The 221178-nt window shown below is 44.8% G+C and overlaps 1 protein-coding gene across 1 annotated transcript; it reads right to left on the bottom strand.

Annotated features, from left to right (window-relative positions):
• Nucleotides 1-59280: 59280 nt before the first annotated feature.
• CAP2 (cyclase associated actin cytoskeleton regulatory protein 2) lies at nucleotides 59281-173981 on the bottom strand. Its single transcript, XM_044293417.1, has 13 exons — nucleotides 173738-173981; nucleotides 153667-153799; nucleotides 152256-152356; nucleotides 132468-132545; nucleotides 113398-113541; nucleotides 110057-110142; nucleotides 84765-84867; nucleotides 77039-77219; nucleotides 67950-68122; nucleotides 65985-66108; nucleotides 65769-65851; nucleotides 64027-64167; nucleotides 59281-62049 (listed from the first exon to the last, which is right to left on the bottom strand). Exons 2-13 carry the CDS (start codon nucleotides 153788-153790, stop codon nucleotides 61966-61968), a joined length of 1422 nt encoding a protein of 473 aa, XP_044149352.1. The 5' UTR covers nucleotides 153791-153799; nucleotides 173738-173981; the 3' UTR covers nucleotides 59281-61965.
• Nucleotides 173982-221178: the final 47197 nt, after the last annotated feature.

Below are 221178 nucleotides of genomic sequence, written 5' to 3'. Positions count from 1 at the left end.
TGAACAAAAAAAATAAAAAAAATAAAAAAAAATATTATTTTTTTCTTCATGGTAATGCAAACGGATCCGTTTTGACTTTACATTGAAAGTCAATGGGGGACGGATCCGTTTGAAAATTGAGCCATATAGTGTCAAATTCAAACGGATCCGTCCCTATTGACTTCCATTGTAAGTCTGGACGGATCCGTTTGCCTCCGCACAGCCAGGCGGACACCCGAACGCTGCAAGCTGCGTTCAGGTGTCCGCCTGCTGAGCGGAGCGGAGGACAGACGGAGCCATACTGATGCATTCTGAGCGGATCCGCATCCACTCAAAATGCATTAGGGCTGGACGGATCCGTTCGGGGCCGCTTGTGAGAGCCTTTAAACAGAACTCACAAGCGGAGCCCCGAACGCTAGTGTGAAAGTAGCCTAAATCCTGGTGGCAAGTGATTACCTCCAAAGGCAGGCATTTTCTTTTTAATGATACAATTGAACGCTACAGCCCACAATACATAGTGCAATAAGTTTCTGTTTTGTGCACCATGTGTTTGTTGAGCAAAAAACGGCCTCCGAACGAAGCTACCTGGAAGAAGTATTTAAATGCAAGCACAGAAAAATGCCATAAAGCTTCCATCACGCATAATTTTGTTGAAAAATGCCTGTAAAATACACCATACCTATAGCATGTTGTTTTTACAGAAAAAAAAAAAAAACTGGAAATAACCCCTTCTTCACCCAGGCAGCCCCTCTGAGTTGAACATCGGAGCATTTCACGGTCCAATACTCTCCCTTGCCCTGCCCGAATTGCGCAGAGCAAGGGCTTTTTTAGCAGATCTGGCGACCTACTGGTCTCACTATGGGAATGCTAGGCAGAGGCTTCCGCCTAGCAGTGAGACCAGTGACGTCACCGACATTAATGAGCGAGCTTTAGCGCTGCTCTAGCCTGTAAAACAGGTGTCACTGGTTACTGTGCCATGCTCCACTCAGAGGGGCTGCCTGGTTAAATAGGGGATATGCCCAGTTCAGCTCTGAACCCGGACAACCCCTTTAATTTTTAACTGATGCCCACAGCCTGCCTCTGCTATAGAAAGAATCATACTCTCCTACTCCTGGTCCTGCGCTCTGGCGTGTCAATCTTCCAATCCACAGCTTGTTTACGTCCACCCCAAAGGCATAGCTATGATCACGATTACCTGCTGTGCCACAGCCAACCAATGGCTTCAGCGGTGATGTCTCTTATGGACATATCACCAGTCACTGGCTGCAGCGGAGCAGGCGACCATGCCCATACCTGGGAGGAAGTAAATCAGCCAGGAACTGGAAGATGGACACGTAGGAGCCAGTGGGGAACAGGTAAGCGTGATTTTTATCATGGCAGAGACATGCTGTGGGCATCAGTTAAAGGTTGGTATTCTTGGACAATCCCATTAAAGTAATATCTGGGCACATAAAGATAAAAACCTCTGCTAAAGACACCATGAGAAATATCGCCACAATAAAACTACAGTATGTGCAAAACCAGCTTAAATGGGACACTGTTTTCCTAAGTGCATATATGCAAAACCCATGAGGATTATGGCTTTGGCATTTTTCTGCAACGTCACTGTTGGGATTAAAAACTACTGTTGCTCCTGTCACCCAGGATTCTAGCCGTGTAGATTATATAGCTTTTCAAATAAATCCAGAAAAGAAAAAAAATGGAATCTACATGTCTAGGATGCACAATCTGCATTTAGTATAATGATCTGTGTTTTAAATTTCAGATTTTTTTCATATTATTGCTGCTTATATTCTATTTATTATTTGCATAAGATTGTGGTTTATTTGGGTTTTACTTGCATTATTTTTTTGGGCATTTATTACATAATGCCAACTGTGTAAAGTTATTCATCCAGCACAATCCGAATAAAATCCTGAACTTAAAAGGGGTTGGCCTTTAACACATTTATACATTGGTGGCATAGCGCTAGACTATACCACCAATGGCAGGTGCAGCTATGGAACCTGCGATCTCTTTAGATGGGGGGGCCCCTTAAGTAAACGTGGGTGCCCCGCACAAGTCTGGCCACCCTCCATTCACTTCTATGGGAGTGCCGAAAATAGCCGAGCACCAGTTCAGCTATTTCCAGAACTCCTATGGAGGTGATAAGAGTATTTGACTATAACTTGTGGACACCTTGAACACTACCACTCCAGTAACCCACCTCAAGCTGCAATGTCTGCACCATCACCTTAGCCGCTCAGTCTTTACCTGCTCCAGTCTGCATCTGCCGCTTCTCCTACACTAAGAGTACTAAGAGTATGGTGTCTACTAATGGTTGAATCCTTCATCTCAATCTCAATGAACATGCCTCAAGACGAACCATGGTAATGTTGGGTTGAGGAATGGGGTGAAGAGGAGAAAAGTTTCTAGTAGCAGGAATAATGGGTAGTAGATAACGCGTATAAGGGGCTGACCTCCAGATTATACTTGTAATTAATGTATTCATACAGTATGTAGCTAAAATATGTCTGGTAAATTAACCATTTCATTGTGATTTGCAGAGTTCTGTAGCAAAATGATATGTATAATGACGAATGGTTACTATTAGACTGAGAAGTTTGCAGAGCTCAGATCCAACCATGTATGTGTTGTATCTAACTTCCCTCTCCATAGGGTGATCACTGTATACAGTATTTCTGGGAATTCAGAACTCTAGACGAATTACTCTCGATTATAGGACAAGTTTCTTGTGCCAATTTTAATTCATACCTGGAGACCCCCCCCCCCCCCCTTTATATATATTTTTTGTTAGTTTATTGTTAGTTTGACCCCACCATTCTGCAGGTTTGGCCAACAATACACTAATGTGTATAGGGAATTCCTGACTCTTCCCCGGCAAATGATTTTGGGGGAGAGAAGAATTGGACTGAATTAATATTTCTGCTTGATCCTTTTGTTCTCCCGGGAGACAAACCACTGCCCAAAGACTCTGGCAGTGGCTTTCTCTCCCCCCATTAATAACCCTTTAAGGGTCCATTCACACATCCGTATGAATGGGTCCGGATCCGTTCCGCAATTTTGCAGAACGGTGCAGACCCATTCATTTTCAATGGGGCTGCGGAACGGAAGTGTGGATGACACAGTGTGCTTTCTGTATCCGCACTTCCGTTCCACAGCTCTGCAAAAAAATAGAACATGTCCTATTCTTGTCCGCACACACGAACAAGAAAAGGCAGTTCTATTGGGGTGCCAGCCATGTGCGGTCCGGTGTTTTGCAGATCCGCAATTTGCAGACGTCTGAATGGACCTTAAGTCCTGGGTGATTTTCAGTTTTTCGCATCTTTGTTTTTCACTCCCTGCCTTCCTGGAGCCATACCTTTTTTTTGTTTTTCCATTTTGAGAGTTTGTGTTTTGGAGGACAAGTTGTACTTTCTAATGATACCTTTTACTATAACATACAGTGTAGTGGAAAGTGGGCAAAAAATTCTGAATGCGGTAGAATTGGAAAGAAGTGACATGTCGGCTTCATTCTGCAGGTCAGTATATTTACAGCGAGACCATATTTATGCAGGTTTTTCTTGTATTTTTGTACTAAAAAAAAAAAACTTTGGGAAAAAATTTTTTTCTTTGCATTGTGTGACTGTGAGAGGTTTGGTCTGGGAAAACAGGTATTTTCCTCCCAGCATGTGCTGCTGGGCTGATTTTATAGCCAGGTGAGGTCAAATACCGGATCGGATTTTATGTACCAGTCCGGGTTTTGGCAGCACCTGGCTGTCCTTAAATAGGCAGCTGGGCTCAGAAGCCATGTTTGTGTGCTGGGATCTGAGGCCTATGCTGGGCTGGAGAGCTGAGATCCGTGTGTCAGGGGAACAGGCCGCCTAAAGCATGTATTTGGACTTTCTGAGGCAGAACTGCCACCAAGGTCTTTGTTATATTAACTTGCCATTGGGTGTGGAGTAACACCAATACTACAAAAGCGACATTTTGTTTTTGGCACCATGTGTGAATAAACACTGAAGTTTAAATTGCAAACTTGTATTTTGCCTCTGTACTGTGCCCGCTTATTCTAACTACCAGAGCAAATCCCCACAATTGGTGGAGGATGCTGGCACGCGCAAAGAGGCAGGTGTAAGCGCTAAAATATTGTTGTTTAGTTTTTTTTCCTGCCGGGCATGGTTGTATGTATTGCATTAAACCCACTAAATTTCAACCCATGACCCTTGACAAAATGGAGGTGGTAATGAAGGCCCTCGTGGAGGCTAACAAACAGCAGCAAGAAACAAATCTGCAACAGCGGGAGGCTAACAGGCAGCAGCAAGAAACAAACCAGCTGCTGCTACAACTCGTGATGACTTTGCAGACGGAAGGAGCAACCCTGAGCGTCCACGATGCCCGGCAAGTGGTCCGTGCTGCAATCCTCAAGATGACACCCGCAGATGGCAGCGAAAGCTGGAACAGATGTACCATGTTAATTTGCTTAAGCTGTGGAAAGATAGGGAGACCTCTACAGAAGACAGCCCACGTCTGGGTTTTCTAGGGAAGAGGTTACGGCCCCTTTGTTTGATGCATGGAAAGTGGTTGCCGTCGTAAAAGTTGCTGACAGCCTCTCCTCTAAACAGGCTCAGGAGCCCAGGGAGTTTGTTAGTCAGAACACTGATGTGTTCTGACCTCCCCGGACGCACTTCCACAATCCAGCATGACATTGTCACAGAACCTCAGGCCAAAGTCTGTTTAAAACCATACCGGGTACCCGAGGCTCGACGACAAGCTATCTCGGAGGAAGTGCAGTTAATGCTGCAACTAGATGTCATTGAGGAGTCTAAAAGTGAGTGGGTCAGTCCTATAGTCTTCATACCCAAGCCAGACGGGACGTTACGGTTCTGTAACGATTTTTGTAAACTGAACAAGATTTCCAAATTCGATGCGTATCCCATGTCCTGGGTGGATGAGCTTATCGAGAGGTGAGGAGAAGCCCGGTATTTTTCTGTTTTGGACCTCCTGAAAGGGTATTGGCAGATGCCCTTAACAGAATTTGCCAAAGAGAAAACTGCCTTCATCACACCTGAGGGGCTGTTTCAGTACAAGGTGCTACCCTTTGGTCTGCATTGTGTCCCTGACAATTTTCAACAGCTTATGGACATTGTGCTGCGACCACATCGTCGGTACGCTTCGGCTTACCTGGACGATATTGTCATCCACTGTACCGACTGGGAAAGTCACCTACCCAAAGTGCAGGCTGTAGTGAACTCCCTTCGGAAGGCGGGACTAACCACTAACCCCAAAAAATGTGCGATAGGGTTAGAAGAGTACCTGGGGTATGTCATTGGGCACAGAGTCATCAAACCCCAAGTGAACAAAATAGAGGCAATATGAAATGGACCCTGACCTGTCACCACTAGGCAAGTAATTTCTGGGAATGGTGGGCAATTACATGAAGTTTGTTCCCCACTTTTGCTACGGAGGTCGGCCCTGTGCGGGTCCCCAGTTTTGGTGACGCCCGACTTCAAAAGGGAGTTTATAGCACAGACCGATGCCTCCGAAGTAGGGCTCGGTGCTGTACTGTCTCAGGAAGTCAACGGGGAGGAGCATCCCGTTGTCTTCTTAAGCCGTAAGCTCACTCCAGCTGAGACCCAGTATAGTATAGTGGAGAGAGATTGCTTGGCTATCAAGTGGGCACTAGAATCTCTCCGCTATTATTTATTGGGGAGAAAATTCCGCCTGGTGACTGACCACTCCCCTCTCAAGTGGATGAGCAAGGCCAAGGACAGAAATGCCCAGGTTACCCGTTGTTTTCTCTCCCTACAAAACGTTACGTTTTCAGTGGAACAGTGGCGTGTGTTCACCTCCTCAGGGTTGAACAAAGGGGGGGGGGTGTATGTGACACATTGAGAGGTTTGGTCTGGGAAAACAGGTATTTTCCTCCCAGCATGTGCTGCTGGGCTGATTTACAGCCAGGTGAGGTCAAATACAGGACCGGATTTAAAGTGCCGGTCTGGGTTTTGGAAGCACCTTGCTGTCCTTAAATGGGCAGCTTTATTTGGACTTTCTGATGCAGAACTGCCACTAAGGTAACTTTTTGTTATATTAACTTGCCATTGGGTGTGAAGTAACACGAACACTGCAAAAGTGACGTTTTGTTTTTGGCACCATGTGTGACTAAACACTGAAGTTTGAATTATGAACTTGTATTTTGCCTCTGTACTGCGCCCGCTTATCCTAAGTTAACTACCAGAGCAAATCCCCACAATTAGTGGAGGATGCGGGCACGCGCAAAGAGGCAGGTGTAAGCGCTGAAATATTGTTGTTGTTTTTTTCTGACATCCCTAACACTTTTTTTATTGTTGCATCTACGGAGCTATGATTTCTATTTTATTTTTTATTTATTTCTTTTCTTTTCACATGAATAAATAGAAGAAAAAAGTGGCACTCACCGAATTTTCACAAATCGTAGCTTTATTGCAGGTTAAAACACAGCGGGTGCGGGTCACAAATGCAGCAAAATCAGGCAACAGCCGTTTTGCGCTAAGATCGTGCTTTGTCAAGCCTACTGTGACGTGGTAGAGGAGCGCCGTAGGTACCCGTCTCCTCCCCACACGTCACAGCCAAACAGGTGAATCAATCATACCTACTGATCACCTCTGTAAGTAAATAAAACATTAAAATCAAACAAAGACAGCAAGGTCATTTTTGTCATTATAGCCTAATCCACCCATGGCATCGGTTCTAACTATCCATTCGGCCTCTCTCTGCAATAGAATAAGTTTCCTGTCTCCTCCTCGCACAAGTAGATTAACCCTCTTGATGCCTGCACATTTTAACACCTCTTTATTACTTTGATGCACATCATTAACATGTTCTATGAGAGCAATATAAAATCTCTCCTAGGGACAAAGAAACGCATTAACTATATAGCTTGATTTACAGTTGATAAATTGTCGAACTGCATGCGTTATTTTTCCCATCTGAAGATGTGTCCCTATGCGCATGGAATTACACATTGCACAGTGGGAGGAGACGGGTACTTACGGCGCTCCTCTACCACCCGCTGTGTTTTAACCTGCAATAAAGCTACAATTTGTGAAGATTCGGTGAGTGCCGCTTTTTTCTTCTATTTATTCATGCGATCATTGGACTGTTTGCTCTGGCAGAGCACCACCTATTTCACTGCATGTTCCCTGGAAGAGAAGTGTTGCTGACATTGTACCGCGCTTAGCAGTGCCGGCTGTGATTTCTTTTTATTGTTTATTTTCTTTTGCTTTGCTTTTTTCTGTGTGATCTTTACCTTTTTATTGATACCAATTTCTTTGACTTTGATCACTTTTTATCACCATTTATTAATTCTTTTGGGAGGTGAAGCGACAAACTGTAAATCTGCCAGGTAGCTTTTTTTTTTTTTTCCTGTTATGGCATTGACCATACAGGATAAATATACTTCTATTTTAATAGTATGGGGATTTTGGAATATGGATGCAACATGGACAGTATCCATATTTTGGGGATTTGCAATTTGCGGAGCACGAAATAGGTGGTCCTGTCCATGGGGCCTAATATAGACATACTCCAAAAGACTTCCATCTGTAATTGCAGATGTATCCTCATAATAGGTGATCATTATCTGATCAGTGGGGGTTGGACACCCTGGGCCCCCGCCGATCAGCTGTTTGTAAGGCAGAGTGCTTGGCAGTGGTCACAGGAGTGCCGATGCCTTCTCATCGTACAGCGGCTGTGCTTAGCATCTCGCTCAGCTCCATTCACTGCCATGGGGCTGAGCTGCTTCCAGGTCAAGAGAAAGCGACCCCGAAACACGTGTTGGGATCCAGGACTGTCTTGGTCTGTATTTATCTCGACTGTATTGATCTCCTATAGGTTATCTGTAATTTTGTGGCACTATGCACTTTATATACTAACTGTGGGCTGTGATTTATTATCCTTTTCTCACAGCCTGGGAGTTTTATTGCAAGTTATATGTATTATAACGTGACAGACCTGTGGATATCTATCCTGTGTGATTTAATGCTGCTAATATATATGGATTTCTATGTTTTTTTACAAGTGTATGTCCAGTAAAAAAAATTGTGATTCTATATCACATGCTGTTCTGAGTCTACTTTTGGGTATTTACTTGTAGCTAGTTAGGACAGCAATATACCGGGCGTTTTTTTGCTCTGCGATTTGGGTCTGTTTCCTTTCCTGTTAAAAATTGGCAGCTCGCGTTTCCTAATTTGTAATTTTATAATGCAATTGTATATATTGCTTGGATTTATAGAACACCAATTTAATCTTTTAAAAAAAAAGTGAGAATATACACTCACCTAAAGAATTATTAGGAACACCTGTTCTATTTCTCATTAATGCGATTATCTAGTCAACCAATCACATGGCAGTTGCTTCAATGCATGTAGGGTTGTGGTCCTGGTCAAGACAATCTCCTGAACTCCAAACTGAATGTCAGAATGGGAAAGAAATGTGATTTAAGCAATTTTGAGCGTGGAATGGTTGTTGGTGCCAGACGGGCCGGTCTGAGTATTTCACAATCTGCTCAGTTACTGGGATTTTCATGCACAACCATTTCTAGGGTTTACAGAGAATGGTGTGAAAATGGCCGACTGATTCAAGCTGATAGAAGAGCAACGTTGACTGAAATAACCACTCATTACAACCGAGGTATGCAGCAAAGAATTTGTGAAGCCACAACACGCACAACCTTGAGGCGGATGGGCTACAACAGCAGAAGACCCCACCGGGTACCACTCATCACCACTACAAATAGGAAAAAGAGGCTACAATTTGCACGAGCTCACCAAAATTGGACTGTTGAAGACTGGAAAAATGTTGCCTGGTCTGATGAGTCTCGATTTCTGTTTAGACATTCAAATGGTAGAGTCCGAATTTGGCGTAAACAGAATGAGAACATTTATCCATCATGCCTTGTTACCACTGTGCAGGCTGGTGGTGGTGTAATGGTGTGGGGGATGTTTTCTGGGCACACTTTAGGCCCCTTAGTGCCAATTGGCCATCGTTTAAATGCCACGGGGCTACCTGAGCATTGTTTCTGACCATGTCCATCCCTTCATGACCACCATGTACCCATCCTCTGATGGCTACTTCCAGCAGGATAATGCACCATGTCACAAAGCTCGAATCCTTTCAAAGTGGTTTCTTGAACATGACAATGAGTTCACTGTACTAAAATGGCCCCCACAGTCACCAGATCTCAACCATATAGAGCATCTTTGGGATGTGGTGGAACGGGAGCTTCGTGCCCTGGATGTGCATTCCTCAAATCTACATCTGCAAGATGCTATCCTATAAATATGGGCCAACATTTCTAAAGAATGCTATCAGCACCTTGTTGAATTAAGGCAGTTCTGAAGGCAAAAGGGGGTCCAACACCGTAGTGTAGTTGCCTATTCTGGATTGTCTGGGTGTCTTGGTGTATTCCGCGAGACTCAGACACCTGACAGAGAATGCAAAGAAAATTCATTGTAAAATTGTGGCTATTGAAAGTGAAAAAAAAAGTCATGTTGTACAGTTTTAGAATATTACAGTATTAGTTTTCTCTAAATATTAGGAAATGTCTTTGCTCATATTTATTGATTAGTAAGATATGCTGCATTTCAGCAAAGCTACAGATAACAACACATCCAAATACTTCGTCCAGTGGCCCCATATTTATGGAGACATTGGGGGTGGTGGTGTCATCTGTGGGTCTGTGTAAATGTTTCTGGCTGTTTGTGTATTTTCTTTGATCATTGGTCTGTATGCCTATTATAAAGTGTTATCTATATAGTTATTTTGTGAACTTTGTCTTTATTGATACGTAATGTGTATCAACGTGTGTCATTAGCTCTTTAAACAAGTGTAAATAACAGTTCAGAGGTTGTCTTACTTAAAGAGGACCTTTCATATACAAACTAAAAACTAACTCTATCTGTGGGCAGAGCGGCGCCCAGGGGTCCCCCTGCACTTACTAGTATGCCTGGGCGCCGCTCCGTTCGCCCGGTATAGGCTCCGGTGCCTCAGCTCCGTCTGTTGTACTGGACTGATTTTTTAGTAGGAGGCGTGTCCCTTGCTGCAGTGCTGGCCAATCGCAGCACACAGCTCATAGACTGGCCAGTGGTAAATTCCCCTTGAAGGACCAATACAATTTGTGAAACATCCATACAAAATATCACTTTTTATTTCAGCAGTTAACTCCAAAGACTTGACATTTCCCAGGTCATTACCACTAGCATGTATAATGATCAGATCAGAATCCGGCAACAAACCTTCAACTAACCCTAACTGCTGCTGGACCTACCACTATCTTAAGCGCCGAACCCCAAACAAAAAATAAATAAACTGGAATCCATGCCCAAATTTAAAGAGTAATTCTGGCCCAAAGCTCTCATCCTAGCCCTGTGGATATAGGAATGGCTTATGATCCACGCACAGAATTCTTTAGAACCCAAAAGGAAACAGAGCTAAATTAATACTAGCTGACACCTAACATGTAAACTATACCTGTTAGACTTCCATCTGCCGAACTGTTTGACCCCACACTGAGGCTCAACCGATACCAAGAAGGTATCTGCAAATGGTTTGTAATGCTATGTACACCCAACCTGACTTGGTATGATTGGCAGAGACAGGGTGTGGGGGGGTTAGCTCTTCTCCGGGGGTCATTCTCACAGATACGCCTTTAGGACACCAAGTTTCAGGTCCAAACAGTGTATTTATTGTTCAACACCAGCAACAATAAAATGACAAAATAATAAACACTCGCCCGTCCAGGCTCTAACTAAACAAAGTTTCCTGACTCACCTAGGTCCCAGTTCACACCCTGTGAACTCGTGCGGCTTTGTCAGCCAATGTCCCACAGCCTCCTGGCTGTACAGAGCACAGTATGCCCACTGTCTCCAGTTCAGTATTTCTTGTGGGGGATTGGGGCTCAGTAGTCTGCCTGACTATAGCCCTGCGACCCTCCTAGGCGTCGCTGCGTCCCCCAACTCCAGGCTATCGCCCAGCTTTGTGGTCCCTCAGCCTTGCCCAGCTGAGACCACACAGACAGAGCCTCCAGGCCTCTGTCCACAGGTACCACACTCCCCCCTTTCTGACACTCTGGGAGGTGCTTTGTGCTAGGCTGATTACCTCCAGCTTCTCTCACCTGTGGTGGAACAGGGGTGTGGACCGAACTATCCACCCCTTCCTTGCCTCTAACCTGAGTGAGACCTGTCACTGTCTCACATATCCCCCCCCTTTGTTCAAGCCTGTGAGGGTGAACACCTGCATAACCACGGGAGGCTGGTGAGAGGGTATCGACCTGGCCTGGACGTGGGGAACAGCCACCCACCCTGCTCTTTGGCTGCTCCCAATAAGAACCGGCCCAGATTGGCTTTACAGCCACACTAAGTAACCCAGTGTCAGCGAGCACTAGCTGCCGCTGACACAGAAAATTACCGGTTCTTATTTCACAGAGGCCAGGAACCTCGGTGACACGTACCTTCCCTTTGTTCTGCCAGACCCACGCCATCAGAGCTTGGTTTATCACCAAAACCAACATCTTGCCTAACCGAAACTGCCTAAAGGCCTCATGTGCCCATCTCATGGCCAGATACTCTTTCCCGAGTGATGATGCGCTGTCGTATATTTTGATCTCCCTCTCTTTTTAGATCCTCTGGCTCCTGTACATGCGCCTCACGTCCTTTCTTGGACTGCTGCAGCTCTTGCCTGAACTGTTCCCAGTCATGGTCATATCCCGAGACTTTCTCCTTTGCTTTGCAGGGCTCCTTCAGCAGAGCATGCTTGCCCCTACTCGCTTCTTTTAAGTGCATCTGGGTCACTTCTTCCTTCTTTCCAACAGTAGTTACCCCAGCTACTATGGCAGTTTTAGAGACCTCTGCTACTTTAGCGGCTTTTTCCACTTTGGCCGCGGCTCCCTTTGGCTTAACTTTGGCCTCTGTAGAACCTGGGGACTTCATGTCAACCAACATATCGGCCTTAACTTTTTCAGCCTTTGTCTTCTTGAAGTCTCCAGTCTCTTTGACCGCCTTCTCATCCTTCTCGACATGGCACCATACACTTGCCCTGTTAACCCCTCCCCCTCTTTCTCATTGAGGCAGGAGGCACCAGGGTCTTCAGCAGACTCCTCGTCTTCTTTTATTTTCTCCAGAGGCTCACCCAGGACCCTGTTCTCATTTTGTGGAGGAGTCAGGAGATACAGGCCATTGTAATAGCCCGGATCCGAAAACTGATAGTTCAACTCCTTGTACTTCTTCCCCAGCAGCCTGCTGGCTATTTGAAAGGCCTTGTATGCAGAGGGGACATCTTCCAGGCCTAGGCTACACGCTACCACGGGTCTGTGGTCTTCGGCATCCACATCAGCCCCATCAACTGGTTTAGCAGAAGCATCTTCCATCTTCTCTGCCACAGCCAGCACCACAGTGCCACCCTCTCCAGTCCCATTTTTAACAGGCTCTGGCTTCTTGACGTCTTCCAGAGAACTCTCCTCTTCAGGTTTCTCACCTTCTACCTGCTGCTCGAGAGCACACTTAGATTTCTCCAACTCATCTTTTAAGCTCATGAGATTTTCAGTCTCTGCTCTGAGTTGCTTGTTCAGCCTCTCCAATTCAGCATGCTCCTCAAGCGCTTTTTCCAGGGCTTTAGCCAAGGAGAGGGCCTTGGTCTCCTTTTCCCAAGCATCAGTCTCTGTTTGGTCACTTTTTTCACCATATCGAGCAGAGATGCATTTCTCTTCAGCTAGGAGCCAGTCACACTTCTCCTGTTTCTTCGCTGGATTAGACATAACTTGCTTCTGGTGGTCCAGGTCCACCATCAGATCATCCAATCCTCGCTGAAGTTTGTTCTTTGTTTTCTCCACCTTTTTGTAAGTCACACCCTGTTTCTCCAGGCGCTGAACCACCAACTCCATGTTTTTCAGCAGTTTCTTTTCAGCTTTTTGCACAAGCTTGTGGGAAATGCCCCGCTTTTTGGCCTCCGGTTCCAGCTGCTCCTTGCTCGGCTCTGCTGCAGCAGATGTAGGAGTATCACCATTCTCTTTCTTTGCCCTTTCTGAAATTTTCTTCAGTTGCTCTGTGAAGACAGCTAGTCCCGTCTCTAACGTTTCTAGGGAGCGTGAGGAGAGAGAGAGAGATCATCCTCCTGTTTGCAGCTGTACTGTCGTGTCAGGTCACCTACAACTGTCTGGATATGGGCTTCAGAACCTAGGCTGATGTCACCCGACTTAATTCCCATCTCGTCAGATATAACTGTCTGGTCGCTACTAGTAACCACCTTTGTTTCGCAGGACCTTGACATGGTAGCTTCACTCTCTGAGTCGGTCACAGCACATACGTCGCCTATACCGCTCGTGTAATTATTAATTCTGACCTCTAGGGGCACCGATGAGCTAATCCCCACTTGGGACACTTCCTTAGTAACCGACCAACATTGTGGAGACTGCATTTACACCTCTGGTACGTGCGGTACACCCTCTAACCCGATCATATTTTCCTGCACCTTCAAACACTGACCTGGAGCTGGGCTTTGCTCCACACTACTTATATGCATGTCTTCAAACCTTTTGATTAAGTCATATAGCGCTTCATGAAACATAGCAGATGCAGAAAATAAAGTTTCATAATCATTTACATTTTTACCACCAGGGGGCGCTTCTCCCCTGACCACAACCTGCAACGGAAAAGTTATATCACTGTCACCACATATTTCAAATGACATCATATTTTCCTTATGCATTTCCGCACTTTTGTCACCATCACCTTGCACTTGACCAGCACCATTGTTTCCAATGGTCAATATTCTTTCCCCATGCAGGTCAAAGTGCAGCTCCCTTAGATCCTCACATAAAGGGACAGGTACAGGTTCTGCAGGAGTTTCGTCACTATCTGCAGAAGTGTCTACCTTACCCCACAGCAACAAACTGATATCACGGCCCAACACTCCCTCATGCATGAGCGTATCTGTAACATCAAGTTCATCAGTCTCTGTTCTCATTGGAGTCTGACGCTCAGTGAAAATCAGCGGACAGTCCTTATCCGCACGACTGTCCAGCACCTTTAATATTTTATCAGTCTCTGGTTTCAATATTGTGCTACCTCTCACCCTGGCTAGCATGGGATCCCGGATCCTTGTCATCCCAAAACTAGTTTTGGTCATGGGCAACTGAGGAAACCCAGAAACCTTCTCCCCTGCGGGTTTCTGCGAGGGAGCAATCACAGCCGGCTTATCCGCCTGTCCAGACACAGTTTTTTCTCTGTGTGACTTATCACCTACCGGCCCAGCAGATATCCCCTGCCGCCGGCTCACTGTCACTGGCTCTGCCACATAGTTAATAACAGGAACAGTCTTACCCTTTGTAATCAACCATTCTGGTAAAGCAGTGACATCCTCTCCCGCGGACTCATCAAGGTTGTGGTTGCTCCTAGCAACAGCTTTACCGCACCTCCGCACTTCCTCTCTAGGACTCCGGACACAGTCGCAGGGAAGATATGCACTCCTGAGAACCGCACCGCTCTTCACCTCTTTGTCTTCCCGACGGTTGCCCTTGGCAACGGCATATCTTTGCCTTTTATCAGGAACTCCGCTCCACAACTGCCCAAACAATGGAAAGTCCTTGCCCAGTACAAATTCCACTTCCAGTGTCTCACATTTTAACAGCTCCCATTGCACAGAGCCATAGTCCGTCACAAAGGTCAGTGACACCGTAGTTTTTGTCTCTGGCCCCCTTGTTACAAAGTCCAGAATTTCAGGCAGGACCCGAGACACTTGCTGGCGGGAGTCTAGAATGACCCCCAGCGGGATTCCGCCGATCACTAACTCGCAGGATTTCTCCCACGGGCTATACAATTTTTCAGCCATTTCCACTGCTCAGTCTCTTGTACTGGGCTTCTGGCCCTTTAAATCTTGCACTGTTTGCACCACAGAAAAAAAAAATGTCAAGTTTAACACCAGCAGTCTCTGCTCTGCAAACTAGCAGGCTTCCAGCACTTTTACTTCTCAGCAGGGACACCTGCCCGCATCCGACACCAATTGTGGGGGGTTAGCTCTTCTCCGGGGGTCATTCTCACAGATACGCCTTTAGGACACCAAGTTTCAGGTCCAAACAGTGTATTTATTGTTCAACACCAGCAACAATAAAATGACAAAATAATAAACACTCGCCCGTCCAGGCTCTAACTAAACATAAAGTTTCCTGACTCACCTAGGTCCCAGTTCACACCCTGTGAACTCGTGCGGCTTTGTCAGCCAATGTCCCACAGCCTCCTGGCTGTACAGAGCACAGTACGCCCACTGTCTCCAGTTCAGTATTTCTTGTGGGGGATTGGGGCTCAGTAGTCTGCCTGACTATGGCCCTGCGACCCTCCCAGGCGTTGCTGCGTCCCCCAACTCCAGGCTATCGCCCAGCTTTGTGGTCCCTCAGCCTTGCCCAGCTGAGACCACACAGACAGAGCCTCCAGGCCTCTGTCCACAGGTACCACACTCCCCCCTTTCTGACACTCTGGGAGGTGCTTTGTGCTAGGCTGATTACCTCCAGCTTCTCTCACCTGTGGTGGAACAGGGGTGTGGACCAAACTATCCACCCCTTCCTTGCCTCTAACCTGAGTGAGACCTGTCACTGTCTCACAAGGTTTAATAACCCTTTTCTACCCCTCTCAAGAGGGGCAGGAGTGGGATGGTCCTACTACCTGATAGAGCAGGTATCTGCAACCTCTGGCACTCCAGCTGTTCTGAAACTACAACTCCCAGAATCCTCCTTTCACTTCTATGGGAGTTACAAGAGCAGCCAAGTAAATATGCATGCTGGGAGTTGTATTCTCAGCAGCTGGAGTTCCAGAAGTTGCTGACTACTGTGATGGAGAGTTTTAGTCTAGTGAGTGAGCAGGGAGGAAGCAAGTGTATGTGTTCCTTCTCCTTGGGACTCAGGATCCAGAGATTACCAATCTCTGTGAAATGTACTGCTTCTGCTGCAGCAAAGAGAGAAAAAAAGAACTTAGAATCTGCACGGCCAAGCAAAGGAGTCAACAAGGTAACCTGCGACTACATCTAAACAGACTTTGCTGTTTGTGAGGGATTACAGTTAGGATACCCGTCACACTTAACGTCCTGTCCATATGTGCCTCTATCCCGCTGTGGACACTACAGCCATGAATGCCATATTACAGTTGCTAGCCAAGAATTCTAGAGGGATAGACTTTAGCGAGATAGCCTACCAAGAGTGTCATTATTTACCTCTTTTTCCAACCTCCATACCTCGCCATCTGGGGAAAGGATTGGCAAAGTGTATAGATTATTGTTGGCTGTACTACAAACCCTATTTTGCACTCAAGTAAAAAGGGACATTTATTCTTCTACCTCTGGCCTGGTTTCCTGACTCCTACCACACCATTCGCTGGCCACTGCACTACTACACCTCCTGCCAGGCACCTGTCACGACTGTGACTGATCCAGACAGGTCTGGGAGGAGAAGGTCGCAGCGACTTGCTACTCGCGATAGCTTGTGAGTTTGCTCTGTGGTTCAGGGTATGTCATCCGGGTTTTGCCTTGTGAACCTTTTTGTCCTGACTGGGAGTTTGTAGGCATCCTTCTCAGGTGAGTCCTGTCTGCCACTCCCAGCTACTATATTAGTTTCAGTTTCACTTGCAGTCATTGCCAGATATAGTCCTTACTTCCAGTGTTATTCTGACCTTTGAAGGAGATCATTTGACGGTATTGCTGTGGAGCTCTTGTCTGGCGTGGACTGTCGTTATTGGGATCACCTTCTCTGCTCGTGACTGGATAAGTCTATCTCTGTTAGATTGTTTGTTTGTTGCTGTCTTCCCCTGTTGTTCTCCTAGACATGAGTGATGGTGACTAGTGCTCCCATCTGCCTTTCCCCAGTCTAGTCTTGCTAGGGTGACTGAGGGTTTAGGCATCCTGCTCGCCGCACGGGTTCACACCCCGTCTAGGGTATCAGGGCAGACAGGTGCCAGCTTAAGGTTAGTCAGGGGTGGCCGTTCTATCTCCCGTCCATAGATAAGGGTTCCCCTCCGTCTGGTACGACACGACTGCTGCTGGGACAGCGGTCGTGACAGCACCCATACAACTACCTACATCAAGGACACCCCAAACTATGGAAATATCACAATAAGTGTAGGGAGTGAAAAGAAAATGGTAGGGGCCTAGAGGAGGAAATATAAGTCTACCATAAATTAAGCAATACTCAAGATTATTCCTCAGTCTTTCTCTAATCAACCCTTCCATAAAAACTCAGCCTTATTAATTCATATTAACATCCATTGTACCTAATCAAGTGAAAGTGCATTAAAAGATGTAGGCATCTACATCCAATCAGTCTGTACTAAAGGTGGTTCACTAATATTATCCTCACTAAATAGAAAATTCACTGAATATTAGCCTCATTATCTAAACATCCAACATTCTATGTCACACAACCAGGTTCCGGATACCCAGTTGATTATATTCACTTGGGGCGCAGTGCTAATAAAATAATGATTGCGTGCTACTGGCCAATCTTGCTGTTGTCTGTAGTCCCCTGATGAATCTGCTTAGACAGCGAAACATATCGGGCAGACAGTATTGCTCATCAATTGTTATTTTGATAGCCCTGCTGTCATGGCCTTGGTGTTGTGCGCGTGACACATTTGTCGTGCATGCCGGTTGCCAGGGGAAACGCGTTTTTGTCGGCTTGTATGTGCTTTGCTCCCCTTCTCCTGGTTCCTCCCCTGTCTGGTGCTTGAGGGGTTAACTTCCTGGCTGGGTGTGGCCACTAGGGTTTTATCTCCTGTGACTCCCTGGCTGAAGTCAGTTGTACTTCAGCTGTCGTTTGTGCTGGAGCTCTGCTGCAGTCCAGGGTGTTCCATCTGCCCAGTCCTTTAGGGCCACCTAGTGGGACATCAATGTCTCCAGCGATGTCTTCCTTCGGTATCTTCCATGTTCCCTACCTTACCTGTGTTGTTTGGTGTGGGTTTATGTTCAGGGTTTCGTGTCTCGTCTTGTTGTTGTTACATGTCTGGTCAGTTGGTGTTTTATGTCCGGCATGTATGCAAGGCGTTACGATGGGTGTTGTTCCTCCGAAAGGGGGTCTCATGGTTCCCCGGAGGGGGAACCTCTAGTCAAGTCAGTGAGCAGTTGCTGGAGTGCTGGTTTCTATGTGTGTCAGTTCGTACTGAGTCCGGTATGGTGTTCGGATGTGAGTACATTTGCATGGGTTCCAGTTCACCTTGGTGTGGTCTGCTGTTGTGCTGTCCAGCAGCTGCGGCAGGTAAGTTACCATGCATTTCGGGGTTCTTGGTTCAGTGGTTATCCCCGCCACTGGATACTTACCTGCCGTTCCACTTCGCTTTTCTTTCTTTCCTATATTTGCTGCTAGGTCGGTGGAGACTCCTGTGCTTCAGTGTCGTGGAAGAACAGGTTGTCTCTCCCCTGCTCCTGAGGGATTATTAGGGCGACTCAGGGTCCTAGGTTTCCAGGCTATGAGCCGTCCTACCATCCAGGTCCGCTCATACGTTGAGGAGTTAGGGCATGGATTAGGGACGCTTTAGGAGGTGATCTGCTCCCTTATCCCAGTCTCTGGCCTAGTCGCTATCTTATTTACCCAACATTGTACGGTGGGGGTTCCCCCACTCCCCACCGTGACACCTGCGTCCTAAGTGAATATAATTAACTGGATATCTGGAACGCTGTTGTGATACATAAAATGGTGGATTTTTAGATAATGAGGCTAATACTCAGTGAATTTTATATTTAGTGACTTAATATTAGTGAACCTCCTTTAGTACAGACTGATAGGATGCAGATGCCTACTAATTTTAATGCACTTTCACTTGATTAGGTGCACCTCAGGAGCACCAACTACAGGGAGTACCAGAGGAAAGAAAGGGTGCACCCTTCTCTCACTGCAACAGCCTGAGGGAAACTATTGTGATGCATCATATAGTGGTGCCACTACCATGCCCATCCTCCACTCCAGCTCCTCTAAGTCTCACTGCACAATCCTAAAGAACTGGGAAAAAATACTTAAGTTGGGGGTCACAAAACATTTCTTAAGAAGACTATTGAACTGGAACTTTGTCACAAGAGACTTATCATCATGTGCAATGAGCCCCCAGGATGCTGGTGCAGAAGATTGGAGTGGTAGTGGCCCTGTTGAGATGTTGTCATGGTGTACTCCCTCAGGTCGTTGCTCCCTGGGGATCAGACCCGTGCAGTGGCAAGGTGGTTTGTGGAATCAGGCCAGAAGTATAAAAGTCTTTACTTAGTGCAAAATATATCTTGTAGTTGTCATGCGCCACTCTGACGATGTACGGAGGTCGGCCAGGATAGCAGCACGAGTTTAGGGTTTGTTTTCGAGCCGTGCTGGATCCGCCTCTCATCAGGTGCACTGGGTGGGGTCATTAGTTTAAATAGCACACCAGCCCAATGCTATGAGCGGATTATACTAATCATTGTGGTTTTGGAAGCTAGGAAGGAAGGTTGTCTGTCTGTTCCAGCTCAGTAAGATAAGTGTGATTAAAGTTTGGTTGTTTTGTGTCATCTCTCCCATCCAGGTTCTGTGCGAGCAGGCTGCTCCTATTTCCCCTCTTCACCATCTCAGGGAATTTAGGGTTTTGTCAGCCCAGGCATGAGGACACATCATACCTACCATTAAGGTCTGCATGTGGGCTGAGCAGTGCAGGGAAAGAGGTCAGGGATTAGCTAGGAGGTACCCTTTCCCCTGTCTCTCGCCCAGAGCCTGGTTGGTGGGTTATCTGTGAGTCTGAGTGCACGCCCGCTGTGACAGTAGTGCATTAAGCAGTAGTAGGTATAAAGCGCGATTTCTGCCAGATGAGGTATGATGGCAATTTAATTGGCACTTTATATATGCTATCAGCAGTATGCTGGCACTTGTGGATATTGACTGTGTAATGCGGGCTTGGAGTTAGTCTGGCCTGGATATTATCTAGATGATGGGTGTCTGAACTGTATTACCTACCTTCAGTAGTCTGTAAAGCTGAGATTGATGGTTACTCTGCTGCCTAAGCATGTTGAAGCTTCTAAGTTAGAAGTAATCTTGGTTCTGTTAATCTCTCACAGAAGATCGGGATCAGGACCCTTGTAGTAGGAGTTCTAGAATGTGCTTCCTTCCTCCACACTATCTCGACTAAAACTCCTCCTCTTTGCAGGAAGCAGGACCAGCCCAATCCTACCAAGAGGCGAGGAATAGGGTGGTTAAACCTGTCCCTGCCAACCGTACCTCTCAGGCTGGTGGACATAACATAAATAACATGGCAAAACATTGAAAGGGCTCTGTCACCAGGATCAACCCTATTAAACCAGACATACTGGTGGGTAGGGCTCATCATGCTGATTAAAAAACATTTATTTTGTCTGTATGATAAACAGCCGCAGAGATACAGTACAGACCAAAAGTTTGGACACACCTTCTCATTCAAAGAGTTTTCTTTATTTTCATGACTAGGAAAATTGTAGATTCACACTGAAGGCATCAAAACTATGAATTAACACATGTGGAATTATATACATAACAAAAAAGTGTGAAACAACTGAAAATATATCATATTCTAGGTTCTTCAAAGTAGCCACCTTTTGCTTTGATTACTGCTTTGCACACTCTCGGCATTCTCTTGATGAGCTTCAAGAGGTAGTCACCTGAAATGGTTTTCACTTCATAGGTGTGCCCTGTCAGGTTAAATAAGTGGGATTTCTTGCCTTATAAATGGGGTTGGGACCATCAGTTGCGTTGTGGAGAAGTCAGGTGGATACACAGCTGATAGTCCTACTGAATAGACTGTTAGAATTTGTATTATGGCAAGAAAAAAGCAGCTAAGTAAAGAAATGAAGGTCAGTCAGTCCGAAAAATTGGGAAAACTTTGAAAGTGTCCCCAAGTGCAGTCACAAAAACCATTAAGCGCTACAAAGAAACTGGCTCATATGCGGACCGCCCCAGGAAAGGAAGACCAAGAGTCACCTTTGCTGCGGAGGATAAGTTCATCCGTGTCACCAGCCTCAGAAATCGCAGGTTAACAGCAGCTCAGATTAGAGACCAGGTCAATGCCACACAGAGTTCTAGCAGCAGACACAGCTCTAGAACAACTGTTAAGAGGAGACTGTGCCTTCATGGTAGAATATCTGCTAGGAAACCACTGCTAAAGACAGGCAACAAGCAGAAGAGACTTGTTTGGGCTAAAGAACACAAGGAATGGACATTAGACCAGTGGAAATTTGTGCTTTGGTCTGATGAGTCCAAATTTGAGATCTTTGGTTCCAACCACCGTGTCTTTGTGCGACGCAGAAAAGGTGAACCGATGGACTCTACATGCCTGGTTCCCACCATGAAGCATGGAGGAGGAGGTGTGATGGTGTGGGGGTGCTTTGCTGGTGACACTGTTGGGGATTTATACAAAATTGAAGGCATACTGAACCAGCATGGCTACCACAGCATCTTGCAGCGGCATGCTATTCCATCCGGTTTGCGTTTAGTTGGACCATCATTTATTTTTCAACAGGACAATGACCCCAAACACACCTCCAGGCTGTGTAAGGGCTATTTGACCATGAAGGAGAGTGATGGGGTGCTGCGCCAAATGACCTGACCTCCACAGTCACCGGACCTTAACCCAATCGAGATAGTTTGGGGTGAGCTGGACCGCAGAGTGAAGGCAAAAGGGCCAACAAGTGCTAAGCATCTCTGGGAACTCCTTCAAGACTGTTGGAAGACCATTTCAGGTGACTACCTCTTGAAGCTCATCAAGAGAATGCCAAGAGTGTGCAAAGCAGTAATCAAAGCAAAAGGTGGCTACTTTGAAGATAGCAAATATAATGAAAGGGACGCTTAAAACGGAGCAAAATAATAAATATTTAATGTGCTCATATAGGAAAGGGAGTGAGACCTTTATAAATCAAATCGGACCAAAACCATCTATCCCAGTATACAAGCCTCATATAGGGAAGGTGTCAATAACCAATAGGAGGACTTGTTATCAATATCATGGGGGGATAGACAGACTAATAATCTAAAATCCACCGCACTAAATATACGGACAAGGTGCTCCGAAGGCAAATTGTAGCCTATTAAATTAAAGTGCAGGCGGAGATAGATGCGGTGTGTAATAACCCTGTGAGGATTGTCAATGTGTGTATTAATTCAACACAGTAATCACAGTGGGTCACAGGGAACTACACATCACAAAAACACTGAACTGACCAGTAACCACGAGTCACTGAGCAGCGGCGGTGAGTAGTAGGAGTGGCTGTGCACTGTGCCGACTCATAAACTCAAACCACCGTAGGTGAGTGAACCACCTAGACGCTTGCTGATGCTGGCATACATTCCAACAACCAGCTGGTCTAAACACTGAGCTACGGCTCTACGCGTTTCTGTGCAGTTAATATATGCACGTCATCAGGAGCCAAGTAGCACATACACCTAGACTGCCTAACGCCGATGACACAGGTTTGAGATCGGCTAGCTACACAGTGTGATTAACAAAAAGCACCGAGACCTAGTGTGGGAGACGGTGTATTGTTTGTTATAAACATAGTCTCGGCTCTGTAATGGCCGCGAGCGGCCAGGTAGACGCCGTGATTTAAAGAGACACACCACACCCCCAACGAAACACGCCTCCAGCCGGCAGCCAATCCACCAGATGATACAACCATACTGGGCTGGTCAACTGATGGCTGTGGAAGAACATGGATGTGTTCAGGGGGTTAGCGCACCAGCACTAAATAATAACAAAGTATCAGGGAAATATCAGCGGTTTATTAAATAACAGGCAGCAGTATTGTAAGAGCAAAATCGAACAACCCCGAAGATAGGCACTTTTTAACCACCCAAAACAATTGCATATTAAAATGCATATAGACAAGTGAAAGACAGAGTGAAGAAAAGGAGGTGCTATGATGCCTTTAAATGAATGGAACATAGGAGATGGCATCATTAAGACCATTAGGTTTGATGGTACCCAACCTAAACATCCATCGCGCCTCCTTCTGTAGGAGGATGCGATCCAGATCACCTCCACGTGGTGACCTCTTCACAACGTCAATACCCTGAAATTTTATGACGGACGCATTGCCACTGTGGCATTCAACCACATGGCGGGCGATAGGTGTATCCTGACATTTGTTGATGTCAGATACATGTTCACCGATACGCCGTCTTAATTCACGTATCGTTTTACCGACATATTTCAGGCTGCATATACACGTCATTAAATAGACCACACCGGTAGTTTTGCAATTGACAAATGGTCTAATAAAGAATGTTCTGTCAGATGAATAGCCAGAAAATGATTTATTCTTGTTGATGTAGCCACAGAACTTACAAGATTCACAGGGAAAAGTTCCCGAAACTGGATTATGTAACCAGGTGTATTGTCTTGGACTCTGGTACATACTGTGGACCAAAATATCACGCAGGTTCTGGCTACGTCGGAAGGTAATCGCTGGTTTATCTGGGATGAGATGACCAATGTCCGAGTCAGATCTCAAAATGTCCCAGTGTTCTGATAGAACGTCACGCACTTGATTGTGAGCATTGTCGAAGGTACCAATAATCCTCATACTTTCCATCCCTTGCTGGTTTAATTTGGGAGAAAGTAACGAATCCCTGGTTCGACTCAAAGAATGTTGGTACGCTTCCCTGAGTAACTGGGATGGATACCCTCGGGATAAAAATCTCCCTTGAAGGTCTGAAGAACCTAGAATATTACATATTTTCAGTTGTTTCACACTTTTTTGTTATGTATATAATTCCACATGTGTTAATTCATAGTTTTGATGCCTTCAGTGTGAATCTACAATTTTCATAGTTATGAAAATAAAGAAAACCCTTTGAATGAGAAGGTGTGTCCAAACTTTTGGTCTGTACTGTATGTGGTTTAATTCATTTGTAAATGAGAACTTTGAGCACCAGGAGGCGGGGCTGAAACACCCCCTGTGCTCTGCACATTTCTCCCTCCCCTTGATTGACGGGGCTAGACATGCTGAGGGCAGAGCTTCTCATTTGCGTATAAATAAAAACACAGATATTTCTGCAGCTGTTTATCATACAGACAAAAGAAAGGTATTGTTTTAATCAGCATGATGAGTCCTATCAGCCAGTATGACTGGTTTTATAGGGTTGATCCTGGTACAGAGCCGCTTTAACATACAAAACAATTGCAGATAGATACCCCCAGATCTGGGATATTGCACATGGACAAACAGAGGACCGTGAATTGTAGGTCTGACAACGAGAAAACAAGATAAGGCGCATACTGGACATAGGCTGTTAGAAATTCTGCCCAGATACAGGCAATGAACTGAAATGAATAGAGCATGCTGGGAGTCATAGTTTTACCACAGCTGGAGTGCCGGAGGTTATCCATCACTGACCTAAAGTAATGGTAAGTTCTAGAATTAACCAGCCAGGGAATTTCTTGCCAGGCACTGAGGCATATATACAGTAAACTTGTAACCAATTGTTAAATGTCTTTGAAAACTCCCTTCATCTATTGTCCTCCCTCCTATTTTTATTTTTTTAATTGATACGTTCTCTGACATTCCTTTTGCCTCGTTCACAGCCACTTCCAGTCTCTGCTGGACCAGAAGTTTCTTGGTTCCATGATCAGTGCAACCAATTACTGGCCTCAGCGGTCACATGTGTTTGAAGGGAGCATCACTGCTAAGGACGTGCCATTCTAGTGCAAGCACACGAGAGAAATGGTGTTATTTGTCCTGTACACACACAACTTCGTTTTCTGAAAAAACTTTGACTGCAAAGAAGCAGTGTGGATGCTGCATGCAATGTGAGCACATTTGCTAAATGCCAATCCTGTGGAACACTCCCTGTCATTATAATTTTTTTTATCAGAAATAAGGGTCTTTCTATGACATTAATTCTCTTAGGATGCGTGGGTATATGCCATCTGGTCCCGGCGATTTGTCTATTTTCATATTTTTAAGATGCCACTACACTTCTTCCTGGGTCAGACAGGGCACTTATAATAGGGAGTTTACTTTTACACTTTGAATTTCATCTGAAAGTTTATTTTCCTCAGTAAATACAGTGGAGAAAAAAAATATGTAATAGCTTTGCTTTGAGGAATGTTCTGCCACACTGATGCACTTGCTCAGACAAATCGTCAATATCCTCTGCTCGCAGCTCCCTTTGCAATTGCCAACCAATGGCATGTCAGATGTGCTTGATGGCAGACAACTTCGAACATGCTGCTGCATGCCATGGTGGCATGTTTAGGCCACGCAGGCTGCTAACAGTAGCACGAGCAACATGTGGCCTGGTGTTGCCCTGCTGAAAAACAGTTCCTGGGACACTTTGGAGAAATGGCCATAACGGGACCAAATAACACGAGCTGTTAGTGTACCTAAAAAGAAGACTAGAGGGGTCTGTACTGTACATTAGGCCACCCCACACCATAATCCTGGGAGTACGATCAGTGTGACATTCTCTTGTGAAGGCCTCTCCATGGAGTTGGCACAGTATAACTGTAACTGAGACAAAAGCATGACTGATCATTAAAAAGGATAGACCTCCATTCCAGCCTCCATTGCAGTCTTCATGTATGCCAAGATAGCCTTTAAGAGCAGTGGCGTGAGGTCAGTGGAAGACCTGTAGCTGGGCATAAGGCTCGTAGCCCAATGTTATGCAAATGCTTTCTGATGGTTTGTGCAGACACTAGGCCGCCCTAGACTTGGGATGTGACTTCCAAGTTCACTTGCTGTACAGAATGGATCACTACACGCCATTCTTCTAATCAGCTGTTCGGTTTGTGCAGAAGTTTGCCTCTTTGCACCTCTTGCAGTTTATCGTTGTTCTTCCAACAACCGGGATATTTAACATTGAACAGTGCTGACATTTCGGCCTAGGCATGTAGTGATCTGCTGGAGTGAGAAACCAAGGTCTCTCAGTTCAAGAATTCTGTCCTTCAATTTTTGACAAGTAACAATGATGTTTTATGTGGTTAAAAAACGTATTTTTCAATCTGGCTCTTATGCCCCTCCCACATGCCACAGCTTGGCGCTTGAAATATGATGCGCTTGAAAGTTGATCATCTGCAAATCTTAGCAACACCTGCCACTTCCTTGATATGCATAATCTTACAGATTTTCCTTCTTGGGGTTGCAGTTTCAGCCTTATAATAGATATATGTCCTGGAGACTCTCGGAAGAGTTGGCAGATCTCCTGTGTGACATGGAAGTCACCTGGCACCTCCAATAAATCAGCTCTGTATGTGACACCCAGAGGCACACCGTTCATAAGGCCACAAAAAGAGACTGTGGCTGAATGTACATTGACCCGTGGTTTGCAGTCCACAAAATGGATACAGTCATGTGCATAATCCCTGACAGAGTGTCTGTGGCCATTGATTAATATATTCAGCAGTTTACAGGCAGAGAGTGGGTGCTATTACTACACCTGACATACATTATAACAGATTGACTCTGACCTGGGTTTTAGTATGACCACTTGTGTGCCGTATATTATATATATTTTTCCTATATTTTAAATTATTGCATAAAGATTGTAATCTATTTGATTTTTTTTCTGTAAATTTCAGAAATTAGCTGTAATGAATTGTGTAGCAATGGTAAAAAAAAATGTCAGGTGAAATGTTATGGGAATAATATTTTTGACTCTGATTTAACAATGATGTCCCATATAAATCTAGGGTGAGGAATATACATATCTGGTACATTCCGATTGCATTTATAGACCAGTTTGATACCACTGAGAGGTCTCCACTTTGTCTGCAGAGAGCAGCATAGGCGTTGCTACAGGGGGGCAGTTTTGCCAAACTAAAAATACTGCCCATGCTGCCCACCGGCTTCACTACGGGCTCCTCGGCAGTCGGCAGCCAAGTGAGATCTTCCCCCGCCCACCTCAGCTGCTATTGGCTGGGAGGGAAAGGGCAGCACTGCCATTGGCTGCCTGTGTACTTCAGCCTAGCAGGGCCTGCAGAGGCAGAAAAGAATGCGGATTGGGGGTTTAACATCAGGAAACGTTGCGCGCCCCTCCCCCTGCCACCACGCCTAGAGGAAGAAGGCACGTGGACAGAGCACATCAGAACTGTAAGTACCTTTTCTATCTGTGATGCACCCCTGACCAGCAGCCCCTGCGTTACATGCACTCCTGACCAGCGCCCCCTGCATTACATGCACCCCTGACCAGCGCATCTTGCTTTACAAGCACCCCTGACCAACCCACCCTGAGTTACATACACCCCTTACCGCCGCACTCTGCGTTACACGCACCCCTGACCGCCGCACTCTGCGTTACACGCACGCCTGACTGCCCACAGGGTTATTTCACAAAAGGGTGAAGAGTTTGGAGAAGTCAGGAGAAGTGAACAATATAGGACAACATGGCTGGTTTGAAAAAAATTCTCCACGTCAGCTCAATTTCCTATTCAATTATGTTGTCCTACATTGTTCCCTTCTCCAAACTTCAACCTTTTGTGAATAAGCCTGTGAGCGTCTGTTCATTGGTCTTCTTTAGTGACATGATTAATGGGAACCTGTCACCTGGATTTTGGGTATAGAGCTGAGGACATGGGTTGCTAGATGGCCGCTATCACATCTGCAATACCCAGTCCACATAGCTCTGTGTGCTTTTATTGTGTAACAAAAACCATTTGATACATATGCAAATTAACCTGAGATGTGTCCTATATGTGAGATGAGTCCGGGACACAATAAAAGCACACAGAGCTATGGGGACTGGGTATTGCAGATGTGCTAGTGGCCATCTAGCAGCCCATGTCCTCAGCTCTATACCCCAAATCCCGGTGACAGGTTCCCTTTAATATATGGGATTATTTACACAGCCCTGGTGTTTGCTGAAACTGCTTTAAACTATAAAGAAAAGTTTTGGAGAGTGTTTCTCTCTTTCTCAGGTCTGAAGCAACACCGAGGAAGAAAGGGAAACTCATGAAAGCTTGTCTTTTAAGTATTAGGTTAGTACAATAAAAATGTATCCCTGCATACCGCAATGCTCTCGTATTTTGTAATCTTATTTATATATACTTTTTTCATTTTTTTTCAGTACTATGATTAAGTGGTGAAAATTATTAATGCCCCCCATTTTTGACTGTGGTATCTTATGTGCCCCCTATATATTGTTCCTAGAGTCACCACTGCAGCAGTGCTAGCTCCAGCCCTCACTTGATTCTACACTAGATGTCCACCAGCTTGTGCTTAACCCATTACTCATTTCTGCCACTAGATGTCCTGGTTAACCCGACTACCAGGATTTTGCTCGTGTCACTCGGTTTCACTGCTGATTCGGAACCCAATCCCGGTTTCCCCAGGAACCACAAATTACTAATTTCTTCACAGTAAAGGACTTTAATATTTTGTAACAATGATTAAATGATTTATTAAATGTTTTTATATGAATAGTTTATTTTCTAGCCATTATATTTTCAATACATGTTTATATATAATTTATTATCAGTTTATTATGCTTGTTACCTGTGAACCCCAACCTAGGTTGTGTATATAAATATGGATCTGGATATTTCCCGTCTTATACTGGAACTCAGGAAGAGAACAATCCGCTCTTGAAATGCATTTTTGAGTCTTTGCGACTTCCATTTCCACCTGGAATCTCTGCAATTCCTTGGCAGCCTGATATTAACCCACCTTAACGCTGGGTTCAGACCTGAGCGTACTTGAACGTACGCTCTGTATGCGCGATTGTACGGGCGCTTGCAATCGCGCATACAGAGACAGGCGAACGCCCATTGTTGTGCGTTCCCGCTGAAGTCTATGTATGGGAACGCGCGACAAGACGCCCCAAAGAAGCTCCTGTACTTCTTGGGGTGTTGGGCGTTTTACAGCGCGATCGTACGCGCTGTAAAACGCTCAGGTGAGAACCATTCCCATAGGGAATCATTGGTTCTTGCCTGTTGAGCGTTTTACAGCGTGTAGGAATGCGCTGTAAAATGCTCAGGTCTGAACCCAGCCTTACTGATTACATTTTCCTTCATGCTGGACAGCCACTACATAGTTAAAGGGGTTTTCCGAGACTTTTTAATTGATGAGGATAGGTCATCAGTATCTGATCGGTGGGGGTCCAACAACCGGACACCCGTCGATCAGCTGTTTGAGAAGGCAGCGGCACTCGCAATAGTGCCACAGCCCTCTCACAGCTTTTCCTGAGCCATGTGATGTCACGTTCATCGGTCACATGGCCTAGGCACAGCTCAGTCCCATAGAGGTGAATAGGGCTGAGCACGATACCAAGCACAGCCGCTATACAATGTACGGCGCTGCGCTTGGTAAGCAAGGAGAAGGCCGCAGCACCTTATCAAACAGCTGATTGGCAGGGGTCCTGGGTCTCGGACCCCCATTGATCAGATACTGATGACCTATCCTGAGCATAAATCATCAGTTATAAAATCCTGGAAAACCCTTTTAAATATGGTTAGTCGGATATACATTCATACATGGCAGAGAAGCCATCCTGTGTAGAGGGAAGGGGAGAACATGTGTACACAGGGGCTGATTAAGTGCATGATAGGCCTCAAATGTCCCTATAGTGTCCACAGCATCTATAATGTCCCCTAGAGAGCCCCCAGTAATAAAAAACACTCTATATTGTGCTCCAGGCAATAATCCCTGTATAGTGTCCCCAAAAATAATAGAATTACTCCTACAGTGCTTCCCCAATAGCAACGCCCCCATATAGTAATCCCCCCACAGTAATTTGCCCTCACACAGTAATTTCCCCCAAATAGTAATTTCCCACACACTTCCCCCATATAGCAATTTCTCCCACATAGCAATTTTCTCCACACTGCCCCCCACACAGTAGTTTGCCCCCCCACAGTAATTTCCCCCACACTGCCCCCCCACAGTAATTTCCCTCACACTGCCCCCACATAGTAATTTGCCCCCACACTGCCCCAACACATTCGTTTCCCCCACACTGCCCCACATAGTAATTTGCCCCCACATAGTAATCCCTCCATAATAATTTTCCCCCATATAGTAATTTGCCCCCATACAGAAGCCCCAATATAGTAATTTCCCCCGATGTACTCAATGTCTCTTAATATGTCCTTCTGTGTGTCCCCAACCCACATGTCTCCCAAAGTAGGCATATGAAATAAAAAATGAAAAAAAAAATTAAAAGCGAAATACTCACCTATGTCCAGGGCCAGGCGCTTGCTCGCAGAGGAAGGCAGGATGAGGCAGGTGCGAACACTTCACAGTGCTGCATTCTGGCACAGGCGCGCAATGACGTCATCACGCCCGCCTGCGCTAGGATTTCACTACCGCATAGGCCTCAGGCCTACTAGGCCTGAAGCCTATGACGGTGATCGTCGGAAGGGCAGGGAACTATGTGCTCATATGTTCGGGTCGGCGTTGGGACCCCAGCGGTGCTGGGCCCGGGGCTGCCGACCCAGACGTCCCTATTGTAATCCGCCACTGTGTGTACACACAGGGTACTACCACACGGTGCGGTTGTGATGCGGTTAGGGAACACATGTGGTTACCGCATGCATAGTCATGTGTTTAGGGTGTGTTTTTTGCCCACGACTGTTGTGAATTTTCCTGGTTCTTTAGCATTCTGATTAACTGCAAATAGTAGCGTCTGTGGTAAAACATATTCTGCAGGCAGCTACTCAACTGTATCTCTCATGCAGTCAGCAGCCGCAAGGAGCAGGACATGTCTTATGTGCAGGGACGGTGCAAGGATTTTTGCCGCCCTAGGCAAGATAAAAATTGCTGCCCCCCCCCCCTTATCAGATGATCTGCCCATATCATGACATCACATATGTTCCACCCCTTTCTCAGTATTTAAATGAAAAGAACTGCTATGTTTCCCTTAGGGTTAGGCCTCATGCACACGACCGTTGTGTGCATCCGTGGCCGTTGTGCCGTTTTCCGTTTTTTTTCGCGGACCCATTGACTTTCAATGGGTCCGTGGAAAAATCGGAAAATGCACCGTTTTGCAGCCGAGGCCGTGATCCGTGTATCCTGTCCGTCAAAAAAATATGACCTGTCCTATTTTTTTGACGGACAACGGTTCACGGACCCATTCAAGTCAATGGGTCCGTGAAAGAACACGGATGCACACAAGATTGGCATCCGTGTCCGTGATCCGTGGCCGTAGGTTGCTTTCATACAGACGGATCCGAAGATCCGTCTGCATAAAAGCTTTTTCTGATCTGTTTTCACTTCGTGAAAACTCATTTCCGACAGTATATTCTAACACAGAAGCGTTCCCATGGTGATGGGGACGCTTCAGGTTAGAATACACTGCAAACTTTGTACAAGACTGCCCCCTGCTGCCTGGCAGCACCCGATCTCTTACAGGGGGATATGATAGCACAATTAACCCCTTCAGGTGCGGCACCTAAAGGGGTTAATTGTACTATCATATTCCCCTGTAAGAGATCAGGGCTGCCAGGCAGCAGGGGGCAGACCCCCCCCTCCCCAGTTTGAATATCGTTGGTGGCACAGTGTGCGCCCACCATCGCCCCCCCTCCCTCCCTCTATTGTAATAAATCGTTGGTGGCACAGTGTGCCCCCACCATCGCCCCCCCCCTCCCTCCCTCTATTGTATTAAATCGTTGGTGGCACAGTGTGCCCCCTCCATCGCCCCCCCTCCCTCCCTCTATTGTATTAAATCGTTGGTGGCACAGTGTGCCAACCACCATCGGCCCCCTCCCTCTATTGTATTAAATCGTTGGTGGCACAGTGTGCCAACCACCATCGCCTCCCCTCCCTCTATAGCAGTAACATTGGTGGCAGTGTGCAGTCTCAACAGTAGAAGATTCATACTTACCTGCTTGCTGCTGCGATGTCTGTGAACGGCCGGGAGCTCCTCCTACTGGTAAGTGACAGTTCTTTAGCAATGCGCCGCACAGACCTTTCACTTACCAGTAGGAGGAGCTCCCGGCCGGACACAGACATCGCAGCAGCAAGCAGGTAAGTATGAATCTTCTACTGTTGTACTATTGCTAAGTAACCATGGCAACCAGGGCTGCAGTAGCGTCCTGGTTGCCATGGTTACCGATCGGAGCCCCAGCGATTAAACTGGGACTCCGATCGGAACTCCGCTGCCAACAATGATGGGGGGGGGGGGGGAATGGGAGACCGCACACTGCCACCAATGTTACTGCTATAGAGGGAGGGGGGGGGGGGGCGATGGTGGTTGGAACACTGTGCCACCAACGATTTAATACAATAGAGGGAGGGAGGGGGACCGATGGTGGTTGGCACACTGTGCCACCAACGATTTAATACAATAGAGGGAGGGAGGGGGGCCGATGGTGGTTGGCACACTGTGCCACCAACGATTTAATACAATAGAGGGAGGGAGGGGGGGCGATGGTGGTTGGCACACTGTGCCACCAACGATTTAATACAATAGAGGGAGGGAGGGGGGGGGCCCGATGGTGGTTGGCACACTGTGCCACCAACGATTTAATACAATAGAGGGAGGGAGGGGGGGCGATGGTGGGGGCACACTGTGCCACCAACGATATTCAAACTGGGGAGGGGGGGGCTGCCCCCTGCTGCCTGGCAGCCCTGATCTCTTACAGGGGAATATGATAGTACAATTAACCCCTTTAGGTTCCGCAACTAAAGGGGTTAATTGTGCTATCATATCCCCCAGTAAGAGATCGGATGCTGCCAGGCAGCAGGGGGCAGTCTTGTACAAAGTTTGTAGTGTATTCTAACCTGAAGCGTCCCCATCACCATGGGAACGCCTCTGTGTTAGAATATACTGTCGGATCTGAGGTTCACGAAGTAGCTCATATATGACAGTATATTCTAACATAGAGGTGATGGGGACGCTTCAAGTTAAAATATACCATCGGATTGGAGAAAACTCCAATCCGATGGTATAAAAGAACTCCAGACTTTACATTGAAAGTCAATGGGGACGGATCCGTTTGAAATGGCACCATATTGTGTCAACATCAAACGGATCCGTCCCCATTGACTTGCATTGTAATTCAGGACGGATCCGTTTGGCTCCGCACGGCCAGGCGGACACCAAAACGACTTTTTTTTCATGTCCGTGGATCCTCCAAAAATCAAGGAAGACCCACGGACGAAAAAACGGTCACGGATCACTGACCCACGGACCCCGTTTTTGCGGACCGTGAAAAAAAACTGTCGTGTGCATGAGGCCTTAATCAAGCTTCTAGTAGCTGTCTCCCTGACAGCCGCTAGAGGTGCTACCGCGATTCTCACAGTGAAAATTACAGTGGAAAGACGCGGAACATAGTTTTGAATGCGTGCGCATTCGCAGCTGAGAGGAGGATCAGGGAGAAGAGTTCCCAGTGCCGGCGCTGGAGAAAGGTAAGTGGCTGAAGGGGTTTTAACCCCTTCAGCCTAGTGGGAGGGGGACACGAGGGTGCCCCACTCCTAACAACTATATAGTGCCAGGAAAATGAGTTTGTTTTCCTGGCACTGTAGTGCTCCTTTAACACCAGTACTGCACAGTGTCTTTTCGCTGCAGGAACAGGCTATAGACACCAGTACCACTACATTAAACTGTACTGGTTCTGGGACTATAGTGTCCTTTTAGGCTCCATTCACACGTCCGCAATTTCGTTCTGCATTTTGTGGAATGGAATTGCGGACCCATTCATTCCTATGGGGCAGCACGATTGCGGATCCAAACTTTCGGGTCCGCACTTCCGTTCCGCATTCCGCAAAAAAATAGAACCTGTCCTATTCTTGTCCGCAATTGCGGACAAGAACAGGCATATTCTATTAGTGCCGGCAATGTGCGGTCCGCAAAATTGCCGCTTTCCGTGTTTTGCGGCTCCATGTATCCACAAAACACGTTGCGGACGTGTGAATGGAGCCTAAATGTGAGGTAAATTAGTTTCCAATGTAGTATTAATAACTAAACAATTAAATAATAAACATATTGCATTGTCTACTTACCACCAGGACAATAAGATGATCTGGTCTCTGGCTCTTGGTCTGGCTCTGTCACTCTCTTCTCCCCCCTTCCTCCCTTGTCACTCTCTTCCCCCCTCCCTTGTCACTCTCTTCCCCCCTCCCTTGTCACTCTCTTCCCCCCTCCCTTGTCACTCTCTTCCCCCCTCCCTTGTCACTCTCTTCCCCCCCTCCCTTGTCACTCTCTTCCCCCCCTCCCTTGTCACTCTCTCCCCCCCCTCCCTTGTCACTCTCTTCCCCCCCCTCCCTTGTCACTCTCTTCCCCCCCCTCCCTTGTCACTCTCTTCCCCCCCCTCCCTTGTCACTCTCTTCCCCCCCCCTCCCTTGTCACTCTCTTCCCCCCCCTCCCTTGTCACTCTCTTCCCCCCCCTCCCTTGTCACTCTCTTCCCCCCCCTCCCTTGTCACTCTCTTCCCCCCCCTCCCTTGTCACTCTCTTCCCCCCCCTCCCTTGTCACTCTCTTCCCCCCCCTCCCTTGTCACTCTCTTCCCCCCCTCCCTTGTCACTCTCTTCCCCCCCCTCCCTTGTCACTCATTCTTCCCTCCCACTCCGTTGTCACTCTCATCATTTCCTCCCCCCCTTGTCACTCTCATTCCCCCCCCTTGTCACTCTCATTCCCCCCCATGGGGAGGGGGGGCAAGGGGGGGGGGCAAGTGCCCCCTCCTGGAAATCGGGGCACAGGGAGATGAACTCTTCCATTGTGGAAGCGCTCATCTCCAGTCATCTGTATCGCCGTCCTCAGGACAGCGATACAGATGACTGTGCTGAGGCAGGGGAGGGAGAGGCGTGTCCCTTTCCCTTCCTCTGATAGGCTGCCGGCTTAGTGCCTGCAGCCTATCAGAGGCCGGCGCAGGCGGCGCGATGACGTCATCGCGCCACCTGAGCCATACAGCGCGGGACACAGGCCGGAAGAGGCCTGCATCGCATCGCTGCCAAGGAGGTAAGTAGAAGTGTTTATTTTTTTTTGTGTACAATACCGGTGGCTACTGGCACATAATGGGGGTCTCTGGCTACTGGCATATAATGGGGGTCTCTGGCTACTGGCACATAATGGTGGTCTCTGGCTACTGGCACATAATGGGGGGCTGTCATTACTGGCACATAATGGGGGGGGCTGTCATTACTTGCACATAATGGGGGGCTGTCATTACTGGCACATAATGGGGGCTGTCATTACTGGCACAAGGGGGGCTGTCATTACTGGCACAAGGGGGGGCTGTCATTACTGGCACATGATAGGGGGGCTGTTATTACTGGCACATGATAGGGGGGCTGTTATTACTGGCACATGATGGGGGGCTGTTATTACTGGCACATTATTGGGGGCACTATAGGGGCATTTACTGAGGCCACAAAGAAGGGGTGTTTTATATGGGGCGCTCTGTACAGTAGAATTTTATACTGGGACACATTATGGTGGGTACTATGAGGAAGGGGGAGAGGAGTTCTATGGGGTCATCTACGGGGGCACTAAGAAGGGGTATTTTATACTTGCAAATTATGGGGGACACTGAGGGCATCTACTGGGGCATTTTATACTGGTACATTATGGGGGGCACTATGAGGAAGGGGGGAGAGGAGCATTATGGAGGCATTTACTGGGGGCACTATATAGGGGTATTTTATACTTGTAAATTATGGGGGACACTGAGGGAATCTACTGGGGCATTTTATACTGGTACATTATGGGGGGCACTATGAGGAAGGGGGAGAGGAGCATTATGGAGGCATTTACTGGGGGCATTACAAGGTTTTTTTTTTTGCACTGTCACATTATAAGGATAATTATTTCTACTGGGGGGGGGGGGGGGCATTATGGTGGGCTTTATTACTCCCCCATGGTATGACCCCCTAGTTGCAGCACCAGCCTCTCCCTACTCTGCTATCCCTCTGCCCTTTCTCCAAATCCTTATTATGAAATCTTTCTCATTAGGATAAAGCACAACATAAGCTCCGCAGAGCCCCCGGCCAAAGTGTTGAAGTGGCGTCTGAGATCTCCAAGGGCCAAGCCAAGTAACTGTATGGCACACATATAGCATACACTATGCTACACAATATACAGTATACCGCTACACTGTTCTATAAGCACTATTGCTTTGTGGCGGCGGACAGAAAATAATCTAGAAGTGCCCCTCCCGAGACCAGGCTCTGGATCCGCCACTGTACAGCTCATGCGTTATTATGCTTTGTGATAATGAATATGCCCCTCCCCTTCATTACATTCTCAGAAACAAGCAGAGCATGGATATCAATAAAATTATGCCCCCCCCTGGAAAAATTTCTGCGGATGCCCATGTCCCCCCCCCTTGTCACTCTCATTCTTCCCCCCACTCCCTTGTCACTCTCATCATTTCCTCCCCCCCTTGTCACTCTCATTCCCCCCCTTGTCACTCTCATTCAACCCTCTTTTGTCACTCTCATCCCCCCTCCCTTGTCACTTTTATTCTCCCCCTTGTCGCTTTTATTCCCCCCCCTTGTCGCTCTCATTCCCCCCCCTTGTCACTCTCATTCCCCCCCCTTGTCACTCTCATTCTCCCCCCTCCTTGTCACTCTCATTCTTCCCCCTCCTTGTCACTCTCATTCTTCCCCTCTTGTCACTCTCATCCCCCCTCTTGTCACTCTCATCCCCCCCTCTTGTCACTCTCATCCCCCCTCTTGTCACTCTCATCCCCCCCTCTTGTCACTCTCATCCCCCCTCTTGTCACTCTCATCCCCCCCTCTTGTCACTCTCATCCCCCCCTCTTGTCACTCTCATCCCCCCCTCTTGTCACTCTCATTCCCCCCCTTTGTCACTCTCATTCCCCCCCTTTGTCACTCTCATTCCCCCCCTTTGTCACTCTCATTCCCCCCCTTTGTCACTCTCATTCCCCCCCTTGTCACTCTCATTCCCCCCTTGTCACTCTCATTCCCCCCTTGTCACTCTCATTCCCCCTTGTCACTCTCATTCCCCCCTTGTCACTCTCTTTCCCCCCCTTGTCACTCTCTTTCCCCCCCTTGTCACTCTCATTCATTCCCTCCCTTGTCACTCTCATTCATTACCCCCCTTGTCACTCTCATTCATTACCCCCCTTGTCACTCTCATTCTTTCCCCCCTTGTCACTCTCATTCTTCCCCCCCCTTGTCACTCTCATTCTTCCCCCCCTTGTCACTCTCATTCTTCCCCCCCCTTGTCACTCTCATTCCTTCCCCCCCCTTGTCACTCTCATTCTCCCCCCCCTTGTCACTCTCATTCTTCCCCCCCCTTGTCACTCTCATTCTCCCCCCCCTTGTCACTCTCATTCTCCCCCCCCTTGTCACTCTCATTCTTTCCCCCCCCTTGTCACTCTCATTCTGCCCCCCCCCCCTTGTCACTCTCATTCTTTCCCCCCCCTTGTCACTCTCATTCTTTCCCCCCACTCCCTTGTCACTCTCATCATTCCCCCCCACTCCCTTGTCACTCTCATCATCCCCCCCCCTTGTCACTCTCATTCCCCCCCCTCCCCCTCTCTTCCATGTCACTCTCATTCCCCCCCTCCCTTGTCACTCTCACCCTCCCCCCACCTCTAGTGTAGCGTGGCCGAGCTCTGTTCGGTCCGCGGTAGTTACAGGCGGCGCCGGTCCTGCTTATATGCAGTGATCACAACTTTGAAGGTACCAGGTCTATCTCAGAACCATATTTTCCCATTGACTTCTACTGGGAAATGAGATGCTGCAGTTTCTAAGCACATCATGTCCACATAACAAAACAATAGCAAAAGACAGGTGCACTCTGCAGTCTCACTAAACCCTCAAACTGATTTTAAAATTGAGAGATTAGTCAACATGTCCTACGGTGTAGAACATGTCTAAGCCCGGGCACCACGCCAAGGTTTCTCAGGTAGTCCGGGACCTAACGCTCTCCTACCTGAGCCGTATGGGCAATACCAGGAGGCAGTGGGCAAATTACAGGAGCATGAGGCCGACTCACAAACAGCTCACCAATTACCTCCAGCATGTAACCATGCTAGCAATGGGAGGAGGGAGGAGTCTGCGAGTCCCACTCAAGACTGGCGGATATGGCCCAGGCCTCACAGGTGCACCTAAATGTGGCCTGTAGATGGAAAACAGGCACATTTAAATTGGAGTTTATACACCTCCAGGAATCTATATATACAAACTAAAAAGACAGGGTGGCATTAGCAGGAGGTGCTCAAACCCACATGCAGTCGTGCATATATACAGGGGAGCAAATCCTGCACTTTGGCCCGTTGCTAATGGCGATCCCCAGCAAAATGCATACAGTGGAGGATGCCCGCGGCGAACCACAAGTACCACAATAGACATCTCACACATGGTAACAAGTGCGGATGTCATAATCAATATAACAATATAACAAAACAATAACAAATACAGGTGCACTCTGCAGTCTCACTAAACCCTTAAACTGATTTTAAAATTGAGAGATTAGTCAACATGTCCTACGGTGTAGAACATGTCTAAGCCCAGGCACCACGTCAAGGTTTCTCAAGTAGTCCGGGACCTAACGCTCTCCTACCTGAGCCGTATGGGCAATACCAGGAGCCAGTGGGCAAATTACAGGAGCATGAGGCCAACACAACCGCGCCGTGTGGCTGCACCCATAGTCAAGGGTGGGCATCATCCATATCATGGAAATAGACTTCAATGCAAAATATGCTATACAAGTGATACCAACAGAAATGGGATTTTTTTTTGCAACATGACTCTTTGCCTGTGTGTCATTCCCGTCCCCTGTGTCAAAGTGAATGGGAAGAGCAGTTGTAATTACTCTGCAAGCAAAACAAATGAGGTGATTATTTAGAGCTAGAGCTGCTACGGCTTCAAACAGCTGATCTTTGAGGGTTCTGGGAGTTAAACCCCTGCCAATCTGGTATCGATGACATGTCCTGAGGATGGGTCATCAATATTTACCCTCTACACAACCCCTTTATTTGGTCTGTTTGCATTAATTAACAAAATGTAAACTGAATAAACAAGAGTAATATCAATATTTAGCGTGACCGCCCTTTTCCTTCAAAACAGCATCAGTTCTTCCAAGTACACTTGCACACAGTTTTTAAAGGAATGCAGCAGGAAGGGTGCTCCAAAGATCTTAAAGAACTAAGGCTATTTTCACATATGCGATTCTTTCTGGTTTAGAGATCCATTAGAGGATCTCAAAACTGAGGTCTCATGCACGTTTTTTTTGCGGTCCGTATATGGAACCATTCATTTTAATGGGTCTGCAAAAAAACCTGAAGTTACTCCGTGTGCATTCCGTTTCCAGATGTCTGCATTTCTGTTCCACAAAAAAATAGGACATGTCCTATTATTGTCCGCATTATGGACAAGGATAGTACTGTTCAATTAGGGGCCAGCTGTTCCGTTCCGCAAAATACTGAATGCACACGGACGTCATCAGTATTTTTTGCGGATCCGTTTTTTTGCGGACAGCAAAATACATACGGTCGTGTGCATCAGGCCTGAAGGAAAATGCTTCAGTTTGATTTAATACAACTGGCTGCATCCTTTCTGTTCGGATGCAGTTGTATTAAATTGAAAATGAACAATCTGTATCCAGCACTAACACTATTGTAAGTCAATGGACGCCAGATAATTTTTTTTTTTAAACTGTCCAAAAAAAAAAAAAGATCCCGGCACCATTGACTTACATTGTTTTTAGAGCTGAATCAGTTTCGCAAAATGGTCACAGAACGCAAAAAAACAGAACGGAGTACATTCTGGTCAGGGGCGGACTGGGAACTTAAAGTGGCCCTGTGAAAGAATCCTAAAAGCTATTATTATTAAGATATGGAGCAGGGGCCTCCTGTTGTGGCCACAGCAGTTAAATTCAGGAGGGCATGTGTGGTCGCTGGCCAGGTACCTGATTGTACCTGATTCTTACACTGTTAATTACCATTGAGAGCTTATCATGTAACTTGCCAGTGGCAGAAGGCAGGGCTTTGTGGTTCCCTGGGCATCGGCCCTTCGGGAAATTTCCCTGGAAGGTCTATGGCCAATTCGCCCCCTATTCTGGTGCACTTCATTCTGGTTTATTCAGTTTTGTCCCCATTGACAATGAATGGGGACAAAACTGAAGCCTTTTCCTCCGTTTTTGAGATCTTCTGCTGGATCTCAAAACTGGAAAGAAAATCGCATATGTAAAAGTAGCCTAACCAAAGTTCTTCTGTGGATGTAGGCTTTCTCAAATCCTTCTGTCTCTTCATGTAATCCCAGACAGACTCCATGATGTTGCGATCAGGGCAACGTAGGGGCCATATCATTACTTCCAGGACTCCTTGTTCTTCTTTATCTTGAAGATAGTTCTTAATGACATTGACCTATGTTTTGGGTTGTTTTCCTGCTGCAGACAAGGGATTAGGTCCTCAATATCGGGCACCTGGAAAACCCCTTTAAAATGCCCCTGTGTTCATCCTGCATTGTGATGGAATGACGTATTAGGCTTCTCTACATGTTCTGTCTCCCTGATAGTATCTCTGTCCATTCAAGTTTATCTCATAGCATTCACAAATGTATGTGAAAAAGCTACATTATAAATAGTAGCCTTAGGGTAAAAAGGTTAATATTGCAGCCTTTCTTCATTAAAAGGTGGTCAGGCTGTTTTATACATGTTGCATCTGAACTGCCATAGATCTCACAGTTGGTGGCGCTGTTGCACCTGTGTCCAAGAGCAGGACTTAAATGCATCATAATCATTTTGAATCCTGTACTGCGATGGGTAATGGGAGCTATAGATGTATAGTTAATGAAAATGCTGGTTAGGAAAGAAACATCTTCAACAGGTGTCCATAATGTGGCAAATACTGTCTTTTTGCATTGTTACTCCATACATTTTCTAATAAGAAATGAAGTAAAATGCACCTACTGCAATATTTAAAGGGGTTATCTGCATTTTTTTAATTTATTTTTTAATGCCCCCCACCCGACCCTTAGGCCCCTTTCACACGGGCGTTGCGGGAAAATGTGCGGGTGCGTTACGGGAACACCCGCGATTTTTCTGCACGACTGCAAAACATTGTAATGCGTTTTGCACTCGCGTGAAAAAAATCGCGCATGTTTGGTACCCAAACCCGAACTTCTTCACAGAAGTTCGGCCTTGGGATCGTGTTCTGTAGATTGTATTATTTTCCCTTATAACATGGTTATAAGGGAAAATAATATCATTCTGAATACAGAATGCTAAGTAAAATAGCGCTGAAGGGGTTAAAAATAAAATAAAAAATGATTTAACTCACCTTAGTCCACTTGTTCGCATAGCCCGGCATCTCCTTCTGTCTCCTTTGCTGAACAGGACCTGTGATGACGTCACTCCGGTCATCACATGTTCTATCACATGATCTTTTACCATGGTGATGGATCATGTGATGGAACATGTGATGACCGGAGTGACGTCATCACAGGTCCTGTTCATGTAATTAATGCTTACCCCAGGTCCTGTTCAGCAAAGGAGACAGAAGAAGATGCCGGGCTACGCGAACAAGTGGACTAAGGCGAGTTAAATTATTTTATTTCTTTTTTTAACCCCTCCAGCGCTATTGTACTATGCATTCTGTATTCAGAATGCTATTATTTTCCCTTATAACCATGTTATAAGGGAAAATAATACAGATCGGGTCTCCATCCCGATCGTCTCCTAGCAACCGTGCGTGAAAATCGCACCGCATCCGCACTTGCTTGCGGATGCTTGCGATTTTCACGCAACCCCTTTCACTTCTATGGGGCCTGAGTTGCGTGTAAAACGCTGAATATAAAGCATGCTGCGATTTTCACGCAACGCACAAGTGATGCGTGAAAATCACCGCTCATGTGAACAGCCCCATAGAAATGAATGGGTCGGTATTCAGTGCGGGTGCAATGCGTTCACCTCTCGCATCCGCGCGGAATACTCGCCCGTGTGAAAGGGGCCTTAATGTGATAATGCACTTTAAGGCCTCTTTCACACGAGCGTGACGGATTAGGTCCGGATGCGTTCAGGGTGCATTCAGTGAAAAACGCATCGCATGCGCACTTGCTTCTGGATGCAATGCATTTTTCACTGAAGCACATTCCCTTTTATGGGGCCAGGGCTGCGTTAAAAACATGCTGCATTTTTCATGCAACGCAGAACTGATGCGTGAAAAAAAGCGCTCATGTACACAGACCATTGAAATGAAAGGGGCAGGATTCAGTGCGGGTGCGATGCGTTCACGTCACATGTTGCACCCGTGCGGAAAACTCACTCATGTGAAAGGGGCCCAACAGTGATAATGTTGAAAATATTCCTACCGGGTCAGCGCTTCGCACGCTGGTGTAATTATGTTGCGGGCAGTTCCTGGATCACTTGCTGTACATTCGGCGCGTGATCCTAGCCAGGTTATTTATGCAGGTTATGCCTGCGCAGTCAGGCAGCCCCGGGAACTGACTGTTCACAGCGCCCAAGATTCACTGCGCAGGTGCAACCCACGTACATTGTGGGTTGTAAACGGGTTTGGATCACATTTCAAATATATGGCACGTGATGCAGGAAGTGCCCGCAAAGTAATTAGAGCAGGCTGCACTGCACTGGCCGGGTAGGAATATTTATAACATTATCACTGTTAAAGTGCTTAATCACATGCAAAATATATATATATTTTTTTTATGAGATTACCAAAAAATGAAAAAGAAGACCTGGATAACTTGAGCTTAATTTATAAAGTATAAACTGCTAGTGGTGCTTGGTCTATGATCGCACCACCAAGGTGGTGCCCCTTTATTTTGGGTTCTGCTGCAGGAGTATATGTTGAGGCAGGGTCACATTAAAGGGGTTCTGCAGTCCTTTTAAACTGATGATCTATCTTTTGGATAGATCATCAGCATCTGATCGGCAGGGGTCTGACACCTGGGACTCCCGCGGATCAGCTGTTTGAGAAGGCAGCGGCGCTCCAGAGGCCTTCTCGCTGTTTACTGAAGGCCCAGTCACATCACAACTAGTATCATTGGCCTGGGCAAGGCTTAACTCCGTTCACTTGAATGAAGCTTAGCCGCGCCCAGGCCAGTGACACTAGTCGTGAGGTCACTGGGCTTGCGGTAAACACCATTTGACTTCAATGGATCCATGAACTTCATTTTGTAGGCAAGTATAGGACAGCATGTCCGGGCGGGCCCCTGTGGAGGTCACTGTCAAGGGGGTGGGGTGCTGTGGACCTCACTCTTAAAGAGGCAGGTTGCTGTGAAGGTCAAAGTATAGGGGGTGGGCTGCTGTGGAGGTCCAATTTAAGGAGACAGGGCACTGTGGGGGGGGGGGGGGTCAGTGTTAAGGGGTGGGGGGCTGTGGAGGTCACTGCTAGTAAATAAATATAGCTCTATCTGTGTGTCCTTTTTTCTTATTTCTCTGTCCACCTTACTGAAGTGATCACACATGCTCAGTTCCATCCTTCAAATGCCTCCAACGGTGTCTACAGTTATAGGCTGACAGCGGAAAGGGCAAATCATCTGAGAAAGGACACAGATTGAAGTAAATCTAGCAGAGCAGTTAAAGCAATGAATGGGGAGATTTCTGGATTCTTTTGCGGTACGGTGATGGTTCTAGCTCTGTTAGGAAAAGATCCTCATGTACTATATTACCAGTATGTCTTTTTTTACATTAATCATGGGATAACGGGATAACGCTTTAATTTGAGCCCGGTATGGCTCATACGGCCACTCCACAAGGTGGCAACTGTGGCACAACCGCATCATGTAGATAGACAATTGATGCAATTTAGTGACCAAATATATACCAAATGGGTGTGATACCTATCATTTAGTAGTCAATGTAACTATCAGTACAGCATGTACATAAACACCCAAGGACTACAAAAACTTTTGCATACTTGTAAAGGTTATATTGGCTCAGGGGCAGATTGGGAACTTAAAGTGGCCTTAGAAAAAAAACTAAAAGTGGCCACATTTTGTAGGTGGGTTCAAACTGATAGAAGTCAGACCAAAACAAGTAGGTAGGAACAACCAAATGAGGCGGGGCCTGCAATACTGTAGTGCAGCGCAGAATGCCGCTCCAGCAGAACCAAATACCACAGGACAGCACAAAATACTGCTGTCCTCATCACAGTATACAACTGTATCACCATTATGAGGACAGTAAAACAGTTGAGTTCAGGAGGGCACCTGTGGCCGTTGATCATCAGATGTCTCGCCCTGCCCTGTGAATGTGCGGATTTCTGTCAGACTGGCTGCACATGTCTGACTTCTCGGTTTGGTTTGGGTTTGAGCTGGATCCACCTTCCCTCAGGTGTACTAGGTTTAATTGTTAGTGAGTAGAGTTGAGCGAACACCTGGATGTTCGGGTTCGAGAAGTTCGGCCGAACTTCCCGAAAATGTTCGGGTTCGGGATCCGAACCCGATCCGAACTTCGTCCCGAACCCGAACCCCATTGAAGTCAATGGGGACCCGAACTTTTCGGCACTAAAACGGCTGTAAAACAGCCCAGGAAAGGGCTAGAGGGCTGCAAAAGGCAGCAACATGTAGGTAAATCCCCTGCAAACAAATGTGGATAGGGAAATGAATAAAAATAAAAATTAAATAAATAAAAATTAACCAAAATCAATTGGAGAGAGGTCCCATAGCAGAGAATCTGGCTTCCCGTCACCCACCACTGGAACAGTCCATTCTCAGATATTTAGGTCCCGGCACCCAGGCAGAAGAGAGAGGTCCCGTAACAGACAATCTGGCTTCATGTCAGCAGAGAATCAGTCTTCATGTCATAGCAGAGAATCAGGCTTCACGTCACCCACCACTGCAACAGTCCATTTTCATATATTTAGGCCCAGCACCCAGGCAGAGGAGAGAGGTCCCGTAACAGAGGATCTGGCTTCATGTCAGCAGAGAATCAGTCTGCATGTCATAGCAGAGAATGAGGCTTCACGTCACCCACCACTGTAAGAGTCCATTTTCATAAATTTAGGCCCAGCACCCAGGCAGAGGAGAGAGGTCCCGTAACAGACAATCTGGCTTCATGTCAGCAGAGAATTAGTCTGCATGTCATAGCAGAGAATCAGGCTTCACGTCAGCCACCAATGCAACAGTCCATTGTCAGATATTTAGGCCCAGCACCCAGGCAGAGGAGAGAGGTCCCGTAACAGAGGATCTGGCTTCATGTCAGCAGAGAATCAGTCTTCATATCATAGCAGAGAATCAGGCTTCACGTCACCCACCACTGCAACAGTCCATTTTCATAAATTTAGGCCCAGCACCCAGGCAGAGGAGAGAGGTCCCGTAACAGAGGATCTGGCTTCATGTCAGCAGAGAATCAGTCTGCATGTCATAGCAGAGAATCAGGCTTCACGTCACCCAACATTGGAACAGTCCATTGGCATATATTTAGGCCCTGGCACCCAGACAGAGGAGAGGTTCATTCAACTTTGGGTAGCCTCGCAATATAATGGTAAAATGAAAATAAAAATAGGATTGAATGAGGAAGTGCCCTGGAGTCCAATAATATATGGTTAAGGGGAGGTAGTTAATGTCTAATCTGGACAAGGGACGGACAGGTCCTGTGGGATCCATGCCTGGTTCATTTTTATGAACGTCAGCTTGTCCACATTGGCTGTAGACAGGCGGCTGCGTTTGTCTGTAATGACGCCCCCTGCCGTGCTGAATACACGTTCAGACAAAACGCTGGCCGCCGGGCAGGCCAGCACCTCCAAGGCATAAAAGGCTAGCTCTGGCCACGTGGACAATTTAGAGACCCAGAAGTTGAATGGGGCCGAACCATCAGTCAGTACGTGGAGGGGTGTGCACATGTACTGTTCCACCATGTTAGTGAAATGTTGCCTCCTGCTAACACGTTGCGTATCAGGTGGTGGTGCAGTTAGCTGTGGCGTGTTGACAAAAGTTTTCCACATCTCTGCCATGCTAACCCTGCCCTCAGAGGAGCTGGCCGTGACACAGCTGCCTTGGCGACCTCTTGCTCCTCCTCTGCCTTGGCCTTGGGCTTCCACTTGTTCCCCTGTGACATTTGGGAATGCTCTCAGTAGCGCGTCTACCAACGTGCGCTTGTACTCGCGCATCTTCCTATCACGCTCCAGTGCAGGAAGTAAGGTGGGCACATTGTCTTTGTAGCGTGGATCCAGCAGGGTGGCAACCCAGTAGTCCGCACAGGTTAAAATGTGGGCAACTCTGCTGTCGTTGCGCAGGCACTGCAGCATGTAGTCGCTCATGTGTGCCAGGCTGCCCAGGGGTAAGGACAAGCTGTCCTCTGTGGGAGGCGTATCGTCATCGTCCTGCCTTTCCCCCCAGCCACGCACCAGTGATGGACCCGAGCTGCGTTGGGTGCCACCCCGCTGTGACCATGCTTCATCCTCATCCTCCTCCACCTCCTCCTCATCCTCGTCCTCCTCGTCCTCCAGTAGTGGGCCCTGGCTGGCCACATTTGTACCTGGCCTCTGCTGTTGCCAAAAACCTCCCTCTGAGTCACTTCGAAGAGACTGGCCTGAAAGTGCTAAAAATGACCCCTCTTCCTCCTCCTCCTCCTCCTCCTGGGCCACCTCCTCTTCCATCATCGCCCTAAGTGTTTTCTCAAGGAGACATAGAAGTGGTATTGTAACGCTGATAACGGCGTCATCGCCACTGGCCATGTTGGTGGAGTACTCGAAACAGCGCAACAGGGCACACAGGTCTCGCATGGAGGCCCAGTCATTGGTGGTGAAGTGGTGCTGTTCTGTAGTGCGACTGACCCGTGCGTGCTGCAGCTGAAACTCCACTATGGCCTGCTGCTGCTCGCACAGTCTGTCCAGCATGTGCAAGGTGGAGTTCCACCTGGTGGGCACGTCGCATATGAGGCGGTGAGCGGGAAGGCCGAAGTTACGCTGTAGCGCAGACAGGCGAGCAGCAGCAGGATGTGAACGCCGGAAGCGCGAACAGACGGCCCGCACTTTATGCAGCAGCTCTGACATGTCGGGGTAGTTGTGAATGAACTTCTGCACCACCAAATTCAGCACATGCGCCAAGCAAGGGATGTGCGTCAAATTGGCTAGTCCCAGAGCTGCAACGAGATTTCGCCCATTATCACACACCACCAGGCCGGGCTTGAGGCTCACCGGCAGCAACCACTCGTCGGTCTGTTGTTCTATACCCCGCCACAACTCCTGTGCGGTGTGGGGCCTGTCCCCCAAACATATGAGTTTCAGAATGGCCTGCTGACGTTTACCCCGGGCTGTGCTGAAGTTGGTGGTGAAGGTGTGTGGCTGACTGGATGAGCAGGTGGAAGAAGAGGAGGAGGAAGCCGAGAAGGAGGAGGTGGCAACAGGAGGCAAAGAATGTTGCCCTGCGATCCTTGGCGGCGGAAGGACGTGCGCCAAACAGCTCTCCGCCTGGGGCCCAGCTGCCACTACATTTACCCAGTGTGCAGTTAGGGAGATATAGCGTCCCTGGCCGTGCTTACTGGTCCACGTATCTGTGGTTAGGTGGACCTTGCTACAGATGGCGTTGCGCAGTGCACACTTGATTTTATCGGATACTTGGTTGTGCAGGGAAGGCACGGCTCTCTTGGAGAAGTAGTGGCGGCTGGGAACAACATACTGTGGGACAGCAAGCGACATGAGCTGTTTGAAGCTGTCTGTGTCCACCAGCCTAAATGACAGCATTTCATAGGCCAGTAGTTTAGAAATGCTGGCATTCAGGGCCAGGGATCGAGGGTGGCTAGGTGGGAATTTACGCTTTCTCTCAAATGTTTGTGAGATGGAGAGCTGAACGCTGCCGTGTGACATGGTTGAGACGCTTGGTGACGGAGGTGGTGGTGGTGTTGGTGGTACATCCCCTGTTTGCTGGGCGGCAGGTGCCAACGTTCCTCCAGAGGCGGAGGAAGAGGCCGAGGCGGCAGCAGCAGAAGAGGCCGAGGCGGCAGCAGCAGAAGAGGTAGCAGGGGGAGCCTGAGTGACTTCCTTGGTTTTAAGGTGTTTACTCCACTGCAGTTCATGCTTTGCATGCAGGTGCCTGGTCATGCAGGTTGTGCTCAGGTTCAGAACGTTAATGCCTCGCTTCAGGCTCTGATGGCACAGCGTGCAAACCACTCGGGTCTTGTCGTCAGCACATTGTTTGAAGAAGTGCCATGCCAGGGAACTCCTTGAAGCTGCCTTTGGGGTGCTCGGTCCCAGATGGCGGCGGTCAGTAGCAGGCGGAGTCTCTTGGCGGCGGGTGTTCTGCTTTTGCCCACTGCTCCCTCTTTTGCTACGCTGTTGGCTCGGTCTCACCACTGCCTCTTCCTCCGAACTGTGAAAGTCAGTGGCACGACCTTCATTCCATGTGGGGTCTAGGACCTCATCGTCCCCTGCATCGTCTTCCACCCAGTCTTGATCCCTGACCTCCTGTTCAGTCTGCACACTGCAGAAAGACGCAGCAGTTGGCACCTGTGTTTCGTCATCATCAGAGACATGCTGAGGTGGTATTCCCATGTCCTCATCATCAGGAAACATAAGTGGTTGTGCGTCAGTGCATTCTATGTCTTTCACCGCTGGGGAAGGGCTAGGTGGATGCCCTTGGGAAACCCTGCCAGCAGGAGTCTTCAAACAGCATAAGAGACTGCTGCATAACTTGAGGCTGAGACAGTTTCCCTGGTATGCATGGGGGTGATGTGACAGACTGATGGGGTTGGTTTTCAGGCGCCATCTGTGCGCTTTCTGCAGAAGACTGGGTGGGAGATAATGTGAACGTGCTGGATCCACTGTCGGCCACCCAATTGACTAATGCCTGTACCTGCTCAGGCCTTACCATCCTTAGAACGGCATTGGGCCCCACCATATATCGCTGTAAATTCTGGCGGCTACTGGGACCTGAGGTAGTTGGTACACTAGGACGTGTGGATGTGGCAGAACGGCCACGTCCTCTCCCAGCACCAGAGGGTCCACTAACACCACCACGACCATGTCCACGTCCGCGTCCCTTACTAGATGTTTTCCTCATTGTTATGGTTCACCACAACAACAAAAATATTATTTGGCCCAATGTATTGTATTCAAATTCAGCGGGATATAAATTTGAGGCCTAGTATTTAGGCGCTGGGTGACCGGTATGGATTTAGTGACAGAATTAGACTTGGAAATGCACAGTAGCGTGTGTGTGAAGTTATTCTGAATGACCCTATGTGCACCTTGAATATTATATACCCTTTTAGGGATAGATTTCAAATAGCTCTGATATAGCAGAAACCACTAAATTATGAAATTGCTAAATTGGGAATTGTATTTCAACCCAGAACAAAAAATGTGCTTTGACGGACACTAAATAACTTGCCCATCCACAACAGTACAGCGGTAACGACAGATTTAGCGGGATATAAATTTGAGGCCTAGTATTTAGGCGCTGGGTGACCGGTATGGATTTAGTGACAGAATTAGACTGGGATATGGCCAAAAAATAACCACACTATTGATGGTTAAATGCACTTGGTGTGACAGCTTGACCAACCACACCATTGAGGGTTAAATGCACTTGGTGACAGGCGCAGCTTGCCCCTGATGTAGTATATGGCCAAAAAATAACCACACTATTGCTGGTTAAATGCACTTGGTGTGACAGCTTGACCAACCACACTACTGAGGGTTAAATGCACTTGGTGACGGGCGCAGCTTGCCCCTGATGTAGTATATGGCCAAAAAATGAACAGACTATTGCTGGTTAAATGCACTTGGTGTGACAGCTTCACCCTGATGTAGGCTTTAGCCAAAAAACAACCACACCATTGAGGGTTAAATGCACTTGGTGACAGGCGCAGCTTGCCCCTGATGTAGTATATGGCCAAAAAAGGAACAGACTATTGCTGGTTAAATGCACTTGGTGTGACAGCTTGACCAACCACACTGAGGGTTAAATGCACTTGGTGACGGGCGCAGCTTGCCCCTGATGTAGTATATGGCCAAAAAATAAACAGACTATTGCTGGTTAAATGCACTTGGTGTGACAGCTTGACCAACCACACTACTGAGGGTTAAATGCACTTGGTGACGGGCGCAGCTTGCCCCTGATGTAGTATATGGCCAAAAAATAAACAGACTATTGCTGGTTAAATGCACTTGGTGTGATAGCTTGACCAACCACACTACTGAGGGTTAAATGCACTTGGTGACGGGCGCAGCTTGCCCCTGATTTAGTATATGGCCAAAAAATTAACAGACTTTTGCTGGTTAAATGCACTTGGTGTGACAGCTTCACCCTGATGTAGGCTTTAGCCAAAAAACAACCACACCATTGAGGGTTAAATGCACTTGGTGACAGGCGCAGCTTGCTCCTGATGTAGTATATGGCCAAAAAATAAACAGACTATTGCTGGTTAAATGCACTTGGTGTGACGGCTTCACCCTGATGTAGGCTTTAGCCAAAAAACAACCACACCATTGAGGGTTAAATGCACTTGGTCGCCGCTTGGATGCACTTGGTCGCAGCACCGCACAAGACACAAAATGGCCGCCGATCACCCCAGAAAAAAGTGACTGACAAACGGTCTGGGCAGCCTAAAAACAGTGAGCAATTGAATTTCAGCAGCTCAATGATGCACAGCTGCAGATCGATCGATTAATCAAGTCCTTTGGAGGAGTTAATCTGCCTAATCTCGCCCTACTGTCGCAGCCGCAACCTCTCCCTACGCTAATCAGAGCAGAGTGACGGGCGGCGCTATGTGACTCCAGCTTAAATAGAGGCTGGGTCACATGGTGCTCTGGCCAATCACAGCCATGCCAATAGTAGGCATGGCTGTGACGGCCTCTTGGGGCAAGTAGTATGACGCTTGTTGATTGGCTGCTTTGCAGCCTTTCAAAAAGCGCCAAGAAAGCGTCACAAAAGCGCCAAGAAAGCGACGAACCCCGAACCCGGACTTTTACGAAAATGTTCGGGTCCGTGTCACGGACACCCCAAAATTCGGTACGAACCCGAACTATACAGTTCGAGTTCGCTCATCCCTATTAGTGAGGCTATTTATCCCTCCTTCCCCCCAGTGGCCTGTGTGGGTTATAGTTCTTTCCTGGGAGCTCTTGGTTTGTGGTGGATCATCTGCTCCAGCTCTGCTCAAGATAAGTCCTCTCCGTTATTTCCCTTTGTGTGTTTTATCTAGGCCTCTAGGGAGACGTTTGCTTCCTCCTGGTTTGAATAAGCAGGCTGCCTCTTCCCTTTTCCCTGCTGCTTAGGGTTTTCCCAGGGTGTTTAGGTTTAGGCACAAGGGCATGTGCATATCCACCATAAGGGTATGCACATGGGCACAGCAGTTTAGGGAAAGCTTTTAGGGATCGCTAGGAGTGACCCTTTTCTCCCTCGCTTTTGGGCCTAGTCGGTTGTTCTGTTTGTTTTCCTGTGTTTGGTTATTTCCCCGCTTACCTACCTATCGTGACATCAGATTATTATATACCTGGCCTGCAGCCATCAAGAGGGCTTGAGTGAGCCACTGGACATCGGCCCACCAGGAAATTTCCCTGTAGGGTCTATGGCCAATCCACCCCTGTATGGGCTATACTTTGCACCATGGGTATGCCTTTCAAAGACTGATAAGGATTGTAATAATGTAAAACAAGCACCAAAAGCCCTTTTCCAGCCAGTAAAAGTCTGGGTGATGCGATGCTGCTTTAATAGAGTGAGTTTGCCTATTCCATCAGTACAAAATATTGCAAACAAAAGTCTTTTTAATGGCTGAAATGATGTTGGCGTGTCTGCTTTGTGTGTTTAGGCTTAGCATGAGGGTACAGTATTAGGCCCTTTTCACACGAGCGAGTATTCCGTGCGGGTGAAATTCGTGATGCAAACGCATTGCGCCCGCACTGAATCGGGAGGCATTCATTTCAATTGGTCTGTGTACATGAGCGTTGGTTTTCACGTATCACTTGTGCGTTGCATGAGGTGAAAATCTCAGCATGTTCTATATTCTGCGGGGTTTTTTTCAGCCCCAAAGAAGTGAATGGGGCTGCGTGAAAATTGCATCGCATCCGCAAGCAAGTGCGGATGTGATGCGTTTTTCACGGATGTTTGCTAACAGATGTTGTTTGTAAACCTTCAGTTTTTTTTATCATGCGGGTGCAAAACGCATTAAATCGCATTGCACCCACACGATAGAAACTGAACGCAATCGCAGGCAAAACTGAATGGACTTGCTTGCAAAATCGCAAATTTTTTACTGAACGCGTCCGGACCCAATCCGCTCAAACTCGTCTGCAAGGGGCCTTAGGGTGTATCCACCGGGATACAACTGCTCCAATAACATAACACACACCGCAATAAACACCAGACACACATTTGGATTTTAGCAATGTTAATGGAAATAGAAATACAAATAATAGAAATACAAATCATTATTTTTTAAAAATTACGTAACTAGAGTTGGGAAGGAACAGCGTTTTATAAGATATCAATCACTGCACTATAGGTAAGTCACAATAGCTAAAGGCCACATTATATGGTGGTAACGTATACTTAATACCCTGTACAAAACCTTGTCAGATTGTCAGAGAATTACAGATACACAAAAATCTAAAGAACAACCATTTCAATCTATACACTTAATACAGCGAACAGCTCATAGGCATTAAAGAGGACCTGTCAGATCTCCTGTCTGTGCTAGTAGATACTTGTGTTCTGTATGAAAAAACTATTCTGTACGATGCCTCTATCATTCCACCTAGAAACGTATAAATAGATTAACAATTGGGTGTTACCATTCTCCCTGTCAATCAGATATGTCTCCATGTACTCTAAGGCCCCTTGCAGACGAGCATGAGCGGCTTAGGTCTGGATGCGCTTGCGGATGCGTTCAGTGAAAATGCGCGATTTCGCAGGCAAGTTCAAGTCAGTTTTGTATGAGAGTCGCATTCAGTTGTTCAGTTTTTATTGCGCGGGTGCAAGGTGATTTAATGCGTTTTGCACGCGCGTGATAAAAAAACGGAAGGTTTACAAACAACATCTCTTAGCAACCATCCATGAAAAACACATTGCATCCGCACTTGCTTGCTTATGCGATGCGATTTTCACGCAGCCCCATTCACTTCTATGGGGCCAGCGTTGCGTGAAAAATGTAGACTATAGAACATGCTGCTATTTTCACGCAACGCATTGAAATGAATGGGTCCGGATTCAGTGCGGGCACAATGCGTTCGCATTATGCATTGCACCCGCGCAGAATACTTGCTCGTCTGCAAGGGGCCTAATACTGTTCACCTTATACTAACACATCACATTCGACTAAGGCCTCATGCACACGGCCGTGGCCATATTGCGCCCCTGCAAACGGTGGGTCGGCAATCCACAGCCGCCGGCTCTGTGCACCACGCATCACGGAGCGAACCCATTCACTTGAATAAGTCCGCAATTACGGAGATGCGGAATGGAGTCACAGAACAGAACACCGGAAGCACTACGGAGTGCTTCCGTGGTGTTTCTTTCCATTATTCCGCACCGCAAATAAATATGACATGTCATACTTTTTTGTGGTGCGGACAGACCACGGACCCTTTCAAGTTGAATGGGTCTGGCCCGCTGCATGGATTTGCGGTCCCCAATGCACGTAACGGCCGACAATGGCCGTGTGCATGAGGCCTAAAAAGGGAACGGTAACGCACATTAATTCATACATTTACAAGCATTATAAGAAAAGACTCTCCAGAAACGTTCTACAAGCATTTACCAAAACAGAAATGATAGCAGATCGGATGGGTCCTCTTTGAATCATTCATAGTACACATAGATAAAGGCTTTGTATTCTGCATAGAGAAGTGTATCTATGTGACCGGCCAGCAGCCTGCTGAGCCTTCATGAATATTCCCTCAAGACTCGTTTTGTACTGACTAGGAGGGCCCTAGAGAAGAAGCTGGAAAGGCCAAGAGCTGCATCTATCGAGCCTATCCATCATGTATAATTATGGTGCATCCATTTTATATTCGCAGTGGGCTCCAACATTATAATTCTGTAATTAAAGCAAAAAACTCAGCCGCTGACAAACTCTCCTTAAGCTCATAGCAGTTAGGGTTCATTCACACGTCCGTTGTTTGTTTCCTGATCTGTTCCGTTTTTTGCTGAACAGATCTGGACCAGTTCTGTACCCATTCATTTTCAATGGGTCCTGAAAAAAAACGGACAGCACAATGTCAGATTTTTTTTTCAGGTTTTCAGGACCCATTGAAAATGAAAGGGTCCAGATCTGTTCATCAAAAAATGGAACAGATCAGGAAAGAAACAACGGACGTGTGAATGGATCCTTAAACTGATGCTTTATATAACCAGTGTAATAAACATTGAAGGGGTTTTCTAAGATTTTTTAACTGATGACCTATCCTCTGCATAAGTCATCAGTATCTGACACCAAGAACCCTGGCCTGACACCCGGGACCCCCGCCGATCAGCTGTTTGAGAAGGCATCGGTGCTCGCAGTAGTGGACCCCCACCAATCAGATACTGATGACTATCCAGAGGATAGGTCATCGGTTAAAAAATCTTGGAAGACCCCTTTAAAGAAAAGCTATTGTTGGATGCTGCAGGTCTCTGCAAATTTGTGCTTTATTAAATAAACCACTAAGAAGCTGATATATAACAATAGGCTTGAGGCTAATGCTTAAACGAGTTCTCTATTTTTTAACACTTTTTGGCTTCCGCCGTTTCTGCCAGATCTGTGGAGGGAAGCATACTTACCTGCTCCCTTCTATTTAGTTCTGGATCCTTTGGTCCACTGCTGCATTCACCACGATCTGATATGGATGGGGGGGGTTACATGTGGAGCTGCAGCCAAGGACCGGCTGCAGCAGTGACTTACGGTATTCCCCAAGCAGCACGTGACTTTTCTGGAGTTTACAAGCCGAGACCAGAGCATATTGAATCAAGCAGTGGACTCAGCAGTTTGGAACAGGTAAGTATTCTTCCCTCCACACGTCCAGCAGGGATCGGAGGAGCCAAAAAGTGTTAAAAAGCTGGAGAACCCCTTTAATATTATCTACCAGTAACACACATACAAGAAAGAAAACTGCACAACTCCGCAGATTTCTATCGTGGGAATACATGCCAAGAACGGAATGCACTTACAAGTTGTAATCATCAAGTTGGTTTTGCATTTGACATTCTTTGTAACTGAGCTTATATACATGAAGAAAAAGATAGCATAACATAGAAAAAGACATAAGGGAGAAAAATCTAAATTTTGCAGATTTTTATAAAATTGGACATATGCCTAAGTATACTTAAAATGACCCCCATGTGGGCAGATGCATGATGGTAATCGTCCATACATGATCCGCGCCTCTGCGCTCCGGCTCCATCGCTGCACTGCTGGCTTTGTAGGTCCTAGGTCTCTCATGTCAACATCTGGTTTGACGCGGGGTCATGTAACTGCTGCAACCAATGACTGGCCGCAGCAGTCACGTGTCACCCATGCGTCATGTCCCTGGGTCATGTGACCTGACTAGGGATGAGCAAATCGACTTCGAATGAAACATCTGAAGTCGATTCGCATAAAACTTTGTTCTAATACTGTACGAAGCAGGAGCTCCATACAGTATTAGAATGTATTGGCTCTGATGAGCCAAAGTTATTGCTTCACGAAGACTCGCAAGACTTCGCGCAATAACTTCATAAATTGATTTATACTAAAAACCACTTGGAACCACTTGGAACCGAACCACAGTTCGGGAAATGTTTTTTTACGGTATTAATCAATTTTTGAAGTTATTATGCAAAGTCTTGCGAGACTCCGTAAAGTTATTACTTTGGCTCATCAGAGCCAATACATTCTAATACTGTACGTGAATGGGGGCCTCGGACTATGATTTGCGGACAATAATAGGACATGCACTACTTTTTTGCGGGAATGGCCATGCGGACAAACGGAAACGGAATGCACACAGAGTAACTTCTGTATTTTCTACAGCCCAATTGAAGTGAATGGTTCCGCATACGGTCCGCAAAAAAAAGGAACGGAGGCGGAAAGAAAATAAGTTTGTCTGTATGAGCCCTAAGAGGTTGATAAATCTCCTCCTGTGGGTAATGTGAAAGAATGGTATTTGTCAGAATGTGAACAATTTTCCTCAAAGAAAAGTAAAATTATTTGCATTATGGCAACTACTTTAGGCCATATGTCTGTTCTCCCTATGTCCGTCCTTATTGGAGGGGATCTTTAGATCTGTCCAGCTGTAGTATACACAAATGTAACATTTCACTATGTATTTATATGGGTTGTCCCTTTAGAACCACCTGTTCATATGCCCTATTAGAAAATGTGGAATCTGGACCATCTCAATTGACTATAGAGGAGATTGAGCACGAGGACATCTCCTGACCCACATATATCAGGAGAGGAAACAGCGTGTGAAACATGGCCGAGTGTTTGCTTCGAGGCTTGGACAGCTTTGCATTCAGCCGATAGTAAAAGACCCCCTATAAGATTAAACCATAGAAAAAATATTTGATAGTGGGAGACTAATTTAGAATGGTTTATAATATACATTAATATTTTGAGGGCATCTGTCAGCAGATTTGTACCTATGAAACTGATTGACCTGTTGCATCTGCACTTGGCAGCTGAAGGCATCTATCCTATGTTCATATGTGTCTGCATTGCCGAGAAAAATGATGTTTTGATGTATGCAAATGAGGCTCTAGGAGCAACGGGGGTGTTGCCGTTACACCTAGAGGTTCTGCCATCTCTGCAGTTGCCGTACCCACTCCACACTGATTGACATGGCCAGGTGGGCTGATGCTTGCACTGTCTGGCCCTGTCAATGAATGTGCAGAGGGTGTAGCAGTTGTAGAGACAGCGGAACCTCTAAGTGTAACGGCAACGCCCCCATTGCTCCTAGAGGCTCATTTGCATATATTAAAACCTAATTTTTCTCAGCAATGCTGGCACATATGAACATGGGACCAACACAGATGTCTTCAGCTGCCAAACGCACATGCAACAGGTCAGGCAGTGTCATAGGTACTAATTTGCTGACAGATGCCCTGTAATTCTGTAACAGTATGAGCCCATGATACCATGTTAGATCTGAAAATGACTATAAAGACATTGCTTATGCTTGGATATTGATCTTGTGTATTGTAATGAGATAATCTTTTCAAATCTCCCATACTACAAAGTCCATGGATCATTTTATGTCAGCAAGTAAGAAAAGCATGTTAATACATAGACCCCAGAGTGCAATAAAAAGAGCAAGAACGACAGCTTTGTCTTATGGGCATTTAAACTCAGCGTCAAACATCTCCTCCTGTAAACAATTTAAAATAAATACATACTGAATTAATGCACGCAGTGATATTATTTTTTTTCCCCTAGCGCTTTATACTGATCCTCAGGACAGGTCATCAGTATGTGACTTGTAGGTGTCTTACTTCAGGCTCCCTTGCTGATCAGCTGTTTGAAGAGGCTCAGGCAAGTGCAGTGGCCTCCTCGCAGCTCGCCAAGCACAGTGCTGTCCATTGGAGAAGGCTGTTCTTGGTATTGCATCTTAGCCCAATTCACTTGAATGGGACTGAGCTGTGCCTAGGCCATGTAACTGATGAACGTGAGGTCACTGGCCCAGGAAGAGGCTATGGTGCTCACCAGAACACCATGACCTCTACAAACATCTAATCGACCACTACCGATCACATACTGAAGAACTATCCTGAGGACTGATCATCAGTACAAAACTCAGACAACCCCTTTAATTTAGACATTACTAAGCATGGTCTTATCTGTAATAAAAAAATAAAAATAAACGGAGAATAAAATGGAATTTGTCAAAATCAGTAGACACTGGTGTTACCATCATATTCCACTATGATGAAAAACTTTTATTACATTTAAAAATAGTCTACGTGTAACTATAGTTTATTACATGGTTTTACACAGTATAAATAATTATTGTTTCTTAAAGCGGTTATGTCACCATTAAATGTTTATACACTGAACAAAAATATAAACGCAAGACTTTTGGTTTTGCTCCCCTTTTGCATGAGCTGAACTCAAAGATCTGAAACCTTTTCTACATACACAAAAGACCCATTACTCTCAAATATTGTTCACAAATCTGTCTAAATCTGTGTTAGTGAGCACTTCTCCTTTGCCGAGATAATCCATCCCACCTCACAGGTGTGGCATATCAAGGTGCTGATTAGACAGCATGAATATTGCACAGGTGGGCCTTAGACTGCCCAAAATGAAAGGCCACTCTGAAATGTGCAGTTTGATCACACAGCACAATGCCACAGATGTTGCAAAATTTGAGGGAGTGTGCAATTTGCATGCTGACTGCAGGAATGTCTACCAGAGCTGTTGCCCATGCAATGAATGTTCATTTCTCTACCATAATCTCCAAAGGCATTTCAGAGAATTTGGCAGTACATCCAACCGGCCTCACAACCACAAACCACGTGTAACCACACCAGCCCAGAAGCTCCACATCCAGCATGTTCACCTCCATGATCATCTTAGACCAGCCACCCGGACAGCTGCAGCAACAATCGGTTTGCATAACCAAAGAATTTCTGCACAAACTGTCAGAAACCGTCTCAGGGAAGCTCATCTGCTTGCTTGTCATCCTCATCGGGGTCTGGACCTGACTGCAGTTCATCGTCGTAACCGACTTGAGTGGGCAAATGCTCACATTCAATGGCGTCTGGCACGTTGGAGAGGCGTTCTGTTCACGGATGAGTCCCGGTTTTTACTGTTCAGGGCAGATGGCAGACAGCGTGTGTGGCGTCGTGTGGGTGAGCGGTTTTCTGACATCAACGTTGTAGATCAAGTGGCCCATGGTGGCAGTAGGGTTATGGTATGGGCAGGCGTATGTTATGGACAATGAACACAGGTGCATTTTATTGATGGCATTTGAATGCACAGAGATACTGTGACGAGATCCTCAGGCCCATTGTTGTGCCATTCATCCACGACCATCACCTCATGTTGCAGCATGATAATGCATGGCCCCATATTGCAAGGATCTGTACACAATTCCTGGAAGCTGAAAACATCTCAGTTCTTGCATAGCCAGCATACTCACCGGACATGTCACCCATTGAGCATGTTTGGGATGTTTTGGATCAGCGTATACAACAGCGTGTTCCAGTTCCTGCCCATATTCTGCAACTTTGCACAGCTTTTGAAGAGGAGTGGACCAACATTCCCCAGGCCACAATCAACAACCTGATCAACTCTATGCGACGGAGATGTGTTGCACTGCGTGAGGCAAATGGTGGCCACACCAGATACTGACTGGTTTTATGACCCCCCCCCCCCCCCCAAGAAAGACTGTGCACATTACAGAGTGGCCTTTTAGTGTGGGCAGTCTAATGCACACCTGTGCACCTTGATATGCCACACCTGTGAGGTGGGATGGATTATCTCGACAAAGGAGAAGTGCTCACTAACACAGATTTGTGAACAATATTTAAGAGTAATGGGTCTTTTATGTATGTAGAAAATGTTTCAGATCTTTGAGTTCAGCTCATGCAAAATGGGAGCAAAACCGAAAGTGTTGTGTTTATATTTTCTTTCAGTGTATAATTCAGTGTGAAAAACCTGTTACTTTTGTGATTTACTTTCTGTTACAAAAATGCTACAGTTATGAGATATTCTCTTTACTTTAATATACTGTAATGTCGCTCCCAGGTGTTTAATCTGTATAGTAATGTGCTGGTTGGCCTACTGAATTGGTCGCACATGCTCAGTTCCATCCTTCAACGGCCACCAGCTATATCTACTGTGACAGTTACAGAGAGGGCTGCATCAGAAAGAAAACACCCCCTGAGCTGCCAGCCTGAAGACAATCTATCAGAGCAATTGGCCCAATGAATGGGGACATTTCTGGATCCATGTGAGGTACAGGGCTTTGTTAGAAAGAGATTGCCCTGATTGAGATCATCATATTAATTGTTGCATAACCCCTATAAGTCTGGAGACAATGACAAACCCCTATAACAGTGCTCCCAAACCAACACCCCAATGGACCAGCATACATACCAAATGTGGTAGTGGGCATATGTGGCAGCCAGGACGGCCTGATACTGAGTGGTGCCCTGTCCTGTACTTTCTGTTGGTGCGATAGTGTACTGTCATACAGTGTACAAATAACCATAGCATACAATACCTAATTAACAGCATCATATTGTATGATGCCTAAATAATAGTGCCCTACTTTGGCCAAATAGCACTTCTATCCAGTTGCCTAAAGAGCAATGCTATACAGTGCCTCTAGCACCACATACTGCAAGAATAGGATACAATACAGTGCTTAAGTAACAGTGCTACACAACCCCTAAGTAAATACCAACATACAGTGATCAACTACTAACATACAGTGACCACATAACAGCTCTATACATACCTTAATCTAATAGTGTATTACAATGTCTAAGTAATATTGCTATACAATTAATACTGAGATTCTGTACAGCCGCAAGCCTTGAACAACAAGACATCGGTTACACCTCCTTAAGCTGTGATGGGTGATGTACCCAGGTGACTGCGGAGCTTACTCCCTTTTCTTGTGACAGCACATAGACATCTCATCTGGACTTGTAGTTCTCACAGAGCTGAAGAGTGACGAGGGTTTGATATTACTAAGTAATATAGTGCTCTAAACATTTTCCTTTGCCTGTGTAATAGTATTACAAGTTAGAATATTAAAGGGAATGTATCCCCCATATTTATTTTACTAATTTAAACCAGATAGTGATAGATGTTCCTTTTTTTCTAACCTGTTTTATTATGTTTCTGATTGTAGACAGAATTAAAAATAGCAGCGCCAAAAATCACTTCTTTAATGATATGCAAGCTTTTATTTTTTCTGTCTTCTATATAGAAATTATATAGATATTTTAAAGGCTATGTATACCTTTTGGAGGCATTTTTTTTATTGTTGCATTGTACTCTTTTTGAGCAAAATTTTATTTTTTTAATTGGTCTTTATTAAAAAATTTCAGCCCCTTTCTCTGTACAGCCTTCAGATTCTCTAGTAGCTGCTCTGTACTTTTACTGCTCCTCATCTCGGCTCTCTGACCTTCTAAACACTCATTATAGCTCAATTCGTATCTTATTGATAGGAATGTGGCTTAAGATGGATTTATATGCCCCATTGTAAGGCAGATTATCGTTCCCTTGAACACTTTGCCGATCACCTGATGAATGAGTGAAATGTTCGTTCATCGGGTCATCCTGCCGTTCCTGCAGGCACATCAGTTATTGCTTCTGGGCAGCAGAACGTGCTGTCTAAACAGCGATCTGCTGTCCAGAAACTATGATTCTGTATGGGGATGAGGGATCACTGTCTTTATATTGTGAAGGAGATAGCTCCATGTAGATGCAGAGGTCTCCTTCACTGAACGAGAAGCCAATTGTCGGGAAGGAATGCTTCCTTCACAACAATCGGCTTCTTCTCAACTAGTGTAAACCCACCTTTAAATAAGTGTTTGAGACCTTTTAGTAATTTAGAGTTAAGATTTATTAGATGGCCGACACAAAATGAAAGTACGATTCAAACACATAGACAGTTAACCCTTTGTGACAGAACGGCTGAATATTTTTAATTAAGACCGATTTGAAAAAAGAATTTTTAGCCCAAAATGAGTAAAAAAAAATTGCTCCCAAAGGTGTACATAGCCTTTAAGTGATGTGTTTGCAGGCAACTGCTAAATGCTTAATATGTGCTGAGGAGCAATTCAGTATTCAAGATGGAGCTGTCAGTTTATTTGAGGCCCCACTCTGGATCTGTGGTGGGGAGAATGTAAAGGATGGTCTGTCTATCTGCTAAAATGCTGCCCCCTACAGTCAGGGAAGGATTCTGCTTGAAGCAATGGATTATGTTACTCCCAGCACCAGATCTGCTTTGATCAGTTTTCATTGCTAGGGGCCAAAATATATGTGTGCTGCCAACGAGATTCTAGAAATCCAAATAGGTAGTATCAATGCTCTACCTGATGATTGATCTGTGATATATTGTAAAACTTTGTACATCTCAGATTTATTAAAAGTTGTTTCTTGGAGGATTTGATGCCACATTAAATGCCCACAAGAACAGTAAGGTGATATTTGTTCTGCATACTCTATGGGTACATGCAATATGCCATGAGCGCAGTCGGTGTTCTCCATCTGGCGAGGCTGAAGCATGTACACAATTACTATATCCGATTAGCCCATCATTTCTGCAGGTTCAGTGACTAGCTTGGAGCCATCCCATGAAGTCTTGAACTGTTCAGGAACAGGAAATTCTTTCTGCAGAGACAAAACCAACACAGGAGATTACGGTATATAAACCCAGGGATACAATACAGAAAAGGGTAGAATGTATGAATGATTAGGTCTTTACAAGTCAGACAAGCCTGGATTATGATCCTTTTCTCATTCCATCTCCCAGGAAGTTGTTCTAGTGCAGAGCTCTAAACCTCACTGGGTTCACACACAGTACAACCACTGCAGGCACATACGAAGAGATGCCATGCTCAGTCCTGGCACTAGAAAAATGATTAGAAAACAAAAAACGACCCCAGGTGTCCCAAAGGGGAGAAGGACACCTGGGGTAGCGCCATCCTGGGTTGTTTCACACACGGTCCGCTTTAGGTGAGTTCTGGTTTTAGGGCATACCTCCACGGCTTTTGGACCCTGGTGTTTTACTCCACCTGGTCTTTAATTATTTGATTTTGGCTGTTCGATTACTTTCCATCCATTACTCTGCAGTTGGTCCCTAACTGACCTTCACTCACCGCTTTACTTTTATTTATTTTTTGTATGTACTTCACTCATAGATCGGTCATGGTACCGAGTACTTCTCTATGACTGTCATATATTTATGTACTTGTGACCTGCGTGCCCTCCCAGGGTGGCGCATTTTTCCTTTCCATTGCTCTCATGTATCCTGTTTACGGCATCATATTTATGTGTATTTTTATTCTTTGGTACTCTGAGCTCCATTTTTCTGTTCTTCCACTAGAAAAATGAGTTCAGTGCTTCCGCAATACAGTAATGTAAGGAATTGTGCACATGACTGTACCTGATTCATGCCTTATACCGTGGAGGTCCGTGATTGGCTGCAGCAGTCATGTGCGGTATATGAGCACATCATCACTGCAGCCAAAAAAACAACATCGGGCTCCGGTGGCAGGGAGGATCGAAGCAGTGGTGCTGGAGTGGAGAGGTTCAGAGCGGTGAGTATTTTAGTTTTTTATTTTAGATATTTGAATAGCTTCCCTGCCTTAAAAAAAAGTTTTAACTCGGACAGATATTCTCCAGAAATGAAAGTTACTGGCTGAGATGGGAAAGGACACAGCTTTAGCAGTGACGAGCTGCATCCCTTCTAAGATGAATCCACAAAAAGTTTTAGTTTTTTTGGCTTTGACCACACATTGGCATTTAGGCTGTATAGCATTAGTGTTAAGCGAATCGAAGTCCACAAAGTTCAAGAAAAATTAGATTCGCCGCAAAGCCAAATTTCCTCGTGCTTCGTGGTAGCGAATCGATTTTTGCCTGAAATGGTGTAAAAAATAAATAACAAAAATACATACTTACCTCATCCATTTGCTCGCGATAGGCCGGCCGCCGCCATCTTGATTGAAGATCTCACACAAAATCCTGTGCGCTGTGACATATGACGTCACCACGCCAGACGACGATCTGACGTCATCACGGGCTGCACAATATTTTGTGCCAGCTCTTAAAATCAAGATGGCAGTGGCTGGTCCGTCGAAAGCAAATAGATGAGGTAAGTATGATGCAATTTTTTTTTTTTTTACATTTTACAAAGGGTTATTACTATCAGATGCCACGATCAGCTATGAACGCGGCAAGGGGTACAATGATGAGGAGCAATCGCTGTTCCCTGTCATGCTACTTACAAAGAAATGCGCTTTGTGATGAAGCGAAGCAGCGGAATTGAATTTTTTAATACTTCGCTCATCACTATATAGAATATAAGCAGCAATTTTTTGTAAAATCCAAGATGTCAGGAGTGTAAAGTAAAGTGAAAGTAATTTTTTGGAAGGATAAAAGATATGAATATAATTGCTGGTAATCTAATATTTCAATCACTTGTAATTGAAGTGGGGACTAGATACAGGTCTAGGACATCTATAAACCACTGTATAAACCAATAGACTCTAGAGAATTAGGCCTTCTCGATATTGGCTCTAGATCATTACACAAGACAAACAAAGTGCAGTAGTACATAGAGAAACGACTCGAAGCTTTGTGACTTACATAATCACCATTGTTTGGGACGAGGATATTCATCTCTGATGATTTGGCACTTACGATCTCACAGTCTATTGAACTTTCACTCAGGTAAACATGGCAGCCATCTGTCTTGTTAATGGAAATGGTTGGCACTTTGCCTATGACCTTTGTAGCAGCAGAAATATAGAACAGTTTATTGGCAGTTCTGAAGGACAAGGTCACTTAACGAATGAATATAGTTAAAAAATAAAGTCAACTTTCTACTAAGTCATGCCCCCTCCCTGTGGAGCATGGCGGGAAAAGAGTCTAAAACCCTTAAAGGGTTGGCCACTTTCCGGTTATGTTGACCAATGTGTTTGTGAGATGATTATACGGCACTTACTAATATAGCCTTTGTTGAAATTCTGCACCATTTTCTATATTTCATAAGGTTTGCCCCCCTTGTTTACCAAGTCTTTTGTGCTGTCCACATGTAGGTCCTACCCATAAGATGGCTGCTAATGGAGGGTCATGTGACCAGGCAAATCACCTCAATATGCTGCCTCCTCCATTCAAATATGCCTCACCTGCCTCTGCACTTTACTGCTGTGAGTCTGGTAAAGGTACAGTGTGTTAGAATGGAGGAAGCGGAATGATTTGCCTGGTCACATGACCCTCCATCAGCGGCCATCTAATGGACAGGCCCTCTTTGTGGGCAGCACAAAAGACTTTGTAAACAAGGGCATACCCGTATGCCTTATGGAATATAGAAAATGGTGCAGAATTTCAACAAAGGCTATATTAGTAAGTGCTGTATAATCCTCTTACAAATACATTGGTCAGCAGTAGCCAGAAAGTGGAGTAAGGCATCTAAGGCGTTTTCAATAGTAAATCTACCTTCCCCGAGTTGACAACAAGGTCCATCTAAAGATGCATTACTTCATCATAAAAATTTTTCCAACTTGCTTTCAAAAGGGTGAGGCTTCACAGACAGGGGCAGCCTGAGGAGCCTAACATACAACCTTTTGCACCAAAATTGTAAAATTCTGTCTCAGTGTAATCCAACCAATAGTTGGTACAGAGTGAGAGAAAGGTCTATCCCTGGACCACATTTATCATCCAGCCTGAACCTCTGAGATAAATCTGGTGCAGGTCTAGACAGCCTTAGTAAATTGGCACATCCATGTCTTGTGTAATAGTCCCAGGAACATGACATAAAAAAAACCATTTCTCTGATTGTTGCTCAGCTACTATTAAAAGAAATGAATGAAGAGAATCTAACATATAGACATCCACCTTTCCATTCTTTTTGGCGGTCAGCGGCCACTTCACAAGGCTAGGTGCATGTTGGGGCACCCCGTTCTGGAGACAGGTGCCAGATGCAGAAATGGGACCCACATCAGTCAGACATTTATGGCATATCTTGTGGATACAGCCGGCCAGTATTATTTACACTATTTAAGTGAGATTCTGAATATAGATCTTCATATGCCTATATATGATAAAATCATCCAAAAATGCCTTAGAAAATGGAATAATGAAGTATTTGATCAGAAGCATACACAGGACTTAAAATGGGCTCCAATAAGAGCTATACCAAAAGTAGTAAGCCATTTTTAAAGTTAATGTCAGCCTTTATGTTTAGGTCCAAAATTCAGTGCTGATTAATTCCATACTGTATCTGTATAGACAAGCTGTATCTGGGCTCCCCCTAGTGGCGGATCCAGAGAGCTGCTATAACAGGGGAAGCAGTCCAATGCTGAGGCTTTTAACATCCCGATCCTTACCTGTATCTGAACATCTTTAGAATTAATAACTTCGACAATGCCAACAACATCGTCAAACACTAGGCCAAGTTTAGTGCAGTTGTCTGAAACACAATAAGAGAAAAATCACAGAAAATGGCTATAGGACATGTTTTCCAAGTGACTACTCATACAAATCATAAAATACAGTCAGCATTTATTACAAACATAACCATTTCTCACCATAGGCTCCCTTACCTATTATTATGGAATTTATTTTCCCTTTAATTTGCAGGGTTGTTTTCTTGCACTTGAAAACGTAAGCTACTTGCTTCAGCTCAGTTTCAGAAATCACTAAATCATTTACACCCTCCTGGTACTCCTACATTTCAGAGACAGATAAAGCAGAGCTGAACATTGGCATTGACCAATAATTCCTGTAACGTGAGATAAAATGTGAGCACTTATATAATAAGACATATTTATAAGAAGAGCTGGATGACTTGGCTTTCCATATATAGAGTCATCCCCGGGGGTATCCCCAAACACTGTTGGCATTCAGACAGTGTTTGGGGGACACCCCTATATATTAGTATATATAGTCTCAAACCCAGGATCTTCTGTATGGGAAACTGACATGCCAACCAGTGTGCTACAGGGCACAGGAGGGAGGGTGAGAGGATGAGGATTGTCTCCTACTAGTATTCTTCCTGTGTACAATGTACTGACATGCAGATACATCTCTATATACCAGTATATTGTATGGTATTACAGTAAAAAGTATAATTTATTTAGTAATTACAAAAAAAGGTAATGGAGTAAAATAAATTACAATAGACACATTTCTGCCACGGTCAGATGCCGTGACCCCTTAGATGCCATGGTCAATTCCGATCACAGCATCAGAGGTGTCTTTTTCCGCGAGTGGCACCTGAACGGTTCTTCTAAGCTGAAATCGAGGAAGCCGTTCAGTTGCTATGGCAGCCTTGGGCTTTCGGAAGGGTCCAAGGCCTGCTACAGCGATGTTCTCATGCCTGTGGCAGGGCTCCATAGGAAAAAAGTGAATCACCCATAGGCTGCAAGGGTAAATCATTTGCAGTCTATGGTAGAAGTGATCAGACAATCACATGCTAAAGACCCCCAGGAGGACTCCGGCACCAGAACTAGCAGTTCGGAACGGAAAGCACAGCTCTGTTCATAGTGTAATGGCCATTCTGGGTTACTACAGCTCAGCTCCCTTTTACACCAACGGGAGATGAGCTGTAGTAACCTACTGTAATGTGCCCACTACACTTTGAATGGAGCTGTTCTTCCTATTCCATTCAAAGAGCCAATTCTGGAGCCGGAGGCTGCAGGGAACAGCTGATAGGTCATTAATATCTGATCCATCAAAGTCTAACACCCTGCACCATCACCTATCTGAATGATCAGTTATCAATATTAGGAGCCTGGAAAACATGTCAAACAGTATAATGGTGGCCCTGAACTCATCATGGGACCACTTATTTATTTTAATTCATACTTGCCAACTCCCCCGGAATGTCTGGGAGGCAGTGTGGAGTTCTGGAGTGCCTTAGGCCCACTAGAGGAAATTATTCTTGAGGTCTATCAATAAAGTCTAAAAGGTTTTAAATCAAAGAAATAGACCCAAGAGGAAAGTGACTGACTCTAAAAGCAGCCAAACTTATTATTATTTTTTTTTCCTAGACCTTTGGGGCCCACTATGGTTAGAGCCTGGGTCCACAGTAGGATCCTCTGGTACTCTGGTGGGCCAGTCCAGCCTTGCTTGGGAGGCTCCCAGAAAAAGGGGAGACCTCCCAAACTCCAAGTAGAGCTGGTAAATCTTCTGGGTGTCTCAATGAACTGCATCTGAATGTGGTGTCGGGATGCTGCATCATAGGAGTCAGCCCGGAGACCCAACCATGCATTGTGGGGCAGGGCATGTCACAAAAAGGGGTGTGATGTATCATGAAATGGGTATGACCTACAAAGGAAGCTTGGTTGGAGAAAAGGGATATGACTGTGATGCCGACAGTGAAAAGTTAGCAAGTATGTTTTAATTACAATAGTCTAAACCAGTGTTCCTTAACCTGTGGCTATGCAGATGTTCCCACATGCCATGATAACTTGTAGTTTTCAGGGCATGCTAGGAGTAATGATCTTGCAACAGCTAGAGAACTACAGGTCAAAGAACTTTGGTCTAAACAAAACCAGGCAACCTACCACTCTCCATTTCTTTCCTTCCAGCTCAAGAAGAGGGGGATAGGACTGCCGTGTAGCAGATTTACTAGAGGTGGAGCCTGAAACATGACTTTTGGTAGGTGATCGAACTGGTGCTTGGCCGCGAAGCCTAGGGTTCTTATGAGTCTTCTGATCATCAGAAACATGTTTTAGCCCTGTAGAATACAAGGGAAAAAAAATATAGATGTTTGCACATTTATTTTATACTTATGGATAAATCAAAACTCAGTTTATGCTCCGTTTAAAGAGTATTTCACCCTTGTTCTCCTATGTGATCTGAACACATAGTGTGGTGCAAAGCTTCCACATGCTGGTGGGTACAGTGCCCATGGCGACCACATCACGTCTGGAGAGCATTTTGTGCAGGCCCAATTCTAATAAGGCTTTATAAGCCTTTTTTTGTGGAGTTATTTTCTACTAGTTTTTAACATGCAACTTGATGAATTTTTGCGGCAATTTGGCGCATCTAGTTGTAGAAATATCCACTGCTAGAAGTTAGCCACTGTTATCTAGCTCATGCTAGCTCAAGACTTTAAACTATTATTTTATGCCAAAAAAGTGGTGCACGTCATTAACGTCTATCGTATTTACAGCTTTACAAAGCCACATGCCTTTCATAGACCCTTTTGAAAAGTGTCTAGAAAGGCACCAAAAAGTTCCTTAACACATTAACAGCACTGTAATAGTATGGTACTATGATGGCGCATACATAAGAGCTGTGCCATCACTTGCGGTTGCTATCTGTAGTATACAGCCGGCACCCTGTTCTTACTGCTGGGATCCTAGATAACCTGATCCTGTCCGTTTAATCCCTCTGATTAGACAGAGGGGGCTCCTTATGTCCTTTGGCATCCCTGTAACGTAATTGGAGGGTGGTGAGCAGTTGTCATGGCAGCTGAGGGCCTTCTGAATGTGCCCATGGCCACCTTGGTACTGCACCTATTACACCCTGCCTCTGAAAGGATGTAGGAGAATTCCAGTAAAAAATCCCTATGCAATGGAATATAGCAGTGATGTCGAACCTTTTAGAGACCGAGTGCCCAAATTGCAACCCAAAACCCACTTGTTTATCGTAAAGTGCCAACACGGCAATTTAACCTGAATACTATAGTTCAATATAGTATATATTCCATGAACTTTATCATTTAGCTATTAAAACCTGCCTACATTCAGTGCCCTGCTTGTGCTGTTCATAGTGCGCCCTGCGCTGATGAATAGCAGGAAAAGTCTAAGGCATATTGGTACACCATAGACTTTTTTCACAGTGCTGGTGCCCACAGAGAGGGCTCTGAGTGCCGCCTCTGGCACCCGTGCCATAGGTTCGCCATCACTGGAATATAGGTTCTAGCCCACAATATGAAAGATTATAAAAATATTTCCCCCATTTATTATATATACATAAACAAATAATACAAAGGCTATGTTGAGCCCTGGAAACACACTGCATGTGATATCTGCATTTACCGGACAGAGCTGTACTTCTCTAGCCTCCTGCACACGAACGTGTTCGCCCCGTGGCTGTGCTGCGGCCCACAAATTGCAGGCTGCAATGCACGAACACCGACTGTAGGGCAGCCATAGCGGATCGCGGACCCATTCACTTTAATGGGGCCGCAATCCGCCCATTCTGCAAAAAGATAGGACATGTTCTATGTTTTTGTGGAACGGAAGTACTGGACGAAACCCCACGGAAGCACTCCATAGTGCTTTCGTGGGTTTCCGTTCAATGCTTCCGCTCTGCATCTCTGGATTTGCGGACCCATTGAAGTGAATGTGTCCGCATTCGTGATGCGGAATGCCCGTGGAACGGCGCCTGTGTATTGTGGATCCGCAAATGCGGTCCGCAATACGGCAAAGGGCAGCACACGTTCGTGTGCAGGAGGCCTTATGATGTGAGTACCTGCCTGATCACACGTCTTCTGTATTAAACTCACAGCATTCTCTGAGTAGTGTACACTAGACCAGCGGGCAGACAGGAATTTACAGCATCACAAATCATTGTGATCCTGTGAGTTCGGGTCAGAAATAGCGGTCCAGGTATAGCGGCTCTCACACGTAGTGTGATTGCAGGACCAAACATTGTCCATGTTAAACTGGCCTAATGTTCTTTCTTTTCACTACACTAAGGCCTCTTTCACACGGGTGTTACGGATTGGGGCCGGATAGGATACAGGTGCGTGGCGGGGAAATCTTGCGGGTGAGCACACAATTTCAGTCAGTTTTGACTGCGATTGTATTGCGTGGTTCAGTTTTTTCCGCACAAGTGCAATGCGTGAGAAAAAACTGAATGTGGTACCCAGACCCAAACTTCTTCAATAAAGTTCGGGTTAGTTGTAGTGTAGATTTTATTATTTATTATAACATGGTTATAAGGGGAAATAATAGCATTCTGACCACAGAATGCATAGTAGAAGGTCCATTGAGGGTAAAAAAATAACAAAAAAATTAACTCGCCTCCTCCATAGCTGCTGGTCTATGCTCTTTCTTCAGGACCTGTGGTGACATCACTGAGCTCATCACATGGTGCATCACCATGGTGATGGGCCATTTGATTGGACCAGGTGATGTGACGTCACCACAGGTCCTTTTAGCCGGCAGCTCATGATTAAAGAAGAAGACAGAGATCGGCAACTACGCCATCAAGGGGAAGAGGTGAGTTAATTTTATTTTATTTTTAATCCCTCAATCCACATTTTAGTAAACATTCTGTATTGAGAATGCTATTATTTTCCCTTTTGTCACCTGTTTCCCGATTGTCACCTAGCAACCATGCGTGAAAATTGCACTGTATCCGCACTTGCTTGCGGACGCTTGCGATTTTCACGCATTCCCATTCACGTTGCGTGAAAAATGCACAAAATAGAGAATGCTGCGATTTTTACGCAACGCACAAGTGATGCGTGAAAATCACCGCTTATGTGCACAGCCCCATTGAAATGAATGGGTCCGGATTCAGTGCGGGTGCACTGCGTTCACCTCACGCATTGCACCCGTGCGGAAATCTCGCCCGTTTGAAAGAGGCCTTAATGGTACCTTTAGGGCGAGATTTCCGCGTGGGTGCAATGCGTGAGGTGAACGCATTGCACCCGCACTGAATCCGGACCCATTCTTTTCTATGGGGCTGTGCACATGAGTGGTCACTTGAGCATTGCGTGAAAATCGCAGCATGCTCTACTTTGTGCGTTTTTCACGCAACGCAGGCCCCATAGAAGTGAATGAGGCTGTGTGAAAATCGCAAGCACCCGCAAGCAAGTGCGGATGCGGTGCCATTTTCACGCACGGTTGCTAGGAGACGATCGGGATGGGGACCCGATCATTATTATTTTCTCATTTAACATGGTTATAAGGGAAAATAATAGCATTCTTAATACAAAATGCTTTGTAAAATAGGGATGGAGGGGTTAAATTTTTTTCTCTAAAATAATTGAACTCACCTTAATCCACTTGTTTATGCAGCCGGCTTCTCTTCTGTCTTCATCTTTGCTGTGCAGTAGGAAAAGGACCTGTGGTGATGTCACTGCGCTCATCACATGGTCCGTCACATGATCCATCACTATGGTGATAGATCATGTGATGAGCGCAGTGATGTCATCAAAGGTCCTTTACCAGGTCCTGAAGAAAGAAGAGAAGCCAGGCTGCACGAACAAGTGGATTAAGGTGAGTTAAATTTTTTCTTATTTTTTTTTAACCCCTCCAGCTCTAATTTACTAAACATTCTGTATTAAGAATGCTATTTTTTTCCCTTATAACCATGTTATGAGGAAAAATAATACAATCTACACAACACCGATCCCAAACCCGAACTTCTGTGAAGAAGTTCGGGTTTGGGTACCAGGCATGCCGATTTTTCTCACGCGCGTGCAAAACGCATTAAAATGTTTTGCACTTGTGCTGAAAAATCGCGCATTTTCCTGCGACGCACCCGCATCTTATCCGGTCCAAGACCATGATGCCCGTGTGAAAGAGGCCTTGGCAGGAGTTTAAAGGATCTTTAGGAAAACTGAAAGTGCTATATTTCTATTCCTGGATATTATATTGACTTTTCCTCTACTGAGACCTCCAGGGAGAGGGTGGGGCAGGGTAGAGGTAGATCATATTATGAATATGAAGTAGATCATTGTAACATGAAACAAAGCTTTTTATGGGCTCATGCTCACAACTGTTGTTATTCTGCAGTCTGCATTTTGCAGAGCGGAATGGCCAGCCACTAATAGAACAGTCCTATCCTTGCCCATTATGTAGACAATAATAGGACGTTTTATTTTTTTGCAGAAAGGACATACGGACACTGAATGCACACAGTCATTTCTTTTTTTTTTTTTTTTTGGTCCCATTGAAGCGAATGGACTGCAAAAAAATTAGGAACAGACACAGACAAAAAATACATTTGTGTGCATGAGCCCTAAAGCTGTAAAATATTCACCTATAAAACCTCTTGTCATAAGTTGATGTGCTTTTATCTGAAGTGAACCAATAAATAGTTTTGAATAACAAATATATATATACGGTATATATTTTTCAAGAGTGGAGAACAACATAAAAAAAATCCTTAGAAATCCCTTTTTTTTTTTGGCCATGGTCCCTCCCAAACAAAAGAGAGTAAGGCCTCTTTCTCACGGGAGTCGCTTGTGAGGGCCGGATAAGATGCGGGTGCGTCGCGGGAAAATGTGCGATTTTTCTGCACGAGTGCAAAGCGTTTAATGCGTTTTACACGCACATGAGAAAAATCTGCATGTTTGGTACCCGAACCCGGACTTCTTCACAGAAGTTCGGGTTTGAGTTAGGAGTTGTATAGATTTTATTATTTTCCCTTATAACATGGTTATAAGGGAAAATAATAGCATTCTGAATACAGAATGCTTAGTAAAATAGGGATGGAGGGGTTAAAAAATAAATAACATTTTTTAACTCGCCTCATCCACTTGTTCGCGCAGCCCGGCTTCTCTTCTGTCTTCTTCTTTAATGAGCTGGTAGAAAAGGACCTATGGTGACATCACTGCGCTCATCACATGGTCCATCACCTTGGTAAATGGATCATGTGACGGACCATGTGATGAGCGCAGTGAAGTCACCACAGGTCCTTTTCATCCTGGTCATCAAAGAAGAAGACAGAAGCGAAGCCGGGCGACACGAACAAGTGGATGAGGTGAGTTAAATTTTTATTTTTATTTTTATTTTTAACCCCTCCATCCCTATTTTACTAAGCATTCTGTATTCAGAATGCTATTAATTTCCTTTATAACCATGTTATAAGGGAAAATAATAATGATCGGGTCCCCATCCTGATCATCTTCTAGCAACCATGCGTGAAAATCACAGCTCATGTGCACAGCCCCATAGAAATGAATGGGTTCAGATTCAGTGTGGGTGCAATGCATTCACCTCCACGCTATTACTTTGCAGCGCAGCACAGATTGGCGCTTCTCCTGACAGCGGCACTAGTTTGATAAAGGCCTTTGGTGGCCGAAATGTCACGTTGTTGTTACGACGCATTCCAAATAAACAAGCTTTGACGCACAGTGCTGGAGTTTTCTGTTTATGAATATTTTCACCTCACGCATTGCACCCGTGCGGAAATCTCGCCCGTGTGAAAGAGGCCTAAAATTGATCGAAAGGTTGCATTCAGCCCAAAAATGGTATCCATAAAAACCACTGCTCCCATGGGGGAAAAAAACAACCCACAGCATCATCGGCAGCAAAAGCAAAAAAATGTTTCAACATAAAACATGCATTTTTTTTTTTTTAAAGCTCTTACTTTTTTTTTATATTAAAACACAAAACTATCTAAATTTGGTATCTCTATAATCACAAAATAAATATAGCTTCTTATTTTTACTATACAGTAATCATTGTAAAAATGAAACTCTAGAAAGAATGGCATAATTGTGTTGTGTTTTTTACATGGTCAGCATCCCAAAAATTTTTAACGTTGTACAAAACATTAAAACTTTAAAATGTCATCTAAAATTGGGTGATTTAAATGATACAAAAAAAGTCCTTATATGGCTGTGTTGACAGAAAAAAAAAAAAAGTTACAGCTTTAGAAATGAGGCTACTTTCACACTTGCGTTCGGGGCTCTGCTTGTGAGTTCCGTTTGAAGGCTCTCACAAGCGGCCACGAACGGATCCGTCCTGCCCTAATGCATTCTGAGTGGATGTGGATCCGCTCAGAATGCATCAGTTCGGGTGTCGGCCTGGCCGTGCGGAGGCAAACGGATCCGTCCAGAGTTACAATGGAAGTCAATGGGGGCGGATCCGTTCGAAGGTGACACAATATGGTGCATTTTTTAAACGGATCCGCCCCCCATTGACTTTGAATGTAAAGTCTGGACGGATCCGTCTGAATACAAATTGTGCTTAGACTTTTTTAGTAAAATATAATGCAGACGGTTCTGTCTGAACGGATACCATCGTTTGCATTATAGGAGCGGATCCGTCTGTACAAATACCAGACGGATCCGCTCCAAACTCAAGTGTGAAAGTAGCTTGAGATGACAAAAATGAAAAAAATCTTTGTATCCTGAAGTCCAAAATAGTAAACAGGTTCGAAAATAGTAAACAGAGAGTAAACAGGTTCGAAAATTCTAGTGCACTGGCCTTATTAAATCTTCTCCAATGTGATTGTTTCCCGAAGGCTCGGGAGTTTTAACGCAAATTTGCGACTGTAAAAAGTTTCAAGATCTTCATGAATAATCCTCTCTGAATTTAGCACTTGAGCCTAAGGCCCCTTTCACACTGGCGAGTTTTCCATGCGGGTGCGATCCGTGCGGCGAACGGATGGCACCCGCACTAAATCCTGACCCATTCATTTCTATGGGGCTGTGCACATGAGCGATGTTTTTAACGCATCACTTGTGCGTTCAGTTGAAATCGCAGCATGCTCTATATTGTCCGATTTTGCCGTGACGCAGGCCCCATAGAAGTGAATGGGGTGTGTGAAAATAGGATGGCATCCGCAAGCAAGTACGGATGCCGTGCGATTTGCACGCACGGTTGCTAGGAGACCATCGGGATGGAGACCCGATAATTATTATTTTCCCTTATAACATGGTTATAAGGGAAAATAATAGCATTCTGAATACAGAATGCATAGTAAAACAGCACTGGAGGGGTTAAAAAAAAAATTATAATAATTTAACTCACCTTAGTCCACTTGCTCGCGAAGCCGGCATCTCCTTGTGTCTCCTCTGCTGATGAACAGGACCTGGGGTGAGCTGCTCCATTAAATAGAGCTTAAGGACCTTCGATGACGTCACTCCGGTCATCACATGGTCTTTTACCATGGTGAATCACCATGGTAAAAGATCATGTGACGTACCATGTGATGACCGGAGTGACGTCATCGAAGGTCCTTAACCTGTATTTAATGGAGCAGCTCACCCCAGGTCCTGTTCATCAGCAGCGGAGACACAAGGAGATGCCGGTCTTCGCGAGCAAGTGGCCTAAGGTGAGTTAAATTATTATTATTATTTTTTAACCCCTCTAGCGCTGTTTTACTATGCATTCTGTATTCAGAATGCTATTATTTTCCCTTATAACCATGTTATAAGGGAAAATAATACAATCTTCAGAACATCAATCCCAAGCCCGAACTTCTATGAAGAAGTTCGGGTTTGGGTACCAAATATGCGCGATTTTTCTCACGCGAGTGCAACGCATGAAAATGTTTTGCACTCGCGCGGGAAAATTGCACATTTTCCCGCAACGCACCCGGCTCTTATCCGGGCAAAAAAACTGACGCCCGTGTGAAAGAGGCCTAAGGCTTCTTTCCCACGGGCGTGTGCGCCCCGTTGCCGTATTGCGGACCGCATTTGTGGATCCGCAATACACGGGTGCCGTTCCGTGGGCATTCCGCATCACGGATGCGGACCCATTCACTTCAATGGATCCTTAAATCCGGAGATGTGGAACGGTGCGGAACGGAAGCACGGAACGGACCCCTACGGAAGCACTACGGAGTGCTTCTGTGCGGTTTCGTCCCGTACTTCTGTTCCTCAAAAAGATAGAACATGTCCTATCTTTTTGCGATCCGCTGCGGCTGCCCCACGGATCGTGCTCGTGCATTGCGGGCTGCATTTTGCGTCCCGCAGCACAACCACGGTGTGCACACGCCCGTGGGAAATAGGCCTAATTCAGACATTAGTGTCCGTGTGGCATCCAGACTGCAACCGCATTGCACATGCACCCATTAAAGTAAATAGTGAAATTCACATTTACGCTGGGTTCACACCTGAGCGTTCGTGATGGAGCGCTCTGTATGCGCGATTGTACTGGCGTTTACAATCGCGCATACAGAGACAAGCAAACGCCCATTGTCGCGCGTTCCCTAAAGTCTATGTACGGGAACGCGCGACAAAACGCCCCAAAGAAGCTCAAGAACTTTTTTGAGCGTTGGGCGTTTTACAGCGCGATCGTACACGCTGTAAAACGCCCAGGTGAGAACCATTCCCATTGGGAAGCATTGGTTTCTCCTTGTTGAGCGTTTTACAGCGCGTAGGAACGCGCTGTAAAACGCTCAGGTGTGAACCCAGGGTTAGGGCTCAAGCATGCGGCTGTTGCCGATTTTGTGGTTTGTAAATCGCAGACCTGCAAAACACGGATACCTTCTGTGTGTGTTCCGCATTTTGCAGAACAGAATCTCCTGCCTTTATAGAACTGTCCTTTCCTTGTTTGTAAAATGGATAAGAATAGGACATGTTCCAATTTTTTTGCGGAGCTGTGGAACGGACATGCGAATGCATCTTTTGAATTGAAGTGAATGGGTCTGCATCCGACCTACAAAAAATTTGATGTGGATGCGAATTCGATGTGGATCAAAAATACATTCGTGTACATGAGGCCTTAACCAGCAGTTCATGCAGGGACATTCACAACATAAAACACATCTGACACTCATTCATTCATATGAATAGGTCCACAAAAGGACAAACCCAGATGTCCTACAACCATCCAGATACATCTGTGTTTTGTGGGTGGAACTAAGAGTCCGTGTAACAGAAATAGCATTTACATTTAAAGGAGACGATAAATCATGGCTAAATTATATACATATGCATCTCTTATTAGCTAACCTCTTGTAATTTCTTCTCCTTGGTTCAGCTGGTCAAACAATGCAGATCGGTCTTGAGAAATGTCATCTTTGGGTTTACTATTAAAAATATCATAACTGGGAGGAGGTCCTGGGGGTGGAGGAGGTGGCGGAGGATGACTCGGTGCTGATGTTGCATCCTTAGGTTTAGCTTCTGATAGCATCTAAATAAAAATAATACATATCTAAATATAAAAATGTAAATACAAATAAGTAAAAATTTGTATTTGCTAAAGATTACATCACAATGAAACAGAGACAAATACTTGTACAGACATGTAGCGCATCTCAATAAATTAGAATATCATTGTAATTGAATTCAAAAAGTGAAACTCATATTATATAGATTCATTACACACAGAATTGCTTAAATACATTTTTGATGTTATTCTAATTTATTGAGACGCTCTAGTACAAATATTAGATGGAGATTCAAAAGAAAGTCACCATGGGTGATGGATGATCCTCAAACCATGATCTCCCACCCCTCATATTTATTTATGTTTGATTTTCTTTACTATCATCTATGATATGCATGGCATTGAGCATACCTCTGTGAGGGAAAGTAGGTGCATACAATGATGAGGCCAGATTTTGTGAAACAAGGTAATGGTGGAAAAGCGCAGTCCTTAGCAAATTCACAGTTTGCCTCCAAAGTGTGTCCAGGCTCCAGAGGCCTTACATCTCCCAGACTAATTTGCTGTGGAAGCCATAAGTTTTACACAAGTTCTCTCCACAGACTCTTTTGCACGCACCTCCTCTCAAAAGGCAGGCTTTCACTCAAAATATATCTTCAATTGCTACCTTAAAGGCTGGTTACATTTGTCGCGCGACATTTTGTTGCACTAATGTCGCGCAACAATTTTTATAATGGCAGTCTATGGTGTCGCACTGCAACATGCTGCGACTGCGAAGCAACAGTCACAGAAAATCCATTCAAGATGGATTTTTCTGCGACTGTTGCATTGCAGTCGCAGCATGTCGCATGTTGCAGCGCGACACCATAGACTGCCATTATAAAAATTGTCGCGTGACATTGGTGCAACAAAATGTTGTGCTACAAATGTTGCAGTGTAGTTGTGCCCTATCTGTCGCGCAACTTATTGTCGTCGTGTAGACAGAGCCTAAGGTTCTGTCTGACAAGCTGGCGAGTTGTCCTACCCAGGATTGCTCTTTCTGCCTCCTCACTCTTCACAGGGTCACACTATTCTGCTCTTACTCTTCAGACTATAGGGAGGGTGCAACGCTCCTACCTAGCAACTGCAACTAAGTGGACTGTTTAACCCCTTATACAGCCTGTAAAATAGAAAATAAATCTTTAACCCTTTATGCAGCGGGCAACCATCACACTGTATTGTGCACAGTGAAGTCACAGTATGGCCTCATACACACGACCATTCCGTTTTTCGCGGTCTGCAAACTGCGGATCCGCAAAAAACGGAAGCCGCCCGTGTGCCTTCCGCAATTTGCGGAACGGGACGGGCAGCCCATTGTAGAAATGCCTATTCTTGTCCGCAAAACGGGCAAGAAGAGGACATGCTATATATTTTTTGCGGGGCCTCAGAACGGAGCAACGGATGCGGACAGCACACAGAGTGCTGTCCGGATCTTTTGCGGCCCCATTGAAGTGCATGGGTCCGCACCCAAGCCGCAAAAACTGTGGCTTAGATGCGGACCCGAAAAACGGTCGTGTGCATGAGGCCTATAGGAATAGTGCACACAATGATGTCGCACATAATCACAGTACAGAGATAATAAAGACAATGAAGTCCCATGACTGGAATATTCTACTGCACTGGAACTATGCAAACAGTGATGTCACATATAAGAATAATGCACACATTACGTCTCCCAGGAATCACAGCACAAAAAAAATGCTAAAAGTTATGTTGTGCAGAAGAGATATTATTTTACTGTGAATTTTTCCAGTGTAGACAAAATTTCAGTTTTTTTAATATATAACCTAATATTTTCCTAATACTTTGCTGCAATGATTGATAGCTTTTTATGCATGTAGTGTTCCTACTATACTATACGGTTTCTTTCATAGTATTCTTATATACAATATATTTTATGTATATAAAGCAGAAGGTAAAGCCACCACAGATCATATGTCATCTGAGGAGAACAGGTGGATAGTCGACCAGACACTGATCCTTTGTTGAGGTGCTTCTGCTGTAAATGTAGATGCTTGTCTTATTGAGGTCAGTCTTACAGCCGCCACCTGTCGGCCGGCAGCCATGTGCATTCATGTATAGAAATTACAAGACGAAGAAGCTGATGTCTACACACTTCTGTTATTGCCATTGTGCAGACAACATTGCTTGTTTCTTGTGAGCGGGCTCTGCGCACTTATGTTATTTTTTTATACCAACCTTAGCATGGCAGGGAAACCCCTATAATTATTTCTCTACTGTGGAACCCCTAATACTATTCCTGCCTCTAAGGGTATGGCTACACAGCGACATGACACTGTCCTGCGACAAAGCGTGCAGCTATATGTGTCACTCGACTTCTTGCTGTGGAAAAGTCAAGCAACATTTTTTGTAAAGATAGTCAATGGTGTTGCACTGCGACATGCTGCGACTGTGATGCAACAGCCACACAAAAATCCAACTTGGATACATTTTTTGCGACTGTCGCGTCAAAGTCGCAGCATGTTGCATGTCCCATTGTAAGACCATTCTTGTCCAGTAGTTCTTTTCAGATATGTTTACTGCTGTGCAAAGTATCTTTGAGCAGGCTAAAAGCAGTTTGCTTTCCCTAGTGTAAAAGTGTGGAACCCCTGATCAGGCCTAGATGCATCAGTGTCTGTGAAAAATAACATTTTGAGTTGGGTTATCCTTAAAGGGGTTATCCACCGTTGGAAGCTTTTCAGCCATAACCCCCTATGTCGCCAAACATGCTCAAGGAAGCATACTTACCTGCTCCCCGTCACAGGGTTCTTTGGTTCCCAGCTGCCACGCTTTGGCCCCACTTGTCAGCATCCATTTGATGAGTGTCATGTGTGCTTCTGCAGCCATGACTGGCCTCAGCAGTGACATGTCTATGCGTGACAAAATGGGATTGAAAGAGCAGTAACCCTCCACAGGTCCGGCAACGTGGGGGGTTCTGGCCGAAAGGCCATCAAAGATGAACATACACCACCTTTCCTTGGACAGAGCACATAACTTTTTTATGAGACATAACTAGTGCCTTTACTAGCACATGTGACTCCTGAAAAAACAATATAATGGTTAGCACTAATATTATTAGGGATGGCAAAGTTTTCTGTCCCAGAGCTGCCTTTTTATGTCTTAATAGAACAGCAACATTCCTGTAGGATGTAAAAAGGGGTCCTCGTGTTGCCCCAGGGATAGCGCTGCTAGGGTTCCCCCTCTCTCTTAGATCACTACTTGCTGTAAGTATAGACGCGACAATGGGAATGAGTGGGGTGGAATTACTGTTATTTCTTTAGATGGTATGGACAATAGCAACTGCAGCATCTAAGCAATTTAAGAGAGGAAAGCGTCTTCCTCCGTCAGCTCATGTAACTACAATGGTCCTTAAACATTACAACACACCCCGCAAAAAACAAGTCCCCATAAGAACACATTGAGAGAAAAATTTAAGGTAATGGGTTTCAGAAGCTGGCACTCCAAAAAGTATTCATTCTCCATAAAATATGCTGCAAAAGTACTAAAACATAAAATATAGGTATGACCATATCTTTAAAATTTAAAAGGGACTTTTATACTGATGAACTATTCTCTAGATAGGTCATCAGTATCTGATCAGTGGGGGTCCAACATCCGGGAACCACATTGATTAGCTGTTTGAGAAGGCACCGGTAGTTTGAGAAGGCACTTGCAGTAGCGCCGCTGTCTTCTCACAGCTTCACCTAGGAAGGGCCGGTGCAAGGATTTTTGCCGCCCTAGGCAAAGATCCATTTTGCCGCCCCCTCATGTCACTCACTCACTGACAGACACACACACACACACTGACAGACAGACACGCACTCAGACACTCACTGAATGACGTACACAGAAACTCACTGACAGACACACATACACTCATTAACTGGCAGACACTCACTGACAGACATACACCTACCCACTAAAACACACACACACGGAAACTCACTGACAGACACACATACTCACTGACAGACACACCCCTACCTACTGAAACACACACACAATGAAACTCACTGACAGACACTCACTCACTGGCAGACAAACACACACATATACTCACTGACAAACATACACATACTCACTGACAAACACACAGACACTTACTGACCGACAGACATCCACACTCACTGACATACACACACAGACACTCAATGACAGACACACATTCATTTACTGACAGAAAGACAGACATACATACACTCACTCACTGACACAAATACAAAGGCAGACACTTACTCAGTCAAACACTTAAACACTCACCTCCCTGGGGTCCAGTGTGGTGCAGCTCCTCAGTCCTCCAGCGCGCCATTAGTATGCCGGGGCCGGAATGACGTCATATTCCAGCATCACAGAGGGCGCAAGAGGGAGGAGTGGGGAGCTACGAGAACAGCCTCCCTTGCCGCCCGCCTCCTCTCTTCCGGTAATTTACTGGCAGAGCAGGCACCTGCTATTAGGGTAAGCAGATGCCTGCTCTGCCATATTTAAGAAGGACCTCCACCCCCTGGCCCCCCTGTAACGGCGCTGGGGGCAGCTCAAGAGCCGCTTGCCCTGTCGCCCAGGGCTGCAGTCCCAGTCAAGGGGAGCCCACCAGGGCGCCCCCAGCAGGCCGGCGCCCTAGGCGAACGCCTAGTTCGCTTATATGGTTGCACTGGCCCTGTATCTAGGCCATGTGACATCACGTTCATCAGTCACATGGCCTAGGAGCTGCTCAGCCATTGAAGTAAATGTACTGTGCTGTGCTTGGTGAGCTGAGAGAAGGCCGCAGTGCTACTGCAGTAGGTCATCAGTATAAAAGTCCCGGAAAAACCCTTTAACATTTCATTTATACTACATAGTCTATGGTGTAAAAATAACACAAAAACAAGCACTTATGAAGCTTTGTTGATTGAAAACATAAAGTTGTAGCTCTTGGAATGTGTTAATGAAAAATTTGAAAAAAACACTTGGTCCTGAAGGCCCAAATTAGACTGGTCCTTAATGGGTTATTGTACTTGGCATCAAATAAAGACCAATACATGACTCATTTGACTTGACTTTAGACTTTTTTCAATATCTGGCACAGGAAACAACAATAGACGGCAACAAATATAGCACTATGCTTCATAGCAACCTACAGTACTTCTAGGGCCCTCCATCTTCATCCCCATAACCCACTATGACTTAACCGTGATCTTAATGATTTTTTTTTACCTATAGACAAGCTTTTTTAATTGTTTTTGTAACAGAAACTCCTCCCTCGACTCCATAATTTGCTACCAGCTGTCTTCATATTTCATGGAGCGTGTAGGATATCACAAGGCACACGTGCCTATACTAGTTAAGCCCTTGTTTTTGTATAGCTTTTTTGTTCCATTAATACATTCACAAAACCCTTCTATTCTGCTGCCACCGAGGCATGCTACTGACTATCATTTCCTTAACACATGCCTTTTGGCCGACACGTGTTTAATGCTATTAAGAGCCACCAGTTGTTCAGTTGTCTTCTGAAAGTGTGACGATAGCCAAAATGACCAGCGCTGAAGTCTTTCTAAGCCCTTCTTGTTAGGCTGTGGCACAGCTGTTGGGTTTCTTCCTCTCCTCACTTAGCAGTGAAGCAAACCACAATTCAGTAACATCACTAAAGGAAGTCTTACTTTTTTGGCAAGTGCTAATAAAATAAAAGGAACAGTTGCACTCTACAGCTGTTAGTTTCTTAGGGAGGTCAGCTATGGTCAGTTATCCAGGGTAGGTTTCCATCTCCTTATTTCACAGGTAGAAACAATTCATGCCGGGACAAAAGGTCTGTTATTCATGACTCTGTCATGACATACAAACATTGTGATATTTAATATTGTGATACCTGCGGAAAATGAATGATAGGGTGAAGGAAAATAAGTTAAGCAATATTTGTCTCTACAATGAAAAATTCCACTACAAATATAAAGGCCCTTTAGGGTATGTGTGCAGCAGATTTTCCGTGTGAAATCTGGCACATATTCTGCACCAAAATAAGTGGGAAAACAGTCACTGGGTCATGTATTGCGTGAGTGACACATCACTGCTCATGTGCCCCGTGTCAAAATTGATACTGATGTGGGGGGGCCTGGGATATGCAGATCCTGTGGGGCATCGATGGAGCCGACACACCAAGGCAGGGATCAGGCAAGTATGATCACCACTACTGGTCCAGCCACGCTGTGGGGTCTGTTAAAAACCCCATCCTTTTAAATGTCTCTTATTGTTTGTCAGTGGAAATCTTCACTATGGTTCATAAGGATCATGGTTCAAAAAAAGAACTGACATGCATAATTGCTGCAGTCAGCCCTCGTTGATAGCCCCATTGAATAGGGTTAAATTAGTTGAAGGATCTGCAGTATGTACAGCTAAAAGTCCATGGCAGAATTCCAACCGTCAGCCTTAGAGTTCTTCTGCAGATTCCACAACGGAAAAATCCACCATGTGAACATATCCTAACGGTATATGCACATGATGCTTATTTGTAGGCAGAAAATCTGAATGAAAACAGCATGAAAACCACGATAAAAACTGCAACTCAATTCTATGTGTTTTAACAACCTTGTTAAATTTTGTAGAGAAACCACAACACATCAGCCGCAGAGCCGTCCAAATAATTGCCATGCTGTGGATTTTAAAAGCCCCAACGCAGGTCAATTTCCGCTCGTACATAATATGCACACTGTATAAATTAAATTTGGCAAATCTCATCACTTTGCTGGTACTGTATTACACTAATACAGTGCACATATGGTATATCCACCCAGTGCATATTACACTAACATGGGCCGATGGAGGGGGGGGGGGTCAAACACTGCTCCACCAGCTCAGCAGGTCCCCGGCCTTCCTGCATCAATATCCATTTTGACACGGCATGTGAGTGCTGCAGCCAATTACTGACCACAGCGGACATGTGGCACGTCACTAGGTTACGCACCGCATGAGTGACACGTCATGGCTCATGTGCCCCGCATCAAAACGGATGTTGATGTGGGGAGGCCTGGGACATGCAGAGCCGGTTGGGCATCAATGGAGCTGGAACACAGTGGCGGGGATCAGGAAAGTATGATTACCAGTATGGGTCTGGCCACACTGTGGGGTCTGTTAAAAAATGCTAGAAAGTTGAATCATCCTTTTACATGTTTTCCAGGAGATTTAACTGTGTTTGAGGCAAAAAGTAAAGTGAAATCTGCTGCAAAGTTGGCATGTAACGGGTAAGTTATTATCCCTCTCCACTTTAGGTGACCTACCCAAACACAGACAAGATAACAGTCTGATGGAACCTGATCTCAGCAGGGAATCTACCTCCCAATGCAAAAAAAAACAAAAACATTTACACATTATAGAAAAAAATCTGCATAGTTTTAGTGCATAGTGCACATTTGTTTCTTAGATCTGTAACATTTAAAGATTTTTTTTTTTTCAGCAGGCCAGTTACCTAAACTAGTCTAAAAAGGCCCATGGTAATGCAAAGCTGCGAGTCAAGACTCAAGAAACAGACATAACATAGATAACAAGAAATGCTTGGTAAATACTTACACTACTCCAAGAAGTTCCTGTGGTATGATGCTCCTTGATGTATGCCTGAAGATCATTCCAAATACTCAGGTATGACTTCACCCAGTCAACATGGCGCACATCACTATGGTCACATGAAAGCCAAATAATTATATCCATCGACGTTCTAAATTCACATCGTACATCAGCATCAAGAAATGACTACAGCAAATCCATCCAACTGACATGAACCTTATGCTTCATTTTTCTGTTAAATTGAAATTATTTGTAAAAAAATATGACATACTTGCTATGACGCCCCTTGGTGTTACTTTGAGTCCCTCTCAGAACTTCCACCTAGTAGGTAGAATTTATCAATGCGCCAGTTTTGTGGCGTAGATTAGATGTACATTTTTGAGCAAGCCCACTTTTGCACAAAAAGTTGTGAATTTTTGGTCATTTACACCGAACTCACCACTTTTCTAAAAAATGGGCAGGGTGTGGGTGGCAGGGTCAGGACATATGTGCCGGAATGCCAGGAATGTGACATAAATAACACCTGAAATCTACACCAGCATCAAGTTGGCATAGTTTTCAGCTTCTGATGACCAGTCCTCTTGCATCCTATGCCAGAAGATTTTATACTAAGACCATGTTATAAAAAGCCGGTCTTCGTAAAATTCCCCTAATGTGTCCAGTGATGGTGAGAAGAAGCTGCTTCTAGTGCACTGATTCTTATTGGCTGCCTGCAAAATACCAAGAATCACTCTGCCACCCATTTACAAGAGGATCCAGGCAGTGGGACTGAGCTACCAGGCATGCCTGATCATCACTGGTACTGGGCGCAATAGTTGGACGTTCTGAAAGCACAGCAGGGGGCACCATAACAAGCATGTAGCTGTAATGTCTAGACACAGGAGGCTTTTTTATGATTTCAATTGAAACATGACATATTTGGTGATAACTGTCTACGTGAGGGAGAATCCATTTAAAGGGGTTGTAGAATATTCAAAAAACATAGATGTTTCTTCTAGAAAGAGTGCCACACCTGTTCATTGGTTGTCTCTGGTATTACAGCTCAGCCAGACACAACCTTTGGGTGGTTTTGGTGCTGTTTCTGCAAGAGACCAGACATTTTTTTCAATCCTGTGCAACCCCCTAGAGCAGTGGTCCTCACTCCAGTCCTCAGGGCCCACCTACCGGTCAGGTTTTCAGGATTTCCTTAGTATTGAGCAGGTGATGTAATTAGTGTCCATGCATCAGGACTTACCCCAGGTATTCATTATGTAGGATATTCTCAAATCATGACTGGTAGGTGGGCCCTGAGGACTGGAGTTGGGGAATACTGCCCTAAGGGCTTGTCTGGTTTCAGGAAGAAACCAAACAGAGAAGATCCGCTTGCAATAAAGAAGAGATTTTTACTTACCTGGCAGATCTTACTCCACCGCTTCAGTTCTCCTGCCTGAGATCTGTTTGCTGGGCTGCAGAGGTGACATCATGTCAGCAGTCCACAGAAGAGGCCAGGGATTGGCTGCAGTTGTCGTTTGTTGTCGATGTGATGTTACCGCTACAGCCAGGTAACAGATCCTGGCCCGGGAGAACTGGAGTGGTGGAGTGGGATCTGCTCGGTAAGTAATGATCATTCCTTTATTACAGGCGGGTCCTCTGTGTCATCCAGTTTCCTCCTGAAACCAGACAAGCCTGTTAAAGAGGACCTGGTTTTAATAGCTTCATGCATTCCCCATGTAATATAAATTCTGGAGCATCTATTCTTATGGCTCTATGTTGTGCCGTTCCTTTATTATTGCAACTACGGTAGAAGTTATGAATGAATTGCTAGCAGTCTGCAGTAAGGGTACAGAGGGGTGGTAACCAGTTGGGGGTATAGACTCAATCTATCCAATCAGTGCTGCCATTTTTAGTGTTGATCGCGAATATTCAAATTTTTATTGCTAATTTTCAGATTGCCGATTTTCGCAATCAAGAAAATGACTGGAGTTCGCGAATTTGCGAATATATGATGAATATTCGCACAAATATTTGCGAAATATCACTAATTCGAATATAGCCTCTGCTGCTCATCACTGGCCATTTTCAGATTGGCCCATCTCATTGACCATTTTCTACTCCTGTTTTAGGTGTAGGAAATGGTCTAAATGTAAGACAGCTAGGAAGCTGTCTTACATTTAGAAGTGGCAGAGGATCTACCGGAGTTATGTAGAGGTCTGCGCCTCTTCATAACTCCAGGTGATCCATCACCAGGTATGGGGATATTAAGATCGGCATCTAAAACGCCAGTCTTAATAAATGTGTCCCATAGAAATCACTAGTCAGACCACACATGGAGCACTGTGTACAGTTCTGGGCTCCTGTGAACAAGGCAGATATAACAGAGCTGGAGAGGGTCCAGAAGAGGGCAACTAAAGTAATAACTGGAATGGGGGGGACTACAGTGCCCTGAAAGATTATCAAAATTATGGTTATTCACTTTAGAAAAAAGACGACTGAGGAGAGATCTAATTACTATGTATAAATATATCAGGGGTCAGTACAGAGATCTCTCCCATAATCTATTTATCCCCAGGACTGTGACTGTGACGAGGTGACATCCTCTGCGTCTGGAGGAAAGAAGGTTTGTACACAAACATAGAAGAGGATTCTTTACGGTAAGAGCAGTGAGACTATAGAACTCTCTGCCTGAGGAGGTGGTGATGGTGAGTACAATAAAGGAATCCAAGATGGGCCTGGATGTATTTCTGGAGTGTAATAATATTACAGGCTATAGCTACTAGAGAGGGGTAGTTGATCCAGGGAGTTATTCTGATTGCCTGATTAGAGGCGGGAAGGAATTTTTTTCTCCTTAAGTGGGGAAAATTGGCTTCTACCTCACATGTTTTTTTTTGCCTTCCTCTGGATCAACTTGCAGGATAACAGGCCGAACTGGATGGACATGTTACTACGTTCATCAAATGAAAAGTGGAATCTGATTGGTTGCTGTGGACAACAAAGCTAGTTTTCCTTTACATCACTCTCCCCCATAGTGTGTGTGGTCTACGGAAACTTTTAGATGGTCCTGAAGTGTTTGTTTCTTGAGACTAAAGTATAATTGTTTTCTGTCATTACCGGGCGGGTGATGTACAATGTTTCTATATTGACGTCGCCTAGATACAACTAACATGGCTGCTATGATTTCTGTCTCAAACTGCTTTCGCTGGGATAGTGACACTGTTGGCTAGATGTCAAGCTTCAATGACATACAAAGAGTAAATCTTAATCGCGGTTAACTTGCATCAGCCGGAATAACCATTTTACAAAAGTAAGTCTTGTTTATTGTAAAAAAAAAAAAAAAATCATCCTAAAAATCAAATAAAGTCGTATACCTTTGTCCTAATATTATCTGTGTACGAGACTGGTGGGTGCCAAGTAGTATGGCTGCTATTGCAGCTACAGTATCAGGCCTTGTGTACGTTGTAATGATGATATATAGAATTTCGAACAACTTCACATAAGAGGGAAATTCATTTACTTACAAAATTACAGGTAATTTATTTTTTTTCATTTTTAGTTTTTTTTTCCAGCCTTATAAACTATGTTACTATGTTAGATGGATGTGGTTTTAAAGGGCATGTTTTATCAGGATCAACCCTTTTAAACCACCCATATGCCTAATATGGCTGACCCTGCTGATTAAATGCATACTGCTCCTCCCCAATCCGTTGCTGCATTTAGTGTGTTTTTTAATATACAATTTAGGGCTTAAGTGCACAGATGGTAGGTCCTAGCCACTCAGTGCACCTTAGCTCCTGCGCTCTCCACTTGGATGCTTGGCCCTCACAATCAAGTGGAAGAGGGATTGTCCAGGGGAGGTAAAGTGCACTAAGTGGTTTAGGACCTGTCTTGGGTGCAATTAAGCCCTACTTTTTAGAGATATGGTCTGTGGATATTTTGTAACATACAGTATTACCAGCTCTATAAATAATTTCATACATCTGCTATATGACTTATGGTGCGGTAGTGATCTGCTCGGGTCACGGCCAGCTGCGGTCAAGAACCGTATGATATTTAACTACTGAAGACCGCACTGTGTAGGCAGTCTGAATTCTTAATGGCCGTGCGACACCATTAGAGCAGCCATTAAGAATTCAGACAGCGTATACAGTACGGTCTTCAGTAGTTAAATATCAGGCAGCTGCGGCCTAATTGGCTGTGTGGTTCTTGACTGCAGCTGGACGTGACCCAACCAGATCATGACCGAGCTTTGTGGTCGCACCCTTAGGGTTCAGCTACATGATAACATGTGTCACGCAACTCAAGAGTATGTTTGCAACTGTGAAAGCACAGGCAGGTCGCCGGAGAGTGTCATGTGAAAACGAAAAAGTCGTGCTTGACCTGTGACCTGCAACACTAAACCCATCACTTCGCAGCATGTCACGTGTCGCATTGCAACACTATTGAGAAACTTTACATGAAAGGTCACCCTACTTTCTTGTTGTGTGACACATAGCCGTGTTTTAGTAACTGCTTATGTAGATTGAGGCTGTAGAATTATTTATTGAGTGAACAAAATTCAGGCTTACAAACACAGGAACCCAAAATGTTTACAGGGGTTGTCTGAAATGTTTAAAGTGTACCTAACTTTTGTATATATTTAAAGGGGTTGTCTCACTTCAGTAAATGGCATTTATCATGTAGAGAAAGTTAATACAAGGCACTTACTAATGTATTGTGATTGTCCATATTGCTTCCTTTGCTGGAGTGATTCATTTTTCCATCACATTATACACTGCTCGTGTCCAGGGGTTATGGCCATCCTGCAATCCATAAGCAGTGGCCATGCTTACACACTATAGAAAAAAGCTCCTGTGTGCTGGCCAGGACCGCAGCCACCAGAGGGGCCGCACTTTTTCCTATAGTGTGTAAGCACGGCCACTGCTGCTGGTTTGCAGTGCGGTGGCTGCAGTGAGTGATGTACAGGCAGAAGCACACTTCACTACTTCTGTATGTACCCGCTCTGCTAAAATGTGGTCCTAGAAGGTCTCCTGCACTGATGTGGTATGCAAGGCTTTTTAGCAGAGTGGAGCGGGCACAGGCAGGAGCAGCGATGTATGCTCCTGTCTGTACATCATTCACTGTGGCCCAACATCGGAATCAGTACACCAGTACACCACTGTCTTGTGTATGGATTCTAAAGAGCTATAGGTACCTAAACTTCAGGTGTATATTTCGTAAGCAAAAAATAAAGTATATTACAAAAATACATTTTATGAAATTTAGAATAGTTTTTAATAAGCTATTGTGACACAGTGAGAGGTTTTGTCTGGGAAAACAGGTATTTTCCTCCCAGCATGTGCTACTGGGCTGGTTTCCAGCCAGGTGAGGTCAAATACCAGATCGGATTTGAAGTGCTGGTCCGGGTTTTGGCAGCACCTGGCTGTCCTTAAATAGGCAGCTGGGCTCAGAAGCCAGGTCTCTGTGTTGGGATCTAAGAGGCTTGTGTCTGGATGAAGGCTTGCTACCTGTTTGGTGTGAAAACAGGTTGGTGCTGCTATGGTCAAGGACTCTTTGAGGCAGAATTGCTGCATGGTGGGAACTACCATCAACACCGCAAGGTGACTTTTTGTTTCATTATGACTGCTTGTTTTGTCACTTGCCTAACTGCAGCAACGCAAGGCTAATAAGCAGCAGCAGGAGACTAACCAGTTGCTGCTACAACACGTGATGGCTTTGCAGACAGCAGGAGCAACCCAGAGCGCCCATGATGCCCAGAAAGCAGTCCATGCCGCAATTCCTAAGATGACCCCCTCGAAACCTGCCTGGCTATGTAAGAGAAAGTGGCCATCAGGGAAAAGCTACCCCATAACCAGTGGGCTGAGGTCGTCGCTCCATTCCTGGCATCCGATTCCCAGCGGGTATATTTCGACTTGCCGGACGATCAAGCGGCCGACTACCAGAAAGTCAAGGGTGAGATTCTGGCAAGACTGGGGGTGAATGTGTTTGTCCGGGCCCAGCGGGTGCATCAGTGGGGGTTCAACCCAGCTAAGCCTGCAAGACCCCAGTATTATAACTTACTTCACCTCTTGCAAAAATGGCTACAGCCTGATGTGCTGAGTCTCACTGCTATGCTGGATCGTCTGTTAGCCGATATGTTCTGGAGGGCTTTTCCATACCCTCTCCAGCACTGGATTGGTTAGGTGTCTCCTGGCAATGCCCTTGAGATGGTGGACCTGGTGGAACGCTATGAAGTTGCCAGGAATCTAAACGAGGGTTCTGTAGGGAGGGGGTCAGCAAACCCTGGAAATCTCCACCCCAGGCCCGGAGATTTGAGCCGATAAAACCTGCTCGGGATGTACCCACGTCAGACCTGGTTCCGATAGTCTGCTGGCGGTGTCAGGATCCGGGCCATGTAAGGGCTGACTGTCCCCTATCGGGTTAAGTCCATGGACACTAACTATGGCTACCGTCAGTCGCTATATGCCAGGAGGCTGTGTCAACAGGTACCCCAGAGTCTCTATATCATTTGTGCCAGATGAAAGTGGGATACTCAGGGAGTCTGGTGACCCTAGTAAGGGCTACCCTGGTGCAGTCCCCCTGAGTATACTTGCCGGGAAGTCTGGGTGATGTGCATCCACGGAGACTTAACAGACTACCCCACCGCGCCGGTGTCTCTAACTACGGTGGCTGGTAGATAGACCCACGAGATGGCTGTTGCCACTAAATCTACATTTTAAACTCATTATAGGGAGAGACTTCCTGGGCTTCGCGGCACTGTGGCCTGCTATGAGAGTGACTGATACCCATGAGACAGGGGTAACCCTAGCAGAGTGGCCCGGCTCAGGAGGTAGAACAGAACCTTGGGAACCTGAGACCGAATGGCCAGCGGTAGGGGTGACCGCCACTTCGGTGGAAGAGACGGAGACAACTCCATTAAGTGTCATGGTGGGAGACGTGGAGGACTTGCTGCCAGGTCCTGAATTGGCAGACCTCAATGTCTCCAGTGATAAGTTTGGTACCGCCCAACGTGGGTACCCAACCCTATCCCGCGCCTGGGAAAATATGTTAATATTAGATGGTGAACCACAACAACCTGGGGCAAAGTCAGTGTTTCCCCATTTTGTGGTTCATCAGGATATGTTGTATCGGGTAAACCAACTACGGGGTGAGCCTATTGAACAGTTAGTGGTCCCCAAGGCTTATTGCAAGCTTGTGTTAGATCTAGCCCACAATACACGTTCTCGGTGGTCACCTGGGGCTGCAGAAAACTCAGGATCGTATTCTACAGCGGTTTTACTGGCCCAGCATATTCAAAGAAGTGGAAGAGTTTTGTAAGTCTTGTCCAACCTGCCAGATAACTAGCCCCCAGCCACATTTCCATAGTCCCCTAGTACCTCTCCCGATTATCGAAGTACTGTTTGACCGAATAGCTATGGACCTCATAGGCTTGGTACCGAAGTCCACCAGAGGACATCAACACATCATAGTCATTCTAGACTACGCCACTAGGTACCTGGAGGCAGTGCCACTGTGACATACCTCGACCAAACTCATAGCTAAGGAGTTAATGGAGATGTTTTCCTGAGTAGGACTACCTAAAGAGGTTCTGAACGACCAAGGGACCCCTTTTATGTCCAAGGTGATGAGGGAACTCTGTAAATTGCTGCACATAAAACAGCTACAGATGTCCATTTACCATCCGCAAATGGACAGTCTGGTAGAAAGGTTTAACCAAACATTAAAAAATATGTTGAAAAGGGTGGTGGCTAAAGATGGGAAGGACTGGGACCTCCTTCTACCCTATCTTATGTTGGCAGTGCGAGAGGTACCCCAGGCCTCTACTGGGTTCTCGTTCTTTGAACTTCTATATGGCAGACACCCTCGCGGTCTCTTGGACATGGCCAAAGAGGCGTGGGAACAATAACCTCACTCCACATAAAAGTGTAATTGAGTATGTTACCCAGATGCAAGATCGGATAGAGACAGTGTTGCCTCTTGTTAGAGAGCATATGGAGGCAGCTCAGTCGAGCCCAGAGTCGGGTATATAATCGGCAGGCTCGGGTTCGGATCTTTAACCCGGGTGATCGAGTTTTGTTTCTGGTGCCGTCCATGGACAGTAAGTTCCTGGCTAGGTGGCAGGGTCCCGTACGAGGTACCTCGAGAAAATTGTAGGGTGTTCATGGGTATTATCAGTCGAGGTAAGGATATGCAAACCTCCACCTTTCGGATCTTTGCATAGGCTGAGCAGCCAGGGATAGTCTCAGGTCTTGTGCAGGGGTCTCCCTTTTGGTTCCTTAGCTTTGGATCTACTCAGTCATATATGCATGTTGCTTTGTCTTGTTTCCTGTACACCGTCCGTGACACTCTCCTCTAAACACTCAGGAGGCCAGGGAGTTCGTTAGTTGGAACACGGATGTGTCCTCTGACCTCCCTGGATGCACTTCCATAATCCAGCATGGCATTGTCACTGAGCCTCAGGCAAAAGTCTGATTAAAACCATACCGGGTACCCGAGGCTCGGTAACAAGCCATATCGGAGGAGGTGCAGCTAATGTTGCAGCTAGACGTCATTGAGGAGTCAAAAAGTGAGTGGGTCAGTCCTATAGTATTGATACCTAAGCCAGACGGGACGTTGCAGTTTTGTAACGACTTTCGAAACCAGTACCGACTGGGAAAGTCACCTACCCAAAGTGCAGGCTGTAGTGGACTCCCTTCGGAAAGCTGGCCTAACCGCTAACCCAAAATTTTTTGCAATAGGGTTAGAAGAGACTAAGTACCTGGGTTATGTCATTGGGTGCGGAGTCATTAAACCCCAAGTAAACAAAATAGAGTCGATACGGAATTGGCACCGACCTGTCTCCACTAGGCAAATAAAGTCATTCCTGGGAATGGTGGGCTATTACATGAGGTTTGTTCCCCACTTTTCTACTCTAGCCGTGCCCTTGACAGGACTCTTGAAGGGACACAAGTCAAGGATGGTTCGCTGGGATGATCGGGTTTTGGTGACGCCCGACTTCAAAAGGGAGTTTATAGTACAGACCGATGCCTCCGAAATAGGCCTCAGTGCTGTACTGTCTCAGGAAGTCAACGGGGAGGAGCATCCCTTTGTCTTCCTCAGCCGTAAGCTCACCCCAGCCGAGACCCGGTATAGAATAGTGGAGAGAGAGTAACTGGCTATCAAGTGGGAACTAGAATCTCTCCGCTATTATTTATTAGGGAGAAAGTTCCGCCTGGTGACTAACCACTCCCCTCTCAAGTGGATGAGCCAGACCAAGGACAGAAATGCACGTGTCAACTGATGGTTTCTCTCCCTAGAAAACTTAAACTTTTTGGTGGAACACAGGGCAGGCCGGCTACAGGGAAACGAGGATACCCTGTCCCGGGCACACTGTCTGGCATGTGTTCACTCCCTCAGGGTTGAACAAGGGGGGGGGGGGGGGGTGGTGTATGTGACACAGTGAGAGGTTTTGTCTGCGAAAACAGGTATTTTCCTCCCAGCCTGTGCTGCTGGGCTGGTTTCCAGCCAGGCTTGCTACCTGTTTGTTTGGCGTGAAAACAGGTTAGTGCTGCTATGGTCAAGGATAGGGATGAGCGAACTCGAACTGTATAGTTCGGGTTCGTACCGAATTTTGGGGTGTCCGTGACACGGACCCGAACCCGGACATTTTCGTAAAAGTCCGGGTTCGGGTTCGGTGTTCGTCGCTTTCTTGGCGCTTTTGTGACGCTTTCTTGGCGCTTTTTGAAAGGCTGCAAAGCAGCCAATCAACAAGCGTCATACTACTTGCCCCAAGAGGCCGTCACAGCCATGCCTACTATTGGCATGGCTGTGATTGGCCAGAGCACCATGTGACCCAGCCTCTATTTAAGCTGGAGTCACATAGCGCCGCCCGTCACTCTGCTCTGATTAGCGTAGGGAGAGGTTGCGGATGCGACAGTAGGGCGAGATTAGGCAGATTAACTCCTCCAAAGGACTTCACTTGATTAATCGATCGATCTGCAGCTGTGCATCATTGAGCTGCTGAAATTCAAATGCTCACTCACTGTTTTTAGGCTGCACAGACCGTTTGTCAGTCACTTTTTTCTGGGGTGATCGGCGGCCATTTTGTGTCTTGTGCGGTGCTGCGACCAAGTGCATCCAAGCTGCGACCAAGTGCATTTAACCCTCAATGGTGTGGTTGTTTTTTGGCTAAAGCCTACATCAGGGTGAAGCTGTCACATCAAGTGCATTTAACCAGCAATAGTCTGTTCATTTTTTGGCCATATACTAAATCAGGGGCAAGCTGCGCCTGTCACCAAGTGCATTTAACCCTCAATGGTGTGGTTGTTTTTTGGCTAAAGCCTACATCAGGGTGAAGCTGTCACACCAAGTGCATTTAACCAGCAATAGTCTGTTCATTTTTTGGCCATATACTAAATCAGGGGCAAGCTGCGCCTGTCACCAAGTGCATTTAACCCTCAATGGTGTGGTTGTTTTTTGGCTAAAGCCTACATCAGGGTGAAGCTGTCACACCAAGTGCATTTAACCAGCAATAGTCTGTTCATTTTTTGGCCATATACTAAATCAGGGGCAAGCTGCGCCTGTCACCAAGTGCATTTAACCCTCAATGGTGTGGTTGTTTTTTGGCTAAAGCCTACATCAGGGTGAAGCTGTGACACCAAGTGCATTTAACCAGCAATAGTCTGTTCATTTTTTGGCCATATACTACATCAGGGGCAAGCTGCGCCCGTCACCAAGTGCATTTAACCCTCAGTAGTGTGGTTGGTCAAGCTGTGACACCAAGTGCATTTAACCAGCAATAGTCTGTTCATTTTTTGGCCATATACTACATCAGGGGCAAGCTGCGCCCGTCACCAAGTGCATTTAACCAGCAATAGTGTGGTTATTTTTTGGCCATATCCCAGTCTAATTCTGTCACTAAATCCATACCGGTCACCCAGCGCCTAAATACTAGGCCTCAAATTTATATCCCGCTAAATCTCTCGTTACCGCTGTCCTGTTGTGGCTGGGAAAGTTATTTAGTGTCCGTCAAAGCACATTTTTTGTTCTGGGTTGAAGTACAATTCCCAATTTAGCAATTTCATAATTTAGTGGTTCCTGCTATATCAGAGCTATTTGAAATCTATCCCTAAAAGGGTATATAATATTCAAGGTGCACATAGGGTCATTCAGAATAACTTCACACACACCCGCTACTGTGCATTTCCAAGTCTAATTCTGTCACTAAATCCATACCGGTCACCCAGCACCTAAATACTAGGCCTCAAATTTATATCCTGCTAAATCTCTCGTTACCGCTGTCCTGTTGTGGCTGGGAAAGTTATTTAGTGTCCGTCAAAGCACATTTTTTGTTCTGGGTTGAAATACAATTCCCAATTTAGCAATTTCATAATTTAGTGGTTTCTGCTATATCAGAGCTATTTGAAATCTATCCCTAAAAGGGTATATAATATTCAAGGTGCACATTGGGTCATTCAGAATAACTTCACACACACCCGCTACTGTGTATTTCCAAGTCTAATTCTGTCACTAAACCCATACCTGTCACCGAGCGCCTAAATACTAGGCCTCAAATTTATATCCTGCTAAATCTCTCGTTACCGCTGCCCTGTTGTGGCTGGGAAAGTTATTTAGTGTCCGTCAAAGCACATTTTTTGTTCTGGGTTGAAATACAATTCCCAATTTAGCAATTTCATAATTTAGTGGTTTCTGCTATATCAGAGCTATTTGAAATCTATCCCTAAAAGGGTATATAATATTCAAGGTGCACATAGGGTCATTCAGAATAACTTCACACACACCCGCTACTGTGCATTTCCAAGTCTAATTCTGTCACTAAACCCATACCTGTCACCCAGCGCCTAAATACTAGGCCTCAAATTTATATCCCGCTAAATCTCTCGTTACCGCTGTCCTGTTGTGGCTGGGAAAGTTATTTAGTGTCCGTCAAAGCACATTTTTTGTTCTGGGTTGAAATACAATTCCCAATTTAGCAATTTCATAATTTAGTGGTTTCTGCTGTATCAGAGCTATTTGAAATCTATCCCTAAAAGGGTATATAATATTCAAGGTGCACATAGGGTCATTCAGAATAACTTCACACACACGCTACTGTGCATTTCCAAGTCTAATTCTGTTAGTAAATCCATACCGGTCACCCAGCGCCTAAATACTAGGCCTCAAATTTATATCCCGCTGAATTTGAATACAATACATTGGGCCAAATAATATTTTTGTTGTTGTGGTGAACCATAACAATGAGAAAAACATCTAGTAAGGGACGCGGACGTGGACATGGTCGTGGTGGTGTTAGTGGACTCTCTGGTGCTGGGAGAGGACGTGGCCGTTCTGCCACATCCACACGTCCTAGTGTACCAACTACCTCAGGTCCCAGTAGCCGCCAGAATTTACAGCGATATATGGTGGGGCCCAATGCCGTTCTAAGGATGGTAAGGCCTGAGCAGGTACAGGCATTAGTCAATTGGGTGGCCGACAGTGGATCCAGCACGTTCACATTATCTCCCACCCAGTCTTCTGCAGAAAGCGCACAGATGGCGCCTGAAAACCAACCCCATCAGTCTGTCACATCACCCCCATACATACCAGGGAAACTGTCTCAGCCTCAAGTTATGCAGCAGTCTCTTATGCTGTTTGAAGACTCCGCTGGCAGGGTTTCCCAAGGGCATCCACCTAGCCCTTCCCCAGCGGTGAAAGATATAGAATGCACTGACGCACAACCACTTATGTTTCCTGATGATGAGGACATGGGAATACCACCTCAGCATGTCTCTGATGATGACGAAACACAGGTGCCAACTGCTGCGTCTTTCTGCAGTGTGCAGACTGAACAGGAGGTCAGGGATCAAGACTGGGTGGAAGACGATGCAGGGGATGATGAGGTCCTAGACCCCACATGGAATGAAGGTCGTGCCACTGACTTTCACAGTTCGGAGGAAGAGGCAGTGGTGAGACCGAGCCAACAGCGTAGCAAAAGAGGGAGCAGTGGGCAAAAGCAGAACACCCGCCGCCAAGAGACTCCGCCTGCTACTGCCCGCCGCCATCTGGGACCGAGCACCCCAAAGGCAGCTTCAAGGAGTTCCCTGGCATGGCACTTCTTCAAACAATGTGCTGACGACAAGACCCGAGTGGTTTGCACGCTGTGCCATCAGAGCCTTAAGCGAGGCATTAACGTTCTGAACCTGAGCACAACCTGCATGACCAGGCACCTGCATGCAAAGCATGAACTGCAGTGGAGTAAACACCTTAAAACCAAGGAAGTCACTCAGGCTCCCCCTGCTACCTCTTCTGCTGCTGCCGCCTCGGCCTCTTCTGCTGCTGCCGCCTCGGCCTCTTCCTCCGCCTCTGGAGGAACGTTGGCACCTGCCGCCCAGCAAACAGGGGATGTACCACCAACACCACCACCACCACCTCCGTCACCAAGCGTCTCAACCATGTCACACGGCAGCGTTCAGCTCTCCATCTCACAAACATTTGAGAGAAAGCGTAAATTCCCACCTAGCCACCCTCGATCCCTGGCCCTGAATGCCAGCATTTCTAAACTACTGGCCTATGAAATGCTGTCATTTAGGCTGGTGGACACAGACAGCTTCAAACAGCTCATGTCGCTTGCTGTCCCACAGTATGTTGTTCCCAGCCGCCACTACTTCTCCAAGAGAGCCGTGCCTTCCCTGCACAACCAAGTATCCGATAAAATCAAGTGTGCACTGCGCAACGCCATCTGTGGCAAGGTCCACCTAACCACAGATACGTGGACCAGTAAGCACGGCCAGGGACGCTATATCTCCCTAACTGCACACTGGGTAAATGTAGTGGCAGCTGGGCCCCAGGCGGAGAGCTGTTTGGCGCACGTCCTTCCGCCGCCAAGGATCGCAGGGCAACATTCTTTGCCTCCTGTTGCCACCTCCTCCTTCTCGGCTTCCTCCTCCTCTTCTTCCACCTGCTCATCCAGTCAGCCACACACCTTCACCACCAACTTCAGCACAGCCCGGGGTAAACGTCAGCAGGCCATTCTGAAACTCATATATTTGGGGGACAGGCCCCACACCGCACAGGAGTTGTGGCGGGGTATAGAACAACAGACCGACGAGTGGTTGCTGCCGGTGAGCCTCAAGCCCGGCCTGGTGGTGTGCGATAATGGGCGAAATCTCGTTGCAGCTCTGGGACTAGCCAATTTGACGCACATCCCTTGCTTGGCGCATGTGCTGAATTTGGTGGTGCAGAAGTTCATTCACAACTACCCCGACATGTCAGAGCTGCTGCATAAAGTGCGGGCCGTCTGTTCGCGCTTCCGGCGTTCACATCCTGCTGCTGCTCGCCTGTCTGCGCTACAGCGTAACTTCGGCCTTCCCGCTCACCGCCTCATATGCGACGTGCCCACCAGGTGGAACTCCACCTTGCACATGCTGGACAGACTGTGCGAGCAGCAGCAGGCCATAGTGGAGTTTCAGCTGCAGCACGCACGGGTCAGTCGCACTACAGAACAGCACCACTTCACCACCAATGACTGGGCCTCCATGCGAGACCTGTGTGCCCTGTTGCGCTGTTTCGAGTACTCCACCAACATGGCCAGTGGCGATGACGCCGTTATCAGCGTTACAATACCACTTCTATGTCTCCTTGAGAAAACACTTAGGGCGATGATGCAAGAGGAGGTGGCCCAGGAGGAGGAGGAGGAGGAGGAAGAGGGGTCATTTTTAGCACTTTCAGGCCAGTCTCTTCGAAGTGACTCAGAGGGAGGTTTTTGGCAACAGCAGAGGCCAGGTACAAATGTGGCCAGACAGGGCCCACTACTGGAGGACGAGGAGGACGAGGATGAGGAGGAGGTGAAGGAGGATGAGGATGAAGCATGGTCACAGCGGGGTGGCACCCAACGCAGCTCGGGTCCATCACTGGTGCGTGGCTGGGGGGAAAGGCAGGACGATGACGATACGCCTCCCACAGAGGACAGCTTGTCCTTACCCCTGGGCAGCCTGGCACACATGAGCGACTACATGCTGCAGTGCCTGCGCAACGACAGCAGAGTTGCCCACATTTTAACCTGTGCGGACTACTGGGTTGCCACCCTGCTGGATCCACGCTACAAAGACAATGTGCCCACCTTACTTCCTGCACTGGAGCGTGATAGGAAGATGCGCGAGTACAAGCGCACGTTGGTAGACGCGCTACTGAGAGCATTCCCAAATGTCACAGGGGACCAAGTGGAAGCCCAAGGCCAAGGCAGAGGAGGAGCAAGAGGTCGCCAAGGCAGCTGTGTCAATGCCAGCTCCTTTGAGGGCAGGGTTAGCATGGCAGAGATGTGGAAAACTTTTGTCAACACGCCACAGCTAACTGCACCACCACCTGATACGCAACGTGTTAGCAGGAGGCAACATTTCACTAACATGGTGGAACAGTACGTGTGCACACCCCTCCACGTACTGACTGATGGTTCGGCCCCATTCAACTTCTGGGTCTCTAAATTGTCCACGTGGCCAGAGCTAGCCTTTTATGCCTTGGAGGTGCTGGCCTGCCCGGCAGCCAGCGTTTTGTCTGAACGTGTATTCAGCACGGCAGGGGGCGTCATTACAGACAAACGCAGCCGCCTGTCTACAGCCAATGTGGACAAGCTGACGTTCATAAAAATGAACCAGGCATGGATCCCACAGGATCTGTCCGTCCCTTGCCCAGATTAGACATTAACTACCTCCCCTTAACCATATATTATTGGACTCCAGGGCACTTCCTCATTCAATCCTATTTTTATTTTCATTTTACCATTATATTGCGAGGCTACCCAAAGTTGAATGAACCTCTCCTGTGTCTGGGTGCCGGGGCCTAAATATATGCCAATGGACTGTTCCAATGTTGGGTGACGTGAAGCCTGATTCTCTGCTATGACATGCTGAATGATTCTCTGCTGACATGAAGACAGATTCTCTGTTACGGGACCTCTCTCCTCTGCCTGTGTGTGTGCTGGGCCTAAATATATGCCAATGGACTGTTGCAGTGGTGGCTGACGTGAAGCCTCATTCTCTGCTATGACATGCAGACTGATTCTCTGCTGACATGAAGCCAGATTCTCTGTTACGAGACCTCCCTCCTCTGCCTGGGTGCTGGGCCTAAATATATGCCAATGGACTGTTGCAGTGGTGGCTGACGTGAAGCCTCATTCTCTGCTATGACATGCAGACTGATTCTCTGCTGACATGAAGCCAGATTCTCTGTTACGGGACCTCTCTCCTCTGCCTGTGTGTGTGCTGGGCCTAAATATATGCCAATGGACTGTTGCAGTGGTGGCTGACGTGAAGCCTCATTCTCTGCTATGACATGCAGACTGATTCTCTGCTGACATGAAGACAGATTCTCTGTTACGGGACCTCCCTCCTCTGCCTGGGTGCTGGGCCTAAATATATGCCAATGGACTGTTGCAGTGGTGGCTGACGTGAAGCCTCATTCTCTGCTATGACATGCAGACTGATTCTCTGCTGACATGAAGCCAGATTGTCTGTTACGGGACCTCTCTCCTCTGCCTGTGTGTGTGCTGGGCCTAAATATATGCCAATGGACTGTTGCAGTGGTGGCTGACGTGAAGCCTCATTCTCTGCTATGACATGCAGACTGATTCTCTGCTGACATGAAGCCAGATTGTCTGTTACGGGACCTCTCTCCTCTGCCTGTGTGTGTGCTGGGCCTAAATATATGCCAATGGACTGTTGCAGTGGTGGCTGACGTGAAGCCTCATTCTCTGCTATGACATGCAGACTAATTCTCTGCTGACATGAAGACAGATTGTCTGTTACGGGACCTCTCTCCTCTGCCTGTGTGTGTGCTGGGCCTAAATATATGCCAATGGACTGTTGCAGTGGTGGCTGACGTGAAGCCTCATTCTCTGCTATGACATGCAGACTGATTCTCTGCTGACATGAAGCCAGATTCTCTGTTACGAGACCTCCCTCCTCTGCCTGGGTGCTGGGCCTAAATATATGCCAATGGACTGTTGCAGTGGTGGCTGACGTGAAGCCTCATTCTCTGCTATGACATGCAGACTGATTCTCTGCTGACATGAAGCCAGATTCTCTGTTACGGGACCTCTCTCCTCTGCCTGTGTGTGTGCTGGGCCTAAATATATGCCAATGGACTGTTGCAGTGGTGGCTGACGTGAAGCCTCATTCTCTGCTATGACATGCAGACTGATTCTCTGCTGACATGAAGACAGATTCTCTGTTACGGGACCTCCCTCCTCTGCCTGGGTGCTGGGCCTAAATATATGCCAATGGACTGTTGCAGTGGTGGCTGACGTGAAGCCTCATTCTCTGCTATGACATGCAGACTGATTCTCTGCTGACATGAAGCCAGATTGTCTGTTACGGGACCTCTCTCCTCTGCCTGTGTGTGTGCTGGGCCTAAATATATGCCAATGGACTGTTGCAGTGGTGGCTGACGTGAAGCCTCATTCTCTGCTATGACATGCAGACTGATTCTCTGCTGACATGAAGCCAGATTCTCTGTTACGAGACCTCCCTCCTCTGCCTGGGTGCTGGGCCTAAATATATGCCAATGGACTGTTGCAGTGGTGGCTGACGTGAAGCCTCATTCTCTGCTATGACATGCAGACTGATTCTCTGCTGACATGAAGCCAGATTCTCTGTTACGGGACCTCTCTCCTCTGCCTGTGTGTGTGCTGGGCCTAAATATATGCCAATGGACTGTTGCAGTGGTGGCTGACGTGAAGCCTCATTCTCTGCTATGACATGCAGACTGATTCTCTGCTGACATGAAGACAGATTCTCTGTTACGGGACCTCCCTCCTCTGCCTGGGTGCTGGGCCTAAATATATGCCAATGGACTGTTGCAGTGGTGGCTGACGTGAAGCCTCATTCTCTGCTATGACATGCAGACTGATTCTCTGCTGACATGAAGCCAGATTGTCTGTTACGGGACCTCTCTCCTCTGCCTGTGTGTGTGCTGGGCCTAAATATATGCCAATGGACTGTTGCAGTGGTGGCTGACGTGAAGCCTCATTCTCTGCTATGACATGCAGACTGATTCTCTGCTGACATGAAGCCAGATTGTCTGTTACGGGACCTCTCTCCTCTGCCTGTGTGTGTGCTGGGCCTAAATATATGCCAATGGACTGTTGCAGTGGTGGCTGACGTGAAGCCTCATTCTCTGCTATGACATGCAGACTAATTCTCTGCTGACATGAAGACAGATTGTCTGTTACGGGACCTCTCTCCTCTGCCTGTGTGTGTGCTGGGCCTAAATATATGCCAATGGACTGTTGCAGTGGTGGCTGACGTGAAGCCTCATTCTCTGCTATGACATGCAGACTGATTCTCTGCTGACATGAAGCCAGATTGTCTGTTACGGGACCTCTCTCCTCTGCCTGTGTGTGTGCTGGGCCTAAATATATGCCAATGGACTGTTGCAGTGGTGGCTGACGTGAAGCCTCATTCTCTGCTATGACATGCAGACTGATTCTCTGCTGACATGAAGACAGATTCTCTGTTACGGGACCTCTCTCCTCTGCCTGTGTGTGTGCTGGGCCTAAATATATGCCAATGGACTGTTGCAGTGGTGGCTGACGTGAAGCCTCATTCTCTGCTATGACATGCAGACTGATTCTTTGCTGACATGAAGACAGATTCTCTGTTACGGGACCTCCCTCCTCTGCCTGGGTGCTGGGCCTAAATATATGCCAATGGACTGTTGCAGTGGTGGCTGACGTGAAGCCTCATTCTCTGCTATGACATGCAGACTGATTCTCTGCTGACATGAAGACAGATTGTCTGTTACGGGACCTCTCTCCTCTGCCTGTGTGTGTGCTGGGCCTAAATATATGCCAATGGACTGTTGCAGTGGTGGCTGACGTGAAGCCTCATTCTCTGCTATGACATGCAGACTGATTCTCTGCTGACATGAAGACAGATTCTCTGTTACGGGACCTCCCTCCTCTGCCTGGGTGCTGGGCCTAAATATATGCCAATGGACTGTTGCAGTGGTGGCTGACGTGAAGCCTCATTCTCTGCTATGACATGCAGACTGATTCTCTGCTGACATGAAGCCAGATTGTCTGTTACGGGACCTCTCTCCTCTGCCTGTGTGTGTGCTGGGCCTAAATATATGCCAATGGACTGTTGCAGTGGTGGCTGACGTGAAGCCTCATTCTCTGCTATGACATGCAGACTGATTCTCTGCTGACATGAAGCCAGATTCTCTGTTACGGGACCTCCCTCCTCTGCCTGGGTGCTGGGCCTAAATATATGCCAATGGACTGTTGCAGTGGTGGCTGACGTGAAGCCAGATTCTCTGCTATGGGACCTCTCTCCAATTGATTTTGGTTAATTTTTATTTATTTAATTTTTATTTTAATTAATTTCCCTATCCACATTTGTTTGCAGGGGATTTACCTACATGTTGCTGCCTTTTGCAGCCCTCTAGCTCTTTCCTGGGCTGTTTTACAGCCTTTTTAGTGCCGAAAAGTTCGGGTCCCCATTGACTTCAATGGGGTTCGGGTTCGGGACGAAGTTCGGATCGGGTTCGGATCCCGAACCCGAACATTTCCGGGATGTTCGGCCGAACTTCTCGAACCCGAACATCCAGGTGTTCGCTCAACTCTAGTCAAGGACTCTTTGAGGCAGAATTGCTGCATGGTGGGAATTACCACCAACACCGCAAGGCAGGGGCGGACTGGGCCGGGGGGCAGGGAGGCAATTGCCCCCCAGGCCTCCCTAAATAAACGGCCGCTGGGCCGCCCGTCTAAAAAAAAAAATTTTTTTTTTTTATTCTTCAGGGCCGCACCGCCGATCACCACAGGCGGCGCGGCCCTGGATGTAATTGCGGCCGCTGTGTGCTGTGGGGCAGGGGAGGGAGAGGCGTGTCCCTCCCCTGTTCTTCTGATAGGCCGCAGGCACTAATGCCTGCAGCCTATCAGAGGCCGGCTCAGGAAGCGCGATGATGTCATTATCATCGCGACGCCTGAGCCGGCAGCACACGCTGCTGATGGAGGTAAGTATTTTTTTATTATTTTTTCTTCTTTGCAGAGATCTGTCACTATGGGGGGGCGGAGATCTGTCACTATGGGGGGGAGATCTGGCAGTATGGGGTGCACTATAAGGGGAGCTGGCACTATGGGGCGCACTATAGGGGGAGCTGGCACTATGGGGGGCACTATAGGGGGAGCTGGCACTATGGGGCGCACTATAGGGGGAGCTGGCACTATGGGGGGCACTGTAGGGGGAGCTGGCACTATGGGGGGGCCTATAGGGGGAGCTGGCACTATGGGGGGCCTATAGGAGGAGCTGGCACTATGGGGGGGGTACTATAGGGGGAGCTGGCACTATGGGGGGGTACTATAGGGGGAGCTGGCACTATGGGGGGGACTATAGGGGGAGCTGGCACTATGGGGGGCACTGTAGGGGGAGCTGGCACTATGGGGGGCACTGTAGGGGGAGCTGGCACTATGGGGGGCCTATAGGGGGAGCTGGCACTATGGGGGGCACTGTAGGGGGAGCTGGCACTATGGGGGGGCCTATAGGGGGAGCTGGCACTATGGGGGGAGGGCTTATAGGGGGAGCTGGCACTATGGGGCGCACTATAGGGGGAGCTGGCACTATGGGGGGCACTGTAGGGGGAGCTGGCACTATGGGGGGGCCTATAGGGGGAGCTGGCACTATGGGGGGCCTATAGGAGGAGCTGGCACTATGGGGGGGGGGGTACTATAGGGGGAGCTGGCACTATGGGGGGGTACTATAGGGGGAGCTGGCACTATGGGGGGGACTATAGGGGGAGCTGGCACTATGGGGGGCACTGTAGGGGGAGCTGGCACTATGGGGGGCACTGTAGGGGGAGCTGGCACTATGGGGGGGCCTATAGGGGGAGCTGGCACTATGGGGGGAGGGCTTATAGGGGGAGCTGGCACTATGGGGGGGCCTATAGGAGGAGCTGGCACTATGGGGGGGTACTATAGGGGGAGCTGGCACTATGGGGGGGTACTATAGGGGGAGCTGGCACTATGGGGGGACTATAGGGGGAGCTGGCACTATGGGGCACACTATAGGGGAAGCTGGCACTATGGGGGGCACTGTAGAGGGAGCTGGCACTATGGGGGGCACTGTAGGGGGAGCTGGCACTATGGGGGGCCTATAGGGGGAGCTAGCACTATGGGGGGAGGGCTGGCACTATTGGGGGAGCTGGCACTATGGGGGCATTTCTTACTGGCACATTATGGGGGGGGCACCATGGGGGAGAGGAGCACTATGGGGGTAACTGGGGGCTCTAAAGGGGCTTTTTTTTAATTATTGGCACATTCTGGGGGGCACTATAGGGGAGAGCAGCACTATGGGGCATCTGGTGCTACTATAGGGGCATTATTTGGGGGCACTATGGGGAAGTGGGGGCTCTAAAGGGGCCTTTTGTATTGGAACATTATGGGGGGCACTATGGCATTTGGTGGCACTAAGGGGGCATTTTTTACTGGCACATTATGGAAGGCACTATAGGGGAGAGCGGCACTATGGGGGAGTGGAGCACTATTGGGGCATATGGTGGCACTAAGAAGGGGCATTTTTTTACTGGTACATTGTGGGGGAGAGGAGCACTATAGGGGCATCTGCTGGGGGCACTAAGGGGCATTTTTTTACTGGCATATTATGGGGACACTATGGGGAAGGGGGAGAGGAGCAGTATGAGGGCATTTACTGGGGCACTATATAGAGGTATTTTATACTGGCATACATTATGGGGACATTAGCTCAACTGCGGGCACTAAGCGGGGGTATTTCATGTACTGTCATATTATAGGGAAAATTAGTACTACTAGGGGGTATTATGGGAAGCTTTACTACTACTAGGGGCTATGAAGAACATGATTACTAGGGCACTATAGGGGCATTATTACTACTAAGTGTGCTCTGGCAGAGAATTATTTCTATTGGTGGGATTTTGGGGAGCATTGTTACTTTGGGGGCACCCTGGCATAGTATCAGCTTAGCACAATTATTTTTGGGGGACATTATCTTTATACTATTAGTGTCTGGGCGCAGTTATTTTTTAGAGCGCTGTGTGCCAATAATTGTTTAAGGGGGCACTATCTGTGTGGTAGTAGTATTTCCAGGCGGACTGTTTCTGTAGTATAGTATTGGGGGCATAGCGGATACAGTATTGGGGGCACTATCTGTGTGGTAGTTTGTATTTCCAGGGGGACTGTTTCTGCAGTATAGTATTGGGGGTGGCAGGAAACTAATGTCTGTTTCTCAATCTCTGCAGAGAAGGGAGATGGCAGAAAAATCATCATGGCGGTCTGGTCTGAATGGAGAAGATGAGGAAAGAGAACGTCTACAACAAAGGTGACATCACTGGATGTAAGAGGTATGTGGCGCTATGTAGGAGAGGAGATGCTCCGGCTCCTCCCCCTGCCATTTGCAGAAGGAGGATTCAGAACTGGGTGAGGATGACGAAAGGGGGCAGCAGGCCACGGGCGGGTGGCAGATGGTGGGGGGAACCACAGGCCTTGAGCAGGATCAGGGTAGGGAGGAGAGCGGAGGAGCTTCCTGGCTGTAGCTTGTTATATAAGCAGGCAGTGCAGCCAGGACGGCCTCCCCTCTCCGTATGATGTGTAGAGACAGGCCGCAGCTATAAAATGTCAGCTGTACAGTGTGTGTTGGGAGTGGCCTATTATATGTAGGAGGGGCTTTTAATGATGGGCGGGGCTAAAAATGGGCCACTTGACTAGATTTGCCCCCCAGGACTAAGGCTGCCAGTCCTCCCCTGCCGCAAGGTAACTTTTTGTTTGATTATGACTGCTTGTTTTGTCACTTGCCTAAAGTGTGAAAAAACACTGAACTGTTTGATCCATAGAACTTGTTGTTGTCTCTATACTGCGTCCGCTAATCCTGTCTACCAGAGCGAAACCCCACACTCCATTCAGACTGCCCCAGAAGATCAGAGACTTATCTTTAATTTGTCTTAATGGGACAACATCTTAAACCCCTTCCCAACTGCCCAATTTAAATAATGCATGCGATGGACGATAACATTGATTACACACATTTAACCCCTTAGATGCCATGGTGAAATGTGACCACGGCATCTGGGAGCTCAAAAACCTGGGAGTGTGCACCCGGGCATTCAATAGCTACCCCTAGCGGGAATTGGGGGAGCCAGATGGTGTGTGCAGCAGCCTCGGTCCTCCTAAATGATCCGAGGCTGCCACAGATAGTTTCCTATGGAGACCCTGCTAATGCATTGGAGTCTAATGATTGATTGTTCAAGTTCCCTAGAACTATTAAAAAGTGTATAAAAGAAAGAAAAAAGTTTTTAAAACTAAACTGTAAAAATATATAAAATTTTAAATCACCCCCCTTTCCCAAAAATACAAATAAAAATGAACAATTAAAAAATTAAAACATCATAGGCATTGTTGTGTGCAAAAAGCCTGTACTATTAAAATATAAATATATTTATCCCATACTGCGAATGGCCTAATGGCAAAAAAAACATCAAAATTGCTGATTCACAGTTTTTTTTGTCACTTCACCTCCCCCAAAATCTTTTACAAAAATTGATTAAAATGTCATACACACTCCAAAATGATATAAATAAATACAGATGTTCCCGCTAAAAATTAACCCTCACACAGCTCTGTACACATAAAAATAATATTTATATGGCGATACAAAGAAAAAATTTGTTTTTCCAAAGTTTTTATTTTTTTCAAAACACAAGAAAAACTATATAAATGTGGTATTGTTGTACTGACCCAGAGAACAAAGTTAAAAGGTCAGTTTTACTGCAAAACCCCATAATACTGTGTTGTGTTTTTTTTTATAATTACACCTCATTTAAAAATTATTTCCAGCTCCCTACTACATCAGATGCAACAGTAAATGGTGCTGTTAGAAAGTACAACTTGTCCCACAAAATACAAGCCCTCATATGGCTATGTGAATGTAAAAATAAAAAAGGTATGACTTTGGGAAGGCTGGGATTAAAAAACAAAACAAACAAAAAAAACTGAAATGGCCCAGTCCTGAAGGGATTAAAAAGACTGCAGTTTTCAAATCTTTTGTGGGATTTCAGTGCATAAAATGTATTTTTTCCATGGATATTTTATATGTGAATTTAGCAGGAAAATCTGCAGCGGTATACAACAATGAGAGTGCTGTACTTAGATTCTGCTGCAGCCATCCATAACATATAAAAATACCCAAAAGTCTAAGGGGCAATAGGCTTAAAAGGAAGTTATCAGCAAATTCATGCTGCCTGAACCATGGCCAGCTAGAAATCCCAGGTTCCCTCATCACAAATAACTATGATTTAGGGCTCATGCACACGACGTATGTATTTTTCGGTCCGCAAAAAAAAGGATGACATCCGTGTGCATTCCGTATTTTGCGGAACTAATAGAACAGTACTATCCTTTTCCGTGATGCGGACAATAATAGGACATGATCAATATTTTTATGGAACGGAAATACGGACATACAGAAACGGAATGCACACAGAGTAACTTCAGTTTTTATTGAAAACAGTTGAAATCAAGGGTTCTGCATACGGTCCGCAAAAAAACTGAACGGACACGGAAAGAAAATACGTTTGTGCGCATGAGCCCCTAACTCTGAAACTTTGTGGCATTTCAGAGAAAACATACTTTTAGAGCTGGGCATAGGGAGGAGTGCCCACCTCTGGAACTCCCTGCTCAGCTTGGCTTGATTGACAGATCTCTCTCCATTTGTGTATAGAGAGATCACTGAATAAAGTCTAGCTGACCAGCATGAAACTACTGACAAGTTCCCTTTAACAGCAAAAGTTTCAAAATATCACTTTAAAGGGGGTTTCCAAGTTTCTAGTAGTGATGACCTATCCTCTGGATAGGTCCTCAATATCTGACCGCTGGGGTGTCTGACACCTGATTGAGAAGGCACGGGCACTTGCAGTAGTACTTTAATCTTCTCTCAACTTTCCCTACGCCAAGTGACGACGCGTTCATCAGTCACATGGCCTAGGCGCAGCTCAGCCCCATAGAAGTCAATAGAGCCGAGCACAATATCAAGCACAGCCACTATACTATGTACACCCTTGGTAAGCACAGAGAAGGCCACAACCGCCAATGCTTTCTCAAACAGCTGATCGGCGGGGGTCCCGGGTGTTGGACGCCCACCGATCAGATACTGATGACCTATCCAGAGGATAGATCATCAGTATTTTGATATCTGAAAACCCTTTTAATGTACAAGAGTGTGAATCGGTTCTTAACATTCCAAACCAGTACTGTACATTCTGTGAATCCAACATAACTTTTGATTAGATGTTCCAAACAATCGACATGATAAAGGTGAATGGTTTACCTATTTTTATAGTCCTTCAGTACCCTGTTTGTGTAAAATGCAGCAGCATCTGCCATCTCCTTCACGAAGGGACCTGGCGCAGGTGTCTAAACATAACACAAGATAAAAGTCTACTAATTCTGAAATCCTCTATTTTTTCATTGTTAAATTCTCTAATTCTAAAATCCTAAAACAATAAAAACAGTCATCTGAGTATACAAATATCTGCATCGACTATGGGGGTGAGTTTCAGATTGAAGTAGTGTAACCATGGAAGCTTAAAGTTATATTCCCATCTAAATGTTTGGAGCACATCACTAGGATATGCCACATATCAGATACCTGCAGGTCCCACTACTGCGACCTGCTCTTATCTCGAGAACAGGGCCTCCGAAGTGAGGGGAGAGAAACTGTGCATGCATGGCAAGTCAACCCTCCATTCACTGCTAAGGGAGTTCCGAAAATAGCCGAGCACTGGCCCAACTATTTCCTGCAGTCCCATAGCAGTCCCCCAGTTTGCTCTCTGTTCACTGCTATGGGACCTCCGAAAATAGCAGCGCGCACTTGCTTGTCTACATTCAGAAGTAGCGATGGATGAACATCTTATGGGGCCGTTTTGCGAACACCATCGCTCGAACTCGCTCAAATGTTCGCGAACCTCAGGTTCTCATAACAGTGAAAGGAGAGCATGCTGCGCGTGAACGTGTGCTCTTCTTCACTTCAGAGGCCCTGGTCGATATAAGAAATTTAGATAGGAAAACCCTTTAAACAGTGTATTGCATTATTAGGGTCTAACAATCAAAGAAGTCAACTTATAGCGGTTAATCACACTCCACCTTTAACAATATATTTCATATAAATCATAAACTTCACATATTTCCATGTGAAAATTGTCTGCTTTGGAGGTTAAAATACCCAATGGTCTTGTGTAGAGATGAGTGAATTTCATATTTTGAAATTCGTTTGCGCTTCGTTTGGGGGTAAAAAAAGAATTTTGTTATGGATTCCGTTACCACGGACCATAACGCAATTCTATGACGGAATGCATAACGGAGTGCCTTTAGAGGAATTCCGTTATTCATTCTGTCATAATAGAAGTCTATGGCCTGCTTAACGGATCCATCCCGTTTCCGTTATGCAGGGGAGTCCTCTCCTGCATAACGGAAACGGGACAGATCCGTTATGCAGGCCATAGACTTCTATTAAGATGGAATTAATATTGGAATGCTTCTAAAGGCACTCCGTTATGCATTCTGTCATAGAATTGCGTTATTGCAATTCTGCTTTTACCACTAAACGAAGTGCATAGCATGAAATTTGCTCATCCCTAGTCGTGTACATGAGCCCTATATGTGATATTATTTTTGATCCTCCCTTCCATCAATTAAACATAACTGTATCTACTTAATTTCTGCTTTCTAATTTGCAAGGTGATTTGGAAAAGCTATGAATGCTATAAAACATCATATATGATCAATATGAACACTAGAGAAAGTTTAGAAAAATTTGATTCGGCAACTTCACTGAAGTTCGCTAATTAAGACATTCAATTCATTATGAATTTATTCACGAATCACTCTAAATCAGGTATACCCAGGCCACTCTGCCTTAGGGTACGACCACACGGAGCAGCTGTGCTGTGGGTAGGTTGTAGCCATGCTGCAGTGAAGAACCACAAGGCCAATTAGCCTGCAGCTGTCTTTTATTTAATAATGAATACATACCACACTGTATAGTCATTGTTAATGGCAGTGCGGCACCTTTAATGTACCTTTAAACAGGGGCTGTTGCTGGTATGGGGTTTGTCTGGTTAAGTGGAGGCACGATATGCATATTATTTCAGTTCTAGCCTGCAATCTCCTGCAGGTTATTTGACACTACACACTGAATATTAATCGGCTCTGGCAAACCCACTTCTCCAACCCCACCACTCTCCTGCCCTACAGGTGGGAGCCCTTCTTCTGCCATCTCCTTACCCTCCTTTTCCACATAATTTAATATCAATGAGAATATGTCATCAGGAACATCCAGCTCCTCCTCTCTCTGCATCTTGCTGACTTTTCTAGGACATGGAGACTTTGAAGGATGATTTGGAAGAAGTAAAGCCAGCAAAAGATGAGGATGGTCCTCATTAAGACCTGGCCCCCTCTAAGGTGTGCAGACTGGGTGGCATTGGTTGGAACACTGGCACTGGAATAATAAAGGCTTTCATCTTATTGGTATTGAATTACATGTCTTAGTTTATGGCTGATGTAGGAATAAGTAAATGTAGGAATAAATAAAACTGATGCAGAATAAGTCTCCCTGCACTCTCCATGCACTGTCCCAGCACTCTCCCTGCACTCTCTCTCTCTCCAATATTCTTCTATTAATTATTTTCAGCAACACTGTCCCTAGTGCATGACCACTTGCCACGTCTCTTCCTATGCTCAGCTCTCAGGACAATGGCAGAAACCGAGCAGGATGAGGGTTTTATATGGTGCTCTTGCATACACAACATAGGGTGAATATGGCTCTGCAGAAAATTGGCTTGGCGACAAACATTATGGTGACTGCTTTTCGGGCTTCTTACTCTCACTTTGTAATACATCATTTTAGGAAAACCTTATTTCTTTCCACGAAGAGCGAGGAAATTTGGATTAGTTGCTAATGGAAGTTTTCCTAAACTTTGGACCAAATTCTGCTTCGAATACTTTGCTTCGCTCAACACTAATGAACACATAAAAGACACGCACTGTATTTGTTTCCATGGTGGGTAGACTTCTATGTGCTCATGAGCTGTTAGGATGCTGCCACAGCCCATGAAGTGTCTTTTAACACTGTATGTTGCAGTGTCCTTTGGAGGTATATGTTTGAAGAAGTATACCTCGGATGGATTGAGTTCCACAGAATAGACATCAGTAATCTATAAGGTCTCATTGTAAAAAAAAGTATTCAGTACAGTATGCCTTTATTGTATGCCTCTGTATGGAACAGTAGGCTGCCCAATTCTATATGGTAGAAAAAGGCACACCAACGTATACCAGCTCAACGGAGGCCAAAAAGACAGTTGGTAAATTCCCTTAACTCCAGTGGATTATTAGATTTTTTCTAGATTCTTCTTAAAAGAAGAACAGTTTTGAAGACTTGAATGTCATCTCGTTTTATTTGAATATTGGTTTACTTTTTTTTTTACCAGTAACTGGATAGATCCAGCCATGTCCAATATTTGTACAGAGAAAGCAGACAATGATATGCTATGAGTCTTACTATAGTTCTTTTGCTTTTTTTTTTTAAGATGAAGATATATTGTCCAAACATCACTTTTAATCACCTGGTAATTAAGGTTCTTATAGGATATGGGAAAAGTAAGTATAACTTACCACTGCAATCCAGCCAAGAGCTGGAATACTTTCACTTATTGCCGAAAGGTGGTTGAACATTTGACTTCCTCGGTTTTTCTCTCTGAATGTCTGTACTTCAAGAATCTTTTCTGATATGGGTTTTAGGAGCAATGCCAGCTCAGCCTATGGAAAAAAACATTTGCATGGATAGTAAGATTACAGCAAAACCATTCAGTTATGTTTTGAGGCCTCCTTAACACTATTTTCATCCTTTCTCAATCCTATATAGAAGCTTATAGGAAAATTGCCAGAAAGACTGCCGTATCCAGAGCACGCTATATTAAAAAAATAAATCCAACTGACCCCGAAAACTACACAAACCAAAAACACTTTAGAAGAGATTTCATAAGACTGGTATTTTCTACGCCAGTCTTGATATCTCCTGTGATGCCAAAGGATGCACCTAATTTATGGTGAGACGCACACCTTATCATATATTAGGTGCATCCTCTGGCAGTTGTGCTGCTAATCTGAAACCTACGGCAGCTCAGAGCTGCAGTATACTTCTGTCTTCATTTACTCCAGAAAACTGTGTTCCAGGCGAGTTGGCCCTGCCCATCACTACCATGCACCCTTTTCTGAAAGTGGTTAGGGTAACGTATAAACACCACTTTTGACAATATTTTGCCACATTGACGTTTAAAAAGTCATAAACACAGCGTTTGTGATTTTATTTTCACCAGAAAGGGCGATAATAAATCTCCTCCTTTAAATACAGTATTTTCTAGAATTAACTATAGATGTTCAAGTACATGTGGCTGTAGCTTTTTTGACCAAAATTATTGCTGTCAAAAGTGCCAACACTAAAGAATCTGCAACCTCGTCCACAAGGAGTTATTCCCACACTAGTCATACGGCCCCTTTACATGGGCGGAGACAGCAGGCAATTATTGGGAATGTACCATTTGTTCCTGATAGTTGCCTGCTCGTTATAGGAGGTGAAACTTGCATTTACAAGCAGCAATCATCTCCTGTGTATGGGTAACAACGGTCACTTCTGCCATCACTTCTCTCCATAAAGAAAAATAGTTTCTGGGCAGCAGATTACAGTTTACATAGAACGATTTGCTGCCCAAAAATGATGACTTAGGTGACTGCTTGCTCATTTATCATGTGAATTTACAAATAAGAAAAAAGTATCTTAACTTGGGAATGGTTCCTCGGATCAACAAAAGAAAAACAGCACAAGACTCCCTTTAAGCATTTACCAGAAATGTCACAAAAGCCATTTTTTTTTTACATGATTTAAAAATTATTTATTTATTTTTGCACATATTTACTGTCTGGACAAAGCTATTAGGGAATACCTCATAAGCATTGAATTCAGTTATTTCATTTAGCCCCATTGCCACAGGTGTATAAAATCCAGAACTTAGCCATGCAGTCTGACTTTACAGCCATTTGTGAAAGAATGGGTCGTTCTAAAGAGATCAGTGAATTTGAGCGCATTACTGAAACTGAGATGTTCTACAAATGCTCATAATAGAGATTATAAAAACGTGAAAGCATATAGGAACCACAGCAACTCTGAGGCACAGAGTGCATAAAAGTTGCCAATGCTCTGCTGACTGAATAACTGCTTCTAAACTTCCTCTGGCATTAACATCAGCACAAAACTGTTCCCCAAAAGCTTCATGGCTTGGGTTTCCACGCTTCTCTGGGTTTGGTGAATGCCAGGAGAACTTTAAAGTTTGGTGGAGGAGTGATAATGATATGGGGTTGTTTTTCAGGGGTTGGCCTAGGCCCCTTAATTCCAGTGAAGGGAAATGTTAATTCTTCAGCACACATTTTGGACAATAGTACGCCCCATCTTTGTAGGAACAGTTTGGGGAAGGTCAGTTTCTGTTCTAGCATGACTGTGCACAAAGCAATGGTCCATAGAGGCACAATTGTTTGAGTTTGTGTGGAAGAACTTAACTGGTCGTCCCACAGTCCTGACCACAACACCATTGAACACTTTTGGATGAAGTAGAACTGAGATTGTGAGACAGGCCTTCTCAATGAACATCAGTGTCTGGATTCCTCTGGATGAATGGGCAACACGTTCCTCAGACACAGTCCAAAATCTTGTAAAAAGCCTTCCCAGAGTGGAAGCTATTTTAGTTGCAATGGAGGGACGAACTCCATATTAATGTCTATGGATATAGAATGGGGTTTCATAAAAGCTCCTGAAGGTGTTATATGTAGGTGTCCCAATACATTTTTTCCATTTAGTGTATATTCCAGTCAGACATTGTAAGCCTGGAGAATTGAGAAAATACAGAACTAATTCTTTGGTGCACAGAAGAGAAAGATGGGTCAGTATGATGAAAACAATAGAGGCCCCCAGTGCAACACGTTGGGCTCCTCTCTGCTGGAAATATGAGTTCATGACTGGGGACTAGACATGCTGGACCTGCCAGATATCTACATCTCAATCTACTGGTTATCTACATAGGCAAAACTATCCATATTTAACTTGTAGGACCCATGAAACACATTATACATAGTATATTAAATGATGTCATTGCGCCTAGACTTTGTTGTACAATATAGCAAAATTTGGTGCATTTCAGGTGCAGAATGTTGCATCAAGCTTTATTCCTATTTATGGGCATGGCTTAGTGGAAAGGGGATCCTGGCAAAAAATGTTGGCACAGAGTAAGCCAACCAATAGGTAGTGTAAAGTTAGACTACAATGTCTAAACACCAAATTTATCATCCAGCATTAGCAACTGAGATAAATCTGGCTCATCTTTAGACTGCTTGTCTAAGTTTTCTCTATCTACATTTTATACAGGCCTAGTAAATCTCCCTCCATTAAATGGCAGTGGGCCCAGGCACAAACCTGGACAGAAAAGATGTATACTGTTATAAATATATTCAGTCGGACATGAGCACAGTATTTTATATTTCTGTGTTATATACTGACAGTAAGGCTCTGTTCACACTAACATTATGATCTCCCTATATACTGGAATATCTGTCCTTTAACGCATTAAAGCAGTGACCGACAGACACCATTGACTTTGTCCATCGGGGTTTTGCCAATGGTTGTCATAATTTTGAAGAGTGGCACAATCCTGATGGAACCCTCAATCAAAGATTGACCTATATGAACATGAGTGTTATTTGGTCGCCAGGAGACCTCACCTTTTTTTAAATAAAAATGACAAAATGACATTTCTGTTTCAGTGTATTTTTCTAGCTGACTGGGCTTACTTAACACAGTAAAACATTATAGTTAAGTTTTTCCAGACAATGTAATGATTTAACTCCTCTAATGTTGACTACGTCATGACCAAGAATTTATTTTACTACTGTTTTTAATTCTGTTTGCATATATTCCCAGTGCCAGGGCCTGACTGTTTGCCTGAACAGTTGGACCAGAAGCTTGTAGTGGGAACTGTGTACACTATTCCCCCAGGTTCATCTCGAAAGAGTTTATTTGCAGCTTTAACTATATTAGGGTTCCCGGCTTTTAAACAACCAAAAAGCCATAATATTTTGGTAGTGTTGTCAATTTGATGAAGACCAAAGGCATAAAAAGTATGGTGACTCTGGCCCAGAGCCACAGATCCAGGAAGAAAATGTGTCTTGAAAGCATGTACAGAAGCTAAGCTCAACATTGTGCCGTGCATGAAAAGACAGAAAGGAGATGTATTTTCCAGAGGCCCAGAGGCTACAACCAACTCCTTTAGCATTTTTGTTTTAGGATTTATTTTTAAGCACTCTAGGAAAAATGAACTCTCAACATTTCCTGCTGAATGGTAGGGAAACTACAGTTACTAGAGGGGTTTGCCATCTTTTGGGGATTTTTTTTTTATAAACCCTTTAGTAGCCAGACCTGCAAAAATTATTTGATCCCTGCAGCTGGGTCCCAGCCCCTTTGCTCCCCAGCCAGGGGAGTAGCTATAGGGGAAGCTGCTGCTTTGGGGCCCAAACTCAGAAGGGGCTCACCCAGGAGGAGGACTAAAATATTTTATTGTCAGGGCCCCTTCAGGCACTAGGGGAAGCGGACTGGGCTGCTGCCTGGCTTAGTCTTAAGAGAGCGAACTTGAAAGGCCAATGGAGTGGGGGTCGCAAAGAATTTGCTGGAGTGGTGGACCCCTGTTCAAAAATTTGCTGTGAGGCCCAGTCATTTCTCCTCAGCCTTGGCTGCCTCGGCATATCGTGTCCCCCTCTGTAAATATCTGCCAATAACTGGTTGCAGCAGTGACCTGCTCCTCTTGCATCATGTCAATTGGTTATGTGATGCAAGGAGGTCAGGTCACCGCTTCAGCGGCATTATAGTAGCTGCTTACAGCAGAGGATGCAATCGAGGCAGCTGAGGCTGGGAAGCAAAAGAGCTGGGACCCAGCGGCAGGGAGCAGGTAAGTATTCTTCACTTTTGCAGGTCTAGCCAGGAGAGGGATTTGCCAAAAACCCTCCAAAAGGTGGCCAACCCCTTTAAACATTGGCGTATCTACCAGGGCAGCAGGCATAGCAGTTGTTGTGGGGCTCAACAACTAAGGGGACCCATTTCCACTCAGACATAAGGTGTAGTTAGCGATAAAATGTATGTAAAATGCCATGTATGTTAAATTTTACTTAGATTCGGTTTGCATTATCCTTTCTGTGTTGCATTACTTATTTTTTATTATTTTTTATCTCTGTACTGTGACATCGCTATGTATTATGGCAACACTGTGATATCAATGTGTGCCTTAGCCATGTGCATTAAGGGGCTCGATCATAAGCGTTTCAGAATATTTTGTTAAAAAGTGGCCATGGTGGAAAGTGGCACCATTCCAAGTTTTGCTTTGGGGCCCCAATATTACTTGTTACACCCCTGTACTTAAAGGGGTTGTCTCATCACAGACAATGGGGGCATATCGCTAGGATATGCGCCCATTGTCTTATAGGCACTGGGACCCGCACCTATATCGGGAACGGAACCCGCAAGGTGGAGGCTGGAAGACTCCGGTCTGGCCACCACCAAGCGAGCTCCCCATAGAAGTGAATAGGAGCGCACCACGCATGACCGGCCACCGCTCCCATTCACTTCTATGGGCTAGCGCTCGGCCCTTTTTGGTGACACCATAGAAAATGAATGGAGGACGGCTGCGCATGCGCAGTGCGCCCTCCAACACTTTTGGGGCTCTGTTCTCGATTCAGCGGTGGGACCCGCACCTATAAGACAATGGGGGCATATCCTAGCGATATACCCCCATTGTCTGTGATGAGACAACCCCTTTAAATGTTGCTTATATCCATTTTCATGAAGGCCCCACTCTTTAGAAACCGATTAGGGTATTTTGGCACATAGAATATTTTGGTAAAGTCAATGAAGTCGTTTTTTTTAAGAAACTGAATGTACTGTATGCACTGATGGGCAGCAACAGAATGTAGTCCTTTGCCCACCCACTTTGCTGCAGGCTCACCCTGGTGAATTCATTTTGGTGATTATATGGTATCTGTGTCATGACACAAGTGAACTTCAGAGATAAGCAAGAAGAGGTTGTATCCATTAATGCCCAGCGGGACAGCAGCCACTTATGGCTGAGTGTACAGTGACAACTGACAATCCCAAGTCACCAGCAGACAGCATAGCCCTGTACAACCGCAGGGGACCAGCAGCTGTGACTCCAGAATGGGCCTGACTATCAGTGATTGATAATGAAGAGAGTTGTAAATGAGAAATCCCAGCTGCTGCTTTTTTTTTTATTACTGTGCCGTCTATCTTGTACATTCTTTGCACCTGTCTTGCAATCCAAGTTTTTTGTTTTTTTATACCCTGGTCCCAGATTCTTTACTTAAAATAGCATGACTGCAAGTGACAGGGCAATTTCAGCCAGAGTGTCCTGTAAGAAAACAAACTTTTAGTGATTCAGAGTATGGATCATTTCAAAAACTCCAGATCTTATAGATATTTTTTTAATAGTGTTTATTTATAGAAAGCATTTAAAGTTTTACGAACTTCTCCAAATCCAAAGGAATAAAAAAAAACAAGACGACAAGTCCGTAATCCAGTACTCACATCTTATAGATATAGTTTTGTAGTGCAAATGTTTCTATTTTTTGCTATATAAACAGAAATGTCTCACAATGTATGAAGGTGTATCACACAAGAGACTATATAGGTGGTACCGACTACACATCTGATAGCTCTGAGGCTAGGGCCACACGGCAGCTTGTAGTTGCAACACATAAGTTGCTCTACTAAAATTGCTACTAATAAAAGGGTTCTCCTGGAATGGCAGCAACCTGTCCTAGAATGTGAGCGGGACTGGTTGGCTCCACTTGCAGCGCTGCCTAGGGCACTCTACACTGCTGTACAATAGATGGTTATGATGTCATCCCGCCTTTGATATGCCAACATGGCTGAGTAGCCTGACAGGAACACTCACCAATATGTAGTATATGTCAGAGCATAATGTATAGTGAGGCCCCGACCCCTCACGCCACAGGCAGCTCTGCAAGTGGAGGCAACCTGTCTTGCGCTCACATTCTCAGACAGGTTGCTGGAGATCACTTTAAATCATTCCCGGAGAACCCCTTTAACTAGGATTTGTTGGGACATAGCAGAGCAACATTGTGATGTTACATCATGCACCCACAAGCTTTTGTTTAGTCCCAGCATTCACATTACTGTATGAATTTTGCGATCCGCAAAACACGGATCTGCAAAAAATACGGATGACGTCCTTGTGGCGTCCGTGTTGCATCTGTTGCATACAGATGTGGACAGAACATGGTGTGCTGTCTGCATTTTTTGTGAACCCATTGAAATGAATGGGTCCGCATCCTATCCACAAAAAATTTGGATTGGATGTTGGCTAAAAGTACAGTTGTGTTAATGCACCCTAAAATATTTCAGATGGCCCATATTTGTCATACAAAAGAGGTGCACTTTATTCCTGGTTAGGGTACTTTCACATTAGCGTTTTACTTTTCCGGCATAGAGTTCCGTCACAGGGGCTCTATACCGGAAAATAACTGATCAGGCATATCCCCATGCATTCTGAATGGAGAGTAATCCGTTCAGGATGTCTTCAGTTCAGTCGTTTTGACTGATCAGGCAAAAGAGAAAACCGTAGCCTGCTACGGTTTTATCTCTGGCGGAAAAAAAATGTGCATGCGCAGACCTTTAAAAATGAGAAAAAAAATAAATACTGGATCCGTTTTGCCTGATGACACCAGAAAAACGGATCTGATATTGCAATGCATTTTTCTGACTGATCAGGAATTTTTGTGACTAATCAGGATTCTAATCAGTCTGAAAAATGCCTGATCAGTCTGAAAGAATGACATGCGTTTGCATACAGTTTGCCTGATCAGGCAGTCAGTTCAGGCAATGGAACTGCCTGCCGGAATCAAACAACGCAAGCGTGAAAGTACCCTAAGATTGGTCAATCTTAACAGTTACTGTCCAGCCCAAACATTGCTGCATGGATGATCTATGTTTGACAATCACCTGATTTGACTGACTGAGATGCTTTAGTGCAAATCTGTCCCTTTAGCAATAAAGAACCGTCATCATAGTTTACAGTTATCACCCATTTTAGGCAACATCTTATTCGCCAAAGCTAACAGTAAATCCCATCCATCATCTCCTGGAACCACCATACATTACTGAGGAGGCTACAGCATATATTTTATTTAAAACAATGTAAATTTCTAATTTATACTATAGCTAATCTCAAGACAGAAAAAAGGCCATTGTAGAGGAGATGCAGAAGTGATCTGGAAAAACCTCCTGCGTGACTAAGGCATGTGCTCTATGAAAAGTCTTGTCATTTTAGACAGGGTACAGTTGCTTCAGATTACTTTACGATTCTTTGAGTAAACACTTCTGCTTTATTACAGAGTTTCTTAAAATTGTTTAGAGCAAGCAATAAGTGCTGCTCCGCAAGGTGACTCATCTTAAAGCATCCATTGATTTTTACTAATTAAAGACTAAAGCTTCATCTCATTGTGAAGGATGCAATAATGCCATATTTTATATCTGGATTGCGGACAGGATAGAGAGTAATCACTATCCTCACTAAAGGAAGTACTAACGGATGACTTCAGCCAAAACAGTTGATCGTTGGGTGCAGTGTGGAGTTCCTTGGGCCCACCAGAGGAAATAATTCGGAGGGCTCACCCACTGTTCATACAGGACATGTTTGTTAAAGCAACTGTTATCATTGCACATGTAGGACACCTGTGTAAGAGGTTGACATAGACTGTAAAGGGGCCCTGTGCAAGAAAAATAATAAAGTAGATATTAGGGGTACGGCCACATGGTCAGGTTTTTTCCTTCAGTTTTGGAAGTCAAAATCAGAAGTGGATCAAAAAGTATAATGGTTGACAGATGAAAAAAAATCTCATTTTTTATAAATTCACTTCTAGTTTTGGCTTCCAAAACTGCATGCAAAAACCTGACTTATGGCCATACTCTTGGAAGTATTGGTGCTTTTTTTTTTTATAAGATGGTAGTGGGCCTCATTTCCTACTGGGAACTTGTGCAACTGCACAGACTGCATATATAGTATGTCCACCAGGTTATCAGTTATAAGGTCAGCTTTAGCTTCTGCTAGACCTTAGTGGCCCTGTTTTATTAGAGGTCCATTACAGTTTCAGAGCTTAGGCCCATTGGAGGATCCTCCAGTGGGCCAGTGTCACCCCCCGTTGGGTGAAATTTAACAATGGATGAATATTTTAGCCAACCAATATCATCTGAAAAGAAGTCAACCCTGGTCGTATCTTTCTTTAAAAGAATGTTCCATGTCTTTAGTCCATCACCCGGTTTCACTGAATGTGTATGGCTAGTTGGATTGACTCTAAGGCCTCATTCACACATACGTGGACCATGGTCCATGAAAACCCGTCCTGCTGAGTGCATGAGTGCACGCCGTCATTGGTCGCTATGATGCTGTGCGCTTCGTGCCACCGCTGCTGTACAGTAATACACTTGTATAGATCATACGAGTGTATTACTGTAAAGCGGCGGCGGAACGAAGCAACCAATGACGCCGTGCTCTCGTGCACTCAGCAGGATGGGTTTTCATGGACTGTGGTCCACGTATGTGTGAATGAGGCCTAACTGCCAATGTGGACTGAAATGTTTTTGGCCATGTCTGCAAAAAAAAGTTCACCAGATGATTGTTCATTCAATGGCTATACAGCTGTCAGTCACTTCTATCTAACTAGTATGGCCACCTATAGTAAGATTATATACCTCCCTCCTGGTGCATTCCATTAGCAGCAGCAGCCCTGCAGACTGAGTGCACTGAAACCACTTCATTTACTGTGATTAATATGCTCTTAAACAGAGGCGTAACTTGAAGCTCCTGGACACTGTTGTAAAGCCTATAAAATGCAATCCAGCAGCTATTACATGTCACTTACAGCATTTATGTTTCCTTCACACACAGGTGGCATTTTTGTATTTTACTTCAAAGGCTTGTAAAAAAAAAGCCAGGAAGAGGTTTTTTTAAACAAACTGCAAAAATTGTAATTATGCACAATCGCAACAAAAAAAAAAAAAAAATGCCACAAACCTGCATTGTTTGCATTGCATTTTATAAATCCGTATTGGTTTTTAGCATTTTTTGCCAAATAAAATGCAGTGAACTATGCCCCCCTGCATAGATTTCCTTGTAGATTTCCGTGCGTTTCCGCACCCGAAACCACATGTGCAAGCCTGTTCCACAAGTATGTCATCAACCCATAATACACCAACCCAAATACCAAATAAAATACATCAATCTTGACTCTTAGACCCTCATTTATGTTCAAACATTGTGATTCCTCCTTCTATTTTTATTCTTTAGCTGAAATGTCATGGATTTTCACAGTGGATTTCATGAAATCTGTGGCAAAACTTGTGCAGCAAGGCCCGGAAGAGCCAGTGGTGAGTAGGGGAGTGGTATTGGCAATGATGAAGTATTGTGTCATGGTGTACTCCCTCAGGTGATACTCCCTGGGGATCGGCGCAATGGGAATGTAATTTTGAAGAACCAGGCCAGAAGTAAACGTATCTCTTTTTACTAAGTGCAAATTATAACTTCAGGTATATTCAATAGCAGCAGATTCCAAGTGAACTTTTCTGGTACCGGTAAGGAATATGGAGGTAGGTTGGATGGCTGCATTTAGCACTTGTAAGTGTAGATGTCCACTATCAGATCCAGACTTGTATTGTAACTCGCCTAGTAGTAGTTTGGGTGATGGGTGTCTTATCTGTAGTCCCTCACCTTCCAGCAGTGTATTTGATGAAGTTCGCTCTGTTTTCTGACTTCTCAAGGATTTACTTGAGGACGTGTTTAATAGTTCCTTCTGGAGAATCCTTTGCAGGAGCAGGAGCTCTGTGGTGTGTTTCCTCTCCTCTCTCTGGTTACACAGGAACTTCCCCTCCTGGCAGGAAGCAGAACCAGCCCACTCCTCCCAAGAGGGGGTGGAAAAGGTGGTTAACCCTGTTCCTCACTAACCTTTGCCAAAACATTTAGGCCTCATGCACACGACCGTGGTGTGTTTTGCAGTCCTCAAATCGCGGATCCGCAAAACACGGATGGCATCCGTGCGCGTTCGGACAGCCTTTAATATAACGGCTCGGACAGCCTTTAATATAAATGCCTATTCTTGTCCGCAAAGCGCGGACAAGAATAGGACATGTTTTATTTTTTTAGCGGGGCCACGGAACAGAGCAACGGATGTGGACAGCACACGGAGTGCTGTCCGGATCTTTTGCGGCCCCATTGAAGTGAATGGGTCCGCATCCGAGCTGCCAAAACAGCAGGTTGGATGCAGACCAAAACAACATCCGTGTGCATAAGGGCCTTAGGGTACTTTCACACTAGCGGTTTTCTTTTCCGGCATAGAGTTCCGTCACAGGGGCTCTATACCGGAAAAGAACTGATCAGGTATATCCCCATGCATTCTGAATGGAGAGAAATCTGTTCAGGATGCATCAGGATGTCTTCAGTTCAGTCGTTTTGACTGATCAGGCAAAAGAGAAAACCGCAGCATGCTACGGTTTTATCTCCGGCGAAAAAAACTGAAGATTTCCTGAACGCCGGATCCGGCATTTTTTCCCATAGGGATGTATTAGTGCCGGATCCGGCGTTCAGAATGCCGGATCCGGCGTTCCGTTATGCGCATGCGCAGACTGAAAAAAAGGTGAAAAAAATAAATGCCGGATCCGTTTTGCCGGATGACACCGGAACGACGGATCCGGCATTTCAATGCATTTTTTCGACTGATCAGGCATTTTTAAGACTGATCAGGATCCTGATCAGTCTTACTAATGCCATCAGTTAGCATACATTTTGCCTGATCCGACAGGCAGTTCCGGCGACAGAACTGCTTGCCGGATCTCTCTGCCGCAAGTGTGAAAGTAGCCTTAATATAAGGCCAAAACATATCATATAAAATACATAATAATACAAAACGATGTATAGTAATTGTAGATACTGCGTTGGCATGTCCCATGCATATAAACGCTGGTGTGTGTTGCAGTATCTTTTTTCCTCCATTTTATTGTACAAAAATTGGGGAACCACATTTTTGTTGTATTCACTGTTTGCCATTTCAAAATCACATAACAGACGCAAACATAATATAGAATATACATATATATATATATATATATATATATATATATATATAAAATCTGTAAAAAAAAAAAAAACTAGGCATGTTGACTACTCGGTTGCCTGATCCTAAACAGTACAACGAGCGGTACTTGAGATCCAGACCTGATTTCTTTAGTAAGTTCTGATCGCATTCCTGGGTGGTCTGAATCCTAATAACAGTAATATCTCAGACATTTGGTAACGCTCTCCCATCACATTTTACCAGCAGAATAGATTATTTAGACATTAATGGGTATATACAAGGATTCTAAATTGTTCGTAAAATGGAGCTGACCATCTAAGACTGCTGTCACCTCCGCGAAACAAGCAGGTCACGTCAGGATATAATGTATTTTTGCCCTTTCTCTTCTATTTTTAAAGCGCTTTCATTACAAGAAGGCAGCCTAATAATGACAGGAGATTATTGCATATTAAAATGTACTCGGCAGGAATGTCTGCCTGTAACAGGGCGCAATTGTAACGGCTGGGAGTAGCTCTGCTTTGTGCTTCAAGCGACCACTAGTTGGTACACATAAACATTTCTATCAGGTAAGAAAGCCATCTGACTGTTCCCATCGTACATACAAATATAGAACATGACCATAAAAAGTCAGAGAGCAGGTCCTCTGCACAGTAACGTATTACAGTTGCTGCGGGATTGGTATGCCAGCTGGAATTATAAGAACAGCACAAGTTCACTTCACAATATATGCAGGACGCAGGTGGAAGGGGGGCTCCCAGAGAGGCGCACAGAGGAGAATAAGCAGGAATCAATGCATGAGAATAATGCTGCAAAACAATACATTCAATGGACGGGAGATTGTAGGCCAGGGGTGTTGCTAGGGTCTCAAAAGATCTGGGGCCCAAACCCCAATGACTATGGCCCAGTTCTCTAAGTCGTCCCCCCTTCCCCCCACAAACCGCATTTTGCTGTACTTGCTATACAGCAGCACATACCTGTCAGATGCAGAGCCTCCCAGTTGACGTAAGAAAAAGGAGCCCCCCCCCCCATAGTAATAGTGCTTCTCATAGTCCCACCAATAGTAAATCCCTTCTAGAATGCCCTCATTAGTAATACTGCCCCCTTCAGTGATAATGCTCCATAAGAATGCCCCCATTAGTAATACTGCCCCCTACAGTGCCCCCAACCGTGATAATGCTCCCCAAAAGTGCCTCCATTAGTAGAAGAGCCCTCCAGTATTAATAATACCCTCACAGAGCCCCCAGTAGAAATAAGGCCCCCAATTGTTACCCCAGTGGTAGCTCTCTACAGAACACTCAGTAGTAATAAGGCCCCCCTAGTGCTCTTAGTAGAAATAAGGCAGATCTATAAGTCCCTTCTATAGAGCCCCCAGTAGTAATAAGAATGCCTATAATGTCCTCTGTATTTAAAATGCCCTTACAGTGCCCGCAGTATTTACACTGCCCCCTACTGTTATAATGCTCACCATAAAGTGCCCCCAGTATTTATAATGTCCCCTGCAGTGCCCCTGTAGTTATATTCCTTCCTCCACCAAACAGTCCCATGTAAATAACTTCACATCATCTCTCCTGACCCTCCAAAATACAGCATAGAAGAGAAGACCAGCACTTACTGTATAGATGCGCTTAAAAAAAATATAAGCGCATCTATACAGTGAGTGCCGGTCTTCTCTTCTATGCTGATCTGTGGGACGCCGACCCTAGACACCTGCACCATGCCAATTACAAGGACGGAGTGCTGACTGTTATTTTCTGTATCCCTCCAAAATACAGTCCCATGTAAATAACATCATCCCCCTCCCTTCAGCACCTCCAATATATAGTTCGATGTAAATAGAGTCCCATGTAAATAACATCACACCATCTCTCCAGCCCCCTCCAATATAAAGTCCCATGTAAATAACATCCCTGTCTATCTACAGTCCCCTTCAAAATACAGTCCCATGTAAATAACATCACCTCCTCCCCAGCAGCCTTCAACATACAGTCCCAAGTAAGTAATATCCCCCCCTCCCTAGTCACCTCCAACATGCAATACCATGTAAACATCACCCCCTCAACATTCAGTCCCATATAAATAAAATCATCCCCCCCACCCGCCACCTTCAACATACAGTCCCATGTAAATAACATCACTCCCTCAACATTCAGTCCCATGTACATAACATCACTCCCTCCCTCAGACCCCTGTAACATTCAGTCCCATATAAATAACATTGTTCCCTCCCACAGCCGCCATCAACATACAGTCCCATGTAAATAAGATGACTCCCTCCCACAGCTGCCTCCAACATACAGTCCCATGTAAATAACATCACCCTGCCCCAGCCCCTCCAACATTCAGTCCCATGTAAATAACATCACTCCCTCCCAAGGTCGCAATCAACATACGGTCCAATGTAAATAACATCACTCCCTCCCTCAGTCCCCTCCAACATACAGTCCCATGTAAATAACATCACTCCCTCCTATAGCCACCATCAACATACAGTCCCATGTAAATAACATGACCCCCTCCCCAGCCACCTCCAACACACAGTTCCATGTAAATAACACCCCTCCCTTCAGCCCTAACATACAGTCCCAGTTAAAAAAAAACAACTCCCAGCATTGATCTGCCTCTCCCTTCACACTTACCTCTCCTGATGTAGCAGACATTACTATAGCTTCTTCTCCCAGGTCTTCTCCTCTTCACTGCTGTCCTCTCCTGTACTGGTCACTTGATGGTGACATCATCACAGGTCCTTCTCAACCACTGTCTGTTTTACTGGTCTGATGTCATCACAGGTCCTTCAGCTCTTCCAGTGCATTAGATTCAATTGTATTGCCGTCCTGAGGATGGAGGACATTCGGGGCCTAGGACAAACATCAGGGGCCCAGGCCTCGAATGTTTTAACCTAACAACGCCCCTGCTGTAGGTACATGTTGCATGGTGTTTGCACATCAAGTGTTAGGGTACGGCCACAGGTCAGGTTTTCTGCGTGCAGTTTTGAAAGCAGTTTTGTATAGTCCTTCTAATTTCATAGTACACAAAAACTAAGGCAGGCCATCTCTATGGACAGACGAGGGATGCCACTGCCCGGGGTGCCAGCCCTTTAACTGGGGGTGTCTGGCCGACAGGTTCCCTTTAGCGATCGCACAGGGTGCTCATCCAGCTTTCAGTCCTATCATAAAGAGCTGTGCGACCGTTCAAACCTTTGATACAGCATATGTGGCGTGATGATGTCTACGCAGCCTGGCCCTGTCAATCAGAGTGCAGAGGGCCTAGCAGTTGCAGAGAAAGCAAAGACTCTAGGTGTAATGGCAATGCCCCCGTTGCTCCTAGAGGCTCATTTGCATATATTAAAACATTTTTCTCAGCAGTGCTGGCACATCTGAACATGGGACCAACACATGCAACAGATCAGCCAGTTTCATAGGTACAAATCTGCTGACTGGACCAGCTTTGTTTTTGCGTTTCCATGTTTTCCTCCCCAACCTTCCAAGAGCCATAACTTTTTACATTTTTTGTTCACATACAGTATGAGGGCTTATTCTTTGTATTTTTTTAATGGCACCATTTAATTAACCACAGCTTGTATTGGAAAACAGGAAAAAAATCTTTAAGTGAAAAAAAATGGACATCCAACACTTTTATGGCATTGGCGGTGCGCTAAAAATGACATGATGCCCTTATTCTGCTGGTACAATTACGGTGATACCAAAGTTATATAATTGTGTTTTACTACTTAAAAAATAAAAAACCTTTAAGAATTTTTTTATTTATTTGCATTGCCATATTCTGACAACCATAACATGAGTATTTTTCCATATACAGAGCTGTATGAGGGCTTATTTTTTGCGGGATGAGCTGTACATATTAGGCTACTTTCACACTAGCGTTCGGGGCTCCGCTTGCGAGTTCCGTTTGAAGGCTCTCACAAGCGGTCCCGAACGCATCCATCCAGCCCTAATGCATTCTGAGTGGATGCGGATCCGCTCAGAATGCATCAGTCTGGCACAGTTTGGCCTCCGCTCCGCTCAGCAGGCGGACACCCGAACGCTGCTTGCAGCGTTCGGATGTCCGTCTGGCCGTGCGGAGGCAAACGGATCCGTCCAGAGTTACAATGTAAGTCAATGGGGACGGATCCGTTTGAAGTTGACACTATATGGCTCAATTTTCAAACGGATCCGTCCCCCATTGACTTTCAATGTAAAGTCTGGACGGATCCGTCTGAGCAACATTTCACAAGTGTGAAAGTAGCCTACTTGATACTATTTTGGAATGCATACAACGTTTTGTTTACTTTATAGTCCAAATTATTTTTTTTAGGGGGGTAAATGTGACCAAAAAACAGCACTGGACTGGAGGACCACCCTCTTAGCGAATTAGGACATCCTGTAAGTGAACATATGCTTTAAAATCTTTTTTTGTTTTTTACCTTACTAAGTTTACTTGAACATATATGAGGTTAAAAAAAATAATAAAATGTATGAAAAGACATGGAAAGAGGTTAATAAGTTTTATTACAATGTGGAGTCATCTACTCAAACCCTCAGTTATTGTACTTTCACTGTGACAGGAGCAGAATTCATAACTTTTGTGGATGAAGCAGCAGTTACAAAAATGACTCAATGACAAATGGCTGCTATAATCACACATGCAAAGCTCTCATTGTTTGTGGTTATGCTATAAATTATAAATGACAAGACCTCTGTTTCGGAAATGAAGACTCAAACGCCCCTTACTCCTAAACATACTACACAATGTATTAAGAAATTCCAGATCTACTTACACCATCTATTATAGAAACATATGATATGACAAGGTTGTATTTATGGTGTATCATTTATAAGCGTGATATATGTTATGTGTTACTGCTATTATTACAGTATTATCATAGCAACAGAGGTCCATAATGGCCTAATACAAAGGATATAGTATCTGGTATATGCATTCTTTCTAATGAACTCCCAACCTGTGCACATCTGTGTTTCTACCAGATTAAAGGGGTTGTCTGCTTATATATGCATATAAATATATTTGCTTAAATATATTTTCAAAACATATGACACTAATATAGCTTAGTTTTCAATTCTGCTGCTTTCCCAACATCTCTAGTAGTAAGTTGTGTGCAGTACTGTGTGTGCATCCTTTCATATCCATGGGTTATGTGCAGCTATCGCAGGGGAGGCGAGGATGAGCAGAGTGGCAGTGGTAATAGTGATCACAGTTCGCAGTAGTTTGCTCCACCCTGGCGCATCCTAGTGCCATGCAGTGACTGGAGGGCGCACCCTTTCTTTCCTCTTGGCACACTCTGATATTGGGGTGCCCTTGATGGTGAACAGTTAGCAAGGAGCAAGGCAGGAGGCCAGATGCAGTGGCCAGTGGATGGATGGATGGTGGGGTCAATAACTAGGCCTGTTGGTTGTAATTAATAAAATCTTTCTTTACTAAACCAATGATAGGAGCAGTAGTAGTGCAAAGTGCAGCAGAAGGCACAGTGCAGTCTTTCTCCCAATAGCGGTGTATAGTCAGCAACAATGATGGAGGTAGTAGTGCTCTGTGACTCTCTCTCTCTCTCTCTAAAGGACACTTCGCAGTCTTTCCAAAATAACCACAGGCATGCTGTTCTGTTCTTGTTAAAAGGGTTGTCTGAGAATTTAATACTAATGATCTAGCCTCTGGATAGGTCATCAGTATCTGAAAGGTGGGGTCCAACACCCAGGACGCCTGCCGATCAGCTGTTTGAGAAGGCACTGGAGCTCATCTGAGCGCTGCAGCTTAACAAACACAGCGCCATACATTGTGTAGTGGCTGTGCTTGGTATTACACAGTAAAGTCTCTTAAAATGATTGAATATCTTACTGATGTGATCTTACACGGCCTGAACAATTCTGGACCTTCTAAGATGGCTTATCTATTTCTCTCAGGGGTACTCTGGTGGCAAAGTTGCTTCTTTGGCAGCTGAGGGAGATATTTTCTGGTAATGGGCCTAGTCTGCAAGAGCACTCACCTATATCCTTTCTGAATCTCTTCTCATACAAGACTCACTAACTAGCCAGGGGGTGGCCTAAGTCCATCACCCTGTTACCTAAACAGTCCACCAATATTAACTGTCTGTTGGCCAAACACTGCAGTTAGAATCATACAGTGCAGAAAGAAGTGAGTGCTTCAATAATAAATCACAACATTTAACTTGGAAACGTTAAATTAACCCTTTGCAGTAGTCCTCTGGGTTCTCTTGCTTCTCTTATAGCTATGCCCCTGGCCATCAATATCTGATTGGCAGGGGTCTGACACCCTGTATCCCTGCCAATAGGATGCTTAAGAGCAGCTCTGGCAGCAAAAGTTGGCACAGGAACTACACTGTGCATTGTGTAGTTGACAGAACTGGTAACTGCAGCACTGTCCCCATTCACTTCAGTGGGAGCTGTGCTGCAGTAACCAGCTCCATCCACTACACGATGGATTGAGCTGTCTGAACTGAGTTATTGTTCATCTGGTTCATCATGGTATCAGACTCTGATGATCAGATACTGATGATCTATCCAGAAAACCCCTTTAAACAAAGGACATTCTATTAAACATAGTCATATATTTAGTATAGTTAATTTTTTTAATACAAAATATAAGATGAAGTCACCTTGTGTGACATTGAACTGCAGGGCAAATCCCCTTAGTCTCCACTCCGCTGTCTATGAATCTGTGCAAAGCTTCCGTGCCTTAACGGTGACTCAGTGGTTCATTCACAGCTTGACATTACTAAAGCAAACAGTCTAGACAGCTGAATGATAGAATTACCCCTTCTCTCTGGCATTCACACTTATGCTGTCATCTTCATTAGCTTTTCTCATCTCTCTGCATTTTTATAAACTAATGGTTAGTTTTCCTGTTTGGGTTCAACAAAGACTATGTAGATTTAGCCATTCATTTTAGGCAGAACTCAATGAGATCTACTGATCTACGCTGACAATGGCACGTGGGTTTCTTTTTCCCAAACAAAATATACAGCACACATCTAGCATTAAAGGCGATGTTCACATCTGCAATCGTTATTTACTGCCTCATATAAAATAAAAAAATAAGCAACACTGAAATATTCTAGAGATTTATGTCCACAGCTCCTAATCAGTCCTATATGTCTCCACGGTAACAGACTACAAACAAACCTTATGAAATCTGATCCTGCAGTCATACCCCCTCCTTTATCTTGTTAACACACTGAATATGTAAGTACTGTACATACCCTTCAACATTCTTTCAAAAATAAAATAGAGTCTTTGTGGACAACAGGCCCTATTAATTTCAGTCTATTATGTAATATATAACCAAACCTTATGTAGAGCCCACTGACATCAATACTGACCCAAGAGTAATTTACTAATGTACAACATTATATAGGTCTTTGTATGTGATATCTGTACCAACCATCAACAGTCAACAGGAGAGTAATGAAATCCTAATACATTTCTGATTGCAACACACTTAGCCATATCAATGTATCTTACCTCCGAGGGCTGCTGGTGCTGGGAAGCATAAACCAAAAATACTCTTTCAGCTTTAAATGCATTTTCCACTAATGTAGCCTAGAAGAGATAGGAGAAGAAGGTATCAATCAACAGTGCTATTCTGGGTGTAGATCCTTCAATTTCAGGAGACCATTTATGTACATCACATTCCTTTGGTGCACTGATAACAAACTTAATATACCATGAGAATCACAATGTGGCATACAATGCATTCGGAAAATCTTCAGATCCTTTCACATTTTGTTATGCGCGGCCTTGTGCTAAAATAAAATAAATAAATAAATAAATAAAAGTTTTCCCCATCCTTCTTCACTCAGTACCCCATAATGACAAAATGAATTTTAGAAATGTTTGCAAATTTATTAAAAAGTAAAAACTGAAATTTTGCATGCACATCATAAGTATTCAGGCTCTCTGCTATGACACCAGAAATTTAGCTCTGGGTCCTCCCATTTCTATAGATCATCTTTGAGATGTTTCTACACATTTTAGTCCACCTGTGGTAAATTCACTCGACTGGACATGATTTGGAAAGACACACCCCTGTCTATATAAGGTCTCACAATGCAAATCAGAGCAAAAACCAAGTCATGAGGAGGAAGGAACTGCCTGTAGAGCTCAGAGACAGGATTGTGTGGAGGCACAGATCTGGAGAAGGTTAAAAGTTGAAAGTTCTCAAGAGCACAGTGACCTCCATAACTCTTAAATGGTAGAAGTTTGGAGAAACTAGGGCTCTTCCTAGAGTTGTTCACCCCACCAAACTAAGTAATCAGGGGAGAAGGTCCTTGGTAAAAGAAGTGACCAAGAACCCAATAGTCATTCTGGCGGGGCTCCAAAGATCCTGTGTGAAGATGGAGAAACGTCCAGAAGGTGTCACGGAAGGTGTACAGGAAACAAGACAACACAAAATGAACATATGACTCACTGGATCCAAAACTAAGGAACAAAAAGGGAGACCCCTGCATCAGACCTGGCACTCTCCCTGACTGCTCAGCCTATGCGAAAATCCCAATGGTAGATGATCGCATATCCTCGTACCTCGACTGTATAACACCTGAACACCCTATAATAGTGAGGGGACACGACCACCGGCTCCCTACACTAGACACGGAGGGAGTCAGGGTCACCTGGGATCCAGCAAACAGAAAATCACATATAAATGTACAGCACTTATCTTGTAGAAGACCGGAAAATAGGATCAGCATGCACACACACTCCAGGAAGTTGTATAAGCTGCACACTAATGCATTATGGGGAGGAATTTAAAGGGATGCAATCAGTCCAACTACATGACAGTTGAGAGAGGCTAACGAGATGAGGAACTGAAAACCAAAACAAAGAAAAGTCAAGGAGGAGGTTCTGAAAGGCTTCTGTCAGAGTTTCTCAGCTGTCTGGTTGTGACAGTACCCCTCCCTCTACGAGTGGACTCCGGACACTCAAGGCCCACCTTCTCAGGATGGGACCTATGGAAAGCCCTGATGAGACGAGTGGCCTTAATGTCCGTCACTGGGACCCACATCCTCTCCTCAGGACCATAACCCTCCCAATGAACGAGGTACTGGAGGGAACTGCGGACAAGACGAGAATCCACAATCCTAGAGACCTGAAATTCAAGATTCCCATCAACCATAATCGGAGGAGGAGGCAAAGGCGAGGGTACAATGGGTTGAACATAAGGTTTCAATAAGGACTTATGAAAAACATTATGGATCTTCCAAGTCGAGACGGTAGGCAACAGGATTGATGACAGACAGGATTTTGTAAGGCCCAATAAACCTAGGACCCAACTTCCAGGAGGGAACCTTCAATTTGATATTCTTGGTAGACAACCACACCAGATCACCAACATTCAGGTCCGGACCAGGCACACGTCTCTTATCTGCCACACGCTTATATCTCTCCCTCATGCTCTTTAGATTATCCTGAATCTTTTGCCAAATAGATGACAAAGACGAGGAGAATCTGTCCTCATCAGGTAAACCAGAAGACCCCTCTCCCGAGAAAGTCCCAAACTGCGGATGAAACCCATATGCACCAAAAAATGGTGACTTATCAGAGGACTCCTGACGACGGTTATTTAAAGCAAACTCAGCAAGGTACAAAAAAGAACACCAATCCTCCTGATTCTCCGCCCCAAAACAGCGCAGATATGTCTCCAGATTCTGATTGGCGCGCTCTGTCTGGCCATTCGACTGCGGGTGGAAAGCAGAAGAGAATGACAACCGAACCCCCAAGCGAGAACAGAAAGCCTTCCAGAATCTGGAAACAAACTGCGTGCCCCTATCAGAGACTATGTCTGTAGGAATACCATGCAATTTGACAATGTGATCAATAAATGCCTGCGCCAGCGTCTTAGCATTGGGCAAACCAGGAAAAGGGATGAAATGCACCATTTTGCTAAAACGGTCCACCACCACCAGAATCACAGTCTTCCCTGAGGAACGAGGCAGGTCCGTTATGAAGTCCATGGACAGATGTGTCCAAGGACGGGAAGGAATGGGTAAGGGAAGGAGAGGACCTGATGGCCGTGAATGAGGGACTTTGGCACGAGCGCAAGTCTCGCAGGCTGCCACAAAACCCTCAACCGACTTACGAAGCGCAGGCCACCAGAATCTCCGAGCAATGAGATCCACTGTGGCTCTTGCCCCCGGGTGCCCAGCAAGGACCGTATCGTGGTGTTCCTTAAAAATCTTGTGTCTTAAAGCGAGAGGCACAAACAACCTCCCAGGAGGACAAAGATCAGGAGCCTCTGACTGGGCTGCCTGCACCTCTGCCTCCAATTCAGGAAAAAGAGCAGAGACCACCACACCTTCAGCCAAAATGGGACCCGGGTCTTCAAAATTCCCACCTCCCGGAAAACAACGTGACAGGGCATCTGCCTTCACATTCTTAACCCCAGGGCGGAACGTGACAACAAAATTAAACCTTGAAAAGAACAAAGACCATCTGGCCTGTCTCGGGTTCAGACGCTTGGCTGACTCCAAGTAGGCCTGATTTTTATGGTCAGTAAACACGGTAATAGGGTGTCTGGCTCCCTCTAGCCAATGGCGCCATTCCTCAAAAGCCAACTTGATGGCCAACAATTCCCTATCTCCCACATCGTAATTTCTCTCTGCGGAGGAGAGTTTCTTCGAGAAAAAGGCACACGGTCGCCATTTGGCAGGAGAGGAACCCTGAGACAAGACCGCACCCACACGCGCCTCAGAAGCATCAACCTCAACTATGAAGGGTAGAGAAATATCAGGTTGTACCAAGATAGGAGCGGAAGCAAAACTCTCCTTGATATTAGAAAAGGCCTTACGCGCCTCTACCGACCAGGAAGAAAAATCTACCCCCTTTCTGGTCATATCAGTGAGTGGTTTAACAATAGAGGAATAATTCAAAATAAACTTACTGTAATAATTGGCAAAGCCCAAAAAACGCATCAGCGCCTTCTGATTCTCAGGAAGCTCCCACTCAAGCACAGTGCGGACCTTCTCGGGGTCCATGCGAAAACCAGAAGCGGAGAGAAGAAACCCCAGAAATTGAATTTCTGGAACCGCAAACACACATTTTTCCAGTTTCGCGTATAATTTATTCTCCCGCAGGATGAGCAAGACCTGACATAAGTGTTCCTTATGAGTTTTTAAATCAGGAGAAAAAATCTAAATGTCATCCAAATACAGTAATACAAATTTTCCCATTAAATGATAAAAAATGCTGTTCACGAAATGCTGAAATACGGCTGGGGCATTTATCAAACCAAAAGGCATAACCAAATTCTCAAAATGGCCCTCAGGGGTATTGAAGGCCGTCTTCCATTCGTCTCCTTCTCTGACCCTGACCAGGTTGTTTGCCCCTCTTAGATCTAATTTGGAAAAGACTTTAGCCCCAACAATCTGGTTAAACAGGTCCGGGATCAGAGGAAGCGGATAAGGGTCACGAATAGTGATACTGTTCAGCTCCCTGAAATCGAGACAAGGTCTTAAAGAACCATCTTTTTTCTTAACAAAGAAAAAACCGGCGGCAACAGGTGACTTCGAGGGTCGTATGTGTCCTTTTCTCAGACTCTCCGAGATATAAGCACGCATAGCGACCCTTTCAGGTTGAGAAAGATTGTATAAACGAGATTTAGGCAGCTTGGCGCCTGTGATGAGATTAATAGGGCAATCGTACTCCCTGTGCGGGGGCAAATCCTGAACTCCACTCTCAGAGAAGACATCCGAAAATTCAGAGAGAAAAGGTGGTACAGTCTTAGTAGAAACCTCAGAAACAGATGTCGTGAGGCAATTCTCTCTGCAAAAGTCACTCCAACCATTTATTTGCCTCGCTTGCCAATCAATGGTGGGGTTATGTTTAGTGAGCCAGGGTAGCCCCAACACAAGAGGAGTAAGTAATCCGCTAAGGACGAAACATGACACATCCTCAACATGAGCATCACTCACAATTAAACAAATATCGTGAACTATGCCCTTTAATGATTTCTGAGAAAGTGGAGCGGAATCAATAGAAAAAACAGGAATATCCTTTCCCAAAGTGCACACCTGGAAACCATGAGTTATCGCAAAATGATTATCAATGAGATTGACAGCTGCTCCACTATCTACAAAAATCTCACAAAAAATATTATTGCTCTCTAGCGCCACCCTGGCAGGCAGGACAAAACGGGAACTACAAGCAAACGGAAAACCTTCAATTTCCGCCTCAACCCTGCCAATAGTAACAGATGGAACATTTTTAAAAGATTTTTTCCTTTTTGTTTCTTTATTACTCCCAGAAAACTGCCTGAATCTCCTAGAGGGACAAACATTTGCCAAATGATTTATACCTCCACAACAAAAACAAACCTTCCCATGCGGGCTGAATCTTCTATTGTCAGAGGCAATCAACCCCAGCTGCATGGGCTCCTGCTCAGAAGGGGCTGACAGCGACTGAGACCCCTGCGCACAGAATGAGACCGCTGCACTGTCCTGGGACTGAGTATGACAGGAAGGAGAGCTCTCTCCTCTCTCTCTAAGACGCCTGTCAATACGAACGGCCTGAGACATAGCAGAGTCCAAGAAGATAGGCCTCTCATGAAAGGCAAATGCATCTTTCAATCCCTCTGAAAGACCATGGCAAAATTGACTTCGGAGTGCAGCATCATTCCAACCAGTATCAGCTGCCCATCTCTGAAATTCTGAGCAGTATATCTCTGCGGATTGTTTACCCTGGCATAACAGACGTAGTCTAGACTCAGCCAAAGCAACACGATCCGGATCATCATATATCTGACCCAGGGCTAAAAAGAATTCATCCACTGAACGGAGGGGCCGTGCCCCCACCAGCAGCGAAAAGGCCCACGACTGAGCGTTACCCCTGAGCAGCGATATAATGATCCCCATCCTCCGTTCCTCATCACCAGAGGAATGGGGAAGAAGGCGAAAATGGAGTTTGCAAGCCTCTCTGAAACGCACAAAATTCTCACTACCCCCGGAGAACGTATCCGGGAGCGAGATCTTAGACTCAGAACAAACTCCATGAACGCAAGCTGAACCGGTCACTAGAAACTGAGAAAGAGGCTTACGGAGATCAGCTACCTCCAATGAAAGACCCTGGAAGCGTTCAGACAAAAGTGAAACCGGATCCATGCTTGAGACGGTTTTGGCGGCTTATAATGTCACGGAAGGTGTACAGGAAACAAGACAACACAAAATGAACATATGACTCACTGGATCCAAAACTAAGGAACAAAAAGGGAGACCCCTGCATCAGACCTGGCACTCTCCCTGACTGCTCAGCCTATGCGAAAATCCCAATGGTAGATGATCGCATATCCTCGTACCTCGACTGTATAACACCTGAACACCCTATAATAGTGAGGGGACACGACCACCGGCTCCCTACACTAGACACGGAGGGAGTCAGGGTCACCTGGGATTCAGCAAACAGAAAATCACAAATAAATGTACAGCACTTATCTTGTAGAAGACTGGAAAATAGGATCAGCATGCACACACACTCCAGGAAGTTGTATAAGCCGCACACTAATGCATTATGGGGAGGAATTTAAAGGGATGCAATCAGTCCAACTACATGACAGCTGAGAGAGGCTAACGAGATGAGGAACTTCTGTCAGAGCTTCTCAGCTGTCTGGTTGTGACAGAAGGTCAACCATCTCTACAGCATTCCTCAGTAAAAGACACATAAAAGCCCACCTACAGTTTACAAAAAAGAAACAAAAGGACTCTCAGGCTGTGAGAAACAAAATGCTCAGTTCTGATGGAACCAAGATTGTACTTTTTGTCCTTAATTCTAATCATTATGTCTGTAAAGTTAAGCACAGTGGTGGCATTAGCATGCTGTGGGGTTGTTTTTCAGTGACTTAGACAGGATGACTGGTCAGGGTTGAGCGAAAGCTGAATGGAACAAAGTACAATATTCTCAATGACAATCTGATCTGGACATAAGGCCGAAGGTTCACCTTCCAACAAGATAATGCTAATGGTAAAGCACACAGCCAAGACAACACAGGAATGGCTTAGGGACAACCCTGTCAATGTTCTTGAGTAGCCCAGTCATCCCAGTCAGAGCCCTGACTTGAACCTAGTGAAACATTCTTGGAGGGACCAATGAGCCCTATCCAACATGACAAAGCTCAAGAGGATCTGCAGAGAAGAATGGCAGAAAATCCCTAAATCCAGGTGTGCAAACCTTGTGGCATCACACCCAAGAAGACTGGAGGCTGTAATCACTGCCTGAGGAGCGTCAACCAAGTCCTGAGTAAAGAGTCTGAGTACTTTGTCAATGCAAAATTTTTGTTTTTCCATTTCAATAAATTAGCAAAGATTTTGAACATTCTGTTTTCACTTTGTCAATATGGGGCATTGGCTGCAGAATGATGGGGAAAATGTTTTTTTTTTTTCTTATTATTTTAGCACAAGCTGCAATATAACAAAATGTGAGAAATAAGAAAGGGTCTGCAGGTTTTCCATATGCATTGTATGCCTAATAGACCATCATGTATAAGAAATGATTAGCACATTGTATGCTTTTTTAATTTTTTTCCATTTTGAAGCAAATAGAGGAGTACTATTATTCCCTATTTGGGGGTCACCATTAGTGCTCTTATTAAGAGAAAATAAGAGTCATGTGACCCTCTTGTAGTATGGCTGCCGAAGAGACTGAAGTTATCTTGAAAGCTTGCTATTGCTTCTATTTTTGTTGGCTATTAAAATGTATCAAACCTGCAAGATTCTTATTTTCTCTTAGGGTACTTTCACACTAGCGTTTTTGCTGGATCCGGCGGGGTTCAGCAAAAACGCTTCCGTTACTGATAATACAATCATCTGCATACGTTCTGAACGGATCCGGTTGTATTATCTGTAACATACCCAAGACGGATCTGTCATGAACTCTATTGAAAGTCAATGGAGGATGGATCCGTTTTCTATTGTGCCAGATTGTGGCAGAGAAAACTGATCCGTCCCCATCGACTTGCATTGGGGGTCATGCCGAATCCGTCTTGCTCCGCATCCCAGGATGGAAAGCCAACTACAACATGCAGCGGTTTGCTCTCCGGTATAGGAACCTAACTTAACGGAACGGAATGCATTTTGGAATATTCCGTTCTGTTCAGTTTTCTCCCAATTGACAATGAATGGGGACAAAACTGAAGTGTTTTTTACCGGTATTGAGACCCTATGACGGATCTCAATACCGGAAAACTCAAACACTAGTGTGAAAGTAGCCTTAATAAGATCACTAAACCAGTTTTCCACTGGCTAAGGCTACTTTCACACTAGCGTTCGATCGGATCCGTTCTGAACGGATCCGATCATAATAATGCAGACGGAGGCTCCGTTCAGAACGGATCCGTCTGCATTATATTAGCAAAAAAAAGCTAAGTGTGAAATTAGCCTCAGACGGATCCGTCCAGACTTTTACATTGAAAGTCAATGGGGGACGGATCCGCTTGAAGATTGAGCCATATTGTGGCATCTTCAAACGGATCCGTCCCCATTGACTTACATTGTAAGTCTGGACGGATCCGCACGCCTCCGCAGGGCCAGGCGGACACCCGAACGCTGCAAGCAGCGTTCGGGTGTCCGCCTGCTGAGCGGAGCGGAGGCTGAACGCCGCCAGACTGATGCAGTCTGAGCGGATCCGCATCCATTCAGACTGCATCAGGGCTGGACGGAAGCGTTCGGGTCCGCTCGTGAGCCCCTTCAAACGGAGCTCACGAGCGGACAGCCGGACGCTAGTGTGAAACTAGCCTAACACTGTACCACACGTTTTCCTTTTTCTTTTGAGTATATCCATGTGTAATGTAAATGTTGCAGTTCAAATTGCAGAATTTCTGTGCGTGGAAACTGACCTATGGGGCTGATTTTTAGGTCTGCAGTAAGTCATACATTTGTTGCAAATTTTCATCCATTGAATTCAATGTGGAAGAAGAAATGTCATCCAAATCCTAGTATTGGAGCAGAGTTCTACACTCTGAGTAGTGGTGCAAGAACAGAGGCTCTGCTATTCAGTAGCGGAAGCAAGGCCTCTTCCCTTATGCTGCTAGTTGGAGCAGCTGCGCAGGTGCAAGATAGTCAGGGCTGGCTAATGTCCGGATTTGTCAGTCAAGTGGCAGGAGAAGCATCTTTAGCTTCAGGAACAGTCACTTACTGGTGTAGAACTCTGCTTTCTGAGAAGAATCGATTCACTGATCTCTAGTTGCATAATTCATACTGGATTACCTATGGATAATAGTTTTTCATAGGGGAGCATATTGCTTTTTTTTCCCATTTTAAATGATTATCTGCACAAAGTAAATCTGCTAAATCTGTGTGATCTGGCGTGGACTTTGCGGCAGCTGTTTGCAGATTTGATGCGGAAATTTGCTGCAGTAAATCCTTTACATGTGGATGTACCCTTAGCAATAGCACTGATCTGCAGAAAACGTAACCGGGTTATTTTCTGTAAAACCTTTCTGTGAGACGCCTTTATATTACTCAATACTGAGGCACCAAAAAGAAACGCCTCTTACGACACACAGTAAAGTGGTGCAAACGATGGCATGAAATGCAAAGGGTAAACGGAGGCACGGAATCAGTCAGAGAGCTTCAGGTAATTAACATGACAGGCGTTCATTGTTATCTAGAGAGCAAGCTAGCTTTAGCTAGAACACAAACAGAACTGTTCAAACTATGAGCGGTGAGGTCCCTCTAAATGTCACATCGGTGCGTACTGGCTGAGCCTTTTCATACGGGTATCTCGCTAGGTCCCCATGGTGTGGCACGGGTTGTATGTGAGTCTTGTTTAGTACAATAGAGCTACAAGCTGTAGTTCAGACCTCATTGTTGACATTTCTGCTGACAGCAAGCGATGAACTTATTCTTCTCTATTCCAGTTCACTAGGTTCTAAGCTCTCACTGACACATCTATGGGTCAGCGAGACGCAGAATGCACAGTAAGACTAACATCATGTGGGTTACAGAGGCACGGCTAGCCATTTTTAACTGGTAACATACATCGATTTTGTTATCTATGGGTTGATGGACACAGCATTTGTCCAACTCATGAGATATCTTGAATTTCTAGGTCATCTAAAAAAAAGTATGGTATATAATTTTTTAATTTTAGGTCATATAATTGATGCACTCATACCAGCAAAATAATTACTCTGTAACTGAGCTAGAACTTGGAGGTTCTGGGCCCTGATTCAAAATCTGTAGATGTCATGTTCCATTAATAAGCCGCCTGACAAACATTTCTAAATACCAATCAGACCAAAGTCAATATCTGGATGTTTGGAATGAGCTTGTTATTTAGGCATATTGGATATGGCCACACGTTCAGGTCTTTTAATGATGTTTTTGAAGCCAAAATGTGAAAACTAGGCCTTAAAGAGGACCTTTCACTTGTAAAAACAATGTGAACTAAGTATGCTGACATGGAGAGCGGCGCCCGGGGACCTCACTGCACTTACTATTATCCCCGGGCGCCGCTCCGTTCTCCCGTTATGCCCTCCGGTACCTTTGCTCTGTAAGTTATAGTAGGCGGTGTCTGCCCTTGTCCTGTGGGCGTCTCCTCCTCCTAGGCTGCAGCGCTGGCCAATCGCAGCGCACAGCTCACAGCCTGGGAGAAAAAAACCTCCCAGGCTGTGAGCTGTGCGCTGCGATTGGCCAGCGCTGCAGCCTAGGAGAAGGAGACGCCCACAGGACAAGGGCAGACTCCGCCTACTATAACTTAGTGAGCGGATATACCGGAGGGCATAGCAGGAGAACGGAGCGGAGCCCAGGGATAATAGTAAGTGCAGTGAGATCTCCGGGCGCCGATCTCCATGTCAGCATACTTAGTTCACATTGTTTTTACAGGTGAAGGGTCCTCTTTAAGGCCCTATTACACGGGCAGATTATTAAGATGATTGCTAACGAGCGTTCATATGAAGGCTTGTTAGTGATCATCTGGCAGTGTAATCCTGCTGAGTAATTCATCTGGTAATCGGGATCTTTTAACATGTTTAAAAAATCCTGGTTTGCCGGTTGCAGATCGCGCCGTGTAATAGACGCTCTGCTGCTGCCGGCAAACAATGAGACAGTATAGGGACAAGAGATGCATTAGCGATCACTCATCCATATACTGAGGAGGAGATCACTTCATGTAATAGCAGCGGTCTCCTGCCCTAGTGAGCAGGCGATTGCCGGGAGGGAACGCTTCCCTCCGGACAATGGTCTGCTCTTTTTGCCTGTGTAATAGGGCCCTAAGGCTACAGCTAGACCGTTTGTAGGGCTATAAGATTAATTTTAACTCTTAAGTGACTGTTGCAGTTCACAGGAGTGCAGGCATATATTCTAAGTGTGGCGTTACGAATGCCAGTCTTTGTATATGGTTCATTGGTGCAGAATGTGCCAGATTTTAAAGAGGCACAGGTCTCTTAACAAATTTGGTGCATTTCCAAACAATCCTTACTCCAGAAGTCCAAATCTGCAGCAGTTTAGAGTTGGCATAGATTTGCACTTACTCCAGTTTCTAGCATAAATGATAGTAAATCTGTCTGGCTGTAGGAGGCCATGCCTCTTCCCACTAAGTCCTGCCTACTTTTCTTGCCACTTTAAAAAGTGGCGAAACAGTCTGACAAATTCCCCTCAGTGGGTTACCTTTGGAGAATAGCCTGTACTCGATAGTTAACATTGTAAAAATCTTACTGCTAAATATCGATGTGTAGACACAGCCTTATACGTACAGATATTTGTGCAATGTTCTACCCACACTGATGGGAAACAGTCTGGGTAGAAAATTGCACAAATATCTGTACCAGGGTTGCCAACCGACCAGAAATTCCTGGACAGTCCACAAAAATAGGCAACTTTTTTCCTGTGTCCATGAGTGTCCATGATTTTTTGGAGGCTGGTTGTACTTGACTAGATTATTTTGGAGGTAATTATCATTTTACAGTAAATGCTGGTAATGAGGTCATATGAGTATATTGAGCTATAGACATGTATTCCTTATAATCTTTATTATTCATTTTGGTTTTCCAATTTGTCTGTAAAAAATGTTGGCCATCCGTGATTTTGGGATAAGAAAATAAAAATTCTGGTTGGCAACCCTGATCTGTACGTATAAGGCTGTGTCTACACATCAATATTTTGCAGTGAGATTTTTACCATGTTAACTATCGAGTAGCAGCTATTGTCCAAAGGAACACATTGAGGGGCATTTATCAGACTATTTTGCCACTATTATGCCATAAAAAAAGTTGCAAATTATAGCGCATGTTAATTTTTCATCTTATCTCATTTTAATAAAATAATAATAATCAGCTTTATTTATATAGCGCCAACATATTCCACAGCGCTTTAAGATCAGAGGAATCATGTACAAACATAATCAATCATGCATTACATAGCAACAAAGAAGTCATCAATTAAATCAAGAGGAGTGAAGGCCTTGTTATTATTACCCATACATTTTACCCCAGAGGAACAATATCGGGAACGGGTGCGGGCCTATTCATTCTCTATGGGGCCGGAAGAGATGCAGAGAGCACACTATGTGCTCTCCGCATTTCCGGAGCACGGCCCCGAACTTCTGGGCTTTGGCCACAAACTTCTGGGCCGCGGCTCCGCAAAAAAATAGAACATGTCCTATTCTTGTCCGCAGTAGGCAGTTCTATGGGGGGTGCTGGCCGGATGTATTGCGGGTCCGCAATAACGACGGATATGTGAATGGATCCTTAGGGTACTTTCACACTTGCGGCAGAGGATTCCGGCAGGCAGTTCCGTCGCCGGAACTGCCTACCGGATCTGTCAAAACGCATACAAACTGATGGCATTTGTCAGATGGATCAGGATCCTGATCTGTATGACAAATGCATTGAAATGGCGGATCCGTATCTCCGGTGTCAAAAACTGAGCATGCGCAGACCGCAATGCTGGATCCGTTTTGCCTGAACATTCGGGGCTGGATCCGGCATTAATGCATGTCAATGGGAAAAAATGCCGGATACGGCATTCCGGCAGGTGTTCCGGAGTATTGGACGGAGATAAAACCGCAGCATGCTGCGGTATTATCTCCGTCCTGAAAAGTCAGAAAGCCTGAACTGATGACATCCTGATGCATCCTGAACTGATTGCTCTCCATTCAGAATGCATGGGGATATACCTGATCAGCTCTTTTCCGGTATTGAGCCCCTAAGATGGAATTCAATGCCGGAAAAGAATAACGCTAGTGTGAAAGTGCCCTAATACTTGTGACTTCCTATGTGGCAGAGAGGTGTTTGGGCTTCCTCAGGCTCCGGAGCCCACTAGCGACTGCTACCCCTGTATCCCCTATAGCTCCCTGCTTAACCCTCTATTAGATGACTCTTAACATACTGTGGAAGATTTATTAAAACTGGTGTAAAGGAAAACTGGTTTGGTTGCCGATGGCAACCAATCAGATTCCACCTTTTATTTTTCAGAGCTCCTATGGACAATGAAAGGTGGAATCTGATTGGTTGCTATGGGCAACTAAAATATTTTTTCCTTTACACCAGTTTAATAAATCTCCCCCACTACATCTTGATCTCCTCCAGAGTTATGGGGAGGAGAGATCGTTATATCATTCCTCTTCCCTTTACTAAATCATTGTTTGCCGGCAGCAGATCAGGATTAGACATCATGGTAAATCTGTCAAAAGATTTGGATTGCCCGAAGTATTGCGGAAGTATTACACTGCCAGATGATGACTAACGAGCGGTACTACGAAGGCTCGTTAGCCATCATCTTGCAGAAAATCTACCAGTGTAATACAGGCTTTACACATGAAGCCGACAAGGGTTCCAGTGAAAGCAAAACAGACGTATCTCTATTGGTCTTAAGATCCGAGGTGTTATTGAACTGAGTTATAATACTCAGTGCTTGCCAATAAATCCTGAATATCTCCCACAAAAAGAGCAAAAGGAAGTCCGCATGAAACCCCATCTTCTGCGCTCCTTATTAAACCCAGACATCTCTGGAAATGTCTGAAGGAGCGTTGTCAGCATCTCCACTGCTATGGCAAAAAGCAGGTGATGAAAAGGGCACATATAAATAGCCTGTAATTTCGGTGCTCAATACTTAACTCTGTATAGGGGATGAAACGCCATATCTACACGAACAACATGTTTCCTTCTCCAGCAAACTTTTTGTTAAAATCACAAATTTGAGTCCTGGCTAAAGGACAAGAATTCCCAGCAGACGCATACGTGTTTCGGACAGTGCAGTCTGTCTGTCAGGACTAAAGACAGACTACACAGTCCGAAACTCGTACGTTTCTGCTGATGTTTTTAACCAGGACTCAATAAACGTGTGCTTTTAACAAGGCATGTGCTGGAGAAGGACACATGTTGCTGAGATGAATAGGGCCCCTGCTGACCAGCAGCCATTAGCTCACTGCTGGGATAAAATACAACAATTCTACCCAGGACAAAAAAGATGGTCCAAAGCTCCCAGGGCCATAGAAAGTGACACTATCCAATGCTCCTACAGCATCTAGTGACAACATAGCCCTATGTAGCGAATCATCAGGTTGCACCTGACAGACCTCACCGATCGGCTGTATAAGAAGGCTGCAGAGCTCCTGAGTGCCCCGGCCTTCTCGCAGCTTACCCTAGACCAATGGCGTCATGTTAATCGGTCACATGGCCTGGTCGCAGCTCAGTTCCATCTACGTCAATGGGGCTGCGCTGCTTTACCAAGCACAGCTGCTATAAGGTGTACAGTGCAGTGCCTGGTATGCAGCGGGGAAGCAACAGCGCTAACTGGAACACCGCGTTCTCCTCAAACAGCTAGTCAGCAGGGCTCTCAGATGTCAAACCCCCACCATCAGATACTGATGACCTATCCGGAGTATAAAAAGTCAGAAAAACCCTTTAATTGCTGTGGATTTGGAAAATATTTTTCGTAGGACCTTTATCATAAAAAGTTGATTTAAACGATATATAGTTTTCTGACAGCACATCAACTTTAAGCTGAATTCTAATTCAAAATTAATGGGTTTATGAGCCCCCAGAGAGTGCAGAAATAAAGACTACAGATTAAGGCTACATACACACGACAGTATTTTGTTTCAGTGTCCGATCCGTTTTTTTTGCGGATAGGATGCGGACCCATTCATTTCAATGGGTCCGCAAAAAACACGGACAGCACACCGTGTGCTGCCTGCATCAGTATGTCCGTTCCGTTGCTCCGCTAAAAAAATAGTGCATGTCCTATTTTTTTCTAGTTTGCGGACAAGGATAGGCATTATTACAATGGATCCGCAAAAAAACGGATCCGCAAAAATAACGGATGCCATACGTCACATCATCCGTTTTTTTTGCGGACCGCAAAACACATACGGTCGTGTGCATGTAGCCTAAGACTCAGACACCTGACCTGGGAGTATCTGCAAATATTTTATTGTGTTTTATTATGTATTGTTGTGTATTTTCATATGTTTTGGCCATTTGTTCCAGCAAGAAAAGGTATGGTTGGCAGGAACAGGGCTAACCACCGTGTTCCTCCCCTCTTGGTAGGAGTGGGCTGATCCTATTTCCTGAGAGTTCTTGAGCAGACAGAAAAGGAAGCACATGTCTCCTATTCCTAGGGACCTCATCCAGTTCTCCTGTGATACCAACACTCCAGAGAGATCATGAGAATCAAGAACACTGCTTCCAAGTAGCTTCATTGTGCCTAGACAACAGAGTGATGAGCAAAATGACAGCTTTACAGACACTACTGCAGGTGAGGGACTACGGCTCAGACACCCATCACCTAGAGTAACCACCAGGCCAGACAAACATCAAACCTGAATCACACAGTTCACACCTATAACCACATGTGTCCGCTACTGCCATTTAATTGCCATACAACCAGCCAGCATACCTTCTCATCTGGTGCCAGAAACTACACTTTGTACTTAATACTGCTGGATGTGCCACATGTTATATTTAGAAGAACTAAGTAAAGAGAGACTATTATACTTTTATACTCTTGTAATAATAAAGACCTATTGGAAAAAGCCCAAAGTAAGAACAATGTAATATGCAATAATAAAAAAAATTCCCCAAAGGTGTTTATAGCCTTTAAGAACTTGTGTTACAAGAGAATGCCCTATACAGTTATCAATGGTTGATACATGGCTTATTCTAGATTTAGATGGAAATTCGATTATGAGAAATCTATATGTATGAGAATAAAATGTACATGAGAATAAACAGGTTGATTCAGTCAAATAGTAACCGGTCCATATGTTCATAATGAATTCAATACAAAACTCCTAGTAAACATATTCATTTATCATGTAAATGCTTCATAATGTATCTAGATAAAAACTCAAATGAGGCATACACATCATTTTTGATAGGTGACACAGCTTATTTGTATGGTAACAGATGGAGCTGTGATTCTGTAATAACAGATGGCGACTACATTATCATAAAGCAGCATTTATGTGTAGTACAAGAGTGGAGAATTGTGCTTAGATCTTGGCATAGCTGTTAATGATTATATGTATTTATTTAAAAGAGCGGCACGACTTTAAAATAAGATTTAGCTTCTCTGGACAAATGGTACAAACAATGGAAATTGCAGTTCAAGGTTTCTAAATGTAAAATAATGCACTTGGCAGTTCTTAAAGGAAATGTGCAATCAGAAAATGACCTATTGTTTAATTCATGTATTTATGGTTAAAATTAGGGATGAGCGAATTGTCGATTTGTATAAAACTCAGTACAGTATTAGAATGTATTTCGAATGTAGTTCCGATGAGCCGAAGTTATTGCTTTGCGAAGTCTTGCGAGACTTCGGGTAATAACTTCATAAATTAATTTGTACTGTAAAAAAACATTTCCCGAACTCGGGTTCGGTTCCAAGGTACCACTTAATCATGTTCAGGAAATAGATTGCAAAAAACTGAAATCAGAAAATCAAAATAGGTTAGAAGAAAAGGATATGTGTTAGTATTTGGTTTTTATCTGGCAGAAAAAAAAATTGGTGACAGATTTCCTTTAAGAAGAGAAGTGTCTAGCTACAAAATAAGTGCACAGTGTGGGCAGCTGGCCAGGGAAGCAAGTAGAATGCTTTTCTATATATAGCTAGAGGTATAACCAGGGGCGGACTGGGAACTTAAAGTGGCCCTGGGAAAAAAAAAATTGGCCCTATTTTGTAGGCGAATCCAAGTTGACAGAAGGCAGGGCAATACAAGTAGGCACTGCCAACACAAGCCACAAGTAGTCAGGGACAACAGAAGTAGGTAGGGCCAGCAATACTGTAGTGCAGCAGGGATATAGTTGAATTAAGGAGGGCATAAGCACCTGATACTCCTAGCATTATTAATGCTGAGAGCATCAGATTGTTATGTACCTGGCCAGCGGCCATGAGGAGTGCTTGGGCGGCTCTTCAGGCCAACTGGGAAATTCACCTATAGGGTCCATGGCCAGTCAGCCCCTGGGTATAAACAGTAGGAAGAGAGAGATTGTGATCCTGCTGTATAGAGCACTAGTGAGACCACATCTGGAATACAGTGTCCAGTTCTGGGAACACCACCTACAAAAAGATATAGATAAAATGGAATGGGTGCAAAGGCAGAGTACAAAAAAAATGGTGGAGGGTCTGTGTATAAAACATATCAGGGGGGACTTGAAGTACTTAAGGGGAGGATTTATCATTAGAGGTGGTTTTGGTATCAGTTTTAAGTGTCTTTATGAGGTTGTGCCAGATTTATGAACTTTTGAAGAAGAAATAATATATTCTGGCGCAAGCGCAAGTGCAAAGTACATCTTTTGTGGATCGCACGCAGACCCATTAATTTCTATAGGGGCCACAAAAAAAAGCAGACAGAACATGGATGTCATCCGCGTGCTGTCCTCAGCCGCAAATTATAGAACCTGTCCTATTCTTGTCCGTTTTGCGGACAAAAATAGGCATTTTTTTTATGGGGCCCGCAAAAAGTGTGGATGGACATGGACAGCATCCATATTTTGCGAATCCGCCAATTGTGGACTGCAAAAAAGATATAGTTTTGTGATTGCACCATTAATCTGTATAACATTGAGATAAGAAAGGGAAAGAAAGACCTGAACAGAACCTTTAAATATGGTAAAAGTATACATAAGATTCAGGAGGGAAGTGTTTGAATAAAAAAAATTTAAGTGGGGGAAAATCAGAACCAATGTCAGGAAATATTAAGTAGTTGAGGCTTGGAAAAAAAACTCATCAGATGTGCTTGGGAAATCTACAGTAAGGGAATTCAAACATTCTGGGATCAACACATCTAAGCTAAGACTGATAAGAAATAATATAAGGGGCAGACTAGATTGGCCAGGGGGTCTTCTTCTGCCATCAGTGTTCTATGATTCTATGTATGGTGTTGGGGCATTGCATTAGGTTAGTGAAAAGGTTTAATAATTAGAGAAAGATACTGAGAAGATAAATCATATGAGGATGTAGAATAGTTTTGTATAATGTACATATAACATATACATAATTGTCTAAACTGTAAAGTAAAAATAAAAATAAAAATTCTTTGAACTTTTTGCTTTACATGCAGATATGGTTTTAAAAACCCCAACCACGTGTCCTGTCCTGTAAATTTCCACAAATCCACACTAATCTCACCCTGTCAGAACAATATGTAGAATAGCTGGTATTTCTAACCATCAAGTACAAGCAGATCACCAAGATCAGTGATGCTACTTACTGTATGTGAGATTGATTTACAGAGGCTATATGGAAACCATTTGCACATAACTTTTATTTAAAGGGTTTGTCCAATCTCAGCCTTTCATGGCCAAGATGGGAATAACCACAGTAAGCTCCGACCAGGGGAGGCAGAGTCATGGGAATGGGCGAGTAGCCAGCTTACCAGATTTATTGCTGTTTACTTTTATGCTGTATATAGATTTTTTTGTAGATTTGGTTCGATAAATTTGGCCATAGGCCTGTGTTTGTGACTTACGGGCACATTTTTGGTAGACTTAGAGTATTTATCTGATAAGCATCATGTTACTATGGATGAAACGATTAGAACATAACATTGTACATTTTTCTGTTTGTTTTTTGTATGTTTCCATCCATCCATAGCAGTGAATGGCAAATAGGCAAACAATGTAGCAGAGCAAGATATGCTGTTTCCCTAAAGCAGGCATCCTCAAACTGCGGCCCTCCAGCTGTTGTAGAACTACAACTCCCACAACGACCTGCTGTAGGCTGATACCTGTAGGCTGTTCGGGCATGCTGGGAGTTGTAGTTTTGCAACAGCTGGAGGGCCGCAGTTTGAGGATGCCTGCCCTAAAGCCTGTATTAGACAGGAGGTTATGCAGGCGATTGTCGGGAAGGAAGTGTTCCTTCCCTGCAATCGCCTGCTCGTTAGCGAAGGAGACCGCTGCTATTACATGCAGCCATCTCCTCCAGAGAATGGTGAGGAGGAGCGATCACTAATGCTATCACTTGTCGCTCATACTAAATCATTGTGTGCCAGAAGCAGATCGTGATTAGACACCACAATCTGCCGCCCGCAAACGATGATTTTTTAACCCCTGTTGAAAGATTGGGCTTGTCTGATGATCTTGTAATTGGCGGCAGTATTACACTGGCAGATCTTCGCTAACGAGCTTTTATATGACTGCCAGTCTAATACACCCTTTACTCCCAGGACAGCACAAATTAGGGAAAACCCTTTGAGAGGAGTCATAAAATGTACCATAAAAGACATGTGACTTTTTTGTTGTTAAAGAATATTGATGTATCCATGAGGCGGTATAAGAAATGTACCTAATGAGTTGCTCCAAATATATTATGCCACATAGGTCATTCAGTACAATTATTTTTGCTGATTCAAAGTCAGACATCCTGCAACACTATTAATGTATCTCCCCCAGTGTTTTCAGTTAAAGGGGTTGTCTGCTTTTTACTATAAAGGACCTATCCTCAGCATAGGTCATCAATATCAGATCAGCGGGGGTCCGACTCATGGTGCTCCCCTCGATCAGCTGTTTGAAGAGAAGGACAAGTGCTGCCATCTCTGCTCTGTTTACCTGCTCTCCGTTGAGCAGGTGTAATTACAAGTATGGTGCCCCCTTTCACTTCTGTGGGTTGGCTCTGTAGTATTATGTAGACATGAACAGACAGAGACGTCCCATAGAAGTGACTGAAGAAAAATTTGGCCACTTTTACGAGCCGCTAATGACTGTTAATTGGCATACAATATACAGAGACTGAACAAAAGCCCACACAATTATAATAACGGTAAAAAAAAGACTGATCTTACTTTTGTTTAAATATAGTTTAATCCAATTAAAAAAATAAGACTTACATGAGTTTCCACATCCCCACCAAGAATCTTGCTGTTTTTGAGATACTGTTCCAAGGACCCAGTCACCAAGGCATCAAATGCTTCCACATATGGAGCAGAACCTGCAGGGTACGCAAGGGTTTAAAACGGAGAAAAAAATGCATGCACACTACTAGTAACACCTAATCACTACAGTATATCCTACGCTCTTTCCTATCTATCTGTCTGTCTATGTAAAGGAGTTGAGGGATGGAGATGGGAGAGGAGCTACAGGAGCCAGCAGATCCTACTACAGACATTTAATAGGGTGGAAAGCATATCCACCATTAAGACTTGCACATGTGCATTGGTATACAGAAATGGGCATTATGAATGATACATAAGGGAAAGGCCAGATGGGGCAGCCAACTGAGATGTAGTCGCTGTGCGGCTGAGAACCACGTGGTCATGCAAGCCACGGCTGTATTCTATTAGCTTGTCAGAAATAGATTTATTCAGATTTATTCAGAGTTAAGCTGGATTTACACGGTCTGACTGAGTGTCGGGAAGGAAGCGTTCCTCCCCGACAGTCGGTTGCTCGTTCCATGAAGGAGACTTCATACAGAATCATAGTTTCTTGGCAGCAGAACGCTATTTAGACCACATGATCTGCTGCCCAGAAGCCGTGATCACTGGTGTCTGCCTGAACGACAGGATCACCCGATGAACAAGCGTTTCACTCGTTCATTGGTTGATCAGCGGCACACTTATATGGCCAGATTGTTGACAATGACCTTTCGCAGGAATGGTCATTCCAGATAATCTGCCTGATTCTTGGACCATGTAAATGCACCTTTAATTGTTGAGGGCCACAAAGTTTTGCAGGTTATCGTGGCCAATAACAATGAACCCTGAATAAACAATCTGTTTCTAATGAGCTAACAGGATGCTGCTGTGGCCTCCATGACTGCACTGTTCTTGGTTGCATGTAGGCCTTATCATGCCTGCCACGTGTGGCCATACCCTAAGGATGCAAGCAATTTTTGGGAGAAGGAAGATGATGGGATTAACTCATATAAATGAGTTAATCTTCAGTGACTGATAGAGCACATTCTAAATGCCCTGCCTTTAGTACTACAGGTGCTTGTCCTGCTCAGAACTGCAAATCCACTACCAAATGTATGGGGTCAGCTACTTTCTTCTGCTGTGTATTACTCAATCTAACTCCCCCCTAAAAACTGTTAACCTAACAAAACCCCTAGCTCTATGAACATTGTCACCTTCATACTTTGTGCTGACTGAGAGCAGAAGTGATGTCATTTAATTTGAGGGTATCGTCTGGAAAGGGGTACCACACAGGAAAATCATTACAATCATGCTACATAGCATTTTTTGGAACTAAATGTAAGCTCTGTATTAAGCTTTTGCTACATACAAGTCAAAGATATCTTACCTCCATTTATTCCATTCACAACATCATTCCCTGTAGACTTTGAAAAGCAAGACGTAGACAAGACTGTTTCAAGTCGAATCACGGCTTTCTCCAACCTGTCCATTAATCCATGCACCTCTGCCATCTTGAATACCTGATTTAGAAATGTACAGGGATATAGCAAATGCATTAAAATCAATACTGATGTTAAACTAAAGCCAGACCAGTGCATCACTTGATCTGATCTGTTCTACCTATCTGATTCCTCTCTTTCTGGCAGTTACATGACCGTATCTACTAAATATCACTTTATTCCATCACTGACTGAGAAAATTGTATATTTACTGTAAATATGTGAAAAAACGGGCTCTCAAATCATAAGTTGTTGCATCAGAAAAAGTTTATATAAACATACCATTATACATTAAAATAACATTTAAAATAACATTAAAACAAAATTATGTAAAAACAAATTTCGATAAATTTTCGATCGATAGTCTAGTCGACTTTACTAGTATAAATCGATATAATGATTGACTCTTAGGGCTGATGTAATTTAGTCAATTTATGATGTTAAAATGTTCAAATGCTCAAAAAGAGTCGATCTTGAAACCATCGACTATTCATCAAATATCGATTATTTGGAAAAGGCCACAAAGAATACTGGAGAAGCAGCAAACCACAGGAGCTTTTAGCAATCTATTGCAGATAGTGTTCCCAGTGTTCAACAAGCAGAACCCTTCGACTGAAGCATATATCCATGTTTAACTAATGGAGAAAGGAAACATCGCTGATTAAGCGTTTGGCCCATTAGTGGTGAAGATACAACAAAGAGGCTGCTCATATACCTTTTTCCATGTGGTTATGAACCTGCTGATAAAGAAAATATAAAGGGTTCTGCTTGTTGAACACTGGGAACACTATCTGCAATAGATTGCTAAAAGCTCCTGTGGTTTGCTGCTTCTCCAGTATTCTTTGTGGCCTTTTCCAAATAATCGATATTTGATGAATAGTCGATGGTTTCAAGATCGACTCTTTTTGAGCATTTGAACATTTTAACATCATAAATTGACTAAATTACATCAGCCCTAAGAGTCGATCATTATATCGATTTATACTAGTAAAGTCGACTAGACTATCGATCGAAAATTTATCAAAATTAGTTTTTACATAAATTTGTTTTAATGTTATTAAGTGTTCTTGCATAGCAAGACCACATAATGTTATCTCACATATATATTATTATTATAGCCAAATTTGCCACCCTAACTCCTCCCACAGTTTTTACACTACATAGACAAAAATTTACCAAAACGTGCAGATTGTTCCCGATCGGATTGCTATTACTTTGTGGAGCGATCCCACCCCCAGGGCCCCCGTGGCGGGCCCCGGAAGCCCCCTTTTTTCCCTCAGACTTTGACAGGGTACATTTTCAAATCGCTCCCACTCGCCAGGCTTTGACGCTAAAGTCACCAAACTTGGGTCACTTAGTCATGGAGTCAACCCAAAAATTTTGGGCACATTTCGGGGACCCCAAAAAGTGGGCGGGGCCACACAGAACCAATCAAAATCTCCCCTTTGACTGTAATGAGACCTTCAAATTGCTACTTCTCCCACATTTTTAGGAGTACAAATTCCAAACTTTGCAGACTTGGTCGGCACCCACCCGAGTCAGGGGCAGGGCCCCCAAAATCCACGTTTTTCCCATTGACTTTGACAGGGACAATTTTCAAATCGCTCCCAGTTGCACAGATTTTAAACTAAAGTCACCAAACTTGGGTCACTTAGTCATGGGGTCAACGCGCAATTTGTTAGAACATTTCGGAGACCCGAAAATGTGGGCGGGGCCACACAGAACCAATCAAATTCTCCCCATTGACTACAATGAGACGTTTAAATTGCTACTCCTCCCACAGATTTAGGAGTATCAATACCGAACTTTGCACTCTTGGTCGGCACATACCCGAGGATCTTGCTTGTGCTTTGTTAACCGATCCCTCCCTCCGGGTCCCTAGGGCGGGCCCCCGAAAACCTCTTTTTTTCTCCCATAGAGTTTTATTGGAAAAATGCAAATGTTTGTCACTCATACAGCTTCGGAGTGAAACTCATCAAACTTGGGTCACTTAGTCATGGGGTCAACCTGAAAATTTCTGTCACATTTTGGGGACATTAAAAAGTGGGCGGAGCTACAAACAACCAATCAGATTTTCCCTATTGTCTTCAATGAGAAAATTTTAAATTGCTGCCATTTCAACATTGTTAATGGCAGGGTTGTTAAACTTAATATATTCGGTTAATAGGTGACTAGAATTCAAATGTTTTAAAGTGGGCGGAGTCTACAACAGCCAATCAAATTTCAGCTATATGTTTTAATGGGAAAATTTTAAACTGCCGCTGCTCTTAGACTGTTAATGGCAGGATCCCCAAACTTGGTACAGTTGGACAATTTAGGATTAGGATTAAAATTCTGAAAAGTGGGCGGGGCCAAAAACAACCAATCAGATTTCTTTGATTGATTTCAATGGAAAAATTAAAAAATGCAGAATACCCAAACTTGGCACCGTAGGTCATTGGGTGACTGGGGTAAAAAAAAATTATAAAGTGGGCGGGGTCTACAACAGCCAATCAAATTTCAGCCATTTGTTTAAATGGGAAAAATTCAAACTGCCGCTGCTCTTAGACTGTTAATGGCAGGGTTCTGAAACTTGGCACAGTTGGTCACTGGAGGACTGTGCCAATGTATATCTCATTTTGAGGACGCTAAAAAGTAGGCGGAGCCACAAACAACCAATCAGATTTTCCCTATTGACTTCAATAAGAAACCTTTTAAAGAGCTGTCATTCTCACAGTATTTAAGCTACAAAACCCAAACTCGGCAGGGTGGGTCAGTGTGAGACAAAGGTCAAAATTTATAAAAGTGGGTGGAGTCTACAACGGCCAATCAAATAGGTGCAACCACCCCGACTTTTAGGTGCAACCTTTCCACAGTTACTCCAGCCAATCCAACTACACAACACTTACTCAAGCCACTCCACCCAGTTACTCCGCCCACTCCAGTTGTAAGCTACTGGTGGAGGCAAGAACACGTCACACAATTTCCCCAGAAATTGTACCTTTTCTAGTTTTAAATGTTATTTTAATGTATAATGGTATGTTTATATAAACTTTTTCCGATGCAACAACTTATGATTTGAGTGCCCGTTTTTTCACATATTTACTTTTCGTTTGTTTTTGGGGTAAACATTTACGTGAGCACCTAATTCCATTCGGATTGGAGGTGAGCCGCCTTGTTTCAATTTTTTTGTATATTTACTGACTATATGCTGAATCACCTTTAAAAAACAATCATAAGACTATTAAACCCAGAAATGAATGATGAGGGTAAACAGAAGACAAAATTGCGATGAACGCCTCATCATAAATTAGGAGCATCCTACAGCAGGCTGTGCTCCTAAACAAAAATCTACACCAGCTCAGAGCTACCGTACAGTCCTGTCTTCATTTGCCCCAGAAAACTGGCGTAAATCAAGATACTTTTGTCTTGGCTGTTGGCCACACCACTTTCCCGCCCCTTGTTAATGTTGTCATGCCTCCTTTAGGAAAAGTGGCGAGGGCGGTGTAAAAAGAGCCACTTGCAACTTTTCTTTCAAAAAGTCACATTTAAAAAGTCAAAAACATACAGCTTGCAACTTTTTAAAGCCACTTTTCTGGGGCAAGGGCTTTTTTACATTTTTTACATTTTTTTAAGTATTTTTTACATTTACTGTCCCTTTAATGGGAATTTAGATTAATATTAATGGACTATACTCAGCATAGCAGTAAAGGAGGATAATATTACTCTGTTTATTGCCACATATTAGTGACGCGTTTCAGCACGCTATGTGCCTTTCTCAAACAGAGTAATATTATTACTAACAGCGAGTGCCGATCCTCCTTTACTGCTATCTTCACGGGACTCCAGCCCTAGGATACGCGCACCGCCACTCTAAACTTACCGTTGTGCCGATCTATTATGGTTCATATACTCAGCATAGATCATCAATATCTAATCTGTAGCAGTCCAATTCCCTCTTGGAGCACTGGAGCACTGTGGCCTCTTCCTAGGCCAGTGGCTCACATTCATTAGTCACATGGCCAAAGCACAGCTCAGTCCAGTTTAAGTGAATGGACCAGGGCTATCATACCAAGCACAGCTGCCATGCAATGTACACCTCTGTGCTTGCTATGCTGTGAGGGGGAGGGCACTCACCAGAGTGCTGTGGCCTCTTTAAACAGCTGATCAGTGGGGGTGTCTGGTGTTGGACCCCCACCGATCAGATATTGATGACCGATCCTGTGGACAGGCCATCAATGTAAAAGAGGCTGTCCGGGCTTTTACTATTGATGACCTATCCTCAGGATAGATCATCAATATCAGATCTGCGGGGGTCTGACACCCGGCACCCCCGCCGATCAGCTGCATGAGGAGACAGCGCGCGCAGTGCACACGTGCAGTCTTCTGTCTCCCTTCCAGTCTGCTGCTGCTGTTCCATAGACATACAGAAGCTGACAGGAAGATAGAAGGGAGACGGCATGTGTGCACTGCGCATGCTGTCTCCTCATACAGCTGATCAGCAGGGGTCCCAGGTGTCGGAACCCCTGCCGATCTGATATTGATGACCTATCCTGAGGATAGATCATCAATAGTAAAAGACCGGACAACCCCTTTAAACTCCCGGAAAACCCCTTCAATTAGCAAGTGAAATTGTGCTCACAAAACAGCCGTAGAAATGCACAAGTTCAACAGAATCAAGAATTCGCTTTGCTAGTACTGAAATTTGAAACATTTGCAGGAAATTTTAATCTAATCCTGAAAGGTATGCCAAAAAATTCACAGAAATGCCCACTTTGGTGGGCACAACTACATAAACCCCATTTCCTTTGTGCTTCATTTAGTGGTAAAGTCTGTCCAAAAACTGTTTGAAGAATAGTACGGAAGCAAACAGTATCCGTGTGCTGCCGTACAGGTTCCATCAGGTGCCATAGGTAATAAGCAATTTGCTTTACACATGGCATCCCACTGATTGTAAAAAAAAAAACATAGTTCAGATATGTATGGCAGAAAAAAGACCTCTGCATGCTTCTGTATGAAATGAAGCCTTAAGGGTGTATTAGACACCCCGATCATGCAGACGTTTGTCGGGAGGGAAGCGTTCCGTCCCAGCAATCTCCTGCTCCCTTACTGAGGAGACCGATGCAGCAATATACTCAGCAACAGGGGAGGAGCGATCACTGCCATCGCTCATCCCCATGCTGTACAGTGGTTTGCAGGCAGCAGATCGTAATTAGACAACACGATCTGCTGCCGGCAAATCCTGATGTTTTAGCATGCTGAAAGATCTGGAATGCCCAATGAACGAGGCTCATTAGCGATCTTCGGACAGAAAATCTGCCCGCCTAATACACCCTTTACATCTGCCATATAGCACTTTTGTATGCAATCTCAGGCTTTTCTATATTGTGAAAAAAAAAAAATTTTCGTGGGACATTTAAAAGTAGCAGCAAGTTCCCCTAAATCATACCAGTAAGCTGGAAGGCCTCTCAATACAGTTCTTAAATCTTACCACAATAACTATCCTTTTCTACATTAGCATACGCTAGCGGTGCATGAACTTGATTTTTAAGAATGTCACATTTACCTTTACCTTTTGACATATTGCAAACAAATCTATTATTTACGCCTAAATGTTCGGATCAGAGGAATGCTTTGTTCCCAGAGATAAAGCAGAGAAAGCTATCAGCTACTTCCTTAGCTTCGTTAGATTGTTCTCAATGTCCTTCATGTTCTGTCTATAGATACAACTGAAATTCTGATACATTCTGCCAAGTAGCAACACCCTGTGTCAATGAACCATACCATCAACCGTCTTTGTAAGTGCCAGCTAGCTCCTGCTTCCTTCATTGCATCATTCACAAATAGTCAGTCTGAAGAAATGAATGTCGGTCTCTCCATATAAAAACAAGAAGACAAGAAAAGCACCATAACCGCCCACATGTACACAATGCACAGAGGCTGAAGAGGATTACAAAGAACTTGGACGTCCTTCCAAAGACATTGGTTAATCAGTAAATTTACAAGCGTTTTCATTCCACGTTTTTACCATAGTGCGGTGCCATGCTTGGATGCTGACATGATATGTCCATGGGCATTATGCCATTACTCAGCAGTGGTAGAATGAGTCTGTAGGTATATTTGATAGGTCGTGATTTTATTTGTGTCATTTGTGCCCAATCCCCGCATACATGACAAACTCATGCATGTGTCAGAAAATCCCCTAAATTTGGATAAGACTAGACAATTTCTTTAAACTGGTTTTCTGGGAACCTGCAGGCCCCTCAAACCCACCTTACTTAGACATAACTCACCTGCAGGAGAAAGTTTGTAATATACTTAGTCTCAAAGTTGAATCACCCGGTCACTTGATGCTCCTTCTCTGAAAGTCCTGCTTCTGCCAGCATTGCCTCTTTTATCAGGTTTCTGGGCTGGGCTATGGATGGGACATCATTTTCTCAGCCCAGGACAGGACATATAATGTGGACAAGGCCAGTACTATTTGTCCTCCTGCCGCATGTGCAGATGAGATAGATTATAGAGTTTGTGCATGTGCCAGGGAGAGGAAATAGTTCCACCCTGTCCACAGTACCAGTCCCTTCCTGGGCTGTGGAAGTGACGTCCCATCCATAGCCCAGGTCAGAAACCTGGTAAAGGATGTGATATCAATAGAAGCCCAATTTTCAAAAGAGAAAAGTCACATGATCAGGATCCTGAGCGACTGATCCTTTCATCTTCGAAATGATAAGTATATTACAAACTTTCTTCTACAGGGGTGTGTAATTAAGGTGAGTTTGTGTGGCCTGCTGGTTCAGGAAAAACTCCTTTAGAGGGGTTGTCCAGCCTTTACTAAGTGACAGCCGATAATCTGTTTAGGTGTAGCTCTGTCGCCGGAGGTTGGAACTGGAGCTACTGTCAGTCTTGCAGTGGAGGGAGCTCATTACTACAGTGCTACTCTAATTGTCTTCTATGGAAACAGCACTGTAGTAAGGGGCTCAATCCACTGCAACGTTGATGGTATTGTGTAGTTCCGGTGCTGACTTCAGGCACTGGAGCTACACCCAAACAGTGGGTGAGGGTATGGGGTTAGAGATGAGCGAAGTTACTGAAAATTCAATTTGGCTGCTTTGCCGAGTTTTGTGACAAAGTGCATTTCTTTGTATGTAGCGGGCGCAAGGAGGGGTAATGGTGATGGCGGTGCCCCCCCATTATTGAACCCCTCAGATGCCACGTTCATCGCTGATCGCAACATCTGAAATTAACATTAAGGCCTATTAGGGATTAATCCGGTAAAAAAACAAAACGTATCCATCTGATCACAAAGTGGCCGCTGCGGCCATCTTGATTGAAGATACAGTGACTTAATGACATCATCACGCCGGCCGCTGTGGTGACGTTATTTGTCACTGTGCGTGAGATTTCGCACAGTATCTTCAATCACGATAGCCGTGGCAACCTCTTCATGCGCAAATGGTGAGTATAATTTTTGTTTTTTGTTTTTTACTGCCATTTCAGTGAAAACTTATTTGCGAGGAAATGCGGCTTTGTGGCGAGCTGAATTTTTCCTGAAATTTGGATCTAAGTCCACTTCAGATACTTTGATTCACTTAACACTCTATGAGGTGTCCGACCCCTGCTGATCAGCTAATGATAGCCTATTTTGATAGTAGAGTAGGATAGCAAATTTCCCTCCAAAAGATGGCGGTATGGTGTAGGACATATAACGGGGATTGTTCAAGATTAGGTTACATTCAGAAGCTGTTAAAAACGGCAAAATGGTCCGTTCTTAACAGCTGTTTTTTCACTGATGCCTTTCTGAGAAAGGGCTGTAAAAAATAGTCCCCTTTCTTTTGTATGGGGGCTGTGAGTCCGTGAAAATTGACAAATTATGTCCTATTTTTTTTTGTTCACAGGCCACCAAAACACGGCTGTGTGAATAACTCTGACTTGTACAGTGTATAGTGGATGGCACTGTTAAGGTGCTATTATTTGCTATTTTGGACTGCTCGGGTTGCATTCACACATGCTTATTTGACATGATGTATCAAAAATTATTATTCGAGTGCACAGTACTGGAGAAATAATATAGATCATCTAGATATTTGTGGCTGCTACAAATAACACTCAGTGAATCTTTTAGAGACACATAAATGTATAGTGTATAATATGAGACCTGCTGATTTATCAGTAGGGATGTAGTCCAGATCTGTACCACAGCCAGCATCTATCTCTTCCCAATTCCTTCCATGCTGCCAGGCATGTTTACAAAGCCGGGAATGCACAGGCCTTGAGTCTAAAATATACCAGTGAGACAGATATTCACAGATGGCACCTGTCTTCTACTTGGACTGCTTGGCGTGTGCTTTTGATTTTAGAGCTCTTTTTTAGTTTTTAAATACCCTTTATACTGTACTCTGAAAATAAAGAAATAATCTTAAGCTACGGTAATTCCTGGTGGTATGCAGTCCATGTATTAGTGATGAGTCTCACTTTTATAGTGATATTGATTATCTATTGATTTAACTATTTTGGGATATGCATTAACCATACTGTATGTTACAAAACAGCTGAAATATATAGGGGCACATTTATTAAGACTGGCATTTTAGATGCCGGTCATAATAAAGCCCCCTAGCTGGCGGAGGATCCTCCAAAGTCATGAAGAGGCGCTCTACATAACTTTGGCGTATCCAGCACCAGTTCTAAATGTAAGACAGCTTCCTAGCGGTCTTACATTTAGACTATTTTCTACATCTAAACCAGTTGTAGAAAATGATGAATGAGATGGGCCTGCCAGTCCATCCCCTTCCCCACCACGCCCACAATTTCAGATCTGGTGTGAACGGGGCGAAGTCGCAGATAGCGACACGACTAACCTATGTGCCGCCATCTGCGCCTGAAATATACCTAATATAGGTGTATTTCAGAATAGTAAATGACCCCCATAATGTGTATCAAAATGTACTTCATACTGGAACTTTACATTTCCAAAATTCATACATGTTGGTTTATCACTCGAAAACATAACGAAATCTTCTAGAAAGAGATTTTAAGGTAATATTGTGCCATTTAGACGCATGAAAAGAGAAACTGTGTGTATGTCTTTTTTTTATTTATTTAGGAGTGAACCAAGCAGGGTATAACTCAGGGGTGCACAAACTTTTCTGGTTGGGGGCCGCATTGTCACCCTGAACCAATTCCAAGGGCCGAAAATAAAACTTAAAGGTGTTTACCAATTGAAATACTGTAATTTTGGTATATTGAACATCCAGTGCATACCATAAATGTCTGGTTACACTTCTAGTACTCTCATCTAATGGGAGAATACATGAAAGATACATGTGTGTTGCCAGAAGACATAGACATAAATGTCTGTTACCAGATGGTTGGGGGCGCACAGAATGGTATCAAGGGCCGCAGGTTGTGCACCCCTGGTATAACTTTAAGTGGCACTGTACTTTTGATATGTCATAGCAATCTCTAGATGAGGAGAGAGAAGGGCTCACATAGCTCTCTGTCTCCTCATTGCAGGAGATGGAATCCAGGTGGACCCATAGACTTCTATTGAGTCTGTGTCCTGCAGTGAATGGAGTGATCGGGAAATGTGAGCACTTCTCTCTTATACTTCTAGCGTTCTGGGGGTCTCAGCACTCAGACCCCTGACGATCCAAACCTTTTATATGTCGCTATGACATATCAAAAGTTTTTTCAAAGTACAGAGACACTTTAAAGATTAAAGAGGTATCCCGGTTTTAATGATTACATTTATTTATTTTATGTAGAGAATAGGATGTTGTTGAACAATTTTCTAGTTGACATCTATTTAAAATTTTGCTTGTAGACCTTTATTATATCCATACAGTAGCCTCTCCCTAAAGAAAAAAATGGTACAGTCTATTTTAGTCCTGTAAAATGCATCCATAGGAGAGCTGGATAGGACCAAACATGGTGTCATCATGTGATCTGTCATGTGACCCTCACAAGTATCATTTGACCTGGCTTTCATTTATCTGCCCAAGTATCTCACAGGTGAATAGTAGTGTCAAGCATCGCTGCCTGCAGCAGCATCTCATCATGACTGTCTGTGTAGAAGCAGATTTGTGTAATTTTTTTAACACTAAATTTTATTAACAACATCACCTAGAGACAGGCAGCCGCTTTTACAACATCACCTAGAGGCAGGCTGCCATGTAAATACAAACAGTAATCTAGTTACTGTAATAACCACAATAAACATCATTATACCAACACTAGTCCTATTTATTAGTCACATCACTGCTGAGGCCAGTAAATGACTTCAGGAGTGCACATAACCACGGTCGAGACATCACATTTCCGCTCTACAGCCATCCCATTCACCTAAAAGGCCCTTACAGAATTGTATGTGCATGCCCCTAAAACAACCCCATTCATTTATGGAACATGTATCTATGGAATTCATGCATGGAATAGGTTTTTATTTGCAGAATTTTCTGCTGCATGAGGTCCAATTCACGTCACATAAAACAAGGCGATGCAAAGAGAAAATTATTTGAAGGGGTTTTTTCCAGCCTTGGAGCCAATAATCCCTATGCTATTGACCACTGCCCCTGAACATAAAAAAGAAGACTAACCTGTCTGCGGTCCAGCTGCTGCTTCACTCCTGGCCACTTCTGGTCCCCGTGGGCAGTCAATCACAGACCTCAGTGGTCAAATTGTATTGTATGTTAAATCACAATTGTCCAAGACAATGTAACTGCTGAGGCCAGTGATTGGTCACAGGAGTCACAGGCCCCTGCAGCTTCCTGGTCCTGCTGAGACCAGAAGAGGTTGTGAACTGGGCAGTGGAAGGACTGTGGACAGGTGATTCTTCTTTTTTATGGGGTGCAGGTCCGTAGCATGGGTTGTCGTCTCCAAAGCCTAAAGATTTATGTGCTTTGTCTGAATGGGGCCCTACTAAGTCCTGATCACCCTGCCAGCAAATGAGTTTCGAGATGGGAAAAATTTATGGTTATTTTGATTTTAACTCGTCCTCTTTGTCTTTTCCTTCAATTTCTCAATGCCTCCCCTGTGTAAATAACTTCCATCTTCCACAGTGATTACTACATATCCCCTACCTGTGGTGAGGGATTCCCAGCTGCCGGGCCCCATGGCAGCTGCTGAGTCTGCTGCAAGTCCATACCGCTATATACTGAAATCAGTAAGAGCTGTAAAGCATTGCTAATATATACAGTGCCCAATCTTCTAAATTAGCATAGTGTGATGAAATCTCATCAGGAGAGGTGTCTGCGTTCATCCAAAAGAGAGTCATAAATATCCCAATGTGTGCACAGGTCACAGGCAGAACAGCTGAAACCTGATGTATGCCAGAGGATAGCTGCAGCAGGCAATAGGGACCATTAATCAGGTAGAGGGCACACACCATACAGCTTTATATATTGCACTGGTCTATTTTTATTTCTATAGCTATTTTTATTACTGACAAAAAAAAATTTAAGTTCCGATAAAACATTAACTACTGCTAATATGCGTTAATTAAATTCTGCAAAATGCGTTAGCTTCACCAGAGAAGCCAAGCAGCCGGCTAGCATCCCTCCTCTGCATCCTTCTGTCTCCAAACTGTCATCTTCTCCTGTTGTACATGAATCTATGCCACAGGGAGCTGCTGTAGTAATTTGCATGTCAATCATAGTATTTTTTTTCCGGTGAGATCTGCATTATGGCACTCCACATTTAGCATTCATTCCTATACACCATTAGATGTAATCATCTTTTCTGAAGTGCAGTGCGCCCCATATAATTATGTGTTACCTACAGCTAAGCCCCATTATGCAGCGTATGGAGCAGAACACAGGACATCTTAGGAAGCTTTCTAATCAGATGAAATCGCCATTTTTCTTAAATGCCATAAAAGAAATGATTAATACAGAATTATAGGCGCCACCCGGTGTATGGTTAGGGATTATTGTCTCGGTGACTGAGCAGGATCACCCACACACGTCTATAAAAATCTGTTTCTGAATCTTTTGTTCATACTTAGAAGAACGTTCTCATTTCATGGATGTTTTCATACTGTATGGACAAAACAAGTGGTAGAAGCATCAGTGTTCCTTTTCTTCTATTAAACATCCCTATATTTTGTACTATGACACCATCATCTTTGTAAGAATTATAATTTTTCCTATTTCGCGATCCAACGCCTCCATATTCCACTTCTACTTCCAGTATTTACAAGGAAACCTTGAAATAATTAGAAGCATCTTCACATTGCATGCTTAAAGGGAACCTGTCAGCACCAAAATGGCCCGAAGTACCTTACAACTGATGGAATCTGGTTTCTAAGTCGCCACTTTTATTCCGCTTTACGTTGTATGCAAATGAGGATCCTAAAGTCAAGGAGGCAGCGGCTTTCACACTTGAAGTCAAGCTTGATGCGCCCATTCCTGACCCTTCATGTTTGATTGATGGGCTTTTTTGTTTCATTCATGTGATTCCTTTGTGTGATCTTGCATGAGTACACCAGAGAACATTATCATACTGCGCATGCGCGAGATCTCAAGTAGGAAACCAGGTGGCATCAGCTGTAAGGTACTGTGGACAGTTTAGGGGCTTTTTTTTGGTGCCGACAGGTTCTCTTTAAATAGAAATTTACACAGGAATATCAAAAATTAAATATTCTCATTTAGTAGTATTAGAGAATATCATACGCTGTGTAACTGGAGATACTAACATGTGTTACTTCTTAGTTTTTTAATATTGATGGTCTTCCCACAGAGCAGGATATTTTTTTGAACTCAGGATTTACAGAAAAATATAAAAATTTGTCATTTTTTTTCTTTAGAATTTTTGGCTTTTTCATTTTGGCAGTACTGTACCACTGAAAATGAAATACAAAATATTGTGCTTCTGTAGCAGCCCGCACAGAGAGATAAAGCATCTATACAGAAAGGTAATCTACTATTTCGTTTACTGCTGCATGTGAGGGAAAGATGTTACCTGTGTGTACAATAGTAGATTAGTAGAATTAGAATAACAGTAGGACTGTATTGTTCTCTTTATAGGCCTAGATGAAGATGCCCTAGAAGAGCATTGCACTTATTAGTGTAATGTGTGATACTCTAATTGAGTCACTCATCTCCCTTCCCTCTCTGTTCCGTCGAATGGGTACTTTCACACTTGCGGCAGAGGATACCTAATGTTATGTAACTGTTCATATGTAATATGCCTGGTTCACCAGCAGGTGGCAGCAAACATGGCAGAGCTGTAATTATGTAGAATGGAGCTAACCATTCCATTCTAACCCCCTCTCTGTGAAGGAGTGGGCTCTCCCCCCTTCCTGCGGGAAGGGTGGGGCAGAAGTTCTAGTCAGTCTAGCTTAACCCCAGCTAGGGGAAGGGTGTGCAGCAGGTGCACATCCCTGCTAGACATGCCCCAGACAAGCAAACGAGCCAGCTAGAGCACCTGCAGCTCTGCTGGATATAAAGGCCACAGCTTGGAGCCTCAGGAGCCAGGAGGAAAAGTTACCTGGATTAAGCTAGAGTCAGACTACAGAGAGACGTTGCAGAAGCAGAGACTCTATTTAAGCCTGTCAGCACAGCAGTATCAGAGAGTAACCGATGTAGAAGAGAGGAATTTGCCTGCCAGAGTTGCATGCTAAAGCCTGCTGGAAACCAAGACAAAATCTGTAAATCGTTTGGAGAAACATTTATTGAAAGTAAAGCTGCTTTTCAACTTCATCACAAGGTCTGGACTAAATTTATTCTTCATCCCACAATTCAACTACCCCCTTTGTCTGCTTCAGAGCCAACACCTGGGGTTCCAGCGTATCCAGGTAGGAGCACCGTGACATGTGCACAAAACATTAAGGGACATTGTAGGCCACCCTATACCACTTGGCCACTCCTACACCTGGGTACCAACATAATTTCTTAATGGGACTCTGTCCCGTTGTTGCTTCACTGCAACTGGCGTCACAAAACACTTATCTCATCTTAAAGGGACCCCTTGCAGACCGAGCCTCTGTGGCATAGTCAATGGGATCTGTTGCGTGCTGTTGGTGTCCACTATGTGCCAGATGCATCAATTCAGGTATTTGTATTGTTCTGCTTCTAGGATGGAGCAAAAACTGGAATCCATATTGAAGATGTGAACAGAGGCTAATACCATGCTAATATTACATTTGCTGTTCTCTGCTCATTTAGGGCTCATGCACACAAACGTATTTTCTTTCCGTGTCCATTCCTTTTTTTGCGGACCGTATACGGAACCATTCATTTCAATGGGTCCGCAAAAAAAGGTAGTTACTCCATGGCATTACGTTTCCGTATGTCCGTATTTCTGTTCCGCCAAAAAATAGAACATGTCCTATTATTGTCCGCATTACGGACAAGGATAATACTGTTCTATTAGGGGCCAGATGTTCTCTTCCGCAAAATACAGAATGCACACGAACATCATCCGTATTTTTTGCGGATCTGTTTTTTTCCGACCGCAAAATACATACGGTCGTGTGCATGAGGCCTTAGGCAGTTTTCACATCAAGTTTGAGACATGCATTGGAAAATACTCCTGACATATACCATACCGTTGGTGAATATCTCCAACATACTGTATGTAACTGTACGTCATATAGGCTGCTTTCACATCAAAACTTTTATAGGAGCATAAGAACAAAAATAACGGAAGTGCCGCATTCAGCAAATAACACGGGCAGAACCTAACAAATCCCATTGACTATAATGAGATCCGTTTCCGCTTGAGAGAAGTTTTTGGTAGCGGAGAAAAAGTCCTGCTTGAAGGACTTTTCTCTTCTCTATTTTTGACAATTTCTGTGACGGAAGCCCCGAAGGGAGCCATAGTTGCCCATATGTTACTCATAGATCACACTTGTTTTTGCAGTACCACTAACTACTGTAAATGAATGTTGGATTTTCCTATAAGGATAAAAGTCAAAAAGTATAGTCTTGTATACCAGCAAAATGGACAGATGCAAAATGGACACTCTTTTGTCAACCATTGGACCCATGGGTGTATATGGACGCCATCTAGCATGATCTATTCACATAAGATTTAATAGGTTTCCTCTAAATAGTGTTGTGTATTTGCTCTTTCCCAGTGACCTACCAATTATGTGGTATGGGCTCCACAGATCTATGGACCACTATGTGTGAGAAGAAGGATAATATTTAAAGGGGGTATCCTATGACTAATATAAAGAATGAAAATCAGACATCATAGTACATGAGAGTCTCTTTCTAGCAAAGCTAGAACCATCCCTGTACCTCACATGGATCCAGAGATCTCCACATTCAAATCTCTGCTAGATTTATAGCAAGCTGACAGCTGAAAGGGGGTGTCTTTTCTGCTGCAGCTCAGGGGGCGTGTCCATGGTCTTCCTATCACAGCTCAGGAGGCAGTTGAAGTATGAAACTGAGCATGTGCGGCCATCTCAGTGAGCAGCACAAAGAAATAAGAAAAAAAAAACTGCAGGTGACGCTATGCAGATAAATTTTATTGAATAACTCAGTGGCTATGCTAAATTTTTAATTACATGCAACTACAAAACCACTGGGTGGTGGTTTGAAAACTGTAGAATGTTTTTCGTGGGACAACCCCCTTAAATGGGTTCTCCAGGAATTAAGAAAATGAAAATACTTAAATATTACTTTATAATAAATATATTCCCAAATACCTTTCATTATTTATAATTGCTCATGTTGTCTAGGGAGCAATCAGGGGAAGCAAAATGGCCGCCATCCTGTTAGTACACACAAAATCTGTCTTAATCACACAGCAGGACAAGTTACTTCACATCACTGAGCTAAAGAGCTGCCCCACCCTCCTATCTGCTTGTCAGGGGTTATGATAAGGGATGAGCGAATTGACTTTGGATGAAAAATCCGAAGTCGATTCGCATAAAACTTTGTTCTAATACTGTACTGCTCATCCCTAGTTATGATCTTGAATACAGTTGATAAGATCTTCAGCTGATTCTCTGGAGGAATGGAGTTAATGAGGAGACATGAAGTAAAGACAGGACAGACTGTGGGCTGTGGTAATGGAGACTAAATACAAGTGGTGCTGCTCCTCATTATCCACACCCTCCTCTCTGTACTTCATGTTTCCTCATGAACACCATTCCTACAGAGATTCATTTTAACAGCTGTATTCAGGATCATAATCCCTGACAAGTAGAGCAGAGAAGAGGATAAGGTAGCTCTTTAGTTCAGTGTTGTGAAGTAACTTGTTCTGCTGTGTGATTAGGACAGGTTTTGTGTGTACTAACAGGATGGCGGCCATTTTGTTTCTCCTAATAATTGGTCCCTAGGCCATTATAACTAATGAAAGGTATTTGGGAATATATTTATCACAAATTAATATTTAAATATTTTCATTTTCTTAATTCCCGGAGAACCCCTTTAAGGATTACATCAGCACCTCAGATGTCCACTGAGATGACATCATGTGGTCCAAGGTGGAAGATATACCTGTAAAAGGGAGCTCAAGGCCCCGATACTACTAGTGGCAGCCATGATGTACAATGCCTACATTGAAAATAAATTCCATAGTCTTATTGGACCATGCATTACATGAGATTGTGATGGAAATATTTTCAGGCTGTTGTCTTTGTTATGATGTGTGTGCTAGTTCTTGGTCCTGAAGACACATTACACTACTAGTCTGATCTGCTTTTTACTTTTGAGATGCTATCTACATACACATCACTGAATCTTGTATGAATCTTCCTAACTTGAATTATTATTTGTCAACCTCCTTCAGCCACACAGTGCTCAAAGAGTGCCATTGTCCTCATCCTCAATGCCATGGCTTGATGCATGGAGCTTCATGGAAAAACTGTGCAGAATGTGTTATAGATAGATACAGTTATATGAAACAGTATTTGTCCCATTCCAGATCTCATGTATTAATGATATTTATCATACTACATAATAAAATGTTGTGGGTGCAACCCATGTGGTAAGACACTCACTTTACATAGAGGCTTCACTTTAAGGTAAACGACCACAGTCTTGCCTTTGCTTAGGGCTTCTCATGGAGAACATGTTTCACCTGTAGTTAACATGTGGACAGTTTCTCTGTTGTAGGGGAGGATTTATAAATTTCCCATCAAATATAATTGGAGAACTTTTACGATAAGTGGCATATTGCTACGTGGCGCTCAAGTATGAGATTTTAGTGTAGTGTGACAGGTGCCTTTGGTAGTTCTTAGGTTATTGGCACACACCAATAACCATTGTCATTTATACTTAATTTAGAAGAAAAGGTAGACAACATGTGGCCAAGGATCACTACTACCTAGCAGATTATAGGCCTCTATATAGGACTCTTTTGATAGTATTTACAAGGTGCACAGTGAATGCTATGAGCAGACATCCAGAGAACCAACTCATCTTCTAAGTAAGGTTCCTTCAACATATAGAGATGATCTGGCAGACGCTCCTAATAACTGTCAGATCATGAGTGGAGATGAAGGCGGCATTCACATGCAACAATCACCTCCGCTGAATGGGGACAAGTTATCGATATAGCAGTCACTTCTCCCCATGATCACCCACTCAATGTGCGTTTGTTCGTTCATCGGGTGATTGCCGGCACTCTTCACACAGGTAGATGATCGGGAATGAGCATTTATACAAACTCTCATCCCTGATAATCTGCCAGATCATTGGTCCATGTAAAAGGACATTAAATAGCAAAAGATTACACCATCTATATGCAAGTAGAGTAAACCCAGTGTTCCTTGAGTCCTGGACAGCTTCTCTCCATAGAGGCCCACATATGAAGCATCAATGCTGGCAGTAGTTTCTGCACACCAGTGAACTGTATGCTATAGTATCAGGCTACCTGCCATACAGGGTTAGGGTTCCAATCACACAGTTGTCAAGTGTCCCGAATTTGGTGGGACTGTCCCATATTTTCAGAGATAGTCCGGGCAAATTTGTGATTTCCTGAGCCAAAAATGGGTGAGTTAGCATAAACCCCTACCCATAAGTGGCCATTCCTGGGTGGGGTAAGGGCATTCGCAAGGGCAGAGCATAAATATGCCCCTATTTTACCAACCAAAATGTTGGTAAGTATGCAACCACAGTGGCATAAAAGGACCTGAAACAATGACCTTTTCACTTAGATGCCCCCTCAAATCTCATTAAACCCTGTGGGATTCTGTGTGGTCTCTTCTGTGAGCTAGTAGGTTTAAGGTAAGGTAGTTGTCATGGTTTCTGTGGATCATTTGTCGGCAGGGTGGGATTCTCTTAGGATCCCATACTTTCTAACCCTAACCATGCTCATTATCATATTGGCTACACCTCCGATAATTCATTTTTTCTCAGCAGCAGATTTTAGATAGGGGATAACTTCATCTAAGGCCTCCTGCACACGAACGTGTGCTGCCCGTTGCCGTATTGCGGACCATATTTGCGGATCCGCAATACACAGGCGCCGTTCCGTGGGCATTCCGCATCACGAATGCAGACCCATTCACTTCAATGGGTCCGCAAATCCGGAGATGCGGAATGGTGCGGAACAGAAGCACGGATCGGAACCCTATGGAAGCACTAGGGAGTGCTTCCGTGGGGTTTCGTCCTGTACTTCCGTCCCACAAAAAGATAGAACATGTCCTATCTTTTTGCGGAACGGGTGGATCGCGGACCCATTTAAGTGAATGGGTCCGCGATCCGCTGCCCCACGGTCGGTGTTCGTGCATTGCGGCCCGCAGCGGCCACGGGGCGCACACGTTTGTGTGCAGGAGGCCTAACTGGAATACCCCTTGAAAGGACAGAGCATTCCGTTGGTTAAAACAGATGGCTTCATTTAAGCTGTGTTTACACAGGGCATTTTCTGCTGTGTTTTTGTTTTTGGATGGCCTTTAAAAAAAATATATATATACCTCCAAAAAAAACTCAAGTGTTTTTCCCTCTATGCAACAGCATAGAAAATTACGACTGATGAAGCAGCGGTAAAGCCATGTGTAGTTTTTAATACCTGCATCCTTTTTTTGAGTGCTGTTATTCTTATGGCATTTAGTCAAAAACACAACAAAAATGCATGAAAAATGCAAAATGTAAACCCAGCCTTAAAGAGGTTTGTCTTATTAACACATAGGGGGATATTTATCAAAACTGGTGTAAAAGAATACTGGCTTGGTTGCCCATAGCAACCAATCAGCTTCCACCTTTTGTTTTGTAAAGGAGCTCTGAAAAATGAAAGGTGGAATCTGATTGGTTGCACCAGTTTTTATAAACCCCCTCCCAAATTTCTAAAGATATAATGACTTAGGAACATGCAGCAAAAGTATAGTCAGGGGCCCTGGATCCACCTGCTCTCTACTAGTCACATAATGCATCACATTTTATGATGTCATGGCGTCCAGGATGTACAGAGCTGCAATTTCTATATGCCCCTATTACTGATGTGACATGTATGACACACACTAAGCGTTGTATGTGGCACAATTCATTTCTATGGAATGCAACACGGCACAAAATCATCACCTAGCTCCAGACTAAGGAGAAAATCGGAAAAAAAAGTAATTACTAAACAACACAAAATAAACCATATACAATTCCAACCCTACCAAGAATACAATGCAATGTAACTTTTAGTATAAGACTGAACGTAGGTGAGGTGAAAATCTGAATTATGCCAGTTTTGCCAGATTCGAACCACTTGCTTTAACAGAGGACCCTCTATAGAAACAGCATCATGCCCAGTTATCCAGGCATGAAGGAACTAGCAGGCCAGGCTATGGCAGATTAAAAAGGAGGGAGTGGGTGGGAGCTAATGGCCATGCTGAATGACTTCAAGCATCTAAAAGGGGAGGTATTTGGATGTGACCCGTCAGTGTGATTGAACTTGAACATTAGGATAACAGACCTGGATGTGGGAATTAGGACGTTGTCACATGCAGCCTGCTCTTCGGCGGCTCATCGCCTCCACAAGCCTGACATGACAAGCACGAGCAGATAGCAGCACTCACACCGCGGCAGAAGGAGCTGGCATTACCTGCTGTCTGGTGACGGCCTGGTCCAGATCCGATGAAAACCCGGTGCTATCAAAGGAGCAGGTCTACGGAAGATGAAGCAACGGGGATGGAGGCGCACACACATAAACACAGGCTGCTGCTCAGTCTCTCCGTGTGTCAGTCATGAACGAAAGAGGTGGCTGGGGTTTCCGGGAGCTCCAAATAAAGACAAGTGTTCTGGAGGCTGCAGGCGAGGGAAGGCGGAGGGGAGGGACGTACTGAAAGGAATGACAGCTCCAGCCTGAAATAAGAAATGCCAAGGGAATCTAGGGAAAGATGAGCAGTGCCTAGTCTGAAAAATCTCCCTCATGTATCGCATTTTTCTACTATTGTACTTACGGAAGGATGGAGATGAGGAATAAACGCTGTTTAATACAGAATATGGCCTGTTTTAGGGAACACCGGCGTGTATACTTGTAGAGAAAGCTGAATAAAAAGATCACCTGTTTTACAAAACACCCTAAAATCACACAAATGGATCTTCAGCATATGTATTCCCCAATACAAAAATGTATAGAAAAGCCTGCAGGTGCTAAGGCCCAGTGCACACGTCAGTGTTTGGTCAGTGATTTTCATCAGTGATTGTGAGCCAAAACAAGGTGAGGAGCAAATCTTTCCTGATCTCTGAGGAGGCCTTCCCTCCTGATTTTAGCTCACAATCACTGATGGAAATCACTGATCAAAAGGGCGCATTCACACGACCGCTCAGTGTTTTGCGGTCCGTAAAACACGGATGCCCCCGGATTGCAGAACGGAACAGGCGACCCATTATAGAAATGCCAAGTCTTGTCCGCCTGATTGCGGAGAAGAATAGGACATGCTCTATATTTTTTGCAGGACTGCAAAACAGAATAATGGATGCGGACAACACACAGCCTGCTGTCCGCGTTTTTTACAGCCTCATTGAAATGAACGGGTCCATACCCATTCCGCAAAATTGCAGAACCGATGCGGGCCCATTCATACGGTCATGTGAATGAGCCCAAAGACTGATGTGTGAACTAGGACTTAGTGCCTGTGTTGCCCAAATTCCTCAGGCCAACATAATGGGGGTGGGGGGTCATTTATTAACATTGCTACACCAGTTTTGGGCATAAAAAAGTCACAAGACTCTTTTTACGCCCGTGCAACAATCTTTTGTCGCATGGGGCTTTTTCTACACTGTCCTCGCCAGGGGTAAAAGACGGGTAAAAACTACTTCAGTCATCCGTATGTCATCCAGAGATTAGGCCATCAGCAGCAAAATCTTGGAAAAGTTCTTTAACTTTACATTTTTGGATCCGCTTCTGTGTGTCTGTCCTTGCAAATGGGGATTTCAAATCAAAATTCTTCAACATGGACATTAGTTGGTGACATCATTTGGACACAGCAAGAAAATGCAAGTGTAGGTCTCCAGAAGATATGAAGAATACAATTCGGGTCAGCAGCGGCGCAACCAGGAAGGTCCAGGCTTGAAGGTAAGTTTATAGCTTTTATTTATTCATTAATATTTTCCTATGAATGAAAAAAAATAAAAGCTATAAACTTACCTTCAAGCCTGGACCTTCCTGGTCGCGCCGCTGCTGACCCGAATTTTCTTCTACATTTTCTGCCTGGCATGCTCTGCCTTAAGACTACATGCACACGACAGTGAAAAAGGGACATGTGATGTACATTTTTTTAACGGTCATCACACGTCGGTTTTAAGACCAATGGTAGTCTATGGGGTTATTCACAAGGCAGTTTTTTTGACTGTCAGTGAAAAACGTATGTCAAAAAATAGAACATGCTCTATCTTGTCTGTTTTTCACTGATAGACTACCCCCCATACAATTAAATGGGTCAATTTTTAACATCCATTTCTGGTACTACCGAAGGAGAACAAACAAAAGTACTGGAATGCACCAATTCTCAGCAATAAACTACTGGTAAGGAGCATTGGTTTTGGAGCAGGAAAGGCTAAGCGCCCGTTTACATGGGTCAAATGAAGAATGCTCCAGTTCAGAGGCATTCCGTATTGGATTCCGTCATAATAGAAATATTAGATTTCTATTATGGCGGAATGCCTCTTATAGGCTTCCGTGGTGCATGCCGTCATAGAATTCAGTTATGGCCCGTTACAAAATTCTTAGATAACCCGAATGACAAACTTGCAAATTGCAAGTTCGCTCAACACTATCTACAACCAATACGTGTGAGTATGCCCACCAAACATGAGAATGGGGACCCATGCTCCCTATTTGAATGTGTATCTGCTGCTCTATTTAACGCTATGGAACTGCTGGATATAGCCGCTTACAAGCGCTTAGCTATCTTTGGCAGCCCCATAGAGCTGAATGGGGCAGCAGCGCTCATGCATGATTGCCGCTCCTTTCAAACACGGGGGAATGGGCCTACATAATATACTTATCCTCAGTCCTATGGTTAGGGATAACTTGTCTTTATGGGACAACCTCTTTAACACCCCTATAAGACCACACACATTTTTAAAAATTGCATTCCAAGAGCTATAACTTTTTGTTTTTTCATCAATGTACTTGTAAGAGGTCCTATTTTTTGCAGGACAAGTTATAGTTTTTAATGCACAATTTTGGGTACATGTAATGATTGATTAAAGCGAGCTGTTTAGCTAAAACCCCTTTGTTTACGTCAGTAAAAAGGCGTATTAGTGGTCACTAAGGGGTTAAGGTCCTTTTACATGAGCTGATTATTGGGCCAATTATCAGGAATGAGCACATGTAGAAACAATTGTTCCTGATAATTGGTCTGTATAATGGTGTCAGAGACCACCCAATGAACCAATAACTGCTCCTTCATTGTTTCTGGGCAGATGATCATCCTGTATAAACAAGGATCTGCTGCCCTGAAATAAAGCTTTTGCATTAGCTCGTCCTCATATAGCAGAGGTGATTGCTGAATGCAAATACAGCTTTTTCTTTGCTGACGAGCAGGCAATTATCAGGAATGTCTGGTTCTGTCCCGCTAATTGCCTGAAACATCAGTCCACGTAAAATGTCCATTGCTGTATGTTTACTATGATCTTTATCTTTATTTAGATGGGGGCATGTATGGGCATGGTATAAAATCCAGATCAAGGGCCACTTGTGTTTATGGGATGCACCGCTTGAAGGGCATGTGTCATCAGAAAATGACCTGTTGTTTAAATCACGTTAAACATATTTTAAAAGATTTTTTAGTGGTTATTTAGTATTTTTCCATGTCAATATCTATATGAAAAAAACACATACCGTAAAATCCAGCGATTTTCGCACTGGCCACTAGCCTAATAATAGGTGTCACTTCTTTGTCTGTACAGATCACTTTACAATCTTCCTATCATTACATTCAGAATTGCAATGAGAAATATCACCATATATAGATAAGGATTTACCATTCACAATAGATGATATCACAGCTTATCTTCTCCCTCCTGACCTCTACACGGGTCACAAAGCATGCCTAGGAAACGCTCCTATAGAAGTCAGTGAGGTTCCCTCCTGCCCAATGTGTCTCTGTCACATGGTGGCTGTTGCTAACGCTAAGTAATAAAAAGAACAGCTCAAGATGGCAGCCCCCATAATCAAGTTCAGGAAATAGAAAAAAAAACATCTACAATTAGAAAACAAGATAACAGATTATAATTTTTTTTATATGTGTGACACATTCCATTGAACTTAATTAATTGTCTAACGCTAATGTGGTTATTATTACACAGAATTTCTCATTAGGGAGAACAGTTTACTACATTGCTGTAAAGATAAAACAAAGAGATTAAGAGACTTGTAAACGCAGACATTGAACAGTGCAATGTTCTGTGGTTTTTCTTTCAAGAAGTTATCAATAATGGAAATTAAAGGACCAATAGCAGCAATGATTTTAAAGGCTAAAGATAAAACTGAAACATGATTAGGCTGGAGCTACATGGTGACTGTGACAACGTTGCACGGCTGAGGATCGCAGCGTGATAGTGAACAGCATTGCACAGTGACCTGCTGCGTTTCTTGCAGCTGCCAGGTCATGATACTTTGTGAGTTGCAAGATAACCAAATGCACTTTTTTGCAACATACACTAGCATGTCAATACTGTGATCTTTAGCCATGGAATGTTTGTCCTGACCAAAAATACCATGTAGCCCCAGCCTTAGGCCACTCTCGCATGGTCAGTACTTGTAAGTCAAAACCAGGAAAGGGTCCAAAACACAGAGGAGGCACATATATTTCCCCTATACTTTATCTATTGTGGGGTTTCGATCTGGTAGACAGAATTATCAGACGCAGTATAGAGGCAACAACAAGTTCTTTGGATCAAACAGTTCAGTGTTTTATTCACACTTTAGGCATATGACAAAACAAGCAGTCATATTCAAACAAAAAGTCACCTTGCAGTGTTGGTGTTAATTGACACCATGCAGCAATTCTGCCTCAAAGAGTCCCTGACCATAGCAGCACTAACCTTTTTTTACGCCAAACAGGTAGCAAGCCTTTATCCAGACACAAGGCTCCCAGATCCCAACACAGAGACCAGGCTTCTGAGCCCAGCTGCCTATTTAACGACAGCCAGGTGCTGCCAAAACCCGGTCTGGCACTTAAAATCCGGTCCGGTATTTGACCTAACCTGGCTGTAAATCAGCCCAGCAGCACATGCTGGGAGGAAAATACCTGTTTTCCCAGACAAAACCTCTCAATGTCACATACCCACCCCCTTCCTTTGTTCAACCCTGAGAGGGTGAACACATGCCAGACAGAGTACCCGGACAGGGCATCCGCGTTTCCCTGTACCAGGCCTGCCCTGTGTTCCATCAAAAACTTAACGTTTTGTAGGGAGAGAAACCATCGAGTGACCCGGGCATTTCTGTCCTTGGCATGGCTCATCCACTTGAGAGGTTGTGGTCAGTCACCAGGCGGAATTTTCTCCCCAATAAATAATAGCGGAGAGATTCTAGTGCCCACTTAATAGCCAGGCACTCTCTCCACTATACTATACCTGGTCTCGGCTGGGGTGAGCTTACGGCTTAGGAAGACAATGGGATGCTCAGCACCGAGGCCTACTTCGGAGGCATCGGTCTGTTCTATAAACTCTCTTTTGAAGTCGGGCGTCACCAATACTGGGGACCCGCACAAAGCCGACTTCAAAGCGGAGAAAGCTTCTTCCACCTGATCATCCCAGCGGACTATCATTGATTTGTGTCCCTTCAAGAGTCCTGTCAAGGGCGCTGCTAGAGTAGCAAAGTGGGGAACAAACCTCATGTAATAGCCCACTATTCCCAGGAATGATTTTATTTGCCTAGTGGTGACAGGTCGGGGCCAATTTTGTATCGCCTCTATTTTGTTCACTTAGGGTTTGATGACTCCGCACCCAATAACATAACCAAGGTACTTAGTCTCTTCTAACCCTATTGCACATTTTCTTGGGTTAGCGGTTAGGCCAGCTTTCCGAAGGGAGTCCACTACAGCCTTTGGGTAGGTGACTTTCCCAGTTGGTACTGTGGATGACAATATCCGTACAGGTAAGCCGAAGTGTACAGACGATGTGGACGAAGCACAATGTCTATTAGTCGCTGAAAAGTGGCGGGGGCGCCATGCAGACCAAAGGGTAAGACCTTATATTGATACAGCCCCTTTAGGCGTGATGAAAGCAGTTTGCTCTTTCGCAGCCTCTGTTAAGGGCACCTGCCAGTACCCTTTCGTGAGGTCCAAAAAAAATAAATACTGGGCTTGTCCTAACCTCTCAATGAGCTCATCCACCTAGGGCATAGGATACGCATTGAATTTGAAAAGCTCGTTAAGTTTTCGAAAGTCGTTACAAAACTACAACGTCCCGTCCGGCTTGGGTATCAATACTATAGGACTGGCCCACTAACTTTTTGATTCCTCAATGACTAGCTGCAACATTAGCTGCACCTCATCCGATATGGCTTGTCGGCGAGCCTCGAGTACCCGGTATGGTTTTAATCCGACTTTTCCTAAAGCTCAGTGACAATGTCATGCTGGTTTATGGAAGTGCATCCAGGGAGGTCCGAGAACACATCCGTGTTCCGACTAACGAACTCCCTGGCCTCCTGTGTCTGTTTAGAGGAGAGGCTGTCAGCAGTTTTTACTGTGGCACCTGCCTCTCTTGCATCAGACAGAGGGGCCGATACATCTTCTCCTAGAAAACCTGGCCGCGAGCTGTCTTCTCTACAGGTTTTCCTATCTTTCTATGGTTTGAGTAAATTCACATGGTAAACCTGCTCCGGCCTGGCTGGTGTACCTTGTAGTTTACATCTCCAATTTTCTCGAGTACCTCGTAGGGCCCCTGCCACCTAGCCAGGAACTTACTGTCCATGGTAGGCACCAGAACCAAAACGCGATCACCTGGGTTAAAGATCCTGAGCCAGCCGATTATATACCTGACTCTGGGCCCACTGAGCTGCCTCCAAATGCTCCCTAACAAGAGGCAACACTGTCTCTATCTGATCTTGCATCTGGGTAACGTACTCAATGACACTTTTATGTGGAGTGGGTTGTTGTTCCCACGCCTCTTTGGCCACGTCCAAGAGACCGCGAGGGTGTCTTCCATATAGCAGTTCGAAGGGCGAGAACCCAGTGTCATGCCCTGCTCAGGTTATGTGCAGAGGTCTGCCAGGCTAGCAACACATGTGTAGTTTGTTTTGGGTTTGGATTTGAGCTGTATCTCCCTCCTTCCAGGTGCACTGGGTGGGGTCATTTGTATGAGTTTAAATTACTCCCTTTCCCAGTGTCCTGTGCAGGTATAGCTTCTATCTTGCTCTGAGGAAGGAAGGAAGGAATTGCTGTTTCTGCTCCGCTACAGATAAGTTGGTTTTGTTTCTCTCTTGTGTTCTATCTAGGCTGTTAGGGAGACACCTGCTCCCTCCTTGCTTGAGGAAGCAGTCTGTCTCTTTTCCCCTTTTCCACTATCTTAGGGATCTTAGGGTTTCTTCAGTCTTAGGCACGGAGGCACGTTTATTTCCACCTTCAGGGTCTGAGCGTGGGCACAGAAGTCCAGAGAGAGTTGGTAGGGATTTGCTAGGGGGTGACCTTTATCCACAGCTTCTGGCCTAGACACTTGTTTCATGGTTTTCTGTGTTTCTTTTGTATCTTGTATTTTACCCAGCGTGACACCCAGTAGGGGCCTGGAGTACCTCTTTCACTGTGAACATGAGATAGGGCAGAAGGAAGTCCCAGTCCTTCCCATCTTTAGCCACCACCCTTTTCAGCATATTTTTCAATGTTTGGTTAAATCTTTCTACCAGACTGTCCGTTTGCGGATGGTAAACGGACATCTGTAGCTGTTTTATGTGCAGCAACTTATATAGTTCCCTCATCACCTTGGACATAAAAGGGGTCCCTTGGTCGGTCAGAACCTCTTTAGGTAGTCCTACTCGGGAAAACATCTCTATTAATTCCTTAGCTATGAGTTTGGCCGAGGTATGTCGCAGTGGCACAGCCTCTGGGTACCGAGTGGCCTAGTCTAGAATTACAAAGATGTGCTGATGCCCTCTGGCGGACTTCAGTACTGGGCCTATGAGGTTCATAGCTATTCAGTCAAACGGTACTTCGATAATCGGGAGAAGGTATTAGAGGACTACGGAAATGTGGCTGGGGCTAGTTATCTAATAGGTCGGGCAAGACTTTCAAAACTCTTCCACTTCTTTGAATATGCTGGGCCAGTAAAACCGCTGTAGAATACGATCCTGAGTTTTCTGTAGCCCCAGGTGACCCACGTGTTGGTGGGCTAGATCTAACACAAGCTTGCCCATAAGCCTTGGGGACCACCAACTGTTCAATAGGCTCACCCCGTAGTTGGTTTACCAGATACAACATATCCTGATAACCCACAAAACGGGGAAACACTGTCACTGCCCCAGGTTCTTGTGGTTCACCATCTGCTATTAACACATTCTCCCAGGCACGGGATAGGGTTGGGTCCCGACGTTGGGCGGTACAAAAATTATCTCCGGAGACATTGAGGTCTGCCAATTCAGGACCTGGTAGCAAGCCCTCCACATCTCCCACCATCACACCCCTACTGCTGGCCCTTCGGTCTCTGGTTCCCAGGGTTCTGGTCTACCACCTGAGCTGGGCCACTCTGCTAGGGTTAGCCCTATCACATGGGTATCAGTCACTCTCATAGCAGGCCACAGTGCCGGAAATCCCGGGAAGTCTCCTCCTCTTACGAGTCCATAATGCAGATTTGTGGCGACAGCCACCTCGTGGGTCCATCTACCGGCCACCATAGTTAGAGACACCAGCGCGGTGGGGTAGTCTTTTAAGTCTCCGTGGATGCACCCTGACTTTCTGGCCAGTATACTCAGGGGACCGTGTAAGCCCCAGGAAACAGCAAAGTCACAAACCAGAAAAGCGACACAGACTCCAGATTTTAGTAACCAATAAAACTTTACTGAACATTGACAACCAACATAACGATGTAGGAACACACAAAGTAATATTTCCCCACACTTGAGTCCTGTCCTAGTCCGGCTAGCCGACTCTAACTGGGTGGCGTGCACAGCAGAGCCTGAAAAGTCGATACCGTGCCGCAGAATAGAACAACCCTAAACCGATGGTGCCTACAGCAGAGGCTGAAAAGTCAATACCTTGCCGCAAACAATCCCGGGCAGCCTGCCGAATACAGATCCTACCTATCTAACTAATGGCAGGTACAAGCTCAGTCTCAGATTCTTCAGGTACCACTAAAACGATGCGATGAACACAACAAAACTTGGGTTCACTGACCTGATACCAGAGGATGTCTCTCATCAGAATAGTTCCACGCCTGTAAGCACACCTGCGCCCTTGATTAGTAGATGTCCTTTTCGTTCACAGCTCCAATCAGCTCTGCTGGAGACAATCCCGTCTCCTGAGGATAAGATCTGGGTACGGAACAGGGGACAGTCCCTCTCTACTATCACCCAAATCACTCCAACGTCGTGATGAGACCGGCTTGTGTCTCCCACACACCATCCTCTCAAGATGTCTGTCTCTCTCCTTCCTGTTCTTCTCAGAAAACAGCCTACATGAGTCATAAGCATGAGTCATCAGCTCCTTCGCATATTCAAATCCAGCAGTCACTTTAGCTGTGTGGGGAAACAGCGGCCTCTAGTGTCAAAAATGCCAAATGACAGTTCCAATACAATTATGCACAAACATTATACAGGAAGAGCTGTTCCACAATCTCACGTACCACCTCACTAGAGGTTGTCGTCCTCGGCAACTCTCCCCATACAAACTCATCCTGTGCATAGCGCTGTGGAGGCACACCAGCTTTGGGCCTCGCTGACCTTCTCAGATTGAGAGGCTCAGAAATACTGGGGACATCAGGCATAGTTGACAAGGGAGGAGCTGTTGACTAGTGATGTCCCGAACTATTCGCCGGCGAACATGGCTTGTTCGCGTTCGCCGCGGCGGGTGAACATATGCGATGTTCGGTCCGCCCCCTATACATCATCATTGAGCAAACTTTGACCCTGTACCTCACAGTCAGCAGACACATTCCAGGAAATCAGCAGAAGACCCTCCCTCCCAGACACTCCCACCTCCTGGACAGCATCCATTTTAGATTCTTTCGGAAGCTGCTTTCTTAGTGAGAGGAGGGAGAGTTTAGCTGCTGCTGATCTAATAGGGAAAGCGTTAGCTAGGGCAGTGTTCTGTGTCCACAGACTCATCTGCTGTAAGGACAGCGTCCTGACAGCACCCCAAAAAGCCCTTTTTAGGGCTGGTACATCAGTCTGCTTTTTTTTATATATATATATATATATATATATATATTGCAGTTGCCTGGCTGCCCGTGTGTGAGTGGCTGCAGGCTCAGTCACAGACAGTACTGTGTGCACACCATTCATGCAGGGTGTCACAATACCTTGTAGATAAAAAAATTCTATGTATTATTTTTCTGTGATATAATCCCAGTTTCAAGCCAGTGTGTGTCTGGCCCACAGACTGTACTGTGGCCACTTGCTGCTAGACCACCACTAATACCGTTATAGGGTGTCACTCACAAATACCTTGCAGATTAAAAAAAAAAATTTTTATTATTTTTCTGTGATATAATCCCAGTTGCAAGCCAGTGTGTGTCTGGCCCACAGACTGTACTGTGGCCACTGGCTAGGCCACCACTCATACCGTTACAGGGTGTCACTCACAAATACCTTACAGATAAAAAAATTCAATTTATTATTTTTCTGTGATATAATCCCAGTTAAAAGCCAGTGTGTGTCTGGCCCACAGACTGTACTGTGGCCACTTACTGCTAGGCCACCACTGATACCGTTACAGGGTGTCACTCACAAATACCTTACAGATAAAAAAAATTCAATTCTGTGATATAATCCCAGTTGCAAGCCATTGTGTGTCTGGCCCACAGACCGTGCTGCAGCGATGGGGACCCAATGTCTGGAAAGACAGCCCAATCCCTTAAATAGGCATCGGCGCTTGCCTTCTATAAGGACCTATAAGATTCAGCCTTATTAGACTGGGACTCCTAGGCAACGTTCAGCGTATTGCTGACAGACAGTGCTTTACAATACAAAATGTCCCACAGTGGGACAAAAATAAAAAGTTTTTAAAAAGTTTCAAAAAAAAGTGTTTTTCATAATAAAAAAATAAAGTTTCAGTTAAAAAAATAAAATAAAAATGCCCCCTTCCCATAAAGTTGTTAAAAATAGAAAAAAAAGAAAAGCAAGCATATTAGGTATTGTAGTGTCTGTAACCCATGACTTTTATTAAAATATCACATAATCCACCCCTTCAGGTGAACGTCATAAAAAAAAAATTTCGACTGAGCCAAGAAAGCCATTTTTTGTCACCTTTCATCACACAAATTGAAATACCAAACGATTAAAAAGTTGTATGTAGCCCAAAATAGTACCAATCTAACCATCACCTCATCCAACAAGAAATGAGCCCCGACATAAGACAATCACCTGGAAATAAAAATAGCTTTCAGAAAATGGAGAAATAAAAACATTAGTTTTTTTTCCAAAAATACTTTTATGGTGTAAAACTGAAATGAATTTTAAAAGGACATGATATTAGGTATCGTCACATCCAAACCAAACTTGTTTAATAAAAATATCACATGATCTACCTTCTAAGGTGAATGAAATAAAAACTGTGCCAAATCAATTTTGGTCACCTTGCCCCATAACGATACCAATAAAAACGTCAACTCTTCACGCAAAAAACAAGCCCCAGACGATCGGCAGAAATTTTTAAAAAAATTACAACTTTCAGAAAATAGAGACACAAAAACATGATGTTTTTTTCAAAAATGCTTTATTATGTAAAATTGAAACAAAAAAAATTAAAATAAAAGTAGACTGGTGTACCTGGCTTGCAAAGTCTACGATACTTTGTCCATCCCTGCATAAGTGTACTGTATCATCTAATACTTTGATGCTCTGCATTTACCGTATATAACCAGAATAATATATCTGTATTTCCTTGATGTATAGTAGCCATCTCAACAAGTATAAAGTCAACCAATGTTCTTTTTCACGTGTGCACTACACAGCAATGAATTGTTATCTTTTACATCTGGTGTTTTTTTTTGTCTTTGTTATTAATTAGCACTTACAAAGTGAATCTAACATTTAGGCCTCTTTCACACGGGCGTCATGTTTTTTGGCCAGATGCGTTCAGGATGCGTTCAGTGAAAAGCTGTAATTTTAGGCTACTTTCACACTTGCGCTTGATCGGATCCGTTCTGAACGGATCCGATCATATTAATGCAGACGGAGGCTCCGTTCAGTACGGATCCGTCTGCATTAATAACTTAGAAAAATTTCTAAGTGCGAAAGTAGCCTGAGCGGATCCGTTCAGACTTTTAATGCAAAGTCAATGGGGGACGGATCCGCTTGAAGATTGAGCCATATGGTGTCATCTTCAAGCGGATCCGTTCCCATTGACTTACATTGCAAGCAGCGTTCAGGTGTCCGCCTGGCCGTGCGGAGGCGAGCGGAGCGGAGGCTGAACGCCGCCAGACTGATGCAGTCTGAGCGGATCCGCATCCATTCAGACTGCATCAGGGCTGGACGGAAGCGTTCTGCTCCGCTCGTGAGCTCCTTCAAACGGAGCTCACGAGCGGACAGCAGAACGCTAGTGTGAAAGTAGCCTTACTATGTGATTGCGTTGCGTTTCACGAGCGTGTGGCATGCGTTTTTCACACGCGTGAAAAAAAACTGATCCATCCACTAGATTCACCTGTAATGCAAAGACAATATAAATAGCCCCAGCATGCAGTGTTTTGTTGGACAGCTCAATTTTTTGGGTGGGGTGGTTTTTGTGTGGTTGACGCGTGTCTTTGTTATTGGATTATCCTTTGCAGGATGTCCACTTTCACCCTGTCATCAACTGACCATGTCTTTTTGCACTGGCTGGTGTCCCGTTGTTTTGGGGAGCAGCCAGAAATGATTGAGGAGGAGCCGCGGAAGAAGCGTATGTGGGTGCATCCTATACTTTCGCAGCGGCCCAGCAAAGGACTCTTTTTTGGCTTGTACGCTGAGCTCCGTGCGCACCCTCCAAAGTTCTTCAATTATAGCCGAAAAATCCAATACATGAATGTGTGTTTACAGATTGTGAATAAAAATTTTTAAATGTATGGATCTTTTGTGGCTAATGATGTTTTCCACAAATCATAAATCTATATTGTATTGTGTGTGTTTGAGCAAAATAAACACCAAAGTTAACAATTATAAACTTGAAAAATAAAAGTGTTTTATTGCACACTATATTCCAATATACTCTTGGTTTTCAAAATAAATAAATAAACAGTAAACAAATATAAATTATAAATTTACATAACGTCTTGATGGCGACGAGGCTCCCTGATAATGAGGGGCAGAAATTTGTTGCTGCGAATGAGGCCCGGAGTAGTGACTAGGCCCAGGTTGAGTGGACGATGGGCCCTGATATTGTGGTCTACTAAATTGTGTCTGGGAAGGGGGCCCAGAGTATTGGCTTGGGCCAGGTTGGCTGGATGATAGGCCCTGATATTGTGGTCCATGAAATTGTGTCTGGGAAGGGGGCCCAGAGTATTGGCTTGGGCCAGGTTGGCTGGATGATGGGCCCTGATATTGTGGTCCATGAAATTGTGTCTGGGAAGGGGGTCCAGAGTATTGGCTTGGGCCAGGTTGGCTGGACGATGGGCCCCGCTGACTGTAACTGGGTTCCCCCTGATACTGTGGCACATATGGGGCAATTGGTGGGCCATAGGGATCCCTTTGGGGCGGAAATTGTTGGGGGCCCTGTGAGGGCTGACTACCTGCGGGGTGGTGGGGGCTAAATATGTTGCCATGACAGCGCAGGCTTTCGAGCGCATCAAACATTTCAGTCGGCTCTTGTGGGCGATTAGCTACCTCCAGAACTATTTCTAATGCAGTTCTGGTTCGCAGTAGTCGTTCAGGAGGTAGCTGACGCATAAAATGGGCCAGACTACGGGCAAACATGTCGTGATGATCCTCCTGCCGTGCTCTAGATAAATAATCTAGAACTTGTAAATTGATGTTAGAATCGGCAGGAGGCATTGCCCGTCGTCTGGCCCTGCTGGGTAGAGCCAGAGAAAGGTGGGGGACTCGCCACCAGATGCTGCAGGAGGCCTTGATGTTGCTGTGCTGGGTCCTGGTCCACTTTCAGGCTGGGCTGATGTGGTGTCCTCCTCACATGCACCTGATTGGTGCGGGCCCGACTCATCAGCTTCCTCCTCTAGGTTGTCTTCAGTTCTAAAAACAGTAGAAAATGTATAAACATATGTGGAAATTTCAATACTTTAGTTACATTATAAGTACAGATGTAGCAGGAATAACACACACACACTCTTTAACTTGAATGTCTATAATAATCATGTTATCTTTAAGCAAAATGCAGCGAAAAGCTATTGCATAATGCATTTATAAGCATTTAGTTAGCATCACATGTCACATAAAGCATGTGTATTACCCTGCTACATCTGTAACCTATATGTCCATACTATAAATACAACTCAAATGATCATTTCAGTATGACTATAAAATGAACTTACGGACGCAGCTCCATAACATCGCGCAGGAACATCAGCTGCTCCCTGAAAAGATAGGGCCTTTTCTTGGGGGGACCAGCCCCGCTCCGCCCACAATGTTTCATTTCTTTGCGGAACTGGTCCCTGCAGCTCCACCAACGATTCTTGACCTCTTCAACTGGTAATACAAAGACATGAAAGGAACAGGTATCAATATCTACATCTATTCATAAAAAATAGTCAATTAACGCCTATATACTAGGAACAATAACGTATAACTACGCCTATATACTAGGAACAATAACGTATAACTACGACTATATACTAGGAACAATAACGTATAACTACGACTATATACTAGGGAGTACTGAAAGGCTCAAACATGTATACATTGTGTACTTACTTAAATTCCTTCTACTTGGGCCTTGTGTCTTCTCCCAGATTGGGGCAAAAAGATCCTGGGTAATTTCCGTCCAGGCAGCATCCTTTTTGTAGCGGTCCTGGTACTCGGCAGCCCGAAGATCCCAGATGCAGGGCCTCTCCTGCACCAGGACAATCAGCTTTTCAACGTCAATGACGTGTGGTGTTTTGGGCATTTTTGTGCTCCGCAAGGGCTGAAAAGTTTAGGCAGCAAACTTTCTCCCTCTTCTCAGACACCAAACTGACGCAGACAGACGCTGAAAAACGCCTACTTCCTGTCTTTAAATTACCTGACTGTTGCTTAGTTACAAGCGTGAAAAACGCAACGCAACGCATGGTATTCGGATGTATTGCGTTTTTCTGCCAGCCCCATTCACTTCTATGGGGCCTGCGTCGCGTGAAAAACGCACAATATAGAGCATGCTGCGATTTTCACTCAACGCACAAGTGATGTGTGAAAATCACTGCTCATGTGCACAGCCCCATAGAAATGAATGGGTCAGGATTCAGTGTGGGTACCACGCGTTCACTTCATGCTTCGCACCCGCATGGAAAACTCGCTCGTGTGAAAGGGGCCTTAAAGAAATAGCACGTTCTTCAGGCCCCTTTCACATGAGCGAGTTTTCTGCGTGGGTGCAATGCGTGACGTGAACGCATGGCACCCGCACTGAATCCTGACCCATTTATTTCAATGGGTCTGTGTACATGAGCGTTGTTTTTCACACATCACTTGTGCGTTGCGTGAAAATCGCAGCATGTTCTATAGTTTGCATTTTTCACGAAGTGAATGGGGCTGCGTGAAAAACGCATTGCATCCGCAAGCAAGTGCTGATGCAGTGCGTTTTTCACTGATGGTTGCTAAGAGATGTTGTTCGTAAACCTTCAGTTTTTTATTACGCGCGTGAAAAACACATCAAAACGCATTGTACCCGCGCGGAAAAAACTGAACAACTGAATGCAATTGCAGACAAAACTGACTAAACTTGCTTGCAAAATGGTGCGAGTTTCACTGAACACACCCTGAACGCATCCAGACCTAATCCGTCACGCTCGTATGCAAGAGGCCCTAACTGAACTGTTGAGTGTGACAGCTGCACATTTTTCTTGAATATAAATGAGGGGTTGTCACAGCCTTGACCCTTCTAGATGCTATATATTTAAAGATGTCAGCACATGATAGTTCAAATGGGGAAGAAGAACATTAATCAAGTGCAAAATATATTCTTGATGGCCTTCAGGACTCAGTTTGTAGGGATTGAGGTACTATAGTAGGACATTTTTCACAGTCCACGAAAGTGATTATCACCTTAAAGGCGTTGTCCAGGATTTTTTTTAAAGGGCTTCTGTCACCCCACTAAAGTGTTTTTTTTTTTTTGGGCTAGTGAAATTAGTTATATTGCGATATATGACAATATAATTGTGTTACTTACTTTGATCCAGCAGTTTCTGCAAAAAACGAAGTTTTATAATATGTAAATTCGGTCTCTAACAGCAAGTAGGGCGGCTACTTGCTGCTAGCTGCTGCAGAAATCCGCCCCCTCGTCGTGTTGATTGACAGGGCCAGCCGTGATCTCCTCCTCCGGCCGGCCCTGTCAGTATTTCAAAAATCGCGCGCCTCTGTTCATTCGGCGCAGACGCTCTGAGATGAGGAGGCTCGTCTCCTCAGAACTCCCTCAGTGCGCCTGCACCGATGACATCACCGAAATAGAAGACGTCATCGGCGCAGGCGCACTGAGGGAGTGCTGAGGAGACGAGCCTCCTCATCTCAGAGCGCCTGCGCCGAATCAACAGAGGCGCGCGATTTTTGAAATGCCGACAGGGCTGGCCGGAGGAGGAGATCCCGGCTGGCCCTGTCAATCAACACGACGAGGGGGCGGATTTCTGCAGCAGCTAGCAGCAAGTAGCCGCCCTACTTGCTGTTAGAGACCGAATTTACATATTATAAAACTTCGTTTTTTGCAGAAACTGCTGGATCAAAGTAAGTAACACAATTTTATTGTCATATAACGCAATATAACTAATTTCACTAGCCCAAAAAAAAAAATCACTTTAGTGGGGTGACAGAAGCCCTTTAACCACTTCAGCCCCGCTAGGTGAAACCCCCTTCATGACCAGAGCACTTTTTACACTTCGGCACTACACTACTTTCACCGTTTATTGCTCGGTCATGCAACTTACCATACAAATGAATTTTACCTCCTTTTCTTCTCACTAATAGAGCTTTCATTTGGTGGTATTTCATTGCTGCTGGCATTTTTACTTTTTTTTGTTATTAATCAAAATGTAACGATTTTTTTGCAAAAAAATGACATTTTTCACTTTCAGCTGTAAAATTTTGCAAAAAAAACGACATCCATATATAAATTTGTCGCCAAATTTATTGTTCTACATGTCTTTGATAAAAAAAAAATGTTTGGGCAAAAAAAAAAAATGGTTTGGGTAAAAGTTATAGCATTTACAAACTATGGTACAAAAATGTGAATTTCCGCTTTTTGAAACAGCTCTGACTTTCTGAGCACCTGTCATGTTTCCTGAGGTTCTACAATGCCCAAACAGTAGAAAACCCCCACAAATGACCCCATTTCGGAAAGTAGACACCCTAAGGTATTCGCTGATGGGCATAGTGAGTTCATAGAACTTTTTATTTTTTGTCACAAGTTAGCGGAAAATGATGATGATTTTTTTTTTTTTTTTTTTCTTACAAAGTCTCATATTCCACTAACTTGCGACAAAAAATAAAAAATTCTAGGAACTCGCCATGCCCCTCACAGAATACCTTGGGGTGTCTTCTTTCCAAAATGGGGTCACTTGTGGGGTAGTTATACTGCCCTGGCAATTTAGGGGCCCAAATGTGTGAGAAGAACTTTGCAATCAAAATGTGTAAAAAATGACCGGTGAAATCCAAAAGGTGCACTTTGGAATATGTGCCCCTTTGCCCACCTTGGCAGCAAAAAAGTGTGACACATCTGGTATCGCCGTACTCAGGAGAAGTTGGGGAATGTGTTTTGGGGTGTCATTTTACATATACCCATGCTGGGTGAGAAAAATATCTTGGTCAAATGCCAACTTTGTATAAAAAAATGGGAAAAGTTGTCTTTTGCCAAGATATTTCTCTCATCCAGCATGGGTATATGTAAAATGACACCCCAAAACACATTCCCCAACTTCTCCTGATTACGGCGATACCAGATGTGTCACACTTTTTTGCTGCCAAGGTGGGCAAAGGGGCACATATTCCAAAGTGCACCTTTCAGATTTTGCAGGCCATTTTTTACACATTTTGATTGCAAGGTACTTCTCACACATTTGGGCCCCTAAATTGCCAGGGCAGTATAACTACGCCACAAGTGACCCCATTTTGGAAAGAAGACACCCCAAGGTATTCCGTGAGGGGCATGGCGAGTTCCTAGAATTTTTTATTTTTTGTCACAAGTTAGCGGAAAATGATGATTTTTTTTTTTTCTATTTTTTCCTTACAAAGTCTCATATTCCACTAACTTGCGACAAAAAAAAAAAAATTCTAGGAACTCGCCATGCCCCTCACGGAATACCTTGGGGTGTCTTCTTTGAGAGAAATATCTTGGCAAAAGACAACTTTTCCCATTTTTTTATACAAAGTTGGCATTTGACCAAGATATTTTTCTCACCCAGCATGGGTATATGTAAAATGACACCCCAAAACACATTCCCCAACGTCTCCTGAGTACGGCGATACCACATGTGTGACACTTTTTTTGCAGCCTAGATGCGCAAAGGGGCCCAAATTCTTTTTAGGAGGGCATTTTTAGACATTTGGATCCCAGACTTCTTCTCACACTTTCGGGCCCCTAAAAAGCCAGGGCAGTATAAATACCCCACATCTGACCCCACTTTGGAAAGAAGACACCCCAAGGTATTCAATGAGGGGCATGGCGAGTTCCTAGAATTTTTTTTTTTTTGCATAAGTTAGCGGATATTGATTTTTTTTTTGTTTTTTTCTCACAAAGTCTCACTTTCCGCTAACTTAGGACAAAAATTTCAATCTTTCATGGATTCAATATGCCCCTCACGGAATACCTTGGGGTGTCTTCTTTCCGAAATGGGGTCACATGTGGGGTATTTATACTGCCCTGGCTTTTTAGGGGCCCTAAAGCGTGAGAAGAAGTCTGGAATATAAATGTCTAAAAATGTTTACGCATTTGGATTCCGTGAGGGGTATGGTGCGTCCATGTGAGATTTTATTTTTTGACACAAGTTAGTAGAATATGAGACTTTGTAAGAAAAAACAAATGACAGGGGGGTGATCAATGACAGGGGGGTGATCACCCATATAGACTCCCTGATCACCCCCCTGTCATTGATCACCCCCTGTAAGGCTCCATTCAGACGTCCGTATAATTTTTACGGATCCATGGATCGGATCCGCAAAACACACGCGTTGGTCTTAATGGAGCCTTACAGGGGGGTTATCAATGACAGGGGGTGATCAGGGTGATCACCCCCCTGTCACTGATCACCCCCCTGTAAGGCTCCATTCAGACATCCGCATGATTTTTACGGATCCATGGATACATGGATCGGATCCACAAAACACATGCTGACGTCTGAATGGAGCCTTACAGGGGGGTTATCAATGACAGGGGGTGATCAGGGTGATCAGGGTGATCACCCCCCTGTCAATGATCACCCCCCCTGTAAGGCTCCATTCAGACATCCGCATGATTTTTTACGGATACATGGATACATGGATTGGATCCACAAAACGCATGCGGACGTCTGAATGGAGCCTTACAGGGGGGTTATCAATGACAGGGGGTGATCAGGGTGATGAGGGTGATCACCCCCCTGTCAATGATCACCCCTCCTGTAAGGCTCCATTCAGACATCCGCATGATTTTTTACGGATCCATGGATACATGGATCGGATCCACAAAACACATACGGACGTCTGAATGGAGCCTTACAGGGGGTGATCAATGACAGGCGGGTGATCACCCATATACACTCCCTGATCACCCCCCTGTCATTGATAACCCCCCTGTAAGGCTCCATTTAGACGTCCGCATGTGTTTTGTGGATCCGATCCATGTATCCATGGATCTGTAAAAATCATGCGGACGTCTGAATGGAGCCTTACAGGGGGGTGATCAATGACAGGGGGGTGATCAATGACAGGGGGTGATCAGGGAGTGTATATGGGTGATCACCCGCCTGTCATTGATCACCCCCCTGTAAGGCTCCATTCAGACGTCCGTATGCTTTTTGCGGATCCGATCCATGTATCCGTGGATCCGTAAAAATCATACGGACGTCTGAACGGAGCCTGACAGGGGGGTGATCAATGACAGGGCGGTGATCAATGACAGGGGGGTGATCAGGGAGTTTATATGGGGTGATCATGGGTGATCAGGGGTTTATAAGGGGTTAATAAGTGACGGGGGGGGTAGTAGTGTAGTGTAGTGTGGTGTTTGGTGCGACTGTACTGACCTACCTGAGTCCTCTGGTGGTCGATCCTAACAAAAGAGACCACCAGAGGACCAGGTAGGAGGTATATTAGACGCTGTTATGAAAACAGCGTCTAATATACCTGTTAGGGGTTAAAAAATTCGGATCTCCAGCCTGCCAGCGAGCGATCGCCGCTGGCAGGCTGGAGATCCACTCACTTACCTTCCGTTCCTGTGAGCGCGCGCGCCTGTGTGCGCGCGTTCACAGGAAATCTCGCGTCTCGCGAGAAGACGCGTATATGCGTCCAGGAGGAATAAAGCAACCACCTCCCGGACGCATATATGCGTACAGCGGTCGGGAGGTGGTTAACCCCTTAAGGACCAGGCTCATTTTCACCTTCAGGACCAGGCCATTTTTTGCAAACCTGACCAGTGTCACTTTAAGTGCTCATAACTTTAAAACGCTTCGACTTACCCAGGCCGTTCTGAGATAGTTTTTTCGTCACATATTGTACTTCATGACACTGCTAAAATTGGGTCAAAAAAGTTAATTTTTTTGCATAAAAAATACATTTTTTACCAAAAATTTTGAAAAATTAGCAAATTTCAAAGTTTCAGTTTCTCTACTTCTGTAATACATAGTAATACCCCCAAAAATTGTGATGACTTTCCATTCCCCATATGTCTACTTCATGTTTGTAGCATTTTGGGAATGATATTTTATTTTTTGGGGATGTTACAAGGCTTAGAAGTTTAGAAGCAAATTTTGAAATTTTTGAGAAATCTTCAAAATCCCACTTTTTATGGACCAGTTCAGGTTTGAAGTCATATTGTGAGGCTTAGATAATAGAAACCTCCCAAAAATGACCCCATTCTAGAAACTACACCCCTCAAGGTATTCAAAACTGTTTTTTCAAACTTTATTAACCCTTTAGGTCTTCCACAAGAGTTGATGGCAGATGGAGAAACAATTTAGAAATTTCTATTTTTTGGAAAATTTTCCAATATAATCAATTTTTTCCAGGAGTAAAACAAGGGTTAACTGCCAAACAACACTCAAAATGGGTTGCCCTGATTCTGTAGTTTGCAGAAACACCCCATATGTGGTCGTAAACTACTGTTTGGCCGAATGGTAGCACATAGAAGGAGGGGAACACCATATGGGTTTTGGAAGGCAGATTTTGCAGGACTGGTTTTGTTTATACCATGTCCCATTTGAAGCCCCCTGTTGCACCCCTAGAATAGAAATTTCAAAAAAGTGACTCCATCTAAGAAAGTACACCCCTCAAGGTATTCAAAACTGGGTTTACAAACTTTGTTAACCCTTTAGGTGTTCCACAAGAGTTAATGGCAGATGGAGAAACAATTTTGAAATTTCTATTTTTTGGAAAATTTTCCAATATAATCAATTTTTTCCAGGAGTAAAACAAGGGTTAACTGCCAAACAACACTCAAAATGGGTTGCCCTGATTCTGTAGTTTGCAAAAACACCCCATATGTGGTCGTAAACTACTGTTTGGCCGAACGGTAGCACATAGAAGGAGGGGAACACCATATGGGTTTTGGAAGGCAGATTTTGCAGGACTGGTTTTGTTTATACCATGTCCCATTTGAAGCCCCCTGTTGTACCCCTAGAATAGAAATTTCAAAAAAGTGACTCCATCTAAGAAAGTACACCCCTCAAGGTATTCAAAACTGGGTTTACAAACTTTGTTAACCCTTCAGGTGTTCCACAAGAGTTAATGGCAGATGGAGAAACAATTTTGAAATTTCTATTTTTTGGAAATTTTTCCAATATAATCAATTTTTTCCAGGAGTAAAACAAGGGTTAACTGCCAAACAACACTCAAAATGGGTTGCCCTGATTCTGTAGTTTACAGAAACACCCCATATGTGGTCGTAAACTACTATTTGGCCGAACGGGAGCACATAGAAGGAGGGGAACACCATATGGGTTTTGGAAGGCAGATTTTGCAGGACTGGTTTTGTTTATACCATGTCCCATTTGAAGCCCCCTGTTGCACCCCTAGAATAGAAATTTCAAAAAAGTGACTCCATCTAAGAAAGTACACCCCTCAAGGTATTCAAAACTGGGTTTACAAACTTTGTTAACCCTTTAGGTGTTCCACAAGAGTTAATGGCAGATGGAGAAACAATTTTGAAATTTCTATTTTTTGGAAAATTTTCCAATATAATCAATTTTTTCCAGGAGTAAAACAAGGGTTAACTGCCAAACAACACTCAAAATGGGTTGCCCTGATTCTGTAGTTTGCAAAAACATCCCATATGTGGTCGTAAACTACTGTTTGGTCGAACGGTAGCACATAGAAGGAGGGGAACACCATATGGGTTTTGGAAGGCAGATTTTGCAGGACTGGTTTTGTTTATACCATGTCCCATTTGAAGCCCCCTGTTGCACCCCTAGAATAGAAATTTCAAAAAAGTGACTCCATCTAAGAAAGTACACCCCTCAAGGTATTCAAAACTGGGTTTATAAACTTTGTTAACCCTTTAGGTGTTCCACAAGAGTTAATGGCAGATGGAGAAACAATTTAGAAATTTCTATTTTTTGGAAATTTTTCCAATATAATCAATTTTTTCCAGGAGTAAAACAAGGGTTAACTGCCAAAGAACACTCAAAATGGGTTGCCCTGATTCTGTAGTTTACAGAAACACCCCATATGTGGTCGTAAACTACTATTTGGCCGAACGGGAGCACATAGAAGGAGGGGAACACCATATGGGTTTTGGAAGGCAGATTTTGCAGGACTGGTTTTGTTTATACCATGTCCCATTTGAAGCCCCCTGTTGCACCCCTAGAATAGAAATTTCAAAAAAGTGACTCCATCTAAGAAAGTACACCCCTCAAGGTATTCAAAACTGGGTTTACAAACTTTGTTAACCCTTTAGGTGTTCCACAAGAGTTAATGGCAGATGGAGAAACAATTTTGAAATTTCTATTTTTTGGAAAATTTTCCAATATAATCAATTTTTTTCCAGGAGTAAAACAAGGGTTAACTGCCAAACAACACTCAAAATGGGTTGCCCTGATTCTGTAGTTTGCAAAAACACCCCATATGTGGTCGTAAACTACTGTTTGGCCGAACGGTAGCACATAGAAGGAGGGGAACACCATATGGGTTTTGGAAGGCAGATTTTGCAGGACTGGTTTTGTTTATACCATGTCCCATTTGAAGCCCCCTGTTGCACCCCTAGAATAGAAATTTCAAAAAAAGTGACTCCATCTAAGAAAGTACACCCCTCAAGGTATTCAAAACTGGGTTTACAAACTTTGTTAACCCTTTAGGTGTTCCACAAGAGTTAATGGCAGATGGAGAAACAATTTAGAAATTTCTATTTTTTGGAAAATTTTCCAATATAATCAGTTTTTTCCAGGAGTAAAACAAGGGTTAACTGCCAAACAACACTCAAAATGGGTTGCCCTGATTCTGTAGTTTGCAAAAACACCCCAAATGTGGTCGTAAACTACTGTTTGGCTAAACGGCAGGACATAGAAGAAGGGGAACGCCATACGGTTTTTGGAAGGCAGATTTTGCTGGACTGGTTTATTTACACCATGTACCCTTTCAAGCCCCCTGATGCCCCCCTAGAGTAGAAACTCCATAAAAGTGACCCCATCTAGGAAACTACGGGATAAGGTGGTTGTTGTTTTGGGACAATTTTTGGGGTAAATTAGATTTTTGGTTGCTCTATATTACTCTTTTTTGAGGCAATGTAACAAAAAAATGTAATTCTAAAATTGTTTCTACATTCGCTATTTAGTTTTGTGGAACACCTAAAGGGTTAACATAGTTTGTAAAGTAACTTTTGAATACCTTGAGGGGTGTAGTTTCTTAGATGGGGTCACTTTTTTGGAGTTTCTAGTCTAGGCTACATCAGGGGGGGCTTCTAATGGGACATGGTGTAAAAAAAAAAAACTGTCCATCAAAATCTGCCTTCCAGAAACCGTATGGAGTTCCCTTCGTTCTATGCCCTGCCGTGCGGCTATATAGCCATTTACGACCACATATGGGGTGTTTCTGCAAACTACAGAATTGGGGCAATAAATGTTTAGTTTTGTTTGGCTGTTAACCCTTGCTTTATTACCGGCAAAATGGATTTAAATTTTGCCCAAAAATAGGTGTTTTGGCACCGTTTTTATTTAATATTTTTAACACCGTTCATCCGAGGCGTTTGGTAAAAAGTTATTTTTATAGCGACGACTTTTACGCACGCGACGATGCCCAATATGTATGGCTCTCAGACTTTGGAGACACTAAGCAGGCATCCTAAAACTGCGGCCCTCCAGATGTTGTAAAACTACAATTCCCACCATGCCCTGATGATGGCTGTAGGTTGTCTGGGCATGCTGGGAGTTATAGTTTTACAACATCTGGAGGGCCGCAGTTTGAGGATGCCTGCACTAAAACTAATATTTTTTGGGGAAAGAAAAATTGTTTTCGTGTCTCCAAAGTCTGAGAGCCATAGTGTTTTATGTTCTCTAGTGAACTGTTGGGGATTATAAAAATTTAGTACTCCATGGAAGTGTGATACTCCCTGAAGCAATCGATAATGCAGAGGCCCGGATGATCGGGGCACGTGTCACATTGAGTTGTGGTGTCCTTCCGTATCCCCCTCTTGTGACACACTCTGCACTTTTTTTGGGTTCGTCCCTTCTTTCCAGTATGGGGGACCACACCTGGAAAGTGTTGGCCAGGGACGATCCGGGCGCCTCCAGTTCCCGAGGTACTCCGGCCTGCTCTTTCCCGGTCCGAAAAGATCAGGTCCTTGAGGACTGCCTCATAGAATTGGAGGAATGTCCCTGTGCTGCCAGCGCTTCGGGATAGTACAAAAGAGTTGTACATGGCAACCTGCACCAAGTAGACCGCAACTTTTTTGTACCATGCCCGGGTTTTGCGCATGGCGTTATATGGCGTGAGGACTTGATCAGAGAGATCAACTCCTCCCATATACCGATTGTAGTCGACGATACAATCGGGCTTGAGGACCGTTGCCGCGGTACCTCGCACAGGGACTGGGGTGGTGCTGTTACCGTGGATTGTGGACAGCATAAGGACATCCCTCTTGTCCTTATACCTGACCAGCAACAGGTTTCCACTGGTAAGTGCACGGGTCTCACCCCTGGGGATAGGTACCTGGAGGGGGTAGGCAGGGAGGCCGCGTTGATTTTTCCGCACGGTCCCACAAGCGAACGTGGATCTGGCGGCAAGGGACCTGAACAAGGGAATGCTGGTATAAAAGTTATCCACGTACAAGTGGTAACCCTTATTCAGCAGTGGGTACATAAGGTCCCACACGAGTTTCCCGCTAACACCCAGAGTGGGGGGACATTCTGGGGGTTGAATACGGGAATCTCGCCCCTCGTACACACGAAATTTGTAAGTGTACCCTGAGGTACTCTCACAAATTTTGTATAGCTTCACGCCATACCTCGCCCGCTTTGTGGGAATGTATTGGCGGAAACTGAGTCTCCCCTTGAACGCAACGAGAGACTCATCAACCGCGACCTCCCTTCCAGGTACGTAGGCCTGCTGAAATGTGGCCCCAAAGTGATCGATGACCGGCCGTATCTTATACAGCCGGTCATAGGCAGGATCACCTCGGGGTGGACATGCTGCATTATCGGAATAATGCAGACATTTCCGGATGGCCTCAAACCGGTGACGTATCATGACCATACTGTACAGTGGGGTCTGGTACAGGACGTCCCCACTCCAGTATTGCCTGACACTGGGTTTTTGGACTAGACCCATATGCAGCACGAGGCCCCAAAATGTCCTCATCTCGGCTGCACTGACCGGCGTCCAGCCACCGGGTCTAGCCAAAACTGAGCCTGGGTTTTGAGCGACGAACTGTTGGGCATACAGATTCGTCTGCTCCACCATCAAATTCACCAGTGGGTTACTGAAAAAAAAACTAAAAAAGTCTATTTCAGTAAACCCCACTGTGGGAATCTGGATTCCAGGATTGCCAGCGAAATCCGGAATCTCAGGCTCAAAGTCCACTGGGGGACACCAGCTAAGTTCATCGGCAGGGGGCTCCGGTGAACTTATTTGGTGGGCCGGGAAGCCAGTACGAACCCCAGGGCGGCTCGTACTAGGGTGGGCCACAGGATCCCTAGCATGTGAGGCCCCTGGCTCCGCCTGGCGGCGTCTCCGCTGCCTTGGTGGCTCATCGTCATCCGATGATGATGCGGATGACAAAAGGAATGTGGGGTCATCCTCATCCTCACTGGGGCTCTCAGAGTCGGAGGCAATCTGGGCATATGCCTCCTCGGCCGAGAACACCCGGCGGGCCATGGGTGTGTGTGTGTGCGTGTGTATGTGCGTGTAAACCTTTATTCTATGTGCGTGTGTGTGGGGGCACGGGTGTTCACGTACTAAAAAGTCCAGGCAAAAAAAATGGGCAAGTGTTAGGAAAAAAAAAAAAAAAAAAGTTCAAACTTGCTGATCAGCGGTTCAACGCTGATCAGCGGTTCAACGCTGATCAGCGGTCGGTGGGGTGGTGGGGCGGGCGATGCGCTAACAGTGGACGGACGCTAAAAAGTGCCGGCCAGTCAGCGCACGCAGAAAAAAAAAAAGTGGTGGTGGGGGAAGGGTCTGGTGGTGGGGGGGGGCTGGTGGTGGGGGGGGGCTGGTGGTGGGGGGGGCTGGTGGTGGGGGGGGCAAGTGGCAGGGGGGGTCTGGGGTCTGAAAGTTGAAACAAAAAAGTTTGGAATAAATGTGCTTTTTTTTTTTTTTTCTAACTTTTCCCTTCTATCCCTGCCTAAAGGTGCCTCTCCCTCACTGACCCTAACCTACCTGGGTGGCGATGGGTGCAGGAGGGTGATGGATGCCGATTTAGGGGGACACAGGAGCTGGTGCTGGACGATGCTGCACGGTCAGGGTGCTGGACAGGAAGAGGAGGGGAGAGAGGAGCGCAGGAAGTTTGAATCTCGCGCCTCTCTCCCCTGCACCAATCAGCACCCTGGACAGCGGCGTTCAGCACCAGGGCCAGCACCGCCTCCTCAAATCCTCGGACTGCGATTGGTGGTGTAAAATTACGCCACCGATCGCAGTCTTTTTCCGGTTCATCGGGTCACAGGACACCCGAATGGACCGGAAACGCAGAAAACCGCAGGTCTGAATTGACCTGCGGTTTTCTGCGATCGCCGATACGGGGGGGTCCAATGACCCCCCCCTGCGTTGTTACGGGATGCCGGCTGAATGATTTCAGCCGAAATCCCGTTTCGATTAACCCCCGCGGCGCCGGAATTCAGATTTTAAGTCAGGACGTACCGGTACGTCCTCGGTCCTTAAGCACTCGGGAAATAGGGCGTACCGGTACGTCCTCGGTCCTTAAGGGGTTAAATCATCCCCAACCACTCTCACTGGGATTTCTGTACTAAGTGGGCTTCTGAATAAGTGGAATTGAAAGAACCGGAGTTTAACCCCATAGGGACACAGCCTTATTTCAGCTTAAAGGGAACCTGTCACCAGGATTTTGGGTATAGAGCTGAGGACATGGGTTGCTAGATGGCCACTAGCACATCCGCAATATCCAGTCCCCATAGCTCTGTGTGCTTTTATTATGTATAAAAACCATTTGATACATATGCAAATTAACATAAAAGAGTAATATCTTACTTGTGTGAGCACAGAAGAGTCATATTTTCAAGCTCTGACTCATCTCAGGTTAATTTGCATATGTATCAAATCGGTTTTTATACACAATAAAAGCACACAGAGCTATGGGGACTGGATATTGCGGATGTGCTAGCGGCCATCTAGCAACCCATGTCCTCAGCTCTATACACAAAATCCATGTGACAGGTTCCCTTTAAGGACCAGGCCATTTTTGGCAAATCTGACTAGTGTCACTTTAAGTGCTGATAACTTTAAAATGCTTTGACTTATCCAGGCTATTCTGAGATTGTTTTTTCATCACATATTGTACTTTATGACACTGGTAAAATGGTAAAAAAAAAAGACTGTATCTTTATTGCCCTGACTCTGCCGTTTACGGAAACACCCAATATGTGGCCGTAAACTACTGTACGGCCACACAGCGGGGCGTAGAGTGAAAGGTGCGCCGTTTGGTTTTTGGAAGGCAGATTTTGCTGGACTGGTTTATTTACACCATGTCCCATTTGAAGCCCCCCTGATGCACCCCTAGAGTAGAAACTACCTAAAAGTGACCCCATCTAAGAAACTAAACCCCTCAAGGTATTCAAAAACGGATTTTACATACGTTGTTAACCTTTTAGGTGTTGCACAACAGTTATTGGCAAATGGGGATGAAATTTGAAAATTTCATTTTTTTGCCTAATTTTCCATTTTAACCCATTTTTTCCACTAACAAAGCAAGGGTTAACAGCCAAACAAGACTGTATCTTTATTGCCCTGACTCTTCCGTTTACAGAAACACCCAATATGTGGCCGTAAACTACTGTACGGCCACACAGCGGGACGTAGAGTGAAAGGTGCGCCGTTTGGCTTTTGGAGGGCTGATTTTTATGGACCGGTTTATTTACACCGTGTCCTGTTTCAACCCCCTGATGCACCCCTGGAGTAGAAACTCCCTAAAAGTGACCCCATTTTGGAAACTACAGGATAAGGTGGCATTTTTTGGGGGACTATTTTTAGGGTATATATGATTTTTGGCTTCTCTATATTGTATTTGTGTGAGGCAAGGTTACCAAAAATTTACATTCTGAAATTTCATCTCCATTTGCCATTAACTGTTGAGGAACACCTAAAGGGTTAATAAAGTTTGTATAATCAGTTTTGAATACCTTGAGGGGTGTAGTTTCTTAGATGGGGTCACTTTTAGGGAGTTTTTACTCTAGGGGGGCATCAGGGGGGCTTCAAAAGGGACATGTTGTTAATAAAAAAGGCCATCAAAATCGGCCTTCCAGAAACCATAGAAAAATAGAATGTGTCGGCAGATAAGAACCATTTGGCCCATCTAGTCTGCCCAACCATGTCGGTCCTTTCCTTTTGCGGCCTCCCTTTTACTGATACAGCAGTTTACGACCACAAATGTGGCATTTCTGTAAACTGCAGTACCAGAGTATTAAATATTAACTTTTGTTTGGTTGTTAACCCTTGTTTTGTTACTGGAAATTGCGGTTTTGGCACCGTTTTTTTTTGACCGTGTTAATCTGGGGGGTTATGTCATGGGGTATTTTTATAGAGGAGATTCTTACGGACGCGGCAATACCTAATAATTCATTTATTTAGGTTTAAGACTATATTATCCTTTTTGATACAAAAAAATATTTTTTGTATCTCTAAAGTCTAAGAGTCATTTATTTTATTTTTTTATCCGATTATCTTATGTGGGGGCTCATTTTTTGCAGGATGAGACGACGGTTTTATTGGCACTATTTTAGGGGCTATGTGACTTTTTGATCGCTTGCTATTAAACTTTTTATTATGTAAGGTGACAAAAAAACACTTTTTTCTTGCACCTTTTTTTCTTTTTTTTTTGACCGTGATAATCTGGGGGGTTAGGTCATGGGGTATTTTTATAGAGGAGATTATTACCGACGCAGCGATACCTAATATGTCTACTTTTAATTAAAACTTTTTTTGGGTTGGGGTGTCTCAAGTCTGAGAACCTGTTTTTTCTAACTTTTCCCTTCTATCCCTGCCTAAAGGTGCCTCTCCCTCACTGACCCTAACCTACCTGGGTGGCGATGGGTGCAGGAGGGTGATGGATGCCGATTTAGGGGGACACAGGAGCTGGTGCTGGACGATGCTGCACGGTCAGGGTGCTGGACAGGAAGAGGAGGGGAGAGAGGAGCGCAGGAAGTTTGAATCTCGCGCCTCTCTCCCCTGCACCAATCAGCACCCTGGACAGCGGCGTTCAGCACCAGGGCCAGCACCGCCTCCTCAAATCCTCGGACTGCGATTGGTGGTGTAAAATTACGCCACCGATCGCAGTCTTTTTCCGGTTCATCGGGTCACAGGACACCCGAATGGACCGGAAACGCAGAAAACCGCAGGTCTGAATTGACCTGCGGTTTTCTGCGATCGCCGATACGGGGGGGTCCAATGACCCCCCCCTGCGTTGTTACGGGATGCCGGCTGAATGATTTCAGCCGAAATCCCGTTTCGATTAACCCCCGCGGCGCCGGAATTCAGATTTTAAGTCAGGACGTACCGGTACGTCCTCGGTCCTTAAGCACTCGGGAAATAGGGCGTACCGGTACGTCCTCGGTCCTTAAGGGGTTAAATCATCCCCAACCACTCTCACTGGGATTTCTGTACTAAGTGGGCTTCTGAATAAGTGGAATTGAAAGAACCGGAGTTTAACCCCATAGGGACACAGCCTTATTTCAGCTTAAAGGGAACCTGTCACCAGGATTTTGGGTATAGAGCTGAGGACATGGGTTGCTAGATGGCCACTAGCACATCCGCAATATCCAGTCCCCATAGCTCTGTGTGCTTTTATTATGTATAAAAACCGATTTGATACATATGCAAATTAACATAAAAGAGTAATATCTTACTTGTGTGAGCACAGAAGAGTCATATTTTCAAGCTCTGACTCATCTCAGGTTAATTTGCATATGTATCAAATCGGTTTTTATACACAATAAAAGCACACAGAGCTATGGGGACTGGATATTGCGGATGTGCTAGCGGCCATCTAGCAACCCATGTCCTCAGCTCTATACACAAAATCCATGTGACAGGTTCCCTTTAAGGACCAGGCCATTTTTGGCAAATCTGACTAGTGTCACTTTAAGTGCTGATAACTTTAAAATGCTTTGACTTATCCAGGCTATTCTGAGATTGTTTTTTCATCACATATTGTACTTTATGACACTGGTAAAATGGTAAAAAAAAAAGACTGTATCTTTATTGCCCTGACTCTGCCGTTTACGGAAACACCCAATATGTGGCCGTAAACTACTGTACGGCCACACAGCGGGGCGTAGAGTGAAAGGTGCGCCGTTTGGTTTTTGGAAGGCAGATTTTGCTGGACTGGTTTATTTACACCATGTCCCATTTGAAGCCCCCCTGATGCACCCCTAGAGTAGAAACTACCTAAAAGTGACCCCATCTAAGAAACTAAACCCCTCAAGGTATTCAAAAACGGATTTTACATACGTTGTTAACCTTTTAGGTGTTGCACAACAGTTATTGGCAAATGGGGATGAAATTTGAAAATTTCATTTTTTTGCCTAATTTTCCATTTTAACCCATTTTTTCCACTAACAAAGCAAGGGTTAACAGCCAAACAAGACTGTATCTTTATTGCCCTGACTCTTCCGTTTACAGAAACACCCAATATGTGGCCGTAAACTACTGTACGGCCACACAGCGGGACGTAGAGTGAAAGGTGCGCCGTTTGGCTTTTGGAGGGCTGATTTTTATGGACCGGTTTATTTACACCGTGTCCTGTTTCAACCCCCTGATGCACCCCTGGAGTAGAAACTCCCTAAAAGTGACCCCATTTTGGAAACTACAGGATAAGGTGGCATTTTTTGGGGGACTATTTTTAGGGTATATATGATTTTTGGCTTCTCTATATTGTATTTGTGTGAGGCAAGGTTACCAAAAATTTACATTCTGAAATTTCATCTCTATTTGCCATTAACTGTTGAGGAACACCTAAAGGGTTAATAAAGTTTGTATAATCAGTTTTGAATACCTTGAGGGGTGTAGTTTCTTAGATGGGGTCACTTTTAGGGAGTTTTTACTCTAGGGGGGCATCAGGGGGGCTTCAAAAGGGACATGTTGTTAATAAAAAAGGCCATCAAAATCGGCCTTCCAGAAACCATAGAAAAATAGAATGTGTCGGCAGATAAGAACCATTTGGCCCATCTAGTCTGCCCAACCATGTCGGTCCTTTCCTTTTGCGGCCTCCCTTTTACTGATACAGCAGTTTACGACCACAAATGTGGCATTTCTGTAAACTGCAGTACCAGAGTATTAAATATTAACTTTTGTTTGGTTGTTAACCCTTGTTTTGTTACTGGAAATTGCGGTTTTGGCACCGTTTTTTTTTGACCGTGTTAATCTGGGGGGTTATGTCATGGGGTATTTTTATAGAGGAGATTCTTACGGACGCGGCAATACCTAATAATTCATTTATTTAGGTTTAAGACTATATTATCCTTTTTGATACAAAAAATATTTTTTGTATCTCTAAAGTCTAAGAGTCATTTATTTTATTTTTTTATCCGATTATCTTATGTGGGGGCTCATTTTTTGCAGGATGAGACGACGGTTTTATTGGCACTATTTTAGGGGCTATGTGACTTTTTGATCGCTTGCTATTAAACTTTTTATTATGTAAGGTGACAAAAAAACACTTTTTTCTTGCACCTTTTTTCTTTTTTTTTTGACCGTGATAATCTGGGGGGTTAGGTCATGGGGTATTTTTATAGAGGAGATTATTACCGACGCAGCGATACCTAATATGTCTACTTTTAATTAAAACTTTTTTTGGGTTGGGGTGTCTCAAGTCTGAGAACCTGTTTTTTTTATCCAATGTCAGTGCTAAATTGGGATATAAATTTAGTACTCCATGGAAGTGTGATACTCCCTGAAGCAACCAATAATGCAGAGGCCCGGATGTTTGGGGCACGTGTCACATTGAGTTGTGGTGTCCTTCTGTATCCCCCTCCTGTGACACACTCTGCACCTTTTTTGGGTTCGTCCCTTCTTTCCAGTATGGGGGACCACACCTGCAAAGTGTTGGCCAGGGACGATCCAGGCGCCTACAGTTCCCGAGGTACTCCGGCCTGCTCTTTCCCGGTCCGAAAAGATCAGGACCTTGAGGACTGCCTCATAGAACTGGAGGAATGTCCCTGTGTTGCCAGCGCTCCGGGAGAGCACAAAAGAGTTGTACATGGCAACCTGTACCAAGTAGACCGCAACTTTTTTGTACCATGCCCGGGTTTTGTGCATGGCGTTATATGGCTTGAGGACTTGATCAGAGAGATCAACTCCTCCTATATACCGATTGTAGTCGACGATACAATCGGGCTTGAGGACCGTTGCTGCGGTACCTAGCACAGGGACAGGGGTGATGCCGTTACCATGAATTGTGGACAGCATAAGGACATCCCTCTTGTCCTTATACCTGACCAGTAACAGGTTTCCAGTGGTAAGGGCACGGGTCTCAACCCTGGGGATAGGTACCTGGAGGGGGAGGGCAGGGAGGCTGCGTTGATTTTTCCGCACGGTCCCACAAGCGGACGTGGATCTGGCGGCAAGGGACGTGAACAAGGGGATACTGGTATAAAAGTTATCCACGTACAGGTGGTAACCCTTATCCAGCAGTGGGTGCATAAGGTCCCACACAAGTTTCCCGGTAACACCCAGAGTGGGGGGACATTCTGGGGGTTGAATCCGGGAATATCGCCCCTCGTATATACAAAATTTGTAAGTGTACCCTGAGGTACTCTCACAAATTTTGTATACCTTCACGCCATACCTCGCCCGCTTGGAGGGCACATACTGGCGGAAAATGAGTCTCCCCTTGAACGCAATGAGAGACTCATCAACCGCGACCTCCCTTCCAGGTACATAGGCCTCCATGAATTTGGCCCCAAAGTGATCGATGACCGGCTGTATCTTATACAGACGGTCATGGGCAGGATCACCTCGGGGGGGGGGGGGGGGGGGACATGCTGCATTATCGGAATAATGCAGACATTTCTGGATGGCCTCAAACTGGGAGTGTGTCATGGCCGTACTGTAAAGTGGGGTCTGGTATAGGACGTCCCCACTCTAGTACAGCCTGACACTGGGTTTCTTGACCAGGCCCATATGCAGCACGAGGCCCCAAAATGTCCTCATTTCGGCTGCACTGACCGGCGTCCAGCCACCGGGCCTGGCCAAAAAGGAGCCCAGGTGTTGAGCAACGAACTGTTGGGCATGCAGGTTCGTCTGCTCCACCATCAGATTTACCAGTGGGTCACTGAAAAAATGACAAAAAAAAGTCATATTCAGTGTAGCCCACTGTGGAAATTTGGATTCCTGATTGGCCAACAAAATCAGGAATCACGGGCTCGTATCCCTCTGGGCTAGTTCACCGGCAGGGTGCTCCGGTGGATTTAACTGGTGGGCCGGGAAACCAGTACGAGCCCCAGAGCTGCTCGTACTAGGCTGGGCCACAGGGTCCCTAACAAGGTGGTCCCCTTGCTCTGCCTGGCGGCGTCTCCGCCGCCTTGGGGGCTCATTATCGTCGCTAGATGATGAGGAGATTGCGGATGACAACAGGAATGTGGGGTCATCCTCGTCCTCACTGGGACTCTCGGAGTCGGAGGCAAGCTTGGCGGGCCATAGGGGAGTGTGTGTCTGCGTGTGTATGTGCGTGTGTGTAAATCTTTATTTGGTGTGCGTGTGTGTGGGGGCACGGGTGTTCACGGACTTAACCCTAAAACTAACAGAAAAAAAAAGGGCAAAAAATGTGAAAAAAAAAATTCAAAACAGCTGCTCAACCGTCCGAAGTTGATCAGCGGTGGGGTGTGTGATTCGCTAACAGTGGCCGGACGCTAAGAGTTCCGGCCACAGTCAGCCTACACAAAAAAAAAAATATAATACTGCACCCCAAAAAAGTGTGGGGGGGGGCAGGGGGGGCAAGCTGCAGCACCCCTGGGGGGTCTAGGGTCACAGACACCCTAACTCAGGGTGATGCAATCAGAGCTAATGCATCTAACTTTCCCTTTTTTTTCCCCTGCCTAACCCAAACTTTCCCTATGCTTTCCCTATGTACCTGAAGTTCAGATGGGGGGTGCTGGGGCACAGATCGGATCCTGGGGGGCACAGATGGGGTGATGCTGTCACCGATGGACGACATGTGCAGGCAGCTCCTCTCTCCTCCGGCTCTGGAACACAAAAGGAGAAGGAGAGGAGCGCTTGCATCATTTGAATCTGCCGCCGGCCCGCCCATAGACCAATCAGAGGCGATCCTGAGAAGTGATGTCACCATCACCACTCAGGATCGCTGGATGGTGATTGGTGGGGTGAAATCACGCCCCTATCACCATCCTGTTCCGGGTTATCGGGTCTTCAGAGACCCGAATAACCCGGAAACGCAGAAAACCGCAGGTCTGAATTGACCTGCGGTTTTCTGCGATCACTGACATGGGGGGGGGGGTGGGTCACAGGACCCCCTGGCGCATTTAGCCTAGGTGCCTGCTCAATGATTTGAGCAGGCACCGGGTTCCGATCATCGCCCGCTGCACGGCGGTGATCGGAACCATACCTGACGTACCAGTACGTCATGTGTCCTTAACTACCAGGACATCATGATGTACCGTACGTCATGTGTCCTTAAGAGGTTAAGACTAGGAGCAAGAAACTAAGGTTTGATAGATTTTCCTTGTGTATTGTTGGTTTGATTCTAGCTAGTCCTCCAACTACAGCAGACAGGGTCTAAATCTTAACTCATATTTAATGTTTTCCTTCTTTACTGTTCATCCCCATCTAAACATGTGCTCCATGGACAATGCTACTAAGTGTGTGTCCTGTGTAATATATACATGCCTTGAAGAGGCATTCAAGGGTGAATACATTTGCACTAGATGTGGTCACGTTGCATATTTGGAAGCCCAGATCTTGGATCTAAATAAGCAGCTTGAAATACTAAGAGGCATTGCAGACCTGGAGAGAGGCTTAGCCCTCACTGTGCAGGCACTGACTGGGGTCAGTGAAATGGAGGTGGGAGGAGGAGGGCAAGATCAGGACTATGAGGTCAGCAGTTGGGTTAATGTAGGAAGAAGGGGTAGAGGGAAAAGTGCCAGGAAGGCTAGTCCTGAGCTGGAACGCCCTAGTAAATATGCCTGTTTGGCTGATATTAGGGATGAAAGTTAAGGGCCAGCAACACTGCGGCAGGACGTTTCTCCTATAAACCAGACTGTGAATGCCGAACAATGTGTTGTCTTCCAGGTGCTCGGGTTCAGCATATTGCGGATCGGATCGACAGATTGCTGGGTGGGGCTGGGGAAGACCCAGTGGTTATGGTACACATTGGGGCCAATGACAAAGTCAGGGGGAGATGGAAGGTCCTTAAAAATTATTTTAGGGAACTAGGAGAGAAGCTGAAGTCCAGGACCTCCAAGGTAGTGTTTTCAGAAATAATACCAGTGCCACGAGCGTCACCAGAGAGACAACAGGAGCTTAAGGAGTTCAATAAGTGGTTCAGAAGCTGGTGCAAGAAGGAAGGGTTTGGGTTCATGGAGAACTGGGCCGACTTCTCGGTTGGTTACAGGCTCTACAGTAGGGACGAGCTACACCTTAATGGGGAAGGTGCAACTGCTCTGGGGGAAAAATGGTTAGATGGCTGGAGGAGCTTTTAAACTAGGATCTGGGCGAAGGGTGGGGGGGGGATCATACTAATAAGGGGGTAGATAGTGTAGATAGAGAGTGGGATATAGGAGGGGACAGTGGGGATTTAGTGGGTGCTGGGGTTAGTGAGGAAAGTAGTGAGAAGACTGGGCAGAACTATAAACAGATGAAAAATAGAACTGCTGGTAACAAGAACCTGTTACATACAAACATCAACCAAGGTAACCCAAAAATCCCAGACACTTACTTTACAGGTAATAGTAATTTTTAATGTATTTTCACAAATGCCAGAAGTCTAGCTAGAAAAATGCTGGATCTGGAGGCTATGGTACTATAAGAACACATAGATGTAGTTGGTGTGGCTGAGAGATGGTTGGACTCTTCGAATGACTGGGCTGTAAATATTGAGGGTTTTACACTATTTAGACATGGTCAATAGAAAAGGCGGTGGCGTGTGCCTGTATGTGAGGAGTGATCTGAAGACAAGTGTGAAATTGTGGGTGCGGATGGTGAGGATGTTGAAACCTTATGGGTGGAATTTCAAAGGGATATAAACACTGAAAAAATAATACTTGGAGTAATCTATAGACCCCCTAATAGAAACACAACTGTATAACCATATAGAGTGGGCTGCACAGGCTGGCACATTAGTCATAATGGGAGATTTTATCTTCCCAGACAATTGACTAGGGTCATGGTTCTGCTTCAATCGCAGGGGGAAGATTCCTCAACTTGCTGCAGGACCACTTTATGGGCCAGTTTGAAGAAACTCCCACTAGGGGCAATGCTCTGTTGGATCCGATAATTTCTAATGATGCAGAGCTTATTGGAAATGTTACTGTTCGAGAAACACTAGGTAATAGTGACCACAATATAATTATATTCCCCCTGAACTATAAGAAGCAAACTCTGTCAGGCAGAGCAAAGACACTAAATTTCAAAAAGGCTAATTTTCCTGGGTTGAGGGCAGAATTTCAGGGCATAAACTGGGAGCAGCTACTGTCACAAAATAATACTGAGGATAACTGGGAGAGCTTTAAATCCACATTGAGTTACTGCACTAAAAACATTATTCCTTTAGGTAACAAGTATTAAACCCCCTATGGCTTACAGCCATTGTAAAAAGGGTAGTGAAAGACAAAAAAGGGCATTTAAAAAATACTAATCTCAGGGTTCAGCTGTAGCGTTTGAAGTTTACAAAGGGATTAATAAAAATCTGTAAAAAGGAGATAAAATTAGCAAAAACACAAAACGAACAGCAGGTGGCAAAAGATAGCAAAACAAATCCCCAAACATTTTTAAATATATAAATGCTAAAAAAACAAGGTCTGAGCAGATATGTCCCCTAAATTATGGTAAAGGGGGTTAGTCACTGATGATAAGGAAAAGACAGTTACTAAATATTAAAATTTTTTAGCTCTGTTTATACAAAAGAAGAGAAAGGAGCTGGTATCTATGGTTCTGGGGCTGTTAGTACATCCAGTAATATACTCAATTGGCTAACTAGATATTGTCGAAGATAAGTTAAATAAGGTAAATGTGAACAAGGCTCTGGGTCCAGATGGATTACACCCAAGAGTGCTTAAAGAGCCCAATTCAGTTATTGATGTGCCCCTATTTATAATTTTTAAAGATTCTCTAGGTACTGGTACAGTGCCAAGTGATTGGCAAAAGCAAATGTGGTGCCCATATTCAAAAAAGGATCTAGGTTTTCAACAGGTAATTATAGACCAGTTGGTTTAACTTCTGTTGTGGGAAAATGTTTGGAGGACTCTTAAGGAACCTTTACAAAGGAGTATGTGACTGCAAAAAATATTATAAGTGATAACCAACATGGGTTTACCAAGGACAGAAGTTGTCAGACTAACCTGATTTGTTTTTATGAGGAGGTGAATAGTAGCCTTAAATAGTCTCACAAGGGGCAAATTCCTAGAAAAGGGGTTTTATGGGAATAATTAACTATTAACTCTAGGCCCCTAGCTTGAATCATTTACAGCAAGATTCATAATTATTTGGTCACCCCCGCTCCAGTCCTGCGTGCTGCCTACTTTTCCTCCATCTTCCGATATCTGACTTGTTTTTTTTCTGGACTTGGTCTTGTGTGCCAGTGCAACTAATGACTGGCTTTCAGCAGTGAAGTGACCCTAAGCGACATGTTACCGCAGAAGCCTATCACTGATTGCAGCAGTGCAGGTGACCATGTTCCTGTTTTGACTGGAAGACAAGCTGGGAACATGAAGATTGTGGAACCATTGTGCAGTTCCAAAGTGGCGGGGAGCAGGCAAGTACGAATCTTGTATTAGTATAAAAATACACCTCTGCGCTCCCGTATGTGCAAATCCTATGTTATATCCTGCTGCCAATAGCAGGATGCCGCTGCTGCATATAGGTTTCCAGTCCCCCTGATAGGGCTGGCAATAGAATAGAATTATATATGTGTGTATTAATGGTATATCCGCGCAGGCTCTTATTAGTTAATTCAGGCACAAGTTCCTTTCAGTTCGCATGTACAATCGCATAACTTTCCTACCTTACAATGTTGTAGTTCCTTGTTCCTCTATGCGGGCATGCGCCGGGAGCTTGTTACGGGATGTTGTGATCTTCAGCTCAACTGCTACTTCACGTGCCGCCCCAGCCGGTGGCAGATGCGCGCGCAGGAGCCGCTGTGTGCACAGAAAGCGTGTGACGTCACACTCGTTTCTACTGATGCCTGCGTGGGACAATTCTTATCCTACGCGTTTCGGGGCCTACGGGCTCCTTTGTCAGGGAGTCGAGTATGAATCTTGCACAAGGCTATGGGTCTTCAGCTAATAGTTAATTATTCCCAGACAACCACTTTAAAGGAAATCTGTCATCTGTTTTATGGTGCCCTATTTGAAGTCAGTATAATCTGGTGACAGAAACCCTTAGCAAAAGGCTGGGTCACTCACATGAATTGACCCAACTGTTATGTTAAAATCCTCATTGAGCAGCTCCAGAATGAACCGATGTCACGACCATGGTCATGGTCGTGACTACTGTAACCGCATGCAGTTGCCTGCGGTCTTGGTTTTGTTGTCAATCACAGGTGAGGGCTAAAGTTTGTTGCCTCACCTGTGGTTGCCGCTGGCAACATTGTTTATGTGGCAGCAGAGCAGCCTGAGCGGTGCTAGGCAGCTTGCTGCAATAGGCATGCGGTTGCACCTGGCAACCTGTCTTTGTTAGGTGTGCCTTTTATGTGTTTGGTGTGCACAGGGTTTGAGTTGTGTGCACTTCCCCTTTAAGTTGATGTCTTCCCTTCCCTGGTGTTGGAAGGGTTAAATTCCTTCCTAGTGTGTGTGCACTGGGTGTGTCTGAGTGTGGGTGTGGCTACATGGACTTTAAAGCCTCAGTTGAGACCTGATGTCTGAGGGGTACTCCAGCCTTGTAGTAAGCTGGAGGCACTTTCCTGGTCCCACATACCATCTGCCAGTGAGGGCCACCCTTGTGGTCATAAATTGTGATACTATATGTTTATGTGATGTTAAGTTTATGTGTATGTGGTGTCTGTTATTATTGCAGCTATGGTTCTGGGTCCCTGTGTGTTTATTTGTGCTGTGTCCTTTTATGTTTGTGTGTGGACAGCCAGCACTTGTGTCCAGGGATCCAGTCAGTGTGTCTGTGGCAGGTAGAGGTGGAAGTCTTTCACTCTCCTGCCATATCCATAGTCTGTTTATGGTTACATCCCATTGTAGCTCGGCCAGTTTTAGACTCCTGTTTCTCCGCATCCAGGAGGAACAGGTGGTATACCCAGCTCCTAGTTCAGGGATCGGCGGAGGGTGAGTAGGGATCCGAGGTTCCTGAACATGGGCCCTCCTACCTTCAAGGTCGGCTCATGCAGCTAGGAGTTAGGGTCGGATTAGGGATGCGTTAGGAGGCGACCTGCTCCCTAATTCTGTCGTCCGGGCCGAGCAGCCACTAACATCTCATGGCATCGCACGGCTGAGGGTTTTCCCCATCCTCAGCCGTGACAGCCGAGCTCTGGAGTCCAGATGATACAGAGTATGTGCCAGTGAGTCCTCATGTGCATGTGCTCTTGGCTTTCCCCGCTAATGATTGTGATATTAAAATAGATGTTAATCCGTAAGGGAGCAGGGAAAGCCAGGAGCTCATAAGTATCATGAATAATGAAATCAGCAAACAGTGGTGGAGCTGTTCAATACAGATTTTTAGCAAAATGGCAGGATCAATTCAAGTAAGTGACCCAACATTTTGCAAAGTTGTCTGTCAATAATGTATGCAGCCCTGAGATAGAAACTATCTATTTAGCTGAAAGTCTCTCATGGAGTCTTGTCCCAATCAGCTCCTGCTCACCCCCTCCCCTTCATAGACTTGACATTTCCCTCTAAGATACAAGGTATTTCTCTCTAAGATACATTACAAAGTTTCTTATAGTTTCTTGTACTATTGATTTTATGCAGTTGTGTGAAAAGTTAGTGACTAATTATAATTATTGCGTCTCACAACAGCATGAGGAGCATTGCATGGAGTATCATATATAACATTTTGCCACATATATACAGAATAAGTTAGAATGTCACATAATAACATTACTGGTGGTTTCCACAGTAGTCACATAACCGTTCGGCAATTCAACATGAATGGTATTGCCACCTTCTGCTGTTACTGAAAAGTAACTGTGCATAATTGTCAGCCAAAGTATTAAAGGAGGAATATGGTGCCTAATGAATGAACTTAATGCAAATTGCCCTGGTCTATACTTAGTTCCATGTAGGGATGTAATCAGATGTTATAACAATGGCCCTACACCTGGCCTCCATTCTGTAGATTCTTTCCCTCTGGGCTGAGTTTGATCATGCATTGTATTTAATACAGTCTCTTCCCATAAATGGAAACACATTCTGTAGAACATCTAATATAGTGAAAGGTTAGCACTGAATTCTTTAGTAAGAACAAATAGTGTTTGATTTTTCTATCCACAAGGTTCAGTGGAAGTGCCGTGCATAAACATAGATGAGATTGTGGTAGCAGTCAGGACAGGCTTGACAAACTCTCCTCCAAACAAAAAGCTTAAGGGGGTTGTCCGATTTATATAAAAACCTCCCAGCTCCCCTAAATGTGTTACAATAACAAAATAGCATGTATTCTCCACTTAATCACCTTTCATTTCCAGTCCTGCCACTCACCTCCAGTTTGTGTTCAAGCTGCAGCAGTGACTTTTCTGTATACGACACGTGATCGCTGCAGTCAATCACTGGCCTCAGTGGTATATGGCAAGCGACCACTGAGGCTAGCGATTGGCTGCAGCAGTAATGTGCTGTAGAAGGCTATGTCACTGCTGCAGCCTGTAAATACAAATGGAGCATATTGTTATAAAGTAATAAAGTGTTGAGTTTATGTTATTTCATTGCTATTTATTTCTTTTTATCATGACATTTGGGGACATTGGGAAGGTTATCAAATACAGTAAGTTGAACTACTCTTTTAATTAGTTGACAGGATAATTTCTGTTTAACGCTTGTAGATAGCGACTGACACGGACAGTGCCTGACCTGGAATCCAGCCCTCTTTCCCTACCTACTTGCAGTTCAAGTCCTAAGTAGCAAGACCGAAGATGGTGGACGGTTCCTATGCTACTAAGCAATCATCCCACTGCTAATCTCCTCCGGCACACACCCACTGTGGGGAGAAAGAGCATTGCATCCTGTCGTTAAGGATGCTGTTGCATCACCAGGGGGTTTGGCGTAGCAGCATGTCCCTTCTGGTGCTACATTTACTCCAGAATCTCAAAACAATCTGGACAGTTGTTTGGCATCAGCAAGTTTCTTCAATTGAATCAGGTGACACATCTTAGAGAATCAGCGACCACCCAGACAACCATCTTTCGCCGGGAGGATGGAAGGTCCGAAAGAAAAATTGAGATGTGGGTCCAAAGTCTCTGTGGAATGGGCAAGGGGCAAAGTAAACATCTCCTGGTTACCTTGGGCCTAGCACACACATCACATGTCGAGACAAAGGCAACCACATCTTGTGACCAAGTAGGCCACCAGTAGGCTATGGAGACCAAAATCCCAGCAATACCCAGATGACCTGCCAGTACAGAGCAATGAGACTCCTCCAAAACCTTAAGGCAAAGATTTGGAAGAACAAATAATTCACCAGAGGGAAGGTTATTAGGAGCCATATTCTGACAACATTGTATTTCGGTGGCAAGATCAGGGCTAATGGCAGCAATGACAACGCCATGGGAAAGAATAGTAGTTACATAGTTACATAGTTAATAAGGTTGAAAATAGACATAGGTCCATCATGTTTAACCAAAGATAGGTGGGGACGCGAATCCCAGAAAGAATTGAGACTCAGATTTCTACACGTTTTCATAAGCATTAATGTTGTTTACTTTTAAGAATTCATCGAAACCCTTTTTAAATCTGTCCACTGTTCCTGCTGTGACCACGTCCTGAGGAAATCTATTCCACAGCTTCACCATTCTTACAGTAAAAAGCTTTGACGTTTCCGGAGTCTGAACTTTTTCCTCTCCAATCGGAGGCAGTGCCCCCTTGTCTTTTGAGCGCATTTTACATGGAACAGTTTTTCACCGTATTTTTTTATATATTTCTATAGGTTAATCATGTCCCCCCTTAGACATCTCTTCTCAAAACTAAATAAATTAAATTATTTTAATCTTTCTTCATAACTAAGACCCTCCCTCCATGCCCCTTATCATTTTAGTCGCTCTCATCTGTACTTTTTCCAGCTGTAGTGCGCCCTTTCTATGGACTAGTACCCAGAACTGAACTGCATATTCCAGATGAGGCCGTACTAACGCTTTGTAAAGTGGTAATATCACATCCCTGCCCCGCGAGTCTCCATGCCTCGTTTAATGCATGACAGTATCCTGGTGGCATTAGAAGCAGCTGATTGACATTGTATACTGTAATTTAATCTACCATCCACAAGGACACCCAAACCCTTTCTCTATAAGTGACTCTCACAGTGCTACATTACCTAGGACATATTAAGCACAGAGATATTACTACCAAGATGCATAACTTTACATCTGTCCACATTGAACCTCATATGCCAAGTTGATGCCCAATCATTCAAGTGTTCAAGTCAGCTTGTAGTATATGGACATCTTCCATAGACTGTACAGTTCTACATAGCTTAGTATCATCTTCAAAAATAGAAATGGTGCTATTAATCTTGTCCTCGATATCATTAATAAATAAATTAAATAATAAAGGGCACTGAACCTTGTGGTACACCACTTATAATCCGGGACCATTCTGAATAGGAATCATTGACCACAACTCTCTAGACACGGTCCTTTAGCCAGTTTTCAATCCAATTACAAACTTTCCAAGCCTATAGACCTTACCTTACCTATTAAACATCTATGAGGAACAGTATCAAAAGCCTTTTCAAAATCCAGAAACACTACATCCACAGCCGCCCCTCTGTCCAGGCTACTATTCACCTCCTCATAAAAACAAATCAGGTTAGTCTGACAACTTCTGTCCTTGGTAAACCCATGTTGGTTATCAATTATAATATTATTTACAGTCACATACTCCTGTATATAGTCCCTTAAGAGTCCTTCAAACATTTTTCCCACAACAGAAGTTAAACTAACTGGTCTATAAATACCTGTGAAGGACCTTGATCCTTTTTTGAATTCGGGCACCACGTTTGCCTTGCTCTAATCACTTGGCACTGTACCAGTACCTAGAGAATCTTTAAAAATTATAAACAGGGGCACAGCAATGACTGAACTGAGCTCTTTAAAGGGCTTGTCCGGGTTCAGAGCTGAACCCGAACATACCCTTATTTTCACCCAGGCAGCCTTCCTGAGGCTAGCATTGGAGCATCTCATGCTCTGATGCGCTCCCTTGCCCTGCACTAGATCGCGCAGGGCAAGGTCTCTTTTGTTTTCAACAACACACTTCCGGGCAGAAATTTCCGCCCGGCAGTGTGTTCGGTAACATTACCGGCTCTGATGGGTGGGCTTTAGCGCTGCCCTAGCTGTTTTACTGGCTAGGGCAGTGCTAAATCCCGCCCATCAGTGCCGGTGACGTCACCAGACTTCCTGGCAGCCCCATGGAGTGCACCGATACGTCAATGGGACTCCTAAAAACTGCTCCGATGCTCAAGTCAGGGGGGCTGCCGGGGTGAAAATGGAGGCATGTCCGGACAACCCCTTTAAGCACTCTTGGGTGTAATCCATCTGGACCCGGAACCTTGTTCACATTTACCCTATTTAACTTGTCTTGGACCATATCTACAGTTAGCCAAGTGAGTATATTACTGGATGTACTAACAGCACCAGCACCACAGATATCAGCTCCTTTATCTTCTTTCGCATATACAGAGCTAAAATACCCATTTCGTAACTCTGCCTTTGTCATGGTCTTACCTTCTTGCTGCTCTCCTTCGTTTGACATGTGCTGGCGGCCATCTTGGTTTCTGGGTTTCTTGTAGCCTTCCACCCTGCGGCTTCTCCCTCCCACTGGGAGGAGCTGGATGCCCAGCTCATATATATAGGAGGTCTGTGGCTTCAGTTCCTTGCTTGGTCCTCCTGTGTTCACATGCTTCTAAGACTGCTGCTGCTTCTGGTTCCTGATCCTGGCTTCGTCTGACTACTCTGCTGGTTCCTGATCCAGGCTTCATCTGACTACCCTGCTGGTTCCTGATCCAGGCTTCGTCTGACTACCCTTCTGGTTCCTGACCTCTGGCTTCGCAAGACCCTGCTTCGGTTTAGCCATCCGTTTGGACTTTTGCCTTACAGCTTGATTTTCAATAAAGCCTTCTTATTTCCACTTATCTCTTGTTGTACGTCTGGTTCATGGTTCCATGACAGCCTTTTCCTTATCTTCAGTGACTACCCCCCGTTTTCCATTATTTAGTGGATCTACCTGCTCAGACCTAGGTTTTTTAGGATTTACAGTACAGACCAAAAGTTTGGACACACCTTCTCATTCAAAGAGTTTTCTTTATTTTCATGACTATGGAAATTGTAGATTCACACTGAAGGCATCAAAACTATGAATTAACACATGTGGAATTATATACTTATCAAAAAAGTATGAAACAACTGAAAATATGTCATATTCTAGGTTCTTCAAAGTAGCCACCTTTTGATTTGATTACTGCTTTGCACACTCTTGCCATTCTCTTGATGAGCTTCAAGAGGTAGTCACCAGAAATGGTTTTGACTTCACAGGTGTGCACTGTAAGGTTTAATAAATGGGATTTCTTGCCTTATAAATGGGGTTGGGACCATCAGTTGCGTTGTGGAGAAGTCAGGTGGATACACAGCTGATAGTCCTACTGAATAGACTGTTAGAATTTGTATTATGGCAAGAAAAAAAGCAGCTAAGTGAAGAAAAACGAGTGGCCATTACTTTAAGAAATGAAGGTCAGTCAGTCCAAAAAATTGGGAAAACTTTGAAAATGTCCCCAAGTACAGTCACAAAAACCATCAAGCGCTACAAAGAAACTGGCTCACATGCTGACTGCCCCAGGAAAGGAAGACCAAGAGTCACCTCTGCTGCGGAGGATAAGTTCATCCGAGTCACCAGCCTCAGAAATCGTAGGTTAACAGCAGCTCAGATTAGAGACCAGGTCAATGTCACACAGAGTTCTAGCAGCAGACACATCTTTAGAACAACTGTTAAGAGGAGACTGTGTGAATCAGACCTTCATGGTAGAATATCTGCTAGGAAACCACTGCTAAGGACAGGCAACAAGCAGAAGAGACTTGTTTGGGCTAAAGAACACAAGGAATGGACATTAGACCAGTGGAAATCTGTGCTTTGGTCTGATGAGTCCAAATTTGAGATCTTTGGTTCCAACCACCGTGTCTTTGTGTGACGCAGAAAAGGTGAACGGATGGACTCTAAATGCCTGGTTCCCACCGTGAAGCATGGAGGAGGAGGAGTGATGGTGTGGGGGTGCTTTGCTGGTGACACTGTTGGGGATTTATACAAAATTGAAGGCATACTGAACCAGCATGGCTACCACAGCATCTTGCAGCGGCATGCTATTCCATCCGGTTTGCATTTAGTTGGACCATCATTTACTTTTCAACAGGACAATGACCCCAAACACATCTCCAGGCTGTGTAAGGGCTATTTGACCATGAAGGAGAGTGATTGGGAGCTGTGCCAGATGACCTGGCCTCCACAGTCACCAGACCTGAACCCAATCGAGATGGTTTGGGGTGAGCTGGACCGCAGAGTGAAGGCAAAAGGGCCAACAAGTGCTAAGCATCTCTGGGAACTCCTTCAAGACTGTTGGAAGACCATTTCAGGTGACTACCTCTTGAAGCTCATCAAGAGAATGCCAAGAGTGTGCAAAGCAGTAATCAAAGCAAAAGGTGGCTACTTTGAAGAACCTAGAATATGACATATTTTCAGTTGTTTCATACTTTTTTGATAAGTATATAATTCCACATGTGTTAATTCATAGTTTTGATGCCTTCAGTGTGAATCTACAATTTTCATAGTCATGAAAATAAAGAAAACTCTTTGAATGAGAAGGTGTGTCCAAACTTTTGGTCTGTACTGTATATATTTAAAGATTTTTGGGGGATTTGTTTTGCTCTCTTTTGCTACCTGCTGTTCGTTTTGCATTTTTGCTAAATTTATCTCCTTTTTACAGATTTTATTATGCCCTTTGTAATCGCTACAGCCGACCCCTCAGATTTGTATTTTTTTTAAATGCCCTTTTTTATCTTTTATTGCCCTTTTTACAGTAGCTGTAAACCATGGGGGGTTTAAATTTTGCCGTTTATACATGTTGCCTAAAGAAATACATTTTTTACTGCAATTATTGAATCCAGAGGGGAAAAAAAAAAAGGGTGGTTTGAGATCTACATTTATACAAGCAGGTAAATAGCAAGAGTTTGTGAGCGTTCGTGTGTTTGATTTTTAAGTGGTTGTTTGTATTAAGTGTGTGACTTTAGATTACATGATTTGAGATTCACGGACTTTAAGAGGGGACTACAGTAAGTTAGATTCTTATCACTGCACTATATTGTATTTTTTCTCTTTTCTTGCGTGATCCCCATTTAGTATGTGTTCCATTATTAACAGTGCAGTCCAGTGCACATCTTGTCTAATGTATGCAGTCCTAGAACAGCCATTTGAGGGTGCATATCTTTGTTCAAAATGTGAGAAAATTGCCCGTTTGGAATCACACATCGAGTATCTAACTGGTCGAATTTCTACACTGAGCAAGCACTCTATGGGGTAGATGTGGGGAGGGTGGTAGAGAGGAGGCTCAGGAAAGTGAGGTAGCTCACTGGGTAACAG

This window comes from Bufo gargarizans, chromosome 5 (genome assembly GCF_014858855.1).
Source record: "Bufo gargarizans isolate SCDJY-AF-19 chromosome 5, ASM1485885v1, whole genome shotgun sequence".
In the NCBI taxonomy this organism is placed as follows: domain Eukaryota; kingdom Metazoa; phylum Chordata; class Amphibia; order Anura; family Bufonidae; genus Bufo; species Bufo gargarizans.
This window is presented reverse-complemented; position numbering and strand designations above follow the sequence as displayed.

Excerpts from the sequence above, each read along its gene's own strand:
- CAP2 (XM_044293417.1), bottom strand. The coding sequence starts at position 153,790 with ATGGCAGAGGTGCATGGATTAATGGACAGGTTGGAGAAAGCCGTGATT. Across the intron at positions 152,357-153,666 it reads TGTGAATGGAATAAATGGAG|GTTCTGCTCCATATGTGGAA; the intron begins GTAAGATATCTT and ends CGTACCCTGCAG. Across the intron at positions 77,220-84,764 it reads CAGGAACTTCTTGGAGTAGT|ATGCTATCAGAAGCTAAACC; the intron begins GTAAGTATTTAC and ends ATTTTTATTTAG.